The sequence below is a fragment of the Empidonax traillii genome, unplaced genomic scaffold (genome assembly GCF_003031625.1).
Source record: "Empidonax traillii isolate 1590-97213 ecotype Southwest subspecies unplaced genomic scaffold, ASM303162v1 scaffold177:size1754471, whole genome shotgun sequence".
Lineage (NCBI taxonomy): Eukaryota > Metazoa > Chordata > Aves > Passeriformes > Tyrannidae > Empidonax > Empidonax traillii.
Window position 1 is genome coordinate 8,049 of NW_020955370.1, and position 275,052 is coordinate 283,100.

General features: G+C 52.7%; 9 protein-coding genes, 1 long non-coding RNA gene and 1 other non-coding gene across 29 annotated transcripts; 4 read left to right on the plus strand and 7 right to left on the minus strand.

Annotated features, from left to right (window-relative positions):
• Positions 1-1,422: 1,422 nt before the first annotated feature.
• On the minus strand, positions 1,423-26,795 carry PRPSAP1 (phosphoribosyl pyrophosphate synthetase associated protein 1). Of its 6 annotated transcripts, none has more exons than XM_027886088.1 (11): positions 26,641-26,795; positions 25,872-25,983; positions 17,882-17,934; positions 16,284-16,350; positions 11,694-11,866; positions 11,211-11,326; positions 10,451-10,506; positions 9,886-10,031; positions 3,815-3,885; positions 3,063-3,209; positions 1,423-2,498 (listed from the first exon to the last, which is right to left on the minus strand). In XM_027886088.1, the coding sequence occupies exons 2-11, from the start codon at positions 25,952-25,954 to the stop codon at positions 2,340-2,342; spliced, it is 1,071 nt and encodes a 356-aa protein (XP_027741889.1). In that variant the 5' UTR covers positions 25,955-25,983; positions 26,641-26,795; the 3' UTR covers positions 1,423-2,339. The 6 variants fall into 6 exon arrangements, with proteins under 6 accessions (XP_027741889.1, XP_027741890.1, XP_027741893.1 ...); XM_027886089.1 differs by lacking the exon at positions 26,641-26,795 and adding an exon at positions 26,499-26,601; XM_027886092.1 differs by lacking the exon at positions 26,641-26,795 and adding an exon at positions 23,840-23,931 and having other exon boundaries at positions 25,872-25,977.
• Positions 26,796-33,869: 7,074 nt separating this feature from the next.
• On the plus strand, positions 33,870-41,345 carry SPHK1 (sphingosine kinase 1). Its single transcript, XM_027886050.1, has 5 exons — positions 33,870-34,287; positions 38,066-38,215; positions 38,483-38,577; positions 38,827-38,942; positions 39,431-41,345. The coding sequence occupies exons 1-5, from the start codon at positions 33,870-33,872 to the stop codon at positions 40,212-40,214; spliced, it is 1,563 nt and encodes a 520-aa protein (XP_027741851.1). The 3' UTR covers positions 40,215-41,345.
• A 777-nt stretch (positions 41,346-42,122) lies between these two features.
• On the minus strand, positions 42,123-102,870 carry UBE2O (ubiquitin conjugating enzyme E2 O). The gene is made up of 18 exons (XM_027886049.1): positions 102,493-102,870; positions 71,400-71,459; positions 66,186-66,296; positions 65,405-65,502; positions 63,846-63,909; positions 62,004-62,147; positions 61,249-61,358; positions 60,350-60,500; positions 59,074-59,570; positions 56,226-56,380; positions 55,196-55,308; positions 54,044-54,169; positions 52,895-52,984; positions 49,950-50,607; positions 48,941-49,077; positions 48,252-48,455; positions 47,502-47,559; positions 42,123-46,024 (listed from the first exon to the last, which is right to left on the minus strand). Exons 1-18 carry the CDS (start codon positions 102,868-102,870, stop codon positions 45,264-45,266), a joined length of 3,915 nt encoding a protein of 1,304 aa, XP_027741850.1. The 3' UTR covers positions 42,123-45,263.
• Positions 102,871-112,698: 9,828 nt separating this feature from the next.
• Positions 112,699-114,426, plus strand: AANAT (aralkylamine N-acetyltransferase). The gene is made up of 3 exons (XM_027886110.1): positions 112,699-112,855; positions 113,591-113,745; positions 114,121-114,426. The coding sequence occupies exons 1-3, from the start codon at positions 112,699-112,701 to the stop codon at positions 114,424-114,426; spliced, it is 618 nt and encodes a 205-aa protein (XP_027741911.1).
• Positions 114,427-116,685: 2,259 nt separating this feature from the next.
• RHBDF2 (rhomboid 5 homolog 2) lies at positions 116,686-123,769 on the minus strand. The gene is made up of 17 exons (XM_027886116.1): positions 123,644-123,769; positions 123,429-123,535; positions 122,954-123,146; positions 122,667-122,879; positions 121,978-122,106; positions 121,515-121,648; positions 121,109-121,321; positions 120,847-120,958; positions 120,452-120,526; positions 119,924-120,085; positions 119,669-119,769; positions 119,159-119,222; positions 118,939-119,033; positions 118,634-118,709; positions 118,126-118,226; positions 117,747-117,900; positions 116,686-117,105 (listed from the first exon to the last, which is right to left on the minus strand). The coding sequence occupies exons 1-17, from the start codon at positions 123,767-123,769 to the stop codon at positions 116,686-116,688; spliced, it is 2,475 nt and encodes an 824-aa protein (XP_027741917.1).
• A 15,598-nt stretch (positions 123,770-139,367) lies between these two features.
• On the minus strand, positions 139,368-158,801 carry CYGB (cytoglobin). 2 transcript variants are annotated; one of them, XM_027886103.1, is made up of 4 exons: positions 158,200-158,801; positions 148,256-148,487; positions 147,594-147,722; positions 139,368-139,789 (listed from the first exon to the last, which is right to left on the minus strand). In XM_027886103.1, exons 1-4 carry the CDS (start codon positions 158,340-158,342, stop codon positions 139,727-139,729), a joined length of 567 nt encoding a protein of 188 aa, XP_027741904.1. In that variant the 5' UTR covers positions 158,343-158,801; the 3' UTR covers positions 139,368-139,726. The 2 variants fall into 2 exon arrangements, with proteins under 2 accessions (XP_027741904.1, XP_027741905.1); XM_027886104.1 differs by lacking the exon at positions 139,368-139,789 and having other exon boundaries at positions 144,353-147,722; positions 158,200-158,796.
• A 15,817-nt stretch (positions 158,802-174,618) lies between these two features.
• Positions 174,619-192,469, plus strand: LOC114058603. 6 transcript variants are annotated; one of them, XR_003571496.1, is made up of 5 exons: positions 174,619-174,629; positions 189,833-189,921; positions 190,970-191,056; positions 192,075-192,195; positions 192,381-192,469. It is a non-coding gene; the product is annotated as an uncharacterized LOC114058603 (long non-coding RNA). The 6 variants fall into 6 exon arrangements; XR_003571497.1 differs by lacking the exon at positions 174,619-174,629 and adding an exon at positions 183,454-183,822; XR_003571495.1 differs by lacking the exon at positions 174,619-174,629 and adding an exon at positions 189,220-189,264.
• Positions 189,690-189,765, plus strand: LOC114058609. Its single transcript, XR_003571503.1, has one exon. It is a non-coding gene; the product is annotated as a small nucleolar RNA R38 (small nucleolar RNA).
• Positions 192,470-192,800: 331 nt separating the features above from the next.
• On the minus strand, positions 192,801-203,250 carry ST6GALNAC2 (ST6 N-acetylgalactosaminide alpha-2,6-sialyltransferase 2). The gene is made up of 10 exons (XM_027886118.1): positions 202,908-203,250; positions 198,221-198,301; positions 198,043-198,100; positions 197,253-197,427; positions 196,393-196,558; positions 196,164-196,302; positions 195,894-195,997; positions 195,655-195,738; positions 194,969-195,068; positions 192,801-194,776 (listed from the first exon to the last, which is right to left on the minus strand). Exons 1-10 carry the CDS (start codon positions 203,030-203,032, stop codon positions 194,609-194,611), a joined length of 1,200 nt encoding a protein of 399 aa, XP_027741919.1. The 5' UTR covers positions 203,033-203,250; the 3' UTR covers positions 192,801-194,608.
• An 8,255-nt stretch (positions 203,251-211,505) lies between these two features.
• ST6GALNAC1 (ST6 N-acetylgalactosaminide alpha-2,6-sialyltransferase 1) lies at positions 211,506-233,343 on the minus strand. Of its 3 annotated transcripts, none has more exons than XM_027886112.1 (11): positions 232,972-233,343; positions 232,858-232,898; positions 226,794-226,894; positions 216,709-217,345; positions 215,713-215,881; positions 215,355-215,526; positions 214,837-214,975; positions 214,332-214,435; positions 213,668-213,757; positions 212,375-212,474; positions 211,506-211,968 (listed from the first exon to the last, which is right to left on the minus strand). In XM_027886112.1, exons 1-11 carry the CDS (start codon positions 232,982-232,984, stop codon positions 211,798-211,800), a joined length of 1,737 nt encoding a protein of 578 aa, XP_027741913.1. In that variant the 5' UTR covers positions 232,985-233,343; the 3' UTR covers positions 211,506-211,797. The 3 variants fall into 3 exon arrangements, with proteins under 3 accessions (XP_027741913.1, XP_027741914.1, XP_027741915.1); XM_027886113.1 differs by lacking the exons at positions 232,858-232,898; positions 232,972-233,343 and adding exons at positions 222,813-222,931; positions 230,339-230,401; XM_027886114.1 differs by having other exon boundaries at positions 211,876-211,989.
• A 1,314-nt stretch (positions 233,344-234,657) lies between these two features.
• Positions 234,658-263,989, minus strand: MXRA7 (matrix remodeling associated 7). Of its 6 annotated transcripts, none has more exons than XM_027886079.1 (7): positions 263,398-263,988; positions 256,447-256,542; positions 254,306-254,366; positions 250,456-250,555; positions 248,532-248,582; positions 248,307-248,387; positions 239,797-241,539 (listed from the first exon to the last, which is right to left on the minus strand). In XM_027886079.1, exons 1-6 carry the CDS (start codon positions 263,917-263,919, stop codon positions 248,354-248,356), a joined length of 864 nt encoding a protein of 287 aa, XP_027741880.1. In that variant the 5' UTR covers positions 263,920-263,988; the 3' UTR covers positions 239,797-241,539; positions 248,307-248,353. The 6 variants fall into 6 exon arrangements, 5 of the variants coding, with proteins under 5 accessions (XP_027741879.1, XP_027741880.1, XP_027741882.1 ...); XR_003571486.1 differs by having other exon boundaries at positions 241,507-241,539; positions 248,532-248,569; XM_027886081.1 differs by lacking the exon at positions 248,532-248,582.
• Between the last annotated feature and the right edge of the window lie 11,063 nt (positions 263,990-275,052).

Genomic DNA, 275,052 nt, shown 5'->3' on the forward strand with positions numbered 1-275,052 from the left:
GGGCCCAGTGCTGTCCCTGTAGCACTCACCCGTCAGCCCCAGCCACCCTGTTGCCCAGAGGGTCCGTGCTGCTGCGGGGCCTCGTGCTGGCTGCACCCTCGGGACAGAGGTCTGGGTGCTGGGGGATCCTGGATGCAGGACCCGGCACTTGCCTTTGTTGGATTTCAAAAGGCTCCTCCTCAGCCCAAAGGGTTTCGGGTGCCACGTGTCCCACAGAGGGGCTGTGGTGGGATGTCAATCCAGGCTGGCCCTCAAGGGCTCCCAGCTCCTGCTGTTTTTCCCACCACCCTGAACACGGCCCTTTTCTGAGCAGAGAGCACACACTGGACCAGCTGAGGAGCTGCCCTGACTCTGCCCAAACCTGGTCCTGCTTCCCCCTGGGATGTGCAGGGCAGAGCTGAGCAACCCTGGCAGAGGCCCCGGGGTGTGCAATGGCTGGAGGTGCTGGGAGCTGCCAACAACTTTGTTGAGCTTTCACTTCTATATTAAACCTGCTTTTGCTGGTGACTCTGTGAGTGACCCAAAACATCCACTCACCACAGTGACCCCAGGGACAGCAGCACAACCCTCTGCTCACTGGTGCCCTGGTTCCATTCTACCCAAATACAGAGAAGAGCAATACCTCTCACATTTTTAACACTGGCTTTCAGGTTGAAGATCATGGTCTGGCACTAGCTTGGAACAAGGGGGCACACAGACACCTACAAGGACTTCACATGCTTCATTTAATCCTTTCAGTACTTGCAGCACAGCAGTGTTACCCACCAGGCTGAGGAGCCACACTGTGGCCAGAGAGTACAGCTGGAATTTGTTTGTGGTACTCTGAAAATGCAGGAAACCCATCAACAGCTTTGAGACCTCATGCAGCCCTGCACATCCCTCGTAGGATGTGGCTTGGAGGTTTAATCCATGCTGGTCCAACCACTCCGTGCTGAGGTACCTTTGTCTGCCTGGTGTTCAAGGCTTGTCCTGCTCAGTCACTGCCAGCCCTGGCCCCATACATATTTTAGATGCTGGAGTAGGAGAGAAAGGTGTAGAATAAGGATAAGCAAAACTAATCAGTTCTTAGGCTGTTGAAGCAACTGCTTCCAGCAGCTTTTATTTGTTCCTCACATCAGCAGGCTAGAAAGCAGTGTAGGTTTTACTGGAGTGTGTTTGTCTCATCAAGGGGGAAGATCACAGTTTGGGAATTCATCCTTATATCATCCTGGAGACAAAGCCCTCCACATGCACCTTGTGCTGCTTCCTCAAGTGTCCCCTCCACCCAAAAATCAGTATCACTCAAGACAGGAGTGATCAGCAAGTCCTACCTCTCTGTGGGAGAAGGCTGCAAGCTGCCAAGTGAGCCTGGATACAGCAACAGCCCCACTGAACACACCCAGCAGCTGCTCGGAGGGTACAGCATTCACAGGAAGCACCGGCATTGAAAAATCTTACGCTTTTTATTGCAGGTTCAGTGTTAGTGTTTTGGAGAGCACAGCTGCAGTAGAAGCAGATATTGTTCCAACTTCCCTTCCCCACGAGACTCTGCCACAAACTCATCAGCCCCAGGCAACTCCAAAAACTGTGCCTGGCTTTGCAGTGCAGACAAGTGTTCAAGTGAGGACCAAGACCCTCATGTGACTCGTCACCAGAGAACAATAATGATCCAAAAGCTGGCGAAATGAAAAGGCCAACACGTTAACTGGCGTTCCCTGCTCTGCTGGGAGACACGTGAGCTTGTTCCCAGCTCCCTGACACAAGGATGGGAGTGGCCCTGCGAGCGGGTTGCCCTAAGCTGTCCTTTTGGGATGTTCCGCTAACTTAGCTCTGATGAAAGTCCTTGCTCTGCTGTGCAGGAGATGAGAGGCCACTCACTTGGCAAGGAGCTGCTGTGCTGCTCAGCTCTGCCAGCAGAACGTTCCCTTCTGTGCTCCTGGGTGAGCCACAGGCAGAAACCACCCCAAAGGCTGCAACTGCTTGCCCACACGGCAATGAACAGTCCCTATTCCCTTCTCATAAGCTGACAGCTACTTCTGTTTAGCTTTTCTTTCCACCCCTATAGGGCAAGAGATAGAACACACTAAAAAAAAAAAAATCATTAAAGGAACTTAAAAATTCAACACCACCTCTCTTAATTAAGGTGTAACCCTCCCCATTGCCAGTGGCCTCTTCTATTCAACTGTAAAGTGCTGGTCAGGTTGACTTTTTTTTCCTATTAGATCTCATGGCTCAAAGACCCTGAAACCCCTCACGCTCCTACAAAAATAAACAGTTGTGTTATGCCTATATTTTATGGTATTGCCTTGTCATGCACATTTCCTTCTCCTGTGGAGCCCAGGACAGGGGCAGCGCCGGGTCTAGTCATCGACAGTGATGTTGCGGAAGAGATAAGCCATGGACTCGCCGTTGTGGATCCGCCGGATGGCTTCCGACAGGATCAAACTGATATCCACAGTCTTTATCTTGGGGCACTGCAGCTTCTGCACCTCGTGAGGAACCGTGTTGGTCACCACCACCTATGGATGGAAAGAAAGAAAAGATGTGCCACTGAAACGCTCGCTCAACCTCTGAGAAGCCACCCTGGATTAGCTCCAGGAGGGGTGTGCACCTGCTGCTGGTCTCCCCCACACGACAGTCAATCTGTTGAGGGGACCAGCAAAACCAGCGCTCTCCAACAGCCACCCCCCCAACACAGGCTGATGGGTCTGCTCAGTTCACAGGATCTGACATGTTTGTTACTGAGAGTGAGGTGTGAAATCTTGTCCTCTCGGTGCAGCTGGGGCAGAGGGGCAGGGAGAAGGGCTGCACAGTGAGATGGCAGCCACCAGCTGCAGTAAGGGAAGTGTCCAGGCAGGGATGACTAATACCTGCCTTAGGGAGAAAACATACTCAGGGTTCAGATGTGATCTGAACAGGTATTAATCACACACACTTTTTTTGTTCCAATGAAGAACCAGCTAACTGAAAGCACCTGTTACACCAGTGATTTGGGAGATGAGCTGTGTGGCACGGGAAGGACATCAGTCTGTGAGTTTGGATGTCACCAGAGCCAGCCCCTCCTCTGCAGAAAGCAGACTCACCTCGTCGATGGAGGATTCCTCTATGAGACGGGGGGCATCTGCGGACAGGAGCCCGTGAGTCGCCATCACAAAAATCTTGTAGGCTCCACGCTCTTTCAGGATCTCTGCAGCAGCTACAAAGCTTTCCACGTCATCAATGATGTCATCCTGAGGAGAAACAGAAAGAACCTCAAAACCAGAAGTTTACAGTGCCTGCAGGGCAGGAGTGGATCTGCAAGGTACTGCAGCTCTGGCCATGCACACAGATGAAAAATATAATCCCTGTCTACTTCAGCAGCTGGTGAGAAGCAAGGGCAGCCACGTGCACGACTTTAATCTGTGAATGCCATTTCCCTAGTGTAGGGACCCTTTTTCATGGGGGGTAGGAGCTGCATGTTGATTGCTTACACTGCAGTATGGCACAGAAAGTATGAGAAGCTCAGCATTGTTTATTTGTTGTTTGGGTTTTTTTTTTTTTAACACTTCAGGAGTTTATTCTGCATGTCCTGGATTTATTCAGCATTTGCAGACATCTGACATTTGTAGAATTAAGGGAGCAGGGAGATTTTAGGGCTTAAAGTGCTGAAGTACAAAGGGTTTTTGACAGCAAGTTGAAATAATCGAAGCCACCAGCAAAACTGGAGAAAACGGTGTCTAACAATCATGTTCCCACCCCTACACCAGCAATCCCTCCTACCCTCAGGGATAGAGCAGCTCCAGGTAAGATGCTGTGAGGAAGCCACCCCCCCCAACTGCCCCTGTCACACTCATACCACTATGATGGCAATTCTTCCTCCAACATCTCCAACCACAGTTATTGGGGGTTTCTCCTTGGCCATCATCACTAAAGAAGAAGAGAAAAAAGGACTCCAGGTCAGTCAGGCTTGAATCAAACCCCAACAGCTCCACCACACAAGAGGCTGAACCCTTAAACATCTTCTATTGCACAGACACAGACGTGCTTTACGTGGTCCTGACACCCACCTCAGTGGGAAAGCACTGGTTTAACCATCATCTTCCTCCTTAAATGAGCACTGCTGCACAACGAGGAAGCTCTGTTTCTGTGGGGACCTCAGAGACAGCAAGCAAACCCAACAATCTAACAGGTTCCTGTGCAAGGAGAGCTACAAAGCAGCACCTGGTTCATGGGACATGGTGACTTTTCTTTTTCCCCCAGAACAAGATTGGAAAACAGGTCATGCTTGGGAGCAACAAATGGGATTCTCTGAGCAGCAACTCTCAAAGGGCAGGTGCTTTACAAGCTGCAACTTTTCACCTGTTGGACTCAGTAATCCATTTGCAGGATCAGAGACTTGCACTGCAGCTCCTGCTTTCTCACATCAACAAACACACAAGGCTCCTTCAGAGGGTGTAAGAACCTTAATACCACCTGCTCAGGCAAAGAAAGCTTAAGGAAGTTTGCAGAAGCAAATTTGCTGATTTTTTTTTTCTTTTTAAGTGGATTAATGGAAAGAGCAGGACAAAATCCAGTTGAAACACAGTTGTACAAGCTCAGTGCAACCAGCAATTGGATCAAAAGGATCTGACAAGCACTGACAAGGTAGCACTGACAAGCTGTGCTACCAGAAACAGTGAAGAGACATACTGGGAAATAAAGTTCCACTCCCTCCTGACTCTGCTTTTGCACTGACATGGTTTGTGCCAAACTACACCCTGCCAACGTCCAGCAGCAGTACAAAAATAAAGAGACACAAACTAGGATGCACTGAGAGCGTCCAGATGTAACACAGCCTTCAGACTTACATCAAACAGCAACTGGTCTCTGATACAGGCCAGGGACTTGCTGTCCATCAGTCAAACCTGTCACTGCCACAGGGTGCTGGTTTGTTCAGTACAAAAACCTCCAGCATAGGAAGGACACTGTGGTGGGCACACAGGTGACAATCTGGACCGATCTAAGCACTGAAGCAAAGAGGAACATCCAGCATTTTGTAACACTTACCTGGCCCACCTCCACACCTCCCCCTCCCAGATTTGATGCTCTCTATGGGGATAGCAGCAAAGTGTCCTACCCAGGACCCCCTCCCTTTTGTAAGCTCAGGTCTTGCCTGGATTCTGACCACAGAGGCTTCTCAAGTGCTGAGGAGTTTCAGACAACCTACCCAGCAAGACTTCTATCCTTTGGGATAACCTACTTCGATGTAATGTCTAAGCAGCAGGAGAACAGAAGCCACTGCCCATCAAAAAGCCTGCCTGAATATTGATTTCTGCCCTCCTGGATCAAAACAGTTCTGCATGAAACTCCCCATCCTGCCCAGCAGGCTGATCCAGTAGTATTCCCACATCTCATCAGTGCCTGGGAATGCTCAGAGTGCAAGCACAGCTGAGTGAGTGAGTCACACTGAGGGATGTGATGAAAGCAATTTTAAGGACCACAGCTTCGAAGATTCATGTGCAGAGTTGTTCTTCACACACACAACCTACTCCACAGACTGGTTCTCCATAAACCTACCAAAACTGTACAAGAGGTGTCCAATAGTTCTGTTTTGACCACAGTTCCATCACTCATTGCCAGGTTTTGCAGTTAAAAGTCACAGCTACCCTGGACTGAGGAGTTGATAGCTCTTCATGGCACAGTCTCCCCAGCCTCCCTTGCATGGTTATTGGAGTCTCCTACCAAATGCAAAGTCACCTCTAATCCTGAAGGGAAAACATTCTTATGAGAAGGAAGAGTATTTGCAATAAATGCAGCTTAAGCACCACAAGAGATAAGCAGATCATAAATTTCAATTACAGGCGCTACCGACCTGCTTAGATTAGTTATTAGTTTGTTATCTAGTTTGGACAGTAATAAAGCTCCTGGTGGGAGCTGGGAAGTATCAAAAGGATTCCACCTGGCTGCCATCCCATCCTCCATGTGTATCCACAGACGAGTGCCATCTCTGGTTACAACAGCCAGCTTAGGGGGAATCTTTCTGCACAAATGGTGAACAGACCTAGAGAGCTGAAATTCAACACTATTTTACTCACAGAGACATGAAGTTTCAGCAAATCAGTTATCCTTCTACTCCATAAAGGAAGCAGACACTTGCTATGCTTCAAGGCTAACATGGCAACTAGCAACATCAGCAGTGCTTTGCATCTCTGTTTTTTAAAAAAAAGCTGTATTTCAATTTTGTTTTATTTTTAAAGAATGGTAGGCAACGTGTCGACCTACCCGGATCTTAAAGAGATGTTCTCCCTTTTTCTTGTTCAATTTTCTCTGCAAAAAAAACAGAAAAAAAAAATTGCAAGCCAAAGATCCACCCACAACCACATCAAATCTCAAGAGAACTGCTCCGACGTGATGAAGGTTTAAACACAAAGGTTGCTGCAGCCAGTTTCTTCTTCCAAATCTTTGGACATATCAAGATGTGCAAGTCAGAACTGCTACGAGAAGGTGGCTTGAAAAGTGATTCAAATAATAAAGAGCATTTTCCTCCCAGACTGAAAACCTCTGTTTACATGTAGACAAAAGGAGGGTAATAGAAATAAGCCACAGTGGTACTTTTGCCTGGTGTAATCCCGTGGATCATGTACAAGTTTAGATTAAAGAGTTGCTGACTTTTTCTGGAGAGTCAGAAAAGATGCTTGTGGTATCTGTAGCTTCAGGGGGAGAGAAATAAGAGAGAAAAAACCAGACCACCATTTTTATAAAACAAGAATATCAAAGAACACTTTCATTCTGATGTGCGAAACATATAGTCAAGTACCACACGTTAAAGGCAAGAATATCACAATGAGGAAACAGCATTCCTAGGTGTGTAAACCTGTTGCTGCAATTAAGCAGTTAAAAATGGGTTAAGAAACGCTAAAATAAATTCTGTTTGGAGCTGACAGTGTGCATTAAAGTGATAATCACCAAGAACTGTAAAGCTGCATTTACAACAGAGCCTGTGAGCAAATGGCTGCTCAAAGAACGAACTGTTTTGTGTAGAGATAGCCCTGGAAGGACAGAAAACATCCCTGTGTCCAGCCTAAACACGGGAAAGACAGGGGTAGGGAAGGAGGAATGGACCTCTGGTCACTCCAGTTCCGCCCCCCCCCCCAACTCTCTTCCTTCATGGCAGTTTGCTGGGCCCTGGGTTTGAACCCTCAGCTCTGAATAAAGCACTGAACTGCAGAGCCACTGAAATGATTTAACAGATGGTGCTCCGCTCTCTCTCTCTCTCTCTCCAGGACGAGGAGACATGCAAAGAGTCCACATGCATTTGTTAAGGCACAGCCCCGAGCCAGCTGCAAGCTCTGAGACACAAAAGCACGCAATCAAAGGGAATAACCTCGGAGTGACGTCCTGTCTCAAAGGCTCTGCTTTCAGGAGTGACGTGGGCTGCTGCTGCTGCTGCTGCTCCAGCGCAGCATTTTAAGTGCAATTAGAACACTTCTGGCATTTTTCTGTTGTGGCTCCACATGAATCACAATATCACATCAGGCCACACTCACAGGACAATAAATAAGCCATTACACTGCACAGCACTCATTAATTAGAGGCACATGATCTCTCCCAGAACGGGGAGACAAGGTGCATGCCAGGACACAGGAGCCCAGCCAATTCACTAGGAAGCCCATGAGGAATGGCACAAAGCATAAGCCATCGCTGTGGGGCTCTGGGGCTGCTCCCAGGCACAGGTTTCACCTCTCTCCTGGCTCTAATACAACTGCCTGGAGCCTGAACTGCCCAGTCTAGGATGCTCCACAATAATCTGGTTGTAGCCTAGGGCAGGATGCTCCGCAATAAGTCTCAGCCACTCTCCAGGAGTAACCCCACCTGCCTGACCCAGGCCAGGGTTCCTGAGGCAGGCGGACCCAGGCTGGTTCTGTTTTGACAATTAGAGGGTTTTTGGGACAGTTTTGGTTTAAGGAAGCATCCAGCCCTGTGTGAGCAGCACGTGTCTGACCTTTCATACAGGGGCACAGCTCCACTCTGCCCTCAGAGCTCACACCTCTGGAAACGCTGGTGATGGCACAAGGCAGGAAGAGCTGATGGAGGATTCGGTACGATGTGACATTTGAGGTGGGAAGATGCTTTTCAAATGACTGAATTGGACGAGAAAGGAGGCACAGCAGAGAGGGTAAGTACAGAGACACTCACAGCACTGCCATCCCCAAACCCCATCTGCATTTTCAGCTCTGTCTGGCAGAGCACAGCTCCCTGTCAGAGGCTGACACACAACCAGGATGCACCAGAAGCTTACAGACTGCTTTTAGACAGGGATTACCTCAGAATTCTGCACCTCCAGGAACAGAGCCCAGCTCACTCAAACCCGGGTATTTATTAGGTTAGAAAACTGGACAGAAAAGCAACTTCCTACTGAGAGTTTTCGACAAGTTTGCCCCACAATCCACCCCACGACTGACAGCTCCCAAGCCTCAGCTTGACTGTTTTACATTTGTGCCTTAGGCATGCAGGGAGGTCACTGGTCAAGTGCTGAGTTTGTGCAGGAGGTAGAATAAGAAAGTGGTGATACACAGCAAATTAGTTTGTGTTTGGATAGCTGAGGACTGAAAACAATTTTCCCCTGGAATCATAACTAAACTGGACAAGGACAAATTTCAGCCTGAGCTACCATTCACAGGGCTCTCTCCAGCAGCACCAGCTCCCACAGCTGAGCTTCCTTGAAGTGACATGTGGTTGGAAATAAAACACAAAACCATCAATGCCTGGGTAGCAGACAAATCTCAGCTGGTGATATTCTGGAGGACAGCATCCCCTTCAGAGTAGGAGGGGAGGGGAAAAGGTAAGAGCAACCATGCAAATTCCTGTTTTGTTGGAAGGGCATGAAAAAAAATCCCCTTGTCAGAAGGGGGGGGCAATCAAGATGAAGTCCCAAACTTCGCTGCCAAACCCCACCTGGCCCTCAAGGCCCAAGAGGAGTTTCACCAGCAGCATAAGCACTGTTTGTGTTCTAGTGAGCAACGACTGGGGTGATGTGAAATGCCTGCAGTTTTACTTGCCTGCCCTCCACCAGCTGCCCACAAACTGGTTGGATGTTCTCCCTGAACTTCAAAAGAAGAGAGGCTTATCAGTAGCCCCAACCTCTGCTGGTGTAATTAAGTCTGGCTGCATGATGGAGAGCTCCTCACCACACAGAGCAGCACACAGCCTTTCCCACGGTCACTTCTCAACCACGTTCACTGACCCCAATTTCTGTCCTGCCACCACATACCTGGAAAGCTAAAATCCTCCCAAGAGAGATGTATTTTAATTCTACTGTTGTTATTGCACTGCTGCAGGAAAACAAGCAATCCTGAAGATGGCATTTCCCAGAACACAGGTTTCCTTCTTTTTCCTTTGCTGTCTGCTCCCAAATCAGCAGCTTATCAATCAGTGGCAGGAGCTCAGCAATGCTCTTGGAGAAACTATTCACCACAAACCTCCAAACCTTGTTAAAACAGACGCTGGAACACGATCACCTGGCTGCCAAGATGAAGAGAATTTCCAGCAGTAACAATGGCTGCAGCAGAAGGGGAAGATAAAGGCCAGCCCTTCCCTCCATGATGGAGCAGCAGCTCCCTCATTACTTGCACTTTTGCATTTCTTTTGTTTCATTATCTCAATGAGTTCAGCTGCTGAGCTGTAGAAGCACCACCTTTATCAGAGGTTTGTCAGTCTGACACTGCTGAGCAGGCACAAGGAGAACAATACTGATGCTCTGCATGGCCAGAAGGAGTTAAGTAAAAACTTTCCCCTGTGACTTCTCTTACAAGTCGCTGGTATCAACCTTTCCACGAGAAAAATTCCACTGGTCCCGCTGCCGTCAGGTTGGTTATAAACCAAGAGAAACTTCCCACCAAAATTCTTTTTTTCCTCCCCCCAAGGGTAAGCAGAGAAACTTGATCTTACAGGGCAGCTCCAGGCCAGGGTGCACAGTTGCATTTTTGAGCATTGGAGGGGAGTGACGCCCGTCATCCATGTCCTGCTCCGTGCACTGAGCCTCCCCATGGATCACCGCCAGGCCCAGCCGCAGCCTCTCCGCGTAGGACTGAGCCCTGCAGGACAAACAGCCGGTCAGGAAGGGGTTGGGCTGATGCAGCTCCACAGCCCAGCCCACCAAGTCTTCCTCAGAGCCAACAGCAAGCAAAGGCTGCACCTCTGGAGCTGTTCCCCAGCAAGAAACTTCACTGGAAGTGATTTTTCATTTGTCCCTAATATCCTGAAGTTCACTCTACCCCCTGGCTCCACCATGGGGCCTCCTGTGTTCCTCCAGATATCTCCATTCTGAGATAGTCAGGCACTGCTCCAACTCAAGCAGCAAGTCTGATCCTAACCCCAGGTGAACCACTTTGCTCTGCAACAGCAGAGACCTCCAGAGTTTACTCCCACCCTCCCATACCTTCCCTGCTGTATTTCCCACCAGCTCAGGTATTTTCCAGTTTAATTTTAACCAGCTAGTAAAGCATCCATTTACCTTTTAGCTGCACCAGGAGATTTGGCTACAATAACTGCGTTTCTGTAATCTGGAATCTGGATGTGATAAAAGGTTATTTGATTAAAGAAAGATCTTCTTGCCAGTAACTGCTTTGATGCATGGCTAAATAATCATGCCCACCCTCCTCCCCAGACCCAAATCTTCATTTTTCATTTCTCTCTGAAAGAGAGAAAGAGGCAGCTGCACTTGCTTTCAACACCAGTTATTTGTGTATTCTGCAAAGGTGGGAATGTTCGTGGTGTTTAACCCTCCCCATATCGGGAGGCCTTGCTCTCACCATGCGGGAATAAATCACCACCTTTTGCACATGGAGAAGGAAACCTCCATGCCCTGCCCCCAGCTCAGCATTCCTACACTCAGCCCAAGACAAAGTCTATCAATAATTCAGAGCAGTCAGAAATCCACCACTGCCCAAGGGGTAAGGGAGGCAGTGGAACAGGATTTTAGAGGCGTTTAGAGGCAGGAGCACAAACAGCATCTCTCCAATGGCACTAACTCTACAGAGAGCAAGCTCCTCTGCTGATTGTGGTGGAGCTCAACTTCCATCCAGGTACAATCATACAGTGTAACACCTTCCCACTTTCCTAAGAAACATACAACAGGTGCCCCCTAAGAAAGAATTCCTTAACAGAAGGATTGACCTAGACTGACAAGACCACCTCTGCTTAAGGAGAGGCTCAGTCCTGCTGCCATATTAAGATAAGACAAATTGATATACACAGAACTAGAGTAACCTCACTTCTTCCTGTATGTACTGAAGCAAGAAAGGGGATGCTCTCAGGTTGTCTACTGGAAAGCTGAAGAAGCCTTGGATTTCCTTTTGATGAAGGTCCATAGTGATAATGTGTGTTAAACCTAAAGGCAAAAAAGAAGAGAACAGTTAATGGAAAATATTCCCACATGGCTGGGGTTCCTTGAATACCCCTATTTTCCAGACTGTTTTAGCTGTTACTCAGACTATTGTGCCATGTCATAAAATAATCATGAACAGATGGATGTAGAAAGTTCCCAGGACATAGAGACAAACAGGCAGGCAGTGCCACAGCACTGGGCTGACACTGTTCACTACAACACTTCCAGGTGTGAGTTACAAAGAAACACAAGAAAGCCGAAGGAAATGAATTCCCCCGAAGTGGCTCAAGAGTTCAGCAGCACATCCCATCTGATGGGACATGAACTGCAGGACAGATGCCTTCTGGATGCCCCTCCCTGTGCCACTCACCTGCCTTGGCCAGCATGGAAGCCAGCAGCTTGCAGACTATAGAGCCCCTCTTCCTCATCTTGCTCTGTTTGCTGTAGGGGAAGTAAGGGATGACCCCGATGATGTTCCTGGCACAGGAAGTCTTCAGTGCATATGCCATTATCAGCAGCTCCATGACAGCAGTGTTCACATCTCTAGGCCATTTGAAAAGCAGTTCCAAGTATTAGCAGGTGTTTTTCCAGTACAACTCCTTTTCCATTTGTACCCAGAGCCCTCCTCACCAAAGTTCCAAGGAAATAATGCCACATCTTAGGCTAATGTATGCAAGACCCAGACTGCAGCCATACAGCTCCTTCCACCACGCCACAACACGTTACAATCAACTCTTACATGTACAGGACACAACTGCAGCACTCAAGAGCTGGGGACTGGAATTTGAGTTTATATTCTAACATGAGGTATATGATGATTTCTCTCCATCGTCACATAAAAAAAATAAAAAAAGGATTTCCTTAAAATTTATCTTGGAAGAAATATTACCTGATACAGTGTATTTTGAAATGAAATAGCCTTTTAAAGAAGCAGCACATATGCAGTCAACAAAATATCATCTACACTGGATTCATTAGGGTAATTTTATTTTTTAACAATGTAAGGCAGGTTATTTTTCCTGCCTTAAGAAACACTGCATTTTGGAGCATAGAAATTCCACACGTATCACTTTGGTGAACTCAGCACCTCCACCCTCTCCAGCTTATCTAGAGATGGAGGGAACAGCAGCACAAGAAATGCTAAAGGACTGTTTCTTGAAAGAAAAAAATAAAACAAAAGCAAAAAGCAACATAGGCAGAAGAATCACAGAATATGCTGAGCTGGAAGGGACCCACCAAGATCATCCAGTCGAACTCCTGGCCCTGTGCAGGACACCCCAACAACCCCACCATGTGCCTGAGAGCATCATCCAAATGCTTCTTGAACTGAGACAGGCTTGGTGCTGTGCCCACTGCCCTGGGGAGCCTGTTCCAGTGCTCAGCGACTGTCTAGGTGAAAAATCTTTTCCTGACACCCAATCTAAACCTCCCCTGACTCAGCTTCATGCAGTCTCCTCGAGTCTTGTCACTGGTCATGAGACTGAAATATCCCATTTTCAGTTTGCTCCACCATGAGGACTGGCAAGGCCCAGCAGGAGTGTATTCATCTGCATTTTAATTCATTTTAGGAAGGGGAAGAAAACCCCAATCTTCTTTAGTTCCTTAAAGCCAACACCAAGAGACACTGTCTGTGTGGTCACAGACTGACCTGAGACCATTGGGGAACTGAAGAATGAACTCATAACACTTCAGACAGTGGGACAGACAATCCTCCTGCAACACACACACCCCTGCCTGGGAGTTTCCAGCCTCCAGTGACACACCACATCCCCAGACTGGTCAGGAGGGCAGTGCTGGGGCTGACTGGGCCATCTTCCCACACAGCAGCAGAGGAATAAACAGCACAGAGCAGCCTAAAGCTCTGCAGAGCATTTTGGACGTTGCCCAGACATTGCTCAGGACCCGTTTTCCTCCCAGGCACCGGAGACAGCTTCTCCAACTGCTCAGAGACACGACCTGTGACAAACCCCTGACCATTTCCATCTCCCCACAGCACTCCCTTCCTTTGGAAATCAACCTCCACTTGTGCCTCTTCATTTGTGAGGCTCTGGGTCTCTGTTCTCCCGCTGGCCCCACCACAATGCCACGAACACACAAGAAAGCTTTGTTGGCTCTGCAGCACCCAGCCAAGAATTACATAAAACACAGCCCCCTGCCACACAGGACAACGAGCAAACAAAGAACTGTTTCTTCCTTTGGTGTCTTAGCTGTGCCAGTGGGGCCAGGAGAGAAGAAGGAGATGCTACTATCAGTGTCATACAAAAACAAAGTGGTCAAATTTAGGCCTATTTAAAGTTCATTATTTTTCATCACTATTTTTCAATTTACTCCTTAAAAAAAATAATATATATATATATATTCACTTGGAAAGCAGATAAAAAAACAAGACTGGGAGAAAGGTTTTAAAATGCACCTGCAGTCCTGGTGCTGCTGTGGGACAGTGGTAGCCCTACTGAAGTTACTCAAAGAGGAGCACTCCTCTCAGTATTCCAGCAGGATTTCATGCTGGGCTCCAGAAAGCTCCTGCAGAGCTGGCACAGGCACTGGGCAGAGGTGGGTGTGTCTGTCACTCCAGCAGGGCCCGGGGAGGTGGCCTGGGGGGGGGAGGTTGTCGAGGTGATGCTTCATGCTGAGCCATGACAATGATCTGCTCCTCTGCAGGGGGCACTGACCCCATCCAAGGGCAATAATAGGGGGAAATAACATCTGTGGTGGAACCCCACCCCACAGCATCTCCAAAACAGGGAGCAGGAGAGCATGCCAGCCCCCTTGCTGCCCTCCCCACCTCCTGCCTTGAGGCCGTGCTCTCAGTAGTTACTGCTGGGAATGCTGAGCCAAGACCTCACATGGGGACTGTCAGCTCATTACCAGGACAGTCAGAGCCAGCTCAGCGATCCCCCTCACCCTACTTACCACCCCTCTCCAGCAGCCTGGAGCCTCCCTTGCTGCTCCCCATCCCTGGACATTCCTTCTCTGGAGGCTGAGCAAACACCTGATGTGACACCGTCAATGGACTTTGCAACAACCAGCACCAACACTCGGCACTTAAAGGCTCCTTTCGCTTTCAGGGTATCACAAAACTGCCAACTCTTTCATTTTTCTACCACCTAAACACAAGCCACTTGAATTTCCCTCATACAAATGCCAGTCCACGCACCAACAGTCCTGCATGACACCTGTCTTTGTCACCTTTTTCACTGTGCTCTAGGCTTTTAGGACAGGGAGCCTGTGTCAAATATTCAGGTCTCTCCGTTCTCTCCTGCATTTAAGATGCAGACTGTGAGCTCACACTGCAGCATAACAAGGTTGTTTCCCCTCTCTACTCCTTTCCTACCAAGTCCTAATATTTTGTTTTCTTTTCAAACCACTGCTGAGCGTGGAAGTCCTATTCTTAGATTATTCCACACAGTTGCTATTTTGACTCTCCTGAAAAGCTCCCTGAAACCCACAGCAAAACTGAGATGCCCTTGAAGCTGTCCTCTCGAGCACTGCAGCAAGGCACAGCTGCAATGTGGGAATAAAAGAGGACTTGGCTGCACAACAGTGGCTCCTCACCTGGAAGGCCTTGAACATTTTGGCTAAAAAGGACCCATTTTTTGGCCCACAACGCCGAATTCAGTTAATGGAAAAACAAGGGGATCAACAAGTTAAATGCAGGGGAGGTTTTCTCCTCCCAGCACTGTTGCTGTCACGAATGCTCTGAGTTGCCTCTCTGTGAACACTCGATCTGTTTTCATGTTTACACAGCTCTCAGTTACAAGGTATTTCAGAGAACTCCCTCACGGGGGACAGCAGAATGGCACCATTCACCCGAAACATAATCCTCCAGCAGGGGATTTTCATCTGGCGGAGATTTAGTTGCTCCCCGGGGGGGAAAACACTTGGAGCATCTCTCTGGAAAGAGATGAGCCCTAGAAAAACGTTCCTGCCTGCAAGAGGAATTCCAGAAGTAAGCTGATCTAGCAGTCCTACTGATTTCTTTAACAACAGGCCAAGCATTACAAAGAGGAAACGAACTTGAATTCTCAGAGGACTCTATTTCTTTGGCAAGCAAGGAAAAACTCTGTTTCCAGGGTATTCTGCTACCTGCTTGAGCTCTGCTGCTTGTTACTTCTTGGGATCTCCAAAATCTGAGCAGGATTTAGTAACTTGGAAAAAACTACCAGGGCAGGAATATTCTTGTTTTGCTAATTGTGCAGCAGGTATCCTAACAATACCTTATCTCTGAAAACAGTGCCTCCCCTGCTCAGAGTTGGTTGGTTTGCAGTTATCATTTAATGTGTGGGCTCCTTTCCCACCACACTAGTGCTGTATCATTACCCTCTTCCTCAGCCAGGGAGTAGCAATGTTCCTGGGGTTACAAGTGGTTTTCTAACCCCCTGGTTACTTGCAGCACTTCTCTTACTCCAAGACCAGAACAGCCCAACACAAAACACAAAAAAGACCCACCCATCAAGAACTGTAAAAATACCAGAGGGAAGCCACAGGCTTCCACCTGAGCTCAGTTCCACATCACTACAGCAAAAGGGCAAGAACAATCCAGCCTATAATTAAAGCAATAGCTGCTGTTTGATGATGGCTCTGCTGCTTGGTAGCTGAGGAAATCAGGCATCCCAGAATGGAAATGCCAGTCAGAAATCACCAAACGACTGAGCCTGAAAGGCCACCACACACAGAGCAGGGATGTTTCACTGGCAGCCATCAGTCACACTCGTTCTTGCCTCAAGTGACACACTGGAGCTGTTTGATGGGAAGAGTCTCGGCTTGCTGTGGCACAATCGATCCTCTGGGAATGTTAACAGCTTAACAGTATGTGGGGTCTGAGATGTGAGTCAAAGCAAGGACAGCACTGGCAGGAGTTCCACTGCTTATCCTGTGAGCAGGATAACCATCCAACCCTCTGCTGACCAGGGTATTCACAGCACACCATGGGTGTCAAACTGAGCCACGAGTCCCTCACCTGGGGATGGTCTGGATGATGAAGATGTCCTGTCCCCGGACGGATTCTTTTATTTCAACTCTTGTTTCTGAAAAGGATTGAAAATAGGGTCAATTTTGTTTCCAAACACCAGGTTGACAGTGACAACACAGCATGTTTTAGCAGCAAACTTGCCCCCTGGTCAGGGCAGATGAGGACTTGCTCCCTTGCCCTTTGTGCACATACACCCACTGGACACACAGATGAGCCAAGCAGATTTTCCAAAGGCTGGTCCTGGGCAGAGCTGGCACGACATACCAGTGAGTTAGCTGTATTTACAAAGCAAAAGCAGGCTGAATAGCTGTTTCTTATGTTCAGAAGACAGTCACCTAATTCTTAATTAGAGATCCTTTTCACTCCTCCATGCAGTGGTGAAAGCTGTCAACAGAACATTTGTTAGTGAGCAATGAACCACCCAAGGCAGAACAACCTTCAGGACTTACCGAGGAAGGTAACAATTCTTTTGCATTTTGCTCTTTCACAGCTTAGCACGGGATCAGCTCCAGGCAGGCTGGATAGCCCAAGGCAACACCACCAGCACCAAGAACTGCCCAGTTTCACCAGCAAGGTCAAGACATTTCAACACTGACAGGAGCTGAAAGTCTGAGCTCTGCTGAACACCATTCCCACAGTCCCTGACTCAAAAGCTGAGCCCCAAGCAGCTCCGCAAAGCCAAAGAAACGACTCCAGGTTTCCCAAGCGCCTGTCTGAGCCACTCATATCCCACACAGTCGTGAACTACAGGGCAGGGATAAGCAAAATGAGGGAAAGAGCTGCACAGCTATGGAATTCAAAGTCTAATTGCCTGGGCACTGGCAGTAACCTGAAGGGACTGTGCTGAGAGCAGACTGATGTGCTGTGCAGTGATGAGGAACGACTTCAGACCTTGCAGCAAAGCAACCTGATTTAAAAGCAACCCCAAAGGGCAGCGAGCTCTCACGAACACCAGCACACCAGCCAACCCAGCTATAACCACCCATGGTGTGGCCCACGCTGGCTGCAAGAGCAGCAGCACTACCATAAATCCTCCATCCCTTCCTCTCACCTGCACCAGCTCTCTGGTTCTAGTCTCTCTTGCAAGTAAGGTAACAGAGGTCTTGAAACAGGAAATGACTCTCAGCCAAGCTCCAAGAGGTGCATTCCCCAGCACAGCCTTGAATTCCCACTCTTTAAAGCAAGAGCACAAGTCCTTGCTGGGGCAGCTGTAACCTGCCTGTGGCAGGGCAGCGTGGGAGGAAGGGGATAATTTAAAAGTTCACAAGGCAGACACTTTAGAAAGCAGGGCATTACTTTTAAACCTGGAGCTGTTTTGCTAAGCACTGGAGCCAGCAAGGTTTGGCAGCAGCCAACACCCCAGGAAGGACTCCAGAGGAGAGTTTGCTGATGGGCAGACAAACAAGATAGCAGAGGCAAACAAGGAACACGTTTAATTGCTCTGTCCAAGGTCAGACACAGAGGTTTAGCATTGCCAGGAGCAGATGCAACATCACAGCTGAATCACTGCACTTATTAGAGAGGTCTGGCCGATGGAGTTACCCAGTATTTCTAAGATTACCTCAAATAGTAAAGATTTCTCTCACCTCCATTGGTTTCCTGGTACACCACAGATTTCCCCAGCTCAGCACCGAGACGCCTGGAGAGGAAAAAAGAAAAAGGAAATTAAAAATGGAGGAACCCAGCAGTTTGTGATCCAAACCAGGGACTGGAGTAGACATTACACACCAGTAAAAACACAGTGTTGCCCAAGAGGGAGCTGAGTGAGCCAGCCAGGCTGCTCATCTTCTCCAGGAGTCTCCTTCCCTCTGACACCCCTGGGGAGGGCTCTGGCACACACCACGCAGCAGGTCACTGCTGTACTCAAAGGGCCAGTCCCTGTGGTGACCACAGGCTGCTTCTCCTGCTGGCAAAGGACACCTTGCCAGCCTGTGCAAAGCCACCTTGGGCGGGTTTTGATGTGCAAGGGAAGTTGAATGATTTACTCAGACTCAATTAATGGCATCTGAGTTGCCTTTTTTTTTTTACTCCCACATCTTTTTCTCTTTCTTACCTCTCCCCAAACCTTCCTTCTGAAATAACTCAGCTGACTGAAGGGATTTTAACTTCAAAAATTTATTTTTTTAAATTACTCCTTCCTCTCCTCAAATGTCAAGTCTACAACATTCATCACAACAAAGATTAGTCACACCCCCCCCTTTTTTTTTAAATTTCTTTCTTGCATACTAATGATTCACTTTGAAGAGCATTTTAAAAGGTTCCAAAAGGCAGACTTCTCCCTCAGGTGACATTTCAGTATTTAACTGTGCTGACAAGTAATCCATTAGTAAGTACTTAAAGGCATTTGTGCTTTAACCATGAGCTTCAGCTGCAAGACTCCCAAAAGCGAGACTTTTGGGACAACTGTGCTGCTGAAACTGGGCAAGATGGAGCAGGTAAGTCTCTCCTCTCCCAGGATCTGCTCAGTGACCTTGCTCACATGCTGGATTAGGCAATAGTTTATGCCTGAAAAATACCTTTGCTCACCATGGATTATGGCCCTGGTTTCATCTCTGCACACATACTGTATTTACCTGGGCACGTGCCAAAATTTGGCATATCAGGACCAACCCTAAATGAAAGTCCACATCTGTTGCTGGCTTATCCCTGGCTCACAGACTTCTGCAGTCAGTCCCTCTGTATCTCCTTACCCAGACTCAGCCTTGTACTTCAGTCACCACCAAGATTGTTTTTTTTTCAGGATTCACTGAGTGAGGCAGCCCGACCCTGGCGTGCTTCTGTCCCACCAGCCACTGCTGGGCTCAGCCACGAGCCAGAGCTGCAGGTCCCAGCTGGAAGGAGGCCTGGAGAACGTGCCCAGGACAGCTGTGATAACAGACACTCCAGTGCCACGGGCTGTATTTGCTTAGCTGGCTCTCAAGCACGTATTTGGCACGCTCACACTCCCCATCGTGTGTCTGGCAGCACGTTCTGCAGTGGCTGGGGCTGATGTGTAAACTCCCACACTGAGAACTGTACGTGTGAGGCTGTACCCAGCCCGGCTCGGGTACCCACTGCAGCATCACCGGGAAAGGGAAGAAGCCTCCCAAATCCCTAATTTGGCTTCTCTCAGCCCAGCTGGGTTAAAACTTGCAGCTGCAAGGCAAAGGAATCTTCAGCACCTTCAGTATCTTCGAAAAAGAGCTGCTCCAGCAAGGCAATCCTGGGCACCTCGGGGACAGACTCACAGTGAAGGTGAGTTTTGCAGGTGGGAGCAGTTGGGATCCTGCTTCCTTCCAAAGGTAGTCTGGCATTTACAACCCCTAAGCTCAGTGCCTTGCTGCCAAGGCATCCAAGTCCCAACAAGCTCAATAATCACACATACAAACACACACAAAACAACCTGGTGGAGGGGTGAAACGCTTAATGACTCACACTTGCTCCTCCACAACTGCATGGCAAGTCTTGCCTCTGGAGGCACGTGCGCCCTGACTTCACTGCAGACAGCACGTTCCCACCTCACTACTGGGGGGGAAAAATTCCACTGATGAGACTTGCACAGTCTCTTAGTCAGCCCTGAATCTCCTGGCAGGATGGAAAGCTTCAAAACCAGTCCAGTCAGACACACTGTAGCAAAGCATCCCCCCAGAATGCGGCACTTTCAGTGCTAAGTGGTGTCTAACAAAACCAGCAGATTTGTGGTGCTCAAGGGGAAATGGTCTCAAGTTGCACTAGGGAAGGTTTTAGATGGATATTAGGAAAAAATTCTTCCCTGAAAGGGTTGTCAAGCACTGGCTGCCCAGGGAAGTGGTGGAGTCACCATCCCTGAAGGGATTTAAGAGACATGTAGATGTGGCACTTGGGGACATGGTTTAGTGGTGGCTTTGACAGTCCTGGGTTAACAGCTGGACTCCATTTAAAAGGTCTTCTCCAACTCTAAGATTCCATGATGTATCCAGCAAGAAGAAACCAGAGCCCAGTGCTCCCCTATTTAGACCATACAGTAGCAATGCAGTTTCTGTGCTGCTGAAACAAGAAATCCTAAAGGCAAGGTTGCTGCCCCACAGCAAGAGGGACACTGAACAACTCAGCCTATCAAACCTGGGTGCAGAGAGCAGCAGAAGGCACAGCACAGAGCTGCCACCTTCAAGGAATGGGCAGCAGTGGATTGGTCTGGTCGGACAATAAATCCCAGCTCTGCTCCAACTGTTGCCTAAACAAAAGGGGGTGGCAGTGGGAAGGTCTGGAGATAAAACCGCCCATGGAAGTCACAGATCAGCCCCACCTGCAGCTCCACAGTCCCAAGAGCCACAGGCAGCTCCCCCAAAGCAGCTCAGGTATGTGCACCCCAGGGCCACACCTTCCACTAAATCCCTTCCTGAAGGCTTCGATTAGCTGAGATATCACCACTGAAGGAGTCTGATAAACACTGCTTTGGCCAAGGACAATTAAGAGGGGATTGTTTGTGCAGCTCCTGTTGTAAAGCACTGAATTCCAGAGGACTTTTATCAGAAGGGACATTTGCACAGAAGTCAAGGGCAGGGCATGGCCTTACCCATCACACAGCCTGGGAGCAGCCACTGACTTCAAAGATAAACTCCCCCTTCCCACCACCTCTTCTTTTTTTTCCCCTCTTCCATCCCAACTCTTTTTCTCTCTAAATTCTCTCCATCCAGAAGCTCCTGACTGGTCATTGCTTTAGGGGATGGAGAAATTGAACTGACAGCAGGAACTCTGCTTGCATGTGGCTTCAGGACTAACAGCATAACCACAAGAACCTGGGCCACCACAGCTACTGATCACTGTCTGCAGACACTGGACAGAAGGGGTGCCACTGCAGGTAACCCAGAGCACACACACCCTGCAGAGACACAGCTGCTCCTGGCAAAAATAACATTTTAGGTCCTCTAGATAAATCACATCTCCAAGCAAAACAAGCTGCCATCCTTGCACCGGCTCCACTGCTAAACCAAGTCCTCTGGGGCACGACAGCATCTAAGAGAAAAAAAAACATCTCTTTATGGCTTTAAAAATCCTCCTCAGAGCAACTGGCCACTAAAAATTCATATTGATCTGGAATCTCTCTCTCTCTCTCTCTGTAAACACTGCCCAGGAAAGATGATCTAACTTTCCGCAGTCTCCACGCATGCCAAGAGGATATTAAGCTGTGGATACAGGAGTGTTTATAAAATCTCGCTCAAGTTCACATCTAAATGCAAACAGCTCAGAAGTCACCTATCGTTTAATGAGGAAGTGACACACTGCAGTATTTTAGGAAACACTGTGAGGTGGTATTAGGTTGTACTGTAAAATGCTCCTCTAAAGACTGTCAGAAACCACTGTCCCAGGCTCTCGAGACAAAGGACAGTCAAAGAGACTTGACATTCAGCTGACTCAGATTTCAAGAGCCAAATGCACTTGCAGCATTTTCTGCCATCAAAACCTGTTTCGGTGCCACTGAGAAGGGCCCTCAGCCCAGGCTGTGTTTCCTCTTCCCCCCCTGTGACCAGCATCCAAGACATTTGTAAATTTTCTCCATAAATTTTCTCCGAAGGAAGCTTCCGGAGGAAATCTGCATACAAAGCCCTTAATTACGGTACGATTTTATTTTGGCAATATCCCCTTCGTTACAAAACACTTTCACTGGTCTCAGCTCTGCAAACACCCAACTCTCCCCGCACCTAAAGACTCCAAGAACTCCTGCAGACTCCGGAAGGATCTGGAGCAGAGGATCTGTGCCGTGACTGACTGTGGCCAAAGCAAGTCACAGCCCGACTTTGAATTGCTTTTCAAACTTCTGCAAATCTTTATTTAAAGATCAGTCATGGTCCAGCCAGCACAATGGCAGCTCTGCAGTCTATTTCCTAATCTCCCAGTACTTGAACAGCCAGGAAAGGGGAAGGGAATGGCAGCTTCCTGGACACAAGGCAGTCTGTTTAGATACCCTGAAAACTATCTGAGCTCTCCTTTACCACTCTCCATCCACCCAGCACGACTGGGTACTTGAAGAACAGTCCCTCCTGCTCATCTGTCACTTGGATCACTTGTTCCAGCCATGCAGCCCAACTACTGGCAAATACCAAGCAGATTTTCCTCTCCTCCTACCAGCCTGCTCCTCGTGAAGGAAATTCCCCTAAAGCTGGTGCTGGCCAGCGCAGAAAGCTCCACACAAGCCAAATCTCCTCAGCTACGTTATGTGCTCCCCTTGAGCTGCACAGAGAATCCCAAAGCCCATCTCCTCCGTGCTCACCCTACTCCAGCACTGAACTACTGAACTACTCCACCTGAACCCTCTCCACCCGTCCTGCTTTTTAGCTGGTTATTCTTTTCCCTTTCCAAAATCCTTTGCTGCACCTTCACCCTGTAATATCCATTAGCCTCCTGCCACAGTACTGCATCTTCTGAGATGGAAAAGAGTCAGTGTCACCTCCCCTCCTTACATGGCTCGACACTGCAGCTGTTTCCAGAAGGCAAGCACAGGGTTTGGGGATACAGAGATCAGAACACAAATCCCCATATTTTCCTCCCTGCTCCACGTTGTTTAGGCTCATGGCATTGCTTTATCTTCAGATCACCAGCATTTTCCATGCTGCAAAGCAGATGAACGTCTGGAACACTCACATCCACAGCTGGCAATGACAGTAGCACGTCCCCCATCACGGAGCTGCAGGAGCACTGGGGAGGCATTAGCAGCTTCAATCACCAATCACCTCCAGCCCAAACACATGAGCAGTGAGCAGAATGTAAAATTTGTACCCTCTGAGCCAAGCACTGCAGTCAGAGGGAGGTCTAAATGCATCTGTTGGACTCTGGAGATCAAAAAGACTTGCCAGACCTCCCTCCCCCAGCAGCACACGGGCCCATTAGGGATCAGCACTGGCCACAGAAATTATCTCTCTCCCTTGCAAATGTGGCTCATAATCAGGTGCCAAGTGTCCTAATTACAGCAGGAATTTTCTTTCCATCTGGGAAAGAATATAAAAAAAAGTCATCCCTCTCAATTTATAAGATACAAGTAAATGGTTTAATTTATGTTTCAGTGGTGCCAAAGCTAAGGAGCATCTGCACTGTTTAAAGTTTCTCAAGGTATTTGGTTCTTCTAATCCAGCACAATCTCCTCTCCCTGGCAGACACTGGTATCAACCAAAGCTCTGAAAACCCAAAGTGAAAGTGAGACTGACCATCAGTCATGTCCCATAACCAGACAAGAACGCTCAATGGGAACTGTAAAGATCAGAACTGTGCCAGAAAATGACACTCAGAGCCAGAACCGAAAGCAACTCGGGAAGTTCTGCAGTAAACAAAGTGAGCAGATTGACCTGATTTATGTCCCATTGCTCCTCTCCGGGCTCGAGGTTTTAGAAAAGGATAAGCCAGCACTACTCTTGTAGAGATTTTAAGATTATATCTACAGGCAAAGAGCAACAGAGCCCAGATGGACAGGAGCATCAAGGGGTCCTACTCCTAATATTGTGTGTTGTTTTAAAGTTCTTTTACTGCTTATACTAAAAATCATAAAAAAAAAACTTTAAAAAAGAACACACAACATTAGAGGACAAACTCACCCTTATAAGATTGCTCCAGCTCTACTTTAAGGTGCAACTGACCTCCCCAGCAAAGTACAGGGATGTGAGACAGGGGGAAAGGCAGCAGGAACCTGGAAAAACAAGGGATGCATTACAGACGAGTTGAAACAGCCCTCGAGTTCCTGGGGGAGGTCAGTGAAAAACCACCATAGAAGATGCTGAAAATACCTTCATTTTTTGGCAGACTTTTTACTGTGGGCAAATCTGTACTGTCAGTGGTTCCAGGTTTTGCACCCACAATGAAGATACATGTCCTTAGGTCTCAGGTAAGCAGCAGCTGTGCTCTTACCACCCCAGCATCCAAACATCCCGCTGTCAGAGCCAAGGTAAAGAGCCCACGTTGCCACTACTAGAAATCTGCCTGGTGAAAGACAGCTGGGAGGCCACTCTGGATCTGGATCCTGCTTCATTCCCCCTCAGAGCATCCCTGGGAGCCCACAGAGGGTAACATCAGCACGTCACCCAGCCAGCCGTGCGCGCCGTGGCCCGGGGAACCTGCTCCGTGTCTCTTCTCCTTACATCTTCAAAGAGAAGGGAGTTATTTTTAAGACAAAAAGCAAAGAATAAGGATTGCCCCTTTGCTCTTTCAGTCCCCCAGAACTCAGAGCTCGTCCTCAGGGGACTTGTGTTATGTTGTGTTGACGCAACAGGACAAGCCTTGTAAAACCCTCTCCCATCTGTTGCAGCAAAACTTTCTCTTTTTATAGAGAGAGGCTTTAGGTTCAGAGTGGTATCAGTGAAGGGAAAGTGATACAGAACTGACCAAGCATACCAAGAACACATGAGCCAAAAAAACCCCAAGCTTTCCACTCCCAAACACCAGGATTTCCCTCTCTGCCTCACCCCCAAAGAAGTCCATCACTGTTATCCAACACACATCCCAGCCAAGTCAGCTCCGTGGAGATAATCTGTGCTAAGGACTGAACACAGTGTTTATTAAGCTAACGGGACGAGTGGCAAAGTGTTCCTGCAGTTTAAGGTGGCAGCACACCTGTACTTAGTCATGTTTCCAATTTAAGCACGTCCTTGGAGGCAGGAATGGGACAGCAGGGGATAGCAGGGATGTTGTCAGCTGCAGCAGGTAAACAAGCACTGAGCCCCCCTCGATTTTGGGAGCAGCTTCCTATGAGAAACAGCAGCAAAGAAACCCAAATCCTGCTTCAAGATGACAGCCCAATATACAGATGCCCATTTCAGAAGAGCCCCTTGGCTGGGAGTGCCCCAGTTTGAAACAAACCAATTCAAAAACAAGAAGATCAAGTGCTGGGGGAAACTCAGTGCTGCTCTGGTTGCACCAGGAGCCCCGTTTTGGAGCCAGCTGTCACACTCCTCATTCCACAGGACCCAGCACATCCATCCCGGATGAGACAAGGTCAAACTCTGCCCAAATTGATGGGCTTCTACCCTGAACTAAGGTCCCTTTTGTCAGCATGTGCTGCCCACCTCCCCAAAATCCACGGTGGTCAGCGCAAGGGCAGGTGCCGTGCCCGAGGTGCCCATGAACACTCCCCCCCAAGCCCCAAACAGAGAAGCTCTTGGAAAAAAACAAGGTCGCCAGCCAGAGAAAAGTTTCGAGCATCTCCCAAACCTGCTAAAAACAAAAACAAAAAAAAACAAAAAAAAAAAAAAAACAAAAAACAAAAAAAAACCAAAAAAAAACCAACACTCTCCGAGGTTTGCTCAGCCGAGTTCCCCCTCCTGCCACCCCAAAAACAACAGCCGGCCTTTCTAGCGCCGAGATGGATGTCAGAGGCTCGAAGGGGCGGAAAGCAGCGGGTCCATCCCCACCGCCGGGCCGGGCCGGGCCGGGCCGGGCTGGGGGAACCGGCAGGGATGGGGAGCAGCAGGAGGTTCGGAGCTGATGGAGATTCCCAGCGCGAACCCTCCGCGGGCAGAGGTGCCCTGGGAAGGCGGGAGGATGCCAGAAGCTTCTCCAGCCGCTCAGGAGGCGCCCGAGGAGCAGCGGGGAAAGGGGGAGAGAAAGAAACTTGAAAAAAGAGAGGGAACTCACTCCGTGATCTTCTTCGCCAGCTCGGTGGAGGCGGCCGTGGAGTTGGCCGAGAAGACCCGGTAGCCAGTTCTGGCCGCGTTCATCGCCAGAGAGTCATGCAAAGCCCGCGGAGCTCGAAAGTGGGAAAAAACAGATTTATAAGGCAACAACAGCTTCCGTGGCATCCTTTTCTTCCTCTCCGCCGCGATCGCCGCCCCTTAAGGGGTGGGGAGGAGGAGGAGGAAGGGGAGGGGGGGAAAGCCCTTCCCGCTACCTATGGACTTGCTGGTGCGCTCCTATGCAAAGGGAGGGTGGAAATTATGAATATTACACTAAAACGGAGCAGCAGATGCCTTGGCGGGGCGAGGGGCTTGGGGGGGTGGGCAGGCAGCAGGTAACCCCAACCCACACCCCCCCCGTGCCCACCCAGTGTCCCCTCCTGCACCGGGGAGGGACGACCCCCAGAATGAGCGGAGCTCGTAAGGCGGAGAGGGGTTGCCTTGGCTGGGGGACGTGGGGGCGAGCTGAGGGGACATAGGGGGTTTGTGTGGGGGGCAGCAGGGCGGGACGGGGGTCTCTGGTGGGGTAGGGGGTCACGGGGAAGTGAGGGAACCCCTGGAGGGGACGGTGCCCTCCCTCTCCCCTCACCCAGCCCACCGAGTTCCGCCACCCGGCCAGAGCGCCGCTGCCCTCCGCCGCCATCTTATCGGCGGGGAGACCCCGCCTCCGCCACCATCTTAGCTGAGGGCACCGCAGCCGCACCACCCCCCTCCTCACAGCGTCCCCTCACCTACTGCCCCAGCACCGCCGGTACCTCGGGAGGAGAATGGCGGGAGCTTCCCTCTTCAGGCATCAATACACCTCCCGCTCCGCGAGGGCTGTTCGCAGCGCGGCCGCCTCCCGCTCCTGCGCGGCGGCGCGGGGCACGCGTTGAAGGCGGGGGTTAAAGTGCCCGTGCCCAAGATGGCGACGGAGGAAACGGAAGCGCGGCGGAGCCGCTCTGGCCGCGCTCTGTGGCGGGCGCGGTGGGAGGACTCACCGGGTCCTCCCCCGGCTCCTGCACCGCTTCCCAAGGGAACACCCGCTATCCGGCACTCCGGTGGCCTCTGGGGAACAGGGACAAAGTCCCTCTCAGGTCCGGGGACTAAACGGCTTGGCTAAGCAGAAAAGTTCAGCTCCAACGCATCCAGTAGAGCACTGTGCTGACCTTTCCAGGCACTAAGAGCGTGCATATAAATATAAATATAAATGCAACAATATGTATTATATATTAAAAATATGTATTATATATGTATATCGTGTTACATATGCTATGTTATATATGTATATCATATATATGTATAGGAAGGAGGTGAAACTTGGATGAACAAATATATATATGTATTTATTTATATTTATTTATATATATATATATATATATATCAGCCTCAAGCTGGGAAAGCGAGAGGAAGTGACACCACCATCAGGATCCATCCCCCTATGGTCAGGATGACTCAGAGCACCCAACAAAGCAGCAGAAATGAGGATATCTCACAGAAATTACACATTTCAGGGAAGGCAAACAGCATTAATTTCACCAGCAGCACTGCCCCTGTTGCTGGGTTCACCATGGAAGCGACAGGTTTTCCCTGGAAGTTTCCTAAGTTGCTGTGCAAGATCATTGTTTATGTCCTTGTAGCTGGGAGTGGGGAAGGAGCAGGAAGCCTGGTGGGCTTCACTGAGGCCAGGCAGGATGGACATTCCATGACTCAGTGGCTCCCTGGGCTGCTCTGGCGCGTGGGGCCGGGTGTGTGACGGCAGCCGTGCCTCTGGCAACGACTCCCTGTCACAAACATTTCATGCTCAGCTGGGAGCTGCAGCACTGCCGTCGCTCCCCTTCCGCTGAACACTTCATTAAAGGTTGTCCCTCTCCAGCATCCTCTGTGCAAACGAGACAGAACTGCCTGTGTCCCCTCCACATGGCACCAGGATGGGAGGTTTCATCTGCCTTCACCAAACTGGTGACACGTCACCTGTCCCCATGGTGTGTTCCATCCCCACGTCTCCCTCCTGCCGTGTCCCCTGCGGGTCCTCCATGCCTGGGCAGAGCGGGGGCTATTCCAGCTCGACTCCCACATCCCGCAAGATGAGGCAGGAGCTGACAGCTTCAGCTGCCCGAGCTCACTCCGAGGAGGCAGCACAGCCAGGCGTGGGGTTCTGATCGGGCCCTTGGGCTGGAATAATCCTGGGATGAATCCACAGCATCCATTTGCCAGCCAGCCCAGATCCCCCCCCGATGGGCACCCCAGGCCAGGCTCCCCCTCGGCCCCACATGCAGATGTGTGTTATCAGCAGCTGCTCACAACACTCACAGCACTAACCTCCTCACGGGTTGCTGGCTTTGTCCTTCAAAAGGAGCTGAGGGAAAAAATCTGGGGGAGTCAGACTGATTTTGTGAGGTAAGAAGTTGGCTGCTTCCCTCCTGCACCCACCAGAGAAACGGCAGCTCCCAGGGGAGCAGGGACATTCTCCTGCAGGGACACCCAAACAGGGGGGAACAAAGGTGGGAAGGAACCCGAGCACTGCAGGTGCCATGGCCAAACACTCCCAGAAAACCTCCTCCTGCCCTTCTCTTTTAAAGCCCTTCCCTCCTGACTGCCTGGAATCAGGTGTGTGGAGCAGGAAGGGCTGTTTAACCCCTTCCCAGCTGGATCCTCGCTGGGCAGCCTCAGCTCAAGGGATGACGCTGTGGCCTCTGAGTGCCCTCAGCCTCTGCTTTGCCCTCTGGGTCCCTGCTCACCCTCCTCCTGCCCTCATTCCTGCTGCCCTGTGGGGTGTTCAGAGCCCTGCCGGCCATTGGGGGTGGATCCCGCTGGCATTGTCACTTCCCTGTGCTTTTTCCCAGCTGCTGAGGCCGAGATGCAACAAGTTTGTTTGTTCTGCTGCGGGGCAGCCCCCAGCACAGCAAGACACACCTTGGAAGGGGCTTGGTGTCCCAAAATCATCCCGCCCTGTGTTCCTGAGATTCCCCCTCGGTGAATCAGCAGCTTTCATCCCTGCGAGAATGGGAAGGCCCAGCAGCCTGGGGGTCCCACCAGGATGGCTGTTGGAGGTGCAGGGTTGGGATCAGCCCCTGAGGAGCCCAGGGAAGAGGTGGCAGGCAGAGATCACGCTGTTATCACTGCCACAGCCAGCCTTTCTCCTGGAAAAGGGAACGACTCTGATTTCTCTGCGGGCTGAAGGTCACGCTCGGTTTTACAGCCAGGCAAAGGAGAAGAAAGGAGCAATTCTGTTTACTTAGGGAGTAATTAATATCCCAGCTCCTGGCATGTACAGAGGCAGCAGGAACCTCCCCCACAGCGCGGCGGAGAGCGAGGCTGTGCAGCCCTTTATTATTCCATTATGAGCTGGGCAGGATTAGGAGGGCGGGTCAGGGAACAGCGCCGGCTTTGAGCAGGTTTAGCTCCTTTCCAAAGGCTTATCCCGGCTCAGTCTCACTCTCTGGACACCACGCAGTTATTCTCTGCACAGAGGGGTTTGAGCAATGCTGGAGGGGGAGAGTGGGCAGGGGGTTATGGAGCTTTAACAGCCCAGCAGAGAAAACCTGGGAGGTTCCTTTACCAGGAACTCGCTTTATAAGTTGAATTTCAGCGACCAGGGAGGGCAGTTCCTCAGCTCTGCCAAGTCCTGCATTGCTCCCCGGGGAAAACCAGGCCTCGGCGCTGCTCGGGGGCAGTTCCGTGGGGTGGGACAGCCATTGCAGGCAGTTTCCTGCAGAGCCGGATGAGGTTTTGCTCTTTATTCTTCACCAAGTTTCTCCCTGGAGCCAGGGTGGGGTGGCCGGAGCGTGCCTGGCAAGGAAAGAGGAGCCATGGGAACTGAGGCAGCAAATCCCTCTCCTTCTTTCCCAGGCCAGAAATTGGGAGCCGTGGTGGGATGCTGTGCCCCTCGTAAGTAATTCCACGCTGGGAATGCTGCCTGCAGGCATCGAGCTCGCAGCAGGATCACCCCTGGATGGGGATCAAGCCTCCCAGGCCAGCCCCAGCCAGGTGGTTCTCATTGCAGCCTCTGACTCACCTCCCAAAAATTCCTGCACTCCCATCATGGCAGGAAACCGCTACAGGGAAGTGGTGAGAGCCCTGCGAGGGCCTGAAATTCGTCTTCCCCCAGCCGAGGGGGAGATCAAACAGCAGACTTTGGCCTCAATCCCTCTGACGCCAGGGCTTGTCATCGCAGGGGGGGTGTCTCGGCCAAGCGAGCGAGGAGGTTCCTCCAGACTCAGCAGCTTTTTGCCGGCTGTTTTGGGAGTGTTTTCCCTGAGGAGGCCTGAGCTCAGAAATATTTTTGAGCAAATAATCAGCTGGGAGGAATGATCTCAGCTGGTCGGCATTGTTCAGGCTTCCCGGTGAGCCCTGCGGTCCCGGGCTGTGCCGGCAGCTGTCGAGAGCTTGGCAGAGGGTCAGGGCTGGGGAGCAGCCCCCTAGCAGGGTTGCAGAGCCTCGCTGAGATTTAGGAGCTGCCAGAAAACCCCCAGCTCCTTGGAGGCTGGGAGTCCTCCAGGCTCAAGCCTTGGGCCCTGAGTGAAGCTGGATTGTGGGGGATACCTGCTGCTCCTGGGTCACGGCAGCAGGGACAGGGTGCAGCCACTTGCCCGAGTTCTGCAGCGAACCAGTGGCAGAGCCCAGAACTGTGTCCCAGCTCAGGTGGGATGTGATCCCAGTCACTCCTGCAGGAGATACCTCTGTTAGTTCTGTCCCCTCCTGCTCTGTGCTGGTCTCCTGTGTTGCCAGCACCAACCCCAGGGCCGAGAGGCTGAGCTGCAGTCCCTGGGCTGGCCCTGCACAGAAGCGGCTCCGGCCCCGCACCGGCCGCTCCCGCAGGCGCTGCCTGGAAAGTTCCCACTGCTGCAGTCGGTGCCTGTCCCCCTGCCAAGCCTGCAGCCCTGCCAGCCGCGATGCAGCGCCGAGCCGCGCTATTTCTGGCTCCACCTTGAGACATGTACCTTCAGCAGTGGGAACGGAGCTAAAAGAGATGGATCCGGGATGAGTGCATCCCCCTCCCGTCCCCGGGCGGCTGCCGGCGGATGTGGCAGAGCGGGCAGGGATCTGGAGGAGCTGCGTGTCTCGAAGGGAAACGCTGCAGCTCATCTTGCAGCAGTGACACGTCCTCTGCACAACTCCTCTGCACAACTCCTCTGCACAACTCCTCCGGGGCTGCGATGATGGCAGTGGGATCCCAAAATCCAGGCCTGCCCTGGCACAGAGCGCTCCAGGTCCGTGCTGCAGCTCCTGGGATCCATCAGCTGGGGGCATGAAGGGTTAAGGCAGGGCTGGAAAGTCCCCAGCCTCTGTGCTTTCTTCTCCCAGCATAAGCTCCCTGTGGGGTCTAGCTCCTCCAGCAGCTGGGGCCCAGAGCAGGAGGAGCCTGGAGAGGGTTAATTGCCATATTTAACCCTTGGCTTCTTGCACAGCTCAAGACAAACCTTGTCTGCTGCTTCTGCCTCAGTTTCCCCAGACTCAGAGCGTCCACCACCTTCTCCAGGAAGCCACAGGCACGGTGCTTCAGATACACAAGCCTCCTCTCCCAGATGGTGTCTGTGGGGTCTGGGATACCCCACAGGCCCTCCCAGTGATTTCAGCTGGCCTGGGGCACGCTGCTCTGTGGGCGATGAGGAAGGAGGTAGGGGGGATCCTCCACCGGCTGTCCCTGCCGGCTCCAGCTCCTGCTGCATCCCCACGGCGCATCCCGGCGCTCCCGCCCACGACACGGCCTGAGTCACGGCACGGGAATGGAGCCGATCAGGACAAACCCGACCGGCAGACGCCTGCCCACGGCGCGGGAACCCCGGCTGCAGAGCACCCCTCGGGCTGACCTGGGGGGGTCGAGGGAGCTCGTTAGGGCTCCTGTAATTACCACAGCCCCAAACTGGTTTTCAGCACTAAGCGGGGAAGGAGGCGATCCCACTGCCGTGTTAGGCAGCACACCCGAAGGCAAGCAAATGGTGTCCATGTGGGACAGGGTCGGATCAGCCTGTGGCTGCAGGGAGCCAAGAGTGGCACAGCATTTAAAGTCCCCACAGATCAGCACTAAGATGAATAAGCTCTGCTTGGGTGTCCCCTGCCATCACAGAGGCTGAGTTTATGCTGGTCCCATGCCACACTGAGAAAAGCCTGGCTGCAGCCCCCTCGTTTCCCTGCCCTTGGCATCCCTGCCATGGGCAGCCCTTCCCGAACCTTTCTTGCGCCCTTTGCCATCCTCGACACCTCATGATGAAGCTGCTCTCAGTCCCTTTGCCCACAGCGTGACTGTGGCCAGCAGAGCCTGGATGGGCATTCCACTCCTATTTCAAGCTCAGGCAGGCGGGGCAAAGGGGGATTCCTGCGGCACGGGGCCATGGACGGATGTAGTGCAGTGAGGACAGAGCCCAAAGCAGCCTCATCGCCCCGTGGCACCTGCCAGGAGCAGTGTGACAGCTGCTCCCACATCCTCCCAAAGTGACTCGTGCCTTCCTGAGCGGAAATTGGGAGCGGGTTAGTCACCAAGAAGGGTGAGGGGCAGGTCAGGACGCTGCACTCCCAGGCATCCAGCTATTTCCTCCCATGACACCTTGCTGAGGAACCTCAGGACTGTTTACAAACGCTGGACTGTGTCCTGGCAGAGGCCGGGAAAGTGGCCTTGCCTGAATCTCACCCAGAATCAGCTGTGAGTGCTGCAGTTCCCAAGCCAAAAGCATCAGGGCTGGGAGCAGGTTTTGCCCCATCTGCCCCCCTGAGCAGCCCTTTGTACCCACAGCACCCAGAGAAGTCTTTCTGGAAAGTGCAGTGCTCCAAAGCATGGCACCTGGACTCTCCTCTTAGGTCACTCTGGGAAAACAAGACTCAACAGCATTATCTGCCCAGCTGGTCATCCCATGCCCTCCCTGCCATTTTGGCCAGTTCCAGTGGGTTTAAGCAGGGACAGAGGGCTGAGGGCTCTCTGCTAATTAAACTGCCCTAAGTGTGAACAGCGATGCCCCCCTGAGGTGCAAGCTCAAGGTTAGGACAGATCTGCATCCACAGGGAATTGGTTGGCAAAAAAATAATCCTTGTTGGGCTGGGCCAGACCCCCTGGAGCCCTACAGTCCCTTGGGAGGGTGAGGTCAGTCCTGTTGCCGGCAAAAGCTGCTGTAAGTGATTTTTGCCAGCTGCCAGCGGGCATGGAGCAGCTCGCAGCCATGCTGGCACCCTCCAGGCAGGTCCCCTAGGCTCTGTCCCCAGCGCTCTGTGCCCCGAGGTGGGGCTCACAGCACAGCCCACCTCCCTCCACAAGGCTCCGTGCCCGTGGCACCCTCCAACCCTCACGGATACCTGATGGCGAGCCACCAGTGGCAGGCAGGGCATTGTTCCACTCCATTCTCCCTCCTGGAGGTGTCCTCCGCCGGCTGCCCGCTGTCCTCAGCTCTCGCCGTGCCTCGATTTCTCCAGGCCCTCGCTCTGCTCCTCTCTCCCAGTCCCAGCTGGAGAGATGCAGAAAAGGTGTTGAACGGCGTTCAGCCCAGCGTGGGGGCTCGGGGGACCTCTGCCAGCACCCATCTCTGCCTGGCTAGGAGTGATGTGCAGAAACCGGGGCTGGGGGTGGCTGCCCGGAGCCGCTTTGCCGCTGCTCCCCCGGCGCGACCGTGGGCCGGTTCCCCGCCCGCCCCAGCACCCGCGGGAGCACCCACGCCAGACAACCCGCCCCGGCAGCGCAGAACCACCCGCGGCAAACCCGCGGCGTCGCTTTGCCCCCGCCCGTCTGCAGAGCCGGTTCCCCCCGCAGCCCTGCCCGGAGCGCGGGGCGGCGCTTGGGGAAACTGAGGCAGCGGCCGGGGGGGCGCGGGGGGTGCCGGAGCAGCCCCGGGACGGCCCCCCTCCCCGCCGGGGGAAGGGGTGGCTGGGGGGGTGGGTGGGTTAAATTTTTATGAATGGGGCCGCCCCGCCTGCCATCGCCGGGCGTCAGCAGCGAGCGGCGGCGGGCGGCGCTCCCCGGTGCCTCCCGCTCCGCTCCGCGCCCGCTCCGCCGATGGCCGCCGGCCGCCGAGCTCCCCCGGAGCCCGGCGGGGGCCCGGTGCTCCTCCAAGGCATCTTCGGCGCGGGGCCGGCCCCCGGTGCCGCCGCCTGCTCGCTGTCGCTGACGGCCCGGGAGCTGCAGGTGCGGCGCCCCGGCGGCTCCCCGGGCGGCTCGGCCGGTCCCGACGCCGCGCTCCGCCTGGCCGACTGCGTGGGCTCGGCCGCCTTCCCCGCGGCCGCGGCCGCCGCCTGCTTCTCGCTCGTGTGTTACCCGCTGCGGGGGCCGCGCTGGGGGCCGCCCGCCCGCCAGCGCCTGGAGCGGACCTTCCGCGTCTGCCGGGGGCCCGACGCCGAGGGCAACCTGCGCATCGCCCAGGCCTGGAGCCGCCGCATCCGAGAGCTCGCCGTGCCCGCCGTGCCCGCGCAGGACGGTGAGTGCCGAGCCCACCCCCCCTGGGACCCCTTCCCCGCGCCCCCGGGGCTCGCCCCGTCGGGGCTGTGCGGGGGTCGGGTCGGGGTCGCTCCGCCGCCCGGCCCCACGCGGGACGGCTGTTGCCGAGCCGGGGGCGCTGCGCGGTGCCGGGTTCCACGGCGGGGACACGCACGGGGTCACCCGGACCCCACGCGCCCCGGAGCTTGGAGGGGACGGGGACATCCCGGCTCGGGGCTGCGCCGGGGGTGGCTTCTCCCCCCCTTTCACCCTCAGTTTGAAGGGGCAGCAGGGACGTGGTCGCACCACAGGGGCCCTTTGCACGCAACCCCCCCCCCCCCCATCGCTCCCGTTCGATAACTCTAAAGCTCCAAAGGGCAGCATGATCCAAGGAAAAAAAAGTAATCAGTGCTGACGCAGGCAGGACGGGAGCCAGGCACTGTCCCCTGTCCCCAGCAGGTCCCATCCATCACTTGGGATTTGGGGACAGACAAATGCTCCCCGGGACCCCCTGGGGCCCAGCGGGGTCCCAGGGCAGCCCGGAGGGGTCTGGGTTTCTGATCCCTCTCCCCGCGGGAATTGCCACTGTCTGGAAGGGGAGGGTCCGGCCCGGGGGCCGCGTCCCCCAGCTCCCGCAGGCAGGGCAGGGCGCGCTGGCAGATAGTTGAACATCTGAGCAGAGATTCAATTATATGCACTACTTCATTTATTTGGCTGTCCAGTCGCTCTGATCAGACTTGGAAATTAAGAGGCATGCGGTTAGAGGGATCCTGTCAAATCACATTTAGCCCAGCTCTTCCCTGCTTGGATTTTAAAATGCTGCTTTTTTTTTTACATGACCTGCAGCTACAAAACAACTTTCTGCTCCTCTTCCTTAACAATAACAAACAAACAAACAAAAATCCGGTGGAATGGGGTGAGGGCAAAACCAGTTCCCCAGCTCTATTTCCAGCCTGAACTGTGCAGCTGGAAGTCTCGGAGCGCTTTCCAACCCTCTCCCTGTGAGCAGGCAGCACGAGGGTGCTGGGGCAGGAGCAGCTCGTTGTGCGCGGGGGCCCCGGGGGAGCCTGAGGAAGGAGGACGGGAGAAGGCGGTGCGGAATTTTGCAGTTATTTTTCTCACTGAGGGCCGGCAGGATTTGCAAACCTCCTCCCACAGTTTCGGGACAGGGCTAAAAGTGCCCCTTGGCCCACACCCTGCGCTCGCACGTGCCGGTGGGGAGGCCTGTGCGGGCAGATAAGGCCGTGCTGGGGAAGCTGCGTGCGAGCGAGTCTGTGCGGAGCAATCCTGTCCCCACTGGGAGGGGACCTGGGAGCCACCAGTGATCCTGTCCTGGTGTCATCTCAGCTCCAGCATCCTCTGGGATGAGAGCCCTGCGGAATGCTGCAGCGAGGATGAAGCTTCCCCCTTCTTATTTCACCCCAAGGGACAAACAAAAAGTCCCTCTGCAGTTGATGACCCCAAAGCTGGGGCTGCCCGCGGAGGGCAGCGATGTGCCCCAAACTGCAGCCATCTGGGAGGGAAGAAACTGTCCCCAGGCTTGTGTCCTGACAGGGAAATCCAGCCCCAGGGAGCTCAGTCCCAGCCTTATACCAGCCTGGCATGCTGGTTCCTTGTGCCCAGAGAGTTTCTAGAAGGATGCAGGGACGCAGTGGAGTGGCTGGGGCTGCAGACAGTGGGGCTGTGGCCGCGTGGTCCCGGCCTGAGCACGGCCAGGACACGTGTGGCATGGGGGGATGTGGGCAGAGGGACTGGAGCAGAGTTTGTGGACTGGCAGCAGCCAGAACCCCTTCCTCCTGCTGACTCAGTGTCTGCTCTGCTCAGCGTTTGAGGCTGAAAGCGACCGCAGTGTGCCGGGAAGTGGCTCAGCCTTGCTGGGATGCCAGGGACTGGCCGGAGTTGCGCAATGGGAAGGGATGCTCTGAAATCCGTGTCCCCTCTGAGCATCGCGGCTGCTGGGCTCCAGCTCTGACCCAGCACCTTCCAGTCCCGCCATGGGGCTGAGCCTGGTGCTGCTGGTATCACTGGTCCCTCACTGGGATCACATCTTGTCACTATTCACACCCTGATACCAGCAGTTTGCCCCTTTTGGTGGAGTCATGGCCTCCCTCTGTGCCCTCCAGGCAAGGATTGGGTCCTTGTGGTCCCAGCCATACCACGCAGAGGTGGCCACGGGGCAACAGCCACAGGTCCAGGCAGGATTTTCAGGCAAGACCCGACTGCAGCTCCGTGTGCGTGGTTAATGATGTGCCTGGTTAACAGTGGGGGGGTTAAAAACTGCTTTTAATGTTCTTGAAGCGCCTCCTGCTCTTATTCTGCATCTTCCAAGCTTGGGGGGAGAGAAAGAAAGAGAAAAACCCCCCATCACCTTCCTGCAGCAGCTGGGGTTTGAGCCCACACCCCTGCCTAGGGGCTCGTCCGCATTGTAGGGGATTTAGTGGCTGTGAGGGCCAGGAAAGCTCCAGAGGGGAGGGAGCGGGGCAAGCCCAGCCCTGGGGTTACTGCCTGTTATCCCTGACCCGAGTTGGAGTGACCTCTGCTCCGGGTGCTTCAGTGCTGTCCCCGAGGGAAGCCTTTCCCCTCTCGTCTGGCACCCACTGATAAGGGGCTGGGAGTGGCAGCGGGGAGGGCCAGCCCGGAGCCAGCACCCTGAGCCAGGCTCAGCCCCACTGACCGGCCTCTCACACGCTGATCTTGCCTGTGGACTCACTGGGATGCTCTAGTCGCATGGAGCTCGTGGCCGTGACTGGTGTGATGCTGGGTGACACCCAGGGGAGGTGACACATGGTGACCTCCATCGTTCAGGCTCACCTTTCCCCATCACCATCCCCAGAGTGGGTGGCAGGAGGGGTTTTAGCTCTAAAACCCCAGCAGGTGGACACCCCCATCCCCCTCAAGTGCCTGGGAGGGGGTTCCCAGCCCAGGACAGTGCTGGGAAATGCCTCTGCTGTCCTGACTCAGCAGCTCTTCCTGCTGAGTCAGCAGATGCAGCCCTCGTGCTGTCCCACAGAGCACCCACCACCCCCCTGGGGCCAGATCATGGCTTAGGGGGCCCAGAGCTGGTGGGGACATCCCCAAACTCCCCAGAACTGGCTTTCACCCTGCAGAGCCAGGGATTTCCAGAGCCTGAGTCACGCTGCCCTGTTCACTTCAGGGCTTGGGGTGCCCCAGCAGCACCAGGGGGTCCTGCCCTCCTCATCCTCTCTGTGCTTCCCTCGCAGGGCAGCTGAGTGGGCTCTCCCTGTCCCCCTGCACAGGGACCACTGGGCTTGGGGAAGGTGACGCTGGAAGCAAGTGGGGGTGGGGGGAGAAGAATGAAACCCCTGCCAGGCTTGTAATTACAGCCCGACTGAGGCCTCGCACGCGAAACCTGAGCCCCGTGGGGAGCAGGGGAGGCAGAAGCGTCCGTCTGCCGGCTCAACTGGCTGCCCTGGCCCCGCTCCATCTGGGGGGATGTGGGGAACTGGAGCCCTCTTTCCCCTGCTGTGGCATGGCTGGGGTGCTGCGGGGCCCCATCCTGGGTGTGGGGAAGCTCGAGGTGAGGCCCTGAAGGCCCCCATTTCCCATCTCTGCCGCTTCCTCAGCATTCCCAGCAGGGACCCTCCATCCTTGCTCACCCCCCATCGCATCTGGGTAGGGAATGCCGCCCAGGGAGCTTGTAGGGATCAGGGAGGAGCTTATAGGGATCAGGGAGGGCAGCTCCCCTTCCTGCAGGGTTTTGGCAAACACTGCCTGAGCAGTGCCCTGACCCAGCACCCTGAGCCCCCTCTCCCCTCCAGGTGACAGCTATGGGGTACTGCCCCGGCCCTGCCGTGCTCTGGTGCTGCTGAACCCTCAGAGTGGCTCCGGCCGTGCCCTGGACGATTTCCAGGCTGTGGTGCAGCCCATGCTGGCTGAGGCTGAGATTGCCACCACCATCTTCATCACGGGTGAGTCTGCCAGCAGCTCCCTCCTCCTCCTCCTCCTCCTCCTCCCTTCCCTGGGATCTTACCTGGACTCCTCCGAGGGCCTCGTTCCTCCTGCATCACCACAGCTCTGGGTCCTGTGGGTTGGTTGTGCTCAAGAGGGGTGAGAGCCTCGCCTCCTGAACCCCTGGCTGGGACCTCCCTGGGGCTGGAGTCACTGTCTGGGGGGTGGCAGCAGGCAGTGCAGAGGGACAGAGGATGATGCTCGAATCTCTCCACTCTCCCCTGCAGAAAGACCCCACCACGCCCATGAAAAGGTGCGGGATGAGGACCTGTCGCAGTGGGACACGCTGGTGGTCATGTCTGGGGACGGGCTGCTGTATGAGGTGAGGGGCACCGTGGGGTGTCTGGGCTGGGCAGAGGGCCAGGAGAAGGGGGGTATCTGGGGCAGGAGCCAGTCTCTGGTACGAGGAAGGCAGGCAGGGAATGGCAAAGGAGAGATGGCGCCAAGCTTGGAGTAAAGCAGCCATGGCCTTTGTACCAGCCTGGCCTGGGACACCATGGGCTCCTTTCCCCCTGGGCTGGGCAGGGGCTGCTGGAATCCTCGGGTACCACAAACTCCTTCATCCCTGCAGGTGGTGAACGGGCTCATGGAGCGCCCAGACTGGAAGGATGCCATGAAGAAGCCGCTGTGCATCCTGCCAGGAGGCTCCGGGAACGCCCTGGCTGCCTCCATCAACTACTATGCAGGGTGAGTCCCGGCCCCGTGGGGCATCTGCTGTCTCCACTGGGCTGTGCTGGCACCAGGTGGGGGAAGAGAAAGGTTGTGCAGGGCTCTGGCTCAGGGGAAAATGTGCTGGGATGCCCAGGGGTGCTTGTCAGGGTCCTCACCTCCCCACAGTTCAGCATAGAACAGCCCCAGGTATGAGCATGGGATTGCATCCTTGTGTACCCACCTCCCCCCACTCCCTTTCTCCTCTCTGGGCTAAAGGATCCACCCCAGGCACAGCCAATCCTGCTGTGGAGTGGGGGGATCAGGATTGCCGGGACTTGGTTCCCTCTTTCGGGAACTGGTTTGTCCTTCCCATTGCAGCTAAACCTCTCCCAGCAGCTGTCCCTGAGGGACACTTTCACCCAGCTGGGGTATGTCCCAACCATGACAATAAAGGTTTCCAGGTGGATGCTGGGACAGCAGGAGTGGCCCCGAGCTCCAAACTCACCCTCTCCATCCCCTCGCAGCTACGATCACGTCGCCAAGAAGAAGCTGCTGACGAATTGCACCTTCATCCTGTGCAAGGGGCTGCACACACAGATGGACCTGGTCTCACTGAGCACGGCCTCGGGCAAGCGCTTCTTCTCCTTCCTCGGCTTCGGCTGGGGCTTCATCTCGGACGTGGACATCGACAGTGAGAAGTACCGCTGGCTGGGCAGCGCCCGCTTCACCCTGGGCACCCTGCAGTGCCTGGCCAAGCTGCGGGTGTACCACGGCCGCCTGTCCTACCTGCCCGCCGGCCCCGAGCAGGGCAGCGCCCCGGTGCCCAGGGACCCTTCCTCACCTGTCACCAACGGCCAGGCTGGCCATGTCCTGCCCCCAGCGGGGACCGGCGTGCCCACGTCCCTGCCCGCCGACTCGCTGCTGGCGCCGCTGGGGCAGCCGGTGCCGGCGCACTGGACCGTGGTCCCCGAGGAGGAGTTCGTCCTGGTCTACGCCATCTACCAGTCCCACCTGGGCACCAACCTGCTGATGGCACCCGCGGCCCGGCTGCACGACGGCTGCATCCACCTCTTCTACATGAAGGCCGGCATCAGCCGCGTGGCGCTGCTGAAGCTCTTCCTGGCCATGTCCAGGGGGACCCACCTGGACTTGAACTGTCCCCACCTGTGCTACGTCCCCGTCCGGGCGTTCCGCCTGGAGCCACGGGTGGCCGCGGGCATCATGACGGTGGACGGGGAGGCCCTGGCGTGTGAGCCCGTGCAGGGCCAGATCCACGGCCGCCTCTGCCGCGTCGTCAGCGGCTCCTGAGCTCCGGCTTCGCCCTCCCTGCAGCGCTGAGCTGCCGGCACGGCCCAGCACGAGGGTGGCAGAGCCTTCCTCCCACTCAGGAACCTCCTCCTCCTCCCGTAGCAATAGGTTCTTGGGGGCTGCGGGGCTCGTCCCCTCGCTTGCCCCCACGCTTAGCTTTACCCCCTCGGGGACGTCCATCAGGGCTGTCCCAAACTTGAGCCACGAGCCCCATCAGGTACTCGGTGCCGGCGAGACGCCAGCGTGTTTCATCCTGGTACGAGGTCCCGGCCCCAGGCGGCTGCGCCGGCACAGCCCCGTCCCCTCCCCGGCTCGGACGCACACGGTGGCATTGCTCGTGTCCCCGCCCGCCGCGGAGCCAGTGCCACCCCTCCCAGGGATGGTCAGGACCAATAGATCTAATAACAGGAAACCGACTTTTTTTTAAAGAATGTTTCTACCCAAAGCTTCCTGTAGAAGCAGAGTTTATTCTTGTGATAAATGCAATAAATATCTAGCGTTTGCAAAAAAAAAAAAAAAAAAAAAAAAAAATCCCCCTTCGGGGTTTAAATCCGAGCTCATGGCTGGTGTCAGGGGCAGGGCTGCGGTGCCGTCACCCTGGGCTGGGCTCACACGCAGATGTCAGGACGGGTTTAGCTCAGAGCCGTGGCCCTTCTCTCCCTGGCATCCTGGGGCCAGGACCAGCACGGAGCGATGGAACTAGGGGATGCTCCCAAGGCAGATGCCGAGGAGGCAGGACGTGGGACATTGCTGCCACCCACCCCGATTTTTGGGGTGTGTCGATGCCTCCCGGCTCAGCCTCACACTGTGTCTGATCGAATCCAGGGAGCTCAGCCCTGCAGTGACACTTGGGGACATCTTGGGGAAAGTGCAGTGCCTCCGGGGGAGAGCAGGGAAAGGCTCATAGAAGAGGTTCAGGGAGGGGGGTCGTTGGAGCCGAGGGGTTTGGCTCTCTGCCGGGAGCAGGGGCCCCGTGGGGGGCTCTCAAATCCCCTGTCCCGGGCAGCGCGGGGCCAGCTGGAGCCCTGCGACAGGTCCCTGCCCGGGGGCTCGCCTGGGGGGGATTACTCAGCCTGTTTGGTATAAAATTGCAATAATTAAACCTCATTTACAGCGCTCAAGTACAAAGTAGAAGAGTAAACAGTGTTGGCTGTTTGCATTTATTCATCTGCAAACTATGCAATTAGGATGGCAGATCCGGGAAAGAAGAGCACGATTGTCCTCCCCCCCTGGCCCCACTCGCTCCTGGAGAGCCGAGTTCCTGTCCCTGAGCCAGCAGGGCAGGCGGCAGCTGGGAACCACCTCCCAAAATAAAGTTATTTCCCCCGTGGCATTGGGCCAGGTGTAAAAACAGGCTGAGCAGTAACTCCCTAACCCTCTTGAGCTGCTGGAGGGAGAGCCCAGGGCAGGGGACACCCTCGGAGCTCTTGGCTGTCTCTGCCGAGTGACACAGCTCAGCAGAGCGGAGCCGTTCAGGCTCACAGCACCTGAAAGGCTCCCTGGAGTCTCCACCGGGAACGGCTGTGTGCTCACAGCAGCGGCTCGGCTGGGATCACCCTCCCCCTCCCCTTTCCCAGGTTTTGCCGCACATCTTTTCCATCACCCATCTGCTTCCAAAACCTGTTGGACAGCAGCAGCGAGCCGATCCTCCCGAACAGCCCCTCGCTCCCGGCGCCCGAGGGAGGTGGCAGAGGTGCCGCCCGCCCTTCAAGAGGTTTGAACAACTGCAAAGCCGCGAGTCTCAGCACACCAAGACACTGCTCCTGCAGGCAGAGGGGGTGCAGGGAGGGCACCCACGAGGGGCAAACACAGCATTCATTCCCCCCCTCCAGCCCAGAGCCTGGCACAGGGATGCGCCAGAGAAGTGCAGGGGGTGGGGAAGGGAAAGAAAGAGACAGCAGTCATAACTACTCACAGAGGCAAAATTTAATGGCAAGTCATCTTCCCTCCTTTATTACACCTTGGTTAGCCAAACAAACAAACAAAAAAAAAATCTGCAGGTAAAAAAAGTTTTAATGGTCACACAGCACTTTATACATATATCGTAAGCAACCAAGCATCCACATCTGCACGTGAACGACACACCTCTAAGCATGGCCTCAATAGTCAGGTCTGGGTTTTTTTTTTTAATTCATTAAATACTGTACAGAATCAAGGCTACAAACTGATTTTGTAATGCTTCTTCCCCAACCCCAGCACTTAAAACAGTTACAGGCTGCTCTCATTTGTACATCACACAGTCGTGTAGCCAGTTTTAAGGCTAACAATATGCATCATGCTTTGGCTTTTTTTGTGTGTTTTTAAATTTTTTTTTTTAAGGTTTTAGCCTTTTAAATTTTGTTACCCTTAAATATTACATACATACACAAAAAAAATTACATAGCTGCAGTGTGCTCACCACCAACCTCATCACCCAGGAGCTTCACATTATCAAAAGCTTTAGAAAATTTTGTAAACCTCTGTGCACGCTTGGGTTTGGGACAGCTGCAGAGAGCGAGCAATGCCGGGGGGGAGCAGCATCCCATTCCAGAAGGCCTCGCACACCTCCTCGGAGGGAGCCCCAGCAGCCTGTGCAAAAGCTCTTGACTAGGATCAGAGACTTTTTGGGCAAAGGGGAGGACACGCTGCCTGCCGAGCCCCTGCCCTGTGAGATGAGAGCTGCAGAGAGTAAAGGTGGGGGCACAGTGGAACCCTACAGCTCCTCCACCCCCAGAGGGTTTCTCCCTCCCTCCTCCGGACAGGGCAGCCACGGCCCAGCACTGGGACAGAGGAGGTAGTGTCTGTGGATCACCAACCGTGGTTTTGCCTGGAAGAGGTTTAATCATTAGTGGAACCAGCCTCTCTGCCTGCCCTGGAGCAGTGGCCTCACCCCTCGGCCCCAACACTCTGGAGACGCCCCCGCGCTCCGCTCAAAGGGATCCATTCACTGCAGAACGGGGCCGTGGCTGCAGCTGCAGCTCACACTGCCCTGCCCAGGGCTCTCAGCACCTCTGCACCCCAAAGCGGGGTCTGCCAGACCTCCCACCTGACAGGCACGGAGAGCTCCCGCTGCCAGAGCAGAGCCAGAGCTGCTGCACAGGTGATCCACCCACAGACCAGTACCTGGAGAGCTCTCAGCCCAGGTCTGCACTCACAGTCAAGCCCCGTGTCCTCCAGAGCACCAAGAGCAGCGCGAGCCTTCCACAATCCAGGCAGCGTGGATGGGGACACGGGAAGGGCTTTGTGCAGCCACCCCTGGAGCATCAGGGGGGCAGCTGGAACGAGCAGGGAGCTGGGTGGGGGGGATTTGGGCTGGTGGGTGCAGCCCTTGGTGTTTCAGGGAGCAGAAAGCACCACGCCAACGTGCGGCATTCTCCGGCTGTTCCTTGTTTCTAACCGAGGTCAGACCTTGGCCTGGGGGGGAGGGGAAGAGACCACAGCCATGCTGGGCAAGAGCAAAGGAGAGCTTTGGCTCCATCCTTACTTCTGGCAGAGCCATCTGCTCAGCCCGACTGGTCCCCGGGAAGCCTGGCACCGGTGTCTCCCTGTGCAGCTGGAAGGACCAACGGACTCTCCCTGACAGACTGTGCTCCACGTGGATGCTAAATGGGTGCCTCTCAATGCCTGAACGCTGGGCAAAGGCAGTAGTGCTGGAGTGTGATCTCCCAGCTCCAGAAGTGAAGGTTAAAGTGTGTGCAGACAGGACCAGAGGCCTCGGGAAGGTGTCTTGACCATGGGACTCTGGCAAGTCACTGCTTCAAAGTGCTCATGGTCACCCGGCTCAGGTTGCTGAGGCACTGCCTGCCCTCCTCACCAGCTGCTTCCCAGAGCGTCCAGCACTGCTGGGGTTGGGATTAGGGACAGGAGGTGCTGCGCCCACAACACTGCAGGCAGAGCTGACCCACCATGGGAAACAGCTGGTGAGAGAAGGAACTGATAACAGCCCACACCAGTGTCTGATGTAACAGCCCAGGAACTGCCACAAACCGCTGCTGCTGCAACAGAGCCTTGCCACGACATGGCAGCCCCTTCCCTTGGGTGACCCCCGGCTCAAGCAGCTCCAGAACACCCCTGTGCAGCTGGATGAGGGAGCAGCAGCCATGCCAGGACCATCCAGACTCTTGCCAGATCTACAACAGGCCCCAGGATCACTCGCTGCCGCCTGCCCGGGTGAGGAGGGGATCCAGGGTGGGTGTAGTGCTGTGTGACAGCCGGGATCGCTGGGAACGGAAGATGTGGATACCTAAGCAAGAAACGAGGGCAGAACTCTGAATCCCATGAATTTCTAGAAGACAGGCATGCATGGTGGGGAAAAGGGAAGTTTGCCTTACTCTGGAGAAAAAGAAGTGGGGATGGCTAGACTTGCTTTCGGGAGAACAACTGGAAGTTGCAGAACTGGATGGAAACCCCACAGCACTACCAGGGCAGCATGAGAGTCAGTGCAGAGCTCTGGCCCTGCCTACCAATCCCAACCAGAAGAACCTTGTAGCTATCAGTGAACAACTAAGACTAGAGCAACTCTGTATGGTGTAGACAACTCCAATGCAAACACAATCCAATGTCTAAGTACAGATAAGCTGGGGTAGACTTCATAGAACCCATGGGAATGCCAAGAAAAATGAAAGACTGGGAGGGCATTGCCCTTCATTTCCAGAAACTACAGCAATCCCTTCTCCTGGCTGGAACCCCACCAGAAAAAACTGCTGGGTGTAGCACTGGGTGGGAAGAGTCCTTGTGTGGAAAGGTGCCCCAAGATGAAAGTGCAGAGGGAACGTGGCTGCAAGACTGCTTCTGTGCAGGTCTCAAATCTTACCATTTGCAGGGTCAAACTTGCAAGAAGAGCACGTACATGGGACAGGGGGAAGGAAAAGGGGCTGGGGGCAAAGAGTTATTCATGCTTAGACAACCTTTCCTCAGAGGAGCAATCAGGCCTACCACCTTCTTTGGAACAAACCAAACTGAGGAAGAAAAGCTGGAAGGAGAAGCCAGTTGATTGGTAACGGCATTTGCCAATTTACTTTCTGCTGCTTTCCCTTCTCCCCTGCACCTGCCTGTCCCTATCCTGATGGTTTATTTGTCCTCTGTCCACTCTGGGATGTTGGCCCCTGCTAAGGCAGCCCGGTACTGCTGCAAGACACCGCGGATGCTTTTAATGAACCCCTTGGACAAAGGGAAGAGGGGGAACCCAATGTCAGGGTAACCGCTCTTCTCCGGCAGGAAACTCCGGTAGCTCTTTCTCCGTTTCTTTGGTTTCACGCTGGGCTGCGCGGCAGAGTCCTGGGCAGCCTTCCCCTCGTCCGTTCGGTCTCTGGCCAGGTCCCCCCTGGCTTGGCCTGTGCTCTCCGAGTCTGAGTACTGTTGGAGGTCACCGGCGTTGGGCGTCGGGGTCGTGAACTCCAACTCGTCCAGCTCCTCCTTCCCGTCGAGCGCCGAGTCGGACAGTTCGGCGGCCGCCCCCTGCTCCGAGCTGCTGCCATACTCGGCCAGCGACCCCGCAGCGTCTCCGGGGCTCTCGGCCAGGGCGGCACCGGCGGGCAGGGGGGAGGCCGAATACGCCCCGTTGGCCTGTTCGTGGCTGCGCTCCACCAGCTCGTTGGTCTCCAGCCAGGACTCGATGCGGGACACCAGGCGCCAGCCGTGGCAGCGGAAGTGCTCCCGGATCTCGTGCTCAAAGACCTCGACGGGCCGGCGCAGCAGCTGCATCATGGACTGCACCACCCGGATCAGCGTCATCTCATTGTAGCAGCGGCTGTTCTCGTAGCCCTCCTGCAGCCCCCGGTCGCTGTCAAAGCCCGCCTCGTTGTAGTAGGGCTCGTTCACCAGGATGAGACCTGCGGGGACAAGGGGACACCGAGGCGTTAAGGGAGGAACACCACCGGGAACTGCCATCCCAGGCTGGCACTGCTGGGCCACGACTCAAGATCAAGGGTCAAGCAGGCAGCAGAGGCCAGGCTGGACAACCAGAACCTGCAGGATGCAAGGGACTGGTGTCGCAAGAGGAGCATCGTGTGATGCAGTGGGGACGTCTGACACTACGGGGAGTGGCCTCCAGATCCTTGGCTGGCAAGAACAATCCTCCACCAGCACAATGCAGAGGGCACACAACAGCAGAGGTCAAAAGGGCAGCAGGAGAGAGGTTTCACAGCTGCTTTTCCTTCCCTCCCACTCCCCTCCTCGAAAAAAACCCCACAAACACACACAAAGCTTTTTTTTTTCTTCCTCCTAATCAGAACAAAAGCCAATCTTGGGTACCAAGCTTTGAGCTGGCCAGGTCCTGCCCTGTCCAGCACAGTCCCTTCAGACAGGGGAGTTCTGAGAATACTGTGACAAGCCACCCCTACCAAGATTTCTCCTGCTTGCTTCTGGTCTAATGAAATTACACGTATGTAGCAATGGCACCGGTGCTGCCAGGCTGCTGGCAGCCTGCCACAAACTGCATTAGAGCTGGAGGAGGTGAGATCATGAGTCTCCCAAAGCCCAGGCAGCAGGAGAGCAGATTTTTTTTTTCCCTAGTACCAAGTTGCTCCAGTAAAACATTTAGTATTTCACTTTCTAAATTTGGATCCTTGGCTTTGTAAACGAGAAAAGGTTTTTCTTGTGGTGTCCTTCCCCCACAGGAGGATACAGGTGGACTGTGGGGGTTCAGGGAGCAGGAGTTGTCTGCTGACTCGAGGCAGAAACCCTTGCTCTGTGTCAAAGGTTTCTAATCACAGGGCTCCCTTGAACAGAAAGCTGTCCATGAGGAAGTTATGTGATTTAGTCTGTCTGTTCTCAAACTGGATAGGGCAGAGCAAAGCCCCATGGCAGGAAGCCCTGGGACTCGTCTAGGCACACCCCTGATTATTCTCTGCTTTGGAAGGAGCATAAACACCAGCATCATGTGCAAAACATGCCCCATGTAGGATGGGCGGGTGACTCAGTGGGGATAAAAAAAAAAAAAGTCCTGCAAGCGAGGCCCAGTTTAGCAACTTCAACTAACTTTGGTAACTGGCTGAGGACACAGTGGTTCACCTTTGTCAGCTCAGAGCAACAAACAGATCAGCTCTGTGCTTGGCTGCTGCAGTGAGAAGAAGGGAAAGCATTGTGTCAGAGCCCTGGGATGCAGCCAAAACTCTGGGCATGGGAAAAGCTGGCACCTGCTCCCACTGCTCAAGTGGAGAGATAAGGACACTGCTTTGTCCACCAAGGTGAGAGCAAAAGGCAGCACTAACCTGACTGGGGTGGCAGATCCCAACTGTGTGCCCCCCAGGCAACATCCCCTCCTCCCACCACCTTTTCCTGTCCCACAGGCTCAGCAGGAGCATTTACCTTGGATGGAGATGAGTACTTGAAGGAGACTGGATTTACTGGTCCACCTTTCCGTCCCCTGAAATGCACACACAAATTTGTTAAAGGGCTGAAGCACCATCAGTTTGCCCTGCGACAACTGTCAGATGAAGTGAGGCCCCAGTTCCTCTGCATTCCTGTTGCTGACAGCCTGTGGCTCACAGCAGGAACAAGGAACTGACTCCAGAAGCACGTGATGTACTGGTGTCCCATCTCAACAACCCACCTCTCCGTTATTTTTTTACCAGCACCACACCCCATCAGGCCAGTTCTGCCTGGAACAGTGTAACCCTACACACCAGACATCAGCTCCAACCCCTCCCCAGCTGCCCAGCTACCTGCTCATAACACAATGTCCCTGGCTCCCTATTTATTCCAAGTCTTCAGCTGGACTTTGTACCATGCTACAGGATTTGTCCACAGTGTGGGAGACAGGGACCTAAGCAACAGGACACCCCCCATGCTGGTGTTGGCATCTCTGCTGTGCCATAGCCTGGCTGGTCTGACCACAGGCTTCTCATTGAGGAAGGACAGACAAGCCAAATACAGATCCAGAAAAAGCCAAACTCTACCAGTTACCTGCTCCAGGCATCTAAAACAGAGCCCAAAACCACCCCCAGTTCAAGCACCACCCGAGACCAGAAGTCACCCAGGTCTGGTAGGAAGTGACTTGTTCCCAAAGCAGCTCAGCACAACCCCTGCTCCCCACAGACGGGTGGATGACAGTGTTACCTTGCCTATCCACGTCCCCAGGAGGCTGACACACACTTTGCCATTGTCATACAGGTTGGGATTCAGTCTCCCACTGCACTGGGAGAGGTAGCGGAAGAGAGGCGGGACCGCGGGGTAGATGTTGGGGAGCTGGATGTCGAAGAGAAAGAGTCCATCTTCGTAGGGCGTGCGTGTGGGCCCTTTGATAAGTGCTGAGAAGAGATCCTGTGGGGGAGAGGCAGCAGGTCAGACACTGGGAAACATCCCCTCACCTTGCAAGGGCTGTATTTACACAGAGGGAGAGCAGGGATGTGATTAACTCAGCCCTCGTAAGAGTCAGCTCAAGCAAAACATCTCAGGGCACCTTCCCCCCAGAAACTGCACTCAAGCCTTTGGATCTGCAGCAAGGATGGCCAAAAATCCCCAAGCTGCTCACTGCTGACACCAGCCCCTTTGCTGGCTGCCTGCCTGTCTTCCTGCTCAGCACCCGGAACCAGCTTCCTGCAACCAGGAGCTCCTTGTTTGGCCACCCTGACTCGGGGAATGCTAAAGCAGCCGTTGTGGGTAATTACAGCCCTGTTTCACATGCTGCACACATTCCTGCAGCTCTAATGCACGCTGGATTAAGGCTAAGCAGGGAATTCCAAAGAAAGTGATCCGGATGCTGAGCCCAGCACTCCAACAGAGGCGTTTGAGAGCAGGGCACTTGCCATTCGATCCTCAAAGGTTTTAACCATGATGCCATCGGGCAGGGAGGTGGCCAGGAGAGCCATCTCCTTCCGCACGGTGCTGAAGAACTTCTTGGCTTCTGGGGGCTGGAACTCCATTTTCTTGAAGGCATGGGAATCTGTGGGGCGAGGAAGAGAACAGGATTACAGCCTGCCCGTGGAAACTGCCACAGGTTCCTTGTGAAGGTAAATCTGATCATGTGTAATATGCATCATGTGGAAGAGAGGAGTTAACTTGCTTTGGTGCTGAGCCAGGAGAGATTATTTGATGTTTCCCACAAGGTAAAGCAGCCACAACCTGCACCTCCTGTTCTCAGTCCCAACACAACACTGTCCCTGTGCCCCAGTGTCCCACAGCCAGAACAATCCCACAAAGTGATGGCTTTTTCTCTGCCAAAGCAAAGCACAGCTCTCCTTTTTCCTTTACACACACCTGCAGGTTCCGAACAGTTTGTCCACCTTTCCCTCTCAAGTCTGGCCTGGCTGTCTCGTGAGCACCTTGGGCTCTGCTGTCACCAATGTTCCACACAACCAGATGCTCTTTGTTATTTCTGGCCGTTAATATTGGCAGCACTCACCCACCAAGGACACCCAGCCCAAGAACACCAGCTGTCCCTGCTCTGCTTCTCAGCCAACTCAACCAAAAAAAGCCTGAACAAACCCTGCAACTTTCAAGGAAGTCTCTGCAATGGGAAGTGACTGATCTCTGCAGCCCTCCTACATCAGTTACCAGTGTGGAAAAGAGGGAAGTACACTTCTGAGGCTTGAGGAGGTACAACATTGCCTAGAGACACCTAGGGACATAAAAGCCAGGTCTGGGTCCCAGAGCACATTGTGCTACAGAAATTATGGTAATTTCTCACCCCCAGTTGATGAGCTGTGGATATGACCAGGGAGAAGAAAATACACAGTTCAAAAGGCCTTAAAGCAAATGTTTTGGAGAAAGAAACGCTGTAGGACAGCAATGAAGGACAGAGTGTCCTACACTCACCTGGAGCATACTCCAACACAGAGAACACTTCTCCCTTGGCACTGGTGAAGGTGACTCCAGGCTTGCCTCCACTCTGCTGGCAGAGCACTGGTGTCTCACTGGGCCACTCTGACCTCACTGGTGTCTGTGCCTCTGCTTTTTCTTCTTTCTTCTCTGTCTCCACCATGGCTTCCATCTTTTCCTCCTCAGCAATAGCCACATTATCCAGGGTCTTCTTGAGATTTTCCTGCAGCTTTTTAATATCGTCCAAGAACTTCTTCTCCCGAGTGGGTTTTTCCAGCTCCACAGTTGGGGAGGTGGGAGATCCAGTCAGCAGCTGCTCCACAGTCATATTTTTCAGGCTTTCCAAGATCTTGATGGCCTCCTTTAGCTCCCGGAAGCTCTTTGGGGCTCCATCCTTGCCACCTTTCTCTGTAGCAAGATCTGCAACTGCCATAGCCACAGCTCCCTGGACTTGTTCCTCTACCTTTTTCACCTCCTCTGCTGGTGGCTCCTCGGGCTCAAAGTCCTCAATTTTCGGGTGGTCATCATCCATGAGGCCATTGTCTGTCTCCCAGCTGTCACTTTCATCCTCCCACTCCGAGGATGCCCCGCTGGTGCTGCCGTCCACGGAATCGTAGTCCGACTCCTCAATTTCTGATTCAATGTTGTACAGGTGCTAAAGGAGAGCAAAGTTAGGTGAGACTCAGGGTGAAACACAGAGTTTTAGTTGCTTTTAAAAGCAAGCCATTGAAAAGGAGCTTCCATCTGGGATTGGTTGGGCTGTTTCAAACCCTTCCATCTATAAAGGGTTGACTGGCACAGATTATGAAACCACACAGCCCCACTGTTCAAAGTATTGGGGGGAAACTAGGACAAGTTTTCAGTGGGCTGTAGCCCTCCTGGTGTCTGGGATCCAGCCAAGGAGAACAGACAGGTGCCAAACAGCTACCTGGGTGCCCCTGGGTTTCTGAACACAGAGCTAGTTCAGAAGGTATTTGGTACCATGTAAGGAGTTGGTATTTCTGGTCCTGCTTCTGCACCAGCAACTGTGTTGGCACAGAGCCCTAGTTTGGCTGCCACTCCATCCTTCCACAGAGACAATGCTGGAACCAGGAACACATTCCCACACCAGCTTTCCTTTTCTGTGGCACACATTACTTGCTGTCAGAGCCTTGCCACGCTGCTTTAGCAGCGTATATGTGGCTGCTGCTTAAAATTCAGCTGGGACAATGAAGCCTCACCCAAGCTGTTGAATAAGCTCTTACATAAAATGTTCTCTTCCCTTTCACTATTGGAAACTGAACCCATCCACACTCCATCCAGCCTCACCTTCTACAACTTGCTTTTGCACAAGCTACGTCTCTCACAAGGTCCTGCTGTAGGAGCACCAACACAGAATGAGGAGAGCAAGACCACCTTTACAGGGCCTTGTTTGGAGTTACAAGATGGGAGCATTTTATCCACACGCTTCTGACACTTGAATGACAGCCCAAAAATCCTCTTAATGTTGCAAGATATGACCCCAGAGGCTAAAGCACATGGACACTCAGTCATCTTGTCAAAGCCTTCAACTGAACCAGCACTGCTGAGCCAGTCCTGTACCACTCAGAGACAGGCAGCCAGTAGAGGTTAGTTGGGTTCAACACAAGTGACTGCAGGCAGGAAAAGCCATCAAAACTCGCTGCCCTCAAAGCTAATCCAAATCTGAATCGGAAAGTTAATTAGCCAGTTATGCCATCTTTATTTTTAGAGCTGAGAAAAAGCACCCAGACAGCTTGTCTCTGGGCACATGGTCAGGCATTGATAAATCACGGTTTTACCAACTGATAATTCATGCTGCTGACATTTCCCCACTCCCGTAATTACGCAGAGGAGCAGAATCGAAGGGACTGGCGTGACACAGCAGGAGCTGCTGCAGAGCCCCGGCACCGCAGTGTGAGAACAGCCCTTTGTGGAGCACACATCAGACCTCTGATTGTGCCTGTGATCCAAGCACATGTGACAACAGGGGGAAGGGAGACAGCAGCCTGCTTTGTACGGCTCCAGTCCACTGCCATAGTGCGGGCATTGACTATTCTGCTGTAATTAATGCAGAGCTGCTTGGTTTAAAAAGAAATCTCCATCAAGTGCTTTGTGTGCTCGCAAAAGGCATCTCTGCAGCCGAGGCAGTGGTGTCACTGCCACAGTGATGGAGATGGGACCCTACAGATACAGGTCGGCTCCTATCTTTAGGCTGTCTGCCTTAATCCAAGGAAACCAGGAGAGAAGACAAGGGATGAAACTGTACGGGGAGTAGTGAGCACATTTACATGACAGTACGACAAAAAACTCAGAGCAATGCAGAAACCTCAGAGGTGCAGTGGATTAGCAGTGTGGCTTGTATCTGTATTTTTAAGCTTGCGCTCAAATCTTTTCCCTCCCTGCCTCGAGACAGGATTCCAGTCTGATTCCTAGGTTAGCTGAGGTGACAACTTGTGGCTCTAGCCCAGCCCCCGGAGGAGCTTCTTTACCCAAAAAAACCCACTATGGTGCCATTTCATAAGCAAGACAGAACATGCAAGAGTCTTTCAGCAGTGCCTTGGTTGGGCAATGCACCAACCCTGGCTCCAGTCAGAAGAGATGATCCCTGAGCTCTGCAGAGCAGCAGGTGCTGGAGTCCAGGAGCAGGGATGTGGGCAGAGCTGTGAGCATGCAGTGCATGTGTGAAGGCAAAAACAGTCTGCCCAGGCTTTCCTATTCTCTAAATTCAAGAGCAGTGATGACCAATTAGTTGCCCAGACCTGACAGAGGAAGGATTTTCCTGTGCTCGCAGAATTGGGAAGCTGCCCTACCGTATGGGAATGCAGCAATCAATAGAGAAGATTCTCTTACCCAATAAATCTCTCTACACCCAGAATTTAAATCCAAGAGTCGTCACTCAGCTAAAAATTACAGGGATATTGTGAGCTGGAACAGGACCTCACCTGAGGCAGAATGATAGTCTTGGAGTTATCAGCCCACACCACTTCCACTTTACTGCTGACATCCACACGAGCCACCTGTCCAACCGAAGGCTGTGGAGACAAGAGTGGGTTGTCAGTCCCTTTTCTTTCCCAGGCACTTCACGCACAAGCAGGAAGGTTTTGACCAACACATATTCCCGAGCTGGAGAAACACTTAAAGCAACGCTTGCATCCTACACACAGACACCACACAACACTGCTATGGAGGTGGGGAAAGCTCCCCTCCACAAGGAGCAGGGCACCAGCAGGGCTGGTCTGGTAGGAGATCCTGATCTGTGATCAGGACCAGAGGCCTTTCTGTGGGCAGCAGGGCTGGGGCTGTGCCAGCAAGGGACAGGAATTTCATGGAATGGGGGTGCCCTCTAGTGGGGTGCCCTCAGCTCCCCCCTCCCCAGCACCGGGGGCTCCCCACGGAGCACAGGCATGAACAGACAAGTCACAGCTGCTCAGGGTGTGCACAGTAAGGAGCACCTTGCCCTGGCAGCAGGTTATTTAGGTCAGCTGAGCAGGCTGGGATGTTGTTTCATGCTGCTGAAACTAGAACTGCAGTAAGGGCTGCACTACACCTTTTAACGCTTTTTTAGGGCAGCAGGCTCAAAAGCTGGAGGTCTCCCTCCACAGTAAGGGTGTTTCCTCTACAATATAAATTGTTCCCTCTTCCTCCCCAGGAGATCACTCAGTTCAACAAAATTAACATGTACAAAACTCGGGTGAAACCCAGAACTCCAGTCTTGTGTTGCCAAGTGAAACTGGTTTCATGACAAATCCACCTTCACTGTTGCTCAGGAGCCCACAGAATATCCTTTTATTACAAGTTACTCTGAAATCCTAAGCAAGAGTTTGATTAAAAGCCCTCAGGCTTATGTTCAGTTCTTGTCTCAACTTTTACTCTTGCTCAGCTGTAGACTGTCATCAAGGTCAAAGGATTTTAAGGTCACATCTCCACCAGACTGAGATCTGATGTGTTACTCACGACAGCAGGGGACACTGACACAAAATCAGCAAGCTAGGGAGTTTAGGATGCCCCTGTGGGGCCTAAAGCCCTCCTATTGACTCTTATAAGTATTGCCACCAATACTTGTGGTCACAGTAACTGTGCCCAGGACCCACCTCGTCCTCCTTAGCCGTGGCTCCATCCGAATTGCCGATCCGGATCACGATGTCAGTCGTGCGGAAGCGAAAGTCCGGATGATCAGCAATGTCATACACACTCACATCCTCCTCCTCCCCGATCAGCTGCAGCGGAGACAGAACGATGTGTCAGCCCCAGGATGCTGCACTGACCCCCACAGCACACCTTCAGCACTTCAAAGTACTTTGTGTTATACTCTGTCCGTGTTCCATCGCTCCAACAGCCTGCAAGGAGCTGCTCGTGTCCCCTCCTGTCAGCTCATCCTTGTAGACGTCAATCAGGGCACAACAATGAAAGGAAGCAGATATTCTGTCTCATCTGTTCACCTCACTTTTACTTCAGGTTCCACATCACCATGAGGATGAGACATGTTTTATTCCCTTCTGAACACCCAGGTTTCTCAAAGCACTTCACTGGGGCCCGAAGGGTCAGAGTTTACTTTTGAAACGATCCAAGGCAACAGGAAGCATATGACAAAAAACTTGTCATTTAATGGGAAATATCTTTCCTTTGATTTCTCCTGGAGGAATAGAGCTCACAAATAATGAGAAATGGGAGCACAACCCCAGGCCAGACTGATGTTCTGCTTCTGGATGTGAAGAGCCCTGCTCAGCTATGATAATATGGTCCCAGCCTAAGGCAGAAAGCAGAACACCAGGTGTATGTGGTTTGAGTCCCCCTCTTGTCTCCAGCTAGGCTGCAGTCTGTCAAGAGTCTGGAAAATGGTGTTCCTACAAATCCCAAGAAAAAAGCACTAGGCTGACTATGGGCAATGGCACCTGGCAGAGGCAAGCATGACAACATGCAATAGATTAATCCTCTTTCCATGAACTAGCAAAGACAGCGAACTCAAGAAATCAACTGCCCGTGAAAGCTGCAGAAAAAAATCTTCATCCATATCAGAGCCTGATGTTTACCACTGGATGTAAACTCTCTGCTCTTCACTGCCTTGCAGGCATCTATGAATATGAAGTGACATCACCTCTAGCTAAGCTTCTCAGGCCCAAAAGCACATTGCTGTTCCCATCCTCAAGGACACACTACAGTGCAGAACTGATTCCCATGCTTATCTGTGAAGCCTGTGCTGTTTTGTGGCTGCTTTCTCTTAGCTGGTTCCAGCAGTCACTCACCTCCACATCATCTCCGCTGGATTTCAGCTTGAACCACTTCACCACACAGGTACGGCCGATGTGGTCCCCAGACTGCACCACTCCATACAACCCGGGGTCCTGGGAGCTCTGAGCTTTGGGTCACAAGGGTGGGGAAGAAAACAGACAAATCAGGCAAAGGAACACAGGCTTTGCTCAGTGACTGAGGCTGTCAGCTCCAGGGCTCTCATGGCTGATGCCTTCCATTTGTGAATGGCATGAGGAAAAACAGTTCTTCCTACACAGTCAAAATTGTTGCCAAACTAGATTGGTAGAGCTGGAGCTGATGGGTGACTCGAGTTTCCTCAGACTGTGTCCAACCCAGAAGATCAGTCAGTGGAAATGGCCACGAAAAACAGCCTCTGTTTTTGCTAATTCCGTTTTCCTGCTACCCAACCTGACAGTACCTTCTGCTCCCCACTGCTGAGGGTCTACCCCTGCTAAAAAAGGAGCTGAGAGCAAGAATATGTGTCACCAGTATTTCATATCCAAAAGCTCCTAAGTCTCCCTGAACTTGTGACCTTCACGAGCATCAACAATTCGTTTGGTGAAGAGAAGGGATTCAAGAAGATGCCTCTGGATCCCAAAACTTCCCATGAAAAAAATGGGAGGGTCATGATAGACCAGCCACACAGAGAAAGCAGCCTGAGGTGAGCTGTTCATTTCTCCCCTCATTCTGTGAGACAGCTCAGAGCTGTTGACACTTTCAAAGAGAAGGTGGGCCACCCCTGTTCTGCAGAAATGCTGGAAGTCCTAGCTTGGCTCCTTGCATTTATTCTTTCCACATCTTGCCTGCTGTCACAGTTCAACTCTGGTATGTAAATAAAGGCTCTCTGCTGCCATTCATGTTAAGTCAGCTGACTCACTGCCACCCCTGGTAGGTGCCCACCTCAAGAGAGCACTAGCAGCTACTTAAGAACGGTGACTGTACATGAGGGGAGCCAGACTGAACAATACTTTGCAATTAAAAGCACGTTTGTTCCCCGGGGAGCATTGTTTGGACACCCAATACCTCTTTTGTCCACCACGAAGTCGCCGGGGCAGAACTCGTTGTTGTCCAGGTGATGGACCGGGATGAGCTCGTTGGAGCGGATGTTTGTCTCCACGGTGCCGTCCTGCCACATCACGTCAGCTGAAGTCATCGTGGTCACCACCTCCACAGCAACCCTGGGAACACAGAAAGGCCACGAGCTACCAAAGGGAACGCGACGCTGCCAACATCAGGAATCGAGATGGATCTCAGCAACACAAAGGCACACGGATCAGCAAGTCAGGAAAACCCTTCCAGGGCCCCGTGGAAGCAGCTACACAGCAGGCTTTGTTTTGATGGGTTCTCAGTCCCTGCAGATGTTACACTGCTGCAAGTCTATACTGAAGGAGGACTGACTTTCCCGGGAGCTCTCTTTTGTTCCTTGTGGAGCTAATTAATATCTACCAGCACCCACTTTCTAGCCCTGGCAGAGGCACAACAGAACATTCAAATATTTTGAGAGTTAAGATCTTCTCCACTGGAGCACCTTCCAGCCTGGCAGTTCTGAGGAGTCTTTGAAGCCAGAAGAGACTGGAACGATAAAGCATCACAGCCCTTCCAGAGAGAACAAACAAACCAAAAAGAAAATAGGCAACACACTGACTATGGCTAAAGCAAAAGGATTTCGGTTAAAAAGAGAAAAGTGTCCTTCCCAGCTGTTCAAACACATACATGTGTCTCTGCAGCTCAGAAATTAAACCCAAATATGCCACAATGGACCACACGCTGGTTTTCTGCTGAGGGGCTTCACAGGGATTCTTGAGGAGCAAAGTGCTTGGGGCAGGAGGGACAGAGCTGCAGCCTAGCTGGACAGACTCTTCTCATGAGCCCTCTGCTGTTTTCATCTCTCCTACAGCACAGAACAAACCAAATCCCATGCTGACTTTAAATCTTGCCTTTATTTTGCTGGCCAGGCCATCCAGAATAACAGAAGTGCTGGATTTATGTTGGTTTCAAGTCAAACTGTAAAGACGACAACAATAGGCACACAGCTGTTTGCTCCCAACCCTGTTTTTATGAATGTCAGAGAAATATTTTCAAGTGGAAATATGAAGTTTATAGTAGGGTCAGCACTCAATAGCAGAAATTATCAGAGAAGGGCCTGTAACAGGCCAAGTGTGGTGGGTGATATGCAAACAACATGGTTCCTTGGGGGACACAGCAGCTGAGGATGGGAGTGGAAAGGTAGGCTAAGCAAGAAAACAACTCAATCCTGTCTGCAGCACAGTGTACATGGTTTCAAACAAAAAAATCATGACTTGACATTAATAAAAATCCCTGTATGCCCTCACTGAAAGATATCCAGCGGTCCATGCACTGCCCGGAGAGCTGCAGCAGGTCACTCAGTGATGGCAAAGCCACACGCTGAGCTGGCCCCTGCAGTCAGAGCTCCAGGAGCTGACACATCAGATCTGGTGACTAACTGCAGGCAGCCCATCCAGCCTGCATTTCTCAGCAGTGCCTGGCAGCACATCTCCCATGGCCTCACCAGCCTCATCGGAATATTCAAACAGCAGCGACCCCTCACACTGAGCTGTGACCAGCTGCCACACATGCCCTTGAAAGTGTCAGCTGGAGGCTCACTGTGTTGAAGAAGCCTCTGTTTCTTACTCTGTGACATGGCTATCTCTGCATTTCCTTGTAGGGAGCTGCCCAGATCCAGCAGAGGAATCTCTTGGTGGTGCCACAGGGATTTCTCCCCACTGCCTGAATGGTGCAGAGAGCACCAGGTTCTCTAGCTAAGCTCTCCTTAGCAAGACCTTCAGGAAAACAGACACTCAGTGGGGGAGTAACATGTTAAAAGTGAACCAAGAATCCATTCCCTTTTTTAATTTCACTGGAATACTGCTCTGCTGAGCTTTGCAACCTTCACACTTAATTTCTCCAAAACCCACAAAGACTCAAGGAACAGCTCTCCTTGCATACAGGCAAAGCTAAAATATCTGCACGAAATGTGAGTGAAATTCATGGCATTCTCAAACTACTGGATCCCTTCAATGCTCAAAGTCACTTTCCTGGGAGAATTCTCAAGTGTTCTCTTGCACCAGCTCATTTCTGATGCAGGATCCGTTCACAACTAAGTAGCCCAGGGAAGCAGCAGACAGGCAGGCCAGCTGCCAGATGTCTTTGCATCCCATGAAAACAGTTTAAACATTCTCAAGTTAGGTAAAAGGCAAAAGCTGCTGAGATCCAGCTGTATCTAGAAACGGGCATATATATGCAATGCTCCCTCCTGCAAGCTACTGACATTCCTCCAAGTCTCTCGAGGAGTGAGTGCACTTAGTTCACTAAAAAGCAGATAATATTTAAAAGTATGCTGGTGGCAGAGGCTGCAGATCTCTGTGCAGAGGGTAAGGGTAACAGAGACCACCAGAGTGCATCCCCCTGCCAGCCCAGACCGCCGTGCTGCTCTGGAGACAGCTCTCTAGGATAAGCTGTCCATCCCTAGCACGGTCCATCCTCAGCCTCTCTGCAGAAGCTGCCAATAAGGTAACCAATTAGTGTCATGTTTAAGCTGTATGATCTTTATTCACCTCTTTCCCTGCACACAGCCCAGCACAGCACAGATATGCTGTGGATGCCCTGAGGCACAGCTGAAATAGAATAGCATCAGTGTCACGTCACGTGGTCCCCGTTTCATCAGGAGCTGGACTGAGACCAAGCTGATTCCACACAGGCCACTGCACAGTCATCACAAGATAATTGCTGGTGGTTACTACCAAGCGCTGTCCTAACTCATCCTCCACCTCCATGAGGTGGTGTTTGACACCTGAGAACTTTGACAAGGGAGGTTCTGGTGATTATACCTGCGTTTGGAAATCCAACTCACCTGTCTCCTGGCTTAAACTCTCGTGAAACCTTGGTCTTCTTCTTCTTGTGCTTCCTCTTGAGGTTTTTGATGGAAAGGGGGATGCTTTTCTTGCGGCAAGTGCCGCTGCCACTCTGGGACGAGGCAGTGGAACTCGCAGAGGAGGTGACAGAGCTCGTGTCATCAGTGTCATCAGCTGCCTCATCGTCAGCATCCTGCTCCATGGACTGAAGCCGGTAGTCGGACAAGCCTTCATCCTTCAGCAGAAAGGGAGGCTGCTGCTGTCGTGCTGCTCCCCCTTTCTCCTTCCCTGTTTCTTCAGGCTGCTCCTCCTTTCCCTCCCCAGGACTCGGTGCATTGTTGGAAGAGTCATCCTCACATTTTGATTCAGGCTTAAGATCTTCTGATTTTTGGTCAGCAGCTGCAGCAGATTCTTTGTCAGGGGCTTCAGTGGTGCCCTGAGACTCCGGGGAGCATGACATGATCTTCACTATCTGCTTCTTCAGCAGCCGCCTCACCTGGAGAAAGCAGATGTGGGTCAGAGCTGTGCCTGGACACTCAGCAAGCTGCCAGCCAGCCTGGGGAATTCTCAGCTTTGTGCAAAGCATCACCCATGGGCCTCTGAACACTTCACCTGCACCACAGTACTCTGTAAACCAGCATCTCACCACTGCTCTGCTCTGGAGCAGCACTCACTAGTCCAAGGAAAGTGAGCTTTGCTCATTAAAGTTATTTTAAGCATGTTTCGGGGTTTTTTTTGCTATGGAAGGTCACAAGAGGATGCACAAGTTAATCTGTGTAACAGACACAGGGAGGTCACCATCCCCACTGGTGACATCCTGTTATTCTAGGAACACCATGGCTCTGCAGCCAGCACGTACAAGCCATAGCATGACTCACTTGGCCTAGCAAGCAAAAGCAACTTTCTTGTCTCACTGTACCAAGGATTTAACTGAACAGTTCAGCTCCATGAGAAACCTGAGGTCAGGCTAAATGAAAACAATACGTGTTTAAGTCCAGGCTGTCAGGGCACACCTCGACCCCTTCAAGGTGACACCTCTGTGCACAAGGTCCTGTTCATGTTCCCTCACTGTCTTAGCTGCATGCTCCACCCAGCGCAGTCAGACTGCTCTACAAGGTGACTTCCCTGCTGGCAACAACAAGCCATCACTCTTTACAACCATTTCAGGAGTCACATTTCAGACCACATGACTACCAGGAAGATCTCTGCTTTAAAAGCCACAGTGACCAGAACTGCTTAGAGAAGTCAATGCCTCTTCTCCACCCCTCGACTCACCTTTTTGGCAACTGATCCTTCACCCAGCACACAGTTCCTCTCGGGGCATTCACAGGTGATTTTTGCAGGTTCCACTTTGTCCGGGAACACATAGAGGCACCTTTCCCCAAGCTGCCTTTGGGCATGGTCAAAGCACCCCAGACGCTTTACCCTGGCAAAACAGAAGGACAGCCATGAACATAGAGCAAAACAGAACAGAGGCCAGCAGTCACCAGGGCCTTCAAAAGGCCACCTCTTCTGGGGTGGCAGAACACCATACCAAATCGTTTCCAGACACACAATTCTAAAGGAGGAGTGGGAATCTCACCAGGGACTGGGTGGGGCACAAGTCACTCCCCTCCCTCCAGCTCCCCATCCCGGAGAGAGTTGCCAAGAGACATCTGGGGTTTTTTTTTGCTGTCATTCTAGAGCTGCCCTCCTCCAGTTCATGAGTTGCAGGCAGGACCCATTGCACTGTGCTGCTGCTCATCTGACCTCTCTTTTGAGCTTGTGCTGCTGATTCTGGCAGCTGCAGCCTGCAGAGGGCACCAGTTGCTGCCTCAGCACCAGCTCCACACCTGAGCTCCACACCCAAAACCCTGGGTTAGGACATGCAGCCTGCTCCAGGCAGGAGGGAAAGAACAGACACCACTTTCCTCTATGCACTTGTCAGCTGGAGAGTACTTGGAGGGGATTGCTGGGGTCCTAACCCTCGTGTTGGTAACTCAAAGTGTCTGCTAAACTAATTTGGAAGTTGTTCTCTCACAGTTTTGAAGCTCTGGAACGTGCAGGCACGCAACAAGGAGAAAAGCTCGCTGTAAACAGCAGCATTGTGTCTAATCAGTTGGTAGGTATATCACCCTTAATCTGTGCAGGTCCTGCATGCTGGGAATGGAAAGGGGTTTTCAAGGGAATCTCACCTGGACAGCTTATCCTGGCTGATGATGGAAGGAGGAGGGCTCACACTGTCAGTACCTCCAGGACAGAAGCTTTTAGTGATCCAAGTGACCTTTAGCTCTACCACCTGTACCTACAGTGCAAAGAGAGAAATGGCAATTTCATTTTTCAGAGGCCTTCCTAGACCAGTGTCTCAGATCTGAATGCTTACACATAGCAAAGCAGCAAACCTGCTTTTATCATTTCAGATGGCCAAGTGCAGTTTCACCACATCCAGGATCACTACAGTGCTCCCACAGCACGACTGCTGGCAACACGAGAGCTTCTACAGCTTTTAACTTCAAGACAAGGCTTGGGAAGGAAGTTACAGTACATACAAATCAGCAGTCCAATGTCACAAAGAGACATGCTAATGGACTTGGAGCTGCTCCCTCGTTCAGCACAGAGTCAGCAATATTTCTCCCTTTTTGGACAGCATGCAACACTAAGTTTCAATAGAAGATGTGCCCCTGCTACCCTAATGATCTGCAGTGCTGGCCTCCAAGTGCACTGGCACATGGTCACCTTACAGGGAGCCGGCAGGGACCCTGGGCAGAAAAAGCCAAACCACACTCAGAAGTCCTGTCAGTCCACAGTGAGAAATTTGTCACCTCAGGACACCACAGCCACGGTGCACTTGCTCCTGGGAGGTTACCATGGCGAGCTGACTCTGCTCCAAACAGCCAGCCAGGACCACGCTGTGCAGAAGGTGGACATGTGTCAGGCTGTCGGTCCTTACCTCTTCCACCACCACTCTGAACTTGCTCTTTGTGCTCAGAACAGGCTTCACACCCGACAGCCACTGCACGCTGGAGAAGACTTTGGAAGGCCCGATGAGGACTTGTCCAGGATAAAAGCCGTACGAATCATCAAAGAAGAGACCCTGTGGGGGAAAGGGAGAAGGAAAAAACAGCATAAAGGACTCTAATTTAAGATTCCAGCGTTTCTCTCCTTTGTGATCAGTGAGATTAATCACAAAGGTAAAGTCTGCAAGATGCCCATCTCCTAAAGCTCGTTCTCTCCTGAAGTCAGCCCAGCAGTTCCTATAGCAACTCACTCTGTCACACATCCAAAGGGGACTATGACTTGCTGCAGGAGAAGCAAATGTACTTGTAAGAAACAAAAGATGCATATTTTCACACAAAGGCTCTCAGTAATAAGGTGGCCAAGGTAGGCTGAGTCTGGGCAAGGACATCCATCTCTTTTCCATGCTCTAATTCAAGCATCTACAGCTTTCAGAGCCAGGGGATGTTTGCCTTCACTCCTCTGCTTGTCAAATTAAGTGTGTAAGTATTATTCCTGCCTTAGGTGGATTGGTTAATATGACAAGTCCTTTGAAAACAAAACAGGACAGTAAACACAACAATTGCTTTTCTAGGGCTCCTTCCCACTGCTATTTAGATTCAGAGTGTGGGGGCGGACAGAGCAGTTTATGGTAGATAAAATACTGAGCACAAAACTGTATCAAGTCTTGTAATTTGTCAGAAAGGATAAGAGCAGTGTGACAAGATCTAAGTCAGGAAAGTATCTAACACAAAGCAATTCTGAGCACGGGATCAAGAGTAACACTGGAGACATCCCGTGTTTCAGAGCAAACTACGAGTCCCCAGAGGACTATGCACATTTTGAAGGTAGCCTGACTCGAAACAAGCCATCTCAAAACTGGGTAACCAGAAGCTGAATGTTGCTACAACACCTCTTTAGCAAGCAGAAAACAACCTGAGTAGCAGAGATGAAGGTACTGGAGAATATCGAGCGACAGACCACTCCTTTTCTGTACAGAACGAGAAAAACCACAACAGCACATCCTATTGAACTGATATTCCATTTACTGTTCAAGAAACAGGCATCAGATTTTAGCAGAAGTGCAGTTTTAGATCAAAGGGATCTTTGCTTTGAAGGTTGAGGAGGAAAAGAGCTGATTGCATTGTTAGTTCCTAAGAATTATACACCATTCTCTGTCAACTCCCAACACTGCTCCCAACACAGCCAGGCCCTACTGATGTCCTTTGGAAGAACAAGCAGGCTGTCCTCAGCCTTAGAACGTGAGAGAGGTTAGATCCCATCACACAGCAAACAATGTTTTACCCAAAAGCCAGCAAAACCTTCCCTGCCACGTGATTTGGAAAATGCCAGTATGGTGGCAAGTCTCCATTCAGAGAATGCCAGGGACTACAACAGACCTGGGAACACACCTGTTAAACAAAATGCCTTCTTCCAGAAGAGGAACAGTTTTGAAAGCAGTAAATGGAGTAAGAGCCTTTTGAAGTATGTGCAGATAGAACAAGCAGTGAGTGAACTGCCTTGACAGCAACAACCTGACAGCATGTTATACAAGTTGGTTACAAAGAAAGCAGTAGGATATGTTAACTGTAATATCCCCTCAAAACCTGCTCATTACTAACATTACCTTTAAACTATAACCTGTTACTTCAAGTGAAGATCGAGTGAAGCTTTTTTCAGCTGTTTAATTCTTAGGATTACTAAGTGCCTATGAATTTTGCCTCCTCCCTCCCCCCTGCACAAGAAGTTTAGAAGGCAAAGTTGATCAAGAAGACTCTGAGGAGAGCCAGGAGCTCACCGAGTCACTGACGTGGGGACAGACGTCATACAGCTTGGCTCCATCTTCTGTGCTCATGGAACACCTGGGGAGCAGACAAGAGACACACAGTCACATTTCCAGAGCCACCCTCCTCCAAAGCAAACAGCACCCAAGGATCTGCCACTGCCTGAGCAAGTCTGCCCATACACCCAGTGGTGTATCACTAAGCTTTCACAGTCCAGAGCGAAAATTGGTTATAGACAAACTATAAAAACACTGAAGGTACTTAAAGGTACCATTAGGCATGTAAAAAACCCCAAACTAATGACAGGCAGGATGCTGGCAAGATCTGTCTGCTGCAAATCTGTTAGTCACACCACGCTGGAACCTAAAGGCAATTTGGGTATCCTTGCTTCAGTAACAGCTTCATTTCCAGAGGGAGTTCTGGTGGGATTTCAAATGATTCATTAGGAAGAGATTTTGCGAACAGTTACCTCATTTTACACAGCTATGCAGGAGCTGGTAACAGGTTCCAAGCAAGGTTTTAAACTGCACCAATAACTGCAGGCATTACAGAGAGAGAGATGTGTGGCTGTTTTTCACTCCCAGTTTAACACACGTGTAAGAGCCTTCCAGCCTGGGTTAACTGAGCACTAAAACAATCAAACTCACAGATGCATCCACCAATCATCTGCTACAGCTCTTGCATTACTCACTTCTCTTAGAGCTGGCTGCAGGACTGTGGATTTGATTGCTGTTTTTTAAACATCAATGTCAACACTCAATTTACAAGACAGATGGGTTATTCCCCAGCTGCCAGGCCCATACGCCTCTTGGCCCTCCCACTGGGTCCTTCTTTCCCTTGCATCAATAAAAAAGTTTGTTGGACAACACAGGCCTCACTAACAGAGTAAATGTAGTGAATTCCTAAGGGTTAGCACACAAGGAACTGTCCAACATGCACAAGGAACAGAATTTGGATCCTGCTGCTGGTCATGCAGAAATAAGTTCACTGGATATTTCTTTCAACATCTCTAGTTGAACCTCTCTCTAGAGATATGAATTTGGATTATGTCTTTATTGAAAAAAAATTCCTAATACTGTTGCAAATAACAGTGAAAAAGCAAAGCTGTTCAAGCTTGGGCTGGTTTTTCATCTTTGATTAAAAACCACCAGCCTGCAAGTTTCCACACTTTCACAGATCCTTTTTTAAGGTAAGAATTCTCTCTGCATCTCACTGAAATTATGCTCTCCTACCGAGAGAAGGACTGGAATAACCATTCATCTTAAATGACTATTTTTGCAGAGGAAAAGCCCAGTTTAAGAACCAATGTGGTTTTAGTTCTGGAGCACTGATCTGCTGGGATTGAACAAAATCGTTCAATCAAAACCTTTCAGAGAACAGAGTTTATGGAGGGTGACCAACGAATCTCGATGTTTTCAAAGAAAGATGTATTCTGTTACTCTACTTCCAAAGATTACGCAAACAGGTAAGTTATCAGCATGTGAATAAAGCCCAAGCTACTCCTAGGCTTCATAAAACAGATCAGGGTTGTGAAAGCCAGGGGGACAGTCTTCCACAGAAGTGAGAGAAGTACCTGGCTCCATTGGACAGCTTGAGGATGACCTGGTTCTTCAAATCATAGACCTTGCCCAGCCAGCAGTCATAGGCTATGTAGTCCCCATACATGAAAGGCTGGGATGAAAACAGGAAACAAAATCCTATAAATATCAACCCTTGTACTTGGAGCTAATTTTTATCACTGTGACTAATTTTCCATCCCAGAGGAGCTCATATCCCACTGTCTTCCCCACAGGCTGTGAATTGAGAAGGGTTGTGACACTCCTGCTCTTCACTCCCAAATTACCTTTATCTCAGAGGAAAAAGAATGATGAATTCCTACCCCACCTGGTCTCTGGAAATCACCTACCCACGCAGGAGAGAACCAGACATGTCTGAGCCTGTTCCAGCTGAACAGAAAGACACTGGACTCATCTCAGCATTTTTACAGCCCGTTTAAGCAGTAAAGATGCTGCAGCTCAGCAGCTCTGGACCACTGCCAGTGGGTGCCCCAGTCAAGTTGCCACACCAGCCCATCTCAGCACAGGAGTTCTCACACAATTTAATGCCAGTCTAGCCATTCAACACAATTTGGTCTCAGCAATGTGATCAGAAACACAGAACAGATGGGGAGATGAGGAGATGCTGCACCATCTTCTTCCAGGGAGAATGCTTGCAGTAAATTTAAAATAAAACCAAACTGCAGATGCATCTTGCACGATATGGATGCTTTGCCTTCAAGAATGACTTCAAGTACAGCAGCATCCCTCCAAATCACCCAGACCTGGCTCCCACTTGTACTCTGGCTGTGTTCTCACCCAGATATGTTGCAGGTCTTTGCTGTTGACAGGGTAAAGGATGCAGTTGGTTCCTACCAGCTTCACAGCACACTCTATGTTGACATCAATTACAGTTCCACACTGACTGTCCTGAAAACACAAAAGAGAAAAAGGGTTTATCATCAAAGGGAGGTCCTACATACACAGGTATGTGTACAAGTCATAAATGCAGAGAGACAAGTAAATTTGAAGGCTAAAACCTCTCTTTACCCTTCAGGCCCCTGTTCTGAAGGGGCATTTCACATGACACTGAGACAGCTCTGAAGGTGAGTTCACTATTACAGACCTGAAGTGTTTTATTCCCAGTTAGAATCTGCAATGGCTGCCAAAGCAGGAGCACAGACACTCCTGTCCCTGGTCAAATAAGACCACACTATGTCAGGTGACGAGTATTTACTGCCTTTAAAATCTGCCTGGTTCCTTGGTCTGTTCAACTGAGTGGATTTCTGCAGCTCCACAGGATCTGCCCTGCATCAGCAAAGGCAATGGTAGATCAGGAACAAAAAAGAAATTCTTGAAAGCTGTTGTGACTTTATCTCACATAATTCTGCAGGAGGTTAGAAATGGTCTTCATTTTCTGCCATACTGAAAAAAAATACAAATCTGGCACCTTCAGTGAGATTTCAAGTTTTCCAGACAGATCATTTAGAGTTGGTTAATTAAGATATTTTATTATTTCATTATCTCCCTCACTTTTTAACAAAGTTTTTATCTTTTTTGTCCTCAGGAAAATAATGCATGCTGTCAGGAGCCTCCTGGGGATAGGCTGGCAGGGAGCACACAATGTGAACATTGCTCACATATGGTGGGGGCCTGCAAGGAAGGGCTGTTAACCCAAACACTCACACACAGCAGCTGCCCCGGCCTCCTGACAGCTGGGACAATCGATATTCTTATTTATTAAAGACCACAAGTCCATTATAAAAGCTGACTGAGGGCCAGAATGACAAATGCCCTGAGATCAGCAACTTCTGAAGCCGTCCTTATCCCAAACATCAAGGTCTCTGCTCCAGCAGGACTTGGGCACAACACCCAAAGGGCTTATACCCTGTGAGAAGTGGATTTGTTTGCTCAGCCCATTATAAACATGCTGCTCTTTGTACCACATGAAATGTTTACTCAAGGTTTTCACTCAGAGCCCTGGGCAGCCCTTGGGGGAGTTGAGGAGTTTGCTGGTGCTCAACTCATTCAGTCTCATCTTGAGGACTGGTAGAGCAAAGACATCCCATGGCCCAGGATAATTCCTGGATAGACTGCTCAGCCCTTTTGGCTGGTTTGCTTCTCACCTGCCTGCTGTGAGTCCTCTCCTCACATCACACCAGCCCTGTGCTCCACAGCCTCCTGCTCCTGAGGCAGCAGCGATGAGGAGAGTGGGAACTGCCCCACACAGAGTCCATCCAGAGCTGTGCCAGCACAGCCAGGAGGGCTGGGAGAGCCAGCCTGGCAGATCCCAAAGCAGTAGGGGCTCACTCCCTCCAGCTGCTCTACATTTCTTTCCAGAAAGGTTGGGAAGTGAAGGGGAGCCTTTCTCAGCTACAGCTTCATGGTGACAGGCCATAGCTAAGGTGGCCTCCTGCCACCACAGGCTGCCAGGGAAGGGCCCTGCAGAGCTGTACCATAGCTTTCACCTGGAAAGGGTTGGCCAGAACTACCTCAGATTCACAAGCGCTGCTGCCAGCACGATTTGAGCTGTAGGATGAGTGAGGCCTGCTCAGAAGTGGCACCTGCTCAACAAACCCACAGCTTCTGCAGGCTACAGAACAGCCACCCGCCCTGCCTTTCCTCCAGATTAAGCTAAATTAAGTATGCCCAGTCCACTCTCCACTGGTGCTTTTACAGTTCAGGCCCTGTGTTTTAGACTGCTTAGTAGTCAGAACTAAAAAAATTCTCAAGAAACATTTTTTTTTTTGCCCTAACACTGCACATTTCAGAATTATTTTTTCCTTTATCAGCAGCCAACATGACAGCAGCTCTGAGACATGCTACAATCCAACACCTGTGCTGTTTGTGGATCATCTCTCTCAGCGTAAACTCCCTCTTTTATAGCTGGTGAGAGAATAACATGCAATAAAACCAGGACTGATGTACACCAACACCCTCTGCCCATTCTCTAAGTTTCCCCATGGAGAAGGCACCTGTACAACCCTACAGTTGGTCTCCCACCTAACACAGTTGGGTGTTATTAATCAGGGGCAACAGTACCAGGTTTAGCTCAGCTTGCTTCTCCTTCTAGTTGTAAAATGCTTGAGCAAGGGTAGAGCCCTGTCCATGGTTAAGAAAGCAAGAGATCAATGTGTGAGCAGCCCCTGGAGCTACAGGGCTGTTGAGTCACAGCTCTCCTCCCTCACCTGCCACTGAATCTGCCTTTATTGTGAGTTTATTTATTTCACTGTCACATGAAACCTTAGCCTGTGACAGGGGAGGCAGATTTGCAGGCTGAGGGGTTCTGCTGAATCACTCTGGGATTATAGCAGTGCTCAGCAATGCAGTCCCAGAGAGAGACGCCACCAACTCATCTCATCCTCTGGTCTGCAGCCGGGGCACAGCTCTGCACCAGCCTGCTCAAATACACCCCCCTTTCACTGGAGGATCCCATCAGAGGAGGGGCCAAACGAAACGAGCTGACATTCCACAGTTCTGTAACAAAAATCAATTTCTATCAACCCCGAGAGCAGAACTGGAAAAGGGAGGTGACTGAACTGCATTAGGAGAGCTGATGGGTTCAAGCCTCACTCACTCCAGAATGAAGAGCAGTCCCTAGACCTTCTCCGTGCTTCTCCTGGTACCCTGACAGCATGTACCACACTGGAGACACTGAGTATTTAAGCAGTGAATGGATTCCTTCGCCATCAGAGACAAGGCCTTAAGGCAGACTAGCAGAATCCCATCTAAGAGCTGCACCTCCGCAAGCACAGGCTTCAGTCCCACATCTTCTACCTCCCATCCTTGCACTCTTTCCCTCAGTACTCTCCTTTCTAATAAGAGGATCATCACTCCACCTGTATTCCTTCATTTAAAAAGGACAGCATAGCCCAGCACCCTTTGAGGCAACAAAATCCAGGTGTCTGACAGATTACAGACCTACTTCTAATCTTCCCCCCAAATTAGCTCTCACCTGGAAAAATGAACATCACCACTTTTACTGCTTCTCATTCAGCTGGATTAGACTTAGAGGCCCAAGTGCATTCAGTGAAAATGATGTCATTTTATGCATTTCCCCCTGAAGCAGTCTTTCCCCACACTCAGTGCTCGATGAGAAGCACATGAATTTGAGTCAGCTCTCCTCTCTTGAGGAACAGAGGATTTCGAGTCCTTCCCGCTCAAGGTTAAAAACGAGCCCTAAGAGAGTGTGTTGAATACAGAATAAGTTCCACATTGTGCATTTGCCAGGCCAACTGGTGCAGGGCAACCATCCCACATCCTGAATTTGGCAGGCTGACACTCGCAGGTTTTCTATTTTAAACGCTCCTGTAATTTTTGGAATATATCTGGTTAGCAAGTAAAGGTTTTCTTTGGGATAAAAGGGGTTTACTGTTTAATTTACCACTGTCATTTAAAACATTTGAGGAGAAGATGAAATATAAGGCATCTTCAGACTTGTTATGCTTTTTAATAGAGGGAAGAAGCTGAGTTATAGTCTCACCATTCCGTCAATTAAAACAATGAAGTTATAGGCCACTGGTACAAATGGTCAAGCAAATGCCATTATTTAAACATGCAAACAGACAATAAAAGAGTGTGCAAGACACCTGCTGGGTACATATCTACCAAAGCACATGCAGCACGCCAGGGGAACCAATTTCTGCTCAAATGAGTATGGAAATTGCAAACAAAAGCAGCACATCCATGTTTGCCAAGAGGAGAACAACCTGCTGTCCTGAAAGCTTAAAATGACTTTAAGAAGCACTGGAGAACAAACAGTTGAGAGACAGGACTCGAAGCATCCCTCTGAGCAAGAAGAATATACTGTAGGCTCCAGCTGTGCCAGGTACAACAGTGTGAACAGCTGATATTTCCATTTTCTACATGTTCATTGTTTTGGATTGAAAAGCTGAAGTTTTAGTAAGGTATGTTGACTCCAAATTTCCATTTCAAACAACTATTAGGTTTCCTAAGGAAATATTTTCTTTCAGAAAGTTCCAAATTACCCTTCAAGTTCTTCGTTCCCTTTTTTTTTTTTCCCCTCTCTGAAATATTCTGTGAAAAAGGGGTGGGGTCTTTTTATTAATCGAGGAAAAAAGGCTTTCATAAAGAAAAAAACCAAGCCACCCAAGTCGAGAGAAGGGCCTTCCCCATCCCTGCACCAGGCTGCACACCATGTGGTGCCACAGCAGCAGTCAGTGGCCAGCTGCCTCCATCACAGCCTCGGTAGCCACAGTGCTGGAAGCAAGTCAAGAGAAAAGAGGCAAGCACATGGCAGCCCATATGGCTCGGGGTTAGAGGTTAGTTGGGAGCCACAGCAAGAAACTGCCAACCCAGCTCAGCCCCCAAAGATAGCACATCCCATCTGATAATCAATACTCCTCCTCAGTATTTCCTACACAAACCCCAAATCCACACATCTCTGATAAGCACAACTGCTGTACAACTAGAACAGAGTGACTGGGACATAGAATAATATCTATAAAGAGGAAAGGGAATGATTGTCAGCTGCTGATTAAGAACCAGCTTGCTTTCTGTCATCCTAGCTGTGTTGGATGCTCCCAGCAGTGCTGGGATTTGCTGTATTTCTGGGAGAAACTGGACAAGATGCTGCTCACTGTAAATTGAGAGGTTTCTCTGATGATATTCCCTCCAAATTCTCTATCAGAGCACACCAAAAGGCAAAGGCAAGCAGTGGTACTGGGATTTGCCTCCACTCCAGCCTGCCCGTTAGTCTGGGAGAGCAGGTCCACAGACCCCACATCTCAGAGTGAACTAATTTAAAACTTTAGGGATGGCAGGATAATCAGGCTTCTTGTCTCATTCCCTGACCATTACCAGGCTTGCTTGCCCAGGAAACCTTTGCAGCAGCAGAGAGGCAGCCTTAGCAGCATTTCATTTTCCCTGGATGCAGCTAGGTCTATCCAACACTCTAAAAATAGAACATGCTCAAAGCATTACTGTTCAGCTCCATTCAGGCAATTTGGCAAGTCCTAGAAATCCATGCAACACTATCACAGTGGAAAAGGGGCAAAGGAAAAAAGCACTTACGCTGGAGCTCATGTGTCTGACCACATCTCGAGGGACCACAGAGCGATCTTCAAGCTTCAGCTAAAGGGAGAGAGAGAGAGACTGACTTTAGTGACCCCAGATGATTCTTAGTCAGAAATAACACAATATACAAATAACGTGACAAATACAAATGCACACTATCCCAATGCTCCAGACCAAGGAGGTTTTCAGCAGAGGAGGCCAAGGCACTTCCATACACAGAGTTAACTCCCTTGGTGCATTCACAAAATCCAGCTGATAGATCTGAAATTCAGCAACCAGGTGATCCATCCACGACTGTGCTCTAAGTCAGCAGATACCTAAAAAGGGTGCAGACACTGACTCATTCTTCACCTCAAGTCTCCCTCTCCCCTCTTCCTCCCTCTGCACCACGCATTATTTCCTACTCACATCCAGTCTGTGTACTAGAGAACACAGAAGACACATGAAGCAGCACATCACACACACCACAGTTCTGCCTCACCCCACACGCTTCTCACCCAAGATACCCCCAAATATCTGTGGAAATCCTGTCTGGCCTGGAACATTTTAAGCAAGGTAAGGTACTGTACAGTGAGAAGTCTTAGCTGGCAGGGGAACAGGTGACAAATTTACTGCAGCAAGCACTTGCCTTGAAAAAAATAAGGAAAAGAAATGGCTGCTGCTGCACTTAAAAGCTCTCGGGTCCGTGCAGGTAACACAAAACATCAATAAGAGCACAGATAAAGTCAAAGCACTGCTCATTCCAGCTCCTGCTAAAGCACTTGCTGGCAAAGAGCTCATGCTGGCAATAAAAGATGTGGCTGGACCATCCTTATATACTCTTCATCAGCTCACGCAGAGCTGTGGGCACCAGGAGTCGTTACTGGAAAGGGAAGTATCACTTGATGAATCTCCAGTGATTAAGCAAGTGATGTCCTTCCAAAAGTGGCCCTTCATCCAGCTATTTCAGCTATCTCAATGAGTACTTGAAAGCTATTTCATTACTGTTTTCAACAAGCTCAAAACTACAAACTGCAGTTGCAGTCCAACACACTGCAAGAGGTATAACCTCCTCAGGGCACTAACAGGGAGGTCACAAGACTGAACTCCAATTTCAGGCTTTCTCAGTCTCCCAGCTAAAATTTCCTTCTGCTGAACGGGGAGAAATCTCACCTGCATTTCAGTGGTCCAGATGGCATTTGCACTGGTACCTCACTCTGAGCGAGCCCTGCAAACACACTGATTACACACCACGTGCTTTGGGAAGCACCATGAGAACTCAGCACCAGGGACACAGCCCCTTTCACATCTCACCTTCAGAGCCCACCTCGTCACTACTGCTGCTTTTGTGGCCTTCCCTTGCTCATCCCCAGCCCTAAATCCACTGTGCTTTGTCAGCATTTCATCCTACCCCACTGCCTGGCCTACAGCCTGCTTTACTAAATTAGGCACAAATCTATAACCCAAGGACAGGATCCGGAATCCAACCAAAGTACCTGAGTATTTATCATCTTCTTGATTGTGTGTTTCAGTTAAGAGGGGAAGAGAGCCAGCCAGGCTTTTAGACCCAACTTCTGGAGTCAGAACCACACTGGAGTGGGAAACCTGAAGCCCACAGCCCATTTCCAGACTGCTGAAGTGATTTCATTGCCTCCCTCATCCCACGGGGTACACAGACAGACATCAATTTTTGTACAGCTTTCTAAAATTATTTATTAAAGTAAATACTCCACAGGCAGCCTCTTAACATCCAGAATCAGGATTATATTCACATTCCAGTAAGTATTCAAGCATAAGCAGCAGTTTGGGTGCTGTAACAGAAGTTCTCTCACTGCAGAGCTCCAAATGTATGATGATACTTTCATTTCGACACGTGTTGGGGCTTAAATTGATGCATTATGTTTCAACATATCACTGAGCCACAGTGCTCCATTCCCTATGATACAGCATCTGAAGAACTCAGACTAATCAAGATGATCTGATGCTACCCAGCAGCAGCAATATCTGTGTTTTAGTCAACACTGGTAAATCAGAAGCTGTAAATGAGTAGCATTCCCATTTTGCAATCCTTCTTCCAGAATATAATCACAGAAATACTTCCCAAAGCAAGGCATAAACCCTCCTCTGTATAGACTATATTTAACCTATTTTCAGGTCTCTCTAAAGGCAGCACAACTATTTTCAGCTTCATGTGCCAGACCCACCTGCCTCAGTCACTAAGATAAGCAAGCCAAGGAGTAGGCAGAATGCCAGCATAAACAATAAATACTGTCTGTCACTGAACAAAGATTGTCAAAACCCCCAAGAAACCCGACTAGAGGAAGCTGGAATGAACAACAGTTCAGTCATTACTCCTCTACTATGTTACACCCAGAGCAATTCAATCACTGATGGAGAGAGAACTCCCTCCCTCAGCAGTGAGGTAACTGTTAGAAAAGCACTTTTAAAACAAGTCCTCACAGCTCAGTTGCTGTTTTTACCTCTGTGGAAGTCAGGACTAACACAACTGGTTTTATGCTCCACATGTGCTGCAGGAACAGCCCAAAAACTGAGAAACACAAGTTTCCCAGAGATGCCTTCATGAGTCCTACACTCCTGTATGCCAAGCTGGATTCAGTACCCTCCTCAAATGCAGGATGTGTTTTGTGATGCCTTTTAAAAATAATTAGTTCACTATTATGTATGTTAAATAAGATAAACCAAAGACATTCATTACTGCACACACATTTCACCCACTCAACCTGGGGTCAGTTCTGGTCCTTAGTGCCTCAGCTGCAGAAAGAGGCAGCAGAATAGCTCTGGTCCCTGATTATTTCCTTCCTAATTCAGATGTTCTCTTGGTGCTCAGCACTGAATCAGTGCCTGAGCTCCACAGCAAATCTACTCATCAAAAGCTGCAATCTGGAAAACATCTGATACTTCACCAGGGTTGATGACGCTCTCAAACCACACACAGCAGGAGAGGTACACAAATTCTGATTTTTTTTTTTTTTGCACAGAGAACAAACACCAACAGGAGCATGTGCCCTTCTGAGCTGAGTCATCTCACCTCAAATTAATAAGGGAGCCATCACGGCTCGCACCTGGAACTGGGCAGACTGGGAGAGGACAGACATTTCTGCTGAGCATTAACTCAGCAAGTCTTGGGAACTTTCTGCTTCAAACCATTTGCCTAATTTCTTATCACCAACTGGTCATCTGAAGCCAAATCTTTGTGGGTTGGGTTTTTTGTTTCTTTAAATTAACAGCAGAGGTTGGGAGGTGTGTCTGTGACAGAAAACTGGATCTTTGCTTTAACAAACAATTCGGCAGTGAGGTGTAAACATCCCTGGGCAGGGGTGGACTAAACTCCCCCTGCTCCAAATGGCCCAAGAACAGAAGCCGGGGACAAGTTTAAACACAGAAGGGAACCCGAATGCATCGACACACTGCTGGTTGTTCAGTCTCAAATATGCCAGGACACACTTTGTGCACAGGTTCCCTCACCTGCCTTCAGAGGAGGTGACTAATCTGCGTTGCAGGTTCAACCCACACCAGGAAAGATAGGAGATTTTGGCACTGGGACTCATCACCACCTGATGAACTTCAGATCACAGTTCCTTATCTTCAGCTCCCAGCTACACATGGGATTTGGGAACACAGCTTTCACCTGCACCAGCCATGGTTTTACAGCTGCATTTCTGCTCAGCTGCCCACCAACAGAGTCCACCTTGGCTCTGGAACAGGACACCTGATCCAGCATCGAACTTGCCAATGGCAACTCAAATTGTTAAAGTTCATGTTGGGTCAGTGCTGTCTCAGATGTCTGGGGCACAAGTGCTATGAGGAGCAGCTGAGGGAGCTGGGGAGGTTCAGGAGGGACCTTATCCCTCTCAGCTATCTGAAAGGAGTTTGTAACAAGTGGGGGTCACTCTCTTCTCCCAAACAACAACTGGTAGGACAAGAGGAAATGGCCTCACAAAGTGCCAGAGGGTTAGATTAGGTATTAGGAAAAGATTCTTCACCAGAAGGGCTGTTAAGCACTGGAACAGGCTGCCTGGAGCAGTGGTGGAGTCACCACCCCTGGAGGGAGTTAAAAGGTGTGCAGATGTGGCACTTGACTTTGAACTGCACAGAGCTGACACCACTAAACCTGACAGCAACTGGGTCCTTCTCTGCAATGGTGAAGCAGTGACTTGGAAAACTACACCAGAGAGCAGTGGTCTGTGACTGGGATCTCTGCAGGGCTCTTCCTGGGGGTTAAGGGAAACTTCCTCACTCCCTGGCCACCACCAGCTCCATTCCCAGGCACTAAGAGAAAAGCAAGCAGCTCCACAGCAGCTGTGGGACAGATGCTCTTGGAAGTGGACAGGAGGGAGCACAGCTGGCAGCAGCCAACCCAACCCAGCATCCCCCAATTATTACTATTATTATTATTCTAATTCTAAGGTCTGATTACACTCCCAAATTTACTTCAGAGTAGTGTAAAAGAGTTTTTTTTTTACTAAAAGAGCAGTGTAGCGATCAACACAAGCTGTTTTTATTTTAAATCTAAACGCAGTGTCTAAAAAAACAAGTCAGCAGTCCAAATATAGCATGGATACACCGAGTTAGATGACAAAGGTTCACAAATTCAAAGACCCAGAATATCTGAAGCCAAGATATTTTTAATATCATTTCACTATCGACACATTACCAGTGGCATCACATACTACTCTTGGAAAAATATGTTCCACATCCAAAGTTCACTTCCCATGGAAGACTTGTGTTACATTGATCATATTGCATTGCACATTAACAACCCAAAAAGCAGGAGGAGGATAAAAGTAGAGAATCCCATGGGAGCTCAGATTTAATTCACCACTGTGACATTTGAAGTGGCACATGTTGCTTCACTTCTAACAACTGGAAGTTTCCAATCACGCTGAGTTTTTATGGGGAAGAAAGATGGGAGAATGGGACAGAAGAAAGATTATTAGAAACTTAAGACTCCTGAGAACCAAAACTCTACTACTCAGAAGAGCTGAACAATGAGCTGCACAATACAGAGGGTTTTAAAAACAACCCTTGAGGGATGCAGCTGCAAAACTGTGAAAATAAATCTTCTACACCCACTGGCACAGAAGTTCTGCCCGTGACTACTCCTACATGGCAAGCACAAGTAGTCTGTGGTTCCTCCAGACAAAAGTTCAGAATCTGTTTGAGACAGGAGGTTGTAGAGACTCCTTCATTACTTACAGAAGAATTACACACTTCCAGGGCAAGGTCTAGGCTTCTGCCTGCTCAGGTGGTAGATGTCAGAGTGGCACATGGTTTCCACCACCACTATAAAACAGAACCAGTCACTGCTCTGCCACATAACTAACCGAATTATCATCATAGGATGGTCTGGGATGGAAACAACCTTAAGAGGTCATCCAGGCCAACCCCCCTGCCATGGGCAGGGACACCTTCCACTAACCCAGGTTGCTCAAACCCCTGTCTAACCTGGACTTGAACACTTCCAGGGATGGGGCAGCCACAGCATCTTCCCGGCAACCTGCAGATGCATTTAGGGTTTTAGCTATTTTGCTCTCAGATCATTCTGCATTTTCATAATATCATAATGTTGCTTGTCATCTCAGAGCACTCAAAGAACCATGAAGGGAGAAAATTACTTGGAGTTACTCAGAAATTGCATCAGGAGATTGAAAAAAACTGTTCAAAATAACTTGTATCGAACAAATTCTCAAAAACCTCGAGTGATGCAGGAATATGCAGTTCCCATTTGAACTGGTCAAAGGGGGGAAGGACAGTGGGCAGGATCTTTGTTTCCTGTATTCACTGCAAGAGTCCAAAAGCTTGTTCATGAGGCTGCTCTGGGCAGTGCAAAACACCCTTCTGTGAAAGGTCAGGTTGATGATTAACTGCAGGTGCAGGAAGAACTGAACAGAAGTAGGCAGGGGTGGGCTAAAATGCTCCTCCAAACTGAAATGAATGCTTTAAAACACTTCACAGGGGCTAAGATGAAACCAAGACAGCTTTGCATCACAGCAGCACTACCTGCAGGCAGTCACCTGATCACATATTACAATTCTTTTGTTCATGCAACCAGCAGCTCTGAATCTGCCAATCATCCAACATTCAGCACATTCACAGCAGTACAAACCAAGAGTCACCACTAAGCCAAGCACAAGTAGCTTCTGTCACCTGCAAACTGCTGCGGATTGACTGTACAGTTTGGACACAACATTTTTTTCAGAAAAGAAGAAAAAGGTAAGACCTAAAGTAGAATTTCCTAATTAGCTCACAAGGATCTCATTGGTGGTAGGGATGAACAGAGCAGTTTCCAGCCCCAGGCCACCACACACCGCTCTAAAATACACTTCCCTGTCAACAGCTGAATGTCTACAAAGCTCTAAAAACCCTGCATTAAGGGGATGTGATTTTTTATCAAATTACACAGCAATTGTACACAGGACTGACAGAGTTGGGCAGCAACTGTGATCACGTCGAGTCACTGAGGAAACACCAGGCAGGTGAGTGTGTGGAAGGCAGCAGAGAAGCCTCTGCAACACCCACAGGAGACCAGGCAATCTGCAAAACCAGAACCAAATCACCAGCTCCACGTCACTGCTCCCTTTGAATGCTGCTAACACTGAGGGAAGGTTTATAACACAGGCAGCTTCAAAATCCAGCTGTGGCGTTAGTTCTGATCATCTCCCAGCTCTGCAAAGCCTCCCTGGGGACCTGCAGCTCTCTTAAGACAAACTGACAGCTCTGCAATTTGTATTTATGACATATTATGGAGACACAGAAACCTGAAGTTGTGCCACTCAGTTGCCTTCCAACTTCAGGCTGAAGCTTCCTTGAGCCTCCCCTATTTTCACATCTACCTGCAATGGACTCGTAGCTACTTTTGTCTCTGTCCATATTTCTGACTACCCAACCTAATGGGGTTTTTTATTTTTATCTTACACATTATTTCTGGGTAATAAAGTCTTTTTGGTGGCAGTTCAAAACTCCTTCTACAGCACAGTTCTGGTCCTTCAGTCACACTCAAATGATACAGGATCTTGCCCTCCTCCCAACAAATACCACCTTTGAGCCTCCTGGCAGAAAGGCACTGAAAGGCTCTACTTTCCCTTGCCAAGAAGTGGATTTTTAGCTAAAAAGTCTGAACAAATCACTGGATGAAACAAAAGTTCAGTTTAATTATAACACAGGTAAACGCTGTGCTTTGGAGCAGCGGGATCTGGCTTTAACAGAAATCTTTTGCTCAGCCAAAGTAAATTTTTTACTTGGACTTCCCTTGTCCAAGACTGTGAAATATTATTTATTATACTGGCAACAGATCACTTCTGTGGCTCTGCAAATTTACATGACATTTTGGAAAACACTACAAAGATTCCCTGGCCTGGAGAATGCACCACTCTGAGAACAAAGTACAAGGCAGTAATTCAAGGGAAGAAAGATAAGACAACAGGAAGGTGACTGGCTTATTATCTAAAAGAAAAGAAGTATGTTTGGAAGCATTTCCCAGAAGAGGCAGCAGCGTGGCGGGGAAAGAAGAGGATCCTGGAAGTAGAACAAGGTGAGCTGCACAAACAACAGCAACTCTCAGCTGTTCAGCATCCTCAGTATCACATTTCTACCTCGTGTGTAAACGCTGAGCACCACCACACGCTACTAAAGGGAACCCACATGTGAGCCTGGGTTAAATGTCTGAAGGGGTAAAGCAGCAAAGACAATCTGGTGTCTAAAGAAAAGTTACAGAGGAGTCTGACTTTGTCCAACCTTGTCATTAAGTGATGTTTTTTTAAACCAGCTTCCATTCCATATACTCACTCCCTTAAACCAATAACCAGGACTTTCATCTGGGAATGCAACATGAACCCTGTGCCTGCAAAACTTTAGAGGAAATAAAAATGATAAAATAGCAAAATAAAAATAATTCAGAAAGCATGAACATAATGCTTAGCATAAAGATATGAAAGGGTAAAGTTTAAAAGTACGTGGCTATGACAGGAAAATATGGAAAGATCTTGTAGGAGAAGATTTAGTGACTCAGAAGTCACTTAGAGTCCTGTGAGGAATCTTTCAAAGATGTCCCCAGTTACAGGATTTAATCTAAATGGTGGATTTTTAATTCTTAGCAGCAGTTTACAGCAAAAGATATGATCTCCCTTCTCAAGGTTTATAGTTCTTGCCTCGTGTACCCACTCTTCTGGGTACAGCAGCTCTGGGAACGTGAGTTGTTAAATACTAAAGACAAGCTGGCCCTAAAGGATCTTGTCCAGCTGCGATGTCCCAACAGCACGGACTATTCCAGGACACCCCCACTCCCACCCTCTTACAGCAAGATGGCTGATTCACAGCCATCCTGTCCTACTACCTCTGCCCAAGAATTTGAGAAAAGCTTGACCGAGAGCAGTGCTCCAGCACCAGATGGCACTGTTACCTGAGGAAACCCACGGGAGACCGCAGTTACAGGCACGGGAGAAGCTGGTGGGAAGCAGCAAGCAGAAAAATGGACAACACTTGGCCTCTACATCAGCCAGCACTTCTCACAGACAGGTTGCCTCAAGATCTGTCTGTAAAGCTTCACGTGAAGCACAGGTCAGAGCCAGCAATCCCAGAGAAAAACGCTGTGAGGAGCAAAGCAACCCCTGAGCCCAGAGATGCCCAGTTCCAACAGGACCTACGGGAATGGCTGCGGAGACCCTGGTGAACACCTGACCCTCCAGGGAGAAAGCAATGGTTGTGCTGGTTTTTGGCAGGATCTGATAAGGTCCAAGGGAAACACGTTTGACTGCCAGAAGTGACTCCCCTAAGGAAAAACTCACCTGGATGCTGACACCATCCAGTGTGACAGGAAGAGTAGAAGCCCATTTCAGCCACCAGTCTGGATTCCTGGGATTCCCAACAGCCCACTGTTTCAGCTTGCCCATTAATAGCTGTTCCTCCTCGTGTGCAAAAATAGTCTGTCCAGAAGCTCTTTCATTTGCCTGAAGCAAAAGAATTCCTCAAACTGTTGCCTCGGGAGTTAATTACGCAACAGGTTTTCCAGGTTCTTGCTGGACTGTGCTGGGGATGCCATCTGGACAGTACCAGTGCCATAAAAATTAGTCACTCGCCACTCTGAACAGCATTTGGGGCACACTGCCAGGTCTGGAGGGAGGAGTGGGGCTGCTCAGACCTCCATCTGCCTTTCCAGAAGATAAAAAGGATGCTGTGAGGAAATCTGTGTGACTGCTGCTGACCATTTCACTCCTGAAGCACAGTAAGTGCACCTCACCTTTCTACGTCTTTAGGAGCAGTATCCATGAAAAATATTCCTTTGGTCCATTTCTGGAGCGAATCAGGGTGGGCTTTTTTACTGAGCCCAACTGGACTCTGCTGGGTTGGTGGTAACTCCGTGCTGGGGCACCAAACACCCTCCCTCCCCTTGCAATCAGGTCAACAGCGTTCAGGAGGAACTCCTCACTAGCCCACAGCAAAAATCCACCTTGCAAAAACTGCCAGGGAACAACAAGAGGGAGACGTATCAACAGAAAATCACCGTGTCTGCTTTCCAGCTGGTTAGCTCATTTGCTGCTGCTGTGCATACAAACCAGCCATTTAAATTAGCTTCTAATTGTTCACAATTATTCAGACACAGCATAACCTGCAAGCAGTGAGACGTCAGGCAAGTAGGAGAGAAAGAATGGCTTAAGATGCCTTAACAAGATTCACTTATTCATGCCTTGCAAGTCTCACAGCCTGTGCCTCTGTAACAGACCCCCCCAGATGTATGTTTGGCATTGCAGAGGAAGAAGATAATCCACGGGTGTTTCTACACTCCAGGTTTCTACTCTTTCTCGCTCCCATTTTTGGGCTGGTTCAAAAATTACATCAACAATATTTTGGTCTACCCCAGTCGTTCACAGTCTCTGCACACACAGGCGGTTTGAGCAACACTATTTATAAAGCTGCTTAAAATTCTGGACACAGCCGGAGCTCTTTGATAGGATGTCAGCCATGCGACACCCGAACGTAGGAGGTTGACACAGGATGGTTAGTGTAATACAGCCCACTCTCCTTTCCCTTTCTTTCACCCAGAGCCTCCAATACCACCCTCACAGGAGTCCCTTCCCCCACAGACAGTAATGTTTCACAATTGCTGCAATTTTCTCTCCTAGGAAAGAGGGAAGATATTAGCCTGTTATCCCTAAATTCCTACTGTGCCCATTTTAGTTCACATACGAGACTCAATGCAAATCCAGTCTGCAGGTCAAATTACTTCAGGGGACTGAATCCAGGTATACCTTAAAGAAAAAATTCCTTTACATTCAGCCATGTTTGGACTCAGAGGTAGAACATTACCACAGAGCCAAAATACTCATCCAGGGTAGGTCTGGGAACTTTAGCAAATCTAATGAATTCGAGCAAGGTTATTTTATCAAGTAAAGAATCTCTTAGAGGAGACAAAATAACCCTCAAAAGCAATGTATAAACAGCTGTAGCTGAAAGCACAGCAAATGCTGTGTCATGCCACCCTCCTAAGTCAGTCCTGAGCAGTGAAGCTGGAGCTGCCCAGCCCCTCTTCTACCTTCTCCGAGTTTCCTGCCTGCTCTGAAATGAGAGCATCTCCCTGGAGAAATATTCCTGGTTGATCTCACATGCAGAACACACTCCCCAAACACGCTGCAGTGCTTTAGTGCTCTGCTCCATAGGAGGAATGCTGCATGGACAGACAGGCTGCTTGGAGCCCAAGGAGGCTCCAAGAAGAGGCAGAGCACTGGATTCCACAGGCAGATCAGGACCTGGCTGGGTTAGCTGAGAAACACAGGATGTTCAGGTTGGCTATGGGAGTATTTTCCCCAGCTAGTGATTAAGAGCACTCTGGGGACACTCGAATTTAGCTGACATGGAAACCAGCAGCACTGTCTCCTCCTCAGGACAGAGCCAGGGCAGAGGTCGGGGTCACACCTCGGTCCCTCCTGGCACAGAGAGAAGGTGCTGCTTTAAGAGGCACATTGGCCAAGGCTTGTTGCTTCAAGGCAGAGCAAACATTCTGCAAAGGCTTCCTGTTAAATAACATACCTTCTGAGCCAGCTGTATCCACAGTTAACTCACACATTGGTTAAAAAAAAAAAAAAATCAAAGCCTTTACACCCACTTCATGCAACCTCTGGAATGCATGAGAGAATCCACCCTAAATTCAGTGGCAGTGTGGGGACCCCGTGCATGCATTTATTTGTGATAAACAGCAAAGCCACTCCCCCAGCTCACACTGCAGAAGAGTGTGTGAATGCTACTGGGACAATGCAGCACAGTTGCATCATTGCCCAAAAAACCTCAGCTGCATTTTCTATTCACTGGAAGAGTTTCAATTATCCCACCCATATACAAATGCTGTATTGGCCATTACAAAAAGAAGGGGCAGCCCCTACAGAATCCATACATCAGGCTACAGAAGCCCAGTTATTTAATGACTGGATTTCTGCAACCCCTGCACCGCAAACACCCCTTTTTGTGAGGGGTGAAGCCACCACCTGCAGAACGGCTGGGGGAAGACTAAAACATCTCCCAGCCACAGCAGGTTTAATTCATTGCCTCCTGTTTGTGCACACTATAATACAAAAGCAACCAACCTTCAATTCCCTTCAATAAATCTGAGAAAATCTCACCAGGACTGGTGACAGTTATGATACAACAGGGACAGAAGTATAAAAGCCCTGCAGAGTCTGTCTTAATACCCCTAGAGCTAAGCCTTGTTTCAGCCCTGCTGCACAGGTAGGTCTAGTGGACTGAATTTTCCTTCCCATCTCAGCCAGAGCACAGAGCTTTCAACAGCATATTTAAAACTCATCAATGCCACTATACCAACACTACTGTATTATTTTGCCTTCAGGGGTTTTCTAGGCTGACTTCTAAGTCATCTACCATAAGTTCTCCAGATTTATGCCAGTAAACTGAGACAACACGGCATTTGCCCAACAGAACATCCAACATCTGCATGGAAACACCGCCCTCCTCTCCATGTTACTCCACAGGTATCCATTCAGTTACTCAGCAGCATATTTGATGTGACAGTAATTCAAGGTTATAGCTCAGGGAATTTTCTTTTCTCCCCATCTCCCCTTCGGGAGCTGAACAACCAAACAGCACTTCTAGAGATGGCTCATGAACTCACAGAGCCAGTGGTGTAAGTAAACACTTACAGCAATGGCACAAGAACCAGAGGAGTGATAACGCCAGACATTCCCTGGTGTTGTGTGATGTACACACAGTTCCCATTCTAAACCTGCTTAAAGGCAGATTATTAAGTGTCTCTCTACAGAGGTTTTAAAGGCAAAATCCTGTCCACCTTCATTAATCCTTCCTAGCCTGGTCCTCCTCTCGACAGAGCACACAGACAACAGTAAACTTGCTGAAGGAGAACATCTTTATGCTCCTCTGCTCTGCACAGGCTCTACAGTCCAACAGCTGTATAGCAATCACAAATTACTGAGAAAAAATATTCCCCAAGATGCTTGAATCCAGTTTTCAAGCAAGGCTTAGGTGTTTAGGAGACGTAGCATCAGAAGAGTCCCCAGGGGAGTAACATACTTCTAAGCCAACCAGGAAACTGTGAAATCTTCCATTTTTAACGATATGAGTGTCTCAGGAAAACCTGGTACTGCCCTTCACTAAAACATTTCTAAAAGGTCATCTCTTGTAGGCAAGCAAGGAGAGATTGACTATTAACAGAACTCACCTCAGAGCAGACTATTTTCCCATAAATGTCAAAGACTAAAACCTCAGGATTTTCCAAACTGGGATTTAAAACTGTTTTAAGAGATGCACTAATGCATCATTCACCTCTGCACACAGATCAGGAAGCTGCACCTAGCAGGTTCTTTAAAAAGCCTTCTCTGAATTTGTAGCCCTTCAGTAGGAATACAGGAACATGTATTTAGTCTCTTCTTGGCCCAGTGTGAGAAACATCAGACAGTAAGATTACCTGTAAGACATTTCAATGCAGAGCTGATTAGAGAAGATGCTAAAATGGAATTGGGGGACATCACGTTTGACTCGGCACCTCTGCCAATTATAAAAGTGCATTTGTTCCCCTCCTGTCCTTCCCACCCCTCCTTCAGACGTGCCAGCTCAGCCTAAGGTCTGAGATGAGCTGAGGTCTTTCATCTTAAGCACCTTCACAGCCTCTGTGGACTCTCTCAGGTGTAAGCTGACTGATATAAGCAGCTCTGCCGAGGATGCCCTCAGAGGAATAAATGCTCACTCGAGACAGCATGAGCAAAAAGCAGTAAAAGCCCGTTTGCCCCAAGTCAGCAGTTCTGCCTCCAAATGAACACATGGCCAGGCAGTGAGAGGCAGGGGTTTTTTTTTCCCTTTAAAGAAAACATTCACCTTTCAGAGCAGAAACACTCTAGATCCTAGCACAGATGCAAGTCTTGCTCTTCACCTGTACTAACAGCAAATATCTTAACCAAGAAGAAAAAAATGCTAAGGACAAATGATGCAGCTAATCCATTACAAAGCCACTGATCCCTGTTCCTGCTGTGGCACCGCTCCAAGTGTGTGTTGTATATATATCTGGATGCCTTTGCATCTGCACACCAAAGAATAAACAGTCTGGTGAAGAACTAATCAATAGTGCCCTCGGCAAAATAAATTTTACCTTCTTAAACCCAGTCAGTTATCCTTGTCAGGGAGCCCCATATTTCCTGGAACTGTAATTCACTTGATGCCTACTTCCTAAAATGAGGATATATTGCTATATTTCTGAGGATCTATTGCTGTGCACATATGCAGCAGGTAAATGGGTATTTTGCTTTAACACCAGACTCTGTTATGTGCCATGCACATAACGTGTTCTTTGCTTTAATGACTTCAGCTATAATAGAGGGATTTCAGTCCATCACAACCCCAGTGAAACACTGAGCCATAAACACGGTTAGAGTAGGTTTGCAAACACTATAAAAATACCCTCCCAAGATGAGTGACAGCGCTCTGCTCCCGATAGCTGGAGCAGTGCTCTGCCTTCCTTCTTCCTTCTCCTCTTCCCTGCTTCCAGCAAAATGGAGGTTAACTGAACTCTGCCTTTGAGCAGCACTGCCAAAATGTCATGGTGAGGACTGTCCTGAAAAAACTCTTGAAAGGGGGACAGAGCTGCAGGCCTCTGACTGAGGAAAGGAATGACTGGACAGCAGATTTCAGAGCTGCTGAAAAGCCACATGGCATGAACTGAACAGCATTAGCACGAACAACATTAGCAGAACTGCTCTGAGGTGCTGAGCCCCATGTTCTGGGAAGGATCCATGGCTTGATAAGCCTTAGGCTGCATTATATGGCCTGTCGTTCCTAATTAAACACAAACTAAGTTCTTCCTTAAAACTGCCCCTATTCATTAACTGCCACTGTACACTCCTCAGATCTGGCAGACTCCTGAATAGGGTGTGCAACCTCCAGCAGCAGCACAAATCAAGTCAGATGAGGCACTACCAGGACACTCCTATGCTTACAACAGCGATTTTCACTTGAAAAGGTTCCCCAGTTTTGCAGGCTGTGCATATGCAAAGGTACTGTGCCATCAGGCACTGAAATGCTGCAGTGCTGGGGATGAACGTGGTACCTACGAGAAACCAGGTGCACCACTAAACTGGGGACAATTACATGCCAAGAACATGGCACTTCTCCACGGGAAGGTGAACACTCCACGTATACTCAAGTATCTAGTCCTGTACTCAAGATACTGTCAAGATGAAGAACTATGTTGAAAATACAGGAAATGCCAAAGAAATGGCACTTTTGCTATGAACATGAAATGACCACTGTGTTCCTAAACTGAAAAACCCAGAAAGCACCTGATGAAGTAGAATCCTCAGTGAGAGGTCCTCAACCATGAACATCTGCATACCACAACCACCAGCCTTAGGCTCGCTGTTGACAGCTGTTGACAGGCATTCCTCGTCTTCCTGTCAGATTGTTTTTGGGATACACCCCTCATCAGGTGAGCATTAGGTGGTCTGCCCATTACAACGCATGCCTTTGCAACAGAGTCATGCCGTGAACACAGAGCACCTCCCTCCCCACACACTGCCAGCCAGCTTCCCCCCCATTTAATTCATCCATTCGGATTCATTCCTCATTACCACGGAGCTCAGAGAGCCATGGATGCACCATTACCTTTATCCTATCAGGTACTTAATGGTGCCTCACACCTCGCTGCTCTCCTTCTTTACCCTTGCCTTGGGCACTGAAGCCTGACAATTATGATTTGGACAGGGAAAAGATGGCACAAAGGAGGATGCAGTGGTCAGGATGCCAACCCTAAAGCCTTAAGGATCACATGTGCCATGGTATTTAGCAGGGCTGAAGCTGCTGTTTAATTAGGCTTGTTTAATGAGTCATATTAAAGAGCATATACGTAAGAACAGGTTTCTATTAGTGCAAGGACCTCACTGGATTATGTAGGTGAAACACTGCCACTACAATGGAGTCTTTTTCCATTTTATATACTTAACCATGACCTACATTCTTTTGCTCAAAGGAGCCCCATCTCCAGTGGGAATGTGCCTCTTTAATCAGCTCCAGCATTTTTTCAGGGTTCAGCAGGGATGGACGGAGCAGCCTCGTGTCTCTTCAGCTAATGTAGAGCTTGCAGAAGCTTCAGGAGAGAGTGGTAGAAAAGCCATCCCATTCAAACGAGGGCAGGCAGCACTCACAGCACCCTCTGCTCCAGAGACCACTGGGATTGATGCACACCAAAGCCACCACATGCCCCCTGTGAGCCTGGCTGGCTGCTTTACCTCCTAGACAATGGGCTGTCTCCTGGAGAAATTGTAGTCAAGACTGGATTTAAGGAGGAACACAAATTCAGGAGAGGTCTTTGGGGCAGTCATCAACCTCAACTCTTGTCTCCACAAGAAAGGAGCCTGGGAGCCATTAGTGAAGAGAACAGAGACAAGCAGACTCATGGGCTGTACTAAAACACAAAAATTCACATGTAAGGATCACACCTAACCCTTGTTTCCCCAAAGTTTTGGGAAATTCAAACTGGTTCCAAGATACAGCCTCTGCTCTCTACTAATGCAGAACTAGGAAAAAACAACCCTCTAAAACACACACCCCCCAACCCACCCTACGAAAGCCCCAAAGAAACTAAAAAGGAACCAGAGAAAGCTCAAAAGAGAAGGAATTTGTGTAAAGTTGCTCTGGAGCAGCATACCCAGGGAGCCAGGCCCATCCTTCAAGGCTGCAGTCTGAGCTGCTCAGAGCTTCCCAGAGCACACCAGAGACATGGACACAGTTTGTAAGAGGGGCATCAGGGACAACAGCTCACACTGAGGGCATCAAGGATGCAGTAGGAACTGAGAACAGCTGGGAAAAGCAGTGACAGAATAACATACCTCACTGCCACAGCCTTTTGAAAACAATCAACGCATTCTCCTCATCAGGACATGTTTCAGCTTTACACTTCTTCAATCCTGTACCAGTATTTAAAAGCCCAGCAGTTTTTACAAGCTGAACCACATCATTTTCCTGCCCCCTCCATCACCAGCAGCAGCACAGATTCCTGATTCCTCCCAGGGCTGTTGGCTTTGTTGATGTGTGATGCAGAACAGGATACGCCCAGTGCTGCAAAGCTCAACACCACTGACAGCAGTAAAAATAACTCCTGCTTTGGTACACACTAAGCAGTTAAGATCAGGAGATGCACAGAGAATGTGAATACAATAAGCTGTCAAAAAACAACGAGGATTATGTTGCACAGAAATAGGCCTGAGATTTAAAGAGATATGAGATCAGCAGGGGCGGGGTAAGAAAGCCACAGATGAAGAAAATCCCACGATTTTTCCTTTTGTTCATATCACCCCAAAGAGAACAAAGTGAGGAGAGATCAGGCTTCAAGTTCCCTCTAACTGGAAGGAAACAAGCACGTTCTCTCCTTTGTTATTTGAACTTTTCCCTCCTCAAGGCAACTCTGCTGAGACAGGGCTGGTGGGTGTCAGTGGAAAGGGCTCTGCACTAAGACAGTGGTCAGACAGGTCTGGCAGTCAGATCACATCCAGTCCAGGCTCCCTGTGGCAGGACAGGCTCAAACCTCACCCTGCAGCAGGACCCACCTCCACAGACACCATTTCTACTGTGCCCTCCCCCCTCACTGCAGCACTGGCACCTCTCAAGTTCCTGGTGCTGTTCAACATCACGCCCTTCTCCTGAACTTCTCCATCCCAGGTACCAGACTTGGGGAAATGAAACATCAAACCCTGACGTGTGCAAGCAGGCACTCACTCTGTACAACAAACATGCTGTTTCAGCCCCAAATTCAGAGTCCTTCCTAGCTTTCAGTCTGGTCAACAACCCAGGCTGAGATGCTAACACAAAAATGGGAATTATTGAAAATTATTTATACAGAGGTGTGGTACACACTTGTCCATCAAGCTTGAGTCTTCCACAGCAGCTGTGCTCCAGCTCCCTAAAAGGATTATATTGTCCCAATATCACCATCACTCACAAGCACCTGCACTAAAAGCCTCCTTGACAGAGGAGCAAAGCAGTGCACAGATAACTTCCATGGGTTCTGGGTATCCAAATTCTTCCAGCAGGTGCTCAGAAGCCTCAAGTACCTCAGTGCTGAAGCATTTAAGAGTCGTGCGCCTTTTGAACAGGAACAGCCCAAAGATTTGACATAGGCTTAAAAGTCAAAGCCCCTAATTCAAAAGTCAAAAATCTATTGCATCCAGGAAAGATGTTTTTGGCACAGTAGCTTCACAAAATTATGTCAGTGAAGTTTAAAGAGAAGCTGCTGCTCTCATCTCAAGAGTAAGTGATGACTGGTAGAGTTCATCTCGGAAAGTGATCTTAATAACAGCAATTTGCAATTGAATCCTCCTTTTCTTCTACCACATGCACCGATCTCAGGCCTCTCCACAGAGTTCAAGTAATACTCCAGGGTTGAATGGATCACGACAAACTGCAATTTTCCCCTTACAGAAAGCCTCAGCATCAGAAGGCAAGTCCCACAGCAGCACTGCAATGGATAAATATTTCAATGGGAAGTCATCATGGCTCACTCTTTCAGAGGACAATTATAAAAAGAGAATTGTGAAGATACTCGAACAGTGCACCAAAAAGCATATTGCCAGATGTTAGAAAGAGTCTGGGCACTCAAACAACACTTCTATTCATAATAATGGGGGAAAAAAAAAAACCTCCTTTTGATACAAACAAAAATAGGAACTGAAAAAATGTAGTTTCCTGAAAAAGAAAATCACTCATGGTGGGAGAATAGGGTGGGCTAAAAACAATACATATCTATTAGTGTGACATTTTAACAACAGCAGCAGCTTTTCTGAATGGAGCAGGGAGATGATTCAAGGAAATATTAGAGTTTCAAAACACTTCAAAGTAGAGCTCTGATCAATATCTATCTCACCATTACAACATCTCTTGGCAGAGACGCACAGATCTCAATACATCTGATGAAGACAATGCTTCTCCCTGCTCCAACACACACACACATCACTCAGATTTCACCCAAGTGACATTTCAGTAGCACCTGCCCCCAGTGAAAACAGCTATTTATAGCAAGGTGGGTGTTGAGAAGGGTGATTTCACCCATCACGTAAGGCCTGGGTGCAAATCACAGACTGTGTGTTGTCATTTCTGATTAAAAGCTCTTCCTGGTCTCTCATGGAGATTTGCCACTTTGCTAAATCACACTGTAGCTGAATGTGGCAAGTGCCTTGTTTTCCTGAAAGCACAAGATAAACTCAAAGGCACTGTTTGGATGAGGCCAAGCTGAAGTAGCAGCACTTGTTACTCACACAGCACATACTATCCTTGCAATGCTCCTACCAGGGCCTCATTTCCAGCTGGGAACACAAGAAACATCCTTTGTTTTACTCTTCTTCAGAACACAGATCATCCTGCTTAATTTTAAATATCCCAAAGCAATTCAGTGGCAAAAAAAAAAAGAAAAAAGTTCTTTTGGCTCACACAGCAGCAGCATTCACTATCAGGAAAAACTAAGAGCCCTGCTCAACATGACTCCTCAGTTCAGATGCAACACTCCCAGGTTAGGTCATACTTAACTAATTAAGCATTTTGGAAACATCCAGGGATTTTTTTTTCTGATGAACTTGGAAAACTGAGATGGTAAACAGACGACCTGCCAGACAGGGAGGCAAAGCACTGGACAGGTCTGCCACCACCCAGAGCACGATAGGGACCACTCTCAATAGCAGTGAACATGCTACTGCCCTGAACAACTTAACTCCCAGAGAACAACGAAAATAGCAAAGACAGGGATATGAGGATAAATGGGTGTGGGGGGAAAAGGTCATTGAGGCACCAGAGATCCAAGTGTGAGGAGAAAACTAAACCTAACCAAAGGGCATGAACAATTCAGGGCCTTTGAAGCAGCAAAACGGTATAAAAATGAAAGAAAGAGCTACGAGAAAACAACCTGCTGCCAAAACAAACTTTTGTATGCAGGAGGAATACCTGACCCTCTACATCACAGCAGGAACCAGCTGAGCTAAGAGCCCAGCTCGCAAATACTTAAGAAGTGCAATTTGGAGTATTTTCTACCACGCTCAGTAGCACACACAGGTTGGACAATGATGCTCTGAATGTCATTCTGCATCTAATCCTTGATCTTTTGTTTTAAGGCTTCATTCAAGCGTTGCCAGCACTGCAGATCAGAGGCAGGCACTCTGAACAGGGCTAAGTAAGCAGCACTAACGAAAACAACTGGCATTTTATAAAGATTCCTTAGGCTGCTTTCCAGAGCAAGTATCACAGACTCTCCCCAGCTCCTGGGGTGTTCAGTTCACTGCCATCAACCATTCCTCCAGCAGCAAGGAGAAGCAAAAAGGAGCCACACAGCAGACTGTCAGGATTGTTCACAAATGCTTCTACAAAATGGTTTGCTAGCCTAAACACTATTAAGCAGTCATAAAAATCCCAGTTCTGGAAAGGAAGAACTCTCCACCCTGAGTTTGTTCCCTCCTCCATACACTCCCCCCCCTCAGCAGCACAAGAGCTCAACACTCATTCAGAGAAGCCGGCACAGGAGCACAGAGATGGGAATCTGCCCTACAAAACACCACCTTTAAAAGCTGATTTTTCAGCCCCATCATTCCTCATCACAGCTCTCCTGACAGCCAGCACTTATCACTGCCAGATTAGAAGAGATTATCAGAAGAGAAAGTTAAGGTTCGTGTCAGTCACTGGGACACTAAAATGCATTCGATGGTAACTTATCAGAGGTAGGGTGGGCGATGAGACCGATCCACCCAACTATGGCCAAGGTCAAACAGTTTGTCAGACCCAGCAGGGAGCGTTTCAAACACCATCAGTTTCGAACCATTTCCACAACCACTAAAGGGAATGAAAATAGCTTTTGCAGCTCTCTGTTTGCAGTGCTCACTTTACAGCGAGTATGGCAGCTCTGGGAGTTCTCAGATAAGAGTATTTCCTCCCCAGAGCTGCCTTGCCTGCATGGCTGTACTTATGCTAATCAGAGACTGCTGTAAGCTGAAGAGAAAGCAACTGCGTGGGGCAGGAACAAAAGAAACCAAAGCATCCCTGTGAGAGAGACATTAGGTGTGAATGCGCATGGTGTGCTTGCACCTGAATGCCAATTAAAGAGCAGAATACACAGAATTACTGAGACACACACTCAGGCATTCACTACACTAAGGTAAGAAGAAATTCAAATCACAATTATTTTGACCATTGTGCAGGAGCAGATAGATTCCAAATGGTCCAATATCTATGGGTGGCAATTTGGTACTAAATTACGTTACTACGAATAGAAAAAAACCCAAACAAGACAGCACCATTAAGGGGAAGCCAGGAACTTAGCCTGGATTCCTTCCAAAGCTCCAAGTGTCAACACTGAAAAAAAGCAGAAAGACTCCTCTAACTAAAGAGTTTACACAGTGACCACAGCAATTACCATATCGGTGATATTTATTTTCTATAAATTAATCTCTTTCTCAGATCCCCAACAAAACAAGAAATACGAGCGGATCACATAACACTCCTATGAAATACAAAGAGTGCTTGATATGGGAAGTGTGAAGTTTTCATCCAACACCTGGGCTCTGATAAAGGCAGGCTCGGGAAAGAAACATTAATGGCATTCAACAAGGTAGTCGAGGCTGATCAGGGCAGCCAGAACCAATTGTGATCAAGAAAGTGTGGTGCGAGCTGGAATAGGTGCAGACAAGGGATGCAGGAATAGCAGGGGAAAAGCCTATCGGGGAGGGAGTGATCCACAGACTGAGGGTGAAAAGGGAGAAAATAATCGTGCTTCACCACATAATAGCACATTTATAAAGACAAGCAGCTATTTAGGAGCCAGATTTGCTTTTTACAATAAGAGACGGGTGTAAACTGTTTGCATGTTTATGCTGGAAATTACAACTTTTATCATCGAGACTGGGACAGGTTCCTAATTGAGGGAATCAAAGCAAAGACTTAACTCTTCTTAGGACAGACCTTCCCTGAGGGACACACGAGCAGGCTGCTGCTGCAGTGATGCCCTCACCAGCACCAGCCTGGAGGGCTCACAGGGAGCTCCTGCCCAGCACACATGTTGTCATCACACTTTGCTTTATCATTACAGGGCAGATTTCATTTGTGAACCAAATGACACTTCTCTGTCGTGTACCAGCACAATCCCCCAACACCACACAAAACTAAACAGAGGAAGTTTCTAGTCCCAGAGTCAAAAGGGTCAATGAGCCCATTCAGCTACACAGGTCAGATGTCCCAGGTGGAAACACAGTTACTGAGCCAATGACACACTCTGAATCTGGCTGTCCAATTTTAACACAAAGTGAGATTCCCACAGCATCGACAAAAATATCAATTAATGAATTAAAAAAAAAAAATTCCTGAATTTTCCTCCTAGCCTAAGCAGCCAGCCAGGAATCCTGGTGTTTCCTGTACAGTGTCACCTTCCCTGCTGTGTCATTCCACAGGGTGCTCTCTTCTTTCATGTATTTCAGGAATGTACTGAGATGCATTGCTGAGGAAGTTCTATGATTACATACTACTACACCTCCTTAGGAAGAGCCTCCCAACCTCTTTGGAATACACCCAAAACGTTGGCCAGCCCAACTCTAAGAGGAAGGGAATGAATCACCCACATTTACAGACTTCAGAAAACCCCCCCAAAAAATAACACAAACCCACAAATTTTCCAGGAAGGACGGAGATTCCTCCCTCTTCCCTGCTCCCACTTTCTGGTTTAAAACAAACTCACAGACAATTCACTAAGACAAGGCTGTACCTTAGTGTGGGAAACCAGAGTAACTTCAACAACCTGTAGCACAAGGACAGAGAAAAGGCTTCTGACAGAAGTCATATGTGGTGAGGACAAAACAAACACAAAGAGGCTGTTCATGATGTATCATTTCCAGCCTGTTATCCAACTGCCTAGTAACTCTAAATTTAGAAAATGTGGCTATTTTGTCTCAAAACTAATGTTGTTTCAAGGAACTTGGACTCAGAGGCTGAACAGAAGCATGAATGTTACTTACAACAGTCATGAGAATTATTCACTTGGATTAGACACGTAACCCAACTTCCAGGAGGAAAAGAAAAAAAAACAACTTTTATCTTCAAAAGCAGAAAGAAGAGCAAAACCAGAAGACAAACAGGGCCTTGCTGGAAGTCTGATGAACTCTCAACAAAAATATTAAGCAGTGCTCCAGGGACACTCACCTCAAAGAGTGAAAAGTAAAGGTGTGAGAGCACTTGGGATGGGCAGAATGACCATTTTAGTTCCATGTGGAGTAGGGCTGGATGAAGGAAAATACAAAGGGTCCTTGGTGATCAGAGTGCTACTCAAGATCCAAGTGTGTTCCAGTGCAGCTGCTGCCAACAATTTCACTGAGGATTGAGATCTAGGACCAGTTCTTTAACAACAGATCATGAGCCAAGAGGCTTGAAACACCCACTTGATTCTAGAAACACTGCCATGGTCTAAATTAACAGCCTAAATTTGGGTTGCTCTTCACTGACTATATCTCTAAATCGGCCTTGCAAAATCCCCAGCTCCCTAGATTTACAGCTGAACTAACTTTTAAAAACGCTGGGTTATTCAGACTAGCTCCTCACACCAGTATAACCAAATCAAACTTGAGTTCCACAACACCAAGTGATACAGTAAGTCATCAAGTTCTCAAGCATCCCATTTCACATATATGCCAAATAACCAATGTACTGTGGTTCTGAGACAGAAATCCATAGCTGTAACTGCACTGAGGAACATCAGAAGTTTTTCCACCAAGCAGACAACTCATTTTTTCCAGCCCTGGAAAGGGTGAAATAGAGAAGGCATTGAGCACACACCAGGAAAACACCACCTGGCAGCACTAACTCCAGCTGTCTTACCCAGAGTCACCTGAGGGGAAAGTTTCTGTCACCTTTCCAACACTGCACTGCCACATCAGAGCCCAGAAAATCCTTTGAAGATGAAAAGTGCTACTTATTTTCTAAGTATCCTTATCAGCAGAAAAGCAGCACTGTTTCTTACAACCAAAATGATTCACACACAAAATTCATTTATTCTCAGAGAAGTTATATCCTTTCAAAAGCAGGTAAAAAAATAAATCAGCCATGATGGAACTAATTCCAGCTCACAGAATTAGTGTGTTTCACTAAGCAGAAGGTTCATCATCCACTGACGAACGAAAACTACCCAGTCACTTCCACAGGAATGATGCACCAGAAACTCCCAGCTTTGGGCTAAAAAAACCCAGTTAAAAGTCTTAAGCTCCTGATCTTTTCAGCTGGTGATTAAATAGCCCTCTTCACTTGTCAGTCTCCAAAATGCCCCCCTCACAAGCAGAAAAGCTGAAGGCTTTACAGGCAGCGGTAAGAACAAACCACAGAGGCTGTGTCTGATGTGTGCAGAACACAGAACCACACGGTACCACTGCTGCAGTTTTGTTGAAAAAAAACTCATCCTGCTTAATGGACCAGGGGCATGGCTGTGCAGCTTCTCTTCAACTCAAGAGGCTGTAACCAGAGGCTGTGAAGTGATACCACTGCAAATGCAAGCTGAGCAGGGTTTCCTTGCTCCTAATGTACTCCTGTGAATTTAATTTTTTCCTGGTCTGGAAGCTACAGTAGGATACCAAGTGCTCCTGTCCTCTCCTGCAAGTCCTTGGTCTCACCTCCCACCAACAGCCTCCATAATGACCATCCTTTCACACAGAGAGCTGCAGCACCAGCTGTTGAGGAAAAAAACAGAGGTCACAATTTTAAAGAAAATGGCAAAAGCGTGGAAAAAAACCCTCAGCTTTGTAATCCCAAAGAAGCACCTACCTAGAGCATCCAACATACATCAGCAGGTTGTTCAAACCCTTTGAGAGACTGGACAGACTATTTAAAGCTGTAGCTTGATATGTCCCACTTCCAAGATCTCAGCATATGTGCACAAAAAGCATTTTCTATCTCGGCTTCCACCTGCTCCCCTTGTATACTCAGGCAACTCCTACCCCATGCCAGCAGCTAACAGGGGCAGCAAGTCCAAAAAAACCACCAAAACTAGAGGGGCTCATCAAGACACTGCTCTAGACACCACTTCCACATATTAACTATTCATTTGTTAAATTTCAGACCAGCAGGTACATGGTGTACATTTGAAGCTTACAACATACAGGTATCAATGCTGTTTAGCTGAAGTCTTGCCTGTAACCTGAACTGAGCTGCCACCTGCACCTGACCATTGGAAAAGGCAGAACAAAGCATGAAAGTGAGGTAATTCCTTTTCAAAACAATCCAAAGCGTCTGGTGTTCAGAGGTACAGATTTCTTAGTCTGAAAATCTGATCTCTCTCAACCCATGATTTCGGCCTCGATCTACAGGTCACATTCTGTAAGAGGGAGGAATTCCATCTGCAGATGGCTTATTGGATCTGTCTCTCCATTCAGTCACTCTAAACCCCAACACCAGCAGCAGAAAACAAAGGTAACATGACCTGTACTTCCCCAGCACAGGCACACATCCAACACACAGCTATCAAATCCACATCCACCACCACTGTGTTTGTTCCCATCTACACCACACCTGGAAGATTTCAGCCCAGTAAGCATCCACGATTCCCACCTGGGTCACTTCCACAGCCCAGTCCAGGCTCTCCCAAAGGCTGGGGCAGAAGGCACAGCAGACACAATGACTCCAGACCTTTTTTTTTTTTTTTTTGCCAGATGTGCAGTCAAATGCCCGAGGCTGGTAAGAATAACCCTGAAATGCACAGCAAGAGATGTTTTCTATCCAGAGGCACATCTGAGCCCATAACACACCAAACTGCACCAAGTCGGGCCGTGTGTGCTCTGCAGGCACAGGATTCTCTCTGAAATTCAGCCTGCACAGACTGCAAACAGCATTAAAGCTAAAAAGACACCTGTCAACTTGAAACTCAGGCACATCTGCCCATGCTGCAGCTATTACAGTAATCAGCAATTTTCACCACCTCTACTGTGAAAACCACACGTTTTTCATAGTATTTGATGTTTTTAATCACCTCTTACAATCATTACTGCTCTACCCCCCACGTAGTCTGCTCTCTTCACAGGAACATTTAACATTCAGAAAGAAAAAATCCTACCAGTATCTGTCAAAGAGAAACCTCTGCCAAGTTCCGGGACACTGCCATCGAGAGAAACTTGCTTTAGCTTAAGTTAACTTCATAAATTCCAGTTAGCAGAATGTTTTGGTTTCAGTCACAAACATGCACATTATATTTAGCTGTAACGGCAAATGGAAAAAAAGCCTAAACATTACCATGGAGTCTCCCTAGGGTTTGTTGTTTGTTTTTTTTTTGTTTTGTTTTTTTTTGTTCCAGGATTTAGCATTCTCCTACCTTGCCACACATCCAAAGATCTCAGGAGTGGGACACACCCGCAACACAAGGTAGAGCCTGATCTGAGTTACAGGCCAAGTGCTCCAGAGCACTCACAAAAAGCAGAAAGCCAAGCCATCATCTCCCACCTCTCAGTTCCAGGAAAATCAGGATTGACAACATCGAAAGCAAGTGCAAAAGCTTCATCTTAAAGTATCAGCTCCTGTGATTAGAGCTGCCTAAACACAGGTCTGTTTGGGCAAAGACCCTGCATATGGTGGGAGGAAACAGTGGAGTGGAAACAATGAGGCAGGTTTTTCCTAAGTAGCATTTAGGAAGGTGTCATCACCTTCTGAGCCTTTGCAATCCCCCAAGTAATTAAACAGTCAAAGGAGAAGAGGCTTTTAGCTTTGCAAACACCAATTATTTCCCAGCACCAACACAGATGCTGAACATTAAAAATAATGTCTTTTCTCTGAAGACAGGGGAGGAGCTGAGGACAGCTGCCATGGGCAAGCAAGACCCTGTCCCACAAACTATCTGTCAAACCTTCTGTCATTCCAACGAAGAATCTTCAGCTAAATAAGAAACTTTTTTAATTGCTGAAAGTTGCTTTTTTGCAGAAGTCTGCACTGGAGCTGCATCACATCAGCAAGAAAGAACTTGTATGAGAAAGCTGCAGCAAAATGCCTCACCCACCCAGGTATTTCAAAGCCTGTCAAAGGCACTGATTGATTTCTTCTAAAGCTTTTAGTGCACATTAGTTTGTTTACTAGTCCTAAAAGCATTACTAATTTAGTTAGGGTTTTTTAAGCTATGCCAGCACGTTGGAAGGGAGAACACCTTGGGAGAGAGCGTGTCACAAGAACTGCCTGCTTGGGGACAGGCTTCGTTTATTTTAAAAATAACACTCCTGTCTAGATGTGGAATAATTATAATAAATGGCTTTGCCCAGATGGCCACCTGCAACTCCTGAAATACCAATTGACTGTGCACACTGTACACAAAGCAGTAACAGTGTACACTGTTTAGGACTCCTGAGACTTCCACACTGCGAGTTGTGCCAGATTCCACTTTTGCAGTAAAATATTAATGATGATCCCCAAGTCTACATCACGAGAGCCAAACAAATCAAAGTGGAATGGGGAATTGACTCAAGGGTACCTAACCTTGCAATGGATACTCACAGGATGGAAAGGTCACACATTAATCAGTTCTATTTTACGCAGAACTGCAAAAATTCCAGTAAGCCTCTTCTGTCTCTAACAGCTACAAACATCAGGTGGTTTCAAAGAGCCCCCCTGGGAGAATAACTGAAATGTCAGATGCATGAGGAGGGTTAGATACAGCTTCCTCCCGCAGTAAAACCCACTATTAATAGATTTATGGGCATGGAATTTGTTTGCTGCAACAAAACTAGAGTTCTGCACCGCGACAGCATTTCCCAAAGCTCCTGGAAAGGATCCTGCTGTCCCTCTTCACCTGCTGCAATGTACCCACGCTGCATCACGGCACCTCCACACAGCCAACATTCTGCCAGGCTTGAAGAGGGGAGATTTTGAAGGCTGTTTCCATCCCTCAGTTGCAAACAGGTTCCACGGAGTCACTAGCTAGATTAACATCTGAAGAGCACACACCTGAGGGCTGGGACCCAAGCAGTGAGAGCTGAGTGGCTGTGAAGGGACAGAGGGAAAACACGGACCTTGAGGATCTTCGGAAACTTCTCCTGCAACCTTAGATTCGTGACTGAATATCTGAGGTCAGGAAATTATAGCAGCGAAGGGTGGAAAGGAACAGAAGGTCTGTGTGGGATGAAGCAGAGCTGAATTCCTAGAGAGTCTTTTGGAGGTAACATCAAAATAACTTCCAGGTAATGTGTTTATAAGACACCGGATATAAGTCTGAAGAGTCCTGAGAGTTTGAATCTGTTTCTGAAGCAAAGATGAACGTGGTAAGAAAGTCATCCAAACCCAACTGTATTCCAGATCTTACAAAAAAGGCTTCTAAAAACTGTAAAAAGAATTGCACCTCGACTGTCAAGGCAAGCCTGAGGGCCTGCACGGTCCCTACACGTCCATCCATCAGCAATTCCTGTGTACCACGGCATCACACCAAGCCCTGGCCCCAGAGTCAGGCACAGAGCTGCAGGCGGGGAACTGGGAACTGAAGGCCTTCAGATAAGGTGCTGAAACACAACACCTGCACTTTCCATTTCCCCCACCTGCCTCGCCCAGGCTTTGTGAAAATGAAAGGTGGCAGAGAGCTCCTGGGTTCTCAGGTGAGAGGCAGGAGGAAGGAACAGCAGCGTTTCAAAGTCCCCAGAGCTGACTAATACCTAATATGTTTGAGCACTTCCCTAAAGTTCCCAAAGGCAGCTCAAGTGTGCAGCAGGAATGCTAAATCACAGCTGAGAAACCCTGACATTAAAATTCAGCTGGGTCTCAAGTACTCCTGCTAATTTGTCACAAAAATCATCAGAGGTTAACACCAGTTCACAGCACTTTTACAATCTGCATTCCAAATTAGATTTGAGCATTCAAACAGTACCATGAGAGAAGAGAACAGCTTTAGCCAGCCAGATAAACTGCTCTGCAGGTTTGCTGGGTCAGGCAAGACATGGATGGCAAATATATTTGGAAAGGGAAGCTTTCTCCTTCCAGGTCTGCTTGGGTTTTACAATATTCAGCAACAGTGTTTTAAATGGTCATGGAAAGCAGGAAAGGAGCATGAGAAGCCAGAGGGTAAGAAATCCTGGCTCTTCTGTTATTCACATCATTGTTGTGATACTGCTAATGACCATCAACAGGGGAACCAAAGGCAGGAATGTGCTCAGATATACAATTATTGCAGGGGCTGGTGGGGCTTTGTACCAACTGCGAAGCTCTATTTCAAGAGAAAGTCTCTATTACTGATTAACGTCAATGATTGTGTGCCCAGGTTTAAGTGGCATCCTGCCTACCATTCGCAACAGGAAAGAGCAACAGCAAGTGTTGAACTTCTAGAAGCAACAGCAAAAGTGACTGGCCAACCTATTCCCTGGCTAAAAAAAAAAAAAAAAAATAAATAAACTGTCCATAGTTTAAAGAAAAGAGAGGACAGCTCGAGGATTATAACTGGGTACAGAAAGCTGCTTTTGACCTTTGCACTGGGAGCCGAAGGTGCAGTTTCACCAGCCTCAAAATTTGAAACGACTTTTGTTTCTACCTCAATTACAACACTCACTCTATCCAATGTGAGCATCAGGGTTCACAGCACCTGACAAATGGAAGGTAGAAAGGCACCTTCCACAGGGCAGCAGGACCTAATATGCAGAACAGGCACACAAAAGCCCTGCCCCCATGAGCACTTTTACCCTCTGCCCATTTCAGAATTAAGAGTTTAGGGAAATAAAAGGGTACAACAAGCACCCTCTGGAGTCCATGGTATCCATGGTATAGCTGTGACCAGGACAGGTTAATATTTAAGGACACCAAAGAAGAATCTCACAGCCAAAGATGCTAGAGAGTCAGTCACAGCCAGAAGATGTATCTTCAGGCAACAGCACCCAAAAGCCAAGAAACTTTAGACTCAGGACAACCACAGCCTATGGTTTGTACCCCTCCCAGCATGGACAGTGTCCAGGCTTACCTGGCTGGTTCTCACACATTGCTGTAACCCCAAAAGGGCTGGGTCACCGGACAGCTAAAAAACCTGATTATAACCACGAAACCATGATCAGTCCAACTGCATGTTCCAAATGGTGTCAGGTTTGTTTTTAGCAACCCCGAGCTGCAGTGCAGACTGTACACAAAGCCTCTCAATTCTGTCAGTGGGCAGCTTTTCAAATGAAAAAATCAATAGCAGCACACCTAAATTTCTCAAGCACTCAGGAAACCTCTCCCTGGGGTTCATTACCCGAGCGGTAAAGGCAACTACACCAGCGCAGGACCACGAAAAGGAAAGACAGACAGACAGTTTATTTACATAACTGCCTTTGATTTCTGATCCTCCCCAGTCCTGCTTTTTCTATCACTGCAAAGGGTACAGTTACCAAGCGACTGAAGTCAGAGCTAACGCTTCTGGATTTGGGAACCCAACAGCAACAATAAATCTGCATTTACTCACCCAAACCGAGGCAGCTTTGTTTAGATGCTGAAAACCACACTCAACTTGGGACAAATTTTTGCTGCAACAGCACACGGAGATTTTAATGGGAGGGAGCAGTGATTGAATCGTGGGGTCTTTTGGAGAAAATAGGCTTTGTTTTGTTTTGTTTTAAGGTAGAAATAAGTCACGTAGCAGTACCTTTTCTGAATACCTGTTTTCATTTTCCTTATCTCCAACTGGTCACGTGTCTAATGACACTACCACCTAAATTTAGCTCATTCTGCCAGCACTGGCAATCCTAGCGATGCCTGTAGGACTGCAACACACCTTTCTTCCTCTCAGTCTCCCCTCTCTTCTTTGGCATACGGGGCCATTTCTGAAACAGCAAAGCAGACGGGTCTCCAGGGGGCTCCTGCCTCCCTCTGCCCCCCCCCGCCCCCAGAGGGGCACAGGGACCCTGCAGGGACAGTGCAGGCGCCCGGTTCTGCTCGATGCAACGCCCATCCCTGGCAGCCCCTTTGTGCTCCATTACAGTGCCCCCCTCACCCGCTTTTGTCTCCCAACTGTCACTCAGCCTGTGCTAAAACCCCACGCCAGACCAACTTTGGGAAGTGGGAATATTCCAACGCAGACCTACACCCTGTGGCTCGTCAGATATAATTAAGAGGTCACAGATTTACATACGCCTCATCAGCAAGGGGTAAGGGCTCACGTAAACAAGGGCAGATCCAAACCATGGTTGTTTCCTGCCGAAATCTCTATCCAGTGGAGGTTTCCCCTGCTCGGCTGCTGACTCCCCTACAACAGGCGATGACGACACTGTGCAATAAAGGCATAGACACTAGCCAACATCCTCCAGCAAGTAAGACGGGTCTGGAAGCTCGCTCAAATCACCTGCACAGCCAGGCTTCTCCTCATGCCATGAAGCCCCAGTAAAGCACCGGCACACACAGCAGCAGCAGCATCCATGCTGGGCTGCTAGAAGAAAGGTGATGAAGGAAACGAACAGGATTTCACCCTCTGGAGGACACCGGGCAAGGACGGGGGGTCACGGGGGGAGCAACCACCCCCTTTTCTCGGGAGCCTCCGAAGCACCCGACCCCGCAGCCGGCCCCGCACCCGCAGGCCGCGCAGGGCCTGCCCCGGGAGGCCTCCGAGGCGGTGCCCCCGGGGACGGACCCAGGGCCGCGGGGCCCCCCCCCCGGTTACCTTGGTCTCCTTGACGTGCTGCTTGATGCCCTCCGGGTACCACTGCACCCGCACGTAGCCCCGCCGCAGCGGGCTGGCTCGGCCCTCCTCGCCGCCGCCGCCGCCGGGGCCCCCCGACTCGGAGCCGCCTGAGCTGGCGGCCCCGCCGGCCGCGGCCCCGCGCCCGCCCTCCTCCGAGTCCTCCTCCGAGTCCTCGCCGTGGATGAGCCGCACCAGGCCGAACCGCACCGAGCCGCGGTAGCGGCCCGACACGAGGTCGTGCGAGAAGAGCAGGCGCTGGGAGCCGCCCGGCGCGGCCGAGAGGGGCAGGGCGGCGGGGGGAGCGGGGGCCGGCGGGGCCGGGGCCGGCGGGGCCCCCTCGTCGGGCTGTTCCGCCATGGCGCCGGGAGCGGGGAGCGCGCGGCCGGCAGCGGGGGACGGCGGGGGAGGGGCCGCAAGTAACGGCCCGGGGGCGGGGCCACGGAGAGGGACACGCCCACCGCGGGGACAGCGGACACGCCCACCGCGGGACAGCGGACACGCCCACCGCGGGGACAAGGGACACGCCCACCGGGAGGGAAGGGCGGAGGGGGGTGATACATCACCGACCCCAAGGGTGGGAGAGGGAGCTACATCACCGACCATCGACCCCAGGGATGGGGGCTGAGCTGTGTCACCGACCCCCAGGGATCAGGGGGCTGCACTGCATCATCAGCCCCAGGGATGGGGGGGCTGCCCTGCATCGTCTTCTGATCCCCAGGGACAGAGAGGCTGCACTGTATCATCCCCGGGGATGTGGGGGTATCTGCTCTGCATCGTTCCCGGGGATAGGGCAGCTGTGCTGCATCACCCCATGGACCCCGGTGATGGGGGAGCCTCTGCACTGCATCATCCCCGATCCCCAGGGATTGGAGGGCTGCACTGCATCAACTTCTGATCCCCAGTGATGGAGGGGCTGCACAGCTTCATCCACTTCCCTAAGCACAGGTGGGGGCCCATCCTGGCACTGGGCACTGCTCTTTGCTGGGAGCTGCTCTACAGCCAACATCAAAGCCTGGTCTTGCTTTTTACAGCTCCTAGAAGCCCTCATTAGGGTGTGCAAATGAGCTGAATATTTGGCTTCATTGACTCTTAAGGGTTTTTCTGCTCTGTCTCCAAAGATTTTGTAAACATAAAAGTTTTTTGAGCAGATCCTGCTGCTCTGACAAGTGAAGAACTAGAGGAATCTGAAATAGCCTTCACTGCCTGTCCTTTATCCCAGTATATCCTGCTTCTTTGCTCCCTAGATCTCCCTGCTGGTGCAGTGCTGGCTGGAGTATCAAGAAAGTGCCTGAAATCCTCAGCCTGACTTGTGCTGTTGCAGGAAAACTCCCAGGAGCAGCAGAGCAGTGATTTCCCTCTTGCCCTCTCCCTCCCTCCAATGCCAGACTGCTCTGCCCCAGCTGGATCAACCCCTTCTCCTTTCAGGAAAAGCAGCCAGAATAAAGATCTGCCCACGCTCACCTCAGAAATTCTGGAACCCTCTCCTCAGGCCTGCTGGGATTTTTCACCCTTGCAAATGGCCCTAAACCCCCGGGAAGCAGCTGGGAAGAGGCTGGGGAAGAGGTTGTGTGTTGGTGTGGGATGCACCGGGAGCTCTGCCCGGCTCCTCGGCTGTCCGGAGCTGTGGGTGGCAGGGCAGCAGGATGCTCCAAGTGAGGTGAAATACAAACTATCCCTGCCCTCCCTTCAAATCAGGGAGTGAGGCACTCCACCACCTGCCAGCCCGACCTCCACACCAGCATTTAATGGCTCCCTACAGCATCACTTTAACCAGAAGGGCAGCGTGTTCATGAGATTCCTTGCTGGAGCATTTCTCGGCTCCAACCCCAGGGATAAAGAACAGATAAGAGCTAAAAGGGACCATTGGGTAGGAAAATAGTAGCATACCCTTGGGAAAAGGCAGTTTAAATATCCATTCAGTGGTTTCACAGCAGTTTCCAGGGATGTGCTTCTGGGAATACAGACCTGTGTCCACGATCCCTGACGTCTGTGAAGTGGACAAGGGGTAGGGCTGAAAGGCAGCACTCAGCACTTGCTGAGCACACAAGCTCCCCTATGGAGCTGTGGATAAGGTATCCAGCCCACCTGGAGCTGTGGGTAAGATACCAACCCCTCTCCCTCTGTAGCCAGGGAGAATTGTGTCTTTGTGGGAGCAGAATCAGGCCTTTGGAGGGGGAGAAGGTGCCCTTTTGGCTCCATTTGAACTGGCGCCACGTTCGTCTCAAGGTTTCAAAGCAGAGTTTTATCCAGCGCGGTGATGCTCCTCATCATCTCCTTAATGTACATTGTAACAGCCTCTAATAAAATATAGATACACGTAATGGGCACAACCCCGTGTGGAAATGGAAACTGTCCCTCTCCTTGCAGCAATTCCTTGCTGCAGAGCAGCGGTGGGCTTTCAGGTAGTCCCAAACAGCCACGCAAACAATCCCATTATCCAACTGGCTGGGCTCACGGCAGGGGGATTATAATATGGGACAAGTCAGGGCTGTTTGCTCATTAGCGGGAGTTGAGGCGGGTGTGTTTTTGCACCGTGATCCCAGCTGGAGCTCTGATGTGCTTCCATCGGGAAGTGGCACTGAAGGAGGACTCGTTGCCTTTTCAGGAAACAGCAGCCCAGGGCCTGGGCTGCCACAGCACTGACGGGCTTTGGGTTTGGCAGTCCCTGGGTGTCAAAAAGAGCATCTCCCGCTCAGCGTGCCAGGGGACCTCTGCAAGTCCCACCCAGCAAAACGTGCCAGATGTCTGCGAAGGGACACATGTCAAGCAGCCCCATGCCCAGTTTGGGCACCGTTCTTGCTATTTAGGCCATCTTGGAAAGTGATGGCCTTCCCTCTGCAGGAGGACATCCTCCCTGGAAGCGAGATGCCTGTGTGATCTAACCACCTTATGGCACTTAGGTTAGATCACCAGTGTCTCCCTGTTGAGATGCTGGTGCCCAGAGGCTGTCAGAATGCCAGGAGGGTGCCAGAATACCCAGAGGGTGCCAAGATGCCCAGCAGGTGCTGGGATGCCCATAGAATGCCGGAATACTATGGACATCCATCATCTCCCTGTAGAGATACTGGTGAAAAGTAAGCCCTGTCCTTCCTCCTTGGGACCCTGCTGGCACTGGATGCATCTCGGCACAGGCCTTTCAGGCCTTAAAGGGGCAGATGTTGGGATGCCTGCAGGATACCTGGATGCCAGCAGGGTGCTGGGTTGCCTGCCAGGTACTGGAGATACCCACAGGAGAGCAGGATGGTTGGCAGTTGGGTGGCCAGCAGGGTACCTGGATGTCTGCTGGGTGTTGGGGACGTCTGCCAGGTTCTGGGGTGCCCACAGGGTACTGGAATGGCCGCCGGGTTGCCGTGATGCCCACCGAGGCTTCCCGGAGGGTGCAGGATGCCCCCAGCGTACCGGGATGCCCTCCCTGTGCCGGTCCCGGGCTGTGGCGGGGCTCTGGTGCCACCTCGTGGGCTGTCGCCTCCCGGCGGCTCCGGTGTGGCGGGGGGAGCGGGCGGCACCGGCCCGTGTTCCCCGGGGCAGCGGCTCCGCTGGGAGCCCCGGGGCTGCAGCCGGGCTCTGTCCGCCGGGCTGGGGGGCTCCGAGATAGGGGCAGGTGAGCCCTCAACCCTCCTCTGCTCTGCTCCAAAACCCCTCCTTGGCCAACCCTCCCAATATTTTCCTCTTTTGCTGCACAGAGACCCTGTCCGTTCCCTGCTGGGAAGAGCTGGTGCCTTCAGGAAAGGCGCTTCAGTGCAAAGCTCGCTGCTCGGGTCACAGGGAATGCCTCCAGACCCTCCCACAGGGATAGCTGGGAGTTTATTGCCATCAGGCAGACAAACAGCTCAGCAGGAATCCCTGAGTCCTGATCACATCAGGGAAAAGAAATACTAGCAAATGATGCAGCATATGGCAACCCTTCATCCTGTCCTAGTGAGCCCAGTAAACCTCCAGAGGTTGGGTGGGTAGGGAATGCTGCTCTCTTGGAAGAGGGGACACTATCACTGTTAGAGGCAGGAGAAACAATAATCACCAGACTGCCTCTTCCTAAAGTCAGAAACTGGATCTAAACTGCCTGGAGGTCTGGGACTGGAGGTTAGGGGGTCTCTGCCAAGCCCCTTCCCACCTGCCTGGCTCTTTCCTCCCAGAGCAGCTCCTGCGTGAATCCCATCCTCCTTCCTCCCAGGGATTGTGACATGAGTGGCTGTGACCTAGTTATAAACCCCAGCCCTGCAGAGAGGAGAAGAGGAGGTTAATCACCAGCAGTGCTGTGCTCCATGGAGGGGATGAAAGATATCCTGGCTGGGTCCTTGGCCCTGCCTCCTGCCTTTGGCTGAGGTGGCCATGGCCAAGCAGACGTGGTGAGACTGTCCCCCAGACTTGTTTGTTCTCTTTCCTCAAAGGCCCATGGAGAGGAGTAACAAGATACACCAGCCCTGTGAAGGCAGGTGTTTATCTGCTGCAGGTCTAAGCCAAAGTCTAAAGCCTGTTTCCCCTGAATCCAAATAAGCTGTGAAGTAGCAGCCTTTCATCCCTTCATCCCTTCCCCAGCTCCCTGTGACTGACTGGAGGGAATCAGCCCTGCACCCTCTCAGGAGGACATCAGCTGCACTGATGGGCCAAAAGGAACGTGCCAGAGGAGAAGAACATATGTAGGTATTTGCATGTTATGTATATTATATATATACATATATAGATATTAACATTTCAGAGCATAGAGCACAACCAGCCCCTCTAGGGCCTATTTAGAGCCTGGGGCTTGGGGCTGGCCACCCTCCAGAGGAGCCCTGTGTTGTTATTTTGGAAGAGCAGCACCTTGCAGGTTCCTAAGCTACATGGAATGTCCCACTCCAGCGGAGAGGCTGGAGGCACACTGGCTTCTCAGGACCTGCTGGTGAGTTAAAACCACTTTTGACAGCATGAGAGGAAGCACTGGGGGATAAAAAGCAGGTAGGCAGCCTGGCAAGTGCCAAGAATAACGACTATGTCCAAAGAGCTGCATCCTGCTGGGAAGTTACAGCAACGACGAGCACCAGCACAAGTGATGAAAAGGCAGGAGACAAGGGGGAGTGAATTCAGAGGCCACAACTGACCTTGTAGTGGTGCCAAACTGCAGATCCCTGCTGCCACCCCTGCTGGGTCATTGCCAGGAGAAGAGTGTCACCCTCCTGGAAATGTAGGTCCCTGTGGCTGAGCCAGGGGAAGCTGTTCAACAGGGATGTAAACAGGGTCCAGCATGGGAATTATGTAGTTATGTGAGCCTGGGAGAGAGACCTCTCTGATGGCGTCACACAGGGGAGGATCCTGATGCCATCTGTATCCCCTGAGATGGCAGACACTGCCCCTGAAAGCCAGGGCTGCAGCCGCCAAAAGCAGCTTAATCCCGCTGAGCAGCGGGATAATGGGGCACGGCCGGGATGGAGGCAGAGCACGGCACAGCTGAGGAGCCTCCGAGCTGCGTGTGCGTGGCTTCATTGCCAGGCCCTGGTGGAGGCGGGGGGGGGGGGGCGAGTCGTGATTCATCTGCCTCCCACACGTCGCCCCTCGCTGCAAATCCTCCCCGGAGATAATTGCTGTCTTCCTGAGTGGGTCCTCCAAAAGAGGGACCAGCCCGGCTGCGGGGCCGCAGTGACAGCTCGGGGCTCTTTGAAGATGCTGAGAGAGCTGCTAAATATGTAAATCTCGGCACACTGCTGTGGCGCTCATTTAATGGAGCTGTTGACCCTCCGCAGCTGTGTGGGAGCAGGAAGAGGCAGACCCAGCTAAAACTGTGGAATGCAGCATCCCTGCTTGACTATTCCAGCCACGGGCCGGCCTCTGCTCTGCCGGGCTCTTTTAATGGCTGGGAGCTGCTCTGAAATGCCATTTGTGAAGAGCAGAAAGCTGCTGGGTCATATTTCTGTTTTGATTCCATGAAAAAAAACTTAAAAGAGAGAGGTAAGGGCATAGCCCCAGGTCACTTTGCCCAAGGCTGGAAACTAAAGCAGGTCCTGAGCTGCCCTGGGAATGTCCCCAGTGGAGCAAAGCCAGCTCTGCCTCCTGCTCCAGGCTTCTTTCAGGGCTGCATCTGGTTCACGGTGATAATGATGATTCCAACACTATGCTCACGCCTGGGATAATCCCCCTTTTATTACATACATCCCGATGGGGACAAATAATGCCCGTTCTGCCTGTCCACTTCATTATGTAACAGCTCCCAGGGACTGAGGGTTGCATGGGAAGGAGATGCTTGGTTTTTGGAGTAAGCTCCTTGGGGAAGAAACCTTATGTCTGACTCCCCCATTCCAGCTGATTCCCCTGAGAAACTCCCCACGGCTCAAGCCCAGGCGCTGATCACACCTGGCACCACCAGCAGCCTCCCCATCCTCACCACAAAGAGAGCTCATCCACTCTGGGCAGGGCTGCCTTTAGCTTCCTGGCTGCCAGTGCTGTTGGAGAGGTCTGGATCAGGCACAGGACACTGCTCTTCTTTCCTGGCTAAGTCCCCTGCTCTCCCTGCAGAGCAGAGCAATCAGCTAAATGCTTTATCCCTCTGCAGCCACTCACGCCGCAGGTGGGGGGACAGGGGAGGGGGGAAGCCTAATGGGATCCTTGTGCTGGCCTGTCACCTTAAAGCCTCTCACCTCTCCCTGTCTTTCATCGGAGTTATAAACTCCTTAGCATGTCATCACGTGCTCCATAAATAACAAATATATATAAGCAGGGGATGCAGGGGATGCAGCAGCCAGAGGAGGGGAGGCAAAACCCCCGATCCTCCTCTTCTGCCAGCAGTGAGACAGCACCACCGGAGCCAGGCGGGCAGAGGAGCAGCGTGGGGTCCCTGTCTGGTAAGCACCCCCATTTCTGTCACATCCCTGGTGGCACTGACAGCCTTGGGGACAGCTGCTGGTCCCCTGGCCACTGTCATTTGCCCCTGTATGCCAGGATGGGGGGAATTGCCCCAGAGAGGAGGGAGGTCGGTGCATGGAGCTTGCTGAGAGTGATTTTGGTGTAGGAAAGGGCGTGACTCTCATCCCAGCCCATGTCCCATCTCTACACTTCCAACACATGCTACCAAAACTCAGCTGTAGGGACTCTTCTCACTGAAACCCTCCGTGTTCTGGGTATGGGAAGAGCTCAAGCTCTTTTGCACAGAATATTTGACTTAAGAACTGGCTGAACAACTCCTTACTATCAACTAATTTAAAATATCCAGCTTGAAACCCAGGCAGACATTCATAACTTAATAAAAGATGCTGTCAGGGGTGCACTGTGGAGTTGCCTTTTAATTTACATGTGAGCATCTCTCTGGACCACACAGATGGTCTGAGCTCTGGTGCACAAAAACAAGGAGTGGGGGAGGAATTCACAGAGCAAGCTTTTGGTTTTCCGCTACGACACAAAAATATGGGCTCGTCTCAGGTAGGTCTGGCAAGAAGTTACAGCACAAAATTCAGCCTGGGGTATAAGTGACTTGAACAAATACAGGAGGATGTGTTGGAGCACTGGAAGACAGATGTCTTGAGCCAGGGAGAGAAATTTTCCTCATCGCTCGGGTTTTCACTTACTCTCTGACTTGGGATGAGTTTCTTTCACCTCTGCAGGGTGGATGCTCCCCAGTGTCACAGCAGTGCTGGTACTCCCATGGCAGTTCAGGGCTCAGGGTTGTCTCTGGGGATGGGGAGCATGGCTGGTTCCTCTGTGCTCTGCAGGTTCCGTGTACCCCCACCTCCCCAGGGGACCTTTGTGCCTGCAGAGAGCTGAGAAGCAGAGCAAAAAAAAATAATTTCCAAAAAAACAAACACATTTGTATCAGCCCTCCAGCTGTATAACCTGGATTGCCAGGAATAAAGTGCTGGAGGGGAAAAAAAGACAAGGAAAACAAGCCAAGGAGCAGCCTTTCCCCATCACTGACTACTGCTCCAGGCTGCTGCTGGTTGGGGTCCCAGGAAATTTCTGAAATTAGCTGGAGGGATCTGATTGCCCTTTCCTAGTAATCTCTAATGGGAACGGAGCAGCCACTTACACAAGAAGCCTTGAACCCCTCAGCTCTGTGAATGTTCCTATAGAGACTTTCCATGATTTCATTGTTCCCTTCATATGCTCTAGGACAAAGTCTTGCTCTTGGACAGTGAGCATTCAATGGTGGCTATTGGTGAGCAAACATCCTTGAGGAATCTTCTCTAGTGGAAGGCATCCCTTCTCATTGCAGGGGGGTTGAACTAAATGACCTTTAAGGGTCCCTTCCAATACAAACCATTCTATGATTCCATAATCCAGCTCCTTAATTCCCATGGCAGCTGAAATGCCAGCCCTGCCTGAGGCCATCCTCAACTGACCTCTCTGCCCTGCTGTCCCTGCACAGCCATTCCAGGCCTGATCCAGCAGCATCCCCAGACCTTGCCCCAGGCACTCAGCACCACCCAGGATCAAACCCCCCTTGCATTTTCTAGGTCCCCCGAGCCTCCCCTCTTGCCTGCTCTGGGATTTATCCATGTAGATGAGTCCCTAATCCAATTAGCAGGATGAGAAGTTCCAGAAGATTTGATAATAAGCTCTACAAACACTATACCGACCCCCCTCCCCCAATACCCTACTCTCCCCTCCAGCTCACCCCTTTTACTTGCTTCCTGCAGGAGAATGAATCACTCATTTCTAGCACCAGTTCAGTCAGTCCTTGTTTACTGAAATGAGCATTGGGAATGCTAAATAATTCTTATGCCAAGGAAACCCCCTTTCCCTAATGGATCTGATCACATCTGATCACACTGCCAAAACAGCAGTTCCCTGAAAATACATCCCAACACCACGCCGTCTCACCGCAGACTGGATAAGACTGGCGTTTCAAGCACCCAGCCCTCTGCATTTCAGGATGGAAAATTCCCAGCTTGTGCCAGTTCTGCCCTGCGCAATGTTTGTGCTGGTAATGCTTTTGTTTCCATAAATCCTATTAGCTGGAGGCAAGCCTATAATTAGCAGGGAAAGCCGGCACCTCTGAAACAATAATCAAAAATGACCTGGCTTTGCTGCAAATTACTTGAATATTGGGCTGAGCAGGGATGGATGGATGGATGGATGGATGGATGGATGGATGGATGGATGGATGGGTTTGGGAGCTATTCCCACTATTTCTGCGAGCAGGATGCACATGCTTAGTAAAGTTATTCACTCAGTTTTTGGTTTTCTCTGAATTTACTAACTTGGTTCACTCACAAATGAAAGCAGAGGCAGATTGAAGCTACAGGCTCTGATCCAGGTCGAGGGATTTGTCTGTGCCGTGCAGGACGGGTGCTGCCGGATGAGCTCGGGTGCTGGTGACACTCCTGGGGGAACCCAGGGCTCTGGGGTCCCGTGTCGCAGGTGGAGTGTCCTGACATGGGCTGTGTCTGGTGGGATCAAAGCTCCTGAGGCAGGGGGTGAAGCCTCAGGCACCTGCTCAGTACTGCCACAGACCCATATCTGTGAGCGTGGACGTGACCTAAGAGCCCAACAGAGGTTAAGCTGTGTCACTTATCTGCTGAGTGAGCTGGAGAAGGGCGTAGATCCTGTCAGGTCGTGCTGTCTCGAGGAGGTGGCTCTGGGTGCCTGATGTGTGTCAGTGCCAGGGCACCTCAGTGCACACGCAGTGGCCCAGCCCTGACCTCTTGTTCAGGCACAGCCGTGCAGCTCCACTAACACAAGAGCATCACAGGGAACTCTCACACAGATATGCTTATTTTTGCAGCTTCTTGGCATCCTGCAGCCACATCCCACTCTGCCCGTTCCCAGGGCACCAGCTGGACTTGCCCCAGGACCATCCTGCCTGGCGCTGCCATGGATTGGGAGATGCTGGATGCTCAACCTCACACCTGCTCCAGCTCTAACAGTCCCAGCCCCTCTCCCTGTTCTATCCCACCACCTGGATCACGGGGCTTTTATCCCCCTGGTCCCTGGAGTTTGCTCAGCCCACAGCCCGTGCCAGCCTCCCATTCCCCAGCTCACAGCGAGGCCAGGCAGGGTCACTGTGGGTGCGTATTTGCTGTACAAACACACACGCGTGTATAGGAAAAGCGGGACGAGCAGCCTAACCCTGTTTGTGATCCGCAGGTATTTTCGGCATCTGACAGTGCTGGAGGAGCTTGGCTGGAGGAAGGGGCGCCCGTGCCGCCGTGTCTGGGAGCCGGCAGAGGCTGCCCCGAGCAGAGCAGTGGGAAGCAAGGCGGCAGGAGGAGGAGGAGGAGGATGCCGGCGCTCAGCGCGTTGCCTTTCCTGAAGCCCGTTCACCTGGGGTCGCCCCGCAGGTCGCCGGGGGGCCAGCGCCGGCACACGCTGCCCGCCAGCGAGTTCCGCTGCCTCAGCCCCGAGGACGCCGTGAGCGTGTTCGAGATCGAGCGGGAAGGTAACGGGGTGCCCGCGGGAGCTCCGTCGGCTGGACATGACCCGTCCCTTTCCTTCACCAGTCCCTCGTGCTCCTTCGGGGCACGCTGTGGTGTGTACCCTCGGGGGGAGGGATACAGCAGCCGTGACTTGTGGCCAGGCCACCACGGGCTCCCTAATGAGGTGGGGGAGCTGTGGTTAATGAGCTGGAGAACCACAGCCCCAGCTCAGCCTGGGGTGGGGATGGCAGGAGGTGATGCCCTGGGCTGAGTAGGACCAGGCGAGTGGGGAGCAGCTCTCCCAAAACAGTCCTGTGAGAGCCAGAGGGCAGGATAAGAGAGGGGGAAGTGGGAGGAAGGACATCATGCTCTGCCTCCTATTGCACAGGGGCACTTTGAGATGAACTCTCTGTCCCACTCACCCCAGCTTCCCTCACCCAGACTCACCCGGCCCATTTCTCCCTCCTCTCCAAGGCCAAGGGCAGCTGGAGAGGTGCCAGGAGGGAGGGTTCAACTCAGCATTCACTGCTGTAGCTCTGGAATTAGCAGTGAGAACAGAGAGCTGGTCACTGGGCCATGGAGGCTGTCTCTGGAGAAGCTGCTCCCTGGAAGCATCCGTGTCCCTTAGAACTCCTTTAAACCTGGCAGGCAGCAGGACACCACATCGTGCTTTCCCTCCCCTGCATCAGTGCTGGGAGATTTTCTGAGTCCTGGTGTCCTTGGGCCCCCTCACTGAGCTCACCATTGTCCCCCTCCAGCCTTTATATCCGTCTCTGGGGACTGTCCCCTCCACCTGGACGAGATCCGCCACTTTCTGAACCTGTGCCCGGAGCTGTCCCTCGGCTGGTTTGAGGAAGGGCGGCTCGTGGCATTCATCATTGGCTCCCTCTGGGATCAGGAGAGGCTCAGCCAGGTAAGACCCTGTTCTTCCCACCTTGTGCACTGGGAGAGGCATTGCCAGAGCCTGGGGAATCAAGGGAAGCTCCCTGGGGTCCCGAGACTACTCACCAAGTCTTCTCCCAGAACTAACCGCTACAGGGCTGCTCTGGTGGAAATTACCTTCTCATTAATTAACTTGAACAATGCTGTTAAAAATATCTGCCAAGTAATTCCCCCCCAACGTTCATCTTAAAATTAAAAACCCTCCGAGGATGACGGGGTGGGAGGTGAAGTGGGATGGCACGGGGACCCCTCTCCCTTCGGGGAGGATGAGGACCTTGGGTCACTGGGGCGGGGAACCAGCCACAAAGCAGGATGGGCCCACTAACCCTCCCGCCCCCCTCGGCAGGCAGCGCTGACCCTGCACAAGCCGCAGGGCACGGCCGTGCACATCCACGTGCTGGCCGTGCACCGCACCTTCCGGCAGCAGGGCAAGGGCTCCATCCTGATGTGGCGGTACCTGCAGTACCTGCGGTGCCTGCCCTTCGCCCGCCGGGCCCTGCTCATGTGCGAAGATTTCCTCGTGCCCTTCTACGAGAAGTGCGGGTTCGAGGCGCTGGGTCCCTGCGAGGTGACGGTGGGGGACCTGGCCTTCATCGAGATGCAGCACTCGGTGCGGGGACACGCCTTCGTGCGCAGGAACAGCGGCTGCTGAGCCCGCTCCGCTCCGTCCCGGCTTAGGAGAGAGGCTGGGGTGGGAGAAGAGGCTGCAACCCCTCTCCATCCCCCACCCCATCCATCTTCCCCCGGCTGGCCCTGGCTACAGCTACTCCCTCTGCCACATCTGCCTTCCAGCCACATCAGCCCTGCCCCATCCCATCCCTGCAGGGCTGGGCACAGAAATTGCTGTGCCTGATCCTGCTGGAAGAAGCTCTCTGGGCTCTGCTGGCGAGCCAGGGTGGGCTGCAGGGCCACGAGCCCCCAGGGATGGAAAGGCTTTGCCCTGGGAGCAGCTGGGGGCCCTGGTGGTTTAAGGGCACTTACACCCACCGCGGTTTGCTGACACACCCAGCAGAGCCCATACATACACGAGTCCCCAGCCCTGCACCCCTCCCACAAGTGGAGCACATCCTTCTGCAAACACCTCAGGCTGTTGGGAAGCAGCAAATAAAGATGTGGCAGTGATTTTCTATACAGCCCATGTGTGTTCCTGCCAGAAGGAGGGCACCAGCTGGCCCCAAGGGGAGCAATCCAGCATCCTTTGAGGCACTTCAGCCTCAAGGGAGAAGGGGCAAATCCAGCCTCGGGTCATTCAGTGAAAAGGGTGAGATACAGGCAGGGGTGGCTCTGCCCATGGGCAGGGTCAGGAGAGTCCATGGATGTGGGTATTTGACTTCTCCTTCTGCTCGAGACCCTCCAAATCCTGTCCCCTCTCAGGGAGGGGTTTGAGGGGCACACCAGGGCACCAGCCCCAGGCACTGCCCACTCATCCTCCCTCCTTGTCACACCAACCATCACCAAAACAACCAAACCACCCAAAAGTGGTTCACATCCCCAGGCCCGGGAAGGGAGAAGAGGCCTCGTGCATCTCATTAAATACAGGTAGAAATTTATTAAGGGGGGGGAAAAACCCACAGCTTTTAAAAAAAGTATCAAAAAGAGACAAATGAGGTGAAGTGTCTGTCTTTGGCTGGAGCAGCAACTGGAGGGACTGAGCAGGGCTGAAAACTGGCCCCGGATGGAGGGAGGGATGCAGGTGCCAGAGGCTCCTGGGATCACCTGGCAAGTGGTTGTGGAGAGGGAGCCAAGCTCCCAGCCCTTGAATACTCATCCCAGGATATCCTAACTAGGGAATTTCCACCTGCCCCCATTTAAAAGCACTGAGGCCTCCAGCACCAAAGCAACATATAACAGGGGAGAACATCCTGGCACCAGCCTGGGTCCAAACCAGCCCAGAGGGGTCACCTGGACCCCAAGAAGGACCTGCCTTCGTGCCATGGCTGATGGGAAGGCAGAGGAGATGCTGGGAGAGCAGCCCAGGGCTGGAGGCAGGAAAGGGGGAAGGCAACTGCCCCAGTCCCACACTTCTCCGTCTGACCAGCACTGTTTCAGGAAAGGAGGGTTACCTGGGTCTCTAGGCTTTGAAGAAGGGAAAAGAGTAACAGCAGGGACTCAAGGCAGAACGTGGAAGCACCAACAGCTTCTCAAGAGGTGTGAGGGCTTCAGGAGCAGCCACACAAGCCCACTAGGGTGTTTTTCTCTGTACCTGCCTACCTTACCATGGCACTACAAACATGGCCTGTGCCGCTTCTCCCCTTCCAAAAAGGGAATTTCACTGAAATAAGGGGAAGATAAGGCCCCCTGTCTCAAGTCCTGCCTCTCCATCCAGTGAGGAGTCAGATGGGGAGGCACAAGCCTCCTTCAGGGCCTGCAGAGGAACAGGACTGAAAAATACATTTGAAACTCAACTCTGAACATCTCAGAGCAATGACAGAGACTCCAGAAAGCCCAAAGTGGGGAAACCCTGGGCCTAAAGGGCTGCAGATAAAAAGAAGTGCCCCTGCAGAAAGGGGGTTGTGTTCACAGTATGAGCTGCAGCACCCAGAGGCACCGAGGTGGGACGGGGCCCAGGCAGGCAGGGGTACAGGCTGGAGACCTCGGCAGCTTCACCCCAGGGCTGGGGAGTCCAGCCTGGTCATGGATACACCAAAATCCCACCTCCTTCAACCCCTTCCCCATGCAGGAGTCGGTCCAAAAACCAGTTATGGCTTGTCAGCATCAGGAGGCAGCCCCAAAGGGGTGCAAGGCTGGGCTGGCTCAGGCCTGCTCCCCCCTGCATCCCCAGCATCGAGCAGGACCCCAAACCCACCCTCCCTGAGGATGAAGCTGTGCCCAGGGCCTGCCCCCACCCCGGAGCAGCTGCTGCCGTCTCCCCCACGGAAAGCATCTCCCAGCCCTGTCCCCGCCGGCAGGGTCAGTGCAGGACCTGCTCCAGCTCGTACTTCTCGCAGAACTTGCTGGTGAAGGGCAGGCAGGTGAGATACTCCACCCAGCGCCAGTTCACGGGGTAGGCGTAGAGCCAGACCACCAGCGAGGCGAAGAGCCCCACGAAGACCAGCAGGGACACGATGATCATGGCCCTCTTGCGGTACTTGTCCATCGTGCCGAAGGTGATGTAGGGCAGGAAGGCGAAGGAGAGCAGGAGGCCGCTGAGGAAGCCGAAGAGGTGGGCGATGTTGTCGATCCAGGGCAAGAGGCCGCAGATGAAGAGGAAGAGGACGATGCCAGAGAGGTTGAGGAAGGCTTTCCAGGGTTTCTCCAGCACTTGCCAGCTCTGGAAGAGCTCCACGAAGAGACAGGCCAGGAGGCCGAACTGGGACCCGGCAGGGCCCACCTGCAGGGATGAGGGGAGTCATGGCCAGACACTGCACATGTTACCCCAGACACATCCCCATGTCCCCAGGGATCATCTCCTCCCCTTGCAAAAGTCATTTGGCTTCTGCATCCCTGTGCAGGCTCCTGTGTGGGGCTCAGGGGTGGGAGCCCTGTCACGGGAGGGAGAGGAAGGCAGCACATCAGGGCTGTTTTGGCAGAGCTGATGTTTTCCGTGACTCAGCAGCCAGGAAGCATCACCTCCTCCCAGACCACAGCCTCCCCCAGCCCCATCCTGACGCACCCCCAGGGGGATTAGGGCGCTTGGTGTGATCTCATTTAAAGCCTGAGAGGGTTTGGCTGGCAGCAGATTAACCATCTGCCTGCCTGGGGACCCGGCCTTCCCAGGGACACGTGGCGACGTGTGGCACACACGGCATGTGCGAACGCCACACGTGGGGCACAGACACCCTCTCCCCCTGCCACCAGGGTGTGCCAGCCCCTCACCCTCCCTACAGCAAAACCTGCCAGGGGATGAGAGCCCTGTGCTCCAGAGCCTTCCCCAAATCCCTGCCAGGACAGGGATGGAGAAGGGTGTCCTTTAGTCCCTGGGGAGCTGGCTAGGTTCAAGGTGATGCGGACAGACCCCCCCCCAGGCCTCACCTCTGCCCTGTAGGGCAGGAAGATGGCACTGGCCAGATTTCCAGTGATGCCACTGAGGATGAAAATGATGGAGATGCGATGCCAGCCTGCCAGCTTCTCCAGGTCCCGCAGCACTGTCATCTGGAAAGTCACCGACACCAGGCAGTGGAGGATGCTGAGGGAGAGACCCTGTGTTAGAGACCCCTGCCCAGCCCTCCCACCCACTGCCCTGGGGCCCAAGACATCTTACAAAGTACCCTCCACAGACAGCATGTGTCACTGCAGTGTGGGGGTGCCCTTCCCTCTTCTCTCCCACCCCACTAGGAGTCCCAGACCATCCCAGTGGACACCCCTATCCCCATTCCCCCCACCCCTGTGGGCACAGAGGGCTGTGGCTCACCCGGCGTGCAGGAACAGCGACAGCCACAGGCGGTAGAACTGGTCAGGGACCTCAGGGTTGAGGAAGGGCAGGAGCCCACAGACCTCATCCAGGCAGTGCACCTGCAGAGGGAGAGGGTTGGGGGGTGGTGAGGGCTCGGCCCTGACCCCAGAGCCACAGGGAGCAAAGGATGGATCCCAGGGATGTGCAGCCAGCGATCCGTGTGCCAGCTGTGGGGGGACCCTGGGTGGTGTGGTGGACCCGCATTGCCCAGATGCTGGAAAAGGAGCAGCTGAGCATCCCCAGTGCCCCAGGAGATGCTGAAGGGCTGTTTTCCTGCCCAGGATGTGCCTTTCCCAAGGACACCAGTGCTGCCCAGGTCAGGCTGGCTCAAGCCCCTGTGCTTTGCATCCCTCCTGCTCACACCCATCCCAACCGCGTCCCATTCCTGACAGGACACTCTGGCAGCAGCATGGCTGCTGGCATGGCCATCCCACATCCACGGCCGTGCCTCCCTGGCCCTGCTCACCTGCGAGCAGAGCGTTGCCTCCTCGTGGAAGTAGCCGTGCATGAACTCGCAGTACTCCCGCGTCGTGATCTCGCAGCTGGCAGAGGGCAGGCAGGGGGCTCGCTCGGGGCAGGGCACACTCCCTGCTCCCCTGAGCATCCCCCTCTGCTCCCGGCAGCTGGTCCTGCTGCCACCACGCCTCCCACCCCACGAGGCTCCATAATCTCCCTCCCCACTCTGCCACAGCTCTGGACACTGATGGGACAACACGAGGCAGGAGGGCAGAGGAGGGAGCCAGGCCTGGTGCCCCCATCGCTGTGACCCACCTGCCCTTGGTGCCGATGCAGCAGGGCCTGCCCTTGATCTCACAGTCCAGGTGGGCAAAGCCTGTGTGGTTGGTTTTGGTCTCATAGGTGCAGATCTAGAAGCAGGAGGGGGAGGAGCCCTGGTGAGGGTCCAGCCCCAGGCTCTGCCTGCAGCCCCCTGCCTGCTCATTGCCTGCTGCCACCACGGAGTCACCAGCTCACGGTGGCACGGGGCTCTTACCGGCCACTTGGTGATGTCATCTGGCCACACATGGGGTGGGTTGGATGCTGGTTCCTCACAGGTCCTGGTGGAAGCAGGTGGGTGAGTCAGGTGGGTTCCCCCAGGACATCCCTCCCTGCAGACTAGTACTGCCCTCAGACACACACAGCCCTGGGACCTGCCCCTTTCCCTGGCTCGGGAGGGATCCTGCCCCCCACACACAGCAACTCCTTCCGCAGATGAACCCCACAGCACTCCCACCACCCCACTGATGTCCTGACCAGCACCACCTATCCCAGCAGAACAGGGACCAGTGTCACCCATTGCTGCCTGCATTTAGGACAGGCCCCACCCCAATTTCCCTGATTCCCTCTTCCTTCTCACTCTCCTATGGTATTCAAGAGCCCCTTGGCCCCTTGGACAAGAGGATTCAAGGCATCCCAACTGCAAAGGCAGCCCTGGGCAGCCCCTCTGCCATGTCCTGCACACAGCCAGGTGACTGTGCCACCTCTGCCCAGCTGTCACTTTTACCTGGGGTCCTGATGGCACACAGCCCCTGATGTCCTCTTGTCCCCCGAGCCCATGGCTGGTGCGTTGCTGCCTGGCCACTTGATGAACGTCGCCAGAGTCTCCTGTGGGAGGGATGGAGGGACTGAGGATGCGACAGGGAATGCACACTCTGACCCCACATGCACCGTGCCCTGGTGCTGTGCAGGGCAGAGATGGTTTCCCCCTTTTCCCCAGGGATCCCCAGCACCTCCCAGTGCCCATGGCAGCGGCACACACCGAGCAGTCCTGCGGCAGGGTCTGGATGCAGCCCGAGTTGTCGTTCTGGACGCAGCAGCCGGAGCCGCGCTCCCGGTCCCGCTCGCGCTGGATGAGCCGCTCCACCTGCCGATCCTTCCGGATGCAGGGGGAGAACTTGGCTCCTAGGTGGATCAGGTCAATCTGGGAGGGAGATGCCAGTCTAGGGGATGCTCTGTCTGCACACCTCCCTTCCCTCCAGCTGCCCCCGGGGAGAGCTCAGCAGGGGCAGGGGGGGTCACCACAGGCAACTGACACAGGTCTCTGTTACCCCAGTGGGAAGAAGGAAGGTGGGAAGGGGATGGGGTCTCTTCTGACCATCCCACTGTGATGTTGCAGGTCCCAGAGGGATGGGGGCACTGAGGAACCGGGGCAGCAGGCTGGAATGATGTGGTCAAGCTCTCCCCCACCCAAGGAGAGAAGCATCTCAGAGAATCCCCTCAGCTCAGGGCAAGAGCAGCAGAGGGCAGAGCCTGGAACCAAGGGCCAAGGGTCTGGCAGGGTCCTTACCGAGCTGGGCCCAATCCAGAAGTTTTCCTGCTGGATATACTTGACACTCTCATAAACCCCCTTGTTCCTCAGTACCTGCCAAGAGAGGCCAGGATCAGCTCCCAGTGGGGAAACAGGAGGTATGGGGGTACATCCCCTTCTCCTTCCACTCCTGAGGGGCTGAGCAGCCTCCTTCATCTTCCCCAGCAGCAGGGGAAGGGCTGCTGGGTCCCAGCACCAAGGCTGGAGGGAGAACAGCTCTGCTCCCACCACACATGCTGCTGCTCATCCTCATGCCCTGGCTATTTCATGGAGCCTCTCAAACAGCAGGAGTCCCCCAAGACGCTCCCAGCTCTTGCAGGGAATGTGACACCCTGGGACTGTGACCCCCCCAGGAAGAAGGCTCTTAAACTTACTAAATCTGTTGTCACGTGCTGGGCGAAGCCGATGGGGGCGATGCCGTAGGTGCCGATGACCAGCAAGGTGATGAGGATGTGCACAAAGGTGATCCAGTACGTGAAATACGGCCTGCAGGGAACAGGACCCAACATCTGAGCAGCCCAAGGGTGGCTGGGCAAAGGGACACTGCAGCCCCTCCCCAGCCCTGGTCCCCACGCATTGAGGGGGACACACATCTGGGTTACAGCCGGGGTGTCCCGTGCCATCAGTGCCCCTCACCGGTGGCTGTCGGTGATCTCCAGCTGTGACTGCACGATGCTGCTCAGGCTGCGGCGGTACGTCCTGTTCAGCCACTTGCCCACCACGCCCAGCCCGTAGTAGCGTTTCTTGCGGTCGAAGGCAAAGTGTTTCACCTTGGAGGCGATGCGCCTGCCCCGCCGGGGGGCCGCGCCCGCGCCGCCAGACACCGAGGCGAGCCGGGCACCCTCCCGCCTGTGGAGAGAGGAGAAACCCATCACAGCTGCCAAAAGGCACCAGTTGAGAAATAAACCCGTGGCCACAGGGATATCCTGGGATAACGGCTGGGAGCTCCTCCTGGTTTCACCCTCCTAGGAGCACAGCAGGGATGGCTGGGGACTTTGTCCTGCCTGCAGCAGGGCAGTGCCTGCTGAGAGTTGGTACTCACGGGGTGGGCTGCTCCATCTCAGGGGACACCCTGGCATCCTCCCCCACATGGTGCATGCGTAAGTATGTGGCTGATAGAGGTGGCGACTCGAAGACATCATCGGGCATGGAGTATGTCTCGTCGTGCATGTCCATCTGGAAAGAGAAGGGATTTGTGTTCTTGGATGTGTGCCTCCCCCAGACTGAGCATCCCCCAGGTCAGGGGGAGGGGGTGATCCCCACTGACATCTCATTAACTGCACATCATGGGGTGTGAAATGTTCCCATGACGGTGACAGCATTCCCTGACGCCCCCAAGGAGCATCGCCAAGACTGGGGCACAGCAGCCACTGATGCCCCTGCTTGTGGGGCAGGAGAAGCACTGACACAGGGGTCCTTGTGAGAGCCCTGTTACACACCCAGCCCCTCTTCAGGGGCGCTGGGACAGCCCCCCGTCCCCATGGCCAGCATGGAACGTCACTTGCCTTACTGAAGAAGGACGAGTCCAGGGTATCAGCAGCGTCCACCATGTCCTCATCCATGAAGCTGGGGTACACAAAGCTCCTCTTGTTGCTCCTCCTCTTGGGAGCCAGAGGCTCTAGGACAGAGCGTCCCTTTGGCAGGGCAAGCAAATGAGGGTAAGCAAGTGGAAGCCCCCCAGGGTTTGCAGCACTGAGGGTTTCTCGTAACTTCCCTCCCCAAAGCCCATGGGCAAGGATTAAATCCCAGTCAGCCACCATATTCCCCTGTGTGGGAAAGACTGGCAGCAGGAGCTGGCAGCAAGAGCTGCCTTTAGCTCCTCGGAGCCAGCACTGGGCCATGGCCATGTTAGTCAGCATGACAAGTGGCCTCTGAATCTGACTCAGTCCCACAAATGTGTCCCCAGGGCTTGCCCAAGGCTCATCACGAGCAAGAAGGTTGCTGGAGACGCTTCCTGGCTCCTCAGCGACGGAACCCAGAAGCTGCTTTTTTCTAAGATTGCCCAATTTTCACCAAAACCCTTTTTAAGTGGAGCTCAGGTTAAAAACCACCAATCTCTCCTCTCAAACCCACCCTGGAGAGACAGGAATGTCCACGTAAAGCCAAAAGCCAGGAAGCAAAGGTGATGGGCGAGGGACAGAGCTGAAACCTGGGTCAGTAAGAAAATGATTCCCCCCAGGCTCCCAAAACTCACACGGAGAAGGGCTGCAGCCGCCTTGAAGCTCATGTGGGCGACGGATTCCCTCTTCCTGCGGGGCAGGCGGCCGTGGCCGGAGCGGATGCTGTTGAAGGACGCCAAGGAGACAACGCCGGGGGTGAGCGGGGGCAGGACATGGTGGGGCGTGTGGGGACGGTCGGTCTCGTCGGGGTGGCGGAAGGGACGGCCCCTGGCCAGCGGGTCCACGATCTGCAGGAGGGAAGAGGTGTCAGTGCTGGGAGAGCAAGGCTTGGGAGCAGGAAACCCCCTCAGCCGAGCTCTACCTTGGGCATCTTGGCAGGCTTGGGCGACTCGGTGCCTTGGAAGGAGGGCACCTCCTGGCTGGGCAGCTCCATGTCGCGATAGGCAGGCTTCAGCTTGCCATACCTCATGCTGCAGTGCTGCAGGCTCTTGCGCTGCCACTGCTGGCGCTTCCCCTCCCAGTCGCTGCTGACACCAAACCATTCCGCTGTGCCCCTGCACACAAGGTGGGCACACCTGTCACACGGTTGGTCCCCCCACTCCAACACCACCATTCCACCCAGGTATGCCCTCTAGCAGGTGGTCTGGGTTGGGGTGTCTCAGCCCAGCCTGAAGCAGGGCAGTGGGATGAAGGCAAGTGGGGGAAAGTCCTTCTCGCATTCCCTTCTGAGACACAACTCTCCATTCCCATCCCAAGCGCTCTGCCAGTACCCACAACAACCTGACAGGGACCCCTCCAAGTGACCCAGCCACTGCTGGAGCCCTCCCTGCCCTCACTTGCGGATGCTCTGGGACAGGGATGTCTGCCGGCGGAATCCGTGCCGGCGTTCCAGGCGGGGCTCCTGCAGGCTCTTGCTCTTCCGGTAGATGGGGACCTTGGAGGGCTGGAAGGCAGAGCAGGGCATTAGGGACAGGATGGCACGGGGGGGGGGTGCCCCAGGAACAGCAGCCCCTCAAAATCAGCATGGGACAGATGCAGCTCCATCACTCACCTCCTTGGGGGCACCATCCTCCTCCGCCTCCCGGGGCGGGATGACGATGGAGAGGTTGGGGGGCTTCTTGCTCTGCAGGCGGCTGCTGCTGGAGCGGCTGCCCCCGTTCTTGTCGCCGGCTGACATCGCGGGCCGGCGGCGGTCGGCAGGCTGGCAGGGTGCAGGAGGGCAGTGAGAGCAGAAAAAGCATCTCCCCAGGAGCTCATGTGGGGGGAGAAAGGCTGGGTCCCAGTGGGATGTCACCAGACTCAGCCCCCTGTGCCACTGGCTGTGCTGGTGAGACCCTGCCACCATCAGCCCAGCTGCTGCACCCCCAAAACCCAGGGGACAGCTCCCACATGGACCCACCATGTGTTTGGGTGCCCCATGGGAGGGGAGATGCAGGACATTCCCCTCTGGCACGTGCATGCACATGCCAGGCTGGGAGACTGAATCCTCCTCCCTGGCACCACGTGCAAGGAGGAGGAAGCTTAACAGCCAAGAGGTGGTTAATTCCTCAAGCAATCCCCTCCCAAGGGTCCCTGCAGTTGGCTCTATCAGGCAAGACTTTGCAGGAAAAGTAATTCCATTTAAGCACAAGAGAGCGAGTCCCAGAGCCTATTAGGGACTATGGGGGTAATCAAAGGGAGGCACAGCCCCCTTTGACCTCTTCCTGTCCCCCCTGACCATGTGCACAAGGGACTCACACAGGTCTCACAAGCATCCCTTGTCCCCACAGGACAGCCATGGCCACGGGGATGGCGTCACCTGCTGTGCCTGTCCAGTGCCACTACCTGCGAAATGCCAGCTCAGTCCACAAGCTTGGCTCCTGTCCCTGCTCAGGATCCCAATAATCAGCCTCCCATGGCTCCACCCTCCTTAGGAAACATCACTTGAGCAACCAGCTGAGTGACTGGGATCCCACCAGCCCCCTCTGCAACTGGATCCCATCGGCAGCCCATTCCCAAAGCAAGAGTCAGGCACAGGGACACTTTTGCAGCTCCCCCAGCACTTGGACTCTTGAACACAACCCTCCCCTTTAAACCCCACCACAAGCAAAGCCTGGCTTTAGGAGTGTGGGGTGCCCATGGGATCAGCTCTGTGGGGATGTGGAAGTCCAGAACCAGCTCCCTGGGGACGGAGGAGCCTGGAGCTGGCGGCACCACTGGGAATTGCTGCCCTCTGTCAGCTCCTGGGCCAGGTGACAGCCTGCTGTCCCTGCGTTAAAAAGGGTGCTGGGCTCCCTCTCCAGCACTAAAGCTGGGAGCAACCAGTTCCCAAATTTCCCCAGATAGGGCTGGCCCCACCAGGGTGTCCTTACCTCATAAGAGTGGCAGGGATCCTGTGCAGTGTGTCCTGATGGCAAACACCCACGGCAGCCTCGCTCTTCCTCCGCCCTTCATGCACGGGAGCCCTGGGACACGGCTGAATTCCTCCCGCCTCGCCTGTGGGGAGAGAGGCTGCGATGGAAAGCCAGGCATGGGAAAGCAGGAGAGGGCTGCAGGAACACCCTGGGAGAGGGAGAGCTGAGCTCAGTGATCCCTGGACCACAGGGACAGGGCTGCAGGTGGCTGGACACGGACATGGATCAGCCTCTGGCACAGAGCAGCAGGAAAGGGAAAAGCCTCCATTTACAGCAATGCAACTCACTCTGTGGCAGGGAACAGCATTGGGCAGGCAAGGAGCTTTCCCCTGCTGCTGCCATGCAAAGCTCTTGGGAAGTAAGACACCCAGGAAGAGCAGGCATGAAACACAAGTACCATGCTCGCTAGTTCAGAGCTGCTAAACTGGGACGACGCCAGCCCCAGCAAGCAAAACTTTCCATCCCGCTGGAGACACTGTTTGTTTTCCTCCCAGGGCAGCCAGCAGTAAGCCTGAGATGCCAGCTGCTCTGGAGAGCTGGGAATGGGAACACGGTGGGGTCAGAGCAATCCCTGGGACACCCTTATCCTCCTCCAGCTCTGGGCAATGGCTCTCAGTGGTGAGAGCCAGCAGAGCCAGCAGCGCAGAAATCAGAGCCAGAGTCTTACACAGCCCCATTCTTACACCCCTACCCCAAAACCCCATCCCCAGTTGTCCCCATCGCACCCCAGACAGCCCTTGGCAAGGCTTCCCAGCACAGCAGGCTTGCAGCACGTTTAAAATCCCGCTCCCCAGCAGCTCCCCAGGCAGTCCTGGCCTGCCCCGAGGTGCTGCAGCTCCCGGGGGAGCTGGCACAGCCTGGCGGGCACCTGCTGTCCGGTCACGCGGCGCGGCCGGAGCGGCTTTCACGGCTCTGTGCGTTAGAGCAGCTTTTGGCACTGGGTGAGAGGAGGGAGGAGGGCAGCGACCCATGAGGGCTCCAGGCTCCTTTTCCACACGGGCTGGGGGCAGCAGCCACCCCCCCCCACAAGCACAGAGTCTGAGCCACAAGAAGTCTTACCCTGTGCCAGGCAGAGAAATCCCTGGGGGATGGTGGTGGGAAGGTGTTTTCCAGCTCCCCACGTGTTTGGTGCTGGCACCCAACCCTCCAGAGCTGGCATGCTCAGCATGAGAACGGGCCAGCCGGCGCCTCCATCCACAGCCATAAGCTCCATAAGCTTGGCTGTCTGGATCCCTACGGTCCTGGGTCCCTGCCTCCCTCCCAGCCCCAGGATGGAGGGCTATGCCACCAGGAACACGGCTCCCTGCCTGGCAGACCTGGCAGCGCCAGTCCTGTTGAAGGGCACAGCCCGGCTGTGGGTCCCCAGGGAGCCTCAGCCCAGTCCCTGGTGCTTGGGGTGGACGAGGTAGCTCTGTCTTGGGGACAGAAAAGGGAAGTGAGAGGTGACGTGCTGAGCTGACACAGGGGGATGGCTGAGCAAACACCCTAATGCAGGGACAAGGCGGGTGACAGCAGTGGGGGGTGACAGACACGAGGCTCAGCACCCACGAGCACGTCCTGAGCTTGGTAGGAGCTGTGCTTTGGGCTGGAAGAAGGGTCCTGGGGCAGCACGATGTCACTTCAGGCTGGAAAAGATATCCATGCACTGGGGACGCTGCCATTACCCACAGGAAGTGATAAATGGGAAGGGGGTGGATCGGGGTCACCTGGTCTGGTCAATAAGAAGAGATCCCCCACCCTGACCATCTTCCCTCCCAGAGCTCTTGCCCACTGAAGCTCCTCAAAGCCTGACATCCAGCCACGATTGCCAGAGCCTGTGCTCCAGCAGCAGCAGGGGGTGAAGCCCCCATGCCCTCAAAGAGGGCAGGTGTGTTGGGGTCACTGGGGAGCAACTGGGATGAGGTTTTACTCTTCAGCCAGGCAAGGCACAAGGAAGGTGACCAGGGCTGGCTCCCAGCCCCGGGGTGAATCACAGCAAGTGCTGACCCAAGGAAGCACACCCAAGGAAGAAAGTGATGGAAAAAGTGATGTGGCTCGTACAAGGCGTCACCACAACACGTGGGGATGGTCTGAGCAACACAAAGGGACCATCAGTAAGGCCAAGTGAGCAGAACTGGGACATCCAAGCACAACCATTGTCTGAGACACTGGAGACAACTCTGCAGAGCAGACCTGGTCAGAGGGCAGTGTAAGCAGCACAGGGTTCATAGATGCTTGGAAAAGGATTAGGATCTCTCTCCCTGAGCCTGCTGGTGTGTGGGGAAGCAACATTACTGGTGCTGGAGTAACAGTGCATCAGGCTGGTGCAATTAAGCTGGAGGAGAAAGCAGCTCTGAGCCATCCAAGGGTGCAGGTCCCCCACAAGCATCTATCACGCCCATCACCCAGAGCACAAGGAGCTCCCGCTCCTCCCTCTCCGTCTCCATAGGGCAGTGACAAAGGGGTCAGCAATGCCACAGAGCCCCCACACACCCCCACAACCTCCGCTGCCGCTCACACCCAAGAGTCCATCAGGCAGAGCTGCTGCCCATAAATGATTCACAAGCGCTTTGAAGACCTCTCTCAAGGCTGGAGCTGCATTAAAAGATGCTCCCATAGTTATTAAGAGCTCTGGGTAGGAAACTCGATTGGTGCAATTGCTCTGAGCATCGAGCCCCAGTGGACTCACACCCAAGTAGGGGCCGCCCAGAACCTTCCCCCATCCTGCTCCCTCTCGAAAAGCTTTGTACCATTTTCCAGTCTCAAGTTTCAGATCTGGAGAGAAGCAGCCCAGCACAAACAGCTCTTGAAACGAAAAAATATTATTGAGGGAAAAAAAAAGGAAAAGTACTCCATCTTTTCCCCACGTGTTCCAGCCCTGTTGCAATGGACTCAGTCAGCAAAAGACGCAGGGTTTCACTCTGAGTCTCCAGAGAGGCCCTCCGTGCTTCAGGGGGTATTTTAAGCTGCCTTCTCCCTCATCACTGAGCCACGTGGTCAGCGTGGACACCCACAGGGGCTTAAATCCCCATCTCTGCGATGGCTGGGGTGGGAAGACGGAGTTCAGATGCCCAGTGGGTGCTGGGATCCCTTCCAGCCCCTGAGGTGTGCAGGCAGCCAGCACACACCTCGCCCACGCTGCCATTAGAACATCCTCTCCCATTTTTCTGCGTGGGGCAGGGACATTGGGCAACGGCAGCAGGTTTGCTGAGCCCGGGCGGGCTGGGAGCACGGCACGCCCCGGGAGGAAGGAAGGAAAGCGGCCGGGAGATAGAGCCTGGCAGCGGGGGGGGGGGCTGTGCTGGACCCGCTGATAAGGGCAGAGCCCTGCCCGCGGGGAGGGCAGCAGGGCCCGGGGGGCAGCTCAGCTGCTCACACCACGGCACACACACATCAGCCACGCTCCGGGCCGCCCTGCTGGGAGGGCTGGAGCAGCAGGAGTGCGGCCCTGGGCTCTCCAGCAGACCCGGGTGACGCCATCGTCCTGGCACGGAGAGGGAAGGATTTGCCTGTGAAGTCTGGAAAGAGCCATGTGGAGGGATTTCCCACATCCTGACCACGGCCCATTTCCCACCCTCGTAAATTTTTACCAGTGCAACAGCCCCCACCCACCCCAGCAGAGCGAGTGACGGCACCCAAAGTCTTCCCAGCCCACAGCTGCGGTGAGCTGGGGTCCCTCTGTCCCCCTGTGCCACTGGCCACCCACCCCACACCTCCCCACTGCCACTCCCAGGGTGACCACACACCCTCACAGCCCTGCACAAACCCACGCAGTGCAGACACACCGCTGGGGCGGTGGGCGCTGCTGGAGGGGCCTTGGCTGTGCCAGGGGACCCACAGCCCACCGGTCCTTTCCTCAGGCAGGAGCCCAAGCCAAGTGAGGAACGAGCACGTGGAGGCTTTGAGTCACCCCAGCGGCTTCGGGAAGAGCAAAGGGCGAAAGTCTCCAGCAGCAGCGAGGGAAGCTCCACCTGGGAACGGGCAGAGGGTCGGCTGTTCCTCAGCAGCACTTGCAGGCAGGGGCACAGCACTCTCCAGACCCAAGGAAAGCTCTTTGCCAGGATCTGCACAGATCAACCCTACCAGGATTGATTTAGCTTGGTTTTATCTAAGAACTGATTAATTACTCAGAACTACTCTGATTCCTCGTTAGCTTGGTTTAAGCACAGAGTGCACAGACATGATGGTGCAAGTGCTTGAGGCCCAGCTGCACCTTCTGGAAGGGGCTGAGGGGTCACAGGTCAGTATTTACCCAGGGGAAAGGGTGTCTACAGGCCTCTGACTGCCTCCCCAACGCTGCAGGTCATTACTGAGTTCATTTTCACTTCCCTCCTTAAAGCAAAATTCTTGGTGTGAAAGGACAATGGGGATGGGGGGGGGTACACACATTCTTCCCTCTGGTTCTACTGCAAAACACTCATTTTGTCAGCATCTCTTGGTGCCAGGGCCCAGCCTGGACTTGCAGACTTCCCCAGTCCCCCATTCCTGCTTTGGAGCACACTGAGCCACCTGGAATAGCACCGGGCTGGCAAAAATGCCTCTTATTTGCAGAGTGTCCCCTCCCTGTGAGCTCTGAGCATCCCCATGCCATGTGGGATGCAGCAGTGGGAGGTGGTGCTTAGCCCTGCACAGGAATTCAGCTCATCCCAGGGACAAGATGATCCCTGGGCAGGCGGCAGGACGAGCCCCCTTGGCTGCAGTTCCCTATCTCTGGGAACAGACTCCTTATCTCAACGCAGCCATTTCAAGGCTCGTACAACGTGCTGCTCGCCCTGCCCACCCCCGTGCAAAGGGGGAGCCCTGGGTGGACACCTGCAGCCTCCTTCATCCCCCTTTCAGGGCCAGCAGTTCCCTCAGCTGCCCCAACAACCCCTCCCACCCATCACTCCCTCCTCCCAGCCACCAGCAGCCGAACGTGGGTGGGTCACTCCTCAGCTTCCTTCCTTTCACTCCTGATTACCACCAGGCCAGAAGCACCCAGGTCCCCACCCTGCAAAGGAGAGCCCAGCTGGGAACAGCTCATCGCTATCCAACACGGTGCAAGCCTGGCACGGGGAATCCTACTGTCACCAGTACCTACGGAGTGTGATGCTCTTCCCACTGCAGCATCACCATGGATCTGTGCCAGCAACGCACTTTGCAGCCTCTTGGCTGCCAAGAGCTGGTGATGGGGTCTCCCCCACCATCCTCATGCTCTTCCTGCCTGCCATCTCACCCCATCCCATTCTTGGGATGCAACACCCACAGGGAAGCCACACAGTTCAGTGCAGGGGCTGGAGATGCTGATTTTTAAGGAGCCATCTCCGTGTCTTCCCCAGGAGCACTTGGACTGGGTGCCACCAAGTGCATGAGCTGACTTCACCTTGGTTATGGCATCACCCTTGGAAAAGCCTTATGCCAGCAGCATGGTGTTGACCCCAGCAAGACTTCCCTGCTTATGCCATGGAGGATCTGAGTGTCAGGACACGCTGAGTGTCAGGGATTCACCCCGTGAGCACAGCATGCTCCTATCCAATAGCCTGGGAAAAGCCAAGGAGCATCCCTGGCCACTGCCCTGCTCCCTCCCTGCCCCTGTCCCACTGCAGCCTCCGGCACCATGCTGAGTGAGTCGGTTTGCACCCGTGCTCCCCCCCTTGGGGTATGGCCACAGCATCAGTCCTGCTCTGGTGGCTGCACAAACCCCCCCAGAGGTGACAAGCAGTGGTTTCACAGGACACCTCTGTGCTTTATGACTCATTTGTGGCATTTCAGAAGTGGGGAAACTGAGGCACCACAACACAGCAAGACCCCCCTGCTTTCCCCCCCCCCGTTACACCACAGGCACAAAGCTGGTCCCTTCTCCATCACAGTCCACACAGCTCCCCCAGATTTCAGTTCCTGGAGGAAAAGGGTGGAGAGGGAAGCCCTCACATGGAAACCCCATAAATACCTGATGTCCATAAAGGGTGCAGGCTGCTCCCCTGCCCTCCCAGAGCACTGATTTGGGGGTCGCCCCTGTCCCATGCTCACCTAACAAGACCAGCACCCCATGATGCTGGCCCTCAGGGTGCAGGTCCCCAAGGATGAGGGGAACACGGGGATACTTTGTGGTGGGCAAGCAGAGGGCAGGGTTGGTTCGGGGCCACCCAGCACATGGCCATTCCCAAGGCACCCTCCCTGGGTCCATTCTCCACCCTAAATGCCTCATTAAGAGAGCAACCACCAAACAAATGCTGTTTTGTTGCCTTTTTTTTTTTTTTTTCCCTTAAGAAATAGGGATTAAGTGAGAAAAAGGGGTACCAGTGCCAAGGGTTTCTTCCAAACCTGCCAGCACACACACACAGCTTTCCACGCTTGTGACCATAAAACTGAAAGCACCACATGCTCCCAAATGACCACAACTCCTGGATCCCTGTAATTAAAAGGGACCGTGCCCACTGGAGGCTTGTCACATTACCAGTCAACTCACAGCCCAGCAGGACAGTGGAAACCAGAAGTCATTAGATAAAAAGCTCCTCAAGAGGAGAAGAGTTCATGATCTCATCACTTGTGGGTTCATAGAGATTTAAGTAATTAATTTTCAGCCTTCACCAGTTGACTCCTTCGGTACCAAGCCCCTGACAGCACCCAGCCCACACTCACTTCCTCCAGCCTCGGGTCCCTGCAGGGCTCCCAGTGCCCACGGGAAATGTGGAAATGCCTCAGGAGCAGTTCTGCACCCCCCCCTCCCCAGCCAGCTGGTTCTCCATCACCTGTCCCCTACTTTCTTTGGCAATAAGCAATCTTCTGACTCCTGGCTCGTCCCAAGGGCTGTTTTTGGGTCGAGAACAACCTAAGAGAAGGAATAAGGATGTGCTTGAGGGATCCCTCAGCTTCACTGCAAGACTTGATCAGGAGCAGTATCCAGGAACAAAACAAGAGACCCAGAGGACAGCCACTTGAGGCTTGTCTTTCAGCCCAGCCCAGGCAAACACAGCCCAATTTCCCAAGGAGCGCAGCCCACTCAAGAGAGACAACACAGCTAGCCCCTTCCCCACTGGATTCACACCCAGGGAATGCATCCCCAGCCCCCCAACTGCTCTCCCAGCATCCACAGGCATCTATTGTTCCTGCTGTCGGCATCCCTGCTCCAGCAGCGCCGGCAGAGCGCTCGCACATGCCTCTGAGAGCAACACCACACTCAGCTCCATCTCGCAGAACTTAAACCAGGGCTCTGTATGGGTGTCAAACACCACTCTGTGGTTTACCCTTTCTCACTTGCAGCACCTCCAGGTGCACCAGTGCAGCTGCAGCAGTACCAGAGAACCAGGGGAAGCAGTAGCTGGTCACCTGCTTTCCAGCAAGCAGGAGCAGGGCAGGCAGAAGCCGCCCTCCAAATGAGCAAACAGCAAAAGGTGTGTATCACTTCATTAATTGCGAAGCCTCTGCCCCTGGGAGAGGCAGAGCCTGGGTGCAGCAGCTGGGAGCCCACAGAGCCATGTACGAAGCCAGTGGTGACTGGGGCAGCACAGGCAGAGGCAGTTTTGGTTTGTCCCAGACACAGCTGCAGTTGAACCTTCCAGTTTTCGAAGGTGGGACACTTCCAAACTGGGAAAAGGGCAGGAGCCAAAGGATGTTCCTTAAGAGGGCATGAAGGAGGGAGCCAAGTGGGCAGCGTTTCCCTGCTCAGGACATCCACAGGACTGTGGTGGGGTGCACTTTCCAACCCTCAGTGGTGATATGATGGGAGTGACCACTCAGGGACTGGGAACACGCAGGCAGAACGTCCCAGCTCCTCGTGGTGAGAGGGATGACGCCACACTGGGGAAGAAGGCGGACACTTCCTCTTGCCACAGGGACCCAGCAGTGGCCATGCAGCCTCTCAGGTCCCTTTCCTCTATGGACAGGGACATGGGGAGCTGAGTGAGAGCTGCAGAGCCTCAGACCACAGTGGGCACCTCCACCTGGCTGTGGGCAAGCCTGGAAGAACGGGCTCTGCCCTGTCCTGCTGGCCTGGCAGCAAGGCAGGGCAGGATGGGGGAAGCACTCAGCCTCACCCCTCTGTCCCAAACCTGGAGGGCCAACAGCAAAAATCCAGCTGGCTAAAACATCCGCACACAGCATCTCTCTGCTCCCGGCGGGATACACCCATGGATGGAGGATAGCCGGGTCCTTCTGCTCTGGGAGGTTTTGTTCGCCTGCGAAGGGCTGGTGGCAGCACTCGCCACTCCAGGCAGCACGTGTGAGCCTTTAACCAAACCTCGAACCAGCTACAACAACAAAGCCTCGGCGGCACCGGAGGATGCTCGGGCGGCAGGGACCCGGCCCCCTCCCCTGCCACCTGCCCTCGCCCGCGGCGTCGAGGCTGCTCCGGCTCCCGGAGGGCACTGCCAGCCCCGCTCGCCCGGGGAGGGGGAAAACCAGCAAACACAAACAAAACCACACGCCCGCCTGGTTATCGGGCCATCGGCGCCAGAAAGTAGGTTAGGGCTTTCCTCCCTTGCTTTGGCCGGGGATCGGGGAGGGTTTTTCCCCTCCGGCTGGGTCACTCCACCGGGACGCGCACCCACTTCCCCCTGCGATGAAGAGGAGGAGGAGGAGGAAGAGCCCGGCCCCGCCATCGGCGCGGAGGCGGCGGGCAGGGAGCGGGGCACGGCCACAGCCCGGGCAGGGGCACCCCCGGCCGCGGCGAAGGGCCCGCGGTGTGCCGGGGCAGCGCCCACCCCGCACTGGCCCGGGGCCGGGGCCGGGGCCGGGGCCGGGGCCGGGCCGGGCGGGACGCGCGGGGCGGAGGAGGAAGCTGGCGGGACGCGGCGGTCACAAAGCGGCAACAAACCGGGCGGCCACGAAACGAGGCACCGGGACCCCCCGCCCTGCCCTGCCCTGCCCTGCCCCGGCCTGCCCTGGCCTGCTCCGCTCCCCTCCTCGACCCCGCTCACCTCGGGCCGCTGCCGGTGCTGACTCCACTCCGGTCCCAACCCCAATCCCGCTCCCGCCGCCGCCTCCACCTGGGCTGGGCGGGGCTGGGGGAGGGGCGTGGCCGGGGGCGTGGCCCGGGCGGGTCATGGGGCGGGGTCTCTGCCCCACGCGTGGGGCTCCCGCGGGTCCTCCCGCCCGCCCCTCACCGGCCCCGTCCCTGCGGGATCCCCCACGGGCGGCTCAGCCCCTGCCGCCTCCCCCCGGGCCTCTGCCCCGTGGCAGACCCGCGCTGCCCCGGGGGACCCGCGCTGCCAGGGCCCGGCACGGTTGGGACCGGGTGCTATCAGGACTGGCCACTGTTAGGATCAGGCTCTGTTAGGACTCGTCACTATCTGGACTGGGCACTATCAGGGCCGGCCACTATAGGGACTGGTCACCAGTAGAACCAGTCACAATCAGAACCAGTCAGTATTAGGGCTGGTCACCGTTAGGACTGGCCACCATCAGTACCAGTCACTATTAGGACTGGTCAACATTAGGACTGGCCACTATTAGGACCAGTCAACATAAGAACTGGTCAGCATTAGGACCAGTCAGTTTTAAGACCAGGCAATATTAGGATCAGTCACCATTAGGACCGGTCACTCTTAGAACTGGTCACTATTAGGACCGGTCACCATTAGAACCAGTAACCATTAGGACTGGTCACCATTAGAACTCACAGACATGGCCCCTTGACCCCAGTTCCAAGCACTGGGCACCCCGAGGTGCTGGGCAGCATGGCGGGCACGGTGCAGGCTGGCACAGCCCCGAGGGCTCTGCAGGCCCAGGCACATCCCAGCAGCCAGGCCGGGTATGGGTGACTCAGACGGGGCTGGGGCAGTGGGCAGCGGCCGCAGGGCCGGTCCTGTCGGCTTTTACAGTGGCTCATCCGGGGCCTGGCACAGCTGAGCCCCCCAGAGGCTGCCACTGCTCCATCACCATCGGCGCTGGGTCGCTCTTCTTCCACAACAGCCTCACATTCAGCTTCCTCCCATCCCAGGAGGAGATTGGTTGCCATCAGGATGCGGGGGCTGAGGGGAGACCTTTGCAGTTCCAAGGCATTGCTGAGGCCTCTATACAGGACAATGTGCCCTGGATTTTGCCACACAATAACTTGATTCACAAGTCGTAGCAGGTCTCAGGTGAGAGCTGACTGAATTTACAATCAGGACCAGGAATTTTATGCCTCTCTATCCAAAACTGCAGTTTTCCTTTGTTTTTTTCTGACCTGCAAACCCACTGTGCTAAAGGGGTCCTCAGGTCCAGCTTGGACTCACTGATGCCTAGTAGGGCATTGAGCTTGTGCTCCCAGCACCACTCCACCTTCCACTTTCATGGCTCAGCAAGTCTGCTCCCGGTTCCTGGTAGAAAAAAGGGTGGGGAAAGCTTCTGGTTCCTGCCGGTTCCTTTGAAGCTGTGATTTGAAGCGGGTGGAGAAAGGGAGAGCCTGGCAGGTGCCAGGATGGGTGTCTGGGCACGGACACCCCAACACGGGCTGTGCCACAGGATGGGTGAGTGCTCCCTATCCGTGACTCAGGGGTGAGGGAAGGGTGAGGTGGCGCTGGCAAGTGGGCACCTGTGCCAAGATGCCAGGCATGGACTTCTCCCTGTGTTTGGGAAGGGACAGAACAACCTTTGGATGTGACAACAGAGGCTGACAAGAAAACACCACTGCTGTGCCCCTGCCTGCATCCTGCTCCAAGGCTTGTGTCCTGTGGGATGTGTCTTTCCGTGGAGGAGCCAGGCAGGCTGGCAAAGCCCACAGAGGGAAAGAGGGGAGGGTGTCTGCCACCTACGCCAGCCCTACCAAGCATTGGGCAATAAGGAAGCAAAAGAAATGGCTGGAAAAAACCCCAAGGGAGCAACGACAGGGTGTTGCGTCACTGCTGGGGAGATGCTCAGCAGAGCGCTTCCCTCTGTGGAGCAAACCACCCACAGCCTGGCCAGGAATGTTCTGGCTGGCCTGTCTCCAAAGGAAAGCAGGGAGGGGACACAGTGCTGTCCACCCTGGCGCTGGGAGACCATCCTGTGCAGGGTGTTGGGAGCCCCCGGAACGATGTGCCAGGCCCAGGGCTGGGACATCTCAGCACTAGACATTCCTCCTCCTTATGCCAGGAAACCCCCCAGGGTGGGATCTGTCCCCAGCAGCCTGGGGCCAGGCAAGGTCCTGCTGCTCACTGCCCACCCAAGGCTCAAAGCAGGAGGCTGCTGCCAGGGCAGGTCCTGTCCTTGGATATGGGGGCACATTGCAGGAGATCTGAGCAGCATCAGGCTTCACTGGAAACCACAGCCAAGAAGGTTTCAGGGGATTTTAAAGGATTTTCAGGGGCCAGCTCAGCCCTGCTCCCCTCAGCCTTGGTATCCTGTAGCAGCAGATGAGCCTTACAGTCCCTTCCAATCCAAAGCATCCCATGGTTCTGTGATAATTCAAGTATGTTGAAGGAAGGCATTTGCTCCCACGGCAGCTGCAGTTTTTCCTGCCAAAGATGCTGGTACACAAAGCTGGGTGCCAGTGGGACTGTGAGGTGTGACATAAGCCCAGTTGTCCTGCTCTGGGAGAGCTGGCAGAGCTGTGAGGCTGCTCCCTGCTCCCCGGGGAAAAGGAGCCCTGCATCTCATGAGTTTGACCTTCCCTCTCACCAGGCACCTCCAGCCCTGGCTGGGGGACACAGATGAACAGTGTCATGGGATGTGCTGGATCTGGGAGTAACTGGGGAATAGCCTTTTGGGTGGGTCCCTGCCTGTGGAGGGGCTCCAGGAGCCCAGTGTCAGCTCCAGTGACTTTTCAGAACCAGTGACACAAGGATGCTCGGGACAAAAGATCCTGGTTTTCACAACCTTGGAGTTTTTGTGTTGTAAAAACCCCACACTGCCATCCCAACGCTGCAGTCCAAGGTTTCCTTGTTTTTCCAACTGCTTCCTAAAATGTCCAGGTTCTCCAGGCTTTTTCTCCCACTGTTGGCTCTTCACGAGCCCCACATCCGGGTGTGAAATCCGCCCCAGTTGTCTTGAGTTGTTCCCACACACAGACAGATGGGTTTGGTTTGTGTCCCCATATTCCCTCATCCCCTGGTCTCTCAGGACGCAGCCTGGGGGAAAAGAACTGCAGGGAGGGGACACATCTTGCCCCAGCCCTCACCACCGGTTTGACACCCCCGTGTCCCACTCTCACATTGTCTTACCTCCCTCAGGGTTACAAAATGCCTGCCCCTGCTGTCACCACCCCCCGGGCCCGCTGGGAGCCAGCAGAGCCCTTGGCAGGCTGTGCCAGCGCCGGGTGCTGCAGCTCCTGGATCCTGCTGTGCTGCCGTTCCCGGTGTGAACGGCAGAGGCCAGGCCGTGGCCACGCTCCGAGCGGGATGGAAGCTGTTCCAGCAGCAGCAGAGTATGATCAGCCTCTGCCATCGCACAGCACTTCCCTTTCACCTCCATCCCACCAGTGTCTGCTGCCCCAGCCCCGCTGCTGCCACGCCGGGTGTCACAGCTGTCACTCCTGCCCAGCCCCTGAGGGACACGGGACACCCTGGGACCATCTGGTTCTTGGTGCTTCACACAAAGACAGGAGAAGTTTTTCCTGTCAGGCAAACTGGGAACTCAGGTCTGGTTCTGTGAGGGCAGAGCACATGGAAAAGCCCCTCCAAGCCTTTCCCACTGGCACCACAGCGTTGGTGGCAACAGTGCCACCCAGCTGTGCAGCAGATGGAGCTTGTCATGTCATCCTCGCCTGCTTGTCCCTGCTGCTCCTCTGCCCCAGCCATCGAGGGGCTGGGAGGTGGGGACCAACACCCATCACCCACCAGTACCATGCTCTGAAGCTGCCCTGAGCTTGGTCGCCTTTGCAGACACGGGGATGCTCCTGCTTGTCCCCAAGTCCACAGCCTGGGGAGCTGGAGGACCCTGAAACCTGTCCTCAAAGGCACTGTCATCCTCAGAGTCTGACTGAGCCCCTCTCAGCACACAGACCCCTCCAGACACAGATAATAATGGGAAAATTTGTACTTTTACCCCTTTCAAGCACTGTTTCCTCCCACCCTCCCTCCCTCCTTGGCCAGCCTGCAGTGGGAAAGCATTAAGGAATAAAACAATATCAAATGTAATCAAAGGCAGGCTGGTGAGAGTTTGTCTTCTGAAGTTTCCTCTTCTTTTATTGCTTTCTCGAAGAATAAACATTTGGGAGGACTCTAGAGTGATTTAGAGGAGCAGGAAAGGGCAGGAGGCTGAGAGCTGCCTGCTCCCTTTGATGGTCCAGCCTTGGGGATTTTCTGCCCAGTCAGATGATAAGGCTGGGGAGAGCTTGACTTGATGGGGACCTGCTTCACCCCCCAGCGCTGGGGCTGGGATCAGCAGGAGCTGCTGGGACAGGGGCTGGGGCAGAGGATGCTGCTGTGGAGGGGAGGGTGGATCGAAGTGGGCAAATTCACAGCAGTTCAGAGGAAGCAGTGACCTTTGAGAAGCAATGTTCCTTGCCCACTGCTATTTATCCAGCATTCCCAGTGGCTCCTTCTGCTGAGCCTGACCCTGTGATTGGCTCAGGATCCATGCCTGGCTGAGCAGAGGCTGCAGTGTGATGTTTACCAGCATTCACCTTCAGGAGGTTCCCCTCCTGCCACCAGTGCCAAGCTGAGATGTATCCAGCAGCTGGTGTGGGAATCAGAGATCCATCAGCCCTGGCTTCTCTCAGCTGGGGAAGAGCTGGGGCCAAGGACACTTCAGCACCCCTCAATCCAGCACCCCAGGGGAGGAGGGGGCTTGGTGGAGAGCAAGGCTGAACTGCCAGAACAGGCACTTCCCTGGTGCAACGTCACCAGCACTCACATCTCTGCTGGCACCCCATCTCTCCATAGGCACCCCAGTGCCTGCAGGCACAACACCTCTGCAGACATCCCAACCCTTCAGGCAATCCATCCTCTTTGTCATCACCTCAAACCCTCTGCCAGCCTCTGGTCTCAAAGTGAACCATGACATGGGCAGGTTTTCACAGAGTGGGGGACAAACCACTGCCTCACTGACCTCCTACCCAGCCATCATCACCAGGATTATTTTTAAATCAGGTTCCCAAAGCTGACAGTACCATTTTCAGGACCTGCTTCCTGCCTTTTGCTCCCTCTCATCACCTCCAGAGCCAGTGACGATGTCACTCAGTGCCCTGGCAGGCACAGGCCATTAGATGTAGGTAGATATAAAACAGATCATTAAATCCTGAGTAAAACCATAATTTGCTGTTAGCAGAGCCCCGAGTAATGTACAACTCTTGGCAGAGAGATGGGCTTTCCTAAGTTTAAAATAAACCAATTTACCTGCCCATGCACTGCTGGGCTTTTTTTTCCAGCCAATCCTCTACCAAGAAATCAATAAAAGTAAGTGAAAGTATTTGTGGTTATTTACTGAAATATCTAAAGAAACTAAATGAAAACCACACTGTTGCTTAGAACAGTATCCTCAAACCAAATCTCCCTGCTGTATAAACATAAACCAAAGCAATGCGGCAGAGCCTGATGATTATTTTATTTTAGGAGCTGTTTGAAACATCAGCCTTGAAACAACAGCATCTGCGGGGCAGTTTTCTAAAGCCTTCCCTTAAAGCAAATATACTTGTCAATTAATGGAAAGGGTTTGTAATAAACAGCAGTAGATGTCCCACCTTTTTTGGGCTGGGAGTCCTCCCAGCAGCAAAGTCCTTGGGTGATCTCGTCGTGTTTAGTGCGAATATTCAATGGGAATGTGCTTTTCGGAGGTTTGCTCCCCAAGGAGAGGGCAGTGGGGGGATGGGAGTGTCCCCCCCGGCCAGTGCAAGTGGAGAGCAGAGGGGGTTCCTCTCCCTGCGTGGTGCCGGCTGCCGGGGTTCAGGTGTCCGGGAGCACCTCGATGCCTTCGGCGCTGCTTCCTCCATCAGCGCCCGAGGGATCCTGCAAAACCAGAGCGGGATTGGGCTGGGCTGGGGGCTGCGGGCCGTGGGCCCCACCAGCCGCAGTGTCCCTGTCACCGTGGGGAACGCAGGGCAAGCGTGGTTTGCCAGTCATTCCCCCTCCCTCGAATCCCAGCCTTCCGCTCCAGGAGTCCTCCTCCTGCCCCTCTCCCCCATCCTCCCTCTGCCCTCGGCTTTGCTCTTTCTCTCGAGAGTGCCTGGGAGAAGAGAAACCTGGCTGTAAATTAACCGGGAGGATTTTTCAGTCTGAGATGTGCACTTCTCCTCCTCCCGCTCCCCCCTCCCGCAGCGCTGTTATTTCATCTCTCGGCTGCCAAACTCCCGGGAATTAATCCCGGCCGGCGCTGACAGCGTTTACATTCGGCGCTGCTCAGATAAACCATATCAGCCGGCGCAGCTGAAGAGGAGCCGGGCGCGGAAGGAAGGGCTGGCTCCTGCTCAGTGTCAGCCCCACCAGGCTGGGAGAATATTTTCCTGCCTTTTTTTCTTCTCCCTTCCCCTCTTCTCTCCTCTGAGCAAGGAGCCACCAAAACCACTGCACTGGTGAGGGTGGCCATGGCAGGGGGGGTTGTTCATACAGCAAAGCCTGGAGCTCCTGGCTCTTATCCTGGTGCAGATAATGGAGAGGGAAAAGGGACACGTCCTTCAAGCTGGTGGGAGCCTGCAAGCTCTGTCTCTTGAGGCTTCTCACCCTGTGCCACCCAGCACACATAGGAGCACTTTTCACCGCCAGCTTCTGTGGAATGGGGTTTAATAGGTTTTTTAAATATATATATATATATATTAATAACTGTAGTACAGTTATTGTATGTGCTCTGTTTTAATCTCCCCCTTGCAGTTGTATTTCTGTCTGTCCCTCATGGTGACCTCCTGGCTCTCCCCTCTGCTGTCAGCAGGGGCCAGCAGGATATGGACACAGGGTGCAGATGTGCCACCTCTGATCCCGCATCAGCACCAGGCTGGCAGAGCCATCGTTCCTCCAGCTCGTGGCAGACACTGGGCAGGGGAGCACTGGAACCTGTGGCCGGTGGTGTGGGGTGCAGGGCCTATCCCAGGGCTGGAGCACAGGAGACAGGCTGGGAGCACACCCCTTGCTATTCCTTCGCTACCGAATTCCTCTCTCCCTCCGTCTCTCAGCCCATAAAGCATCACTGGGGCCACGAAGGTCATTTCCCAGGACTGGACCTCCACCAGCTCCCGTGGACAAGGAATCCCTCCTGGAGAGCAGCTTCCCCAGGCTGGAACACTTGGAAAAAAGGTTGTTTTAGCACCCCACAGGCACAGGGCAGCCAGAGAGTGTGAGCCCATCACCCTGGTGCCTGGGTCAATTTTCCAGAGGACTGTGACCCGCAGCCTCTCACCCTGACTCCTTTTCCACCAGCACTTGCAGAGCACTGGCATGGCCACAGGGTCCAGGTCACGGCATGATCGTCACAGCCACCCTGACGTGATGGGATCTGGGGGTAAATATTAGTACGAAGCGAAGGGCTGTGTACATATTTTTTCCCTGCAAGGTAATGCTGAAATTCCCGGCTCCTTTTCAACAAGCTGTTGGAAAAACCAGCCCCGTGTCAGTGCCCTCCAGGCCACTGCTGGTCCTGGCTACTCTCAGCTCAGCGTGCAAAGGTCTAAGAGCTTGAGATCCCCACTGCAGCCTTCCCACTCCAGAGCAGACCAGTCCTTTTGCCCGTGGTTTCCAAGCCGATGTTTCCCATCTGGAGCATAGCAGCGTGCAGGCTTTGCTGACTGTTTGCTTCCGCCTGGAAGTGTATACAGGATGTGGCAGAGACTCCAAGGATGGCTTATTAATCACATTAACAACACCAAGTGGTTTTTCCCCCCCACAAAAAAAGGCACAGTGGGAGAAGACAGATTGAACCAGGCAGTTAATTGTCTCCCCATGTGGGTTGGCCCCAGTTCTCTCCTCTATGGCCAAGGCTGGTGAAGCTGTAGGGAAAGAAATAGGTTCCCCTTGCATGGACACCCCAGTTGCTGTAGCCTGGGGACCCCAACTCAAGTGCCTACCCATGCAAAAGCTACTCCACCACGTGCAGGGCTGGAGACCACCACTATTGCCTTCAGCCCAAGAGGAGACAAGTCACCATCAGGCTCCCCAAGACCCTGGGCAGCCTCCAAGACAACAATCTCTGCTCTCCTTCCTCTAAGAACTCACTGAACCCCCCCCCCCCCAGCCTCAGTCCTAAACTGGGATTGCTCCCCTTAAAATTGCTTGTGGACGGGTGCTGGTGGTTTCTGCCACCCTGATGGGGTGGGGTTTCCCTTCCCTGGAAGCTTGTTTTGTTCTTGGAGTAAAGCGGAGCACGATAAACAGGATTGCTTGATTTTCTTTTCCAAGCCTTGTGTGCCAAGGAAATTGGGCCTACGGGACAATAGCACGCGTCTGTCTGTCTGTCCATCCACCCGTCCTCTGCCAACAACTTTGGAAAGGTTGGCCCGTGTCGACTGAATCTGGCAGAGATCTCATGCTCGTCATGGGCCTGTTTTGCAAACAAGGGAGCTGCAAAGACCCATGGGGGGAAACCACGACGTGACCCAACCGTGCTGGGATCCATCCCACTGCAACGTGACCCAACCGCAGCGAGAGGCACCAGAGGAGCCGCGAGGGATAGAGGCATGGAAAATGGGGCTCCTGCTGCTCAGGGAGCTGTTTGTTGTTTTTACAGGCTGGGAACTGTCTCACAGCCCTCAGTGGTTGTAGTCGTTGCATCTCGCAGCCATCAGCACACATTTTGGCCTGGCTGGGCTGGCAGAGACGCAGGAACAGCTCCTGATCCAGGGAGAGACCCTGGAGGTTTGCACAACGTACCTGGAAGCCAAGTCAAGAGCCCAGAGGAGGAGCAGACCTTCCCCTTCTCACCTGTGCCGGTAAGATGCCTCCAGCCACCTCTCCCACCCTTGTTGCAGAGGGCAGGGAAGGGCACATCCCCTCCCTTTGCTGCTGCTTTCTGGCCACAAAGCTCCCTCACCATTCCCTCAGAGTTAGCAGGAACCCCCAGACCCATCTGGCCATGGGGCAGCCCCCACGACGACCCCTCACCTTGCAGCCACCCAACCAGAAAGAAACCAAGCAGAGCTGGAGGGGGTTTGATTGATTTATCCACTGAAGATACAAGTTTCAGTTTAATAACACCATTTTTGTCCGGTTACAAACATACTAAAAACCTACAAAAAGAAAAACAAGTTACACCCATCGTACACGGAACGGCCAAGTATAAAACCAGCACGGAAGCGCCGAGAAACACGAACATGAACAGTATCTGCAGCAGGAACAGGAAAGACACGGAGTTACATCAGACCACGCCAGCTCATGTCTGTGGGTCACGCCGGGACTGGTTAAGACATACTAACAATTAGAGACAACTTCAGCTATGGAAAATAATTAGCGCCGCAGCCTGTCGAAGAGGTCAGACCCAGGCGGGTAGTTTTATCCCTCCCTTTCCCTAAGTTGGTCCAAGGTTAGCACACGGATTTCCCTTCCATCCCTCTGTCTGGTAGCACTGGTGCTGGCCCCGAGCAGCCCTCGCACCGACATCCCCGCACCAGGGCAGCTTCCCCACGGCAAGGGGGCAGGGAAGGCTGAGCTCTGGCACCAGAGTCCAACCCGACAAAATCTGGTCCCCACTGAAGTCACTGGGCACCCCCCAGAGAGGGGGGAGACACTGGGATCCCCTTTGCTGGGACGAAGTGGAGCAAAGTGGCAGGGATGCAAGAGGACTCCTGTGGGAGAGCCCATGGCTCAGCTGCCTCGGGGGTTTGTCTCACCACAAGAAGAGATGAGGGTGGTGGCACAAGGTCCCTAAGGGTTGTGGTGGTGCCTGTGGAGCTAAACCTGCCATGGATGTTGGCCATAGGGATGGAGTGGATAGGGTGGATGGGATCTATGCCCCATTCCAACACAACACTTCCCATTCCCTCCAGCGCTCAGCTGCCTCTGACCAAACATTGAACTTGAGGTGGGGCAACAAGAGTTGGTTGATATGAGTGGCTGTCCCCAAAGAGAGCCAGGATGAGGTGTCTTGGGGGGAGAACCTGCCCCAGGGACACCAAACCCCCCCTCACTCAGCATCCATCTGCCTCTGGCAGGAGACAAGAGGCTTCCCCACCCAAATCACAGGTCCAAGCCCAGCCCTGATGATAATCCCACTGTGCTGGCTGAGCCAGGGGCTGGATTGGGCTGGGGGACAGAGGGATCTTCCCCAGGACGGAAGAGAGAGCAGCATGTGCTGGCATCATGCCCTGAGCCCCAGCTTCTTACTTGTGAATTTTGGGGGAAGGACTTTGCAAGTTGGTCCCTACCTGCCACCACCAAGGAGGGCAAAACTGAACCCAAAGTGCCCTAAGCTCAGCCTAGGAGTACCAGGAGGTGAAACATCAAAGCCCAGAGAGCAAGACCTGAAGCAAATGGGAGATAAGGGTGCCCCCAGTCAGCTGTGGAGGGTTCAGGGATGGGGGGTGGATGGGGCTGGCCTCCTGTTCTGCTCTTCCACTCGGCATTTATCAGCCCTGTCACTCTGGAATTGCATTTTTTTTTTTCCTTTTTCTGTTCTTTTTCATCTCTCCCCAGATGAGAATTTTCCCCGGTTTAAGCAATACCTCCTCTGCTGCGGGCGGCAAAGAGGGGGCGTTCGCTTTATCTCCTCCCCCCCGGAGCTTTGCCCTGGCTGCCCTCCTGCTTCATGATACTTCCTACGAAACTGGTAAAAATAAACATGTTTTTGTTTGCATCTATTGGACTGGCCTGCAATTTGGCTGATGGGGGGGGTGTGTGTGGGGGTGCTCCTCGAGGGACAGCAGCTGCACACATCTGGATTTGCTTTAGGAAAACGTTCCTGGAAAAAACCCCAAGCCCAGCACACACATGCATGGGCACACGAGGCCCTGGGTCAGTTTTTTTCTAGGGACATAAAAAAAGAAAGGAGAAACCAAGTGGGAGGACCTCCCTGCTGCTCCCCAAAAACCAAGGCACTCGGGTGGGTCAGGTACAAACACGGGGACTTTCCAGCCACCCCAAAGTGGCTTCCCTGTGGACTGGGAGCCCAGTTTTTGTCGTGGGAAGGGAGGGGAAGGGCTTGCACTGCAAAAATAAAATTCCCACCTGGACAATATTAACCTCGAAGGTTAATGTGCAAATTTTGTCTGAAGATGAAACATCCCTGTACGGAAACACCCCTGGCCCAGCATCCCCAGAGCACAGGGAGTACATGAACTCATCAAAAATATGTGCTGCTGGCCTCAAGGTTTTGGCAGGAACCGGGGAAGTTGTGCTCGTGAGAGTCCTGTGATGTGTGCACACAAAAATATGATCTAACAGTCTTGTCCAAGCGATCGCTCTCCAGTCCTGCACTGGAGCAAAGTCAATCCTGAACGGGTTTTTCCCATCCATCCTCGATCTGGGCAGCAGCAGCTGCTTGAAGGATGCCTTCACTGACGTGAGGGATGAGAAGCTGCTTTGACACCCTGATGGGAGCCAGAGGCAGCAGCTGCTGGCACCTTCACCAGTGTGGGCTGGTGGGCTGAATTTTGGGGGTGTTGGCTCTAAATGGCAGCCCACCCTGTGAGCAAAGGCAGCATCACCTGTCACCCTGTGCCTTCCTTTTACAAACCCCTTGACCTCACACCCTGCCATGCCAAGGACAGCTGTGCCCCGAGCTGTTATTTCCACCCAAACCTCGATGGACACCCAGGACCTGCCATCACTCCATCAGTTTTACTGTGGGATGTAGGAAGGAAAGAACTGCAAGGCCAGATTGTCTGTAGTGACATTACTGAAGCTCTGGAGCTATTCTGGGACTAATTCTGGTCCTGTGGCTCTGCAGGAAGGCAAGGGAGCACTGGGGAATGCAGCCAAGAGGTTTAGAGCCTTCTCCAAATCCACTTTGCCCAGAGCCAGGGCACTGGGTGATGGCACAAACTCCTGTCTGCATCCCACAGAGCACTCCAAGGAGGGGCACATTCACCCAGACACACCTGCCCTCCTGCTCTGAGCAGCAGTCCTGGGGTCACACCCCAGCCAGGGGCAGTGCTGACATCCTGAAACAATGGAAAGGGCAGGGCTGGGGTCCGTGTCCCCACGGCAGGGGGATGTCCCCAAGGTGGCCGTGGGGATCCCAGAAGCAACCTTGGGCTCTCTGCCTATCCCGCTGGCATCCAGGAGAGGAGCTGGTCTCTCTCAGGAAGCTGCCAGCTCTCCAGGACAAGTAGTGGAGTGAGGCCAGAGGAAATCTTGGAAGGGAACCCCCTTCCACTTCAACAGATAACATTGCCCTTAGTGCTAGAGCTCTAAAAATAAGAGACCTTTAGGGAAATACTGGATGACAAGGATTCCAAAGCATCCCAGTACATCTGACACATCCTCAACCCTCTGCCAATCAGTTCCCAGAAATCCTATAAATCCAACCACTCGTGGGCAGGAGGCAACGGGGCTGCTCCTCCTCCCTTTTTCTGCAACTGCAGGGGAAACTGAGGCACAAACCAAGCAGACTGACCCCCAGGCTCAGCTGGAGTTGGTGTTGGAGGCGGGATGAGTGCTGCGAGCCCTGCAGCCACTTTTTGGGGGGCTGGGGAGAAGCCTTTGTCGGGCACAGACAGGAGCACTGCTGTCCCCGGGTGGGGGACACAGCTCCTGCAGGGGCTGATTTCTACCAGGCACTTTATTTGAAGGAGCCCAGTTTCACCAAGAGGGCAGGAATATGTAAATATACAACAGGTTAGTTATTAATTTTGGCAGAGAAGGGACCTTTCTTCACACCCAGAAACCCCTCCTGCTGTGTCCATGCCATCTTTCCCCTCCTGATCCCAGCCCGAAGCCCCCCCTTTCTCACCGTGCAGGGCAGAGCTGGACAGACAGACCTGCACACACCATTCCCAGGGCAATGGCACAACATGTGCCACCCAAGCTCATCCTCAGGGAGCTGAAGGGCAGTGGGTGGACTCACCAGCTCCCTACATATGACACAGGGATCCCACCTACACGCCATGCTCCGAGCCACGAGGGGAGGCAGCCCAAAGGCATCCCCCTCCTTCCCCACTCTCTCACGCTGCAGGAGCACGGCTCTCCCGCCCCCTCACTCCCTCCAGCCCCAGGGGGGTTTGCAGCAGCCAGCCAAGGAGAGGGACTGTGGGTGACGGGAGAGGCTGCTGCCAGCCCAGGGCGCAGGGTGACGGGCACCGAGAGCGGTGTGGGCACAGCTGTCAGCTCTGCCACCCTGCCAGGTGATACACAAAGTGCAAAGCAACGCGTTTTCGGTGCCAGCTGGGCAGCTGGACGTCTCCATAAGCACTGTGCCCCCCCAAAGCCGGGCCTAACCCAGGGGCTTTGCGTGGAAAATGAGGGTTGTGTTGTTCATCATCGAACGGGGCGGCAGCGCTTGTGCAAGGGACCTTGAGATGGCGCGAGCGAGGTGCAGGATTTGGGAGGGGGTGGTGGACAGGCCAGGACAGTGAGATGGAGCCAACAACCAGCGCTCTCCCCTCACCCTCTGCATCCCCTTCCAGCGTGCCCTGCAACTGCTTCACCCCGACCCACCCACACCCTTTGTGGTTCTACAGGTTTTTTCGGCTTATGTAGTTTGTTTTTAAACCCCATGGAGATCAAATTGTGACTTGGCAGCTGACAGAGCTGGCCCTACCGGGCTCCCCAGACTGAGCAAAGATCTTGAGAAGAGACCAGAGTGAAGTCCTGGGGTGAGTGAAGCCCTCCCTGCCCCTCGCCTGGCCCCGCTGGCTGCTCACAGGGTGGCAGTGGGGTACTGAGCCCAGCCCACCTCCTTGTACGCCGCCGTCACGTGGGTGTAGATGAGGGTCTTCATCTTGGTCCAGGCACCGTGAGCCTCCGGGGTGAAGTCGTTGGGGTATTCCTCAGCAATCACCTCCACCAAGACACCAGTGAGTTTCTGGAAGGAGGAGGACAGCAAGGGGTTAATTACTCTGCAGAGAGAAGCTAACAGCATATTTTGCTTTTTTCCCCACAAAAACCATTGAATCCTGCTGCTGATTTCTGGGAAGGAGACCTTCTGTGGGACAGACAGATGTCCTGAAGGTCTGTTGACACTCCTGAGAACAGACAGGGCAAGTAACCAGAGACCAAGGCATGATGGGGTACCCCAATTTGAGCACCTCAAATTATTGAGTCCCAACTATAATGCTTGATTTCTAAAAGAAGGGACATGAATATGCTGTTGGGGCTGTGAGCAGGACACAGGTAGGCCAGATTCCCTGGGCAGAGGAATGTACTGGATGCTCCAGTGACTGTGTGTGGGAAGGGTGGTCTGAGTGGGACACTCCAGCTATGTGAGGAGCAACCCCTACACCCAGCCAAGCTCCTCCAGGCAAGGACAGGCAGCATCAGCTCCCCACAGCTCCCTCTCCCCTGCCCTCTTCCTAATTTCTAAAGCACCCCAAAGATTACTTTGGTCCAATCCTTTACCTTAAAGTAGACGGGCTCCACTTTGTGCTTGAGGGCGTGGGCTTTGCCCACCAGGGCCAGGACGGAGGAGACCTTTTCGGAGTCATTGAGGTTCTCCACCACAGTGTTGATGGCACCCATGACCCGCCGGGCGTGCTTACGCAGCTGCAAGCTCCTCTCCATCTCCAGAGGGTCCTCCATGTGCTTGAACTGGCTGAAGTACTGCTTGGCCGAGGGGAAGTTCACAAAAAACCTTTGAGAAAGAATCCACATGAAATACCGTCAGGAGGGTGAGAGCAGGCTGAGGGGTTAAAGCAAAGCACGGAGCGGTGGAGCCACCCTCTGCATCTGGCACTGCCAGGGCTGGTTTTCCTACTGAATCCCCCAGCATTCAGCTGCCTGAAAACCAGCAGGTTGATGCCTTTCTCCCAAACCTTCCCCATCTGCTACAAGGGCATCACAGCTGGGTATTCATCTACAGAGGCAAGACGGAGTTCTTGACGCCCAGAGATTCCACCCAGGTGCCAGATGCTGTATTCATGCCCACATATATCAAAACATGCCTCAGAGAGCTGGAGATGAGCATGAAAAACCTCTCTTTATCTCAGCCAGCCCCTCCCTGCCCCTCTTCCTCAGTCTCACAGCAGCTTCTTGGCCCCGTGGGCTTTATTCCTGTATTGCCACCCCAAACAGTCTCCCCCTACCCAGGTTACCCCCAGCTTTCACAGATCAGTCTCCAGCAGCATCTCAGCCCTGGGCTCATCTGTGTTATCTGTGCCAGTAAACATTTCCCCCAGCACAAGAATATCCCAAACCAGCCCCTCTGAAGGGGCCTGGGGACCTTCTTTTCTGCAGGATTAAATCAACCCCACCCAAACAGAGCTGAAAGAAGTTCAGGTGTGGTTGCAGCTGATGTGCTGAGCTCCCCTGGGAGGTGGAGGCTGGAGGGGACAAGGTGACAGGGTGCAGAGATGCCACCACCACCCATGCCAGCAGTGCAGCTGGTCGCTCTCGACAGCTGGGGCTGACACTTGAGTCACATTAACCACCCCCTTCCACCCAATTTATGCAAAAGAAAACCACGTCAGTGTTTGCTCCCTGCATTCACCCAGCTCTCTCCCTCCTACTGGGCTCTCCCTGCCTCCTGGACCAGAGAAGGATGCTCAGAAAGTGGCAGAGGGCTCCCAGGCCATCATCCCTGGGTCCAGACAGACTCCCTCCCCTTCCTAAGCACCATCCCAAACCATGTGAACCTGAACCCATCCCACCACTTTTTCCAACCATCACTACTTCCCTCCAGAACCAGGTGGGATCCTCTTCCCCACTCACCACTCCATGAATAATCGCAATATTGAGTACCAGGCTCCTTACCACTCTGCTATCCTCCTTTCTCCCCCCCTCCCTTCCTTCCCCCGCTCCCTTGGCTTGTGAAAGCTTGGGGGCATTGCCAAGGAAGCAGAGTGAAGCAGTGCCTGGAGTGCACCACCGCTTCTGTTGCTTCCCAAGGCATCTGGGATTCATCAGATGGCCCAAAATAGGTATTGGAGGTGTGAAGAGTGTGTGGTGGAAAGTTGGGGGGGGGGAGGGAGGAGGAAGGAAGGTGGAAGGAAGGGGGAGACAAGGTGTTGCTTTTAAAACCCAGAGGGGACCCATGACAAAACTCCCCTTGTTATTGTGCAGCCTCCTCCCCCCAGCACAGCTCCTGCTGACACATCTGGTCCCTGCCAGGAGAAATCATTCCCAGGCCTGGCTGTCTCCAGCTCCTGTCACCACAGAGATGCTCAGCCTGACTCTTTCAGCAGAAGGGGGACAGCAAGGGGGGACTGACCCCTCCATCACCAGGAATCTCAGCATGTCCCTGCCAAGAGAAGGACCAAAAGGAGCCACTGGGATCATCACCTCCACCTCTCCCCGCTTTTGGCCAGATATGCCAGGAGCCAAGATTGATTAAACCCCCACAAGTTCCCAACCTGGGTGAGACCAAGCCAGTGAAGGATCCAAATATTTGCTTTCCAACCTTTCCCCGCTTCACAGTCCCTCAAGGTGATGCCCCCAGGGGAGCTGAGCCCACCAGCTTTCCCAAGGGACCTGCCATCAGGATGGCACTGGTGCTGGAGGATGTAAAACCAGCAAACCCTCAAGCTCACATGCTCCATCCTGTGTCTGCTGGCTGTCTTTGATGGAGAACTGAAACAAAGGAGCCCAAACCACCTTTGCTTCAAGCTGAAAAGCAAATCCATGGCTGGCCAGACCTGCAACCACCTCTCTTTGGAGAGCAGAAGGCGCCTGAGGCAAGAACCTCTGGCCTCAAGGTTATGTTTGAGCTGTGGAAGCACGAAGAAGAGGGAGGGAGGCTCACTCAGTGGTAGTTGTTAATAAACAGAGAAGATTAATTTAACACAAAGGTTAAATATAACCAGAGGAAAGGAGGGGGATGGGGGGGAAAGAAGGAAGAAATAAAATAACTCAAACAATAGAGAGTTAGAAGAGGTGTCAGTTGGGGTTTTTCCATCTACAGAACATTCTGAGAGTTCAAACATCGCAGGCTCTGCAATTTTGTTGGATCATTATGCATGTGTGTGTGGTTTGGGCTCTTTTTCTTCATCAGAGTCATTAAAAAGATGATATTTACCATTGCATATCGCACAAAATGATGATTGATAGAAACCAGATGCCTGCATACCGATCTCATTAAATTTCTTTTTAAGCGATTCCATTCTGCACCCGCTAATTTGTACTCTGCCAGCTACATCTGGACCCAGCAGACAGGATGTCAGGATTGCTTTTCCTCTCTCTTTTGCCCTTTTAACAACTTTAGGACACAACCATTCCCAGTAGCAGAGCCAAAAGAAATAATTAAGGTGGAAACCCACTGCAGTTACTGGAAACCTGTTTTCTGTTAGGGAGGAGATGCCACTTCTCCTCCCATCTCCCCCATCTTCCTCCCTCTCCCCAGACCGTGCAGAGTAAACCCTGCACGGAGGAAATCTCCAAGCCCAGCCACCTCCTTCCCTCCCCAGCTGGACAGAGGACAAATGGGTGCTCCTCACTCAGTCCCCTCAAGCAACTAAACCCTTAATGCTTCACTTACCCTTTGTGTAAACTGAGGGGGGAAATGCCCCTGAGCCCTCAGAGCTGCTGGGAGGCTTCAGCTGAACCCCCAGCCAGCACTTGGAGACTGTTTTTTTAATAGATTTTCATGGAATCATTTAGATTGGAAGGGACCTTTAAGATCATCGAGCCCAGCTCTCAAACCAGCCCTGCCAAGCCCACCACCAAAACACGTCCCCAAGTGCCACAACCGCATATCTTTTAAATCCCTCCAGGGTTGGTGACTCAACCTACCGATGCTTTCATGTTTTCTCTCGCCTCGTCCCTCTACGTGGGAGAAGCTCTAAGGCAGCCTGGAGCCTCTCCCCGTCCCTTTTCAAACCTCTCCCTCTGCTCGGGTGCCTACAAAGCAGCTGATAATGGGTAGGCAGGTGGTGTGTGATGCTGCTATTTATTATGCCGAGGGCTGTCTCACCGCTTCGCCTGCACGTTCCCCCCTGCTCCTCCCGGCCACCTGTAGTCTGTCATCCATCTTCAGGCTGGGGCAAGGGTGCTGCCAGTGTTTACAGCTCCCAGCCCAGGGTGAGAAAGGTCTCAGACGTGCCAATGCCACGGCCCAGCAAGATGGAAAAAGGGGAAGCAAATAGGAGTGAGAAGAGGATGGTGCCTGCTTGCTCCCATGGTCTCTCTCTGAAAGCTCTAGGACAGGTGGAGGTGGTGGTGGTGGGCAATGTCTCCAGCTCTGGCACAGGAGGGCTGGAGACAAAAGGGCCAAGCCCCCCATCCACACACTGATGCTAAATTCAACTTTTTCTGCAGCTGAGGGAGAAGAGCTGTGGCTGGCCTTCCTCCAGGTGAAGCCCACATCCCGCTGCAAAGCCTTGGGAGCAGAATCCAGCACAACACTGAGCTGTGCTCAGAGGCTGTAATGCCCCCCTGCCCAAGGGCAGAGGGACCAGGACACCCCAGGGAGGTTGGGAGTGGACCCAGCAGCAAAGATGCCACCAAATACGTTTGGACATGAGCTAGCAGCCCCCAGGGGCATGTCCTGCTCACTTGTGTGTTCACCACTCGACACCTCCAAGTCCTCATGGCTCTTGTCTTCACCTACCATGTATGTGGATTCAGCCCAAAGCCTCTTGGCCGCGTGGATGAACCTTTGGGGCAGGGGTAAAGACCTAAAGCTTTCATAAGTGAATTAACAGTGACAAAGTGGCTTTCCCACACACCTCTGCTTTCCTACTTCCCTTGCAATCCCTACTGCTCAGTGCCTTCATGCACAGCATCCTCCTCAGTCCCTCCAAGTTTGTGTCCCTGTCCCTCTCCACTGGACTGTAAACCATTGTCCAAACCATTGTCCCTGCCCACTGGATGCAAGCAACACACAGGGATGGAACACAGCAGGCTCCTCCACTCCATCACCAGCATCTCCCCCTGCACCCAGCATCCTTCCTACAGCCCTACAAGGCCCAGCAGGGTCTATGGGTGTCAGGAAATGATGTGAAAACAAGACTCTTGCCTCCCAGGCAGACACACAGTGAGGATGGAGCTTTCTGGACCCTGGCTGCATGTCCCTGACCCCCAGGGGCTGCAGGGGGGTTTGGAGCTGGAAAAAAAACCCTGGCCAGGTAGAGAGGAGAGTGACAAAAACTACGGGAATGTCGTTTGTGTGCTGGGACCTGCCATCTGTCCAGCAAAACCGGGACCCTGTGTTTTGCTGGTGTCCACCACCACACCTCTACCATCCGATGCTCCCTCGGGGATTTCCAGCGGCCCCGGCTCAGCGCTCCGGCGGGATCGCCAGCCAGCCGGCACTCTGCGTTCCCCAGCCGCGCTCAGCGCCTGCCAGCCTGCCGAGGGCTGTCCTGACATTTCCCTGCCTTTAATGAGCCCTGAAACTCCGCAGGCGGGCGCTCGCCCAGCCGCGTCCGGGTGCAGCCCCGCTCCGCTGCTGCAACCTCATTAAGGGAGCCGCTTGGCAGAGAGGAGATTTGGCCCTCGCCGCCTGCTCTGGAGGAGGGATTGATTGTCAGGGCTGGTACCAAAGCATCCAGCGTGTCCTTAGCCACAGACAGGGAAACCGTCCGGGGAAACTGCTCATCCATCCCCCGTGCCTTTGCTCCTCTCGGACAGGGACATCCTTGCAGCTCTTGGCGGGTCAAGTGGGATATTTCTAACCCCGTGTGGTTCACAGGCAATGCAAGGGCAGCCCTGGGACAGGGGACATGGGAAAGGCTCTTCTTGTGTCACCCTGAGAGCTGCTGACAGCCCTGAGGCTGTGGCTGGGGCAGGATGTCCCACAGGGATGCCCACACAGCCACCTTGGCCATGAGGCAGCTGAAAGGGCTGGTCCCGGGTGCTGCGATCGGAGAGACAACAGTCATAGGAAAAGGGGCTGTTCTGAGCTTATTAAACCCACACTCACCCCTTCACCCTTCATGGAAAGGCTGTTGGGTTGGGAAACGTTCCTCGTGCATGTCCTTGTCAGCAGACAATTGTCCTGCTGCTCTCTGGCCCTCCCTGTCCCTGGAAAAACATCTTCCCACCTTGACCACAAGGATTTGTGAGCATGGGACAAGCCATGGGATGGGGACATCACTGCTGGTCCTTTTACTGGGCCCTTTTCAAAGCCAGATATTGCATCTCTCTGAGCTACTCTGCTCTGAAATGTGCCCTTCAAACAGCCAGGAATGGAGCCCTATAGACGCCTCCACAAAACACATGTTGGCTTTGGGGGTAGCTGCAAAATCATTTCTTTAAATGCCATTTTTGCATGGATTCAACCCATATTTTTTTATATTCAGCTAAAAAAAGGGAAAAAAAAAAGTTTTCTGCATTGCCAGACCCATTACTCAGACTTTTTCCTGTTTTAACCAAAAACTTCCAATAATGTCTGGCATCCAAGGAGTGCTTTCATACTTCAAAGCTCTTTGCAAACTGTCTGAATCCAGGTGTGTTTGCTCAGCCTAAGCAGACACAGACTGTCGAAATCCATGGGCCTGATCCCGCACTGACAAACATTTTGCTTTCCCTTCTATACCTGCTGAGGGTGAAAGAGCACATCAGAAGTGATGGAGAGGGTAACAACTTTGGAAATTCAGAAAGCTGATGGGTCTGGAGTGGCAGTGCAGGGAACAGTGAAGGAGAAGCCCCATGGAGGGGGCACAGCCCGTGGTGGCTGTGGCAGGTTGCGTCGCCTGCTCTTGGCACAGCATTAACATTTGGTGCAGATTTTCCTGGGATCTAATAGAAACTATTCCTGGGTTTTATCCCCTGATGGGACCCGTAAAGTTTTGTGGTCCCACATCTGTGGCTGTGGTACGTGTGTGTGGGTGTGGGAGCGAGTGTGTGTGCCGGTCGGGACAGGCTGCGGTTTTAGCCCCGGAGTCCCGGGCTTAGTTGGGGTCTGTGAAGGACCGAGGGTCCCAATCCCCCACTGATGCTCACCCACGGGTGCTCCCAGCCCCTGTGAGCCACGGAGGGCTGAGCCACCTGGGTGTGCATCCCCCAGCCCAGTCTCAGAGCGTGGGGTACTGGCAATAAACCCCTGGGAGGGAAAAGGGAGACCTTGAGGGGTGATGGCCACGTGCTGGGGGGCTCCTGCACTGCACAGTGAGGGCTGACGCAGGTGCCAGAGGGGCTGAGGGCTGCCCTGCTCCCCTGGCACACCTGGGCTCCCCACTGTGAGCTCTGGAGTGAGGGGGGTTCAAGAAGGACTGATTCCTAAATTACAGATGGGGAAACTGAGGCACAGCAGTGAGCCTGGGGGCATGGGGAGGCTATGGGCAAGCTGCAGCCAGAGGCTGCCATCTGTGCCAGCCAGCAGGGTCACTTAGGAGTGACCCACACGGCCCCAGATGAGCAGCTCCAGGCTCCAGCTGCAGCTCCAGAGCCGGCTCCAGCTCCAGCAAGGGTTAAGGCCGCTGTGAGAAGGAGCTGCAGAGGCCCCTGAGCTCCCAGGGAGGAAGATGAGTGAGGCAAAGAGACTGTGCTTCCTCCGGGCTCGAGGCTCCCCACCGAGGAAATTGTCAATTAGCGACATAGTTTTAACCACAGAGCGCAGATTCCCAGGATCCGGTGGCTGCTCAGCCGTATTCCCCATTATTTGTGTTTGTGTCCCCCAGGACTCCGGAGCCCTGTGAGATCAGGGACCCACCGTGCTGGGGGCAGGACCCCAGGGGTTTGCCGTGGCTTCAAGCACTAACAGCAGCCATGAAGGATGGGAACACGATGCCTAGCTCTGAGCCTCAGTTTCCCCTTTGGCAAGGCATGGAAGGGCTGGGGGTGGAGGGCTGGGATGCTGGTCAGGGGCAGAGGGAGCTGGGCTGGGTTCCTGCAGGATCCCAGCACTGTAGCCCTGCCTTTTGCAGGGGCATTGCTGCCTCCCTGCCTCCGCCCTTGGGGCACAGGATCAGACCTCAGATTAATTTCAACTTTTTATGTCCAGAAGGGCTGCAAACTGCCAGCTCTCCCCACACGGGGAAAAGTGATTCCCTGCCCTAAGCAGCTCTGAAGGGATGGAGAGGGGCTGGAGCAGGAAAGCATGGAAAGACCCTCTGGCACCAGATACAATCAATTCCTCAGTCACAACACCAACGACAGGAGTGCTGATAGATTTGCCTGCTTTCACTGCTCTGGGGGTTGCACCAAATGGGGCACCACTGCCGTGTATCCCCTCCCCTCTCCCTGGCCACACATCCCTTCCTGCCTCAGTTTCCCCAGCAAGGTGGGGAGGAAGGCCAGCCCAGCACTGGTGAAGCAGGGAGGCTGACTGGGCAGCGCTCAACCCCCGGCACGTCGTGTGGGTGCCCACTCAAAATGTGCCGGCCAGGTCACCTCTCACCAACCCCCACCAGTGTCTGCCCACTGCCCCCTCCCCAGCCCCGACCTCTGGAGCTGCTGAATCATGTCTTGGGAAGTGGCTGCCCGCGCCACCCGTGCTCCCGGCGGCCTCCACGCATGACCCACTTCTCCCGGCAGCTGATGCCATCTGGGAAAGGCAGCCGGGAGAGCGGCAGCCGCCGGTGCTCCAGCCCTGGCCAGGGCTGCCCTGCTTTTGCCCAGCACGTGCTTCCCCAGGGAGCTCAGGTGGAGCTTGTGGGAGCTCATGGGGGGGAGTGGAACTCAGGGCAGCAGCACGAAACCCTCGCTGGGGACAGGGTGTGTGACCAGGGGGACAGCTCAGCCCCTGTGGCCGTGGCACGGGGGTACAGGCAGGTGTGCTGCTCCAACCAGTGCTGCTGGAAGGGATGGCACCACTTCCAAATTACATCACTGTCCCTGAGGATGTGCACTGAAAGTCCAGAGCTCACCTACAGCATCCGAGGGAAGCTCTGGCTGAGGGAGCAGGTGGCAGGTTTATCTGGGGTGTGCCAGGGCGTGTGCCATGACTAAGAATGTAAAGGCTTCCAAGGAGCCAGGGTTCACCCTAGGAGGCAACTCTATCCTGCCCTGTTGTCATAGCAGGGGAAAACCTTCACCTCAGTGCCACAGCTATGCCTGGAATCAAAGAACAACGAATTGGACGAAAAACTTCTACTGGGAAAGTTTGAACTTGGCCACATGGTCCCTGCTGCCACACCTTGGTGCCCCTCACACCCAGTGTCATTTTGGAATCTGCAAAGGGGTCTTGGTAGGAAAATCCCATTGCAGTGCTGGCAGCAAGCCTGAAGGGAGATCGTCTCTGCTTACCAGCATGACCAGAGAGGCTCTGCTTCCCACAGATCCCAAGGGCTTGGGGTATCAGCTCACAGTCTATTGGAAAACTTTGGGATTATTATTAGCAAATGGCAGGGAGTTCTCCAAGCACCCAGTCCCCTGTTGCAGGAGCAAAATGGGAAGGACACAACCCAGTCTCCCATTTCCAATCTGGCGTGCCTGGTGTTGTGTCCAGGTGGGAGCCTGACCAGGGACATCCCAGCATTTCTGATCCCTGGGATGAGTGATGGGAGCTTTGACTCTCTGGACAGCATCTTTGCTGTTTAACAAGAGGTCAGTGTGGGCATCTTGTCTTCCCCTCTCCTCACCATGCCCATCCTCTTTTCCCCTCTTAAATAAGGGAAACAGCCTGCTGGTGCTGCACCCCACTGACACCCCAAAGTCCCAGCGTCCGTGTGACCCTGTGGGATTCCTGCTTGATGCTTTCCTGGGGTACCAGGACACGATTGCACCCACAGGCAACCCAGGAACTCTCACCTGCCTCTGCTCCCCACCTCAAGAGCATCTCCCCTGTTCTGGTTCCAGGTACAGACCTGAGACCTCGAGCTGCCCGTCTGTGCTGCACAGCCCCACACCATCGGGTGATGCTCTGCACCCCGATCCCGGGACTGCAGGATCCCTGTCCCCCCACTGCCCCCATCTCCTGCCCATGCCCCCCATGCCCCCCTTCCACCGCCAACTTCAGTGCCCTCCTTCCCGCCGACGCTGCCGCCGGAGGGACAGATGGTGCCCTCGGAGACACACCTGCTTGGGTTTTATCTTGGCTCCCAACTTGCATTATTTCACCCGCCAGCCTGCTACGCACCCGTGCCATCCGCACGCAGCTCACTGGGGGGGTGTAAAAACCCAGACCCCCAACCCACCCAAAGCCGGCGCTGAGCTCCCCCCACCTCCACCACCCCCCCCAGCCCTGTCCACAAGGTAAAGTGACCTTTGCATGGAAGCAGCTTCCCCCAAAGTCCCCAGCAAGGCTGCCCCCTCTCCCTGAGCCGCCGCCACCCAGCTCAAAGGTGTGGGAATCCGAGGAGCGCTGTGAAACCCTCCCTGCTCTCCCAGGCAGTGAATACACCCAGCTAGCTCCCCACTCACTGTCATTCATCTCTGCTCAGTTCTATATATTGTTCTGCCTCTTCCTCAGCTATAAAGAGATTTAGTTGGATTTGCTGCTTCCTTTTTTTGGTTTATTTTTTAAATACCTGATGAGTATGGAGACCCCAACGTCCTCGCAGTTCGCATATACTCTGCTCCATATCTCTTGAATAACCTTTTTCTCTGCGTCTGAGATCTCTTCACTTCTTTCCCATCTCTCAATCTCCATTTCTCCCTGGACTTTCTCCATGAAAAACAGCCGGCAGGATCCTCCGGGAAGCCAGGAGGAGATAAAGAGAGATGTGTGCGAGCGGGTATATCCTGCGAGAGGAGACAAGGTGTTTGCTCGGCGGCTCCGAGACGTGTGGATGTGTATGAGAGAGTGTGTGTGTGTGTGTGTGTGTGTGTGTGTGAGTGCGAGCTCGGCTGCCTGTCGGCGTGTTTATATATGTAATTTAAAAAATATCCCGGAGGGTTGCTGCATGCAATCAGATCTCAGATCTCCCAGCGCTGTCCATGGCTCTAGTTCGCTTCAGCTCGCCTCGGATGTGTGTGGCTGACTGATGAGGAACTGCCTAAAAGTAAAATATTCAAAGGCATTGCAAGACCAGCCTCTTCACCAATGTGTGAACGTGAGCTCACTTTCTCCCTCTCTCCTCCTCTCTCCCACTCCTCCCTCCTTCTCTCTCTTTTTTTTTTTTTTTTTCTCCACGAAAGGGAGGGATGAGAGAGATGTTCTGGGCAACATCAGGACGGTGCTGGCGGGGGGAGGTAGGGCTGGAAGTTTTTTTTCCAGCCCTTCGTAAACAGCTCAGAGGAAATTCAGAATCCAAAGTGCTGAGTTAAAGTTAGCCCAACCTCTGGCTGCCTCCGAGTTCTGCCTTGGCTCTCCTCTTTGCCCTCCCTGATTTTGTAGGAGGTGATGTTTGGAAGGACAGACCCACACTCGCCTCTGATTCTTGGGGTGAGAGGGGAACGTGAGGCACCCCCACCGTGAGCACCTCTCTGCCCCCCAAAGGAGGTCGTGGTCTGTCCATAGGGACTTTTTTAATTCTGAGAATTTTCTCTCCCTTCTCGTGACAGGACCCAACTGAAAGACACTCTTGAAATGAAGGTATTATTGTCATTCTGCGATTGCATCGCTCCTGGCAGTGCCTTGTCAGGGAACACCTCCACTCCAGGCTTCCCGCCGCCTTCGTGGGTGTGCTTTTGGGCTGTTTTTTTACCCAAATGCCACCTCCGGCTCCTTGGCAATCCGGCATATTAAACCCGCAGCACAGTCCATTTGCACAGAGAGCAGGAAAATCCTACGGAGACTTGTAATAACCGGCAGTCCCCCAGAGGGGGATCAGAGACAAGGGAAGCAGCGGGTGAGCGCAGCCGCCTCCCGCACCCGCTGCGCACCCTCGCAGGGCAGACGGACAGACGGACGGACAGACGGGCTGCGGGTGCCGCTCTGACACCCGAGCAGGCAGGCTGGGGGGTGGCTGAGCCCCTTGGGGATCTGGAGCTTTGTTATTGCAGATCTGTCGAGGCTTTTTGCCTCGTATTTCTCCTCCAAGCCATCCTTGGCCACCTCCCCGTTAGCAGCCGCCAGACTGGCGTTGTCAGCAAATTTGCTCTTGCAGAGCTAACGAGAGCTGGTGGAGAACATGCCGCCCACAGATCCCCCACTGTGGGTCCCCCGGCGAACATGTGCTGGGACAGACTGGGAGCCCCAGGCACCCCATAATCCCTCAAGTACAAAGGTCAGCTGGGAGCTGCCGAAACCACCGGTGTGACAGCACAGAAGCGTCGCCAGTCTGACCTGGTCAGAGGTCGGGAATCTTTCAATAACGCCATCAACCAGCTGCTGAGTTCATCAGATTTACACCAAGTTGGGACTTCCCTTCTGCCCGTTGGCCAATGGGATCAGTGGCCATGAGCCTCAGATTAAACATTAACTACAACGTCCCCAGGTGATCACTGTGCAGCAGAGAAACCCCTCTGGTCCAAGGATGGCATGGCCAAGCTTATTGCCCACCCTTGAAGTGCAGGGGAAGAAGTGCTTTAGACTTGGCTCAAACCCACAGAGACCCAGCTTAAAATCAGAGCAAAACAGCAATGCAGGGCAAGCACTTTCAAAGAGGAGGAAACAATCAAACTATAACCAATATGAACACCAGAGCAATAATCCAAGTGGAGCAATGGTTATCACTTGCTGTGTGATTAAAGAAAAGGACTCTGTGCCTGGTGTCCTCATCTACACTGGGCTCACCACCTGGCACCTGTTCCATGGTGAGCCTGGGCACAGTGGGTATGTTGCCTTGCTCCCTGCTACCAGGAGCTGAAGGATCTCGGCTCAAGAGTCTCCATTTAGAAATATTAAAATATTAGAAAAATTAGAAAAGTAAGTGAGAAATCCCCCAGCCTTTTCCAGATTTCTGCCTCCCTCCCTGGGGTCACCACATCTGGCCCTGGCAGGAACCCAGCCCTGTTCCCATGTGCCATCCTGCTCTGCAAAGAGGAGAGGGAGATTAAAGCAGCAGTGGTGATCTGCTGCCTCAAAATCCCAAACAACCCCAACAGCCCTTCCCTTCTGTGTCTTGTCCCAGACATGGGCCATAAATCAGGGGAGGAGTGCAGGCACACTCTGTCACGTGCCTGCTGCCCGTTTCCATGGTTTCCCGTGAGTGTTGCTCTCAAGGGCTTGGGGTTAGGAGGTGACTTGTTCCAGAAGGAGAAAGATGCTGCCTTGTCACCATTGCAGCCTGCTGTCCCAGAAGGGATCTCAGCACAGTGCCTGCTGCCAAGGTAGGGTAGCCTGGGACCATGGGGTTCAGGGTGGGGGACAGAGAACCTGGTCCCTATAGCCAGTAGGGAGGTTGGATCAGCCTGGGTGCTCTGTATTGAAGAAAGTGCTCCATCTCTCTCAGATCCCAATTAATTTCAATACCCTGATCCCTCTCACCTCACCAGCTGAGCATTGCAGCCCTCCTGCTTCCCACCTCCAGCCTATATGGACCTGACCTCATGATGAGGTGGCACTGTGGTGCCCTGTCCCTGCTGAGCCTGAGTCTGCTTCTCCCAGAGCTTCTGCGCAACAGGGAGAGATCAAAGCCATCCTCCACCCTGACTGCAGAGGGTAGGGATGGATTTCCAGGCCCTCCAAGCCTCTGCTTGTGGTGTATCGTGTTCCTGCGGGGTCTGTACCTGCCAGCCCACAGCTTCTCCCACTCCCCCTGTGCCCTCCCACGTTGCCTCTCCTCCTCCCGTGCGCTGGGTGCAATGAGAAATGTACTTGGCTCCCGATCCTCGAGTGGGAGGTGAAGGCAAAAAATCCCAAGGCTTCAGCTCCACAGTGTGTGGGATGTGGATGATGGCAGATCCCCACCCTTGACTCCGTCACTGTCTCTGGGGTGAAGGCAGACACCCGAAATCCAGACCCTTGGGGCTGAGCCCATCTTCTCTCATGCCTGGGTTCAGCCTCATGATCTGGTTCCTGGAGAAAAATGGGTGACTTCTTGTGTCCCCTGCAATGTCAGCTCCCTGGGACCTTCAGACCATTAGCTGGGGTGGCCCTGGGAAGACACCCCATGAACTCCCTCAGGGAGCACTTTGGGAAGGAGCTGCAGGAGCTGCCCCAAGCCCTTGTTGCAGGAGCACAGCAGGGATCCCTTTTCCAGGCCAGAACAGGAGCAGTCCTGGGATTGTAAGTGAAATAAGGCTGAAGGCACGAGTGTGGTGCGTGCCAGGGTGGGTGTTACACCTTCATCCTCCTCCCGGAGGCACTCTGGGCTGCTTCAATACCTGATCCAGTGACATTGGGCTTGTAACCCTGAACTTTGCTGAAGCAAAGCCCCTGTTTGCCAGCCTGGCTCACCCAGCAATGCCCTCAGCACGCCGTGTCTCTCCCTCCCTCTCCCTAATCTAGCCCTGCTGCCAACTGCAAAGTCCTGGCCTGAAAAGGAATAACAAGACTTTAGGAAATGGCTTTGCAGTGCTGCTACCCAGGGAGGGAAGGATTTAGCCTAAAGCCTGTACAAATGCTCTGTGCTTATTGCAGGTTTCCTTCCCCCACCTTCTCTGATCCCTAGAGACCTGTGTGCAATCCTAATGCTCCATCTCTGTGCCCACAGTGCCGGTGGTCTGCGAGCCACCACTGTGGGATCAGGCTGGAGCACAACATGCCCCCCTAACCAGGGGGTTAAAAGGGGCTTCAGCCAGCAGGACCCCCCAGATCCAGCTGGGGTTGCATCGCTGCCTGAATCTCCATCCCATGGTGAGCCCACGTGGGATCCCAGTTTAATCAGGCAGTCTTTGTCCGTGTCTCTGGAATGCTTGGTCACCAATTTGCTCGTAAGGATGGGTGGTGTGAAGAAACTGGGATTCCCCCAGTTCTGTGTCCTCAACTCAGCTGGGAGGAGCTGGGACAGGGAAGTGACGATGTAGGGAGCTGCTGCCCCCTCCCAGGCCCAGGCAGTCCTGGGAAGTGATGCCCGGGCTGCTGGTGCAGGACAAAGCTGGGAGCAGACATTCCTCTGCTGATGGAATCCAGACCGCAGGCACTGCTGCCAGAGCTGTGGGGAAGGCGCTTAAACCAAACCAGCCCAGACTCTCCTTCTCACATGGAAACAGGGTTCCTCTGCTCTGGGGTCCGAGTGCAACAATGCAACTTGCACAGAGACCGAGGTGTCACTGATGGAAACCCCCCAGCGGGTCCCTGCCCTGAGCCCCCAGCTCCCAGAGGAAACCTCAACCCCTGCAGCCACTCTGACCTCCAGCTCATCACCCTCACATTTTGGAGCAGGATGGTGTGGGATGCTGGGGATGGTGTGGGATGCTGGCTTGGGGACTGGGACAGCAGCAGCACTGGGTAGATGCGTGGAAAGGGAGCATGGGATGGAGACCCTTGGCAGCAGCGGCAGAGGGGAGGTGGTAGGTGTGATGGGGACAGCAAAATCTCCCCATGACTGGTGGAAAGCTGACACCAGCTTTCCACCTCCCTCTCCAAAAAATCCCCACCAACCCACACAGTCTAAAAATCCCCAAGGATTACAACATCCAGGGGAATAGGAAGCAGAGGAGCCTTGGGAGTGGGGCTGGATGCTGCCCAGTGCTCGCAGGCAGGGCAGGGCATGGTGAGTAGCTGCTAAGGCAGTCCTGGAGAACACTTCAAACCCAGACCAACCTGTTCCTGGCCTGGGAATGTTGCAAAAACCCCCAGTCCCACACTGGGATTTGAGGAAACTGAAACCTTGTGATGTAGCTGGGACAGATGAAGCAAGAGACACTCAGGAAGCAGATCCAGCACCACAGGGCTTCACAGACAAGGCATCAGCCTGCTGCTAAACTTCCTCAGACCCTGAACAGCCTCTGGTGTCACCACCTTCTTCTTCATCCCCTGTGCCCAGCTCTCCCCCCAGGAGTGTGGCCCCTGTCACAGCCAGACCCTTCAGTGATAAGTCAGGATGACAGGGTTTTTGGGAAACAAGTTGACACTTCCAAACAGATTCTCTTTGCTGCTCTTTTCCTTCCTGAAGCTGGTCTGAGAGTGGCAGGGGTTGCTCAGGAAAGCCAGTAAGGTAATATATTCATGTCATCTCACATTTGGTGCCAGGACATGAAGTAAACACCATCAGGGACCTCGCTCCGGTTCAAAGACAAGCCCTGATTCTTATTCCAGTCACATTATCCATGGTCCTCGTACAGCTTTATTGATTCATATCTTAAAAAGAAAAGCCTTCAAAACCCATTAAGTCTGCCCTGCCATTCCAGCCCTGCTCTCAAGGGCCAGGGCAAGGAGCATTAACCAATCTGCTCACATTACCTTGCCTTTGAACTGAGCGCCTCTCGGCATCAATCAAGGGCGTTTGGAAGTGATACGTTGCCACGTGGGGTGAGTTTCGGCTGCAGAGGTGACCAATTTCCTCAGTGCCAAAGTCCTTCAATTCCAGACAATGTGTTTTGCATTGCGAAGGTCACCCAAGGGAGTGGAGAGATCAGCACTTAGGCACTGCCCCCTGCGCCAGGTTCCCTTTTGCACTCAGGGTTCACACGCCCACAGAGAGGTGGCAGGGCAGCCCAGGTGCCCTGCTTGGCTATGGAGGGCTGTATGGATATAAACAAGTCCCCAAAGGAGCAAACTCAGGGCCTCAGGCAGCATCTGGGATGCAAGAGTGGGGACTCTGCTGGTGTCAGCCTGGCTGGGTCTCGGCAAGGGGAGAAGGGTTTGCAAGCAGGATGTCCTCCCAGGGATTACGAAAGCCGGGCTGCCTATTGCCAGGGAAAAGAAGGTCCTTCCAGCCTCTTGGGCTTCAGCTCAGCCAGAGGCCGCTGTTTATTTGGCTTCAGTGAGTTCACAGCATACCGAAACATGCTCCTGGGGGCCCAGTGTGCTCCAGAGAGGCTGGACAGGACATGGGGCTTGGCCACCCCACGCGCTCCCCGGTGCCTTGCGTAAGGAAGCTCCGCACCCCCTGTCCGGCCTGACTTACACTCAGGAAGGAATTATTCACTCTTGCCTCCATCTGGCTGCAGGACACACTTGGGATGTTTCTTGCACTACTCTCACAAAGGCTTCTCATCTTGCTGGTGCCAGTAACGAGGCCAGATCCATCCCCTTTGCTCCCGGCTGACCCCCAGGTTCAGGAACAGAGACTGGATGGCCTTAGAGGAATTTGACTTCACTTAACATTTCAAGTGCTGCTTTAGACTGTTGTTTTCAGGGCTTGGAGTACTTTGGGAGGACATGTCCACCAGGAGGGGATTAACCACAGCTGTCCCACGCCCCTGCCATGACTGGACTTGGGAGGGGGAATCTTTGGCCCTCGATGGATGGGGATGGAAAACCAGACTTCCTGGAAAGCTCCATTTTGATTTCTTTCAGACCCAACCACTCATTGAACCTGGACCCATCTAGGTCGCCTAGATTCAGTTCTGGTTTCAAAACCCCTTTACAGGGGGAAGCTGCTTTCCATTTAAATGTGCATGTGCACACACGGCTGTCTACCCTCACCCTCTCTCTTCAGAGGTGTTTTCCCAGTTGTTCTCCTTAACCTAAACCCACAAAGTCACTCCAGAAGACACATTCTGCATTGCAAAGGGCTGTGTGAAGGCATTTCACTGCCCATGGAAGTGATAGTGGAGGGAAAGGCTTCCCTGGCAAGACAATGGAATGGGCACAGAGATCTGGAGGAGACTGTAGGGGCAGAGCCATTCTGTGGAGAAAGGTATGTGTGCTGCTGAGTGATGGGAGAGCCAGGAGGAGGAGGCAAACCCAGCCCAGGCGAGGGAAGGATGCAGACAAGGTCTTGGGATCAGCTGGCTGAGACGAGTCCACAGGGAATTACAGGCAGGTCTGAGCCTGTCAGATTACTGGAGCCAGGAACGGGGGAGAGGATTGAGGCAGGTCTGGCAGGGAGAGGGATAGAGGAGCTGGAGGAAAAGAAAGGAGCAGAGGGAAGGTGGGCAAAGAGGGGAGGGAGGCACGCGGGCAAGGGGGGAGCAGAGGGGAGCACCCAGCCCTTGTGATGTGGGGCTGGTGGGGGCAGGAAGACAGACTGCGGGTGCCATGGGGTGGATGGGGTGGGAACAGGCTTGGTACATGACACATCACCCCCAGCACCCACCTGGGCAAGGTGTGGGGCCGGGACCTACCAGGGCGGCTGCACCACATGCCAAAACCAATTAAGTGCTCAGTGGGTCACAGACCAACTGCTGGGCTCCCTCCCGTCCGAGGTCAGGGGAGAGCGTCCTCATTTGCTGCCTCTTAATTACATCTGATCCTTCCTTAAATCCTCCTAAAACCTTCCCTGAGAGCTTTCAGGTGGCTGCTGGGGAAAGGTGCTCACAAGCCAGGGGTGACAGGCCATCCAGGCAGGGGTGGCAGCCCTGGGCTGAGCAGTGGCTCCGGGAGGGATGTGAGGGGCTGTTGGCACTGCGTGGTGATGGAGGAAGTGCCATGTGCACCACAATCCTGCTCCTCGGTCCGCTGGTCCTGCTGCTGCGGCGCCGCTTCTGCAACAAAGTCGAACCGTACGTCCTCCCCCGTCCCCTTCCCGTCCCCTCGGGGCCCTGGGGATGGGGACAGGAGGGTGAGGGGTGGCCTCGGGGTGGAGGGTCTCTCTACTAAGCCTAAAACCTATTCTTGGAGATATTTGGGTTCCTTCTGGTTTCAGTTCTCTGGGTGATAGCAGGAGACATTCCCTTGAGCTGGGCAGAGGGGAGCCCTCTGTGATGAGCTGTCACTAGCAAGAGCAAGGAGGAAATGCAAGATTGGTCCTCCCGCCTTTCTGGTGCAAAGGGCCAGGGCTGAACTCCTGGGATGCTTTTACATGCACCAATCAAGGTGTTTCCCAAATGGAGCAGTCCAGTCCCTGCCATCCATCCTGGCAAGCAGCCTGGCTGCCTGTCTGTGTTCATGCCTCAGCCTGGGAGGAGACTGAACAGTAATCTCGGCTGTGGGGACATCACCAGACTACCAGTGACACTCAGCAGCCCTCGACTGGTGTAAAACAGCCCCAGGGAGATCCTACTCCATCCTTGGGGTGCCGGGAGGTTGGATGAGTGTCTGGGTACGTAGGATGCTTGAGAGCATCGGCTGAACGTTGGCTCTCAGCAGAGTCAGCAGCCACCACCCCGCAGCCGTGGCCCTGTTGCACTGCGCTCCGTGTTCACACACACGCTCACACTCCTCCTGGCTCCGAGGCAATGGCAGGGAGCAGATGGGAAGGGACTTGCTGCAGTCCCACACCGAGGCAATGACAAAGCTGCGACAGGAGGGCAGGGTCACCTCCTGCTCGGTGCCTCCCCGCTGCGCCACGGGCACGGTGCCGGCGGCTGCGGCTTCCACTACCTGCAGCTCCCCCGTGCCTTTTGGGAGGGAGTTTTGTTCCCGTTCGGCTCTCGCTTGGCTTCAGCTCGGTGGCAGCGGGGCCGTGCTCATGGCGAGGCCGAGCATCGCCCTCGCTCGCTGTGCTGCCGCCTGCTCCAACACCAGGCTCAGCCCGAGCAGGTTTCCGCTGGAGACGCACAAATCTATTTACCACTGGAGACTGGAGACATCTGAAAGTGTGGAGGTCAAATTGGCACTTAATGAGCCAATTAAGTCAGGGGAGGGAGAAACTAGACTCAAAGCAGGGAAGGCATCTCCTGGCCTGCGTGCCCTGGCCCTCCCTATGCTACCTGAAGCACAGCACCGTCGGAATTCAACATTCATTGAGTGCCTGAGCAGAGGAGGGGGCTGTCTCTGGGCAGGGGGTATGAGGGTGGCTGGCAAGGCTGGCAGCCTGCAGGTCTGTCCCTTTGGAGGCTGCAGGACAATTGGGCAGTTCTGCCCACACATGGGGCAGCTGGGGGACAGGTCATCTGGAGCAATGGCACTGAGGGCACAGTGTGCAGACAGTGAAGTGCCCCCATCCTGGGAAGGCAGATCCAGCTGCAGCACAAGCCCTGCCCGTGGGAGCAGTGTGAGAGGGCAGCTTGTGGGGAGCAAGAAATGGAAAAGCACAAATCACGCAGCAGGAGATAGGAAGGAGCCTGGAGCTGAAAAAGCTGGAGTTGGGAGGGACACCGGTGCTGCCCTTCCTGCTCATGGCAGGATCAGCACTCCTTCCACCACATCTAAACTGGGGCCCTGCAGCCTGGTCAGTCCTACCACCCCACTGGTTTCACAATCACCACCATCACTATCATCAGCGTGTGGCTGGTGAGACAGCAACAGCCCGCAGAGAAGCCGTGTGCCTCTGGATTAATTCTTTTGGTGATTAATTGCTCTCACCATTAACGACCAGTGCCTATTAACAGATTTTCTACTTGCTCTATTTTGGACATTCATCCACTTGCCTTGCTCTGTGCTGGCATAAATCAGAGCCATTTCACTGACAGCTCTGTACCAGGAGAGATTCTGTCTTCAGCCTTTTGAATCCTGGAAAAGAGAAGCAGCAAAAGCAAGAGAAAAGTCCCCCCAGGGACTGGGGAGAAGTGGTACAGGAGACCCAGGCAGAGTGGACCAGGGTTTCAGATGGGGCTGGTGGAGAGCAGGCAGCATTCTCAAGACCAGGAACAGACCTGTAGCACCAGAGTCCCAATACGTTTTGATCCAACTGGATTTTGGCGAGCTAGAGGACCAGGCTCAGTCTGGTCAGACACCAGGACCCCACAGAGTAACAAAGACCAGGATTTTCCATATGTGCACTGCTGTGGATGACAACTGGATTAAAGACATCTCTGAAAAAACAGCACTCATGAAGAAAAACTCAGGAGCCTGCATGTTCCACGGGATAAACCTGGCTCGGTGCAGGATCAACCCTCTGTCTGTGACGTCCCCGTGTGCGAAGCAGGGCGTGCGTCCTGGGCGAAGGACACAAATGAACAACACAGGCAAGATCAGATTATGTGAAATCCTCTGCTCACTTGACCTCCTTCACGTCCCTGTCTTCTATTTATATACCTTGGGGCCGCCAGGGATGGCTCAGGTTGTCCTTGGCCCACACTCGCAGGGCTGGGGGGCTCGGCCGGGGGGCTGTGGGGTTAGGGGTGGACCCTGGAGCTGACTGCCATCATCTCCAATGGTGAGGTTTGAGGAGTTTCCTCCTAACATCCCGACCATGGGATCTGTTATCCCCCACCTCGCTGGAGTTGAAAAGCAAACTGGAACACTATCCTGGACTAACATCCCGTCAAGGGGCAGGAAGGTCAAGAGGGACTCCTTGGGCTTCGGTGCTTGGATTACCTCAACAAGCAGTGATTTATTCTTTGTTGTATGTGATATTTAATGAGGAGGTCCTGGCCGGGGGCCAGGGCTGGTTATAGATGTCTGTTCTGTTTGCCTTTCTCATGTTCCTCTCCTCCCAGCCCTTCCCGGCTGGAGCTGCTCCTGATTTTGGGGAGGTAGAAATGAGGCTGGCATGGGACCCAGGGTTGGGGTTTGGTACCAGTCCAGCACTGGGGGATGCAGAGCACTAAACACCCAAGCTAGTGCAGGAGAACTCAGAGGAGCACAGGAGCACCCACAGGAGCCTGCTGGGAAGAGTCAAATCTGTGAGGGGAGATGTGCTCCGTGGAGAGCTCTTGGAGAGGGATCAGTCTTGGTGGGGCAGTGCTGGACTACGGGAAAGCAAAGGAGGCTCTTGGGAGAAGTGAAATGTGTATTTGCCTTGCTGCTGTTTTCTCAGCCCCCTCCCAACAGGCTGGACATGAATTCCCCAAGCCCCAGAGGAGTTATTTTTCTAGGACTGGGAGCCAGGGCCCTGGAGAGAGGAAGCACTTAGTGCCTGTGGCGATCTCTCCCCCCACGAGAACACCTTTGTGACACCTTACACGTGGTGCTGCAAGGCAAGAACAGACCCTCTGCACCCCAGGCTGGAGAAAACAGAGCCGGCAGTGTGGCATCATCCAGATTAACCTTCCAGCTTATTTCCCTCTGGGAAGCAGGACGTGACCTCCTCATTTCCACCGCCCAGGCACGGCTGGCAGCCGGCAGCGGTGGCACGCGGCTCTGCATCCCCAGGCTGGAGCAATCAGCGCGCAGCAGGCAGGCACAGACAAGTGTCAGCTGAATTTCTGTGCCACTTTAAATACATCAGCAAGGCCACAAACGCCGCTCCGAAGTGCTGCAGGCACAGCCGAGCCGATAAATAACCCCCAAACCCACCGGAAAGAAAACACCTCCCCTCTTTCCATGGGAGATAAGGCTCGGCATCGCCTTCCCCCCTCGCGCCTGCACAGCAGCGGAGCGGATCCGCTCTCTCCCTCGCTGTGTTCAATCCAGTACCAGAAGGGTCAATTCTGTGCCACTTCTGCAGAGTCATTATCCTGTCGGTTATATAAATGTCTGGGCATGCACAAAAGGCAGTGCTGATACAGTGGCTCCGACACCAACTCTCTCCAACACCTGCTTTTCAGCTGGAGAGAGGGCTGAGCACAAGAACATCTCGAGAGCTGTCACACAGAAGGCTGCTGTCTTTCAAGCTGAATGGAGGTCTAAATAGCTCTCACTTCTCCTTTAGAATCTCATTTCTAAATGCAATTAATACTGGCACATGCATAATGAGAGACTGACGAGTGAATACAGACTCCAGCAATAAAGAAGCCAGCCCCAAGTGCTATGTAAATATTACAAATCCTCACTAGGAGCTGACCCGGGAAAGACAGCTTTCTGATGATTAAACCCAAGTGACAATACGACTGTATTCCTACATCTGTCACAATACTACCTGCTGATACATAATGAGCTACACTGAAAGAACTCGTTCTTGCTGCTCTTCAGTGCAGATAAAATGTCTATTTGTAGAATGTAATTAATCTCTTCTTCAAAATCAGGAACCTTAGTGTCCTTGGTAACAACATGCCAGTGACTCAGAGAGCGTCTCTGGCTTTTTCCTCTGATTTTGGAGTGAGTTATTGAAAGTGACCCCAAATTCTAGCACTGCAAAGGAGCTGTGCTTCACAAGTGGAAAAGCCAGCTGGGTATTTGGAGGTGGAGATGGTTTTTACCCACCTCTCTGGGCTCTGCAGGTCTCCTTTGGCAGCTCAAGGAGGTCCCTGGACTTGTTTCAGCCACATTCCCTATGATGAGACGTGTTCTGTCCCAAGGCCTGGTCCCCAACACACAGAGCACAAATTCCCTTTTACCATGGGGTGCAACCAGGCAGAGCAAGGCCAAAATCACAGCATGAAGCTGCTCCCCCATTTGCCTGGTTTCCCCAGCAGTAAGTGCTGTGTGATTGCTCTCTCTGTGTGTCCATGCACACACGTGTGTCTGCTCCCCCAGATGGCTTTCAAGCCTGCTGGCTTATTTCAGCCAAGTCTGGCAGGGGATGGAGGTTCAAAGACATCCAGTCCCCACCAGGTAGTGAAGATGCAAAGCCACGACCCCCAGCATGGCAGTGGGATGCAGGGAAATGCTGCTGGCAGAGCCCCTGGTCCCTTTGAGGGTTGTGCTTGGGCATCTCCTGCTCCTCCAGCCACCCCACTCTGGGCTGGCTGAGATTCGTGCAGGAAAGGCAAACTCACTCCAAAGCACCAGGGGCTATATCTGCTTTCTATGAATTTCAGTGGGAAGCAACCACTGCTGGATGTTGCTCACTGACCCAGTTCCAAAGCCCAGGGGAAGGGTGGGCCGTGATACAGGGACAGCTGGTTGGAGAGAGTGATGGAGAACTTTCATGATTTATTTATTTGCTAGTAAAAAAAAAAAAAAAAAAAAAGAGAAGGAAAAAAGCATTGTTGGAGTAAATTAGCATATTCCAGGCTAAACTGTGCTGCAGAAATTCCTTGTGGGACTTGAGCTGAGGAGCCTGGTCCCCCTGCAAGGGACACTTACCCTGCTGCTGCACACTGCTTTGGAGAGCCGTGGGGAGTGGGGAAAAGGGGGATTTGCTGTTACAGAGCTATCGCTTTCCTTTTGAAAGGGGCTGCAGTTGGCACTGCTGCCCACAGCTCATCCCATCTCCTCTGTCCCCAGGCACTCCGAGGGAGAGGAAGAGACCAGGACTGAGGCCAACTCTGACACAAACGCCACGTGACACCACTTTGGAGTAAAAGCCAGGTGGGATGTAGCAGTTACCTGAGATGCTGCAGATTTGGGGAAACTGTGGAAAGGAAGTGTTAGCTTGGGGCAAAAAGCCTGGTCGCATTTTAATGATGTTTTCCTCTTGTTTCACCCAGGATTTCTTCCTGCCTTCTGGTGAGCCTGTGAAGCCTCAAGAAAAGTGTCTCACTCTAGGGAAAGGAAAGTAGAGCCTGGAACCCCATTTTGCCAGTTGCTTTCAATAGCAGCTCAGTTCCCAGGTGAGGGCACACCCAGCTCTTTCTCTGTGGCCTCCCACCCACTGTCTGGATGCCAGGAGCATCTTGTAGGGACAGAAAAGGCAGCAGAGCCAGTGGTGGATGCCATCCCTGGAAGTGTTGTGATGCCAGGTTGGATGGGGCTTTGAGCAACCTGGTCTAGTGGAAGGTGTCCCTGCCCCTGGCAGGGGCTTGAGGTGAGATGATCTTTAAGATCCCTTCCAAACCCAGCAGTTCTGGGGTTCTGTGTGGAATTTGTGGCTGATGTGGCTTTGTGTCCTGTTCAGTGACCCCAAGGAGTGAGGGCTGGCTCTGGAGTGTCTGTCTGTGGCTCCCAGAAAAGGTGGAGCAACTCACACCTTGGCCCTGGGAGGGAACCTTTGGTGTTGAGGGGACACTGGGCTGGGCAGGGGCATGTGTATGGGGTTCTGGGGGCAAATTGAGGCCAGAGCAGCTCAGGGCCTCACCTTGCCCTGCCTTCCCTTTGGCATACCCCCCAGACTTCTAGCCTTGTCTGTCCCAGGTCTGAGCACACATCTAATGATGATTCCCTCTCCTCCTGCAGCTCCCCCGTGCCCTGCAGCCGGCACCCAGCCCATCCCATCCTCGGCACACACCAAAACCCTCCGCAGACCAACCCACGACACCGACCTGAGCACCTATGGACCCACATCACCCAGCTGCCCTCCCACAGCTCAGGGAGAGCCAGGCTCTGGCTTAAACACTGGTGCAGGAAGGAACTTTGCCTGTCTGAGGCTGAGCCCTGGGTTGGGTTGTGTCCAGCAGCCCCAGCCGTAGCGCAGCCTGCGGGCACGGGGCGATCGGGGGCCCTGCCCCGCAGCTTTCCCATCGCTATAAAAACATTAATAAAAGATCAGTTTGCAGGCACAGCTTGCTGTAGATGACAGCATTAGAGGCGCATCTGTTTCTCCTAAACACCAATCTCGTGCTGGGTTTATTTGGTCCATTTACGGCAGGGAAAAGTTGCTTTCAGCTTTCGGAGATGTCTCGTGTCTGGGAGAAGTGTGGGGGGGAGGGGGGGGAGATATATTTTTGGCTCTATTTAGCCACAAAAATTTGGTATTAGAATAAAGAAAAATATTCCTGTTTTCTGTTTGCTGCCAAACTGAGGCAGAGGATTTCTTGTGCAAGCCTTCATTTGTTTCAGGACTCGGTGTCCTGTTGGAAAAATAAATGCTCTGATGGGAAAAGTCTATCTGATCAGTCACTGGGAATGGTGGGCTCACAAACATCAGCTTCAACTAACCGAAAAAGCAGTTCCTGAAGCTTTTGCCAATAGATATTAGGCAGAAGGAGACAGGTCTTGGGTTTTTTTGATGAGTGGAGTAGTTACAGGCTGAATCCTTTCTGTGGGCACAGTTGTGCCGGCCCAGTACCAGGGCTAATACACCCTGGTGTGATACGGGGTGGCAAATACACCCTGTTTGCACCCAAAACAGGCTGTTTGCTGCTTCTGAGAGCCAACCACTGCAGACAGCCACAGCAGGACCCAGCATTGGAGGGAGGAGAGTGGCTGAGCAGTGATGGGGGGGAAGAAGCCTGGGATGTGGCTCCTATCCAGAATGCTCCAGGCTGATGGCAGCATCCTCTCCCCATCCTAAAGCTGTAGGGTCACCTCCCTGCCGTGGAGGTAAAGCCAGAGATATGAACAAGAGCTCCCAGCAGCTTGATTCTCCACAGTGAGAACTTCACAAAAGTCTGTAGAGTTTTCCCCGTGGCTTTTTTCCCCTGTAAGTTTTTTAATTAAGCCTTTTCAACTTCAGCTCATGTCTAACAATTTTTTTTCTTCTTTTTGGCAAAAGAAGTATTATGATCAGGAAGGACTGAACTGCTTTTACCTGGAGCTGCCTTCATTTTATAGCAGATTAAAACCAAGATACAGAGTCAATAATGCCAGGGAGGGAGGTCAGGGGATGAATACAATACTGACCTGAAGACAGTGCAGAAGAGATTGGGAGCTGAAAAGACAAAAGCTTACCAGGACTGAGCCTCAAAAACAGAATCAGCTCCTCAGATGATATAAATCACCTGGATTCCCCTGACATGCTGGTATTGCTGTAGCATGGCTTTTAGGTATTGATTTAAGGGAAAATAAAGGTCGAGGGCTTAGCTGCAGAGGAGGCATCAGGGTGGAGGCTGTTCAGCTCTGGGTAGGCAGAGATGAGCAACAAGGAGGATCTGCAAGGTCAGAAATAGGACGCAGAAGAGCCCCAAGAAATATGGGTGTGTGCTGGAGCTATGAGAGCCCCAAGGACTAGGAGAAGAACCTTGCGGAGGGGAGCCCACTAGAGCCCTGATCTGAAGGGTTAGTCCAGGCACGGTCATCCTGGGCTTAGGGAAGTCCAGATTTTAGTCTGGACCTTCCATCAATAATTCTGACCTTTCCCCCCATCTGGACTAGCACACAAAACCTCCCAGAAAATACAACAAGGGGGCCAGATGGGAATGGCACCTGCAAATGTCACGGTGCTGCCGGGAACGGGGTCCCTGCACTGCAAACCTGGGTGTGCAAACATCGCTTGCCGAATCAACTGCAGCTCGGGGCTGCTGCAGATTTGGGGGATAAAGGTTTCCTGAGCCACGGAAAGGCCAGATCTCCGCCTGGGGACCTCCAAGAGGGTGGATTTCGTGAGAAATGTTCTTTATTTACTCAGTCAGCTGCAGCCAGCAGCTGAGCTCAGAGCGGGCGAGCCCGCCTGTATCCAGCGGCTTCTTGAGGCTTGCTGGCCATGACGAGCTGTTTGTGGTCTGCACGGAGATTTGGGATGGTCCCGGAAGGCCCTGGGCGGGTGGGAGTGGGAATTTGCTTGACCTCGTTCGTCGTGTTCTCTCTGCCGGCCAAAACCACCCTCCGTTTTACAAGAAACGCAGAAGGGGTCGTGGCAGCCCTCATGGGGCAGGCAGGGTGTCACCAGCACTTCTCCAAAGGATGCTGAAGGTCTCCTCTAGGTCAGGAGGTTGATGGACATGGTCACACCATCGTGGTCCCGCTGTTGTTATCCCACTGAGGAGATGCTGTTTGTTTGAGGAGGAAGAAAGGATTGTGACATCTCTGCTCTTCCTCTTTCCGTCTCTGTCTCCACTGAAATGCAGTGTGGGAAAAGCAAAAAGGGAAATGAAAGGCGAGGGGGCTACCCCCATCTGGGGGGGTGGAGGTGGAGTGGGACCCGCAGTCCCACACAGCCTGGAGGAGGGGGCGAGGCTGGGGGGCCGGGCCCAGCTCCCCGGGGTTTATCTGACTGTCTGTTTTGGTCATTGCTCTGTGAGAAGGGAAATGGACCACACAGCAGCACAAACTCCTGGAAATCAGCGAGGGAGACCGTTCCCAGCACCCTTCCCTCTGCCCTCACCCCTGTGTACAGTTGGCTATGGAGGATGTATGGCTCTGTATTGCTCCAACTCAGTGAGATAATGCCTCGGAATTCGATTCCTTCACAATTAAATTCCTAATCACAGCCAGCCAGTGCACTTTCCCAGCTCTGGCCCTCCTGTCTTGGTTGCACACATGGTCTCTCTGACGGACCAAGTGGACCAGGGCTGGGGACACCTCATCTTGACTGGCCTGGCTGCTCCATCCCCTTCACATCAGACCCTGCTGTCTCTCCTCTGCTCCCACTTCTGAGGCATCCTAAAGGCTGTGTGTGGCCTGTAACTTTGCCTTTTCTCAAAGAAGAAAAAGAAAATCCACCGAAAAAAATAGAGTAGAAACAAGGAGAGGAAATTGCTTCACGTTTCTTAACTATCTCATGGAACAAAAATGCTTCATAAGGCTGTTCAGGGAAAGAGAGGGTCAAATGTCCCTCATTAACACTGATTTACTGAGAAGGCTGGGAAGTAGGAGAGGGAGACAGTCCAGCTGCCTGTCTCAGTGCACGAGGAGCCTGGTCTGCAATCCAGGCTGGGAGGCGAGAGCTGGACCCCCCCAGATTGGTGGTTTTACTAGCAGAAGGTACAGAGGGGTGCAGGCTGCTGTGCACCCATGCTGGGCTGTCAGCACCCCAGAGCAGACCTGGCCCTCACTAGCACGGCAGAGAGGCAGGGCAGAGCTCCCTCAGCCTGTGTAGCAGTTCGGAAATTTGGTGGCTTTCTGAAGAAAAGAGCAGAATTTTGAGTCCATTCAACCCAATTAAAACTCCAGAGGAAGTGCAGAGAGGCAGGATGTAATTACCCGTGCTGGAATCCCAGTTCGGAACAGGAGGCAGAGCTCTCCGGATCAAATTAATCCCTGGTGTAACTCTGCCGAAGTTACACCGGGGCTATAATTGGCCTGAAACATTTTAACTATCTCATTTAATGTTATTCATGCTCTGCTGGAGATGAGAATGTTTATCCTAAATGAGAGACTCTAATGCTCTGTAGCAATAATAGAGTGCGAGGCTTATGCGGTTTCTCATTTACAAGGATGCTGGGGAGGCCAGATTGTCACAGAAGATGCAGCAAATCTGGATTCCCCAAATCTTTAACCATTTCCATGGCTCCTGTGGTGGCTGGTTGTCCCACTGTCCTTCCTCCAGGGTGCTCACCCTCCATATGCCCAGGCAACTTTTCCATCTCTCAGATGGAGGGATGGAAAGAGAGAGATCTCTTTTATTCCAGACCAAGCCAGAGGCAGGAGTAAGGGGAGATATAAAGTAGTACAAGAGGGAATGGAAAGCACAGAGAGAAGCCCTCCAAGATTAAAGCTTCTACCAATCAGCATAAATGAGATTTCCCAGCAAGAGACTTGCCTCCTAGTGATGCTAAAAGAGGGGATTTTCATCAGTGGGGGCTGGCTCCCTGAGTCATTCCAGGGAAGCTGCCCCCAGGTTGCTGAGGAAGGAGCAGGGTCAGTGCTGCAGGTAGCTCAGCAAGCACAAGGAGCACCACAGTCCCTGCTACCAGCCCTGGGTTATCCACCAGGCTCAGAGGATGATCCCAGGATCATTTGAACTCCCACGCCAGAGGAGATCTGAGCACGTTCCCCACAGTGACAGGCAGCAAGGCACTGTCAACCTCCAGGAGGAACATCCCCCAGGAATCAGGACCTGTCTTGTTCCCCTTCCCATGGCAGTGCCTGCATCCCCCCTGAGCCAGCCTTGGCAGGTACTGCTCGCTCTGGGCTCTGCATCACCAGTACCAGGCATTTGGAGGATTGCAGTTATCTGTCTCTAAATCACACTGCCAATCCCCAGGCTGCTTTTAAGCCAGACCCCTGGTCTTTCCCTCTGCTCTCCTGCCAGTGGAAACCGCAGGAATGGCAGATTTGTTTGTTCCAAAGCAATTTTTAATGCCCTGTAGCTTAGTAAAGGCTCAATCATTACAATTCATTCCGTCTCTCTCTGCTCCGCAGAGGATATTAGATCCTTCTCTTGATACTTCCTCGCTCTTTGTAGATGTTACCCTAGTTTTAATTTTCAGGGCTTCCAGACTGTTTTTAACAATGCTGAGCTTTCAAGTTGCTTCCTTCAAACTTTCTCCAGCCATGCTTTCCCAGAGCATAAATAGCTTTGATTATTCCCAGATGTTTTTGGTTTGTTAACCCCAGAACAGTGTTGTGTAATGGCTTGGAAAGAAGACTGGCAGCAGGCATCCTGGGTTCTCTTTCCTGGTTCACCAAATCACTTCCCGAGCAGAACATCTATGGGATTCAGCTTTAAAAAAAGGAATGCCATTAGCAGCAGATTATTTTGCTGTAGGGAACAGGACTGGAGGTGGCTGAAATCCTCTTGCTGATAAAGATTACCCTCTGAAGGCATGGCTCATTTTCTTCACTCAGTTCCTCCTTATCGTCTGTGCTGAGACTTCCAAGCAGGATGACACACCGAGCAACAAACCTGCAGGGAAGCCTTTGAGCAGGCACCCCTGAGGCTGCCAGGCAGCACTTGATTGAAAAGATATCGTTCACCTCCAGGCCAAGCTGGACTCAAGCTGTGGCCATCCCTACCCATCAGCCACCCAGCCAACAGCAGTCCTGCTGGGGCCAAATTTTCCTTGGCCTGGGAGGATGTGTGCACATATCCTGACAGGCCAAAGTGTGGGGAGTGAGGAGTGTTACACAACTGCCTGACCTCCTAAAAAACCTCTATGGCCTTCCTGACTCCAGCAACCCTGCCACTCCCATGTTTCAGCCATTGAATTGCTAAATACTCATAAAAACATCCCCATTCCCACCAGAAGAGAGCCAGGGTGTATCAGATCTGGCAGGAGACACGATTCTTTTCAACCATCCATAAATCTTCCTAGGATCACCCCAAAGTCCCCATATTTCTTGGTGCCTCCACCCACCCTGTTGGATCCTTCCACTTCCCTTTCTCAGCCCAGTGCTCAGCCCTGCAAAGACCAAGGTTACTGGGGTGGATGTGAATGCATCCCCTGGTGTCTGCCTCCCATATGTGGAGAACCACACCTAGGCAGGGCAAGGAACAACAAAAAGGAGAAAAACAAGACGGGAAAAGGAACAAAAAGCATCAGGAGAGAACGGTTTTTCAGCAGAGGCAGGTACCCGTGACAGTGGCGTGGTAACCAGCCTTGCCAGCTCATACCTGCTGGGAAAGCAGGTGAGATAATTCAGCAGCATTCAGCCCTGGCACAGCCAAACTGACCCGCTGTAGGAAGACCCTGTCCCAAGGAAAACATCCATGCCTCTGCCTGGGACACAGGGAACACGGAGTATCTCAAACACCCAGCTCCAGCACAGCTGGGCACAGTGTGGTGCTGAGCAGATGTGCCTCAGGCCAGCTCTGTGTGAGCTGGTCTGACCAGGGCTGCACCCAGAGGTGCTCAGGAGAGCAGGGAGGAGGTGGGGAGGAGGAAAATCAGCAAGACAAGCTGTGAGTGAAGAGTGTCAGTGCTTGGAAAGCGCAACCAATTTGCTTTTAGTACAGTTCATGCCTCTCCAACAGTGCCTAGAATAACAAATTCCTTCCACCCTCCAAGCCTGAATGCTGGAGGAAGCTGCTGAGAAACTTAATTGATTAGCTGGATGCGTGCACAGAAAAAAATTGCTCAGCATCAAGGAAATCACTGTCTTGACAGTTAATGCAGACACTGGTGGGAGATTAGATAGACCAGCTGCAGCTTTTTATCACACAGCCCCTTCTTTTAGTCTGGGAACAAGGCAAGGTCTGTTTTGATGGGGCGACCCACTTTGCAGCAGCATCGAGGGGCTGGAGCATTAGGGCTGTGCCCACTCTGGGCTCACCCAGGGTCTGCTGGGCAGGGATGGCCCCATCTTCAGTCCTGGCACCTTCAGCCAGTGGAGGGCAAGGAGACAAGTTTTGGGTTCCTGCACCTCTCACCCCCACTCTCCAGCCCCAGAGGTTCCTATCAGCCCTGGCAGTCCCTGAGCAGGAGGAAGAGATGCCCTGAGAGCAACTTCAGCCTCCAGGGTGCAGTGGACAGAGCTGAGCACATCAGAGACGGGTTTCCAGATGCTTCACAGCATCCTCTCAAAGAAAGACATGCCCAGCTTCCCCAGTCCCTGCAGACCATCTCCCCCCTCTCCTAGCCCCTGCCTAGGCTTTCTACTTTGCTCTCAGCATCTCCAGCTCTGCCCTGCCTCCCACAAGGTCACCACCTGTGATTCTGTCACCACACAGGATTGTTTTCCCTGTTTGGCACAAGAAAACAGGAAGCCAAGGCCTGCAGGGGCTGTGAACCTGCCTGTCATGTTCTCTGACAGTATCAAAACCTTTTGCTGCCTGTGTTTTTCCCAAACTGTCACTGCTCGTCACACCCCTTGTTTAATCCTCTGATCCCGAAAGCTTTCCCGAGCCCTCTGCAAAACAAATGGAAAGAGAGTGGTCTGTTCTCCAAAGGGATCAGACACCACCTCAAAAGCAACAAGACTGACAGTGTCAGAGCTCCCCAGGGCAGGCACAGGCAGAGCCAAGCGTGCATGTCTGCGCTCCGTGGCTGCCAGAGGTGGGAGGAAGCAGCCTGCCAACCCTCAGCTTCCGCCTCTCCCTCAGACTGCTCACCTCCTGCTTTTGGCTCAGGGAAGGATGAAAGGGAAATAAAAGGGCTTGGCCCTTCTGTTTGCTCTCTGCAGATCAGAAGTGCTCTCCTGTCCCCCATTTCCCCTATTGCTGCAATTTGTTATTTGACCTGAGCAGCCCAGAGGAGTTTTAGTCACAGCGCATTCCTAGCGCAGCATCAGTTTTCTAGAGCAAAACGGAAACAGCTGCCAAGAAACAATTCTTCCCCTGATGCCTGGCACTTCTCATGGGTGGAACAAAACTTCTTGAAACCCCAGGGGAAAAACCACCAGAGCTCAGCTGCAGCAAACCCCATCCCGCTCCAGCCTGTCCCCTCCAGGGATTTTGCAACATGAGGGGGCTCAGACAGAGACTAATGAACATCATGATTGCATCCATACGGCACCACTTCGAGAGCTTCGAGTGAAAGAGGAGGTAAAGAGAGATCTGATCTTCAGCTGAAGGCAATGCTGTGGGGAAGGGTGGACTCTGGCTGAACCTCCCAGCATCCAAGTTTAACTGTGCCCAGTGTCCTCCTACCTGCCCAGGCCTGTTGTGCCTGTTGTAACTGAGGAGGGTAGAGGCAAGTAGATGGTGCTGATAGGGAACACATTAAGTTCACACATGGCTTGCTGTGAAAGAGCTTCTGAGGCTCGTCAGGGCTGAGTGAGGTTTGTTTCCAAGCACTGTGAGAAAGCCTGGTGCTATCGGAGCCAGGCTGGCAAGGAGATGTGTACACAGGGCTGAGCTGGCTCTCGGATTTCAGGTGGCGTGTGTGTCCATGGGAATGCTGCGTGCGTGGATAGCAGAGCTGACAGATGTACACAGCCCCTCTCCTCGAGAAGGTAAACATCTCTCACGGGTATTAAACAAATGTGGGACAGACCATGCAATAGTTTCCCTACCATACCCACCAGTTTCTTCACAGATTCCTGTGGTTATGGTAGGGTTTACATGGCAGGCTGCTTGGGAACAGGGAGATGCTCAGACAGCCAACAGGGAACTGGGAAAAGAGTTTCTGGAGGCCTGGGACTGGCTGAGGCACGCAAACAGCATCAGAGTACATGGCTTCTTGGCCTTTCCTGCTGAAGGAGCAACACTTGCTCCTGTGATAGATAGAATCAGGTCAGAAATATTGGTAACCCAGTTTCTTGGAGGGTTCATGCCAGCTGACACCTAGTTCTTGATGGTAACCAAATTCTACCCTCAGTCATGGTGTAGAAGGCAGCCTCCAGACAATATCAAGGCAATATGCTTCTTCTTGTTCACCCTGAACAAGATTGAGATTGAGGTTTATCTTGAAAACATCCACTGCAGTTCGTGCTCAGCAGTCTCAGTCTGACAGCAATGGGCCTGATGGAGGTTCAGCTCCACCTTCCCCGTGCAGGATATGCAGGAACAGACTCAGTCATCAGTAGTACCAGCCATAACTCACACCATCTCACACCATTTCACTGGTTCACTCAAGTCAGGGCACTGTTCCTCCAACCGTGAGGGTTTTCAGGCATGAAGCATGTAGAGTTCACAGCTAGGACAGATGCAGCACCGATGTGCTAATGCCTAAGGCAGTGACACCGGGTTAACCCCAGTTAAGATGCATTTAGGTTTTCTGCGAAGGTAACGTGAAGTGCACATTGTGACACGCATCACCTCCTCGCTCCCCGCGAGTCCCGGGAGAGCACCGGGAATGCTGCAGAGGGGCTGGAGCTACTGACTGGCAGGCAAGTCATGACAGTGCTTTAGCTGGTAAGAGAGATGAGAGGAAAGCCTGATCCTTGAGAAAAACAAGAGCTCCTTTGTGATGCAGCCTTTCAGGCCAGGTTTACACAGCAAGCCGGTCCCAGCAAGCCCAGACTGCAGCTTCCCTTTCTGTTTCTCGGCTAGCCCAGGCCGCTCTGCCACAACCACACAAGCAAAGTCCACTGTCACAAACACCATCTGCTGAAGAGGAGGAAGGTTTCACACTGTGTCAGTCTCTTTTATCTCAGTGTAGGTTCTGCATGGGATCTGGCTGAAGTTAGAAAAGCAAAGGAGACCCCAGCAACAGCTTTTCCTGGTGCTGTCTGTGGGTAGTTATTGATTTGAGTAGAACGGGACTCCAGAGAGGCAGGACAGCACACAAGCAGCTGGTCCCTCACATCACTCTTCAGGCTTTGGTCGAAAATAGTATCAGAGTTCCCCCCCACCTCAACTGCACAAAGCCCCAGGCAACAGGAGCAGCTCTGCTCAAGAGATAACCCTTCCGTGGTTGGGCAGGAACAGAGCAGGTGGGACTGGGCAGAAACTGTCCCTGACTGGGAACTGGGGATCAGCTGAGACCTCTGGCAGGTTGGTGGGGAGTACAGTCCTCTGGTCCCCGGGCACCTGGTTCTCATGTGCTCCTCGTGGATGATACCTCATTTTTCAAGCCCAAAGTATCCCTCATGCTGAGCAGGATGCCCCCTTTCCCCATGAGAGCCCAAATAATTGCTGGTTCTCCTGCAGGATTGATGCTCCAGGGTTTGGGATCTGGGACACAGAGAATCAGATCTGGATGGGGGCTGGAGAACAACCCCTGATCTTTAGCAGACTGCAATGCCCAGATCTTCAGATCAATTCCCTCTCAGCCTGGAGCCAAACCAGGATACAGCTCCAGCTCTTCAACAGCAAAAAGCTGAATTAGTTGAAGTTACGCTGCCAGCTGTGTATTTGAACAGGAATTACATAGGGTTTCTGCTGTGGTAATGCAGCAGGTGCTGGCAGTTGTACCGAGACAGATGAGGAAGGAAGGGCAGCAAGCTGGGAACTGGGAGAGGTGCTCAGGGAAGAGAGGGGGTCCTGATTCCTGCCTTGCTCACATGGGAAAGGTACTCCAGCAGTCAGCCAGCCCACAGAATGTTGCTCCTTTGAGCTCCCTGGCTCCTGCTGAGCTGTGACCATCATGAGACTTAGGTCTGGGAAAGACAAACATCTCTGGGAGAGAGCACTCAGGGCCAGTGACTCCTGGCATAGGTGCCCTGGCCATGAACTGGGATGCTACAGCACGAGGCACTGGCCAAACACAGACACCAAGGGTGGTGCCTGCGCCAAACTGCAGCCTCTTGGAGGAAGATGTTCGGGAAGTGATTATGAATCTGGAGCCTCCCAAAGAATGCTAGCAGCTAGATCCTCTGGATTAATAAAACCCTGCCAAAAAAATAAGATCTGTTTCTGCAAAGCTGAAACAGCAAACTTGTTTGTCTTTCCTCCTTCCCCTCCCAACCACGTTGTTTTAAACATTTACAGAGACCTTTATACTGTTTAAATAATGATTGGGGAGGAGGAGGGAGGGGGTATTTCCATTTTTTTTTTTTTTTTTTTTTTTTTTGCCAGCTGCTCCAAGTCAGCAGCACTTCACATGTAACTTTGTGGTAAACCAGGTGCTGTGGTTTGTGACAGCACCACCCACGCTGTCCTGGTTCCCCTTGCCTCACCTTGCCTGCTCGTTTAATCCCCGGTCGTGCCCCCTCCAGCTGCTGGGGAAGGGGGTTACCCTGAGACCTGCTGTCTCAGGGAGCAGTTCCCTCCCCTCTGCAGCGTGTGGGTGAGTGCAGCCCCTGGTTTGCTACGTGAAGGGGTGCATGCCCAGCTCCCAACACACCCCCAGCTCCCCCCAGGCCCCCAGCAGCATCCCCCAAACCGCAGAGCTCACACGCTGGTGCACACGCGTGCCAGGTAGCCACGGTGGGGTTTTCTGCCCCTGACACCGCGAGGAGAGGTGGAGGAGGATGCCAGAGCAGCTGAGTTCTCCCATCCCTGAGCACCAGCGCTACGGAGGATTAGCCATCTCCCCGCGGTGCGTGTTCTCCCGCCCACCTCCCTCAGCAGCGAGGAGATGACAGCTGAGGGAAGAAAGGAGAGCACTCGAGACGTGCAGGGGAGAGAGATGGCTGAAGACAGACCGACCTTTCTGCAACAGCAGCGCAGCAGGACGTGTGTTGGTAGTTCGATCATAAAGAAAGGCACGTGAGTCTCTCCCCTGCAGGCAGGTCTCCAGGAATCTGGGGGGTTGTGCTGGGCTGATCGAGTTTTATTTGCAACCTGTGGGGAGAGGGAGTGAGGAAGGCTGTCAAGGAAAGCTGGAGGCTTTCTGCAGGATGTTTGGACTGAGTGAAAGGACAGAGAAGGCAGTACGAGCCATGCTGTGGAAGCAGGATGTGGGATAGAGAAAATGTTTATACAGTCAAACACAGGCTAATCCATGGGAGGCTTTAGAGACCATAAAAGCCATCTGCAAGTGGATAGATCGCATTCTAGAGGAAAACAGTGGTTTAAAACAACACTACACTCACTCTTTGATCTATTCTGAAGACATCGCACCTGTGAGCCTGAAGAGAAGGGGAGGATAAGTAGAACCATAAGTTCTCTGCCTGCACAGTGAGAGTGGGGAGGAATTCTCCATTTATGGTCTCTTCTTGTACAAGAACTTGGGGCCACCAAGCAAAACAAGCAGGAGTCAGACACAGAACAAACGACTGAAAGGAAGCTGGTCCCTCTCCTCCCCACAGGAGGGAATGGCTGTTTCAGGTTCAAAAGGGGACTGAGCAAGTTCATGGAAAAGAAAGTTACTGAAATCTCCATGCCAGAGAAAACCCATTAGCAGAGGGAGTGAAATGACCTCTGGCTCTCAAGTGTCACACCCCACAAATGGCTGGTGGCAGAGAAGTTTCTGGGAGATGTACCGTATGTGATAATACTGTTCCTTCATTCCCTAGGCATTCATTTTGGACATCTCTTGGAAAAAATTACATTAGTCTCAGTGGCCCTTGGTTTGATGCCCTGCAGTAGGGCTCCTTCAAGCAGATGTCACTGGTCACTGGGAGAATGCCCTCAACAAACCATTTTAGAGACAGCAGAAGGAATAACCAGTGGCCTATAACCAGCTGCCCTCTGTCACTTTGTGAGGCCTCAGTTTACCACTTCAGATTTGGTCAAATTAGACACTTGGCCTGCTTTCCCTCCACAAGGGCAAGAAAAACGACCTGAAAGGTCCTGAAATAACGTGACCTTCCATCATTTAAGCATGTTCTTTCCCATTAAGCAATGAAAGCAGCAGAGATGCTGTTCTCAAAAGCACCTCAAAACAATTATCTCCTTCCCCTGGAATAAACGATGGGAAGCAAGAGGTGAGGCAGAGATATGGCATTTGCAATTCTCCATTTTCCATCTGCAGGAGGAGGAAGTGTTGATTTGCATTGTGCTCCGACACAACCGCTTGACCTCAGTGCAGTTTATGCTAATTACTTGCAAGAATATGCTTGTTTGCTCGGTGCCTGCCCAGCATATTTCTTATATCTGAGCCTGATAGATGAAATATTGCTTACAGGACAGCGCAGACTGGGTTGGCTGAACCAAGTGCTGGGTGGCCGAGCAATCCAAGCAAACAGAAACACTGTTTGTGATAAAAGAGGACCTGAGAAGTTTCTCATTAATATTGCCTGGATATTTTTATACCAACTCACTCCCTTTCTGCTTACCACGCTGTAATCTCTCAGGCTGACACAGAAAATTGAGAGGATCCATCTCTTTGCCCAAAGCAAGGACAACTCTCCTTTCCTTGCTCATCTAACCTGGCCTAAAAGGAAATCTTTCTCCTGTCTCACTAGCTTAAAAGTGTTAAGGTTTTCCTTCTAGTTTTGAGGGCATTTGTGGAGCTGTACACATCTTCTATCTCCAGATATGTTCTGAGGGTATTTATTTTAATTAAACATACTCAGCCATGAAGTAACTGGATTCCTAATGCTGCTATTGCACCAGTGCATCTGTCTGGCCCCAGGATTTGTCTGTGCACTCACTGCCATTGGAACATTTTGTGGTGGGCTCCTTCAAGGAATGAAGCTGGGATTGCATTCTGGCTCACCCACACAAAGATGGTCCCTTTGCCCAGCTGGGACACAGACCTGAAGGGCTCAAGCCATTGATCAGCTCGTCTCCATTCCCAACACGGTCTCCTCAAGCTCCATTCTGTGTTGCAGTTGAAGACAATACCTTGAGACTGTTTTTGTTGCACTGTACCCAAAATTCAGTTGAGAAAAAGGGGCAGAAGCAGCAGCATCTGAGTGGCTGAAGCTGCTGCTTCTTTTGCACTACTGGGAGAAAGGGGAATCTTTTCTGTTCTCTACCTGCAGAATCCATACCTTAGCCCTGCCTGCAGTTCCCACCATGCTCCCAGAAAAGCCATCCCTTTGTTGCACAGATATTCTGTAAGGAAAAAGCTCTTATTATTCAGTGCACAGGCTTTCAAATAGGCCCCCGTTACAGCAGAGCATTCCTGAGTCTGCTAAATTTCTACATAAGCATGCAAGACATGCTGAGGAGGAATGGGTTTAGGTTTAAACGTGTATTTAACATTAAATGGAGGCTTAAGAGCTTTGCTGCTGGGAGCAGGGAAGGATGTTTTGTTTGCAGTGTGCCTTGTCCTGTGTGGGAAGATGTTGCTTGTCTGCTGCTGAGGCTCCAAAGAGCCTGTCTGCCATTTCTTGGGACTGATCTGAAGCAGCAGACAGCAGGATCTGGGACCTCGTGGCAGGCTTTTTTTTTTTTTTTTTTTAACAGCACAGATCTCTTCTCTCAGAAGTCTGGCACCTGAAACACCAGCAAGGAACCTCCAGCCTTAGCCCAAGGGAGTGTTCTTTGTGCACTGCTGTGCACCCAGCATTTCTAACAGGGACAAACATCATCCAGCTACCCCCTGCACCAGCCAGAGGCAGTTAGTGATGGGGGAACTGGCTTTGCAATGAGTTCAAGCACCCTGTCTGCTTCCCACCCTGGCCGTGTGCCAAAGATAACCACAGCAGGGCACCCCTGAAAGGTGGGTGGGACCTGGACAGGCAGAGGGGGAAACCAAGAGGAGGTCAAATTGGTGGCAGTAAGCACAGAGAGTTTCTCCCTTGAGGGATTTACAGGCAACTAAGAAGGGAAATGAGTGGAAAACTGAAAGAAGGTCTTGTCCTTCAATTCGAGTGTGGGATCAAAGGCCAGCTGAAGTTGGAGCAGTTCTGTCATTGATTTCCATTTTTCTGTCCATCCTTCCCTCCTCTATCACATACTCTGCACATTCTCCAATTATCTGCTCTAGGGATAACCAAACACCGCAGAGCTGAGACTTCTTTAGAGAGGGTAGTGCTGTAGCTTTGAAGGACAGATACTGAGGCACCTTGAGAAATCAGAAAGATGGGGCTTAATGTCTCATATGATTTGCTGGAAGAAGCAATGCCCTATAATCCTCTGTGGGGAAGTTGAGAGCAGCCCCCAAAAGCTCACGTGTAGAAGATCTCCGTGCCCTTTTCACAGCTTTCCTTACTTGCTCAACCTTTCAAAGACTGGAACAACAACATACCATAACTGATGGAGATTGGCCACAGGAAATCTTTCCGAATTACGTCCAAATTGCCCTTGGGAGCGGCATTGCAGCTGCCCGAGGAAGGAGAATATGTTCAAACAGAACTGTCCAGACCAGACTAACTTCCTTCACATCCCTAGGAAGGTTCACAGACCCTCAGAAGAGCCACCGTGGCCCGCTGACCTCGGGGAGGCTCTGCCTTGTCCTGCAGCTCCCGCTGGTGAAGGTTCCACGCCGGAGATCCGTGGGACGTGGTCGCCCTCTAAAGGGAAAAGCTGAGAAAACGTGATTGATTCCAACACAGGCGAAGTTGCAGAGAATTAGAGGAGCGTTGGCATGGGCGAGGAGATGACCATCTCCCTTCGTCCAGAGTCTTTGTTCCGACTCCAGCACATCCTTGGAAACACTATCCGTGCACGGCAGCCGTGAATAATGACAGCCAATCAACTCCACACTTAGCTCAGCCATTCTCCTGAGCTTTTAACTGTTGAATCCATTAATTACTTGGTACCTGGCAGACCTTATCCATTTATAGGCACACACAGAGTATGGGCTGAGCAGCTTTCACCCGAAAATCAAGACGGTGGCAAATCCCTCAGCGCATCCATGTCTTCTCCCCCAGGACCTGAACTCTGCACAAAGGAGGATTTTAGTTGTTTTGTTTTTAAAAGCTTACATCCCTTGGGGACTCAGAGGGCTAATTCTAGTCGTGATGGGTTATATTTGCTTATTTGGGAAGCTAAAAGCAGCCAGGCAGGTTGCCAAGCATATCTTCACAGAGCAAAGGCCGCTGCAACAAGGGCTGTGTTAATTATTGCTGTTCTGTGTTATCATCTGCCTTCCTGCCAGGCCAAACACTCGTGCCACGGGCTCCTCTAGGGCAGGAAGGCATGGAATCTCTTGGTGTCCTCGAGCCAGAGCAGGAGCCTCACCAAAAGCTGCTTCCCCCATGTCTTGCCCATCCTGCCAGAGCAGCCTGTGAGGCTCTCTGCAGCTATCAGAGGGCACAGAGGGCTGGGGAACACCTCACAGTCAGCTGCTTAATTTGGAAGCAGCTTATTTTTAGCACCACCTTAGTATCTGTTTACAGCCTTCTTACACCACTTAAAAAAAAAAAAAAAGTGCCTTTTGCAGCCTGTTGACTTTTTAATAGAGACTTTAAGAAACAATATGGGCCATTTTGGAGAGTAAACGGCTTGTGAGTTGGGTTTAATCTGTGCTCTGGAATAAAATAAAAAAAAAAAAAATCAGGTTCTAAAATAGGAGCTAGGCTAGGAGGATCCAGGCACTAAAAATAAACATGAAGTCATGCTGTGTTTTCCTGGGAACTCAACTGCCTTGCCTGGAGAAGGGGCTCCCAGAGCAGGCAGCAGCGTGGAACCATCCCTGTGACTCTGGGCTTGTTACCTGTACTCAGACTTTGCTGCTTTCAGGCTCCAGTTTGACTGCTTTCCGTTCCCAGTCACTGGAGCTTTTCTCCACAAGGGTGGATAAACCCCTGGGGCAAGAAAGTGATACTGGCAGCTTGCATTTTTCCTCCCTTTGGTTCTGTTCACACTGTGTTATTGTTCATACAGGCTTCATATATAAGGTAAATAGGATCAGATATCGTTTCATCTGGGAGTTATTATTTCATTTATAGTTTCATATGTAAGCTAGACAGGATCCTGTGGTTTTCGTGACAGGTTTTCACAGAGAAGGACAATCACAGCACATCCTGGAAGCGTTGCTTATTCAAAGCACGGCACATATATTTACTAACTAATCTCTGACTAATCCCCGATTTCCAGCTAATTAGCCCCTTCCTCCACGAGCTAATGCTTGTCCAGCCTTTTGAAGCATTTAACGGTCTAAGCACAATCACGCACATCTCCTTAGCGCGCTGGGGACGCGAAGAATTAATAAGTCATTAACAAATGCCGTTAACGAGCGGGCCGGGGGACTACATTTCCCATGAGCCCCCGCGCACCTGAGCGGGCCGGGACTACACCTCCCATGAGCCCCCGCGCGCGGCTCCCCCCTTCTCCACCGTGCATGGGGACAGCATGGCGGCAGAGCTGTGTTCGGTGAGCGGGACCGGTCGGCATCCGCCGCCATCCGCGGGCACTGCGGCCCCGGGGGGCGCGGGAGCGGCGGGAGAGCGTGCGGGGGACTCGCGTGCGCCGTCAGGACCGCTTGTAGGGCTGCGGCGAGGGCTCGATGGCTGCGTGGGGGGCGCGTAATGGAGCCCCCCCCCCCCCATCATGGCGTGGTGGATGGAGGGAGCAAGGCCGGGCGCGCTGCGGGTTTTGACTCCGCTTGTGCCGGCGCTTCCCCACAGCGCCTGTGGGAGAGGATTTTATGGCCGGCGGGTGTAGCTCAGCCTGAGCGCTGCTGCCGGGGGTGTCTCCGAGCCCCCCGGAGCGGCGGGTCAGTGCTGCCCTGGCTGAGGAGCCACGGGGGCAGGAACGGGCCCGAGGTTCTGGGGCCCGCGGTTTGGCTGCTCTGGGAGCTGAGCTGGTGATGATAAAAGTTATCCCTGTCTGAAAGTGATCTTTCGTCTGTGGAAGTGTCACTCTGAGGCTCGGCGTTAAAGATGCAAAGTTAAAGGAGTGCTTTGCTACATGAACTAACTGTCCTTTTCCTCCCTTTCAGAGCCTGGCACGGTGTCGGGAAAGGATAAAAACACTCGCCTGTCTGGGGACCTGATTTATCTACTGGACTGGCAGCACAGCTGCACAATGGTAAGAAACATCAGCATTTCTCTTGCCACAGTCCTAATTTTCTTCTCCTTTTCCTGGGCTACGGAAATAAGACTCATTTTTCAGTGTCAGGTGATATCCTCCTTATGTCTCTGGGGCTCCTGGGAGGGGATATAAAAGCCCAGTGGCTTGATTAATGTAATTAGGACAATGAAGGCTGTAGCTTTGTTGTGGCTGCCACCCGAGTGTGCTGCCCTTTGCTGCCAGGGAGCACGGGCTGAAAGGCAGCACGGAATGAATGGGAATTTTACTGGTGCTGGTGCCCAGCAGAGCACCTGCTTGTCAGCGTGGTCAGAGATGAGCCAGAACAGAAGGGATTAGAGGTAGGAGGGATTGGATGTCAGCCCATTATGGAGACACTTGACACAGCTCATCTCATAACTGTGTCTGTCACAGAAATAGACGTAGTGAAAGAATAATTGCTCTGTTTGCCTACCTGGAGGTGCCCTGGGGCAGTTTGAGACTTGCATCAGGTTGCTGGGGGTGGGGAGGTGCAGTTCACGTGCCCCAAAGGGTCATCACAGAAAGGACACAACTTGAAGAATCCTTCCCCTGAGGGGATGTGTCTGTCTTGGGTCTGATGAATGCATTTCTCAAGGTAAACCCACAGACAAATTACACACTGGATGGATAGATTACTCTTGTGTGCAAGGAGGGAGTTGGATTAAAATGTTTGTGGAGGAGGATGTCGGCTTGAAACAGCTTAAAAGGGTCCAAACTACCAACGTCTGAGAGCTGGTGGGTTTCTTTTCCTAAGCAGGGATTTAAATAGCATCCACCTCCCAGAGGTTTCTCGTTTGTGAGACAGCCCACTGGCAAACATGCTCCTCTGTGTCTGAGGGACTGGTTCCTGCTTTCCTGAGTTTGTGAGACAAAAGCTGCCTGTCTCTCAGTGGAGAGTTTCTGTCTTTAATTCTCACTCTGACCCAGGGCTGGGTTTTGTTTCAGAAGGGATAGAAAGGAAATGAGTGGAGGACAAACTTTAAATAAAGCACTTTTGTTGACAGTTCTCCTTGTAACTTGTGTCTAGGAGGGAATGGTCCTGCAGAGTCTTGGGGCTGCTGTTGCCCAAACACAGCTTTGGCAAGAGGGCAGCTGCTAAGCTGGGCTTAAGCTGGTAAGAGAATTCTTGAATTCTTCAGTATTTTGTGTTGCTTGTTTTAAATTCATTAATTATATGCCAGATCCGCAGGCAGCATGACTCATGTGCTGATCAGGATGCCTAATCCTTGGAGGCTTTTCCAGGAACAATACCAGGAAGAGCATTTGCCATCAGCACGGTGGCACCCGGGTGTCTGCGCTGTGCGTGGCCCCGTGGGACTTGAGGGGTTTGTGCAGCCAAGGGCAGGAGAGGAACTGAGCCTGTGATGTGCTGTTATCCCTGTCTGACACAGCTGTGAGGAAAAAAAACTCCACTGAGGCTCATGTGCTTCCCTCGGTGGGGTCTCCTTGCAAAGGCTCCACGGACACGAGTGGCACCCGTGGGGCACTGTCCCCTGTCCTCCCAGCCTGTGACGAGTGGCACCGGCTCCCTGCAGCCCAGACAACGGCTCTGGAGCTGAGCATGTTGTCATAGCACAGTTTAGAGCTGCAAAGAGCTTTTAAGTTCCCTTTAGGCAAACATTGACACGCTGAAGGGCAGATAAGAAATGCATTTTTTATCTTTGCTTGATGTACAGTCATTGAATACACAGGCTGTAACAGCACTTTGTCTCCAGGCAGCTGACAGCTGCATTCTGCCAAATGATTTTACGCTTTATTTAACAGAATTCCTTTGTTTGCAGAAGGTCAATAACAATTTCTGACAGGCTGAGCCGGCAAAATTGATGACAGGGAACGTCTTAAGAAATCAAGGTTGATGTGTGAAAGGGGAGGGAAGGAATGGCACCACAAACCACCAGTCACATTGGGTGCTCTGGCAATACAGCTTTGTTCCAAGCAGGATCAGTCACTGGGAAAAGCACGTGGGGCTTTTGGTTTCCAAGAAGTAAGGGGAGAAAAGGTGAAGAGGCAGCCTGATGATAAATAGGAAAAGTAAAAGCTACTCAGTGCTTTGAGATTAGAGGGGCAGGAATTGTTTCAGAGCAGACTTCTGCAGGGAAACAGTTACAGCCTTGCTTTGTGGTATCTTCCAGCTCTAGAAGCAACAGAAGAAAGATTGTCCTGGACTGAGTGTCACTGATGGCCACTGATAAGTCACTTGTGTAAGCACAGGCTCCTCCTCACTGCTCAGGGGTTGCTGCAACCACACCATAGGTAAGTTACCACTAAAGCCAAAGAGGATTTGGGTACTGGTGCCACTGGCTTGTGTGGGAGCAAGCTGTTCTCTCCTGAGGTGTATGCTCTAGATTAAACAGTGCAAATCAGGATCTTCACAGCTGACAGTTGCTTTACTCTGACACTCTTTTTTTTTTTTTTTTTTTTTTTTTTTCCCCCACTAGGATCTGATCTACAGGTGGCTGGATGAAAAAGTGGTTCCCTGGTTTCTTCTGATCCAGAATAAAATAAATTATGATAAATCTTGTGAGTTATAGTTGTTTTTTGTTTAATTATTTTTGTAAAGGTTGGACTCAATGCTCTTAGAGGTCTTTTCCAACCTTAGCTATTCTATAATCCTACTTGGACAGAGCTGGTTTTGTGCAGGTAAAAAGGCTTTTAGATTAAAACCCTTCCTGAAATTGAAGCACTTGTGAGCTTACCCTTCATAGCAAACCTGATACCCCAAGTTTGCACACACTGAAAGTTGAAGAAAAGCAATTCCTGGGGTCAGTGTAACAAAACTACTTACAGGTGAGCCAGGTCTGTTGACAGAAACGGTTCTTGCAGTCTGCTTTTGATGATAAGTCCTTAAAACCCCAGTGCTAGGCTCCACCCTGGGCTGGAAAACCTTCCTTATTTTGAGAAGGGAGAGGAAGGTGCACAATGTGGTCCTGATGTGCACAGACAGCTCTGCCCATGAGCTGGATGATTCCAGGCAGGATGCTGCCCTGGGACAGCACTTGCTCTCTAAACCCTGCTGTTCCTGCCCTGTGTCTCAAGGTGCTGCTGATGTCACCTGAGGGTTGGCCAGAGCTGGTTTGAGGAGGTTTTGGAGCGTCTTGGGCAGGTGAGGTGAGGATCAGGTCATTCTTGTCACGAGAGAGGTTTTTTTGCTGAGCACTTGTGAACACTAAACAGGCCTAACAGGCTGCCCGTGGTACCAGAGTGAGGTGGCTCTGATGGGAACAAAGGTTAATTTGAGACGTGGGAACACGAGGTGGGCCCCAAGCTAGAGATTACATCTTGGAGCCTAACCTTCCATAGGTGAACTGACTGGAAACAGCCTGCTGGGAGCTTGAGGGGGTTTGGAGGGGTTTGGCTCGTGGCCCGGGTATCTTTTGCCATCTCTAACAGCAACCTCATACAGCAAATGGCATTCCAAGTGGAAAAGGGCCATGCTCTGAGCTACCTGGCCTCCCTGCCAGCCCTGGTCTCCATGATACAAACCTGCTTCCATCTCCTGCCTCTAGGGCTGTTCTCCAGTTGAGGCTTCACTCTACTACCTGCTACTGCTCCTCTGTGGCAGGAGGTTGGGAGGGGGGATCTCATCCCCATCCACTTAATCAAAACAACAGAAACAGGCATTAAAAAACACAATAATTCAACATTTATGTCATTACACAAAGTGGGGAAGTGTCGTGGGTTACACTGCTCTGTATCCACCCTCCAGCTGGAGGAGTGTCCCCAGTAGGTCTCCCTGAGCAGAGCTGGTTCAGGACCTTCACCTCCCTGAGGGTTCTGGGGAGGAAATTAAAAGGAGTGCTGATCACTTGTGACTCACCTGCTGCCTCTCAGAGCACTCAGAGGGCACCACAACCCTGGGTCTCTGTGCAAGAAAGGCCCAACAAACTCACTGCCACACGTGTGGCTTCAGTCCAACGTCACCTCTGGTTGGACACGTTCCTGGTGTCCCAGCTGAGCTGCCCTGACCCTGCTCTTAGCTGATGGCTTTTAAAACCCTTCCTTGTCTGAAAACACCAAACCCAGAGAAGGGGTCAGTGACAGGACAGGGCAGCCACACCTCTGTCTGTGCCGCTGATCACGGAGACAAACAGATGCTTCTGGAAGGCGGCACACACCGACACAGAGCTGGCTGGAGCTGCTTTCTGCAGTCTAGGAGAGGTGCTCTCCAAACACACCACCTTCTCATCAGCTGAGTGATCTGGTCTCTAGTCCAAGGATTCACCCTGCCCGCTGTCCCACCACGGTGACGATCATTTGAGCTGGAGCATGATGGCGAGGTGAAGTGTTTTCCAGCAACTCCAGCATCCTCTTCCAGCACTGTCCTGCCCCTCCTGTGCTCCACAGGAGCCACTGCTACCCCACAGCCACGTTCATGGGGCTGGCAGGTCACAGCTACGTGCTGTGGTGCTTCTTGATGCCCCAAAGGCCATGTTCAATCACGTCGAGCCTTGAAACATTTCAGGAGATCCCTGAGGAGATGCAGCATTTCTCTACCAGCTTCGGCTTCCCCCTTACCCTCACACCATTGCCAGCTGGAGCGTGGCACGTCTGCTCCGTGGGCTGGCTGGCCAGCTGGGGAGAGCCCTCAGGAGAGAGAAGGTGGCCCTCGGGAAAGAGAAGAGCCACAGGAGTCCTCGGACTTGCCCCTGTGGGCAACCTCCCGGCCTCACCGCTGGTAGAGGGTGATGATCCCGGCCCGGTGCAGGCTCCTCCACAGCGCTGCCTCCAGCATCATGTCATGGTTGGCATAAAACACCAGAGGTTTCTTCTCCACCTCGTAGTAATGGTCTGAGAACTGCTCGTAGTTGGCAGTGATGAACCCATAGGCACTGACCTGTGGGGAGGGAGAGACACAGGATGGGGTCAGGGCTCTACGTCAGGTCGTCCATTTACCACCGCCCCCATTTTCCAGGGGACATGTAGGACAGCCACCAGGACAGGGTGGTCCTCAGCAGGAGCCCCACAGCAGCCAAAGGGAGGGGAGTCCCCTTGTCTCCAGCAGGAAGGTGATGCCGTGGCCTCTCACCTGGTCGCAGGTGTGGAGCGCAGTGAGGAGCATGAGGGCGCCGGTGCTGGGCATGTAGAGGGAGCTGTACTGGGTGTTGAGGATCTCTGATCGCAGGAACCTGGCAGGGGACACGGCAGAGGTGGGGGGTCACAGCTGGCACAGCACTGCAGCCCCCAGACCCACACCCATCCAGCCCCCACCACGCACTGGGTGATGCCAGGACCTGGTAAGGCAGGAGCACCGAGTGAAACACAGGACTGGGGTGGATTCTCTGGTGGCTGCTACTAAGGCTGAGCTCAGTTGCTGCAGGTTGGTAAAAGGCACCTCTCTGCTGTTTGGAATCACCCCAGCCCAGAGCCCTGCTTTTGTGAGAGGCAGGAAAAGACAATCCCGTTGGGCCCTACCTCTGCTCCTGTTAGACTGGGACAAAATGTAATTTATTTGGGGGAATGGGAGCCAGGTGAGCACAGAGAGGTGTAGGAGGGGATGTGAGCTGTGCTGCAGTGAGCAGGAGCAGCAGGGGAGAGGTGCCTCAGCCTTGTCTGCAAACAGCAGGGCAGAGGTAGTTACGTTATCTGGGGAGGACTGGGAACACACTTTGATGCTGAGTAGCCACTGGTCCATACTGGAGAGAGCAGAGGCAGGTGGTCTGAGCCCAGCCTGGAGCACAGCTGAATAGCAGCCACCGTCCTCATCATCCTCACCTTGTTGTCAGGTACTGCAAGAAATCAGGATGCAGCAACTTGAATTTCTCTGCAGATGCCTCTGGTCCAAAATACTTCTGTGGCCTGCAGCAAGGGCAAGGAGAAGGGCAAAACTGTGTCACAGGAGTCCTGGAGCTACTTGGGGTTTGTCCCAGCAGGGACGGATGTCGGGGTGAGGGCAGGCAAGTCATGCCTGCATCACTGAGGATGCTGGGGGGGGCTTTTGGGGGGCTACTCACTCATCCCCCTTGTCCGAGCCCTCGGGCACTGGGCTGCCCTGGATGGCCGATCTCAGCATGACGTAGTCCCGGACATCCGAGGGGATGAAGATGTACTTCAGGTCCTGCAGTGGGGGCACAGATGGGGCACTTAGAAGGGTTTTACAGGGCAGTGCCCGTGCAAGCTGGCAAGGACCGAGGGCTCCCAAGATGGGGAGAAGGTTTGGGGGGCAAACTCAGCCTCAAGGGACGATTCAGGACCACGAGCCCAACAAGCCCTCCGGGTCTCACCTTGGCCTGGGGGATGCGGGTGAAGCCGTACTCCTCATAGGCGATGAGGGAGTTCTTCATGGTGTTCACCGTGAAGCCGTAGAACGAGACCTTGGTGCCCACGTCCTCCTCGAAGCCCTTGATCACGGCACCGTTGATCCTGCGGGAAAAGCACAGGACACTCGTCCAGGGCTGGGCCGTCCCCAGCACCCACAGCCCCGCCCTGCCCGGGACCCCGCCCTGCCCGCACCTGAACACCAGGTCGTGTGCGTCGATGGCCTTGCCCTGCCCCGAGCCGTTGAGGATTCCGCCGTTTCCCACCACGGCACAGCGGACACAGCCCCCGGGGAAGGCGGCCCTGTCGAAGAGGTGCCTGTTGGCAGAGGCGTTGAGGAGCCGGAGGGTGCTGCCCACCACTGGAACGGAGTAGGATGGGACCGGTCAGGGAGCAAAAGGTGTGTCAGCCCACGTGAGCACGTGTGCAGCGCACAAAACTCACACCATCCCCGTGCAGGAGAAGGGATATGGGGACCCCAGACAGCCCCTGCTCTCAGCCCCCCTCCCCCTGCTTCCAACCCTGCTCCAAACAGCAGCACTCGAGGCCGTGCAAAGCGCAGGGTCACATCCAGACATCTCCAGCTCCAGCCCTGCTGATGCTGCTGCCCGTGCTGGCCATGTCCCCTCCTCACAGTATCTCTTTGCAACAGCCACCAGTTCACTTCCCCCTGCCGTCCCCAGTGCTTCCCAACCCAGGGATTGAAGCTGGCAGCTGACAGGGAGAGCAGAGAGTGGGTTTGGGGTGGGAAGGGAAACAATCTCCATCCACCACAATGGAGAGGGTTGTCCAAGCTCCTCCGGCCCCACTTAATAATCATGCACACACTGGAGCTTTTATTCAGGGGAAATGTCACAAGATGCAGCAAGAGGCATTTGCAAAGCCGTGCCCTCCACCCCGTGCCCCAGGAGGTGGAGTGGGGAGAGATCAAGGTTCCTGGTTCCTCTGTAGCCTTCTCTGCCTGTCTCATGTTATCAGTCTCTTCTGCTGGGCCCCTGAGCCCCTCGAGCTGCCCCACATCCCCAAATCACCCCCCATCCCAGCTGAGTCTGTACCTGCAAGGGACAAGCCATGCCAGCCGTAGGGGACGTGTCGTGTCTTCAGCCTGTTCCAGGTCTCCAGGGTGAAGTGCTGGTCCCACATCAGCACAGGGGTGTCGAAGCGGAAGATCTCCCCAAACTTGGGGTCTGCCTTGGCTCTGGCCATCACTGAGTGCAGGCAGGTGCTGGGCTGGGAGGGAGAAGGACCCCAGCTCAGCCTCCAGCCTGGTCTGCCTTCCCTGCAACACCTCCACCCCTCAGCAGGCACCAAGGAGAGGACAAACCCAGGGCCAGAAATGCTCCTTGTCCATCACATGTTCTCCTGGGTCACCCAGGCAGGGCAGTGTCCCGTGCCTTGGTTTGCTGCTGCAAAACACCCTGTGGCACTCAGCTCAGTGGGGCTGGGGGCACCAGAGCTTACAGGGTCACTTGAGAGTGTGAAAGGTTCAGCACCTTCAGGGGTGGGCACCCCACTGAAGGGCTCTGCCGTATGAGAACAGCCCCAGTGGCCAGGAATGGTCCCCCCCAGAGTTTGGGTCCATCCTCATGAGTCTCCAGCCTGGCCTGGTGGCCTGGGAGTCACAGGGTTGGAGAGAGTGCCTGATGCTGGCTCCAAATTCCACATTATGGAATGGTAGCAGGAAGACCTGGGGAGACCCACTTGTGTGGATGAAAAAGGTTGCTCCTCTGTAAACCCCTTCCAGAGAATGCTGCTCCCCCTTCAGCTTCCTCACACAGCCCTTCAACCAACAAAACCCAGCACGGAGGAGCATCATGGACTTAACTGTGCTGTGCTAATGATTACCTGCGTCCTGCTGGGCTCAGGCTCCTCCAGCTCCGCAGAGGGCTTGAAGGAATTCCCACTGGAGTGGGGGAAATATATGGCAGAGTTAAAAATCCATCACTTGGGCACCGTGCAACCCCACAGTTGGCATGGGGCTCCCAGCCCACGCCAGGATTGCTGGACACCTTTCCCTCCTTACCTCTCCGAGCTGCCTCCCAGGGCCCATCTGTGGTGCAGAGTCCCCGACGGGGCCAGGACCAGCGGCTCTGGCTGCAGCAGGCTGGGAGGAGACAGTGAGGGCTCAGCTGAGGAGGTGACACTGAGCACCCCAACACCCCCACACCTGTGACAGCCACAGGGCAGGACCACGTCCCCTCCACTTGTCCCCCCTCCAGCACTGCCTGCGCCCACCCATCCCTGTCCTTCTGCAAGCAGAGAGCCACGGATGTGCAAAACACGGGGTTTGTGCAGAAAGCACTCGTGGGTCCCACCTCCAGGAGCCCCACACACCAAAAATCCCACCCAGCCCAGCCTGCAGCCTTGGGGGAATCCTGCTGAGACCACCCTGTCTCTTCCCACAGTCTCACCATTCCCAAGTTGGACAAGGCTGGGAAAGGCTGGACAGGCCAGCAGGAAACTTTTAGTTGCTACACTTGGAGAAGCAATCAGCAACTGGGGTCTGCAGGCTCTTGGGGTGTATGAGACCTCATCTGCCAGGGGGGCAGCTGGAGCATGCCCTGATCCTTCAGTTAGCACAGGGAGACAAAGGCAAGGGCAGCCCACCTCGAGAAATCTGGGGTGCCCTGAGCCCCAAGGGGCCAGGAAGAGCTGACCCAGCCCCCCAGGGGGGAACTGGGGCTGGGGGCAGCCTGGCAAGCAGGAGGTGGGAGCCCACCGGAGGGGAACAGGCTCCCATTCATCCCCGCACAGAAAGGCCCTTCAGAGCCCCCCGGCGCTGCCGCCAGCCCAGCCAGCAGGTGCTCAGGCCAGAAGGGGGGTATTGTAGAGGAGACAAGGGCCCCTTGTTACGGGATCTCTGCCTGGGAGCCTGGGGACAGGTAGAGGCAGGTGGGGAGCGGAGCTCTGCCTCCCCCCCGGCCCCCGCCGGCGCGACGCTGCCTGGCAGGGCAGGCATTGGGTTTCCATCCCTGCCACGGCCCCTGTCAACAACAACAGTGCCCACAGCCCTGCCCAGGAGCGGATCCAGACCTGTTTGCCACCCAAACCCTGCTCTGAGCCACCCTGGGGGTACAGCATGACATGGGGGGACAGTCCAGTACCCTGCCTGAGGTCCAAGAGGGGTCCATCAAGGTGGGACTGAGCCATTCCAGGGAGATGCCGGAGATGCAGTTTTCTGCAGGGCCTTTCTGGGTATCCCTGCAAGGATCCAACTGACCCCAGCCTGACCAACCTTGCCTGTTCCCTTGGCCTGAGAAGGGGAGCACAGAGTCTGTGCACAGCAAGGTCAAGGCCATCAAAAACTGTGCCAGACCTGGTGGTTACTCTGAAGGCTGCTCTTTCAGCCCAGGTACCAACAGCACACCCACCACAGCACAGCTCATCCACACAAGTGTCTCACAGGAGCTACCAGGAGATCCCTGGATGCCGAGTCAGCTCAGCCAAGGCAAACTGCCCTGGGATCCAGGGAGCTCACCCCAGCCCTTCTTGCTGCCTCCATCTCATGATGCAGGTGGTCCCCAGCCCAGGTGCCTCACCAGCCGGAGCTTATCAACACTACCACCATCCAACCAACAGACCAACAGAGAAACCTCTCTGCTCCAAACCAAAACAGGTTTGCACTCAACTCCCTGCATGCAAGGCCCCTGGGTTGGACCCATTTTCTGGCTGCAGAAGTGCGGCTCCCCACCAAATCCCAAAGTCATTACCCTCACCCACCATGTCCAGGTTTGAGTTGCAGCCAAACAGTCTCTCCAAACCCCATCACCTCACTATCCCTTCCTAGACACCCACGAGCCTCAGCTGCACATCTCTGCCCAGATGGGCACAGCCAGCCTGGCAGGTTGGCTCCTGATGACGTTCCATGGGAGCTGGGACCTGCCTCCACCCATGGCCAGGCACAGCAGGTGGCACTTGCTCCTCGTTTCTTCCAGGACTTGAGCTGAACTGATAAACCAGTGCCAGCACCTCCCTGCACTCACATCCCAGCTGCGGGTGCTGGAGCCAGCTCCCCAGCAAAGCCACTGCCCAAACCCTGCCAGGAAGGGCGTGGGGCAGCTGGCCCCCCACCAGAAAGCAGATCAGTGGCATGAAGGGGAGCCAAGCGCTTTGATGTCACCCGCCAGGATGTGGTGAAGCACCTCGTGATGCTTGGTTGACTCAGAAGATGACAACCCTCCCCAGGACCAACAGATGCACAATGGGGCTCTGGGAAGGAGTGGCTGTGGCTGCCCTGGCAGTGGCAGCAGAGCCAGCCAGGCTGGGTGCACTCTTTCACCATCTGGACATTCACAAATGTGACATTTTTGGTCCAAGGCCATCCTTCAATTCCGGAAGATAACACTGTGTGCGAGTGTTGTGAGCACACACTCCGGCCTTATCTTCAGAAAACACTCCCAGGGCCCCACATCCGAGGGAGCCAAAGTAACAACAAGAACCTGCTCTTGGAGGCATTTGCTCCATCCTGCTGTGAAGGGCTGAGCCCCAGGAAGCATCTTTCCCTGATGTAGAGCTGAAGCAGCATGGAAAGGCTGGGCAGAGCTCAGTGCTCTTCCTGTCAGCCCTAATAATAAAGCCACAGGCAGAGCTGGCAGCTCACCAGCGGGGTTTGGGAGAGATGGACAGGCAAGGATTAGGAGTGGGATAGGGCTGTGCCCAGCTGAACCCTGCGGGCTCCAGGGATTCAGCTCCCTCCATCCTTGCGTGGCTGGCTCTGGGGGAATGAGGGCATCTCACCCATCTCCATAGGACCTCACAGCTGCCACCAGCTTTGTGCTGAGCTGGAATGGGGCTCAGCATTGCTGTGGGTATCTGGTCCTGGGGTGATCTGGTGTCGGCAGCAACCACCATCCATCAGGGGATCAGCTTCCCTCTAGTCTGTCCATCTGCACAGGGGCACTGCTCACACAAACCTCCCCAGGACATGTAGTCACCTGCATCCACACGTGAGCACCCTGGCCCTCCCGTGCCAGCAGGCAGAGCGGGAAGTGAGTGGCCTGTGGTGGCACCTCAGCCTGTGGAACGCCGGCCATCCCGGTTCCACCTCCGGACTCAGCCCCACATCCGCTGGCAGAGCTGATTCCCCCAGTGCACAGTGCAGCCTGGGGGAGCAGCAGTCATGGGGCACCATGTTTATAAACACAGGGAATCAGAGCCAACAGGACCTGCTCGTTTGGGTTTAGCTTTAGAGGCTGGATTGAAGCCAAGAGGAGAGTCCAGGAGAGCTTTGGAGAGCAGCTCAGCTCCGTGTTACCTCACCCTGGGCTCCTCTCTGGGGCTGGATGAGCTGATCCTTGGTCCCATCAGTCACAGGGCTGGAGCCCAGGCTGGCTTTGCCGGGGAGGTGACCTGGGACAGGTCCAGGCAGGGTGAGTCTCTGGGCATGTTCTGCTGCCCTCATGGGCCTCAGTTTCCCCTCTCATGGACATCAAGCTCTTTGGGGGAGCTGCTCTGCACCCCAGCTGTGACATGCTCCGAGCACTGTGTGGTTCTGGCTGTGGAAACAGCCACCCTCTGCTCAAACAGCTGAGAATATCCTGCTCCACAAGCCCAGCAGGGGAGGGGATCTCTGCCTTGGGCAAGATGGGATGGGGCAAGCCATCCAGCTGCATCCCCAGCTACTCCCAGAGCAAATCTGCCTGCCCTCAGCCCACCCTGTGCAGAACCAGCTCCAGTCCTCACAACACCCCCCATTCCCGGGCAGCACCCAGGCCGCTGGGCTCTGTCACACCGAAGGCACCCAAGAGCACCCAGGAGGAGGTGAGGGACACCCACAGCGCTCTCCTGGCACATCCCCTGGTGCTGCAGGGCAGAGGGCGGCTGGTCCCGCAGCCCAAGCGCTATGCAGGCTCCCTCACCCCCTGCCCACTCATCCACGCTCCCCAGGGCTCCCCGGGGAACCCCAGCACTCCATCCCGCTTAGCAGGCTCAGGAAGGGGCTCGGGGAGATTGGAGGACGCAGGGAAGGCAAACGAAGAGGGATTGCAAATTGCTGGAGTTTGGGAGACGCTGCAGCCCCGAGAGTTTGCGAGCCGTGAGATGCAGTCCGGGGATCCCGGGGGGCAGCCCGGGGGACGCGAACGGGCTTGGGGGGGCAGCCGTGCCCTGCCCCTGCAATTGGGGGGTCAGTGCAGCTCCATGGGGGCCAAACCTCCCCCCAGCACAATCTGCTCGGATCCTCCATGAGCCCAGAGGGGACACGCGGGGCTCGCAGCGGGTTTCACAGAATCACAGAACCACAGAATATGCCGAGTTGGAAGGGACCCAATAAGGATCACCGGGTCCAGCTCCCAGCCCTGTGCCTGGGTTTGGTGGGCAGCTGAAGGGGGTTCGATCCTGCCCGGGGTGGGCAGGACCCTCAGCCGCCCCTGGACCCAGCAATGGTTTCTTTGCACTGTGATGAGCTGCACCCACGTGGGGACCCCTGCAGACCCCCACGGCCCCGGGGTCCCGCCCTGGGCACCCCTGGGCTCGGCTGGCGGCCGTGGGCAGGATCCGGTGCTCGGGGTTCCTCGGAGCAGGGGCAGAGCCTGCTGCGAGCACGTTTTCCAAACCAGTCAAAGACCTGGGGGCACAGCGGGAAGAACCCGCCCTAAGGGGCCCACACTGGCACCCCAATTCCCCCTCCCCATCCCAGTGCACGGCACCTCTTGCTGGATTTGCACATCCCTGCCTCCCACCCCCCACCCCCATTCCCCGTCCCCCCTTACCTGGCTATGATCCTCTGGCTGGTGGGCGACTCCACCGTAGTGTAGTAGTGACTGTAGAGGAGCAGGGAGGATGTTAAACCTGCCAGGAGCAAAAGGCAGAGCCTTTTCCAGTGCGGGGACCCCATCCCGGGCACTTCAGCGGCTGGAGTCGCGCAGGCGAGCGGGAGCGTGGGAGCCGGCCCCGAGCACACAAACTTCCCAGCCCGGTGGGCGCGGACACCGCTATGTCCGGGCTCCGTCCTGCCCTGGCTGCCCAGCTGCACCTCGGAGCAGGCTGGGATATTCCTCCGGAGCGGTGGGAGGAAGGGTGTGAGCCGGAGGGAGGAGGCACCAGGCTGACTGGTTCAGACTTGCTGAGGAAAAAAAAGCACTTTTGAGCTGCTTTTTCTCCGCGCTGGGGGATTAAACATTTACCCAGACCGGCAGGCAAATGCGATTTTTTTTTTTTTTATGCTTCTTTTTCGTGCCACCCACCCCCAGCTCACAAAGCACGGTTCCCCTTTCTGTAACTTTCCTGTTCTACTAAAAGCAGCACGTGCGTTCGCCGCCGGCTGCTTCCCAAACAGCAGCACCCACACATCCCACGGTGCCACCCCCGAGCGAGTCCGCCGTTTATTTTATGCCCATCAGAAGCTCCAAGCTCTGAAGTCAAGCCGGGCTCCCACCCTGGGACGTACCCGCACACGGCAGCGCGCTGGTTAACCCGCCACGAGGGGGAAAATCTGGGGGGAAAGGGGGGACACTGCTGGGGTGCTGCCCCCGGCCCCGTTCGGGCTGAACGCATCGCTCACCCACACTGCGTGTTTGCAGCAAATAAAACCGTTCGCAGCTCTGTGACGAGCCCGACAAAGAGTTTGGGCTGAGGGAAAGGCGAAACGTGTTCGGAGGGTTTGCGAGGAAATTTGCATGAATTATTTTGGTGTTTTCGGAAAGGATGTGCTTCGGTTTCTTTTTCGAAAGAATATTTCGATGTTTTTTTAGTCAAACTCCGAAAGAAGCAGCCCTGCGAACTCAAGGATATGCATACCAAAATGTTAGTTGCAGCGGGGGGAAGGGACTCGGCAGGAAAACAAGCGTTTGCCATTGAACTGCAGGGATTTTTGGGGGGTTGGGTTTTTAGGAAGTGACCAGATTCGGGGAACAGTAGGATGAGGAGTCCCATTGTGTCTGTGGCTCCCTGAGCACCCACGTGTTTCTCCAGGGTGTCACCTACATCCAGCCTCTCCACAAATACCTGCTTTCATTATTCGGCCCCAAAACCCAGGACTAAACCCCATCCCTGCTCCCCAGTCCCACTGCACACCCCCAGGCAGGTGTACTCAGTGTTTTCCCCAACACTCCTTTATCCCCCCAGATCCAACCACCCCCCACTCCCATTCCTGCCTGCCCAGACACGTTTCCAATGATGCTGCTTGTTCAAAGGAAGAATAAATGCAAGAATAATTTTAATAGGAGTTTGTTTCAGTCTCCACTTCCTTCCACTATTGCAGGTCTCCCCATTGCCAGCCCTGGTCCTCTGGGAATTTTGGCTGTGTGGGAATGGCACCATCCTGACATCCTTGAAGTGCCCAGCGTGCATCGATGGCAATGCAGGGAGCAGGTCTGTGCCCACGGCTGGCAGTGGTGGCATAGGAGAGTGGACACTGCACCTGGGACACAACAAGGGGATGGTGGCCAGGCTATTTTAAAGAAAACTTGCAGGGATCCATCCCTGCTGTTGTGCAGGGACCGGGGGAGCCACGGCTGGAAGGTTGGCTTGGGGTGTCTCAGGGAAGGAGAGAGCAGGCAAGAAGCTGGAAGGACTGAACAGACCATCACCACTTGGACACACAGGGATGAAATCGAGCCTGAAGCTCAGCTGGAGCTAAAACTCCAAAAGGATGGGTGGGAAGGGGAGTTTACATGTTCCCTGGTGGCAAAGGGCAGCTCAGAGAAATGGGGCGCACCACTGGAAGGATTTGATGCTTTTTCCTCCATCACTAAAGGTTGCTCCCAGCTCTCGGCGGTACTGGCATCATCTAGAGGACTCAGGGCCAGCAGAGTGGGGTCAGGAGTCTGGGATCCTGCTCAGAGGTCCCCCCACCTGGAACCTGTCCCCACCTGGAGTGACTCAGAGTCTGCCTTGTTCACTTCACCCGCTGGATTCGCTCCTGTGAGCCAGAGCTGCAGCTCTGGCCCTTCATTAACTCCAGCTAATTATTACCAACTGCTCTCATAAGTCACAGGGGACATAGCAATTCCTGGCTGGAGGTGGATGACCAATGGCCCAGAGGAAGTGACCTGTGGAAAGTCAGGAATTTGCCATTTGGAAACATTTATGGCCCGTTCATGTAAATGTGGTGGAGTGGCAGCTTCAAGGGCTGCAGGAGCTGGTTTATTCACATTGCTCCCATCCCTCTGTTTCCATGATATATGGTTTTCTACTGTTGGTTTTATTTTCAGCGGGGTGAAAATGAGATGCACAGTTCTTCATCTGCTCTACTTGTTTTGTGCTACAATGCATTTTGGACTATGCCCCAAAATTAAGTGGTGCTTAATTTAGAAGTTAAATAAGTGTGAAAAAACCTTTTAGGATGATAGTTGCCAAATAAAGATTAGGAAAAGAACATAAAAGAAATTACAATGAAAACCAGCAAGTATCATTTTTAGCCTGGGTTTTTTATTCCAGTGATTACTTCTTGGAAACAGAACCCAGTCCCTCCACATGGCTTGAGAGTGTGAGAGGAGAATAAACACATTTTGCACCAGCTGGCTGTCAGCCACAGCTTGGTGGAGAAAAGTCTTGTGGCCTTTGCCACGATGAACTATCCAGCTGGGAGAAAGAGATCTCCAAAAACCTCCCGGAGTATTTGCACATCCAAATTTGTTCCGGGCAGGTCAGAGGTGCGCTCAAGAAGGTGCCAAAAATCTGCTCATAAAACACGTCCCTGAAATTCGAAGTCTGGACGCCGGGAGCAGGTTGCTGTGTCAGCCCTGCTGGAGAACGTGGGGCCATATGGCTGCCTGAGGAGGCAGGGCCATCACATCATGAAACATTCATCAGCAGGTGTCCCGGCAGGCTGACGCACGGCCCCTTCCCGGCGGGGCGGGGAGGGCAGCGGGAGCACCTCAGCCAGGCCTCCCCTCACCAGGCTCCCTGCCCGGGGCAAACAGGGTCACACACAGCACTGAGAAGACACTGTGGATGCTCCCTGACACTCTCTGTCCTTGGATTTGTTGGTGCTACCACAATCAAAGACAGGAGGCGAGCGGGGAAGTGACCACACAGAGGATGATGGGGATGAGGGCAGGGCGGTGGCAGCGCTCGGCTGCGGGGCCAGAGATGCCCAGGGCTGTGCTCAGCATCACCCCACGGCACCTGCAGCTCCAAGCAAGGGGCTCTGCCCTTCTGCCTTGTGCACAACCCCACGATGTGGGTGGGGAGAGGGGGTGGGGGTGCAGCTCTGCAGCCAAACTGAGCTGGTGTGCCCTTGTACAGAGAAGGGCAACAAAGCTGGAGAAGGGGCTGGAGCACAAGTCTTGTGAGGAGCAGTGGAGGGAGCTGGGGTTGTTTAGCCTCGAGAAGAGGAGGCTCGGGGGTGACCTTATCACTCGCTAAAACTCCCTGAAAAGAGGTTGTATCCAGATGGGACTCGGGCTCTGCTCCCAGGCAACAAGCAACAGGATGAGAGGACATAACCTCAAGCTGCACCAGGGGAGGTTTGGGTTGGACACGAGGAGGAATTCCTTCACATAAAGGCTGATTGGACATTGGAATGGGCTGCCCAGGGAGCTGGTGGAGTCACCATCCCTGGAGGTGTTTAGGGAAAGACTGGTTGACATGGTAGCGTCAGGTCACAGGTTGAACTCGATGATCCCAGAGGTCTTTTCCAACCTAATCAATTCCATGATTCTAATGATCTTTGTGCCAGTGTGGCAGGATGTGGCCCATTAGGGAAACGCACCCTTTAGTCCCCTCCTGCTCCTCCCCAAAGCAGGAAGGTTGTGGGGATGAGCCCTGGGCTGAGGTGGCAGGTCGGGACCTGGCGAGTGGTGGCAGGACGTGGCTCAGGTTGGCTCGTGTTGGCTCCTCTTGGTGCTGCTGGGCCCAGCCCAGCTCTTATCGCGGTGTCTGTGCATGGCAGAGCCCTTGGCCAGCCCTGGACCGCTGACCAGGGCCGAGATAAGACAAACACACAGTTCAAAGGCCACCCCCTCTCTGCTGACATGAGGCAACCTGTGAGGCTCTGGGCTATGCCCTGGAGGGGTACAGAGCTGGGAAGCCTTCCCCCTTCTTGCCAGCTCTGGGTCAGGCAGGGCAGATGAGCTCTGATCTTTCCCTGTTCTTAGCAGGGCAATCAGTCCCTGAGGGCTTCTCAAAGCCATGTGGCCATGGGGACAGGCCAGGCTCTATCCTCAGAGCACACAGCTGGGGAGAGGGGACACCATCTCTGGGTGTGGGTGGGTACCAGCCCCTTATCCACCCACATGTGTGGTCCCATCTGACACTGCATGGCTGTGGTGGGAAAGGATAGAGGGAGCCTTGGGATGTCCCCAGGACTCAGAGAGTCTTTCCAGGATTTACCACCCCGAGGGCTGGGTCAGCCCAAGCTGGGAAAGCCCTGCAGCACCCAAGCTCAGCCTGGTAGAGGAGCCCAGACTACCACAGCTCCTTGGCATGGGAAGCAGAGGCTGCTGCACCCCCTGGAGCTGTTTACCTGCAGGGCCCTGTCCCAGCACCTGGAGGGCTGACTGGCAGGTCAGCTGGTGCTTTTTGCACAACAAAGCCATGGGCTGCTCCTTTATCTCGTTCTCCCTCCCCTATTATCAATAGTTTTTCTGGTCCAACTGGATTTACCTGCTACCACATCCCCAAGAGAGGGAGAAGGTCCACACAGCGGGAGGTGAGTGAACCCCCCACCCCTGCACACCCAAGGCCTGCCCCAAACCTCTCTGCAGTTGGGGAACATTAATAGCATCTGATAAGATACCAGCACAAGGCTTTTTGTGTTGACCTGGAGCAGGCACATACCTCTGCTACACTCCCACAGCATCCAATCAGCCACAGCAGCTCCAGAGCAATGCAGCTCGAGGGAGCACCTGCTCCATGCTGGGAAGCTCTGGCTGCTCTGTGCCTCAGTTTCTTGCCTGCGAAGAAGAGAGACAGGAGTGATAGTCTGGATCATGGCACAGGACTGCCTTGGAGCTGTGTATGGCACTCACAGCGGCTCCCTCTGGCACCTGCTGGGGTTTGGTCTTGGCTGGCAGCACTGGCAGGTACCTCAAACCCTGAGGTTTGTGTCTGTGAACACACAGCAGGACGTGGTGGTGCCTGCTCCTGTTAGACAGCTGAGCAGTCCCGCTGGAAGAAGGAAGAGGTGGCAATGAAGCAGAAGATTCGAAGCCCTGCCAGGAAGGTGACAGTGTGAGAGCTCCTGGGGAATGCCAGGAGGAGTCAGGCACGGCTCTGATGGTCCTCTCGGTACTCACCAACAGCTTCTGAAAAAAAGCAGGGCTGACACAGCAGCAGCTTCTGGACATGCTGAGACACAGCTGTGTATTTATTACCCAAATCAAACGTCTCTGTTTAAATCCTGCAGCCCCCGGAGCTCCCGGCTGCCGGCGGGGAATCCCCTGCTGGTCGCTGGCTCTGGGTGTCGTGTGGGTGCACGAGGAGGAGTCGCTGTGTCTGAGCACCACGGGGGATGTCACACCCAGTCCTGCCGTCGGTCCCCCTGCCTGTGCTGCCCTCAGCTCCGTGTCGTGCCGCGGGAGCCGAGCCCACACCTTTACACGCTTTGTGAGTGGCACTCACAGGCACTGAACCTCTGCTCCACGTGCCCCTACACACCCCAGGAGAGCCCCCGGGCCATAAATCCCGCTGGCAGGCGGGTGTTACAAAGCAGAGGACACCGGGGGACAGTGGCGTGGTGCAGCGTGGGCAGCTGCAGGGCTGTGCGTGGCACCGGGACACGGTGCCAAACCTGGATGTGCCAGACTCGGCACGGTGCCGGCAGGTCCCTGAACAGGAGCTGCCACCTGGTGGCACAGGGACAATCCTGCTGCCCTGCCAGCCACAAGGATGGGGACATTTGGGGTGTCCCTGCACCCCTGGCACTGAGCTGCACTGAGCAGGCTGGGGCTACTCCAGCACAGTCCTGATTTCACCCTGGGACACTCACCCAGCTGGGGTCTCGCCCAAGCCCCAGATCCTGGGGCAGCTGTAGCTGCCCTCCACAGGTTTTGCTCCATTAGTTTGTGCCAGGACAGAAGCTGACTGGGAAATGGCACCTCTGAGCCCCCTCAGCTGCTCTGGATCTGATGCCACAAGATCAGGTGGCTCTGGTGAGGCACAGCTGGACTCTGCTGCAGGGGATGTGTCCTGGTGTGTGCCACACCTCAGCCAGCCCACAATGGCAAAGGTGTCTTGGTGCCACCAGGGGGGACAGGAGCAAAATGAGGAGGTGAAGGGGCCTGGTCAGAGCAGCTTTCCAGGGAAACTCCAGAGCACAGCAAAGTCCCTTCTCTAGCCAAGGTTATCCCTGATAACACCAAACTGTGCCAACTGTGTTGAGAGGAAAGCCTGGAGGGAACAGGCACTGCTGGGGGGGAAAGCCTCCTGGGAAGTTTCCTTCCCTTAACTCTGGGAAGCCTCAGCACTAGGGGGAAGTGTGGGCTGGGGGCTGCCAGTCCATCCCCAAAGCCTCCTCGTCCATGGGGGGATCCTTGTTCGGTGGGACTCAGCCCCATCCTGCTTCCCAGAGAAGAGGGAAACAAAAGGGGAGGAGGGGGAAGGGAAGGGTCTAAGAGAAACTTCTTCCTACTTGTCAGGAAGAGAAAAGCCCTATTCAGGCAGGAAGAATACCCGTGTGGAGCCGGTCACCAAGCAACCCGCAGCAATGTGGTACGGCCTGAGGGACAGGCAAGGAACCAAAAGTGCCTCGCTGCCCACCCAGAGTCCAGGCAGGGAGAGCCTGCAGGACCTGGGGACAGGGGACACGAGGGGTGCAGAGCCACCACGAGGGGCTGTGATGCCCAGGGGGGTCCACAGCTCCTGGTGCAGGGGTTCCTCCTCAGTCAGCTCTGGAGGATGACCAGCCTCCATCAGGCTTCCCGTTTGCTGCTCAGGCAGGATTTGTGGTCTGCTCCTGTGGCTCCCCGTGGGCCTGCTGTTCACACAGGGCTACATCATTCCCAACAGAGGCACAGTGCATTTTGGATAACTCCCTGCTCCCACGGACACTGTGGGAGTGTATGGGCAGAGCAGCCCAACGCAGGCTACACCCTCTCCCAGAGAAGCTGAATTCTGCATTTAGATTCAAAATGTGGGGGGCTGTCCTTTGCAAGCAAGCTCGGTGAGACATGATCAACTGCCTGGCCTCTCGGCAGCACAAGGGAAAAGGGACAAAGGAAATCAAGCCTGACGAACCCTGCTGACAATCCCAGCTGAAATGCTTCCCTTGGGCTCCAGGGAGTCCCTGGAGACGCTGCTTCCCCATCAGAAATGCTGCAGAAATGGGAAAACACTCACAGCCAGAGCAGGTCCACTGTGCAGCTGGTTAACTCCAGGGAGATGCCCTGGACACTGGAAGTGGCTTTTTGTCTGCATAGTGTCACAGGGGGGAACATCCAGCCCTTCACACATTTGCCTTGAGCGTCTGATACACTTGGAGTGGACAAATCTTCCTCAGGGAGGTGTTTGGAGACAATGCTGATCCCTGTCCTGTAACACCCAGGTGAACAAGTGAGGGATGCTCAGGTGAGTCCACACAAACTGCAGAGCTGTGAGAGATGGAGGTGATCTCATTCACCTCTGGTCCTGCCCTTCCCTGCCTTCATTATCTGCTACATCTCAGCCTTTAAAGCATCAGCCCTGGATGCACTAAATAACCACAACCCACAGGGTTACAGTGAAAGATCAGCTTGGCCAAAGTAGTGCCATTTATTTTACATACAAAACCCCTTTGAGAAAGCCAACATGCTGCATGTGTCCTGCACACAGCACCGTGGGGCACAGGCACTCCAGCCAGCAGCAAGGAAGCATCCATCCCTGGCCACCTCTCCTGGCAGGAGGACAGACACAGTGCTCTGGGCACAGCTGGGAGCCAAGCATGACGAATTCCAGCTAAGCAAGGACTTGGCACACCAGGACCATGCCAGAAAATTCACATTTTGTGCAGCCATGGGATCCCTGGAGAGCAAGAGGCACCAGGTACTGCATGTCTGCTGCTCCAGGGAGAGCAGTTACCTGCCCTTGAGCTGATGGCAGTGCTCCTTTGCAAGTGTCACAAGGCCACACTGGGAAGCAGAAGTGAGACTTGTTCTCTCTTGAATTAGTCACCTGGAAGTGTCCAGTCTATCCTCTTTATCTGCAGGGAGCAGAGTGAGAGCAGCACCTCCAGAAAATAAAGTCAACCTGAGACAGGACCTGTGTGTCCATCTCCATCCATTGGCTCCTGAGGGAGCTTGTTTGGACAATACCCAACTCCACAACAAGTATCACTAAGGAGAGGATCCACCAGAACAGAAGTAGCCCCAGCCTGAGGAGCACCTCCTTGCAAAGAGGAAATTTGTACTAAATAAAGGACACTGGACCATATGCTATCCAGATCCATGCTATCCAGATCCATCCTGGATTCTGTTCTCCCAATACCTGTGCCTACAACAACCAGCAGGAATCTGGCAGCACAGCCACATGGATTTTGTTGGCACTCTGCATTTTCTTGTTCTTCTCTGGGTCTGCAGCATTCACACGTTTGTGGAAGTGTTGTGAAAGAACAGAGGTGCTGGAGGAGGGAAATGTCTCTGTGGGGATGAAATATGCCTGGCAGTCCAGAACTTGGCTCTGGTGGTCCTCTTCTGTTCCCAGTGAGGTGCTGAGATTTCCCAGGCAATGGCCCTTGCCACACAGTCAGGATCTCTGGTAAAGCTTCATGATATTCTCATCGTGAAGCTTTTTCCACACCTCCTTCTCCAGTTTGAAGTCGTGGTTAATGTAGAAAATCAGCCGCTTCCACTCCTTGTCATAGTAGTGATCCGAGTACTTCTCGTGCCCCTCTGTGATGTAGCCATAAGCACTCACCTGGGATAGATGGAGACCTCACTGGGCAGGGGGACCAAGGGTGGAGGGAGCTAAGTGAAATACAGGACACAGTTCCCAAACAAAGGGAGGGAGCTCAGGACAGAGATGCCATTGGGGCTCCTCTGGTCACCCTGCACGGGGGCCCAGAAGGACCAGATTATGAGCACTGGCTCCTGCTGTCCTCTCACTGCCTCCCTGGGAGCTCACATGCTCCAGGTCACAGCAGGCTTCACAACCTGTGTGTGAGCTATTTTGGGGCTGTTTCTCTTGTCTTCAATCTGCTCCTCCACAGCTGACACAAGCCCACATACTCTCAAGGCAGATAGTAGGAGGGTTGTAGCCACCCCTGCTCTCCCCTGTCCCTGCTGCCCGACAGTGCTGAGTGCAAGAATCATGGTGCCCTTACCCTGTCACAGAGGTGGAGGGCGGTCAGCAGCAGAAAGGCCCCTGTTGTGGGTCTGTAGAGCCTCCAGTACTGCTTTTCCAGACTTTTGGATTTTAAAAACCTGCAGCAGGAGAGAAGAAAGCACAGAGCGGTTGCTGGGTGTGATGTTTCAAGCCGGGCACACCTTTCCCTCTGCAGCCTCTGTCACATCTTCCTTCCTTGCAGCAGGTTGTGGCCATAAGAGGCATTTCAGAGAAGCCAGGAGTATGCCCAGAATGCTCCATCCCCTGCACTGCCACTTCAGCACAGCTCTGCCCCAGCTTTATGCAAATGACAGGTCTGGAGGCAGTGGGGATAAAGAGGGGATGGATTAAAGGATCTAACAGGTTAAAGCCCACTACTCTTAAGTCTGTCCTTTGCCTTGCAGTGCAGAAGTGGCTTTGAAGCTCTGTGGTAGATCCTGCTCCCCATCCTCATCTAAGAGTGACACGAGACACAGGGAAGGTGCAGAGGAGGGTCACAAAACCTGCCAGGAGCTGCATAACCTGTGTTATGACAGGAGCTGTTTGGAAAGCAGGAGTCCACACCAGGACAAAATAGCATTGAGTCCTGATGGCCTTGGAAAGGACCCAAGTCAGAGGGGAGACGTCAGAATGAGCAGGGAGTGCCGGCCATCTGGCTCTCAGGGAAGGCAGAATGCAGCTCTCAAGGAGACTGAAGGGTAAAGGCAGCCAAAGCAGGCATGACAGGAGCTCCTGTTCCTGCATCTCGGTCACGTGTGGCCCATGATGGGCAGATCTCAGTGACAGCAGGCTTGTGGACAGGATTGGAGAGGCGCAGAAGAGCAGCCACACCAGGCAAATGGGGTGCTGAACAAGGGCCTATTATGCTGTTTGAGGGGATAAAAAACCTCAGGAGTCTAGGGGGAATCTCTGGAGAGAAGGTCTGTTACAGAGCCTTTCCCCAAGGTGCTCAGCAATGGTTGGTCCTGAACTAGATCAACTATTCCAGCACTTCAACAACACTCTTCCCCCATCTAAAGTTGCCATTTGCCCATGATCTCTTTTGGCTGCAGAAAGCCAAACTGTCCCCAGCTCACGAATTCTGGATGACTACCCACCACTAACCTCCCACTGCAGCACCACAGAGGATTTCAGCTGAGTGCACACTGCTAAAGTTTACCCCCAGGCCGCTGGTGTGGCTGAACTGCAGTTACAAGGGAGCAGAGAGCTGGGAGGAGAGCCCAGAGACAGAGATGGTGCTGCCCACCACCAGAAAAAACAAGCCCATTAGAGCACATAACCCCCAGCTCACCTGTTTTTCATGTATCTGAGGAAATCAGGGTGAACCACCAGGTATCTGTCCATTGTGAAATCTTTGTCAAATTTCTGCCGGGGCACCTGCCTAAAGACAGGGATGAGGAGACTCAGGATGAGATCCTACACTTCATCACAGCTGGAAAGGATCAGCACTTGGTGGTAAGAGAAGAACCACAAGCACTGGGCAGTTATTCTGCAACATTTCCCAGATTATGACAAAGCCTCCGTAGGCTGTGTGCATTGCAGAGGAAGAGATCAGGGAGGAGAGGCAACAACAGGAGACAGGAGTATCAAAAGCACATGTTTGTATAGGCAGGAATTGGTGAAAGCAGGCTTTCATCCATGAGCAGGACACCATGTACAGACACCAAACCAGACAGCAGCATGTACTCGTCCCAGAGGGCCACAAAGCTTTCGGCAAGCTCTGGCCACACACTGAAATCAGCTGCCTCTGGGAAGGAGGTGTATTGGTTACAGCAGTGCTCAGAGCTGTGGAGGAAATGAGGTATTTCTCCAAACAAATCTGCCAGGGGAAGGGAGGCTTTAGCCTGGCTTTACCCTGGCCAGCCCCTCTTCAGGGCTGAGCACTGTGTAGAGGAAAAGGGCAAAGCAGAGAGCTCCTCGCTGCAGGGTGTAGAGGGGAGCTAGTTTGTTTTTACCCGCTGAGGTTCAAGAACCCTTTCCCGATGTCCTTGTTGAGCAGAAGAGCCTTCAGCCACTCATAGTCTCTAGCTCCCTCCAGGAAGTGAATGTATTTGACATGCTAAGAAAACAAATGAGCGTTAACCAACAGCACTTTAAAAACAACATTAAAGCAGACGTCTGCTTTAAAGACAAAATGCAAGCAAGACGAAATGCAAGCAAGCTCACCGAGTTTCTTGGACAGACATCTTCAGTCTGCAGCTCTCAACTAGCCCACAGAAGCAGAATGGAGGTAACACCTGATGTGCAGCTGCTTCTACATGCCAAAAGGCTGGGGTGGGACTGACACAGCCTGCTACTGCAAATACTCACTCCCAGCCAAGGCATTGCAGGTTCCCTCACAGAGGGAAATGCTAAAGTGCTGGCTCAGCCCCTTTGCATGGCAACAACAGGACTGAAGGACACAGACAAACAGCATCCCATCAAATTTATGTTCATCCATTCAGCATGGACCCGACTTACTTTCTCCCGTGGGATGTTGCTGAACCCTCTGTGTCCCAAGATCTGAAGAGAGGAAACCAGGGAGAAGGCTGTGAATCCATAAAAGGAGGTTTTTGTTCCCACATCCTTTTCGTAACCTTTGATTACAGCCCCGCTCACCCTGACCAAGGAAATCAGAGGAGCAGAGTTAGTGACCACTGCAAACCCTCACGTCCATGTTCCTAAGAGGAAAAGACAGTGTGAGTCTGGAGGAAGGGAGGACTAGGCCTGTTCTGAGCGACACCCTGATCGGCAGCAGAGCCCCCTCTCTGCAGATGGCTCTTTGTGGCTCATCTGTGAACACACGGGCTGTGGGGGCTCAGGAACTTCACAATTACTTTTTGACTTTTTGTCTCCTCATGCCATGAGTCGTTTTGGCACTTGGGAATCAGTGCAACAGTAGAAGAGACGAAGTGATGCAGCCACAATTACCTGCGGGCCCAGAAAGTGGCTGTCAGGTTCAGGTAGTGTGCATCCTCTGAGGAGGAAGCCTGCCTTACCGGAAGACGTAGTCGTGGGAGTCAATCTCCCGGCCCATCCCAGAGTTATTCAGGATTCCTCCATTCCCCACGACAGCACAGCTGATGCATGTTGGAACGCTGCTGTTACGGCTGGCCAGGAGCAGCTGCTGGTGAGGATTCGGGGGCAGCAGGGACATGACCTCCTTCACCACTGTGAAGCAAAGGTGGTGGAGAGTTATCAAGGGCCTTTGGGATGGACACAGTGAAATCACCACAGTTTCCACCAGAAGGTCCACCTAGCCTTTGACAGGGAGATGCTGCAAAGCTCCAGCTACTTGGCATCAAGTTCCTGTTGGGAGTCTGACGGTCCCATGCTGACAAGCCCTGAGGGACTCACGTGAATAATTCAGGTCCATGAAGCCATACGGGGGTACAAAATGCTCCAGGCGGTTCCATTCGCTGTCATTGAAGTATCTCCTGTCTGTGAAGATCGTGATGTTGGGCAGGAAAAGATCCCGCAGCCAGGCAGACTTGGCAGCTCTGGCCCTCACTGATTCAGAGCAGGTCTTGAAAACCAAAAAGAAAACAATAAGGACTGATGAGCAGAGAGCTGATAAACCTGACCGAGTGCCAGTGCTTGTGTGCCTGTGTGTGACAGGATCAGAAAGAAACACAGGAACTCCAGTGGTGCCTCAGTCATTCCCCTCAGCATCCCCATCACCATGAACATGAAGCACAATTTCAGCACCACATCCATAACCACCTGCCAGAAAGTCACCTACAATGGAGCCAGAATGACTCCAAGTCTCCAAGACTTTCCTCTTCAGAATAACAGGCCTGTGATGCTTAAATGTTTTACTGGCTTTGGGCCTCATGAACTCATTCAAATTAATATCTGTAATAGGTCTAATCTGAATTTACCAAATAAGGCTATAAGCAGTAATAATAATACAAATAACTGTAATAAGCAGTTTCCATTGGCAATCCACCTCCCAGGGTCCTCAGGAAGCACCTTGGCACATGGGGGATTAGATCACCATTACCACTCCCTTTAAAGGTCCGAAAAAAAGGTACAACTTGTTCAATGTCATAAATGAATCGCTGTGAAATGTGCTGAGGGAAAGGGAATCCAGTACAGGCTGACCTTCAAATGAACCTATGGAAACACATGCAACTGCAGTAACTCCCATACTAAAGCACAACAGAGGACTGGCCAGGCTGAGTCATACCAGGAGGTCTTCCTGTCTGGGTCCCACCAGCACCTGCAGTGAGCTGACCTACCAGCCCAAAAATCATCCTCAGCTGACACGGGCACACATGCCCAGGGGACAGCAGACAAGGAGGTCAGTGGGGAGGCATCATCTTTGGTGAACACACAAGCCATCACACCTACCGATGGTGGAGAGGAGTTATCCAGCAGGTACTCGTCCTCGAAATCCCAGCGTGGCTCAGAGGTGTAGTTAGCAGCACTCAGTTTTGTCTTTTTTGTCACTGCAGCAGCCTGAGGAACAGGCCTTACAGTTTTCACTGACACAGGAGGCTCTTTGGGTTTTGATTGGTCTTTGGATGTGTTGTTTTCACGAGCTCCCTTCACCCCAGAGGATGGTTTCGCTGTTGCCTTCTCCTTGGCTCCCTCTGCCCTGGGAAGGGGTTTCCCTGTTGTCTTTTCCTTGGCTTCTTCCATCCCTGGAGCTGGTCTCGCTGTTGTTTTCTCCTTGTTTCCCTGCACCACAGGGGCTGTTTTCACTGTTGCCTTCTTGACTCCCTCTGGCTGAGGTGGTGGTTTCACAGCCATGTTCTCCTTGGCTTTCTTATCCGTGGTAACAGGTTCCATCATTTTCTTCTCCTCCTCCTTTCCTTTCCAACTTGGTGTCTTCTCCACCACATCTTTTTTGAGCTTTGTGATGTCCCTCCCCAAAGTCACCTTTAAAAATCTCCTGGAGTTCCCATTACCAGAACAGTTCAAACTCTGTTGCTCTTGGTTGTCCACTTGTTGCGTATCTGGGCCATGTTGAAAAATGTTCAGTTTCCTGAGTGCAATCAAAGAAAAAGCAGACACATCACACACACTTTCCGCTTAACACTGAACACCCTCCAGCCCATTTTCAGTGCTCTTGACTCTGAGCCTCTCCCTGTGCTTTTGAGCAATTTCATTTTGAATTTTGCCAGAGTGTTATTCAACTTCCTACACCGTTCTGGCCTGAATTCTGCTTATCTCCCCACTAAGCAAATCCCAGAGGTACACACTCCTCTCCTCAGCACTTGGCTCTTGAAACATTCTCACTGGCAGTCCCTAGCAAGCAGAACAGCACAGCTTTGCCCTGCATTGGGCAGGACCCCTGGCAAAGTCCCCAGAGCACTGTTGTTTTGGAGATCCTGAGCTCAGGACATGGCACACGCCATGAAGGCAGCCATCTGGCTCTTTCCTCTGCCAGCAGAGCTCTGTGCTTCAGCAACAGAGCAGGAAGATCTTCCAGAACTCAGTAAGGGAAGTCTAAGACGAAGAAGAAGCGAAACTCCCTCCTTTACCCTGCATCATTTCTTGAGCATTTGGGGCCAGAGGGCACTTCTTCCTCTCCTCCTCCCCCTCAGTGAGGTAATGCAGTGGCATCACACAGCACTCATCAGGTACAGGTGTCTTAGGGCAGACACCCTGAAGCCGTTAAAATGCAAAATTTCTACATTTTTAGCACTTGCCTCTAATGTTGCAGCTGCCCTGCTGCCTGGCTCAGAGGCACAGGCAGGTACAAGGTTATCACAGGAGGACACATCTGCCAACAGCAGAAGCGCCACCAGCAACGAGACTGGGCTGAAACCCAGCAAAAAAATCAGGGCAGAAGTGGTGGGGGTTTGTCCCAAACATTCCTTCTTATCTGCACGTGGCTGGAGGGTGGAACAGGAAAAAGGAAGGTGAAAAATTCCTGCAGCTGAGCTTTTATGTACAGCAAAGCTTTTTAGGATAAACCATCATGGCTGTGGCAGTCTGATTTCACACTCACATTCAGCCTTTGCTTCCAAGGTAATAAATGGGGGAAAAGCACTTCTGCAGATAACAGGTTGTAGATAATAGTTCAATTGCTGCTGAAATTCGATGGATGTCATACCACTCTGATAGTGTTCAGGAAATTTTTAGGTAAGGAGGCTTTTAACAGTTGTTTTGTATCAGATAAATACAGGAACCTTCGCAATGATAAAAGAAGAGAGGTTGCAAAACTTGGCCTCTCATAGTCATTAGCCAGTTACAACCAAGAGTGCAGAATGTGCTTTTGTAGTTTCCACAGAAACCCACTACGGCTTTCTATCCTCATGTTTCATGTATAAACTTGTGTTGCTGTTTACTGCCCAGTAAGAGGAAAGATTTTATATGTACACTCTAAGTAAAGAGGTCTTGGGTAAGGTAGCTCAGGCAGATCTTAAATACCTTGATGAATATCTGTTGTATTTTTAAGATGACGCTTAAAACTTCAAAATAAAGGGCAGAAAACAAGTAAAATGGGGCAGTACGATAAATGAAACATGAGAATATGACAAACCATTTCCCACTCCAGACTTTCCCTATGTGCTGTCTCATAGGGCTGATTCCACCCCAGCTCTATAACATTTTATCTTCAAATGTTGTGCCAAACATAAAGAAAAATGTAGAACCAAGGGCCTTTCACATCAAAACCTTGCTCCCTGCAGTCAGGCCCAAATGGCCAGACACTTGTGCCCACACAGGACCCTGCTCTCCTGACCAGCATTTTAAATTCAGACAAATTGTCAAAGCAGGTCGTCCAATTTCAGGCTCTAGAGTCCAGCTGGCAAACAACTGCAGAAGCTCAATGACACTTACTGTCATTTCCTCTCCTTTCACAAAGCCCAAGGACAAATAAAGGATAAAGCCATGGAAATGTTGCTTTGTGTATTTTATGTTACATATAAAGGTACAGAAATAGAACTGCCACACAAATAACCACAGGCAGCTCATACCTTGTTCTGTTTTACTTCAGTTGCAAAAATGAAGTAAATTCATTTCAGGCATTTCCATTACCTGAAACTATGGCAGAATGAAATGGCTTCAAGCAGCTGGGCATGGAGAGCCAGTTCTTGTCCCAGCTCTGCCACTGATGGGCTGTAGGATCAAGAACAACTCACTTCACTTCTTTACACCTCCTCTTTCTCTCCTTTTCCCCCCACTGCCTCCCTTGTTCAGATTCCAACCTCTACAAACTCAGAGCTGCCCTCAAGGTGTGGTCTCAAGTTGCTAGAGCTGAGCTAAACTCCAATCCCCTCCAAAGATATGCAGATGTTCCCAGCCTCAGTCCTCCTGCCTGCCCCCACAGCATCAGCCCTGGCACATCCAGCTGAAAACTGACTCCACCAAGCTGAGCCAGCTGAGCTCACTGGGAGAACTGGGACCACATGAGGGTGGTGGGGAGGCTGGGGAGTGGTGCTTCCTGTACACAGCACACTGCACCACAGAATCACAGAACCACAGGATCAATTAGGTTGGGAAAGTCCTCTGAGATCATCAAGTCCAACCTAAACCCACACATCCGTGAGCCATGCTCCTACTAGGAAAGGCTCGAGTGTCTGCAGGGCTCATCCAAGGAACAGTGCTCCCTGTCAGTGATGCTGGAGACACTTCACTGCAATTCCCTCCACACCCCTTCTTGTAGGATTTGCTTGACCATTTATTTTATATATATATATGGATCATGTCTGCATGACGCTGGTCTCCCAGTACGCAGCATATTTGTGTTAGGAGTCAGCTGCTGGACTCACTATAAATTGGAAGGCATCCAACCAAATTCCCTGTCCAGCAATGCAATCTGGATTAGGCTGAATAAAGTCATTCGAGGAGTCACTGCAAAAGCAAATACTGTGTAGTGCCAAAGTGTGGAAGCAGGTAGCATTGGCAAAGCAAAAGCTGCTTTAAACAGCTACCCAAGGAAATGTTAGAAACTAGGGAGCCAGCAGAAGCAGGTTTTTGATCTGTGGATCTTCCAACACCATGCTCTGCCTGAATGTGGTCTGCTAAAGTAAAGTGGTCACCTAAGAGATCAGAAGGGCAAGCTTTAGAGTGAAAAAGAGAGAGGCAGAGAAAGAAAGCGAGGACAAGTCCTCTGCCCAGACAGTGCATATCTGGAGGAAGCAGGTCTCTTACCTGAAAATCCTTGTCTTTGCCAAGGAGCTGAAATTGGCAATGAAGATGCAAAAGTATGTTAGAACAATGAGGCAAAGCACGGTTTTGGCAATTTTAGGGAGCCTTATCCTGGATAACCGCATGGTGAGATGCCCGGGAGCGTCAGAGGCTCTGCTGCCACTGCCCAGAGGTGCTCGCCAGGCACTGCTTTATCAGGGTGTGTTCAATGACTGGGCTGGTCTTCTCCCTGGATTTGCCTATAGGAATGTGCACACCCTGTCTCCCAGCATTGCCAGACACTCTGCACACAGATCCAATTTCTCAGGCAAGACATCAGCTTTGTACTGTTCCCGTCTATCACCATAAGCTTATTGTTACAAATAGAAGGAAAAGAAAGACCTTTTACTGCAAACAGTGCAAGTTTCCTGTGTTTCCCTTAATGAGATTGGTCTGGTAAGAAGGAAACCCTTCATCTCTGATCTGGCAGCAGCACCACTGGGAACGTGTGAATTGTGGAAGTAGCCTCAGTTACAATCAAAGAAGTTTTCATACCACCGCTTGCCCAAGATTTTAGACAAAACCATAAACATATATTCTTCATGCAGTAATTGCCTGCAGCTCCAATCCAGAAGCAATCCCTGCCCCCCAAAAGCTGATGGATAGGGACACATCCATTTTACCTTGTGATTGCTTTGAAATAAATCAGAGTTGTTGCAAATCCACCATAGAACAGAGAAGTTTGTGTTATGAAAATCCCTGGTCTGCGTGGAATTTTGGCAGTCCAGACTACATCACCCCAGCAGCAGAGGGAAAAATCTGCAGAGGTGAACGCCACAGCCAGATCAATTCTTATCTTTACCAGAGATAGCCTTACAGCAAAGGACTATTTTTAATTTCTAAACTGTTACATATTAGCCCTGACAGTTCACAGGGAGATGGCCTTAGTGCTCCTTATGCTGCTTTTGCCCAGCTTGTATAAAAAAGTTAAGCTCAGATATATAAAAAAAGCTTTTGTTGACGGTATCTCAAATCTCAGAAGCAGTCACACTGATACTGAATACACAGAGAACAGAAGGTGCCTGTTTTATGCCACAGGAAAGCCAGTCAACAGGTTTCACAGCTACCTTGTACACCTCCACACAGCACAGCAAATATCTGCAAGGGCTCCCTGTACAAAGATCAGCAGTAACAGCCTTTCTCTATTGCCCATACTTCCTGACAGGTTACTCTCTCTGGATTTATATGCAAAGCATTGGTTATCAGGGGGCCTAGGAGAGAAAAAAATGAAACAATAACACAGGTTTAAAAGGCCCTTGAAGAAATACGAGGGAGGTTGTTAGCTCAAGGTACAGCCCTGGCTCCATCTACAACAAAGCATTTCACTACTGCTCAAATTGAGCCCAGGATTGATGTGTTGAACAACTGTAGGCACTGAGAAAGGGCTCAGCCAAGGTATTGCCGTATTCCTGGGCATTCCTTGTGAGCTCCAGGCACTTCTGCAGAGGTGGGCTACAAGGTGCAGCAGGCAAGTAGCAGTTCTGTGCCCACAAAATCTCCAACAGGACATTCTTACAGGAATAAGTAGCAGTCCTGCTCTCAAATAGCAAATGGCTTCATTTTAGCCTTCCTCTCTCAAGTCCTATGAACCTTCAGGCATTCAGCTTGGAAGAAGCTGCTTGTGTGCAATTACAAAACTTTTTTGTTAATAAGGTCTCAAAGAGAAATTCTGGAGGCAGAAAACACTTCCCTTCAATCTTCTCCATGTGCCATTACTGCCAAACCAAGAGCCAAAAGGGATAGCAAGACTCCTACAACCAGAAAAAGATGGATTTCTTTGCTCTTAAGGAGCTGCTCTGGTGACTGTGGAGAACACGTCTGTAGCACTCTGTGTTCAGGAAAGATTGTGCTCAGGGGAATATCCAAATCTCTGGCAAGCACATTAGCCAAAGGCAGGCTTGCTATGCAAAACACAGAGCTTTCCATCTTCATGGTGTAAGAAAAGAAAACCTAAAAACCCCTCTCAGAGTACTGACTTCCACTTCCTTGGAGTATCATTCCATCATCCTCCGCCTCCACTGCTGAAATCTGTCAGAAGTGAGGCAGCCAGGCTGGTTAGCTCCAACATGAGGTCAGATTGGGAAATGGGGTTATACTGGAACTTTCCGGGGTGACCTGGTGAAAAGTGAGGCCAAGAGCAAAGCTGGCCCCTTATAAAGCTCTATAAGAAGTAAGATGCTTGGGATACACAGGGCTCCCAGCCCACAGACAGGAAGATAATAAGCAGAGACTGCACCTAACACAGGGACTGGCCTCTCAAGGGCCACAGGCAATGCCAGCCTCTTTTTCCAAACACATTTCTCTGGCATTCCCACCTGCAATCCCAGAAGATGCTGCCTCTCTCATGGTGTAAAGACTCCAAACCCAGCACTGCTGCTCCATGCTCAGTTACCAACATCAGTGACCGCAACAGAAGCTCTTCTATTCTTCAGTGCTGTTAAAACAAGATGACTTTGTTTTAAAACAAACTGCACCTGGGATCAGCAAGTGGAGATGGTTATCTGTTAGCCTTTTTCCATCTCCAGCAGTCTATTTAATTCCACATACATCCTTATTACATCCTGGACATGCCAAAGGCAGATTTGCCTGGTTTGGGTTTTTTCTTTTTGTTCATAAACAAACTTCATTGCTATTAAATCTTGAACTGTGTGTGTTGTGGGTGTCGGCTGGCACTTGAGCTGTGCCATAAATTTATCTGTGAGCACGTTCTCCAGAGGGCTGTGTGTCAAATCTTGTTGACTTGCCTGTGCCCTGTGTGCTTTCCATTTTCCCGTGTCTCTGGGTTATGGAACAGAACACCACAAGACATGCTTTAAGAACAGAGCTGATCCAGCCTTTGCTGCAGGGTAAACTTGTCTTTCAGTGATGGCTACATCGTACTATAACCAGCACTTGACTGGAAGCCAGTGGAATAAAGTGCTGCTGAAGAAGCTGGGGGTGTTTGGACCTGTTCACAGTGTTTCTTGATGATAGAAGAACTGAGTGAGTTGAAAGTGGGAGAGAAAAAGAATGGCATTGCCTCCAGCATGTGACTGCTCAGTGGTCATGCCTGTGGGCTAGCAAAGACTTAGCTTGGCAAGCTTAGGTCCTTGTTTTCCTCTCCCTATTCAGCAATCACCTCCAGAAGCAAATGTTTGCAGGCTGGGAATCTGGGGAGGAAGAAATTACAAGAGCAAACTCTGCACAACTATCTGTCTTGCTTTCACCAAATAAAACCCATAGCCCCAAAAATCCCAAGCTTCCCATAATTCCACAGTCACTTGTCGTTTTCCAGCTAGTCCCTTCCCTTCTGCACCAAACCTTCTCTCAAAAACACTGAACAAGCACCCAGAGACAATAGCACTTGTCAAGGCAAAGCCCCACATCTTCCATTGTGGCACTTTCAAGAATACCCAGGGTTTTGTCACAGAGCAAAGCCCCAGAAAACTGTGCCAGGAGCAGGGGAACGGCTTAGAGAGTCAACTTGTCTGTGTTCTCCATGGGCTGAAATGCCCCAGGAGGAAAAGAGACAATGGATTTGATGGTGGAACACTTGAAAGTGGCTCCTCAGTGTCCACACAGCAAAGTAAAACTTGTTGGGTTTCCATTAGTGCTGATCTGTGGGCTCGGCATCCAGCCCCACCCAGCTAATGCCCCTGCAAAAAAAACTGCCTTGGATCTGTGTTGTGACAGCAGATGACATGGGTCCAACCTAGAACATTCCTCCCTCTCCCACACAGTAAAGGGACAATGGGCAGGCTCCTCCAGCCAGCTCCTACACACCATGGAATGTCCTTGCCTGGAGCAACCACTGGGAGATGGAGTGTAAGGCCTCTTAATTTTACCATATTACAGCCTCTGGTTGCTGGAACTTGTTTTAGTTCTTTTTTGTAAACACAGTGAGGACTCAGCTTTTGAGCTGTTCCCCACGGCCACAGCTCTGGGTGATAATTAACCTCCCTGTACAGAGTGGAGCAGACCAAGTCTGTCACCACATGGCCTTTCTGCTTCTTGAGCTCTTCGCCATTCACCTCACCCTGCTTAAGCTGCAACCCCAAAATGCTCTGGTCTCAGCATTCCTTCCTCAGACACACAACACTGAGAAGACTAATGAGCCACTTGGTTGGAGAGAATTTAAAAAGCCACAGAAAAATACACTCCCAGCAACAATGGCTGGAAAGGTCCGCTGGAGTTACACAGGCTGGAAAGAACCAGGGATCCTTTATCCAAATGCCTCCCTCAGCAACCTTCTGTCTGTGCCATCCCAGCAGGAAGCTTAGCACAGCACCCCAGAGCTGCCAGACAGAGAGACAAACCAGCAGCACTTCAGGGCTGAGATGGGCTGTGAAGTTTTTCCCCCCACCCCCCTTTAAAATCTATTTAATGGAAAGGAAGAAAACATTCTGTTTCTTGACCAGGAATCTCTCAGACCTGGTCCCCCAAGGAGCAGGCCAGCACTGCAGATGGGTGAGGAGGTAATTTATTAGACTCATGGCCAGTTGCCCTCCCATCAGAAAAGCAGCCTCTACAGCTCCTCTCCCTGACAGCTGCCAGGAACAGGAGCATTCCAGCACTCTTCACTGCTGCAGAGAAAGAAACACAAGAATCACAGAGCCCAAATTCCTCTCCGTACCCCCAGCAAAAAAATGCAGGCGTGTTATCTCAGCACGTCACATCTGGCAGCAAAATTCAGGCCCTGCACAGATATAAATTGCATCTGTATGTGGGTCTACTAGTTTTAGAGCCATAAGTGAAATATTTCTTGGTAAAGGTCTTTCCCATTTTCTTCACACAGATTTAACATCAGAAACCATCCCTCTTGACATCTCTGGCAGGACAAATGTACCATTTGGCATCCTTAGGGGTGAAAAGTGCTACAAGGAATGCAAGATGTAAGTCTGCTTCTTGAGTGGTGTGGTATGGTATAAATCATCCTGTCCCTGTCTTACACTTGGAAAATGTGGCCTCACAGTGCCTTTCTCTCTGTTCCTGACTGACAGGAGCATCAGAGACGCACAGTCACATTTTTAGCTGCAAGAGTAGGACAGTCACAGGGTTCTGTGAGGTGCAAGATGGATTTACTGCTGAAAATCTGATGCTTCTCTTCGCTTCTCTCTCTTTTACCTATTGTCTTCTATGTACCAGTTCTTCTGCTTTATTTAGACACATATAGGGTGCTACTTATCTCCATCCTCCTCTCATTTGTTTGCCAACCACGGAGAGAAGGTAATTCTTTGCCACATCAGCTGCACAACTCACATCAACCTCACACAGGGAAACCCTCAGACAAAGTAATTCCTGGGCTTTGCACTGGAAATACAGATCCCTGTGCTCAGGAAGGGCGTGACATTCTCTCCTGATTCCCTGGAAACTGCCTGGCATCTGTTCAATCTGGGTTTGTCTCACAGGCCTTGGATTTCCAGGATGGACATTCCTGTTGCACAGTCTCAGCCAGAGCCAAGAGGATCAGCCAACCTGTTCCTCATAGTTCTGTACAATGACCTTCATCATCTCCTCCTAGAGCTGCACTTCCTAAAGATGTGCCATGGAGAAGTCAGGCAGGACATACACCCAGTGGGTTTGTTCCTAGATCTGCAGCTTGTACCTCACACTTTGTGTCCCCCTTTTTAGTTAACAAATGATCAGGCCTACAACAGAAACAGTCTAAGCTGTGCTGTTTACATATGATGTCAAATTCGGGGGGGGTCCAGCCCTTGTGGTAATCTCTGTTATTCTGCCATTATAGCTCTCTCTGTAGTGGGCATTTGGCACTGAGACACTACCCGTTCATTTAGAACAAGTTACACTGCAGGGCCACAGCAACAAAGGCCAGAAGAGTCACCCTGAATGGTCATCTCGTGCAGTTCCAAGCTTTAGTAGTATCTGGACAAACCCTGTGACTGCAAGCAGATGTCAGTTGGGTCCTGTCTATCTTTCAGTGCCTTCAATATTTCCCTCCCTCTCCCTAAGCAATCTACACCACTGCATCACAGTTCACTGACCCCCATTTGCTTTCACCCCACCTTGAAGCCTGCTCAACGTCTAAATTAATATTTACCACTTAATATTGTAACTTTAAGTAAACACAAGCTCAGTTAACTAAAATAACACATTAAATACACAAAACAATCAAGAACAAGAGGACACATTGCTCTTTATTAAAATAAGAACTGTGGAAAGTTATTCTTCTGGTTGTTTAAATATGTGTGCTATTCTGTGAAACCATATGGTAAAGGGTTCTGAGAATCCAAGAGAAATAAGAAGCCTTCGGGGTTTATAAACCTTTTGTAATTTACCCTGAAGCACTTACAAATTACCTTCCTGTGGGTCCTTCAGGGGACGCTGACAGGCAGTCCTGGCTGACAGGAGCATGAGGAGCCCTTCTACAGCACCACACACTTTTCCAGACAGAAGGTCTCTCAAATAAACAGAAAGGAGACAGTGCAGCAAAAGGCAGTTAATCACATCAGAATTTAACCAGGATGGTGCCAGCAGTCCTGCTTTTGCCCAGAACTCCAAGGATTTCTTTTTGCTTTCAGCTTTATCTTAGACACTGGTGGCTCCACCACAGCATCCTCAGAGCCCTGATGGCTGAAGCCACCACGCCACAGCAGCTCACAAGTCAGAGGTGGGCTATTTGTTTTGCCGCTGCCAAAGAACTTCACTGTTGGTCAGGAGATCGATCAATTAAAACCATTTTGATATCTCATGTGCCCCATGAACACATTTAAATAACTGCACTCTTTCATGCATGGAAGTTCATATGTTCCCTAAAATACAATTTGATTTGAGAATCAGCTTTATCTCATCTCTGCAAAATGCACATCGTCTCAAGATAAATAGGTAGCATTTTATTTGTGTAATTTTATGTGGTTTGCTGTCTAATCTATCCAGGGAAAACATTTCCGGTTGATTAGTCTTTGGGTTTTTTGTTATCTTGTAAAACAATTTATTGTCTAGGGATTGCAGCCAAATTGCAAGTCAGTTTTTCGAGAAGGCCACTCCTTGAGGTGTAGAATACTGTATTCAGCCAGCCTCATGCTTCTCTTAATATCAGCATTTGACAAGGTCTGGCCTCACAACTTCAAGTAAACCAAATGCCTGCGATTCCATTTATGCATAAATAATCAGTGCACGCTTCACTAGAAAGGACTGGGTGGTCACCAACACTATCAGGGTTTTCCTGCAGGCCAAACTGAGACACACTCATGCCTGCAAACACCAGTTTTATTAACCTGGTTTGACTCAAAGCAGAGTCCAGGTGATTAAATTTTGTTTCAATGCTGCAACTGGCAAGTGGAACTGATGCATGGAGAAGAGAGGAGTAGAGCTGTCAAACAACAGACCACCCTTACACCATCCCTTCCTATGTGCACCTAAAGACAATTGGACTGACCTGAGGAGCACCCAGCCAGCTCTTTCTCCAAAACTAGGTCCAAACGGCTCTTTTTGTTCTAGTTTGTGCTCACAAAGAAGGAAAAAGAACTCCTGTCTTCTGGTAGACTTGTTTAGAGAAGGAAAGGTTTGTACAAGGGGGGCTTGGATAACACCATGTGCTGTTGGCCCCTAGGTTGCCAGGACAGAACTCTGCCATTACCATCACCACATGCTCTCCCACCTTAGGACAACGTGGTGAATCCATCCTGGGCTCTCAGATCCCACCCAACCCCAAGGGCCTGCTTTCCTGTGCCCCCTCAGACTGAGCCTGTCACTGTGATTGCAGAGGGCAGGATAAAGCCCAGTACATTTTAATACCATTAGCAAGAGAGCTTCTGCCTCATCTCTTATTGCAGAAAGGTGAGCAGGGACATCAACCCCACCATCACAGGCTTGTCAGTATAAATAATACCAAACTGTCACGCACGGTGCAGATCACTGAGGGGTGCAGTATATCCATGTACAAACAAGAATAATCCACCCTTTAGTAAGAAACCATTTGCCACAAAAGGCCACAGGAGGAGCTGACTGTCTGGCAAAGACAGACCTTTGTCATGAAGAAGCCTGGGAACGGATAAGGCAAGACAGCACTTCTGCTGGACGCCAGGATAAAGTAACTGGATACAGGTCCATCATCTTCTCTGCCTGTGCACTCAAACATTTTAAGAACAGGCTGTCCAGTGTGGGTCCTCTACAGGGTCACAGATCCTAACAGGAAACCTGCTCCAGTGTGGGCTCTTCTCTCCACAGATCTGCAGGTCCCTGCCAGGACCTGCTCCAGCATGGGCTTCCCATGGGGTCACAGCCTCCTTCAGGCACCCCCCTGCTCCAATGGGGGTCTCCTCCATGGGCTGCAAGTGGATCTCTGCCACTCCCACTGCCCTCCATGGGCTGCAAGTGGATCTCTGCCACTCCCACTGCCCTCCATGAGCTGCAGGGGCACAGCTGCCTCACCATGGTGAGCTACCCATGTAGGCCCTCCCCGCTTACCAAAACCTGGCCACATAAACCCCATACAACCCACAAGGATCATCGTGTCCAACTCCTGGCCCTGCACAGGAACAACTCCAAAAATCCCACCATGTGCCTGGAATCTTTGTCCAAATGCTGCTTGAACTCTGGCAGGCTTGGGGTCGTGGCTACTTCCCTGAGGAGCCTGTTTCCCACCGCAGCTGTGCTGCCAGCAGTTTCTAAAAAGTAAAGCAAAGGAGGTGTGTAGGACAGAGTGCAATTTCCTCAGGACATTTTAGGGAACCACCTCATCAACCCACTCACAGCACTGCCAATTTAACAGTGCAACTGTAGGGCTGTAGAGACTGTCGTGGCCTACACACAAAATGAGGCCCAATGCTCTTGGCTGTTCATGGGCAGCTTGAAAATAGCTGGAAGATAAAATTCCTCCCTAAAAACAAGTTTTCAGAATGCCTCTGCTCCTATCTCAAGGTCAGTGCGTTCATACACAGTGGTACTCCCCTTCTTCACTAAGGTCATACAGCTCTATCCTGCCACAAGGACAGCAGATGAGGCACAGGAATCCTTCACTTCAGGACAAAAACACAGCCCACAGAGGACAAAGAACTGGCAAACCCAACCTAAAGTTTTCATGTGGTACTGCCTGAAATAGAAGTCTTCCTGCTCATGCCAAAAGTCAAACTTCACCACTACAAAGCTGATTTAAGTGTGTGGGTGTGAAAACTTCAGCACAGTCTGTACAGAGAAAAGCTGGGGTTCCTATTTTGTCCGTCCGGTTTCTGCTGTTCTTTCCACTGCTGCTGTGCAGGTAACACCCTGTGTAACTCATCCACCCGCCTCACATCACGGAGGAAAAACAAACAGAACAAAGCGTGAAAGAGGAACAGACAATATCTACTCAGACCCATCAGAACTGAAGTGCATAAGCACACAGACAGACCTTTTAACAAAGAGCCAAAACAAACAGAAAGTTCAGAAACCAACAGGAGTGAGTCTCCCTCCCAGCCATTCTGACCACATCTTGGAAGTATCCAGAAACTAACTCTTCCACTTGGTAAAAGACCTAGCTCTAACTTTCAGTAAAGCATCAGATACTGGGACAAGCCTAAGCAGTCAGTCATTCCAGCTCTTTGCAAATCTGTTTCCCCAGGCAGTCTGGTTTACCCACCCAGTCACATCTCCACGAAGTCCACCTTCACTCCAAAGGTCACAGTCATCTCCTTTGCCTGCTGGGCTATAATGTTTCTCCTCTAAAGTCAAACAGCTGGGTTTTTCAGTGGTGCTTGCTGACATGAAAGGACACGTTCCATATAAACAGAGTGACAGCTAAAGGGAATTCAGGGCGACAGGAGGGATTAAAAAGATCCTGTGCCTCAGTGGGGAACCGCTCATGAGTTTAAACAGGTTACAATAAGATGAGAAATTAAGGCATGAATCTGATGTTGTTACTCACCTGAAGTCAGAACTTGCTTCATATATGAAGCACTGGCATCCTCAGAGAGGATACCTCACTATATCAGCCAGTCCTCTGATGCTGGAAGGCACTACAGAGTCAAAGCATCCCCTTTCAGAAGAGGTACCGAACCAATAAAATCCTCTTTACTTACTAAAAGCTAGCCACTTTCAACATTCCTTTCCCATCCTCTCATTTCCTTAAAACCAGCCTCCTCAGTTAATTTCTGCTTCCATCAATTATCAGTAACAGAATTAGAACAAACTGAGTCATAGGCAGAGTTTACAGACCAATTTCACAATTTTATTTACAACACAGCACACAGGCTAGTGGTTTCCTCTCTGATAAAAAGGATAATAAAGTGTTGACAAGGAAGACAAATGACAGAGGCAACAATTCAAGACATCACCTCCTTTGTAAGGACTGCAGTTTTATCTTTATGAGTTATAAAGCAAGGCAATAAAAATCAAGACCATTAGGACAATGTCACACACATTACAGCAGGAAATACCTCTACCAAGTCAACAAATATTCACCCCACAGGTGAAAAAGAGCTCAACTGTTGGGGGCTGGGGGATCAAGGGAAGTTTTAAGACGTGTTAAAAAAAAAAGTCCTGGCCCTGATCAGGAGGATTTGCTCGGAAAATCTGAGTCATTAGCTAAGTTTAGTTTTCTCAGTCTCAGAAATGCTGTAGAACAGGTGGATCACAACATACAGGATTCGTGAGGGATTTCTGAAGGAGGAAAGGACTAAGCACATCCTCAATCCTCCCTGAAGCAAACAGCACCTGAAATGCTCCCTCCGAGCTTCGCGGGCCCTCTCTGCTGTTTGCACAAAACAACAGCACCCTCCAGAGGATAAAAAGTGCTCGCTCCGCCTCTCCCACCACCCCACCTTTACGAACATGCAGTGTACGAGCTTTATTCCAGCTGTGAGCGCTGTAGGGCTGTGTTTAGGTCAGCCTTGGGTAAGAAAACACGAGCCATTTTAGAAGAGCAGTAACAAAGAGCTCCAAAAAGAACCCTGCTTTCTCCTGCCAGGTAGCACTCTATCTGTCCAAAGTGTCACAGTTCCTTGCAGCAGGGATGCAGGGATCCTCTTCACAGCTACAGAGGAGGAAAAACTGACCCACTGGAGGTGACTCATCACACCTCACCTTTGGATTTTACCTCGGGGGACAACTGGTGGAACTCACTGGTGGGGCAGTGAGTCCACACGACCCGCACGGAGGAGGCTCCCTCTGCCACGCTTGGCCCAGTCACACAGCCGGTTTTGGAAATGTGTTGAGACTGCCTGTGATTCCCCAGGATGATGTCAGTTGGCTCTTTCATCTCTTGCTACAGCAGCACCCCCAACAATTCGGTTCAGCACCTGAAAAACGTCGCAATCCCCGCTGTAGGTTTGGCACCAGCCTCTGACGGAAAACAAAATCAATTATACACTTTCTCCGAGACAAATTAAGAGGAAACAAACTATGCAATATCTCATCTTAATTAGTTTATTGTTCCCAGAGCAATTTAGCAGTTGACAAATGCAAGCAGTACACACCATTCCCAAAAGCTGAGCAGACCGTGACTCACTCCTTACAGCACATACCTCAGTGACTGCATTCCAAACCTACTTTGGGAATTAAGAAAGTATTTCAGACAGGAGAATTTCCCCTTTGGGGGGAAAAAAAAAAAAAAAGTGTCTCACAGATATTCCAGAGGTGCTGGCTGGGATCCAGTAACTAGATACATTGGAACAGTAGCTCTATTCAAAGCTTAAAAAAAAACCAAAAACACCAAAACAAAAACAAACAACCCCCCCAAACAAACAAACAAACAAACAAACCCAACAACAAATCAACCACAGGGACTTCTATGATTTGCTCTGTTCCTGTCCCAGCACAAAGTCAGTTTCAAATCCACGGCACTAGCACTCCATCTCCATCTATCCCTAGGAATTCTGATCATCCAGTGCTCCTTCCATAAATCATAATCTGAGATGCTTCACTTGACATTTAGAGAGGGCTCACAAGAAGGATGACATTCCTGGGCTTTAGTCACATTATGAAAAAAGAATTAAAAAAAGCACAAACAAACAAACAAACAAAACAAAATACCACTCAGTTGCCACAACCAGAAGGTAGAAGACAGCACTGTACACTTTCCAACACGTCTGAGGTTATGCTGGTCAGACAGCTTCCAGAGAAATGCACATAGAAAAGGCTTCAGTAACAAGGGGGTTGTTTTTTATACAGTTCTTATGTTATATCAGAATGTGATTCACCAGTAAAAATGGCAGTAAAGGTGAAGCTGCTTTCTTCCCTATAGGCACCAGATACCACAAGTTTCAGAACTAGTTATTTCACCCCCAGAGAGAATTAAATTCTCTAAAATGGGTTGTTATCTGTATGATTTTTAAACTTTGCTCCCACCATTCTTATGGGAATAAATCCTGATTATTATAAATTAATTCCCTGCCTGGAAACAGTGATTAAGGCAAGTTTTACTGCATAGAAGAGGTAACTTTTCACCCTTTGGTGTGCTTGACTCGTGGAAACCTCCACCTTGCACCCTGTGCAGAATAAACAGAATAAACAGCGTGCCCTTCAAATCGAATTATCAGTCCCCAGACTGAATTTTTTCACCTTTTGTAAACATAACTGAAGTCGCCAGATAACTTCTGGTAACTTCCACAACAGAAGCTGCTCAATGAAGAAAAGAGCTCTGTGTTTCAATAAGATCCCATCACTCGAGCAAACATGCATTCGGCGGGCGGGCTCGCGTGAACTTTACTGTATAATCAAGAGGCGACTTTTCACCCCTCGGGCTGCCCGATTCGTGGAGGCGCAATGAGCGGGATGAACAGCGCGTCCTTTCCCAAACGAGGCTGGGTGTCTGTGTTTAGCGAGCTCCTCAGTTCGGGTGCCTCACGGAGCCTCCACGGAGCCCTCACACACAGACACCCCCGGGCCGCCGCCATGGCTGTGCGGGCGGGAGCGGTCCCGCCCCTGACATGGCGGGTTGCGGGCGGGTGGGGACAATCCCGGCTGCCGCCCGGGGGCCCGGCGGGGACACGAGTGTGCTATGGCCATCGTCCCTGATTGCCGTGGCAGCGGGGTGGTGCCCCAGCCACGGGGACTCCCCAGTGCCACCCTCCCGTCATGAGGACACTCCAGTGCCGCCGTCCCCTCATGGGACCCCCCCCCCCCGCCAGTGCCGCCGTTCCCTCATGAGGACCCCCCAGTGCCGCGGTCCCCTCGTGGGGACTTCCCAGTGCCACCATCTCCTCGTGGAGACCCTCCCCAGTGCTGCCATCCTGTTATGAGGACCCTCCAGTGCTGCCGTCCCCTCATGGGGTCCCCCAGTTACACTGTTCCCTCATGGGACCTCCCAGCGCCACCGACCCCTCATAGAGACCCCCCAGTGCCTCCATCCCCTCATGGGATCTCCCAGTGCCATCATTCCTTCGTAGGGACTCCCCAGTGCCACCATTCCCTCATAGGGACTCTCCAGTGCCATCATTCCTTCGTAGGGACTCCCCAGTGCCACCACTCCTTCATAGAGACTCTCCAGTGCCACCGATCCCTCATGGGCACTCCCCAGTGCCACCATCAATTTATGGGGACACCCCAGTGCCGCCATCCCCTCATTGGACCCCCCAGTAGCACTGTTCCCTCATGGGACCTCCCAGTGCCACCGACCTCTCATGGGGACACCCCAGTGTCACCATTCCCTCATGGGATCCCCCAGTGCCTCCATCCCCTCATGGGATCCCCCAGTGCCACCATTCCTTCGTAGGGACTCCCCAGTGCCACCAACTCCTCATGGGGACTCCCCAGTGCCACCATCCCCTCGAGGAGATACCCCCAGTGCTGCCATCCCCTCAGGGGATGCCCCAGTGCCACCATTCCTTTATGGGGACCCCTTTAGTGCCGCCATCCCCTCATAGGACTCCCCAGTGCTGCTGTCTCCTCAGGGGACCCCCAGTGCTGCCATCCCCTCTGAGGACCCCCCCAGTGCCACTCTCCCCTTATGGGGACCCCCAGTGCCACCATCCCCTCACGGGGGGTGGGTGGAACTGGACGATCTTTAAGGTCCCTCCAACCCAAACCATCTGTAATTCTATGATTCTGTGATTACTGACAGGACAACACCCACCAGGGGAAGATGCTGCTGCAGCAGCTGGTGAAATTTCCTGTATCAATATTGATGAGCCCAGCGGGTAAAGGAGCTCAGAAGCTGCCCAAACAAGTACCCCGGGATGTACCCCATGGCTGCAAGTCCCTCCGGGCAGCACCTCCCCACCGCCCTCACAGACTCACACGGATGCGTCCAGCAGGCTCCTCTTTATTACAGCCTTGCCAATGCACACAGAGAAAATGTACCATACAAACCCCATGGGCTTCACATCTAGAAACCCCTCTGTTTCGTGTCTTGGGCAGAGGCTTTTTTACTTATCTTAATTTCTTTCTAAATTCGAGCTAGTAAATAACAGATCTTCACCACTGTCCTGTCATCAACTGCATCTAAATATTTTGGTGACACTGCTCAGAACTGGTATGGGCAGGACAGGGTGAATTCCAGCCTTGAATTCTGCCTTATGCAGCGTTACCACTGCTGGCATAATGTGAAGCGGAGAAGTTTGAGGAATTTTTCTTTTAATTCCCCAGAAATGTTCCTATTCAGAGAAGACACAAACATAACATAAGAAATACAAAAATATTTTGGAAATAAACTGTAAAGTCTACAAGACAAAGACTAAAAATCAACTAAACCTTAACTCTCCTTTGGTTGCTTTCACAAAGAGCTTTGGAAAAGATCCTACTTTCAGCTTTGAACTAGGGAAAAGTCCCATATGCAAACGTTCTACATTTTTCCCTTTGCACAGCTTGACAAAGGAAATCATGTCCACAGCAAGCCAGCATGATGTTTCACATCATGGGACTCCTTTTCCCACTTCATTCATTCATATTGAATAAGAAGAGGTAATTTTCAGACATTAAATTTAGATTAAGTCACAACTGGTAGGAAAACCATTGGATCTCATTATAAATATGCCTTGACCTAAGTGAAACAATTAGAGGATAAAATAATTCTTAAAAGTTTAATAGTCTGTTGTTATAGAATATGCTGTAGTGGGAGATAGTGAACAGATAATGAGATATTAGGTTTCTCAGACTCTAAAGGATTACACAAAATAAAGCAAACCTAATCTTTTAAGAGATCATTCCCTACAACTAGGTCAAAAAATGTTGCCTTCCTTTGTCAGCAATTATTAAAACTGAGAAAATCCTTCCTGATAAGAAAGTATTTAACAGGATTTCATAGGAGAGATAAGTACACCAGAAGACATTTAGCTGTAATTAGGAATGCTCATTGATTTACTCTATTCAAACCACTGAGTGTTGGTCAAAACTTGAAAATACTTGATAAATTCACAGAGATTTCCCAAGTATGTAGTTTCCCACACAATTTTACGTTAGAAGAGCAAGATCTGAGGTGGACACAATCACTCTTGTAATAAAGTCAGCCACCTCTTTTTGTTCCTTTTACCAGCGTCAGGAGGCGAAGAGGTGTTCGTGTTTCCAGCTTGAAGTTTGCTGCTGCTTCCTCGGGCGTGAAGATGAGCTCAACGAGGTCAGATGGAACCGACTTGGATTTGTTTCAAAAAGCCAGCGTGAAGGAGGATGAAGGGTTCCTTCCAAGGAGATGAGAACAGCAACACACCCCTAATCAGAGCACTGATGCCTTGCCTTTGGCTATTTGATTTCTAACTGGAGGATTGGAAGCCTCTCTGCCAAGAGAGGTTGTGCAGTCTCCGTCTTTGGAGGTTTTCAAGACCCAACAGGATAAACCCCTGAGTAACCTGCCTTGGTCTCATAACTGATGTTGCTTTGAGTAGGAGGCTGGACTACAGGCCTCCTTAGAACCCTTCCAACCTCAGTTATTCTACGGTTCTACTATTTTCATCCATTTTGCATCTAACATCTTTGGCTTTCTTCAGATATCAAACTGATAAAGACTAGGCTTGAAAGTTCATTTGCATAAAGCATGGCCAGAAAAAAGTTGTGAGTTTAACTGCTTTGTATGACTGAGACATGTGACCCAGCCAGAAAGAGGTAAAAAAAAAATCTGTGTACGAGATGAAAATAATGTGAGAGATCTTAAAAAAAGAAAAAAAAAAAAAGATAAAAAGGGTAAGGAATTACAAGCCCTTTGAAATACACATCACCGGCCTGTATGTGTTTGCTAAACAATCTGGAACTGCAAAATAACTAACGAGACATGTTTAAAGCACTACAGCCTGCAGCGTCCTGCATAATAAGGGCCAAAATAGCTTTTGGGCACATCCTTCCCTGGCTGCAAGGTTATATATCGTACAGTCTAAGCTGCTCCTTCATGTCTCCTTCAGACATCTCTCCAAACGTGTCACTTTTTTCCTTCATCAGTGTGAAGATGGCAGTCAGCTGCTCTCTCTGAACCCTGTCAAGAAGAAAAGGAGAAGTAGGAATAGCCGGTCCCCAGAAGGCACTTGGAGGAAAAACACCATGGTCAAATGAAACACGGAGCCAAACGCAGGTCACTGTACAAGCCTTACTGGCTGCAGGAAATCTGCCCATGTGAGATAAGACAGACTCTGGTTCTCCTTCCTCCCCTTTCCCATCTGTCCCATCATCCTGCACATCCCTCTGCAGTTCTTTCAATACAGAGATAAACCAGACTGCTTTAACAGTAGCTTTGGAGTTCCTTAGGGTTTATCTATGCTCAGAGTTTCAAGATAACTCGACGTGTGGAATTTCATAAGACTCAATTCAGCAGACTCCACAATGAACCTGGATTAAGATTCAACAGCACAGTGTCCTTTCATTCTGTAATGAGAGCATGTAGATACAGAGTAATTCAGAAATAGCTATTAAATTAGAAATGCATATCCCACCTTAAAACTAGAGACCAGTCTACCTCTCAGTGTGGACATGACTTTAATCAGCCACTGGAAGACAAGATCACAGATAGGAATTTGCTTTAATTTGAGTTTGCCAGCCAGTGGGAAATGGTGACATGGACCCAGGTAGCCAGCAATGAGGTGACCCCAGGGTGGGCAGAGGCTGACCCAGATTACCTTAGTGCATGATTAACATCCTTTTCCTCATAGCAGAGGATATCTTGATTTTTCCCTACCTTGAAGCAGTTAAGCATTGTAACAAAGATTGGTATCTGTGACAGGGCTTGATTTGGGGAAGCTTTACAGGAGAGCTTATACTGGTCATACACCTACTGGTCATCATTCAGGGATACAGGAGGGTGGGCAGCACAGGAGTGTCATTTGCTCACAAGTAGCTCATAACCTGATGTAACTGTCTACAAAATCCTCTTTTGGGTCAAAATGATAGTGCACGTGGCTCCAGGCAGGGCTGGCTGTGCACTGGTACGTTCCCACTGCTGGACTCCAGCCTGACTGGGGTCAGATTGCTGGACTGCCCAACACGTCTTGTACCTGACTCTCCTGTGTGAGATTAAAAGAACTCATGAGGTTGTGGTGCTTATGGCTATAACAAAGGAGAAGCTTTCTCCAACATTCTATTACTTCAAGGCTCATTTTGCCTCTGCACGAGTGGAGGGCCAGAATTCAGCGACAGCTCAGAGCACAGATCTGCCACAATCCCAGCTTCTCCTGCTTGTTTAGCATCTTTAGACCTCCTGTGGGCTAGAAAGACAGAATCTGGCTTTTGCTTCCACGTGGTCATCCTGTTAAGAGTCCTCCTTCCTGCCACAGCCAGCTTCCCATATAGGACTTTAAACCACTTAATTAATCCATTTAAATGCACTAGATAACCTGGGGTAGTCTTCCTGCAAGGCCAGTGTGGACAAGCTATCAGCTGTTCCAGTAAGAGGAGAGGCAGTAATAACTATTGACAGGCAAACCCAGGACACAGTCTTTGCTTGGAAGAAAGGACAGCATCAACCCACCAGCAGCAACCACCCCACGAACAAGATCAGTGGAAGGAGACAGAGGAATCTTTTTCATGTGCTGAACTCCTGCTCTGCATTTTTCCCTCTCCTGGGCTAAGCCCCAGCAGAAGCAGAAACAACAGCCTGTCCTCTCAGCACTGCTGAAGCAAACAGGGCAGGAAAGAAGCAGATCCTGGCTAAAGCAAGCTCGTTTGCCAGTGCTTTTCTATTCCAATTAAAATGCAGAGATCCTGAGGCCAAATGTAACCCGATAATGAGGTGGGATCTTTCAGTTACAAAAGCCTCGATTTGTCTGTCTCTTCTGTAACATTTTGTGCTCACATGGAGAGCATCCAGCGGCCCTTTCCAGACGAGAGGAAGGGAAGCGGGGTCGTTAGTGATCAATGTTTTATTTTAGATCACCGCTGGGCACCAGAGGGCACGTTTCCAGTCTGGAGTGGAGAAATTCGATACACAGCCTGGCCTCCCGTGTCTGCAATGCACGCCAGCTGGGGGTGCTCCACGCAGGTCTGCATCCCTCACTCATTATTTTACAGACGTTAACGCTGCAGAAACCTCCCCAAAGGCCTGTTTCTTTGTCTCCAAAATCAGGATCACAGACAATATTTGCTCTACTCTTTTTAAGCACAACATCAATGCGTTTTGGCTCTCCCCTCAACTTTAAATATCATGACTGTGCATTTGAAAAGCAGAAAAAAGAGCTGCTGCCTCTGTTATTTCTCTGTGCTACATAATCTACAACAAAGGGACGGCAAAACAAAGATAAAGAGGGAAAAGAGCCTGGGAAGGAATAGTAAGGCATCACAAACATGAAACTGTGTTCAAAGAGGAGCTTCTCCTATCAAAGGCGACCTTGCAAAACAACTTTGTAGTGCTCCGGGTTGGTTTCGTTTGGGTTTTTTTAACGAGTTCAGATCAAACCTACCCCGTTCACCAGTAAAATCATCCTCTCTTCCCATAAGTGCTGCCCTCAATACTACTTGGATTCAGGAAGTCAAACAGGATTTTACTTATTGCTGACAAAATAGATTAATTAAGGATTTTCAAAGCAGCCTAATTCTTCTTGATAGGCAATTGAATTTGCATACTTAGCTCCCCTGGGCTCTTTTTGGACATTTCAGTCCAAGTCCTTCACAACTAACTGGAGGTTTGGAGCAGTGAGCCATAGGTATGTTAGAGAACTCCATTTCAAGAACTGCTTGGCACCTGAGTCCACAGCAGCTGAAATCCTGGGCAGAGCTCTGCACTGAGAATTGCTCTGCAGACAAACAAGACCAGAACCCTGCTGCAACTGTGTTGCTCCAGGAAAAATAAGGTAATATGCCCAAATTCCCCCCGATCTGACTCTACTGTTAAGGAAACCAGTGGAATCATTTATGTGGTAAAAGGCCTAGGAGGGCAAGAGTGTAGTTGTAACTTAAAACCTAGATTTTCAACACAAACCTCTCGAAAAAGAAGTTACAAGCTGCTGGAGGCAGGGAGAACAAGCACAAACCAAATAAACTATTCAAAGGTTTATTGGACCAAACAAAGGCAATTTTTACAGATTCAAGCCACTAGTATTACAGTCCTTTGTATAAGAGCCACCATCAGATACAAAACGAACAAACAAAACAAACAAAAGTAAAAAATACCCAGACAGCCATTGGAGTTGAAGAAATAGGCTGGCTTGCTGCCACTAGCAAAAAATCTGGACTCAACTATAGACTTTGCTGGATGTACATATTGCCATGTAACTTAAACACAACGTATATAAGGCATTCTTTGCATAGTTGGGTGCTCAGGACACAGTCAGCCAGCCAGCACCGAGGGGAGACAGTGGCTGTACCAGCGGGATGTTGAAGCAGAGGGTCCAGATGTGCCTAAATTCATATGCAAACCACTGAACACGCTTGCAGTTGTCGGCTGGGAAGGGGCAGCCCAGCCTCTTCTAAAGCTGAAGCCTCCTACTGTTCTTTAAATGAGCCCTTTCATTAAGAGTCTGCCAACCCCAGGCGCTGGAAAGGACAACTGTGTACAAGGTTTCAAGTATTGTCTGCATAGGAATTAAAAAGGAGGAGGGGGGGTGGGAAGCAGCCTGTTGGGTTTCTGATATGTTTGCAGTGTTAGCCAAGAGGCCATCGTGAAAGAGGAGCTTTGAAGGACACATCCCCACCCAGCCTGGTGTTTCTACACCACCACTAGAGGACTCAGACTCTCTACTGACTCTCACAAACCAGCTGGGTTTGATTTAAAATCTGCCATGTCTGAAGCAGGAATATGTGCCCAGCCAAATGGATCTGCTGTATGTGACAGCGCCGGGGGGAAATGCAGAACTCTGGCTCCCATGGACAAGCCACGGGGCTACCAAGAGAAGAGGGCACTGGAACAGCAAGCAGACAGGTAGAGGAACGGGGAATGTGCCTCTCCCAGGACCCCCACTATCTGATCCTGAGCCAGAGGAAACCCCTGGTGCCATAGCTACCCCTCTTGGGCCTCTCCTCTTGGGAACTGGAGTAGGGAAAAGTGAGGATCAAGATATTTACAGCAGCCAAAGTGTGGTCTCCTAAACCTCTGCCACAAACAGAACAGCTAAACTATCAATCTTCAGCACTTCCCGAGTCTCCTGAACACCTACAGAGTCAGGTCTCTGCTAAAATAACTACAGAAGCAAGATTTGAGTCAGTCCAGTCTGCCATACCTCACGTGGACCCCCCTTTGTCCCTCCACCCCTCAGAGTAAAGCAGCTTTGTACAACACGTGAAATCACAGGGAGTTCCCACTCCCCAGAAATAAAGAGGAGTTTGGCCCCAGGACAAAACAACTTGAGAGTCTGGTACAAGGTCCAGGCTGGTCTGGGAGAAGAGCTATGGTTTGTCCACCCCAGGAAAGGAACAACATGGATTTCATGGCCTAATACATGGTAACAAACACAACAGACTCGCTGCATATTTAGTGTTCACTTCGGGTTCTGTATGGGGGAGAGGGAGGAAGGTTCATCCCACCCCCCAGACACAACTCAAGTCATTGCTTGGGCCCAGCCCCAGTCCATGGAGCCACACAACAGGATCTCCTCAACCTTGACACCATGGGAGTTTTTGAAGAACTCAACTTCAGACCAAGAGGGGATCCCAAGTTTTGAGGGTTTATGGATTTCTCTTATGGGCGTGTTTGGTTGGTTTTGGTATTTCTCTCAAGCCTTTAAGGATGCCAAGGGATGCCTTTAGGAGGAGGCTAGGGACAACTTCATATAGTCTTCAGGTCTGCAAAGAGAAACAGGGAGAGAAATCATTTCAGTCATTTCACCCCTCAGGTTGGTTCATTATTATTCACATAAACGAGCAGGGGGAACACTCAGTGTGTGTTGGGGGGAAGGCAAGGCAACTTCCCCCCTCAGGGCAGAACAAGCCACTGTTTGCAAACATCATGCCTCTAAGAAGGATTCTGCTTCAAAGTCACCTGCAGCAGGATAGTTGAAACCCAATCAGAAGTGTAAATCCTCTTGTTCTGGCACCAAACTAAGTTACAGCCCTCCTGACCTACTAATGAGAGCTGGAGAAGCCCAACTAATGGGAAGCTTTCATTAGCTCCAGGGGTTACTGCCTCACCATCCTGTGCAGAGCCTCCCTGGGCCAGATTCCTCTTCCCACCTGCAGCCATATGAGACAAGAACGAGTACCAGTTTCTCAAGGCAGTGTCGTCCCTTCTCAATCTTCCTACGGATGTGTCTGTTCAAGGGAAGGAGGTAAAAACCCCAGACTCCCTGCTTCCATCTGTTGGGAAGCTCTCTCAGTATCCCAGGGAAGAAGGGTGAGATGATTAGATGTGTTTTATGAATGGGGACATCCAGGCACTTGCTCAAGGTCTTGCAGCATGATGTTGTTGACAGAACCAGGCTAGAAAATGTGGTCTCAGCTCGAACCTTTCACTCTGCCCTTGCTGCCCCAGCGCCTCTCATGGATCAGGGAACACTGGACAGCAGGGAACACCTGACAGAAGGCTGGGCAGCTACCCACAGACAAAGACCTGCACTGAGGTGGAGTGAAGCTACAACACACGTTACCTGGGCACTTACAAACACACACAGGTGCGCTCCAGCCTAATTCCTCCTGAATTCAGTCGGGTTCATTGTCCGTAACACCTGAACCTCATTTAAAATCCCCTGCTCCTGCCATCCACCAAGTAACAGCCTCATTTCTTCCTCTCTTCTTCTGCAAAACCTTCCCTTCTCCAGCAGCCTTGCCAGCACAGCCAGTGACCCGGATCCCGGGCGGGAGATGCCGGGTGAAGCGTCACGTGGGACCGCGGTTCCTCCAGCGACGTTGCGGGGGCTCAGCGGCCGCACCATTAGGACAAAGAAGGGAAATTCTCCAGGGTGGATAATCACTCCGCAGGATCCGCGGTGCCGAGGAGCGGATCATCCCGCTCAAGTCACGCAAGCGTAATCAGATTTCACGTGTGAGGGCATAAGCTCGTTGCCACGGGGGCCCAGGAGGGGAGGTCCCCTGCAGCCCGCCACAGTTGGAGCAGGGAGGGATGGAGGACGTCAGAGTGTCTCCCCTCACAGGAATACTCACCTCCAGGACAGCGCCAGGCTGGCAGCTGGGGTGAGAAGACCTCAAAACAAGCATGGCCTCCATGGAGGATGTCCATCAGAGCCCTAAATTCCCACCTGCACAACAGGGATACCCCTTTCTGCTCCCGGAGAAAGCTGTGAGGGGGATTAGACTAAAGAGCACAAGGCAGCCCCTCACTGGGACATTGGGGCCATATAACCCCCCTAGGCTGAGAAGCTCTGGCATTGCTGCCACAGAACCTGAAAGTCTTAATTAGCTTGGGATGGAGGCTCAGAGATTTGAGCCACTGCTTATCCTTGGCTCTTCCCTCCTTTCCATTCTCCTTGGATCAGCATGCTTTTCCCCAGCAGCACATCAATCAAACCAGGTTAGGGTCTTCTTTTGCCAGCAGCTATATCCTTTCTTCAGATATAGATTATCCAAATATCTGCCCTGGCCCACACTCAGGCCCAAGTTGCTGAATCGTATGATCCGTCAGCTGGACATGGCTCTGTGTGGAGAACAAGTAGCCCAGACAAAAGCAGGTCCTGGAATATGAGGGTGGCTCAGGGACTGAAGATCTCAAAGACCATGCTTTTCCTGAAGCATGGAAACTGCGTGTCCTTCTGGTGGCATCAGAAGCATTCCCCACACTCCAGCTCAGCCATGGCATTGGCACAGGGGTTCTTGCTTTTGAGAGCAGACAGCACCCCAGCACTGACAAACTGGCATTCCCATGTGCATTTACCTCTTGTGTGCAAAAGTCTGCAGCAGGTCAGGAAATCCTGTATCCCCTTTCATAACCTATAGCTTTCTAAAGGAGTCCTGAGTCACTCTGAGAAGATCCCACAGCATCTTGCTGTAACCACCTCTGGCATTTGCCCTTTTCGAAGTTTTACTCAGAAAGCTGATTTTCAGAAGAATGGAGCATTCCCAACTCCTTTCCCTGGCTTAGCTTGTCAGGACCATCAGTTGTCTGAAATCCTGGCAATCTGGCTCCAGACTCTTCTCACTCCAAACAAACTAGGACTGACCCTTGGAGATCAAGATCAAGTGAAGAAAGGCCCTGAGTGCTGGGCAGACCTGGCAATGGGTGGTCAAGCTCTCCCCAGGCAGTTTTCTCCCATCTCACTGCTGGGGTTGGTCCCATCATCCCTGTCTCTGTTTCTTTACCATGGGGACAGTAACCATCTCATTTCTGGTAGTGACCATAACCCAGTCTTCTCCAGGATCGAGATATCAGAGGAAGAATATGAGGAATGACATATTAAATCTAAGTTTTCCTGGTGGTCCCATAAATGTGGGCCAGTTGCTTCAGCCAATCAGTAAAAGACAGAGAGAGGATTTAAATGCAGAACAGGGAGACAGTGCTTAGACAAGAGAAGAGTGGGAGAGTGGGAAGTACCAAAAGGAGCTTCTATCAACACAAATCTGATATCCCTCCAGTGGGACAGAGAAGTTGAAAGGTGAACTGGACACTGGAAAATACCTCAGGAACACCAGTGGGTGCTGCTGGAGCTGGTATGACCAGGAAGCACAAGTCCCAGGGCCATTAGGACAGGGGCTGGTGAGGAGTCAGTGAGGACAGGGGCTGTGTCACCCCCAGAGCAGACCTTGCCCACCACCGTTTCAAGGCAGAAGCCTCCCACATTTCCCAGCCACAGCAGCAACAGCCAGAAAGGCCAGAGCACAGCCAGGAAGGTGGCTCAGGCTCCTGACTAGCTCAGCCAAGAGGCCATGACAACCTCCAATCATCGTGTGCCCATTCCCTTGCAACACTCCTGACCCCCCCAGCCAACACCAGAGCAGTGGGAAAAGCCATGGATGAGCCAGCCTGCATTTTCCTCCGGTGTTTGTACTCCAGCTCACTGCCTACCAGTTTGCTCCCAGCCTGGTGTGACACCCCAATTCCCCGCAGCGCTCGGTCTCTCCCGGCTGCAGGGGAGCTGCAGGGCAGGCAGAGCCAGGCTCCCAGTGAATCAGCAGGCACAGAACAGCCAGCTGCCCATGCTGCATGGGGTTAAGCAGAAGCAGATGAAGACAAGTTGTGAGCGCTGGGTGAGGGAGACACAGAGAAGCAGCCACAAGCTACAACAATTCAGGACCTGAGCCAGAAGAAAACACCCAGGAGCTCCAGCAGAGTTGCTATCTGAACTCAAATCTCATACCAAGGCAGGGTCAGAGACTCACACTGCAAAGCCTATGGGGGAGTTTGCAAAGGTTTCCTCTCTGGGACAGGAGGAGGAATAGGGGAAGGGGATTCCTGGCCTCCCTTTCCCTGGCTTTCCAAGGGAGGCATCCTGAGTTGCTCAGTTTTAAAGCTGCTGGGGATTCATGACTCAGTCATGACTATAAATAGGGGCCAGAGCTCAGTTCATTGACATCTCGTGGGTTAGAGGACATTTTCCCTGGGGATATGGTGTAGGCAGAGAACAGCACCAGGCCACCAGGAGACTCCCTCCTCATACAAGTGGAGCTTGGGATCTATGGAGGGAGCTTCAGAGCAGGGGGACCTCAGCAGGGACCCCCAAACACACAGTGCCCTTTCCTACAAGAGGCAGGTGGGAAGGAAACTCCTCCTACATGGTGTGTTTTGTGGCTGAAAGCAGCCTTGCTTATTGTGGGGCCATCCCCACGGCTGGTGGCTGCATGAAGCAGTGGCCAGCCTGACCTGCAGAGTCCCACAGCCCTGGGCTCTGCAGTCCCTTGCTGCTCCCTTCCCCTTGCTGCTGCTCCTCTTCCCTCAGCCTGGGACAACTATCGTGCTGCAGAAGATGAGAAGCAAACAAATAATAAAACCCCAAACTTACCAGCTCCCCTCATCCAAAAGAAGCACCATGCTGGACAGGACTGGACAGGACAGGACAACAAAGCCATTGGGTAAGGGGAAGGTTAGCAAAGAGAAGGAAGGGGAGAGAGGCCCAGATTTCATGCCACACAGAGAGGGGAGCAAGCAAGCGAGCCAGGGTTATGTGATGGCAATGCAGGGGGTGGACAGGGACAGATGCCAATGGACAGCTCTCCCAAAACGCAGCCTCCTCCAGCCCTGTCCACCCACTTATTTTTGGAAGGCCAGTAGTGGAGATGTTTGAAATAGGTCGAGGTCTGTCAACACAGTCATTAAACCCCTGCAGCTGCTTCCTGCCCTTTTGTGCTCCGAAGTTGTCATCACCAGCATTGTCTCATTCAAAAATGAACTTCAGCATGGTCGTCCCTCAAGCCACAGCTGCATCCCCACTGATCCAGGATGTCTGGCAGAGCAGGGAACCGTCTCTCCTCTCTGCCATTCCCTAGAGCCAGGGTTTGCCCAGGGCACCCTGCCTTGCTGAAACTCCAGGATCCAAGCCCAGTTTTATTCAGTGCCTTGTAACCAAGAGGCACTCTGAGCCCAGCTGAGGAGGAGACAGGTTTCCATTGCTAAGCTACCACCAAGAAAAGGGATGAGCATGAGATTTACAGCCATCCAATTCCCCTTGCATGAATTCAAACTTGCAGGTGAGCCCTAGGCTTAAACCCAGTCTGTGTTAAAGCAGCGTCACCTCAACCCATCCACGGCTGGCCAGGAAGTGAGAAGGGAGGACTGAAAGGCAGGAGGAGAGTTTGCTCCTAGAATGGGTCACCTGGCTGTGGGAACTGAGCCCATTAGCCAGGGAAACAGGGCAGCCATCCCTACCTTCTCTTTGGTCTTACAGAGGCTGACTGTGGTCTGGGGGATCACCTGCTCCATCCATGAGTGCCCCTGCCAACAGCAGAGCCTGTTTGGTGCCAGTCATTGACACCCTGTCCAAGGGGTCTGTAACAGTGCCCTAGCCAAGGCCCCATGGGGCAACTTCTGGCTCCTCACTCCCACCTCTCCCTCAACCCCAGAAACAAGACAGAGGACAGAGAGGTGAGACCTTTCCACAGCCTGTCAGTTGGGATCTGCTCTCCTTGCTCCAGCCAACACACCTGGACAAGGACAAGAGTGACAAGGACAGAGCACAGACGGCTCAAACCCTCAGCACCACGGGGGCCAACCAGGGCTTGGCTGGGACCTGCTCTGCCTCGTGGAGAGTGGCAGAGACCCAAGGGGATGGTTTCTCCTCATTGTTTTCTCTTTTCCTATGAGTGGAGCCTTGTTGCAGCTGTCAACGCTCAGCAGAGATCTGACCATACTCATTTCTAACTAAACAAAAAAACAACCACTAACCTCCTTCAACCTTAAGGGAGGTTTCAAGAGCAGCTGGCAGAGACCATTCCAATCTATCCATGAGGCCCAGGTCCTGAAGGCACACTGGGGAGCCCTTCCTCTTGCTCCCTCACCCACACGAGCATTGCACCGTGGCAGCTACAGTTGGCAACAGATGGCCAAAAGCCTCAGGTGCAGAAGAGAAGGATTAGGGAAATACACTGAGCTGCCTTGACGAAGGGCTGCATCCTTCCCCTGCACTCTTCCCCTTCCTGCCCAGACTGTTTTTCTCCCCCAGGGAAGCAAAGGCTTCGTGCTTCTGTTCTAGAAGTACTGGTGATCCACCAGGTGTCATCAAGCCCAGCCACCACCCCAGCAGATGTATTTGCCAACAGGATTTACTATTCTCCTCCCTCGCTGAGCACTCCTTTTATTTTCTAAGGCTGAAGTCACCAGAAGCAGGAAGTTGCATCACTCAGTAAAGGTCACATTCCTTCCCCTTTAGGTCCAGATTTAGCACCAGTTTGAAACCACAAGACTCAAGTGAATACCAGGGAGGACAACCACAACTTCTGCAGGGATGCAGGTTAGAACAGAAGTGGGTTTTTTGGTTCAATAGACAAATCTATTGCATGTCCATCTTCTCCTGTCTGAAATCCTACAGCTCCTCCTAGAACAGACAAGGAATACTTTCAATGGCATCTCAAAAAACAAAGGGTCCCAAAATTCAGACTTGTAGTCTACTGATCAACACATTAAGTAGCCTCAAGGGAATCTGGGAGCACCACTTGCATTTCTGGAATGTTGCTTACAAGATGCTTCATATGGGAACCTGTTGGTCCGTGGGAAAACTGGAGGAGTGGCAGGGCTAAAAGCAAACCCTAAACCTGTTTCAGCTTTAGTAAGACACCTTAGGACTAACGACCCAATCAGCAGCCCAGATTTTCTCAATCAGTAAAAGGAAGTGGTTGTGGGATATCCAACTTCAGGCATCCAAGATGGAAGAGGTGATCATCCCAATGTGAGAGCCCTCATTCCCCCTGGAGTGCTCATGGAAAATGAGGTGGAGGCAGAGAGGAGCAGACTCATTAATCTGTTATGAGGAGGGAAGGGGAGGACATGGGGAGGGAGGTGGGACAGGCAATCAACTGCAGCTCAGAAACAAACCCTCCCCTAGAAAATAAGACCCCAAACCAAAACAAAGCAAAAAAAAAAAAAAAAAACAAAAACAAACAAACCACCAAACCAAGGCATGAGCAGATGTTACCAGTGGTACCACTACTTCTAAGTAGCAGCATTTCCTTACCAAAAAGATTTGCAAGAATGTTTGTGGCCGAGGACCTAAGGTACTTGCTACAGAGATGTGAGATCAGAGGTCAGCTCAATCCTGCAACATAAAGGCGGCAAACCTGGGTCACGGCAGGTCAGCAGCACAGTCGGGGTGCATGGCATGGGGGAGAGGGATGGAAGGACAAGGAGAAGGGTGCAGGACAAGGCTGAGCCACTGCGCTCAGCTCGCCCAGGAGCTTACCTGGCAGCAGCCCTGCCCCCTTGCACCGCCTGCGAGGCCTGCAATGAAAAGCTGCTGATGCCGCAGTGAAGATTTGAGGGGGGGAAAAGTAAGCCAGTGACAAAGCAAGACAAAAAAAAAAAAATTCACAAAGCTGCCTTAAAGAAATGAACAACACAAATATGGGAGAGAAGAAAACAAAGGAGCAGTAGGAAAAACACATCTGCCAGTGTGGCTCCCCAGCATGGAAGGCTGTTGAGAGCCTCCGAGGGACACGAAGCCCAGGCACTGCCCATCAGTTCTAGGTGCACTGTCCTGCCCTGGGAATGCTCCAAGCAGACATGAGCAGCGATGCCTGGGAGATGGTGTGTGCCCAGGACACGTCCATCACCCTCTGGAGCCTGTTGCACAGTCCTGAGTACGAAACCCCCATCTCACTGCTGTCCATAGGCAATGTTCCCTCAGTGTCCCCAGGTGACATTTGTTGCCACAGTGGAACCAGCCCAAGGACCTGCAGGACTTCTGGCCCTGAAAACCTGAGCAGTCACTGCTCAGCTGGTTTGGATGGAGCTGCTGGAGCAAAGAGTTTGAATTTGCCAGTTGGAGGTATGCTTTTCCATTGGTGTTTAGCAGGATCCTGAAAAGCAATTCCCATTGAGCCCCATGGGTGTCTCTGACCTTCACTCAGTTAATTCCATCACCGCCCTCCCAGATGAAAAATACAGCGACAGTAACAGCCCTGCTCAGTGTTTTATAGGGTGGGGGCTTCAGGCACAATAAAGATATAACAAAAGAAAGAAAGCAAACTATTTTTTCCTGATGGCACCAATGCAGAATCATTTCTGCTGTCCCCAGGGGAGGTCAGGTCTCTGGATTTACTCTGCCTACCACAACACCCTGCTCACACCACAGAGTTAAACTCAGCCAGCCCAGCTGCTGGAATCACAGAGATGATTCCCAAGAGCCTCGAGGCAAGGCAGGACATGCCTGAGCCAGGGGAGAGGTGTGATCCCCTCATCATTGCCTTCCCCACTGCTCTCAAGCTTCCTCTTGGTTCTTTACACCTCACCAGCTGGGATGGTACTTAGACCACGATAGGACAGGCAAGGAAAAATGCCCCTAAATCATTCTGGGAGGTGCACACCACTGGGAGGAGAATTGAGTCCAACAGCCCTTGTTGAGCCACCACAGGGAAATCAGTTCCTTGGAGTTCACCCAAGAGGGAAGGGGTGTGAGCTGCAGACATCTGTAAGGAAGCAGCCTGCCACAGAGCCCTCAGCTGTGGGCTTATTCCCTTGTAAAGGCTGGGAAATCTTGAGCTAGAGAGCTTGGTTTCTGTAACAGGACAGGTTCTTCCTTTCTTCATACAGGGCTCAGGAGGACACTTCAGGAAAGAAAAAGTGTGACATGGACAATCCTCCATCTCTACCTGGCCCACTACATGGCAAATCCTCACCACTCTCAACTGAGGAGACAGCCCTGGGTATGGACACTTCCAGTGTCAGCCCCATCTCAGAGAGCTCTAAAGCCTCACACTCACTCACTTCACTCCAGTATTTCTGAGCTGTGCCCGTGTCCTTGGTTTGGAGAACACCCACAGGGCAAAGGGAGGGGAAGTAGCTACAGATCAGGTCCTCAACAGATATTCAACATAGTACTAACGGGATCAGGAGAACTACAGCAGTAGCATCAGCTGGAAAATTTGGTCTAAGCATCCAGAGAAGCTTGAACAGCTCCAAAAGTATATAGGGCCACAGTGTCTCCATCTCCTAAATCAGTGACTTCATTTGTTCTCTTGTCTTCCTGGGTGGGAGAGGTCTGGAACACTGGTGCTCTGAGACTACCAGAGCAGTATGGGGAAGAGAGGTCTGAGCACAGCCAGCTTGCTCCAAGGGCACGTCAATCTGGTGGGCTTGGGCAAGAAGAAAAAGGAAACTCAGCTTACCTTTGTTCTTCCTCGAGCTCCTCTTTGGACATCATTGACTTGTACTGGTTTCCCCTCAGCTTTCCAGGACTGTATTTAAAAGAGAACGTCTCATCTGCAGCTGGAGAGGGGAGACAAAAAAGAGCAAGGGATCTGTGAACCAGAGACCTCCCCAGAGCACAACCAACAGCGCTGGGGCTCTTCCCTCGGGATGATCTCCGACCTCTGCTCCTGCAGCCCAAAGGCTGTGGCCACCCCAGCACACTTCCTGAGTCAGCTCCAGTCTCCAGAAAGCCCAGGCAGAGTCAGGGAAGCACTGTGGGTTGCAGAGGACAGCCAAGGTGCTGCTGGCCAGAGCATGGCAGGAGTCCCGGCTGCAGCCAGCGCTGGAAACAACGAGGGCTGCTGCGAGCGAGCAGCCTGCTTGGAAGCAGATCCAAGTAAATCCTAAAGCACGGGAACCATATGCTATTGTTCTCCCTGGATTCAAAGCCCTGCAAGCCCATCTTGGCTTATCAAGACATGCTAATCCTGCCCTGATTAACTCTCGGCATTTTCCACTTCTCCTCTCCAGACTCGCGTTCCTCCTCCCTCCCTCCCTCTCCTGTCCAGGGGCCCTTTCCCATGCTTGGGGCTCACGAATGGTGCCACGAAGAGCTGTCCCAGGCCACGTAGCCCAGCAGCTCCTGGCAGCCCTTGACAAAGCTCGTGAAGAAAGGAGATGCCAGATGGCAAATTCCAGGACTGCAAACAGCACTGAGCCAGGGCAGCACCAACACAGCTGGGTCCAAGTCCCTCTGTCACCAGCCAAAAGACCTGAAGAGGAAACCATGGTTTCCTTCTCCAGGCCAGGATGCTCTCCCACCCAGCTCGCCAGCCTCAGCCCTGTGCTAATTAGAGCACCAAAGCTCACAGACCCTGAGCCAAAGCCGATCCTTTTCCAATCGGATTTTGCTCGAGCACTATTTGCTTTTAAAAACCTCTCTCCCCTGCTTTATCTTCCTACAGATGGGAGGAAACAACAGGAGGGGAGGTCAATCCAAAAGGCGGCCCAGGAGGAGCGGCTGCTTTGGGTAGTCGCCTTTACCAGTTATCTGTGGGCTGCTTATCTGGGAACCTTTATCTCTCAAGGACTGCAGGACTCAGCTGCTTCACATCCAGCCATCCAGCACTGCTGTTTCCACATCCACCCAGAAACATCTGCCACTTCCCCCATCCCTCAGAGCTCTGGAGATACTTCCAAGGGGTGCACAAAACAAAGACGTTATTGCATTATCTGCATGGCCCCTCAAAATTGCACATTATGCACAAACCAGATATGGAGGATGATATGTCCCAGCACCAGCAGGGCTCCAAAAGTGGTGAAACTCCCCTGTTTTCTGTGGCAGGAGAGAAAGCTCTGACTTGCATATAACCCATGGGCCCATCCTCTGCCCCCAGTCACTTAGGAAGCCCCTCCTAATCCTCTCTACTGCTATTGTGGGCACCACATTCACAAAAGTTTTTCCTCCTGCACTTGCCCAAAAGAAAGGCACCTCACAGCCCCTTTCCTCCCTTCCTCACCCAGAAGGATTCAGCATCAGCAGCTTCCCCTCTGTTTTCCGATAAATACTGCCCTTAAGGATTTTTCTCCCTGTGTCTGAGATCAGCTGCTTGATGTAGGCATTTCTCCAACCCCAAGCTCGTGCACACATTCAGCCGCTGCCAGACCTTGGGGACTGCCATGTAAAAGGCAAGTCAGAGCCTCATCTCATAGGTGAGGAGACCAGAGATCTCAGAAATGAGCAGTACTGACATCTACATTTCCTCACTTCTTTACAGCTCCATGCTCCTGGTCTTGGGGAGCTTCCCTGGGAAGTCTTGGTGGGTTACAGCTCAGGTACTGATCTGGAGTGTTTCTCTAATCCCAAAATGCCATCAGAGCTCCTGGGGGAGCAACAAGGCAACCCTTTCCCTACCATCACCACAAGTGTCCCAACACAAGCAGCCCAATGCTCTGGTCCCTCGGCCCCAAACGTTCAGCTCGGCCATATCCCACTTCCTTCTGTGGGAAAACCCTCCCCATGGGCAGACAAACAAACCTGGCCAGCTGGAAACAAGCAGTAATGCTGCAGCTTATCAGCCCTTTGGAGGGCCATAAAAGTGCATGGAAAGAAAATTCATCTGGCTGCTGCTTTGGGAGATATTAGGAGAAAGAAAAAAAAAAGAAAAGAGGGTGTAACATCCTGTTCCTTACCCTGGTGCAGAGCAGGAGCTGTTTTGTTACCTCTGTATAGCTCGCCTGCTTTCAAGGACAATTCAGATTGTTTCCCTCACGTGGTATTCTGCCAAGTAAACTGAAATTTGGGGTTTTGCCTGGTCCCAAAAGGGCAGTTTAGTTGCCACCTCACCAGAAAATAATAAGGGAAGAGGCAGGCAGAGAAACTCCCCTTCTCCCTGCCCACATGGTGTGGTTAAAAAGGACCCAGTTTGCGGCTTTGGAAACCTCTGGCTGTTTTCTGAGTTCGGGAACTTTCTTTGCAGGTCGAAAACAAACTTCAGGAAACACTCAGAATAAGGGGAGGCTGGGTTTTCATGCAGACAGGGAAAACACTACAGAAATAGGAGGTGACCTACTTACTCAGAGCATCTGTGAGTTCATATTAAAGAAAACATTTGTCTTTCATCTCTCTGCCCTCACGTTGCCAGCGCTGTGACCCTGAGCTGGCAGGGTGAGAGCAGCCCCAAGAGTGCACCTCTCCCCTAAACATGCTTGCTCTGTGTTCCACATGTGCTCCCGGCCCCAAGTGAGGGGAAAGGCTGCTCAGAGTGGCTTTTGTCACTCAAGGAAGGAGTGAAGCTGATCCCAGCAAAGCCAGGGCAGTGCCAGTATTCCCAGCTGCATCCCACTTGCCTCCACATCCCACCAAGCCATCGCTTTGCCCAGTCCCATCATAAAACCCTTCAGGAATGGTGTGAATAATTCAGGAGGGGAGTTGGTGGCTGTCTGCAGGAGATTCCTGGGGAGGATACTGGGCTAGCCTGGACTCACAGCCAGGGACTGTCATCTCCTGATCCCAAGCCACAGCCACTTCAAGATCATGCCCAGCAGTGTCAGAGCAGCCCTGAAACAGAGCTGAACCCAAGGAGGCAGAGCCCAGCAGAGCATCCACTTGGCAGGATAAATCCATCATTCCTCAAATCAGATCTCCTGCAGCCCTGTGTGGTAACATCCCCAATCACCAGCGCTGCAAGGAAGCCTAACAGGGTGGGATAGGTGTGTTTTGGGAACCCTGCTTCAAGAAGCGCTTCCCCCACCTTGCAGGAACGGCACCAAGATTAAAATTTGATTCTCTGTAGCATTAGGCATAATCCTCCCAAGCCGGGGGATTGCCACACAGCACCTTAAAACGACCAAGCAGAAAGTGGGGCAGGGAAGGGGGAACACACCAAGCTCTCCTGCTGCCCCAGCTGGCCCCAACCATCCCCAGCCAGGACTCCTGGGGACATCCCAGCACCGCCAGGGCTGCTCAGGAGAGCAAGAGTCTCCTTCAGACACACATTCCTGCTTGGGCACCATCTGTTTCATTTTCTTAGGAGTGCAGCAGTTGTCACCCCACTTAGCCAATTAATCATTTTCCAATCAACTAATTGGCTAATCAGTTAAACGTGGCTCTGACCAAAGCCCCCGGAGATTGTCCTGGATGTGAGCAAGGAGCTTTTGGGGCAGCTGCCTCACGAAGCTACCCCACAGCAAACAGCCCAAGGGCATTTTGGGAAGCAAACAGGGGTAGGAATTTCTTCTCCGTTTCCTGGAGGAAGGAGACCATCCCCAGATGGTTCAGACCTGTCCATACCCTCCCTGCAGGGTGCTGGCTTGCTTGGCACTCACCATCCTCATCCTCGGGCTCTCTCACCACCAGCTTCTCGTTTTCTGAGTCCACCTCTTCCTCCTGGAGGAGTTAAAAACAGAGCAGCCATGAGGAGAAGGTGCTGTGCTAAATAACTGTGCTTGCTTAAGGCACCAGAGCCCTCAGGGCTGGGAAGCAGAGCCCGCAGCGAGGGCTGGATGCCCTTTTCCTGCTTCTTCCATGGAATGGGCCAAAAGGATGATTGCTAATGAGTGAGGTTCATTACTGTGCTTTCCCCTCACTAATCAGTCAGGGGGATCTGGCCCACCCAAAGGCTGAAGACTGCAAATGCCTCCTCATAATCGAGGGGATATTAAGGTTTTTAGGAAGAACTTGCTATCCTGGTGTCCCCAGGCACAGCCTGAGCACCCTCCAGGGCTGCACCCACTGTGCTCCCCACCCTGTCCAGGGATGTGCAGGGGACTGAGCCACGGGGATTTCTGTGTGCCCCCAGGCCAGGCTTGCACAGACTGTCCCAGAGCTGGGAAGGGTCCCCAGCCAAAGCCACCTTGCAGCCACGGGCCAAGCAGCTGCTGCAAAGCACAGGAGCACTCACCAGTCGGGACCAGTGGTCAAACCAGTGCTGGGGGTTTGTGCTGAGACCCCTCCAGGAGCCCTTCCAGCCTCACCTGGCAGGACCCCCCAGAGACACCACTGGCTCCTGCCCATGCACCCCCAGCCTCTCGCTCCTCCAAGAGGTGCCCACCCTCACACACTGTGGTGGCAGCAGATTAGAGTTGATCTCTGGAGCACAGACAGGAGCAACAACAGAACATTTTTGGTGGATTTTTTTTGTTTTTTTTAAACCCAAAGCAATTTTGGAAGTTTTGGGGTTGCCTCCTACAAGCTACTACAAGCTTTATCAAGCCCAGATTCCTTTCCCTTGCAGAAAGTCATGCAAACTGCAAGCAGGGAGGGAGAGGAGCATTCCAGCTCTGGAGATAAGTCAAGGACACATGGCAGAGCCCCTGCATGTGTGAGTTCCTCCTGCAGAGCACAGTGCCCCTGGCTGTTAAGCCTTGTGAGCCGAGCCCAGGGCCACCAGCACCCTGGGGCACATGTCCTCCTGCATCCTCCCAGTGTATCCCATGGGCTGGCATGCAAAGGGCAAAGCACATGGGAGAGAGGGGAAGGAGCATGGAGAGAGGCTGTTGAGCCACCACGGTATCAAGGGGCACATGGGAAAAGATGGGGTGAAGGAGACCCAAGGGAAACAGAGCTGATCTAAGAAGGACCACGCACAGAGCTGAGAACTGGCTGTGGATGAGCTGCTGGAGCGTGGCCCCAGCCCAGAACTCGGTTAGTTTGTCATCGGGGAGGAATGTGCACTATTCACAGCCATTTGGCTTCTTCTTGCCACCCTGCTCCCCAGAAGGAGATGCCACCGAGCCCCCCGCCCACAGCAGTCACTGCTATTTTGGGCCACACTTCCAAACATGGGCACTTCCCGCTGGACACACGGACTCTCCCTGAGGATGGCTGGGGAGGCACCCAAAGGAGCAGCCTCAGGGGGGGTGAAAGGAAGGAATGCTCAGCCCTGGTGACTCATCCACCAGTCCAGGGCAGCAATTCCCCATTGCATCCATGTGTCCCTGTGAGCCAGGACACCCCTAGGGACATCCTTGAGGACCTGACACAAGAAGAGAGATTTTAGCCTGTTCCTTGCCTGGGCATTAGGAACTGAGCATTTCTGAGCAATTATCAATGGAAGCAAGCAGGAAATTGGGTGCCAGACCTCCAAGGAAGGAAAATACCTCTGCTCCAACATAGAGAAAGGAACATTTGCTGGGAGCAGAGGGAGCAGCCAGGGAAGCCAGGCTGGCAGGCGACAGCAATGTGCCGTGGCAGCCAGGAGCTCCCTACAGCCCAACATTTTTCTGCTTGGATGGCTCAGGGGCAGGTGCCAGCACTTCCCTTCCCCCCATGCCACAGTTCCAGCCTCAACATCCCTGTCCCCGTGTCTTGCCAGGGCTGCTCATTCCTGCAGCCATTGCTGCCCCCCTGCCAGAGTCCCCCCCGCTGTCTCAGTGTGACCCCACTCACTGCCCTCCCCCGGAGCAAGGGGACACCCTGCAGGGTTTGCTGTGCCACCCTCCCCAGGCTGGATCTTCATCCCACACACCTCTGCATGGCTGGGAAGCGTTGCATGGCCACACACATCCTCTGCTTGTCCTGTGTGCCCGAGGCTGGATCCAGGTGAGGCACCCAATGGTGGTATCTGGAAAAAGGCAAAAGGCTTTGAGCACAAACACCCCTGAACCCTCCCCGTGCTCAACCAACCAGCCCTGGCAGTATCAGCACATGGGGACAAGTCTCTGGATGTGGCCAGTAGACCATCTTGCCCCCATGCCCAAGCCTGTGCTGGCTCTCATCCATGTGCCAAGCCATGGCATGGCTGCTGGAGTGAGGAACACCAGAGGTCTCCAGTGCCCAGCCCTGGAGCCAGGGCTTGTAGCTCATGAGTTTCTCTCTGTGGCAGCCCCAGCCTGCGGGACTGGGACCAGTGCAAGGAGCCATCAGTGAGGGGCAGCAGCTCTGCCAGTGCCAGGCTCGGCTGCCTGTGTGTCCTGGCAGGGCTGGAGGCAACTTCCCAGGATGCTGATGCAGCAGATCAGGACTGGCAGGAGGGGAGAGGAGAAGAACAACCCAGCATGCTCAGATCGTTAATGCTTTCAGGGCCTGCTCTGCCAGCTGCCTTCTCCGTAATACCCCCCGGAAACCTTCCCATCTCCCTGCAATCCCGGAGATGAGGCTTCCCAGCCCTCTCAGCCCCCCATCCAGGCTCTGGATGGCCTGACCTCCGTGCAAAGCCTGCCTTCCCCTGCCCAAACGCTTCTCAGCTGAGCCTTTCCCTGCTGTGCCAGGAGGGCGGCCGTGGAGGAGGATCTGCGTGGGCAGGGAGCAGGGACATCGTGTCCATGGCCTTGCAGCGAAATACCGGGCTGGGAGCGGCCCCTGGGCTGGCTGGAGAAACGGCCCGCAGGGACAAAGCCCCACCTCGAGCCTGGCTGTGCCCACAGCCCCTGCCAACCCGGGAGAGGGGGAGAGCTGTGTCCCAGCCATGGGATGCTCTGGGAGGAGGGCAGCATCCAAAAAAAGGAGGGGGAGGCGTTAGGACAACACTGTGAGACTTGACAACCAAATAGGACACCATGGCACCACAGGCTCTACTGTCCTAAAGGAGGCACAGCCCGGGGGAAATGCACCAAAACCGTTTCAAGCGGTGGGGAGTGAGTGAAGAGTGGGTCAGGGCCAAATGGCAGCAGGAGGTGCTGGAGGAGACGGGACCTGAGTGCTCCAGCCAGCAGCCCACCTCTCTCCACGGTGCACACGGACCATGAAAACCTCCCCGCGGAAAAAAAAAAAAAAAAAAAAAAAAAAAAAAAAAAAAAAAAAAAAAAAAAAAAAAAAAAAAAAAAAAGGCGAGAAGCAGCCCCGCGGGGAGCCCGCGAACGGCGTTATCCGGGAGCATCTGGAGGAGCCTTGACACGGGCCGCCCGGTCCAGCTGCTGCGGCAAACAAAGACCTCATTGCCGCCGGCACCGGCGAGGGGACGCGATCGGCGGCAGCTGCGCGGCCCCGGGGCTGGGAACGCTCCCTGCCTGCTCCTGCTCGCAGGCAGGATGGACCCAGCCCACTCCGCAGCACACCCCGTGCCCGCTCGCTCTGAGTCACACCTCTGCACGGCTTGCCAGGGGCTCTGAAAAGCTCCGGGTTAAAATCCAGCAAGTCATCTACCTTAAATAACAAGGCAGCCATCCATCTGCCTCGGCCTTTGGCAGCTCTTGGCTGCAGAGGCGAAGCATTTGTTGGATCATCACGAAAGTGCTTTTGCCCTTTAGCTCATAGCCACGAGGGAGACGTGGCCATGAGTCTGTCAGAGGGGGCTTTGGACCAAAGCAGAGTGAGGAAAAAACCTTCCGAGACATTCTGGATGCAGACACTGACCAGGACAGCCCTGAGTCTGCCAGGACTGAGGAGAAGATGGCTCAGATAGAGGAGCTTGGCATCATATCCCCAAAATCCCCCCTCATGGCTCTGCCACCACCAGCCCTTCTCACACCCCCACAGGAGATGGGAAGCCGAGCTCCCCATCACAGCATCATCTGGTTTTCAGCTCATTTCTGGCCATTTCCTCCCCACTTCCTCCATCCCTGGTGCAAACACCTCTGAGCAACAGCTTCCTCCTCAGAAGGGACATGAGGAGGCCACGGGGCTGGTGTGTCCCTCTCCCTTTCCTTAGTCAAAGGGACAGCCCTGGCACCTGTGGGCACGTCAGGGACAAAGTGCCCCACTCCAGCTTCAGGAAAAGGTAAGATCTCAGGCCGCAAAGCAAGAGAAAATTATCTTGGATTAAGCTCCTGGGCCCCGTGTGTTGCCATTTATGGCTGCACTTTCTGCTCCAAGCCTGATGCAAGACATTGCAAGAGAGAAAGAAAGCAGACAGGGGAGAGACAGCCAGAAAGAGAGAAGCCAGGAGAAAAGGGGAAGAAAGAAGCCTTTTAAAAAAAGACTAAATAATAATGTTGGGCAGAGTTTAGCAAAGCAAAGCAGCTGCTGTGTCAGCAGCTCCCCTTCACCCCACCGCTGGGGCTCTCCATCCTCCCCCTGGCCAGAGAAGCAGCTGCTACAGAACAAGAGCAGTTTTCCAGCCCTGGCAATGGTCCTGCCAGCTCCAGGGTGCCTGGCAGGGATGTGCCTCACATGGAGATGCCGCTTTGCAGGTCTGACCCCCCCCAAAAAGTGTGGGAGCATCTGCTCCAGCCCCTTCCCCTTTCACTGCTAGTGGAAAGGACAAGCCACGGGGTGTACAGAGCATTGCCAAAGCTCAAGAACCATCTCCCCTTTTTGCCCCGGCCTGTGGCCAGCAAACACCACACACCAGGACATCCCTTGCTGCCCAGATCAGCCAGATGTTATCCTTGAGAGCAGGGGCAGGAAAACCCAGCCCTCACTTGGAAAGCTGGCCTGGCAGCTGTTCCCATGGATGGGCACTTCAGGAGGCAAAGAGTCCTCGTGGCCTCTGCTCCAGGAGTGCCAGCCCAGGGCTGTACCCAGCCCAGCAGGAACTGGGCAGCAGCCAAACCTTCTGGACTCATGTAGGGGACACAACATAGAGCCCCAATGCCCCCATGCCCCACAGCACGTCCCAGCACCAGCCCTGTGCTCCAGCCCCATGGCAGGACACGTGCACAGGCTCCCTGGGGGGTGACACATGTCCTGTCTTGCTTCCCATTTTTCAGCTACTGCAAGAGATGATGCATTTGTCATCAGCACAAACTGCTCTGTATGAGAGCTGAGCACATCTGAGCAATCAGGGTCTGGCTGGGGAGCCCCACATTCCCTGGTGGGGGCCTTTGCCACTGCCAGGGCTGTGACAAAGGGTAGCACACCGCCACATCCCTTCCCAGCACACTGTGGGATGATGGAGCTCCTGCCCCAGCCCACTGGTGGTGCAGACACAGCCTACACAGCTGCCAATTAAAGCCAGACTTAATTAGACATCCTCTCCCCTCCGGCACAGGGAAGGCAAGAAAGAGGCATTAGAGGGGGAGATGCTGATTTTTTTAAATGTAAAGAGGGTCCCTGCTGGGAGCTGGGTGGTTTGTGCTGCCTGGTGTGCCCAGAGGGCCCTGTGAGCCCCCAGGAAGGCGCAGATTGGGAAGGTGGGGAGCACAGGGGAAAGGTGCCAGGACCTTGGCAGAAGAGACAGATGACAGAGCCTTTGTGCCTTTGCTACCCAGGTGCCGGTCCTGCAGCTGCCCCCCTCAGGCAGGGTTTGCATGTCCCCTCTCTGCTGCTGTCACCCACTTGACCCTGCTCTGCAGGAAGCCCCCAGCTGCAGTTAACCCTTGGCAATCCAGCCAGGCTGCCGTGCCCAGCACAGCCTGGCACTGCCCGCTCACCCTCCTCATCTCCAGAACATTCTGGCCAGGGTGACATCCCAGAGGTGGCTCTGGAACAGCACTGAAACCCCTGCCTTGTCCCTGCCACCATTTCCAGGACAGAACTACTCATTAGAGAATTGAAGTTTCTGACCGTTTCTCACAAGGACCACGCTCTGCATCTCCAGCGACGCTGCTGTTCCCACCCAACAGCTTTTCATTAGGGGATTGCTTTGACAGCACTGCCTCATCCGTTAACAAGCTGGGAATGGGGATGAGAACAGACAACGACAGACTAATTAACTTTTTTTCAGTGATGGGAGCCAGCAGAGACAAGGGGAACCACTATCAGCAGTTAATGGAAACAAGGACTCCTTTCCCTGCTCTGCCGCTGCTTCATTTTGTAGCCCTGGCCACGAGGCTGCAATGGTCTGGTCACTACACAGGGGCAGGGAAGCTTCAACCCACACTGGTTTCACCAGCCCTGCAGGAGATGGGAGCAGGAGGGAGGCTGTGTCACACAGCTGTCCCAGCAGGTCCCAGTTTGCCCTGGCAGGGAGAAGGGAAGCAGGGATGCAGAGGGATGCACGGCTCCAGCCAGTCATTTAAACACACCAAGGCTGCCCTCCCTGAGCAGGTTCATCCATCAGCATTTCTGTCGAGTGGTTAATGGCTGCGGTGAATCCAAACCAGCCCGGCACAGTACGTGCTGAGCAAACAGGAAGGAGAGAAAACAAGGAATGAAATTAAGGAAAGAAAATAAGGAAAGGAAGCTCTCCAAGTGGCGAGCGCAGCCCTCTGCTTGCTGATGTACTGAGGAGCCCCGAGCCTGCAGCAGCCCCCAACCAACGCCAGCACGAGGTCTGGGAGCATCATCTGCTGAGTCACATCAGGGGACCGCAGCCCTCAGCCCAGCCAAGATGGGTTGGACAGGGCACAGTTCCATCAGCAGCTGCATGCAAAGCACTCACAGCTCTGCCCAGGGCCAGTCCCACCCTGTAATACCTGCTGGGCTTGGGCCTGGAGGAAGAAGATGAAGCAAGTTTGAGGGAGCAAGAGCAGGAAACCCAGGGAGACACTGCAGAGCCATGGATGGCCTCCTCCATTCTGCCCATGGGATCGGCCCCTGGATCAGCAGCTGGGCACACACGTGTGTGGTGCCTGCTGGAACCCACGTACTGCCTCCACTGTGCCACCCGTGCCCGTGGGACAGCCAGCCCGGCCCAGCCTGCACCCAGCAGGCCTGGCAGCTGTGGGATCATGCGCGGGCCAGAGCTCCCAAACACTTACTCAGCAGTGAGAACCATCCCTCCCCTTTCCCACTGCTTCCTGCCACCACCCAGACCGCACACGTCTGCTCCCTGTCCTTCCCAGGGGGATGCTGCTCAGGTCCAGGGTGACTTGTCCTGCTTTGCTCCCACAGTGAGGTAATCATTTCCCAGGAGGAAAACCTCTCAGGGCTATTCCAGGACCCTCCTCAGCTCCAGTGCCACCTTTGCTGTAAGAGGGGCTGAGGGCAGTGAGGAGACCCCCAATGCCCCAGAGCCCAGCCAGGCTTCTGGAGGACACAAGACTCCCTGAGCCCAGAGTAAGAACTCCCTTCCAGACATGCTAAACCCTGTTACTGCACCTGTGCTGAGCGGGGATAAAGGAGCTGAGCCCTTCTCTGAAGGCAACAATCTTCTCTGCAGTGCCTGTCCGAAGCAATCGGGGACTGAAGGGCAGCCAGAGGGGAGGAAAACATTCCCAAGGCTTGAGCTAGCGAGGCAGCAGAGGAACCCCTGAGCCCTGGCAGCACGGGATACAGCCATCCATCCCAGAGGATGCTGCACTGATCCCAAGCTGGTGGCCAGCGCTGGAGCCAAGTTGGCCCAGCCAGGATCCAGCCAGCTAACAGTGGCCCAGGAGCTCTCCAGAGATCCTGGTACTCAAAGGCACCAATAAATCACACGACAAACAAACAGATGTGGCTTTCAGGACACCAGGACGAGGGAGGGGGCTGCTCGAGAGCTGTAACCGTGGCCAAGGGGTGCCAGGAAGGGGAGAGGGAGAGCTCCGAGGCTCAGAAACCACCAGGGGAGGTGAGGAGGAGCACAGGGAAGAAGAGCCACGTCCCAGCCCCAGGAATGAGCGGGTCAGGGCTCACCCCTGGGTGTTGCAGAGCACCACAGTACAGAGCAAGGAGGGGGGGCTGCCCCCGGGGACAAGGCCATCCAGTGAGTCAGTGGAGATGCTTTCCAAGGCGAGGGCTGTCTGCGCACTGCCTGGCAGCCTGGATACAGTTGCTGAGGATTACAAATGCTGCTAATAATAGCCAGGAGGCTCCTGGGCCCCAGGCCTGAGCTCCCCGGCTGAAACGCGCTGCTGCCACCCGGATGAGGCATCGCTCCTGGATTCCTGAGCCACCCCACTACTCAATTCCCTCCACTGGGGCAAGGTGCCACGTGGGAGGAAGTCACCAAGACAGGGAGTTCAGGCACTTTGGGGTGTCACCGACTCCCATCTGAGCTGGGCAAGAGCAGAACAAGATCTTTCCACGGACACGGGGTCGCCCTTTTATTTTTAAACAAGATCCGGTGCTGGAACAGGATTTACCGTGCGTTTATAGGCATCACTGCCCCCACCAGCCCCCCCAGTTCAGCCAGGGGTCAGACCTTGGGGCCAGCATCCTGCTGGGGCTGGGAGGGAGTGGGGCGGTCCCTTCCCTGGGGCAGGCAAGGACAGCCAGCCAGGGACAGCGTGAGGAGCCCGGGACAGTTTGCTGTTCCCCACAGAAAGGGGATGCAGACAAGAAGAATAAACACACGCACATTCCCCAGCACCTGGATAAGCCCTTGGGGGAAGGAAAAGACACCCAGGGGTTAGATGTGCAGACAGGAGAGGCTCGCACTCTCTTCCCTTAAATCTTCACTATCTTGATTGTTTTTAGAAGCATTCCTTGGAGGGTGGGAGTGGGAAGGAGCCAGAAACCTCCCCCCAAACCTCTGCCATCCCCTGGGACAACTGTCTCGTCCTCCCGAAGACAAAACCGCGGGTTTTTCCGGGACCTCTCCTGTTTTAGGGGAAAATCCCTCCCGAGTTGCTCCGGAGGGACGGGGAAGGGAACACCGCGGGGTTGGGAGGTAGGGGATGGAGGGGACACCGGCTGCGGGGACCCCGGGGGAGGGTCCGCGGGGAGCCGGCCTTACCTTGCTCTCCGCATCCTCTCGGTGGTCGGGCTGCCGGGGCTCCGGGGGGGGCGGCTGATGGGGCTCTTGGGGCGCCTGCCGGGGCTCTGGAGGAGCCTGCCGAGGTTCTGGGGGAGCCTGCCGGGGCTCTGGGGGAGCCTGCCGAGCTTCTAGGGGAGCCTGCCGGGGCTCTGGGGGAGCCTGCCGGAGGATGCTCTCGGCCGCCGCGGGGCTGGGCTCGGCCGCGGGGCCCGGCTCCGCCGCCGCCTCCCGCTGCTGGGCGACCGCCTCCTTCCCCTCCTCGCCCGCCCCGACCTCCTCCACCGGCACCCGGCTCCCCTCGTCCTCCGGTCCCTCGGCCGCTCCCGCCGCTTCGCCCCCGGGGCCGCCCTCCCGGGCGGGCTCCGCCGCGGGTTCCCGGGGCCGCTCCGCCGCCCGCTCGCCGCCGCCTCCCCGCAGCCTCACGAAGACGGAGGCGAGGACGATGGCCAGGACGGTGAAGAGCAGCGGGACGGCCAGGTACAAGTCCACAGCCAGGTCCATCCTGCCCTGCCGCCGGAGCCCGCTCGACCCGACTGCGCGGCCGCGGGGGGTGCGCGGGCAGCGCTGGGCCGGCGGCGGGGCTGGGCCGGCTCTCGGACGGCTTTGCCCGGCGTCATCCGCCCGGCCCTGCCCACCGCCTCGGCCCCCCCCGGCCCTCCCGGCCTGGGCACCCACCTCCCGCACCGAGCCGCCGGCCAGAGACGGTTCCTGCGCGCCGGGGATGCGCCACCCGCATCCACCCGCACACAGGGGTGGGATTTGGGACGGGGGGACCGGCAGAGGAAGGTTTGCGGGGCAAGCAGCCCGGCTCTGCCTGATGCGAGCGTCCAGCTTGGGACACGGGGATCTTCGAGGATCTTTCAGTAAACACTGCCCTACATTCACAAAAGCATTCCTAGAACGGTCGGCAGACTCGTATCGTCAAATCCTAGAATGATTTGGGTTGGAAAAGACCTCTGAGATCACCGTGTCCAGCCATTAACCCAGCACTGCCACGTTCACGACTCAACCATGTCCCCAAGTGCCACATCCACACGTTTTTGAACACTACCAGGGATGGTGACTCCACCGCTGCCCTGGGCAGCCTGTTCCAATGCCTGACCCCCTTACAGTGAAGAAATTGTTCCTGATATCCAATCTAAAGCTCTCCTGGCACAACTTGAGGACACTTCCTCTTGTCCTGCCACTCATTAACAGGTCCCATTCATAACCATTGACTGGGAAGTTGTCTGTCTCCTGAGATGCTCCCAGTGGGCAGGCAGGCACCCATGGCTTGCTGAGCTCCGACAGGCTGGGGTGTCAGCTGGCCTCGGGGTAGTGTTTAATGGCCATTTGCACCTTGTTAGCCCTTGGCTGGGTAGTGGAGGGGCTGGCAGGGCCAGGAAGGCTGTCCTGACTCCCCTGGGTGAGGAGCATCTGGCAGCACATCCACGCCAAGCTTTGGAGCATCGCTCCACCTTCCCCAGGAGCTGCAATGGTGCATCTGTGCCATAAACTGCTGTCTCACCCACCAGGTAAGTGGGTGCTGAGAGCAGCTGGGCTGCCAGAGCCTCCTGGGGGTCTGGAAAACAGGAGGCTCAAAATTCGGGATGTGCCCAGAACCTACCACAGGCTGGCAGGGAGGCTGGCCAAGGGGTTGTCAGGTCCTTCCAGACTCTACCACCAAGGATTTCCTGCCTCTCAACACTGCTGGGAGGATTAGCCAACCTTTTACAAAGCAGGCTGAAATTAGAAGGCCTAAGCTATTCCTTGCCAGGGTAAAACCAGCACGGAGCTTTCTCCCAACTGCATGCAAGGAGGGCAGACATGGGAATTCTCCCCCAAAGCTTCCTCCAGGGAAAAAACTTAGAGGGCATCGCCAGAAGTGAAGCGGAGTTTTTTATTGACTGGCTATAGAAAAAACACAAACAAAGATGGGATTAAATCCCCGGGGTGGGAGGAAGGAAGTGAAGCCATGATCCTCCCTGTGTTTGTCTTTATTGGTAATCCTATCAGGCAGGCAATCGTTTGCGTATGGATAATTGTATTCTTAGTAACAACCAGCCACGGTACTTATCTCCCCTTGTCCCGAAGAGCTTTGCATTTCCTGGGCCCTGATCATCAGAGCTGCTCCAGAGCTCGGACAAAACACCCAGAGACTGGCAGCATTAGGGCACTGTTTGGTTCAGCAGGGTTTTTGATATATATTAGGTCCCTTCTTCTCCCTACTTGTCCAAATCCCAGCAGCCACAAAGGCACCATCCCAAGTCCAGTGCGTCACTTGCTTTAGAAGGCTTCCCCTGAGCCCTGGAAATTGCTCATGGCTAGAGATGGAACCAGGGTGGGGGAATTCCAGGGACCAGGTCCTTCCTTGCTCCTGCGTTCACGTGGAGTGTCAATTTTGAGCCCAAAGAGGGATTTTGGGTGAGACTGACAGAAAGTGGCCACTGTGAGCTGCTGGCAGGGTGACTCAGGAGGTGTTTTGGCCTTACACACTGATGCACAGATTTCCAGCTGTCACAGTGCCCTCGATTACTGTCAACATCCAGGACACCTCCTGCTCTTTCCCCCTGGCAGTACACATTTTCCATGGCTCTTGGTTGGAAGTCTGTTGGAGGGTGTTTGCCCGCTCAGGAATGCAGCAGCATGTGGCTTGCATTAACCCAGCACGGAGCACAGAGCACTTCATCGAGCACCCTCCCAAGCAGGATTTATCACTGCCTTAAAATAAGAGCCGCAACAGCTTCTCCTGAGCTCAGGATCCCTGACACGGGAATCAGCAGGAGCCTCAGGAATGCTCATTAGCGGCTTCTGGACCTGCAGCGATTCACTGTCAAGTTGCTGGAACCTGCTGCACTCATAGGAGCTGTGAGAACTGCAGGGTTTGGATGTCTCTGAAAAACAACACTCCTGGTCTTGAGAGCCAGCAAGGACACATCTGCCAGACCAGCTGCTCTGACAGAGCCAACCTCCTGCAGTAATGAGGTGACAGGATCAGCGGCATCCAGACCTGGAGTGAGAGCTTGACTGTCCTGCAGAATGTGACCTGACAGGGATGATCCCCAGGCAGAAACTGGGCTCAGCAGGTCCCGTGTGGTGTCGACTTGTTCGCTCCATGGCTCTGCAGAGGGAACTGGGTGGAGTAAACTCGGCCTGGTCTCTGGCCAAGGCTCCCCCTGGGAGGCACAGAGGTATCCGTAGGGTTCCCCTATCAACTTTCAAGGCAAGATTAATGCCTGCCGCACACTCCGGGACAGGAGGGGATGGATTCACATTCCAGGTCAGCCAGGCAGGCTCCCAGCCAGGGATCTCTGCCCTGGGTCCTGCCCGCCGGCTCTGGGAGAGACCAGCAGGGAATCTGCTGGCAAAGAGGGGCTCGGGGAGGGCGATCCCTTGGACGCAGCACTCCCACCCCATCCCTATCCCCGTCCCAGGGTGGGGCTGGACCCGTGCGGGGCATCAGCATGAGCACGCTGCCCTCTCTTGGGAGGAGAACCTCCCTGCAGTGCCCGCCGGGCCGGGGACGGTCCCTGAGAGCGCCGGGGGATGGCTGGGAATGGTCCCCGAGAGCCCCGACCCTGCACAGAAGCGGCTTTCACAGGGCCCAGCTCCAGGCCACAGCCGTGCGAGCCAAGGGCTGGGAGCAGCTGAAGAGCTTTACCAACAAAGGGGGATTCAGAAGAAGAATCTTTCGAAGAGCCGCGGTGACAACTGCTCCGGGAAACATCCCCGGCAAGTGCTGCTCTGCAAATCCGCCCGCGAGAGGGGCTGAGCTGCGCTGGCTCCCAGGCACCGCTCCCGGGATCCGGGCATGACGTGCGGCACAGCCGGCAGAGCCTTCTGAGGCACAGAAAAGACCTGATTTACCGCACTACACGTTCTCGGTCTCCGGCAGCCCGTGAGCTGCACAGGCACGCCTTGTTCCCAGGTGCTCTGCGTCCCTCCCACCCAGAGCAAGGATCACCGGGCTCCAATACCCCGGCTGTAACCCAAGCATATCTCTACATGAACCTGTGCAGTGGGGTGGGCAGATACATGCTGGTTTCCAGTGTGGAAAGACACGATTCTGTGTTCTCCAAGATCCTCCAAGAACCCATTTTCCCTCACATAAAGCTTGAGCACAGACCTGTCTTACAACTGGTCCAAAATTCAGATTATTTCCACAAGCCCCAGTCATGCTCCCTGTCACTGATACCACTTTTTCCTTGCCAAGAACACAGCCCTCTTTGTGTTGATGCCAGCAATGAGAAGCTATCCCAGGAAATGCCCCTGTACTCACTGTTCTGCAGCTGACACAGGCTCGGAGGTCGCTCACCCACACCTGCCTGGCTGCTCCTTTGCCTTTTGACACCCGGCTGTGCAGGCTCTGGAGCTGTTGGGGTGCTCAGGTTCAATCCAGCAGTGGCACAGCTCAGCTCACCAGGAGCTTTGAGCCAGCACAGGGGTGGGGATGGCTCCCACCAAATGGAATGATCCTACCCCAGAGCTCTCCTGTGAGTGCTTGTTTCTAGACTTTCCCCCTCAGCTCCTGTCACTACTCCCTCTTCCAGGTCACTCAGTACAGCTCTTCCATCATGTTAACACTCATTTTCCAGCCTAATCCCTGAGCCAGGGCAGCCTCCAAGTTGTTGTTGTTGAGGGTCTTCAAAGTTTTGAACCAGCTGTACAACTGGCCTTGCCCTTGACAGCACGTTGATACAAACCGATATTCCCAAGAGTGAACCCAAAGCTCCTGGATACTGGCAGCCATTCCAGCCCCAGCTGCAGCGGAACAGCTGAGAGATGACACAGCCTTGGGTCTAAACAAGGCAGTGCTGCATCAGAAAAGCAATTCCAAAATTCTCCTCCAGCCCTGCCCCATCAGCACAGCTGGGACACAGTGGGACACGGCGGGACCAGCTGCTGCTGCTCCAGCTGCCCTGACGATCCTCCTCCTCCTCCTCCTCCTCCTCCTCCTCCTCCTCCAGGCAGGATGCACAGATTTGCTGTGGTGGCAGCCCCCAGCTCCAGGTCCTTCTGTTCAACCAGAGCACTCACAGTTAGAGGCATCACACACAGGTGGGAGCCACCAGGTCTCAGACCAGGAGGGACATGGAATGATTATTTCCCTCTGAACAGATTCCCAATCAGCTCTACCTGCCTCAATTCATTCACGCTGCTCCGGAAGCAGAGGGGGTGCAGCACCACAGAGAAGCCTTTATGTGCCTTGAGGAAAAAAAAACGTGCTGCAAATGTTAGTTCAACCCCAGCCTTAAACATGCAGCTGCTTAGTGCCATGCCTGACACTCCAGGAGGAACACAGCTCTGCCTGTGACTTGCTCTCCAACTGCCACAGACGGAAAAAAACAGGAGTTATTTACTTGTGCATCAAACTGGAGGAAAGGAGCAAGAACATTGGCAAGGTGCAGCATCAGCAATCCAACCCTGCACTGTTGGCTCCCCAGCAGTAACTAAAATATCAGTATGTTGTCCTCCTCGTTGGAACGAGGTTGCAACTGTCACAACATGGAAGATGGGTAGATAAATCAAGAGGAATAAAAATAAATCAAGTCCTGATTGCAAGGCCAACAGAGGCACTGAAGGGAGCTACCAGCAGCACCTGCAAATTAGGAAGAACAACAGGATTATCTTGAAGCAATCAAAATTAACTCTCCCAGGACTGAAAAGTGGGAGAGATCAGTTATAAAAGCATTTCGCAGAGGAGGTGAGCAGGGCATGGGGAGAGAGCAGTGAAGGGAGAAAAACCCTGGTTTTATAGGTGACAGTAAACAAGAGAAATGTTTCCAGCAGTGTTTGGGAAGGGGAGGAAAGAGCTTCATGTTATGTGGAAATGAGCAAACTGCCTGTCTGCTGCCACAAAGCCATTTACTCTTTGAGGTGTTTCATTCTACAATGTATTGCTATAAATATTTCAACAGCCTCCAGGCTGCTGTCCCACACTCCGTTCCAGCTGATTTACCTACAGTTACTGGGTTTCAACAAATCTCACTGACAAAATATATACAAGATTTTCCACTTTCCCAGTCCTTGTTCCAGCTCACGGCCAGATTTGTTGAGGCAGCTTTGGCACACAAGGAGCACCCTCGGAGGCGGCTCTGCCCTGAACCCCAGGGATGGGCAAGGAGTCAGTCAGCTCTGCTGGGAGTCCTGCCCTTCCAGAGCCTCCCTGCACTGTGGGGCTAATCTAGAATCATAGAATGGTTTGGGTTGAGAGGGACCTTAAAGATCATCCAATTCCACCCCCTGCCATGGGCAGGGACACCTTCCACTAGCCCAGGTTGCTCCAAGCCCTGTCCAGCCTGACCTTGGACAATTCCAGGGATGGGGCAGCCACAGCTTCTCTGGGCAACCTGTGCCACGGGAAGAATTTTTTTCCTAAAATCCAATCTAACCCTGCCCTCTGTCAGTTTGAAGTCTTTCCCCCTTGTCCTGTCACTCCAGGCCCTTGTAAAAAGCTTCTCTCCATCTTTCTCGTAGCTCCCTTCAGGTACTGGAAGGCTGCATTTAGGTCACCCTGAGGCTTCTCTTCTCCAGGTTGAACAATCCCAATTCTCTCAGCCTTTGCTCATGGAAGTGCTCCGTCCCTCTGACCAACTTGGTGGCCCTACAAAATCAGCACACAACACCTGGAATGTGAATCCCCCTCTGGCCGGTGTGAGGTGGCACCAGAAATACAACCCAAAAGCATCTTGTAATACAGACCAGGGAGGGCAGGGCAGGGGCAAAGAGAAGGTGGTACAGTCTGGTAACTTTCATGATATGAAAAGAAGTAACCAGTTGACAGGATAATGCAAAATAATTGAATTTATTTAAAATAAAAAGCAAAACCACAATCATCCGAACAAGACAAGTATCCCAGCTCTGCTGGATGGGTGATAAAAGCTGCTAAAGGGCAGTGGCAGGGCTTGGAGCTGACAGTGGGACTGTCACATGAATGGGTAACACTTTCCTTCCTCCCCTTTGCAAGGGGGATGCCAAAAGCCTCCCGGTACAATGAGCCCACACAGGCATTTCAGACTGGACTCAGCCAACAGTCTTGCTTCCCACCCCACGATGGCTGGGGATTCAGGGAAGAGAAGGGTCGGGGTTAATTATGAAAGAGGTTGCTGTCTGTCTTCTAAACACTCGGAGAGGTTTAATGTAACTGAGAAGACAAAGTGGAGCCAGTGCACGTGAGCTGGGAAGGGGAGGAAGGTCTGCCAGCACCTCCTCAGCATCACCTGCTCCCACAGCGCTTGTGCAGGAACAGCTGCCGGGACTGGGGCCTCCCGTTCACATCTGCGGGTCTGACGGAGTGTGTGGGTGTTTCCCCCTGAACTGGCACAGCCTGTGTTGGTCACCAGACCCAAAAGCACGGTCAGAGCTCCCAAATCCCTCCACCTTTCCCAGAGCAGGCAGGATGAAGGTCACAGTCCAAACCTAGCACAAGGCTCCCAGCCCTTCCCCAGGGGACAGGGCAGCCCCCAGAGCCCCAGGGGGTTGAGGCAGAGCTGCTTTGGGGCTCAGGGAAATGAGGGGCCCACACAGTCTGGGTGCTGGACCAGCTGCATCCAGGGGCTCTACAGGACACAAAAGCAGAGGGGTTGGAACAACAGACATGGATGCCCCAAGAAGCACAAGCCTGGAGAAGTGAGAGCACAAACCCCACTGTCCCCAGTCAGCCTCCCACAAGCACGGAGCTAGGCACAAAGGGAGCACAGTTTTTAACTTTGTTCCTCACTTATCCAGCCTGGAATGAGGGCCTGGGAGGCACCAGCTCACCCCCTTCCTGTAAGGCCAGCGAGGCTGACTCCCTGATGAGAGAGAATTTAGTCTAGTCCTATTTAAAACCAAATCCTGCTCTAGCAGGACCTGCTGTTTAGAGCAGGCCATGAAACAGCAATAGTTCAACCCCGGTGAAAACAAAAAGCCTTGTTCTGCTACAGTTTATGTACCACCCAGCAATTCTGGAAGGGCCACCACAGAACACCACGTGGCCAAGAGAGCTGAACAACATCCCCAGTGTTTTCTGCTACAAAGAGCTACCACGAGGCTCGGAAGTCTCAGGTTGCTCGGGATGAATGGAACACTTTTTGTGGGCAGATGACTTCAAAGCATCTCACACAGAAGTTACAGTTCAGCCTCACAACACCCCTGTGAGGTAGGGATTTTCCTCACTGCTCAAACAAAGACAGAATCTCACCCTCCTGGCTGAGGCAAAAGCCGTTAAGTGGAAGAACCGGAGATCTCAGAGCGCTGATTCCCAGGTAGCCTGAACAAATACTGTTTCACAGTAGGAAGTGTCCCGTGGAGCACTCTGGAGAGTGGTGCTGGTATCACAATGCCTTGCAGTCCATTGCAAACGCTGCTTTTCTGTGAGGGGTGTCAGACCAACACAGGCTTCATCTGAAATTGTGTTATTTCACACCATGGAAGAGCTGACAGGTATGGAAGAATGCTCTGCACTCCCATCTTCCCACGGTGCTTCCAGAGGAGTTTGAGAAGTTGTTTATTTGGAGTTTGTTTTAAATGAAGCAATTCTGTGGAACTATGCGCCCAGTATACAGAGCAGTGCTTGCTTATCCCTGGTCATCACAAAAAATTTGGGAATCTGGACAGCTCAAGTGTACCAAAAAAACCTCCTTCTCACCATGTTGGTCCTACTGACTGGCACAGGAGAGTCAGAACCAGAGATCCTGACAAACATATTTAGGATTCCCTTGTACAACGGGATACAGCCTGGTCTCCAAGAAGGAGGGAGTGTTTAAACAGGAAAAGACAAGGTTAAAGAAAGATCAGAAAACCCAGACAAGCATTGCTCCAAGTTCCATCAGACCCAACATGTGTAAGAAAGTCACAGCTGAGGCTGTCAATCTGCTCTTTAATCAGTGCCTGGGCATTATTACACGTCTACAACACACACAGCACTTCTGCTGTCAAGTTTCCTCTCCCAGTAAAGTGAGACCCTATAACCACCTCCTAGGGCTCAGGAGAGCACCCCTGGAAGAGCACCCAACTCAGACAGCTTCTGCCTGTGCTGTTCAGATTTCCTTGCAGCACATCTGCTAAAAAACCAAACCACCAGCTCCAGCAGATCCCGTGGGGACAGGAGCTTTACCAGGCATAATACAAATGCACCTACACAGACTGAAGCAACACACTGCATTTTCAAAAAGCACAAAACAGCAATACATCCCCCTCCCTGTCCTTTAGAATTGGCACTGCAAGTTTCAGAAAGGTCTGAGCCCACAACCCCAAAGAAAAGCGGTTCAGGGATGTGAACTGCCCACGGCCCCACAACTGCTTGGTATTTAAAGCCCAGCAACTGCTGTGATCAGTAAGAGCCAGATTTTGGCAGCAGTTGCCTTGTGCTAAATATTACACCTGCACCTGAAGGATGGTAATTACTAGCAAACTAGCTGACTTTTCCCCCCCAGTTTTTGTTGTGCAAGAAACTCCAGGATTCTCCTGCTCCCTGGAGTTTCCTGTCACAAGGTGCTAGTGCAGCTTTGTTACCTGTCGTAACAACAGACACGGAGCAAAAGTAAATGGACTGGTGCTGGTTGAGGTGTTGCACCTCAGGTGCATGCATGGAGCACGTAGATGAAGACCCCAAAAGATGCTTCAAGTTGGTGGTCACCTCTGCTGAAGGTGCTTCAGGGCTTGGAGCATTCACACCACCTTCCCATCCTTGGCTGAACAGGGATCTTCTCTTGGAAGTAACATGGAAAAGGAAGGTGTGTGCCCAGTGGAAGCAAGGTCAGGTGACATGGGAAGAACACAGAGATGCTGCTTGTCACTGCAGGGAGAAAATTCGTGTGGCCAAAGCTCAACTGGGTTTGAAGCTGCCAGAAATGTGGGGGACAATAAAAAGTTTTTTCAAATATATTAACAGCAAAAGGCAGAGTAGAAACAACAGCAGCCCATTCCAGGATGGGGGTGGGCCCCTCCCCAAAAGGGACATGACAAGGCAGAGGTGTTTTAACACTTTCTTTGCCTCTGTCTTCAACATGGATGATGGACCGAGGGGGTCTCAATGCCCTGAGCTGGAGGACCATGTGAGAATGATCAACTCCCAGCTGACCCTGAAATTGTGTGGGATCTGTGTGGGATCTGTTGTTCCATCTGGATCCCTACAGATCTGTGGGGCCTGATGGGATTCATCCCAGAATCCTCAAGGAGCTGCTGACGTCATCACAAAACCTTTCTCAATTTTTGAGCAGCCTTTGGAATCTGGAGAGGTCCCAGCTGACTGGAAGCTGGTGAATGTTGTCCCAATTTTCTCAAAGGGCAATAAGATGGACCCCAGAAACTACAGGTCTGTCAGTCTCACTTCAGTGCCTGGTAAAGTTATAGAGTAGATTATTCTGGGAACTACTGAAAAACACCTGAAACACAATGCAGTCATTGGCCACAGCCAGCAGGGCTTCAGGAGAGGAAAGTCCTGTTTGTTGACCCTGATTTCCTTGCACGACAGGGTAACCCACCTGGTTGATCAAGGGAAGCCAGTAGATGGAATCTTTTTGGACTTCAGCAAAGCTTTTGATACCGTCTCTCCGAGGATCCTGCTGGACAAACTGTCCATCCCGCAGCTGGATAACAGTGTGACAGGATGGGGGAGCAATTGGCTCACTGCTTGGGCACAGAGGGTGACATCAGGCTGGCATCAGTCACTACTGGGGTTCCACAGGGGTCCATTCTCAGCCCAGTGTTCTTCAGCATCTTCATTGATGACCTGGACACAGGGCTCAAAGGAACACTGAGCAAGTTTGCTGATGACACCAGACGTTGACAAATTGGAGGGCTGGGCAATCACCAACCGTGTGGAATCCAACAAGGGGGAGTGTCAGATTCTGCACCTGGGATGGGGCAACCCTGACTGTGTGTATAGACTGGGGAATGAGAGGCTGGAAAGCAGTGCAGGGAGAGGGCCCTGGGAGTCCTGGTGGGTGCCAGTTGGCCATGAGTCAGCAGGGCCCTGGCAGCCAGGAGGGCCAACCCTGCCCTGGGGGCATCAGGGAGGGGATTGTCCCACTCTGCTCTGCCCTGGGGCGGCCTCACCTGCAAGACTGGGGCCGTTTGGGGGGACACAATATAAAAAAGGCATTAAGCTGTTAGAGAGCATCCAAAGGAGGGCCATGAGGATGGTGAAGGGACTGGAGGAGAAGCCTTTTGAGGAGCAGCTGACGTCACTTGGTTTGTTCAGCCTGGAGAAGACTGAGGGGAGACCTCACTGGGGTCTTCAACATCCTCCCAAGGGGCAGCAGAGGGGCAGGCACCGATCTCTTCACTCTTGTGACCAGTGACAGGATTCGAGGAAACGGCTGGAGCTGAGTCAGGGGAGGCTTAGGTTGGATATCACAGCCAGGTTTTTCACCCAGAGGGTGGTTGAGCACTGGAACAGGCTCCCTAGGGAAATGGTCACAGCACCAAGCCTGTCTGTGTTCAAGAAACATTTGGACAACGCTCTCAGGCACACGGTGTGACTCTTGGGGTGTCCTGCACCAGGCCAGGAGTTGGACTCGATGATCCTGATGGGTCCCTTCCAACTCAGCGTATTCTGTGGTTTTATGTGACCCGCAGTTGGAAGCACCAGCCCCAACAGCCACATTCTCCTGCAGCAGGATAAGATCCAAAGACCCATTTTCCACAGCTCAGTTCTTGCAGAAGCTAATT

What these genes read in the sequence shown, in the direction of transcription:
- RHBDF2 (XM_027886116.1), bottom strand. Translation starts at nt 123,769, where the DNA reads ATGTCAGCCGGCGACAAGAACGGGGGCAGCCGCTCCAGCAGCAGCCGC. An exon ending in AGCCTGCCAAGATGCCCAAG is followed by an intron (nt 122,880 to 122,953) that starts GTAGAGCTCGGC and finishes TCCCTCCTGCAG; the next exon opens with ATCGTGGACCCGCTGGCCAG. An exon ending in ATGACATCACCAAGTGGCCG is followed by an intron (nt 119,034 to 119,158) that starts GTAAGAGCCCCG and finishes TCCTGCTTCTAG; the next exon opens with ATCTGCACCTATGAGACCAA.
- PRPSAP1 (XM_027886087.1), bottom strand. Translation starts at nt 26,035, where the DNA reads ATGCCACGGAAGCTGTTGTTGCCTTATAAATCTGTTTTTTCCCACTTT. An exon ending in GTACCAGGAAACCAATGGAG is followed by an intron (nt 16,351 to 17,881) that starts GTGAGAGAAATC and finishes AATCCTTTTCAG; the next exon opens with AAACAAGAGTTGAAATAAAA. An exon ending in TCTCCTGGTGCAGCTAAAAG is followed by an intron (nt 10,032 to 10,450) that starts GTAAATGGATGC and finishes TTTGTCCTGCAG; the next exon opens with GGCTCAGTCCTACGCGGAGA.
- MXRA7 (XM_027886077.1), bottom strand. Translation starts at nt 263,919, where the DNA reads ATGGACCTGGCTGTGGACTTGTACCTGGCCGTCCCGCTGCTCTTCACC. An exon ending in CGCTTCCCAGCCATGCAGAG is followed by an intron (nt 254,367 to 256,446) that starts GTGTGTGGGATG and finishes TAACTCCTCCAG; the next exon opens with GAGGAAGAGGTGGACTCAGA. An exon ending in GAGCTCGAGGAAGAACAAAG is followed by an intron (nt 248,570 to 250,455) that starts GTAAGCTGAGTT and finishes TTTTCATTGCAG; the next exon opens with GCCTCGCAGGCGGTGCAAGG.
- AANAT (XM_027886110.1), top strand. Translation starts at nt 112,699, where the DNA reads ATGCCGGCGCTCAGCGCGTTGCCTTTCCTGAAGCCCGTTCACCTGGGG. An exon ending in GTTCGAGATCGAGCGGGAAG is followed by an intron (nt 112,856 to 113,590) that starts GTAACGGGGTGC and finishes GTCCCCCTCCAG; the next exon opens with CCTTTATATCCGTCTCTGGG. An exon ending in ATCAGGAGAGGCTCAGCCAG is followed by an intron (nt 113,746 to 114,120) that starts GTAAGACCCTGT and finishes CCCCCTCGGCAG; the next exon opens with GCAGCGCTGACCCTGCACAA.
- CYGB (XM_027886103.1), bottom strand. Translation starts at nt 158,342, where the DNA reads ATGGAGAAAGTCCAGGGAGAAATGGAGATTGAGAGATGGGAAAGAAGT. An exon ending in GGGGTCTCCATACTCATCAG is followed by an intron (nt 148,488 to 158,199) that starts GTATTTAAAAAA and finishes TCTTTCTCAAAG; the next exon opens with GTTTTTTGTGAACTTCCCCT. An exon ending in TGGAGCCCGTCTACTTTAAG is followed by an intron (nt 147,723 to 148,255) that starts GTAAAGGATTGG and finishes TCCTCCTTCCAG; the next exon opens with AAACTCACTGGTGTCTTGGT.
- ST6GALNAC1 (XM_027886112.1), bottom strand. An exon ending in CGAGTCAAGCACACCAAAGG is followed by an intron (nt 226,895 to 232,857) that starts GTGAAAAGTTAC and finishes TGTTTATTTGAG; the next exon opens with AGACCTTCTGTCTGGAAAAG. An exon ending in CTCAGATACATGAAAAACAG is followed by an intron (nt 212,475 to 213,667) that starts GTGAGCTGGGGG and finishes CTCCTGCTGCAG; the next exon opens with GTTTTTAAAATCCAAAAGTC.
- SPHK1 (XM_027886050.1), top strand. Translation starts at nt 33,870, where the DNA reads ATGGCCGCCGGCCGCCGAGCTCCCCCGGAGCCCGGCGGGGGCCCGGTG. An exon ending in CGCCGTGCCCGCGCAGGACG is followed by an intron (nt 34,288 to 38,065) that starts GTGAGTGCCGAG and finishes TCTCCCCTCCAG; the next exon opens with GTGACAGCTATGGGGTACTG. An exon ending in GGGACGGGCTGCTGTATGAG is followed by an intron (nt 38,578 to 38,826) that starts GTGAGGGGCACC and finishes TCATCCCTGCAG; the next exon opens with GTGGTGAACGGGCTCATGGA.
- UBE2O (XM_027886049.1), bottom strand. Translation starts at nt 102,870, where the DNA reads ATGGCGGAACAGCCCGACGAGGGGGCCCCGCCGGCCCCGGCCCCGCCG. An exon ending in TCAGACACATGAGCTCCAGC is followed by an intron (nt 66,297 to 71,399) that starts GTAAGTGCTTTT and finishes TTGTGTTTTCAG; the next exon opens with GACAGTCAGTGTGGAACTGT. An exon ending in CCACGGCTAAGGAGGACGAG is followed by an intron (nt 52,985 to 54,043) that starts GTGGGTCCTGGG and finishes TTGTCTCCACAG; the next exon opens with CCTTCGGTTGGACAGGTGGC.
- ST6GALNAC2 (XM_027886118.1), bottom strand. Translation starts at nt 203,032, where the DNA reads ATGGGGTCCCCGCACTGGAAAAGGCTCTGCCTTTTGCTCCTGGCAGGT. An exon ending in GGCTCGGACAAGGGGGATGA is followed by an intron (nt 195,739 to 195,893) that starts GTGAGTAGCCCC and finishes CCCTTGCTGCAG; the next exon opens with GCCACAGAAGTATTTTGGAC. An exon ending in TTGCAGTACCTGACAACAAG is followed by an intron (nt 195,069 to 195,654) that starts GTGAGGATGATG and finishes GTCCCCTGCCAG; the next exon opens with GTTCCTGCGATCAGAGATCC.